Raw genomic sequence first — 288358 nt, forward strand, 5'->3', positions numbered from 1 at the left:
GCCCAAGAATCATTGCTGCCATTGATTTCTGTTTTATAACAAATGTAGGCCTATCATTTTCTAACCCCCGTACCCTCCTCTTTTCTACTATGAATTTCTCTCCAAATCCACAGAGCGAAACTTGCAGTTTGGTCACCCTGGACGTGACACCAGTAAGACCTCAAAATGAATCTTCTATCTGTCAGTATAATCACAAGACTTGTTCTTCTTCATAGGAATAGCACCCGTCTGTGACAAGTTGGCCAATTTTTGTCCTTTCGAAGACACTCTAGGTCTGCTCAAAAAATGTTTCAGTTCTTTTTTCCTGTGACCTTGTCCAAGTACTCTACCTTCTTATCATTCAAAATATAAGTGGTCTATTTAAGAGAATCATTGCTTGAAGTCTGCACAGAGAAAATGAGAAAGTAATTTGGTTACCTAGATAAAGCTAATAAATTGAAACCCACTTACTAGTTTTATCTATTGCACAATAGATACATGCTTCTCTGTCTGACTATCGCCTTTCCTTTCAATCACTCACTAATCTTCATTCTCCCTCTTCTTTGGCTCAAGCTTGAGGCCATGGACGAGTCTTCTCTGTTGAATCTGTAAAGCAAGACTCAAAGCCATGAAAACAAAATTAAACAGACTGCTGCACACAAACAAGAGGCTCTCATGTCACGACCACACAGAATCTGAGAGGAACAGAGCTTTGGATTTATGAAAGATGCCTACCACCAATCCACCATAATATTACTGCTTCCAGCGAGTTTCCCGCCAATGTTAATGTAAGTCTTTCTATGTCTATTATTCTGTTCGCTTGCCTGATTGACAACCCGCACTGATAAGCCTGTAGGATCATGGAGCCTGGAAGCTGAACTCAAGTCATACTAGTACAGTGATATAGCTACGATGTGGTGGTGCAGCCACATGTTAATTTCATGGACAAAAGAGATAAAAAACTCAGAGATGATCAGAAGAGATGCATTAACAAGTATACCTTTTGATTTACCGTAAGTGAGGGTTATGTGCAGCTTGTGTACGGGGCACAGCTCCGCAGGTTTTTTACTACAGGTTGTTTTTGAATAAAAAAGCCTACGCTTGTCATCCACAGTGGCAAATACCAGGTTGCGGTTGGCATTTAAGCTCAGATGTGGTGTTGAAGTGTTTTGCAGGCCATTTAAATCTTGCAGCGTGGATTTTGAAATGGCTTTTACCTGCAAAATAACTCTTTTGATTTTTCTTCCTGGTACTTTTGTACCCACTGTTTTAATGAAAAAAATAACTAATGCTGAAAGTTCAAAAGCACAGTTGTATCCAGGAGGTCAGAACATTGAACTGTTACATACCAGGCAATGACTAGGTGATCTATAAATATACTCAGACTGGACAGAGAATATAAAGGAGCCATTGGTAAAGCCTACCAAATGCTAAACACTGTATGTTACAGTGACTCTTGTTTTTTGTGATATGCAGTTTATGTGATGTGTAATTGCTGTGTTGTGCTAAACCTTTTTTGTAAACATCCCCTTAGAGTTTAAGATATTTTTATTGAATAATTTGAACGCAAAACAGTATAAATTAGTAAATATTTGTATATTTCAAGCAAAGTTATTCATTTCTGTGAACAAACAAAGAATTACAAATATGTGTGTTTGGATTTGGAAAAAGCAGCAATACCTTAGGGTAAACTGAGTGTTTATGAAGAAATAAGGACTCAGTTTAATCTTTGATTAAAATACAGTGTTGTATGGATTGTCATAAATGAAGAACTGGGTCATAGTTGAATATAGAGTAAATGTAATAATATATCTTATAAGGGTAAAAGAAAAGAAGTTCTGTTTTTTTATATGTTCAGAGACACAGAACTGTGCAAATGTTTTAGACAAATGAGATATTTAGATCTTTATCCATCACGCAATACCATCTGGGAGGTGTCTAATCTGTCCCAAAGTATAATAGTTATTATGATATTTAAAATGTATCAGTTTATAATTATATAAAAAAACTACCTTCAGAGAAAAGAAAAAAAAGAAGAACAAAAATGGAGAACATTTTTAACTGCATCCCCTCTTAACCTAAAATTTTAGCACAGAACTGTATATGTTGGAAAATATATGTATTTGTTTGAAAATAATCTTTAAAAAAATACAATGGTTATATTTCATTTCATATTTCACATTGGACTGATGGTCTGAAGTAAACTGGATACATTTAACAGTACATTGTCAGAACAGCATACACTGATGTAATGTATGACCCAGACCCAAATGAATGTTAGATGAAAAACTGATCTGAGTGCATTAACTACAGTAATCATACCTTTTTAAGTCTCATGGCGACTGTTAAACTGTGAGTCACAATAGTATGCAAATTTTTCTAAATGGAGGCAAAAGCCCATTGTGGCAAGACTTAATTAATAAATAGACTTAATTAAATCTTGAACACTCTCTCACACTGTATGTTAGAGTCTGTATTCATAGAGAAAATTGTTTTTGTCAAGATGTGTACCCACTTAACAATCACAAAATCTGAATTCTGCACCTCTGTGCTCAAAGTTGAAAATGGGGACATGAAAATAGGTTTTAAAACACCATACACTAACATAATTTACAGTATAGCCTGTTAAATTATAGCAACCCATATTCAGAGAGAATGTATAATCATAGTATATCATTGATTATCACCTGTTACACATCACAGAGACAGAATGCAGCCGAGCACTAAGCTACTATTACCATCTGTGTCCCCTCATTGGCGGTCTAGGAAATGGCTGAACATATACTGAACTGAATAAAAGGTGATATTGCTCAAGCAGATGAATGTCTTTTTCAGTCCGAAAGAAAGATCTGCTGACTGAGTCATTACTGAACTGCTGAACTAGAAAAATCAGTCTGCTCACACCTTTAAGTATCATTTATTTCTGATACATCCAGTGATTCATCTACAACGTCTACTGTTCTAGATGTACCACTGACAAAACTGTTCTAATAAACCATATTGACAATAGTGCTACTATGGAAATTGAGAATGGACCCCAAATCCAGGCACAAGGCAGCACCGTAAAGAACCAGTACCGGGCACCGGATAGAAATGCAGCTTTTAGTATGGTTCTTGTAAAATGACCAAACAACAATTGCCCCTTTCCCTGTCAAAGAGTTTGTCATGCTATAAACCTGCAACTCTGTCTTACGAAGGCTTCAAAATATTTTTTTAAGCCTGGACAACTGATCACATGTCCTGTACCCTTCACAAACTTTGGCAGAGAGCCAGATATTTGTAATAGCAAAGTATCATCTGGGTTTCTATGACCTTCTCCTCACTTCTATTTTCATCTGAACAATCTAGCAGTTTTTACTTTGCTGTCATTGTGAAGTTTTAAAGTGAACTCTGAAAGAGAAATATTGTGTTCTGAGTCATGGAGGTTTTCTGCTTTTTAATAGGGACACATCTTTGAAGGCTTTTAAGCTGCCTGTACCCGTGGGGTTGAGCCAAATACCTGTCTGCAATTTATGGAAATTGAGGCAAATGTATGCATAAGTAGCTTTGAAAAAAACCTTTAATATCTTCCAGCTTATCAGCTACTGCTCTATATAGCTAAAGCTACACCCAGTGGAAAAAATACAGTGTGTCTCCATAGAAGTAAATCACTTCTTTGTTCCATCCGAAATCTACAAAGAACCTGTGTGTAAAAGAAACAAATGTATAAATGTGCAGAATCAGATCTTTGTAACACTATGCATCAAACATTTGTGAGGATATGCAGAAAAGAGAAACATTTTGAAAAACAAATTTTAAAACAAAAGATGTCACATTGTCTTTTTGGTATAAAACAGGTTTGGTAAATAACATCACACAAAGCACTTTTGTTAGACATTTGAGAACTAAGCCTACGAAATCCACTGTGTCAAAAAACATGATGTGTGACCTAAAGTTGCTTACAAAAGGAAATCTTTCTTTGTTGAATATGACAGAAATTTCGATAGAGGGCTCAGGACTGGATGATGATGGATGGATCATTTTTGGGGCGAAGTGAAAGTTGCTCATCTCCTGTACAGAACATCCTACCCTAACCTGAGGGGTCAAACAAGGAACATTCTATTCTTCCCTTGTTTATTCCACTTGCATGTTCTTTCAGTCAGGAAATCATATTATTAAAAAAAAAAAAAGAAAGAAAAAAGAAAAACCTATTACAAAGCCTTTGCACCTCGACACGGTGGTCAAAAGAACACTATTCCTTTCTTTCACGGGCAGGTGCCACCTTTGATGTACCACCACCCCTAGTTACCCAGCTCCAAGTGGTTAATTGCAGTAAAATTTTAAAAGCACATTTTGCACATCTTTTTTTTTTTGCGTAATAAAAACGAAAAACAGAATTACTAACACAGGAGGCTTGTCTACACCAGTGGTTGAAGTGCTCAACTTCTAATAATGTTTCATTTTGTTTCCCTATCTATGCATAAGGTATCAGAAACAGCATGTAATTGCAAGTGAATGTGAAGTAGAATAAATTGCACAGTATTGCACTGGAGACACTCCAAAAAACATATAGACTATAGACATATAGGCATATAGACATGGGTGCTGGTAATGACAACAAAACTGGTTGGGTGGTTTGGTCCAAGGAAATAACTAATGTAGGCCTACTTCTCAAGACATTGAACAAACACATCAAATGGCAACTACTACGCACAGAAATTATCTCTCTCTCTCACATACACAAACATACAAACACATACATGCACATTCTACTGGTTCTGGTTCATCTAAAAAGGACCATATGTGAAAACATATATAGAATCAAATATAGCCAGAATCACAGCACAGTCATTGTATTTGACTTATATGAATGTAAATTTTGTTAGACAATGTTATGGTTATAAATCTGAAATTTAACAGTGCCTAATAGTAGCCTCTTGTTAATGGCTTGGAAGTTAACATAGTCACAATGGGCAGTCACTATTTCATACTTGTTCTGTTGTCAGACAACATAAAAAGACAAGCATATAAATGGGAACAGCTTTATTGGGAATTCAGATGTATTAAATTACTGTAGGCATACACGTGAGCACAGAGAGAAGCAAATAGATAACTGACTGACACTAGGCAGAATGCAAATGGCCTATGATGCAGTCCAGCCACATATTAGGTTTTGGCCTAGTGTTGTTTGCGGAACAGTTAAGTAACAAACTCTAAATGTCAAGTTTGAAAGACATAGACTCTAACCAGGCAGGACAATCCAAAAATCTGCCCCTCAACTTTACCAAAGTGCGACACTAAGTAAATGCTGTACTCCATTAACACCATGATATTGCGCTGGTGTAACAATTACAACAACAGGAATGTTGCAGCCTTATGCTAAAATACATTAAAAAAACAAACAAAAAATAAAAAACATAATTATTTAGACCCTTTGTTAAGACACTTTTTTCAATTTCGCTTAGGTGCCTGCCATTTCTCTTGATCATCTTTGAGATGTTTCTTCACCTTTGATTGGAGTCTACCTGCGGTAAATTCAATGGATTGGACATGATGTGGAAGGGCACACACAAGGTCTCACAGCTGACAATGCCTACCTGCGTAAAAACAAAGCCATGAATGAACTGTTTTTATAGCCTTCCCCAGATCTGTGCCTCAAGACAAGGTAAGATGGCATATGAGCTAAATTTCAAGTGTCATAGCAAAGGGTCTGATTACTTATGTCAGTGTGATTTTTAAGTTTTCCCTTTTTAATAAATTTGCAATAGTTTCTAAAGTTCAATTTTCACTTCGTCATTATGGGGTTTTGAGTGTTGATTGATGAGGGATTTTTTTTTTACGTCAGCACAGGCTGCAACATGTCAAAATGTAAAAAAAAGGGGTCTGAACATTTTCCGAATGTACTGTATCCTGTCTTGATAGTTAGTTAAATCAGATTTTCTTTCAACAAAAGCAAAAAAATCACATCACATTTAACATTCATTTTATATGCAAATGTCCAATTTCCACTGGATCAAAGCAAATATTATTGAAATTGAAGTTGTTTTGAATCCAATGATTAAAATTACTGTTCAAGATATCAAAATCCAGTACCACCTTGTTTTTTTTACTTCATCTAATAATGTAATGATAATAATTTTTAAGATAATAGGATTTTTCCCTCCAGATGTAGGCCAATTATAACATCTTATCTAACTCCTTGGTAACATTTTTTGCAATACTGAGCGACAGTGAGACATTTCTGGTTTGGATAAATATCTCTAATTAACCACGAAATAACTTTAAATTTTTTTTCAATAATATCAAAATGTTATAATTATTATCTTTATTTTTTTTCAATTATTTTATGTTTGTTGCTGTGGCGATTCCCTGTGACGACACCGTTTGGAACAGACGTCATAGGTTACTCCATCAACCAATCACATCGCTCTAAAAGTAAAAAAACTGTCCTCCACTACGCTTCTCCTCTGCGCAGACTCACACACCTAGGAAGAGCCAGGACTCCTGTCCACAGAGGATTTTAACTCTCCTGAAAAAGGTGAAAAAATACCACTCTTTTGAATCACTTGTACTCTTCTCAATGGTCGTGAGTGTAGATAACTTCTCTATGGTTCACTCTCTGTTTGTAGAATACCACCACTGCTTTGCGACTGTTTTTCTGCGTTGTACTTTTGATGTTATGCTAACCGGCGACAGTTAGCTAATCTAGCTAACGTTACCAAGTAGTAGTTAGCTCGGCACCTTCCTCTGAAGCTAACGTCAGCTTTGGTGCCAATAAGCACCTCCGGCTCCCGTCGTATCTTTTTTTTTTTAATCACCCTCAGACATCCACACTTAAAAAACGTGTTGCATTCATGAACTACCCACGTGAAAATAATAACTAGGAATCAGATATGATATCTGTCAGATTTGGATGACAGGTGAATATTGTCTTCATTGAAAGATTGTCTTTGCTAAACCTAGTCAATGAGCACTTTAATAAGAATACCATAGTAATATGGGATATTTGCTCTCTAAATAGCCTCAATTCTTAGTGGCATGGATTCCATAAGATGTTGGAAACATACTATTGTGATTCTTGTCCATGTTGCTTCAGGGTTCAATATGTTGTTCATTCTGAGATGCTTTTTTGTTCTAAAAAGTGGTGGTTATCTGCCTTACCGTAGCCTTTCTATCAACTCCAACTAGTCTGGATATTTCCCTCTGACTCCTCTCAAAGTACAAGGCAGAATGGAAAAAAAATCTATATATTATACATTATACATCAACAGCACATCAACTAATTGAACTACACAAATCTTAATTCTATGGTGTGTCTTGGTGGAAAAAGATAACCAATTAATGAACCTGTTTCTGAATGAAAACCTTAAACATACAGCTGCGGCTCAAAAGTCTTGCTCTGTGACATATGCATGCCTACACTTTTGTTGGGCAGATTTTGTTGTGGAATTAGCAAAATGTTTGTAATGCTTTCCCTGAAAAATCAGAGACTGGACAATATTAAACCTTGCCCATTGCTGTTGGATACTGAGCTGCCTGGTAGATTGTTGTTTGTCCTACAGTGGCATGCTTGAGAAAAAATTGAGCCAGTGTGCTTGATTTTGATAACTGCAAACTGTAGCTTCCCTCCTATTATTCTGAGCATGAATATAAATATGATACTATCTGATTTTATTTGTGTGTTTCCATTTCCTCAGCTCTTAGGAGCTCATAACCACCAGTAAAGCTGTATAAGCACCGGGTTGACGGGACCGAAGGAAGTGGCGCGTCGTACAGGGAGCTGCCCGCTGACATCGTCATGAGTTACAAACCCATTGCTCCTGCGCCATCTGGCTCCAACCACACTCCTCCAGGTACTCTGAGACCACGCAGACATAATGTTCAAGCAATTATTGGCCAGTTGCCATTTTTCCATGTGAAGGATTTAAAACATTTTACACTATTGGAAAATAATTTTAAATTGGTCAATATTAGACTGCAGGTAACCAAAGCCTCAATATATCATCATGTTGTGATAATAGTTAAACTAGCTGATAGCTAAACCAAAGAGCTGCTGTGCTAAGTAGGCACGGTAAATTGTGGTAAAGAAGTCCGAGGTGTTTTCAGTGTAACAAGTAATGGCTCTGGCTAATGAGTATCAGAGAAATTTCCTGTGAATTATTGCTAATACCTTGCTGAGATTAAATAAAATGTTTCAGAGGGAAAGTTTCTTCTCATTCTGTGTTTCAAGTTCCAGTTATAGTGGGATATGTCTTTTCCTCTCTTCTGTCCAGGCTCCTCTGTACCCTCTCCATCTCTCCCCTCATCGTCCAACTTTAGGCCAGCCTTCAGTGACTTTGGCCCACCCTCCATGGGCTTTGTTCAGGTATGTCAGTAATCCATAGTGTTATGATGTCTCATGGTGTCTAAGAAAAACCAAGTCTCTTAGTAAGGTGTTTGGCCACCATATGCTGCCAGAACAGCTTATTCCAAAAGATGTTCCGTCATTTGGTGTTTTGATGATGGTGGCGGAGAGCGCTGTCCATCATGTCAGTCATCATTCTATAACACAGTAATAGTGAGATTAAATTCTTGCAACATGTAGATAGACAAGATGGAACAGAGAATCTGCTTCGCTTAAATTACCTGAAAAATTATTTCAAAAATTAAAGTACAGCCAAAGTACAGTACGAAGTAAGTTGCAGCCAAGCATGCATTTCCAAGTATTTCTCCACATTTCTGCTGTACTCATGTAAAGGTTGATAGTGCCAGAGGGCTGCAGGCATGTGACGTGCATGGGAGTGCTGAAAATGTTGGTGGAATAATAAAGGCGGAATAGACTTTGGTACGACTCTGAAAACATGGCAATGAATTAATGAACCATTTGAATGGTGTTGTTAGAGTCTTACACAGTATAATTTTAACTTAGTGTGTTGAAGATAAAGATACCCAGGCCCTGTGCTTTCCTTTACAGTGTTACAGTTTACATTATACTATATTCTATGGGCAAGAGTCTAGAATAATTGTCCTTCATCTGTCTCTTCACCTGTGCATTGAAAAGTCCTAATGGATTTTTTTTCCTTCCCCCCAAAATTACATGTTTAAAAAAAAAAAAAAAAAAAAAAATACACCAGCAGCCTGTCAAAGTGTCTCAAGGGTCCACCTACAGTGAGCTTCTGTCTGTCATTGAGGAAATGAGCCGTGAGATCAGGCCTACGTACGCTGGGAGCAAGAGCGCTATGGAGAGACTAAAGAGAGGTATGTTTTACTTGTCAAAAACTTGTGTTGTCAGCACAAGTAATCATTTGTTTGGTGTGTGGGTATGTGTTGTGAATATGTTATCCAAATGCGGGGGTGTTATATTTCTACTGTATATTTTGTGCTTTTATTATGTAAATTAAGAAGCTCAGGAAGAGTGATGACCTTGGCCATCAATTACTGGGAAATTATTTTGTACCTATTGGGTTTTAATAAAATCAGAAGAAAAGATAAAAATTCTGTTAGTAATGAAGATATATAGAATTAATGGACTGGTGTGATTGAACTGCAATCAAATCCATTTTTGCCTTTAACTCGACCTGCAGGTTTCTTGATTAAGGAGAGCCCTATTACTTCAGCAGAAGTACACATGGGCAGAAGACTTCGAAATTGCTACTAATTAACGATTTGCAGTTCATCTTATTAATGTCTAATAGTTGATTTAACCCCTCGCACCTTCTGTTTGTCTTGTTCAGGTATAATCCACGCCCGTGCACTGGTCAGGGAGTGTCTTGCAGAGACGGAAAGAAGCGCTCGCACATAACCTTTTGGACAGATCCCGTCACCCCCTCACTCTTTCCCTATAGGAGCCTGCCCTTATCGTCGTCTGTTTTACAACCTTTTTTTTTTTTTTTTTTAATCCCCCCCACCTTTTGCCTGTTCCCTGCTGGCTTTTTATAGATGCATTATGTCCCTCTTGTCTCCACTTTTCCCTGCATTCCACCACACCCGTTTTGTTAATGACAAACTTTCTGTGATGTGTGGGGTGTATGCAACATGCAGTTTTGTATCTATTTTGAAATAAGAGTGTGGGGAATTTCAACACATTTTTAAGTAGAGTTGCAGGTAAAAACCTTGAATGGGAATGTTTTAATCATTTGTTCAGTAACGTCAGTTGACCTTGAAAATTGGCTTTTTTTAAATAATGAAATCAATGTTCAAACTGCAATTGTCCTCAAGTTTCTATTCTGAACATCACTCTACAACCACTTAATATTTTCTGAGCATCTTGAACATACCCTGTTCCCATTCACCCTGGCTTGGTTTTCATCATTATTTTGTAGTGTTTAACACACATTAGATGTTTCTCAATTTCCCAAGAACTCTGTACATCTCAAGTCAGTTTGTTAGTACAGAAATTTTGTAAACCAGATTTTTGCAGTTCGGTATGTATATCTTAATTAAATAAAAGGAAAAATAACTTTTCTCATGTGTTTCATGTTCACTGTTGACCTTAAAAAAACCACCTATTGTAAATTTTATGGTGAATTGAACTTATTGAGTAGACTCTGCATCAGAGAAACGTATGATCCCTGCAGGGAAATTGCTTTGATACAACTGCTCAGCATTCAGGAGAGATCTCTGAAAAGTGCAACAGGACACTGATTAGCCTTTTGTGTTTCAAATGATCTGTCAGCAGGTATCAGATATGTTTAAAAATGCAAAGTTGGGGATAGACAAATTTATTTTCTGTTACATAATCACAAGCTCAAAAGCATCTTAGTTCAGACAGGTTAGGCTAATGACCCACTGCTTGACATGAAGAGTTAGCTCTTTCTAAGCAAGTGAAATAGATAATGAGGGTTTTGCTGAGTACTTCTTGACAAAAATAACATAATGGTATTTCTTACATATACGAAATAAGTACACAGGAGAAAGCAAAGACGACACAAGTTTGTGTGTTATATAATGATTGTCACAGACAGCTTGGTTTCCCAGGAGATAGTGATCTCCTGCTTCTTCCAGTGCGTCTACTGTGACCAAGACAGAATACATGGTCTGACAGTGCAAGGCAGAGGTGTGCATGTTGAGTACATGATGTTCCTTGTGCAAAAGAATAGATTTTGTGAAGGCGTTTCTGTCTGGAATTCATTTCAAATTTTCCTTCCTGGGCTATGGTTAGGATTATTATCCAACAGCTCTGCCTATTTCATGTTTCACAAGAGAAAGCAATACAACATGAACTGCGTAAGCTACTTGTTTCTAATAATGTGGGAAACTGGAGTATGCTATATAATGACTTAACACACCATTAAATCATAAAATAAGATAAATATTTTCAACAATTGCTTTGAAAGCCGTTGCTTAGGGTATCATTGTGTATGTAGCCCTTTACAGTGAGCAGCTTATTCACCAAATTTTAACATTTCTGAAACCTTAACAGGCTCTGAACAAAAATTGGAGTTCATTCATATTGAAGACTACAATGGTCTGAATTACCGGTGCTGCTGGCCAGTGCAGACCTCATGTTACTATGGGATTTTGAACTTTAATTAAAGTCAGCCTGATAATGTCAGCAGGTCCTCATCAAGAACTGAAATTCACAATTAAAGAGAGGGAGTTTAGAGGAATAAGGCAGGAATGCAAATTGCACCTTGGTGAATTGTGGGTGCATTTGTGTGTCAAGTCCTGACTGCATGAGAATGTTTCTGCGTGTACCATGGAGGGCAGGGTGGCAGAGTGTTTGGCTTGGGTGCATCATGGATAAAACTAAAACACCAGCAGTGTACTGTTTCTCTTCCATTTTGAAATTCACAGGCATCCTCTTGTTTCCGACCCAATGAGAAATTCAACCCTGTGAGGAGGAAAATTATACGTTATATCATAGCAAGCAAGCTTCTTATTTTAATTTAATATTTTGCGTCCATAAAGGGGATAGACTGACTGTAGTGGCGGTGGCTGGTGGTGCGTTGTAGTTGAATAGGCCTTTATAACGACCCTTTTCCTCCTTTTCCTTGGAGCGGATCCTCTCCTCCATGGCCCTCAGCTCTTTGGCTACAGATGGGCCCAGAGATGGGTCCAGCTTCAACACCTTAGCAAAGTCTGCTCGTGCCTCTGTCTCGTTCCACACTGCAGCGTGGGCTTTGGCCCGCTTGTAGAAGGCCTTCACATTATCTGGAAGGAGAAGGAATAAATGAATGAAACTTATAAATATGTACAACCCCATTTCCAAAAAAGTTGGGACACTGTAAAACATTAATAAAAAAAATATGTGATGATGTGCAAATCATGTAAACCCATATTTAATTATAAATGGAACAAAGACAATATATCAAATGTTAAAAATGCTACTGGAAAAGTTGTGTAATACTGAAAAAAACACCTTGTTGAATATCTCAAAACTAATTAGGTTAATTGGCAGAAGGTCAGTAAGATGATTGGGTATAAAAAGAGGCTCCCAGAGAGGCAGAGTCTCTGCGCTATGAAGATGGGGAGAGGTTCACCTCCTTCTCTGTGAAAGACTGCGTGGGCAAATTGTGCAACAGTTTAAAAATAATGTTCTTTAATGTAAAATTGCAAAGAATTTGGAAATTTCAGCATCTACGATTCATAATATCATTAAAAGATTCAGAGAATCCGCAGAAATCTCTGTAGGCAAAGGGACAAGGCCAAAAACCAGTACTGGATGGACAGGCAGCACTGCATTAAAAACAGACACGATTCTATAGTGGAAATCACTGCATGGGCTCGGGAACACTTCTGAAAACCATTGTCTGTGAACACAGCTTCATCCACAAATGCAGGTTGAAACTCTACTTGTTTTACAAATGCAAATACAGTATGTAACAACCGCTACGTGTTAAAAAAAAGTATGAAAAAGTAAAGGAAAAAGCAACGTGAAGTGTAGCCAAATATAGGAAGGTAGAGCCAACCATTTCAGTGAAACACTACTGGAAGAATGAACACCATTCCTACTAAAGATATTTCCTCATTAGGAGTTATGATGATCATGATGGTGGTGGGACGCACAGTCAAGTGAAGCAGTATTTCATCTTCCTTGACAGGTATATTTTTTGTCATCTGAACTTCACAACACCTCTTTTTTTTTTTCAGATTTACTTCTCCCTGTTTTAAACCACGAATGATTACAATCTGTAGTAGCAACAGAAATCTTTAATTTCAGCTGCTTCTTGTGAAGCACCAACAACATAGCCCTACCTTCATATTTGAAGATCAAAGATGAGCAGTGTTCGATGACTTCGTAGTAATGGCCCTGGAGTAACTTGCACTGGCAGTAGTTGAGGAGCAGTGGTGTGACCATATGGTCCAACTTTACCCATGCTTCATCTCCAGGATGCTCCTGAAAGATGAGACAAATGCCACACAGAACAGTTGGAGCAACTTGAATGCACTGAATGGCAAATTCACAATTTATACTGAAGCAGGCAGAATAAAAGCCACAAATCTCTAATTTCAGGACAAGATTTACACAAGAATTTTAAAAATTCAGAATGTTGTTAGACGTGTATTCGTGTTTACTGTACTGAACAACAAAGGATTAGCTGTCCCCTAACCTTCATCTGTAGATTTTTGAGGCAGGCAATGCCATTGTAGTACTTCTCTGCAGCCTCCTTAATTTGGCCTTGTTTGAAGAGTGCGTTGCCCTCCTCATGGATCTGAGGCACAAACTCAAGTTTTTCTTTGTCCGTCATAGCCCACACATCCAGCTGGAACGCCCCTGGAGGCAGAACCTGAGCAGACAGAGACCGGAGATCAGTGGCAACTGCGCTTTCATTGTAGGACAGTAAAATAAGAATATCACATAGCAATTTTTTATGGTACATATACAGTATATTACTTTGAAGTGTTTTTTAAAGTACACCTTTACAATCTCATGCAATTCATAAACTTTGCTGAATCTGTGTCACACAGTTGTTCACCCAGAACTATAGCCTTTTTTCAGACCATAATGGTAATGTCATATTTGACTGCATTATATTAATGGGTGTTTCCAATATTTTGTCACCCTTGTGTATGTAAATATCAGAAATAACTTTTGTGTAATGCAAATGAGACTGGTATCAAACCTCAATACTTTGCTGGGACTAAATGTGTCTGTAGATCATAGTCTCCAAATCTGTCATGTACCAAATGTTGGCATCACATTTTTGGCCATATTTGCAATCTTGTTGGCTTGTTAAGTATCTATAAGACTTACAGAAATACTTCCTAAACTATATCCAAATTATTTTTATCATTCCATTCAAACAAAGTTCTTAATTCTTAGTTTGACAACATTTGACTTTTTTTTTTTTTTTTGCCTGCTCACCTCCAGCAGCTCGATGGTGAAGACAAGGGGCTGTGGACTGGCCTGAAGCTGATCCAAGTCCTTGTGCCCCAGAGAGTGATGGGAGTGGATCTGGGCAATGCCGCAGCAGTGCCTCTGGCCCTCCAAGGGGTCCTTCCCAGCACTAATGTTTCTTAGTGACTGGGACACGAGCGGGTACAGTGCTGTGTGCTAAGGAGTGAGGAGAGAGACAGGAAAAAGTCAGCACTGGGGAGGAACAACATATCTATCCTGTCACATCCAGCCTCACGAACCTTGTTGTCACACATGAATTCTGCAATTTCTCCTTGTTTCATGGTGATGACCACTCTCTCCCACACAGCTAGTTTAAACTTCTTGCCCAGGATGAGCTCCATGGGTTTGCTCTGGCCCCCCATGGTTCTGGAGTCGTCCAGTACTGTGCCATCACACAGGCTGGTGCGGTAGTGGAAGATCACCTGGTAAAGCAGATATTGGACGGAGGAGAACAAAATTAAACACTGCTCAACTGAACTGTCCAGTTAAAACACGCACTGTGGCACCGCCCCTTCAAGGACGCAAGCTCGATGCAGCTGATTGTTTGTTTACTTGAAACAAAAGAGCAATCACCACTTCTCAGACAGGCCTGGAGAGCTTGTACGCTGCATCATATTTTGACCAACCGCAACGACAGAAATTTGATTGACACAGTATGCTGACGAATCAGAAACCATAAACACATGCCATCCTGTCCCGCCCATGTCTATTGGTCAGATGAAAAAATAGTGAAAAGAAATCTAACCCGGCTAGAAAATGAGTCATAACCAAATCTAACCTTAAATCACCGTGAAGGCAGCGAAGCTCAGACGCTCGCCAGTGGTGTCTGTATACAAGCACAATGCTTTTACAGCAACATTAATGTAACTGACAGCTTATGTTAGCTAAGATTGAACTGGTGATAGCATTAGCTAACGCGCCTCGTCGTATATCTTGAACTAATCCAGAGAGCAAGACTAAACCCTGCGGACCCTTGGCGCTTGATTTTTTTTACCTTGGTTCCATTGGGGAAGGTCGACAGCTCTCCTCTACCAGGACTGACCAATTTCTTTCTGATTCCTTCTTCGAGGAGCTTACGTGCCTCTTCCTCCATCCTTCAACCGAGTCTCGGTTCACGACATATGACGATGTTTGCCGAAGCTCGTCGCTTCGTGAGACGTCACTTCAGGCTTCAGAGCGCCCTCTACAGGCAGAGGGTGTAACTGCAAATACAGTGGAGGCTGCGCTGCGACTCATTTTTCAATAAATGAAACCAAAAAAAAAAAAAGAACCATCTTTACTAATAATTCATGACAATTTACACAATACAAAAAGTCTTTGGTCGTGGAACACTACATCACCAGTAGCAGAGTGTTACTCAAGTAATGTGCTTTTAAGTAGGCTACAATTTAGGAGTATATGTACTATACAAAGCTACACGTTTATTTGACTGATTAGAAAACCATCAGATGGTAATAAACAATTTCAGACAATAGCCTTGGTGAATACTTGATTCTGATTGGCTGAAAGGTGTGCATAGAACTGATAAGTGGCTTGGTGTAATTTTAATCTCTTTTGTAAATTTGTACACTGGTAATCACTAACCAAACTCTGAGTGTTTGTGTACTAGGCTCTCAATTGTTTCATGATTTTCCCGTGGCTCATTTTACCTCATGCTTTTTGTTCAAGAATGAATTTAGACCCAAGACGATCAAAAAGAAGTTAACACCCCTGTGTCAAATGTTGTGAGAGTACATCTGTTAAAAAGTGACTTTATAAGCAGGACAATCTACTCTAAGATCTGCAGTAGAAATTCTAGTACAATCCATGAAGGCATATTCATATACCTCTGTATTGATCTTTTCTGATGTTCAATTATCACACACACATTATTCCTCACTTGAACTGCTCACTGGGCTGAGCTGCAAGTTTGACTCCATGTCAGTCTATAGCTTGTAGCTAGACATACTGACAAAAGTATGAGTTTGCATGGAAAACTAACTCAATTGATAAGAATTAAAATATACAAAAGTTTTATTGTAATTTCACAGTCATTATTCACACATAGAAAACACAGGTAAGACCAAACTCCTTCTTTTTCATGTACACTTACAACATCTCTAGTTCATGTAGTGGAAACATACTCAAGGCACTGAGTGGTTAAATTAGTAGTGGTCATTACAATGACAAGAAAAAACAATGTGAAACATGTGACAATATATTTTTGTTAAGTGACAAAATACAATTCATTTTAAGATAACAAACAAAGAAATGTAGTGTGTCATAAAATGTCATTTTTCAAAATAAGGTAGGTAGAACAATTTGAAGCCTCTTCTTCCACGGACAGCACAGCTGATGTATATCACATGGTACACTGGAGGACACACAGGGAATGAAACTGTTAATGTCAAAACAAAGCATGTGTTCATTGGTACAGCCCAAAGGCATGCAAAAAAAGTTCTAAGACGTAAATGATCAATTTACCTCCAGGGATGAAGAGAAGAAAGCCGGGAACAAAGAAAATAGCACTTGAAACCCCTGTAAGGATAGTCTCATTAGTTAAAAACACACTCGCCCATACTAATCAATGCAACCGCACATTAAAGCAATAGTTCAACATTTTTGAGATACATTTTTTTCACTTTCTTGCCAGGAATTACATGAGAAGATCAATACCACTCTCAAGTCTGTACAGTAAATGTGAAGCAACAACCATGAGGTGGTTTGCTTGTCTTAGCACAAAGACTGGAAATGGGGGGAAACAACTAGGCTGGCCCTGTCCAATGGTAACAAAATCCACCTAGTGTGACTTGGAAAATGTTCTTACAGACACCTGTGTACAGTAATTTATTTCTCAGTTTTTATTTCTTTTTATCAAAACATTCAAGTAAATCATACTGACACAATCATTGTTTCCGCACGATGTTGTAAACTACAATTTAGTTGTCTAAAGAGTTCACCGGCAGTTATTAAGTAATACTACTTGTCTAGCATAGGTGTACTGTTTGCAACACCATGTACAATGACATTCCCTAAGAGTCATTTCATTTTCAACTATTGCCATCTTCTGGTTGATCAAAAATCATGATCCTCATACACAATACATAGGCCCACCAGTCCTACATGTTTTGTTTCTCCAGCTCTAATTCTCCAGTTGTAATAGTAGAGCTAAAAGACAAGTGGGACAGATTGGCCTTGAGTACTGGGTTGGGAAACAGTGTGCTATGTCATCAAAAGAACTTTGGCCTTTAAAAACTGCTGCTTCTTTACCACCAAACCAGTGTCATGGTGGCACAGGGACAATATAAAGAGATGATTACACAGGGAGCCGCCAAGCTGCAGTATGTTTGTGTGCAAAACCTACTTACTGTGTCATTTCTGTGCGCAGAAATTAAAAGTTAGTTTTACCTTTTTTTTTTTTTCTTTCTTACCTGCATTTGGATTCAGCTGTATGACAACACCTGTGAAAATAAGAGCTTAAAAGAAACAAAACAAAAGTACATAAGTATATACAGTACACCAAGAATGGGAGAGTGCTCTCAGACTTTTGGACCCTACGGTGTATATATCTATAAAATATTTCAACACTTTTTCATTCGTTTTGTTAACGCCGGCAAAAATTTGTTATACACAGAGGATAAACAAGGGGACAAAGTTCAGTGTGTGAATTGCCAGGCAGGTCACTGACTGACACAACACTAAACAAACTACCTGGTATGAAATTGGAAAACTATCAGAGGCATTATGTTTAGGTTACTATAATGTTGGGAACCCTCTATACGGTGCCCTTCATTCTGTGCTTAATAAAATTTCATTTTAGATTGTAGTCATTTCACTGTAATTTTATGTGTTTCATCCAATTACTGAACCATCTACATTTTGAGCATCTCATACAAATGAGTTTAAAGGGTGAGGGCCATTACAGTCAGACATTATCACTGTCAACAGTCAAGAAAACTAATCTCAGAAAACATGATGAAAACAGGATCAGAAGAAACTGATGAATCTAATCTGTTATCTTCAAAGACGCAGTGTAATCACATCAGAATATCCCGGCTGTCTATTTTATATTTGATTAGTGAGAAAAACTTGTGCTTAAGACTCACCAACTCCAGTGATGAGGAGAAGGAATGAAGCAAGAACGACTCTTCTGTTTTTCTTCACCAGTGGATGGGACACCCACCTAAATAACAATTAAAAAAAAAAAAAAAAAAAAAAAAGTAACTATTTGTTGTTGATCCTGTGTGTACGTGTGTTTCCGTTGTTTGAACTCACCCGCAGCAGTGTGCAGAAAGCTGCGTGACAGAGCTCAAGGTGCTGAAGGACCACTGGGAGCTGCAGTAAGACAGAGTCGCGGGGTCACTGTGGAGGAAGCAGAAACAGACTTCATCACGCACTCAAACCACATGCAGGGAAAGGAAGAAAAATAAATGTGAAATCACATCAGTAGTCCTACTCGTAGGACCCACCTGATTTTGAAGAAGTTATTGAAGGAGGAATTGCCGTTATTGCCCAAACCATCTTCATTTTCCAGATTCTAAAGAAACAGCAGATGATAAAAGAGTTGCAGTTTCAAGTAGCCAACTTGTAGCTTGACGTTTGTTCACCAAAAGGTGCATGTGTACCTGATATTTCAGGTTACTGTGTTCAGGAGAGCCGGCAGCAGCGGGGGAGGGATGGGTCTGAGGTTTTGTGAAAGATAGAGGACCAAATGTCATCTCTCCTGCTTCTCTGTCCTTGTCTCTGCCCCTCCATCCCTCTTTCTCTCCGTCTGACACAGCTCCATCCTCATCTCCCTCCAACACAAAGGCATCATCGATACTAAACTGCGTTGCCATGGCGATCGCCTCTTACACCCTGAGGTTTTGTAGCTCGATGTTCACTGTGGGTAAAGAAGAAAAATCAATGCTGCTCACAACGCATGCATTCAGAGCTGTGAAAGAGAAACATCTCATGTTTTCATGCAGTGTTAATAACCACTGTCTACATGCACAATTTTGCTGCGCTAGGCCAGCTACAGTTTTACCGCCTGCCAAGACAAAATGAGTGAAATTACTGATCGAGTAGAAAGTCGGCTTTTTGGACGTTTAATTTCTGTTGCTGTTTTCTCTTTAAACGGGTTAGAGCGCGTTTAAGTTTGGAGCTCATTATCAACCATGTAATACAGTTAACTACTCGAAAAAAGCCACAAAAAAAAAAACCCGAGGTATTCCACGAAGTCGGAAAATACCTACTAAACTGCCTCGACTCGGCGGACACATAGGTGAGCAGGTCGGACTGAAGTTAGCTAAAACAAACCAGCGGCTAACTGGCTCTGTTGTTGGTCTCTGCCATTGTTTGTGCTCTTTCCGCTCGTCGGTCAGATGACCAGCAGGAAAACTTACTGTCTTAAGTCTTTTCTCCAGCGAGGCGAAACTCGAATCCAGGTTGTTTAGAGACGGGTCACATATTTGTACACTCTGTGACAAATCAGTAGAAAGCCTTCCTGCAAAAGTTTGTTTTGTTCTTGAATGCAAAAAAAAAAAACAAAAAAAAAAAACCAAAACAAAACAAAACAAAACAAAACAAAAAAAACTCCTCTGTAAAAGTTTTGGTCTTCTTCCTTTCTCTTTAACACCCGGCTCTCGATTGCACACGACTGATTACGCCCAAAGGGAGTCAGTCCGCTCAGTCGAGGGTCGAGTTGTCGATCGAGCTGCTAATTTACAGAAGATAACAAACTTCCACAGTTTTACATGTAGGCGAGGAATAGAAGAGCGAGGTACCCAGGCAGGGTCCCAGGCTTGGGAAGGCCCCCAGTAAGCCTGAAATTAAATCGTTTTCTGTGCAATTTTAACATTTTAATTTTAAGGTAACTATTATAATTCACCTGTTTACAATTGTTCAATATTGATAAGCAGATTGAACCCAACTAGCCAACACTACAATAGTTACATTACTGATGATAATCAAGTACTGCAGGCTACTGAAGCACTTCCAACACGTTTCAAATTGGAAATATTGTACTGTCTACATTTATTTAAAACATTTATATTTGCTCATTTGGCAGACACTTTTATCCAAAGCGATTTACAAGTGAGGGACATCTCTAAAGTTTCAGTGCAGTAAGACACTTTGAATTAAGTGGGCCCACTAAGTGTAATGTCTATTCAATAAGTGCAATGATATCAAGAAAAGAAGTGCACCAAAAGTGTATAACTCCTATAGCCAGTTTTCTGATTTTTACATGAAAGAAACCATAATACATTTACAAAATACAATACTTTGTTAAAAAGGCAAGATTAGTGATCTACTGTGTGTATTTAAAGTAATTTATTACATTACCAATTTAATATCTCCATACCTTGCACCACTTGTTTATGTCTTTCAGAAAGTATGTTGAGTATATGCACTTTTTCTTTTCTGCTTCTCATGTACTGAGGATGTAAGACAAATGTTAGCTCGTAAAGTGGTGAATAAGAGATGTCTCAAGCAACCATTTGTCGCAGATTACACTGACAAAAGAGCTGCATTAGACATCAAGAGTTAGCAATATAAATCATGACTGCAGTGTAGTCTTATTCAGGTGTTAATTATAGATTACAGTAATCCTTACTCATTGTACAGGCCAGAAAATGTGCCCCTTTTCTACCCTCTGCCTCAGGCACAGTTAAGACCTAAACAATGTTAGGAAAAAATGTTCTATAATATTCTCTCCCCAAAACATACTGTAAAAAGTATCAAAGATTTTTTTTTTGAGTAATAGTTGTTTAAATGTGATATGACGGTTCATTACTAATCAGGTTAATTAACATTAATGTGTTATCATTCAGTTATTTGTACACATGTGAGAGTTGATATATGAAGAGGTGACAGGGGCCAACAGTGTATGCAGGTAGGCTAATTGTGGTAATATACACTGTAAAATTGTTCATATACCTTAAAACTAAACTTAGATAAAAGTACAGGGATGTTTCAGAAAATGTACTTGTATGTACTTTGGTTACTCATAATAAAGAATGGTCTATATCATATAAAATATTCTAATGTGTTTTGGGATTTGTTCACCTACTTCATATAGGCTACTGTCAGGAAATGTAATCTAAAGCAATCATATGTCACCTGCAAGTAACTAGTAATGCACTTGTGAGGTAAATGTATAGCCAAATGAAAACCCAACCGAATCACTTGATTTGTTATACCAATGAGCATTAATAATGGTGACATTTATGTATTTTAAATTAGTTTTTCATGGGATACTGAATGGCCCAGAGTCACCCCATAGTGCACAAAACCATCAAATGTTGCAAATGATTCCCTGCAGCATCGAGTCCAAGAGGAGGCAGGTCAATTGACAAGCAGCAAACATGACCTCAGCGTGAAACCACTGTGACGACAATGTGATCCAATTTAGTTCAGAGAAGAGGATAAGAGAGGTGCCAAAGGGCCTCACTCGGGAGAACTGAAGAGAGGTGATAATACACAACATCAGGCCAGAGATGAAGACCCTAAATGACATTTTAACCAGGCAAAAGAGGAGGAGCGCATTGAGCTGGCACTGTTTTCTACAGAAAAAGATCAGGTCTGTCGGGCAGAGTGGCACCGGAGCCGTAACAAAAAAGCCCAAAAGCGAGCTGCATTCATTGCCAGCTAGGAAAGAGGCGTAGCAGAAAGCTGACCTGCCCAGAGGAGGAGATAGACCAACACCTGAGGCAAATGTACAGCAACCCAGGAAGAGAGCAGGAGTTGGGAGACTGCAGAACCCTGAAAGACCCTCCTGAGCCAAGCATGTATTTCAGCTCGTCAGATTTGCAGCTGAAGGAAATTCGAGAGGTTGCCAGGAGAGCGCAGGCAAGCTCTGCTCCAGGACCGAGCAGCACTTTAAAGTGAACAAGAACTCCCTTAAACTTCTGCTGCACCTTCGGAAGGTCCTGTGTGTCATCTGGAGGAGGGGCAGGATTCTAGAACAGTGGAAAGTTGCAGAAGGGGTTTGGATTCTGAAGGAGGAAACCCCCAAACACATAGAACACCATCTACCCGTTAAATGTTGAAGCCAAAATCTTCTTCGGTGCTGTTTCCAACTGGCTGTGCACCTTCCTTACAAAGAACAGCTTCATCATCGGTCTAGAAAGGTGGCATCTCGGGAATATCAGGATGCCTGGAGCACACTGGCAAGGTAAACCAGCTCATCAGAGAGGCCAGAGAGATCAAAGGCAGCCTGCCAGTGTTGTGGATCAACCTGGAAAATGCATATGGCTCAATACCACACTGGCAAAACATCATATCACAGAATCAGAGACGTCGTTGCTGACTACTACAGCAACTTCGAGATGAGAGCCTTTTCAGGAGCAGTGACATCAGACTGGCACAAAATCGAGATCTCGATGATCCTGTTCTCCTTGGCCATGAATATGCTTGTTAAATCAGCAGAGTCAGAGTACAGAGGGCCAAAATGAAATCAGCTCAACGCCAGCCAACCATCAGGGCATGTATGGATGACATCACAGTGACCACAGAGTCAGTCCCAGGCTGAGATCCAGACACAAAAAGCTAATGGAGTGGGCCCAGATGTGCTTCAAGCTAGCCAAGTCAAGATCAATGGTGCTGAGAAGAGGAAAGGTGGATAACAAGTTACAGTTCCACGTTGCAGGGGAAACTATCCCAACCATCACTGAGAAGCCTGTTAAGGGCTTCAGCAAGATGTTTGACAGCAGTCTAAAGGATGTTGCTTCTATCCAGGCAACCTGGACTGAGGTGGATGGCTGGCTGAAGTCAGCAGATGGGTCTGGCCTGCCAGGGAAGTTTAAAGCATGGCTGTACCAGCATGGCATTCTTTGCAGAATCTTGTGCTCACTCCTCATCTATCAAGTGCCGATCTCGACAGTTGAGACCTTGGATTGGAAGGTCAGCAGTCATCGCAGGTGATGGCTTGGGAGAACACAATCAAGATGAAGGTGACTTGGGCTGAGGTGTGGAAAGCAGAGCCACAGTGGATCAAGTCTCTGAAGTTAGTAAACCATATTGTGACCATCACCTTGAGATCAGACATCATTCTCTTGTCCACCAAACAAGTGGTTCTGTTAGAACTGACAGTACCTTGGGAAGACTGCTTAGAAGAGGCCTTTAAGAGGACGCTTTCCAAGTATAAGGACTGGCCAGTGGGTGTCAACAAGCCAGATGGACAGCAACTTGTCACCCATTCGAGGGCAGGGGTTTTGTGGCCCGATCCCTTCCCAGAACCTTCAGTTCGTTGGGCATTGAAGGAATGAGGAAGAGAAAAGCCATCTGCAAAGCCACTGAAGCAGGAGAGAGAGCCTCAAGATGGATGTGGCTCAAAAGAGGAAAATTAGCTAGCTTGCCTTCTGGACACAAGTTGGGGCATGATCAGTCTCAGCTGGGTCACCTGGAGGAAGGTGTATGATGTTGAAAGACCCGAAACACCCCAGGAACATCACTGACGATGTGTCCAGAAGCATCAGGACATGTACTTGCAGAGCACTGAAATTATATGAAGAGTTGTTGACAATACAAAAACATTTATTTTTTTATTAACAAATTTCAAACTAGTAGATAAGTAGATAAGATAATATATGTAGTGTAGGAGAATATTAGATTTTTTCTATATTAAAATAGCTTGAATTTGAAGAAAAGATGGAGTAAATGTTTCCTACTGAAACGTAAAGTAAGTTTTACAAAATGAGAACAGTGAAGTGCACTGAAGCTAAAAATTATACTAACTGGTATACTGGGTAAAGTACCTCCAGTTTGGGACCATCATAAGCCCAATACACACCAAAATATAAATAAAGAACTTAGAAAGTACTAATTCATTTAATGTTTCCATTAGAACTATTCACTTTTATCACATTGAAACTTAATTAAAACAGAAAAAAGTGTTACCACAGTGTGGCAACACTGTTTCGATTAGCAAAAACTCAAAAACGCAAAAACATTTAATTATACAAACTTAAAATGAGCTAAAAAAAAAAAAAAAAAAGAAAGTTACAGACAACCTAAGTAATAGTAGTATATCTTTGCAATGCATTAATACATGAACTGACAGCAAGGTAACTACAGAAATATAAATCTTCCCACTTAGGATTTGTTGCCAACATGTGAAATCATGTGGTTTCCAGAAAGTCAGAAGACCTGCATTATGCAAACACAAACAATCTCTAAACCAACAACCACAGATTAGTCATTGTTGGTTGCAGTTTTACAGGAGCAGACACTCAGAGGAAGTAGATCAAGTGAACAATAGTTGGATGTGGCAGAAACATTCCTGGTAAAACCTGGTGCGGTTACTGAAATAGGACACGTTTGGAAATTGAAAAAATGTGAGTTATTTAATGTTTTTCTGACTATTTGTTGTTTGATCACTGAGCTGAAGAAAAATTGTTCATGTTATATTATGCAATACTGTTATAAACAGCTCTAATTTACCTCCTGAAGTTAGATGGGATTCATTTATGACAAAAATGTACTCAATGCAAGTGGAAGTTATAGATAAGTGATCACAGTTTGAAAAGTTTTAATGGTGGGGAATGTTTCACAGGTTGCGCCACGTATTGATCGTTTTTCCGGCTTGGTGCCATATTCATTATGAAATCCTAACTTGCAAAACAACTCCATTAACTTGCTTATCTCATTTTATTCTCTCTGCTCTGTGCTATGCTGCAGATGAGACTGCAGGCCGTACTTTACCTCTTGCTGCAGCTCAGTTTTGAGGTAAACTTACCTGAGAAATGTCAAATCTGCTCTTTATAGTGTCATTATCTTCTGTAGCTATTGATTAGTTGACAAGAGGGCTTAAACCTCAACCTTCTTGATACTTGGATTCATCAGCGTTGACATTTGACATTTTGTTTCTATTCAGCTTTCATCATGCTCACATCTCCGGGTGATATCTGGAACCTCTCTGGAGCTGCCATGTCTTTCACCCCAATTTGACTCAGCTGAAGCCACCATCACCTGGATATTCAATGGTCTTATTATATTTCTATCACCACTGCTCCCACTGTGTTGCAAAAGTATAAACTTATATATTGTTACTGTTTTTTTTTCTTAATACAGGCAAGGATATAAGTGAGCAGCCACCTCCCTCGGTCAGATACAAAAATAATGGCTTGTCTCTCTCTATATCCCCTGTTACTCCTGCCAATGAGGGCCAGTATGCATGTTTGGTGAAGGAGAACAATATCGAGACGATAAGGATGCACAACATCACAGTTGTTGGTGAGATACACACCTCTCTTTCTCTTACATAAATGCACTGTGTATTTTGTTTACACACAAATACAGTGGAGGATTTTGATTTCAGGGTAGATTTAAAATGGACATATGAAGCAATCAACAAAAAGCTTGAAAACGAAAGAGTTTGACTTGTTTGTGTTTCTCTCTACAGCATCGCTTGACATTACCATTAAGGTAAACCAAGGCTCAGAAGTGAATCTCCTTTGCTTTTTGCCACCCAGCAGCCAAGTCATGGCCAATGCACACTGGTTCAAAGAGACGGATGGTGTCAGGACAGTGCTGAATCCTGAAGACGATACAGTTGATAATAAGAGACTAAACCTGCTTTATCCACTTGACCAAGATCAGACCATCCTGATCAAAGACACTGTTGTGGAGGATGCTGGAATTTACTATTGTGAATCTGCAGACGGGAAGAGGCTCAGCACCATAAACATTATTATTGAAGGTTTGGCAACTTTTTCTCTATGCTGCTATGTTACTGCACAATTCATGCAATTTGGAACTGTTAATTCTTATGGTCAATGTCAAACCAATCAAGTCTGACATGACTTTTCACTTCATAGAAAAAATCCTTAATGTAGAGTAAAATCTAATGTCCAAACCACGTTGAGGTATTGTTTTAACCCTAGAACACTAATGTTAAAATTGGTAACACCATCACTAACGTCGGGTGAAAATCACCTGAATGCATGCCTCTTGAAAAAACCATAGATGGGAGGAGGGAAACAAACATACCATTAATGACATCAATGAGCAGCCTGAAGCTACCCAAGGACCCATGCAACTCAGACAGCAGCAACACAATGAAAATCACATGACAAGAATTGTGTGGGTGAAAATCACCCGACGTTAGTGTTCTAGGGTTAAAAAGTTGGTACGATATTTATGTACATTTTTAACCATCTGCTTAACTTTCTTTCAGTTCTTCCTACCAAACCTCCTTTCTCGTGCGATAAGTTCCCCAGAGCTTGGGAGCCGTGCCAGGACGAGAACAGTCGCACAGGGGAACCCATGTTGCAGGAGTCCATGACAGAGTTTTCCATGAAGCTTTATTCTTACCTCAGAGAGTCCTATCCCTCTAGCAACTTGCTCATTTCTCCCATGAGCATTAGTGGGGCGCTCTCCCATTTGTTGCTAGGTATGAAAAGGGAAGCAGGTCCCTTAGCCTGATATGTCTGATTACTCTATGACATAGAGCATTAATGTTTAAAAAAATGTTAAAAACACATAACTGAACCAATGCATATGTTCCTTCATTACAATGAATACACTGTCCTGTTGCCAGAAATATTCACCAGTGCAACAAAACCGTGTCTCTTCTTGTTCTGTAACCTTCAGGTGCAAGGGATAAAACTCGTAAAGCCATTGAATGGGCAGTCTGTGTGCCTCACGACTTCCACTGTGTTCACTTCCAGATGAAGAAGCTGAGAGAGAAGCTGGCTGGCTCCTTGGAGATGGCCTCTCAGATCTACTATAACCCACGTACTGTACTACTATCGCAGTGTGAAGTACACGAAATGACCACTCTGTGAAGAGAAATGCAATCAGGGAAAAGATGTAGAGATTCTAAGTGCACACAAAAGCTAAATGGATCTTTATCTCTGTAGCTCATCGCATTTTTTTTGTTCTTTTCCTTAGAAATGAATCTGACTGAGTCCTTTACTCACCAGTCCATTCAGTTCTATGAAGCGGAGCCCACCAGGCTGCTGGAAACCAGTGAGGAAAACACACAGATGATCAACAACTGGGTGGCAAATAAAACCAAAAATAAAATCACCCATTTGGTTGACTCCATTTCACCCAATACACAGCTGATCCTGCTCAACGCTGTCTCCTTCAATGGTCAGTAAAGTGAGTGTGCACAAATGTGTGTATGTGCATGTGAAGTAGTGGAAACTAATAAACTGTGTGTATGTATGTGTGTGTCAGGTCAATGGATGGTCAAGTTTAATCCGAAACCAAAGAAGGGTCTTTTCACAAAACTGGATGGTGATCTGGTAAAAGTGCCTCTCCTCTATCACCATAATTACATGGTGGCTATGACGCATGTGGCTCAGCTAAAGGCGCAGGTAATAAACATACCAACACCCACCTTACTGTAACCCATCCATTCACATACAACATACAGCAGCTTGAAGCACATCAGGCAAAGGTACTCCACTAGATGAAAGGCAATTAAGATACTTTCAAACCATTAGAGCCTGACTGCCACAATTTGCATTTGTAGCTATTTGTACATTTTTATTCCTTCTCAGAGGCATAACTCCATCCAATCTGACTACACAGACACAATACACATATTTCTTATGTAGAGTGATTTACAGTTTCTGAAGGATATCATTATTTCTGAATCCCATCTTGATTAAAATCATCTATGATTAAAAATCATAGCAAAAAAGATGCTCTTCCAAACTGCAGAATTTGCCTGAGAATCATCATGTTTTTAAGTTTTCTTTTGTGTCAAACTAATACAGTGATAGTTGTCTCTACATCCATAGGTACGTTGCAAACAGAACCGGCTAATAGCTAATTCTCCATACTTTTAATGGTACCAATTTGCCAAATATGAACAAATGTAAGCTATAAAAATGACGCTCTAGTTGTGGCCCACAGATAACTTTACGCCATGGCAACATTGTGTTTCCTGTTTGCAGCATTACGGAGACTGTAGTTCCAAAACTTACAGCATAATAATTATCCAAATCAAGATTTATCATCAATCAATATGAACATTTTTCATGTTGCATCATCATGTCTTTTTTTTTTTTACTTTGTCAAAAGGTGGCAAGGTTTGCTCTCTCAGGTGACAGCAGTCTTTACATCCTGCTGCCTCGCTCCAACACAGTGGCTGACCTGCAGCAGGTGGAGGAGAGGATGACAGACACAGCTGTGCGTCAAATGATAGAGCAAATGAAAACAACATCTCCTGCCTTTATCGAGGTTACTCTGCCCCAAATCAAGCTGGATGACCAGCCAGACATGAACATACTTTTTAAGAAATTAGGTTTGTTCATCTTTCATGTACTTTTTTGTCTGTCAGACTCAAATTAATACCACATACTCAATATCACCTATGCTTTCAGCTCATGTACCACTTTATCAAGCAGCCAGAAGACTTTTATGAAATATGTGTGCCCATTTGCTCTTTTATTTCCCTCTATGTAATCCACTTACTTTGCTTTCCTACCTGCTGTATTTCCCACCATCATCTTTCCGGACTTTTCCCTCTCCTTCTCCAAACAGGACTGTCATCCCTCTTTGAGGATCCCAACCTGTGTGGCCTCAACTTTGAGAACTCGCTGGTCCTGGACGATGTCAGACACAGGGCCTTCCTGGCACTGACCGAACAAGGTGTAGAGGCTGGCGCTGTCACCGCTATGTCGTTCTCTCGTTCCTTCCCTTCCTTCACCGCCTTGCGGCCTTTCATCATGCTGCTGTGGAGTGACCTGGCCAACGTGCCACTCTTCATTGGCAGAGTGACTGAACCGTGAGCAAGAGAAAGAGAGAGGGAAATGCAACCAAAGCATATGAGCAGGAAAGAAACAAAGAGATGGTAAAGAAAAGCTGCCTGTTATAACTGAAACACAAGTCATGTTTTTTTTTTCTATAAATACAGCTGATTTGTCAAAACTTGATATAAAACAATATAAATTCAGTGTATGCACTGCTAATAGTAGTCACAAAAGAGAGTCATAAAAAAAAACATATACACAGCCTTACAAAAACATTTATACATGCCTTGATATGGATTATTTTCAAAGATGATGATGAATAAAAACATTCGCACATATGCTGCCTGCCTCATGTTTTTGAAGATGTGAGCACAATGTGGATGTAATTCAAAGGAAGACAGACGAGCAGTGAAACAGCTTCAATTTATTTTTGTGAAGTAGTTACACAAACCCACCACAGGATGGCAGCCATACTGTGTGATTGACATTGACAGTGAATACACAGGGACTGCAGTAGTGAATTCCCATCTCGCTCCCTTCTCAGCCCTCCTGCATCATCACCACTGATATCAATTTAAGGAAGACAAGTGTCAAAATCTGTGACAGTAAAGGTTTTGTTTTGTTTTTTAATTTTTTGTTTTTAAAGTAATAGCTCACTTGGTAAAGCACAGCAACTGAGCAAAAAAATACCCTGAATCATCATATTCACAAACAAATACAGACTGATGGTAAGAGACTGAATTGATGGCATAGACTGTAAACACATCAGCATTCAGAATGATCAGCTAAAGTTGCACTCTATTATACAAGCTGATGGTGATTGCTAAACATGCAGCCGTATTGCAGATAAAATGATTACATAAGCTAAGCAGGGTCAATAGACAAGAGTGAGAAAATTTAGTGATTGTAAACAAAACTAACAGATCCAGTCAGAAATGTGAACTCTTAGGTTGCTTCCACCCAGCCGATCCCCAAACAAAGTGTTCCCAGAAATACATCTTTGATGCTTGGATAACATGATCATGTTGTTTTGGTTTGATTATCTCACTGCTGACGTGCTGGGAGTTTTGATGTGCATAGAGAAAGTACAATATAAACCCACCATTCTCGTCCAACCCCTCTTGTTAAAGTCATTTAAGATCTAACTGAAAAAATGCATTTAAGCTTACTGTTATAATACATAGTTTAGTCCCAAGCTTGTATAATGCCCAAGCCCTTTTTTATTCTAAACCTAATTCACCACTGAAGGATCCATTTTTTGCAGTCAACGATGAGACATTCACAAGGTTGTCGAAGGACACCAAGAATATGAGCAGCCGGATCGATTCAACAGTTAGAAAACTCCCGGAGGCCACTGACTGACTGTGGGTATGCTTTTGTGAACCAGTGTATGGCCAGAGCAGGAGTGATAGATGAACCAGGGGAATACATTTGATATCCTGGCAGACATTTAGACAACTCAGCAACGAGCTAGCCCGTACACACCATCAATATGCAGATCTGTGCATCAAGGCACATAACACACATGCAGGTAATAAGTGTGCAATCTAGCATAGATTCTCAGTTTCTTGGATCCTGGTCTGTGATTATCCACCGTCCCCAACTGCCAAATGTGTTTCCATACACAGTGTAATCTAATTTTATCTCCTGAGGTTAAATCATAGGGGGGCTACATTCTCTTTCCCTGCATTGCTACTCACTGCACACAGTTTATCTCATCAGGCAATCACATGTTTCACAAACATGGACACAGAAGTCCCACGAGTCAGTCTTGTGTACAAAGAATTAAATACATGCCACCATAGACCTGATATCTAATAGGTCAGAAATAATCAGATGAATGGTTGCAGAAATAACTCCCTCTGATGGGTGATGTAGATTGCAGCCAGTCTTTTTTTTTCCCACACAAGGAGAGCTCTGAGGGTGTGTACAGGAGGTTTAGGAGGACAGATAAGATAACAGGACCAATCAAATGTCTGAACTTTCAAATTAATACATTACTGGTATGATATTGCCCTGCAAGAGGAAAATGTTACATCATCTGCGACTCTGCTGGAGCAGAATTGGAGTCACTGAGGTAAACTCACTCAGATCCTGTTGAAATCTGGTTCATAATGCTGGAGTGAAGCAAAGCTACAAACAGTACCTCCTAAAGCAACATCCGTTTAGCCTGCCACAGATACAATTTCAACCTTTCATCAGAAAAGATCAGTGAAAGGTTACATATTAAGACATATTCCATTCTTCAAGTTGCTCTATGACTGTCTGACAATGGGAGAGGGAGATGGTAAAGGTCTGGCACACACGATTGACAGCTTGTTAGTGTCCTCAAGCCTGGAACACTCACACCACTGAGGCCTGTGGTGGCAGTGGAGGATTTCTCTCTTGTATGTGTCTTTCTTGTCCTTTGTTACTATTTCTTCACACCTCTGTGCTTCTGAAGTTGGACGGAGACATTTTGAATGGGGCATGATGTGAATACAGATAGACACACACTGCACAGACAGTGGATGTAGGCACTCATATTCTCATAGCCCTCACACACACACACACACATATGCCGACACGTTAATGTCTGATATCATGGTGTATGGAGAGCCACTGTCACCGAAAGTCAATGACAAGACACTGGAACAAGAACACTGAAACAGTAAAGGTACAAATCCACCGAATGGATCATTTTGTGCTTTATAATACGGTGTGTTGTTTTGCATCAGATCAACAAACACTAAAATAGAGACTTGTCAGAACATCCCCGCTCCTGTAAATAAATATCACATTATGAGTCACTAGGGTGCACATAGCATCAGCCCCTTTCAATGAATGGATTTTGAGTACATTAGTCTCAAATCTCTTCATCAGATGTAGATTTCAACGACAGAATATGAGCAACTTCCACAATACATTAAGGTCTAAAGCACAATTTTGTGAGTATTGTTTTGTCACGTCAACACTTTAATGAGGACATTGTCACAATTTGGTTCACTTTTTTAAAAAATGTATTCAGATTACACCTTATTACCATCACTAATATTAGTATGTATATCATATACTAATACTTGGTGCTGTAATTATTGGCATTATATGACAGATTTCATCTTCAACATTATTATTATTGCATGTTTTATCCTTTGCTCTTATTACTGCATGACTTGGTCTCTGTTTCCAACCATCGCTCAGTAAGACAAGTGTGTGTGTGTGTGTGTGTGTGTGTCTGTGTGTCTGTATGTACATGTGTATGTATGCATGGATGTCTTGTGTGACCTAGTCCGGTTTGTCACTGCTCGGGGCTCCTTGCTGTGTGAGCGTATGCCAGTACTCCACTTTCTTCCCTTTATTTTTGAGACATTCGAACCAGTGTCTGAGTCTCTGACCGCTTGCATTGATGCCCAGCTCCACTCCACCTGAAACCAGAGGGAGAAAATGCAGAAGAAGGGTCAGGAGGTGAGGGCACATGACAGAAAGAAAGACCAGTGGTGGAAGAAGCAGTCAGATCCTTTACTTAAGTTCCAGTAGCTATAAGGCGACATAAAAATACTTCAAGTAAAATTTCTTAAGAAAAATGTCCCTGTGACCAATTTTTTATTACATATTATATTAAGAATTTTTTCAGACTGATGCATCAATTGACATCTACCATTTTACTGTTAGTACTGGTCACTGCGGAGGTAATTTGACATACTTTATTCACAGTTCAGTAGTTTGTCCAAGTGGTTGGGTCCCTTTATAAGGGTCATGAGATAAGTCTGGAGGGTTGTGAGATGATTAATGGATTAGAAAAGAAGAAAAAGTAAAGTTGTTCTACCCAAATGTATTGCTTTTTTTCAGCTAGTCGCTTTTTTACAACAACTCATAGATGACCAAAATGTGACAAGGAGTCCCAAATGAACACCGCAAATACAGACCCTGAATAAACGTACTTAGAAATGTTCCATAACTGGTGGCATCAGAAAATAACAACAGATGAGGGGACAGGCAAACATTTTGTATTCTTGTTAAAATCTAATATTCAATAATGTGATATTGAGCTTCAGCAATAATGTACATCAACATTCACGCCAATAAAGATCATTATTATTTGATAGGCAAGCAGACGTGGGAGCGAAGAAAGAAATATAAAGACACTGAAGACACATTTCTCCAGGCAGAGAGAAAGAGAAATAGACAGGTAGCTGGGGAATTACAAAGGAAAGAGATTTAGACAGCAAAAGATTTATTGAAAGAGCGTTCGCCACTGAATATAATGGAGGGGGGGGGGTAAATATGCACAGAAGCAGGAAATGAGTCAGGTGAAAGTGAGTGGAGGTGATGGAGGCGTTGGTGGAGAGGCAGGCTGGAAGACAAAGAGATGCAGGCAGTTGTTTGCACTGAGGTTATTACAAAGCCATTCCCTTGGCTGTGATTGCACAGTTAATGGAGCGTGAAGTTTTAAACACGGTATTTTGGCAATGCTGGCTTCTAACAGCGCCTTGGAAAATGACAGCCACAAGCAAACAAGGCTCGAATGTTGATCTGCAACTCATCTGAGCTCGGGAGTGAACGCCGCCTGAGACGCTGCCTGAGAGAAGCAGCCTTCCAGTGTTTCATAGCCTGTATCCTCCTTCTCTTCCCTCTCACACACAGACACAGCAGGTCTAGACCTGTTGACAGTGTTTCAATAGGATAATCACGCACAACACTTTGTCACCTCCGCCCCCACAACACTCCCACCAACTCCAAGCAGAGATCGATGGAATGTACCCTGAGGTTTGCTAGTGACAAACGAATGGTCAGCCATGCTGACATGCAATGGGGCACAGAAGAAGGATGAGGAGCTGGAGCCGGAGGAGATGACACAGACGAGGGTGAGGCTGACACACTGGCAAGTAGATGTGCACCAACACTCGCACAGGTTTTAGCCTGTTCTCTGTCTGCCTATTTTTACACAAAATCCTCCTCTGCACATCTGTCTCATTCAATCCTACCAGGAGATACACAAGTTGTGGTGAACCGAGAACCACAGCAGAGCATTAGACCTGAAGGAATCAGTTTTTTCAGATCATGGAACAGCATCCTTTCTTCACACTTTTCTCCTTCCTTTGCTATGTCTGACAATTTTTGTAGCTTTCCAAAACCAACAGTTCAACAAGCATGCCCGCTTCATGCAGCAACTGGCTAGGTGTGTGTAGATGACAGAACATGCAGGATTTCAACCTTTTTCTCAAACTATCTTTTAACCTTTTCACACACGACTGCTTCCATCACATTTCTGCATACAACTCTGTGAATGCCTCTGAAGAGAGAATGCCTCAGTGTGTGCACCATCATCCACAAGTGTGAAAATTGCCCCCCACGCCTCACTTTCAAGCGTGGTCATTTGGACCAAGTACAAACATCTCTGTCTTAGAAATGTGCAGACGACGCTTCAGGCAAGCCACTTTTTAAATCAAACAAAAACCCGTTAAAAACAGTACATTAAAAATGAAACTTTGAACATAACCTGCTCAAATGAGGTCTCACTTTGGTGATCAGCATTGACAGACCTGAAAGTCTTGTAAATTACTTGCAGTTTTCTAACAAAGGCTTGCGACTTTCTCGAGGACCTGAGACTTGGATTGAAACTTGTTTTGACAGGACTTTTGACTCAAGTGATTTGACATGGACTTGTGTCATCTGGCTTGAGACCTGTCTTTGACTTGCCCCTTTGACTTTTTTTTTTTTTTTTTTTTGGACACCAAATCCAATACTTCAACTAAAGATGTGTTCTGAGTACAGATCCAATACAAGTTCCATGCAACAAGGCAAACAGATTTGTACCTTTCTGCTTAAGATTGCTCTACAACTAAAAACTGTGGAACCAGCCCAATGTGACTAAATTCTCTGATTTTTAGAACGATATTGATGAAGAAGCTGTAGTGAATGTGGATCAATCACAACATGGCCGATACCTGATATGCTTGCGAAGGTCAGTACAGGTGCTGATACTGATATGGCATATCCACTCCTTACTTGAGACTTGATTTTGATTTGTCTTGCACCAAGACTTAAACCGGGACTACCTACAGTATTGTGTGTCTTTCTTTAGCAGTATGTTTTCTGTAAGGTTTTACCATTTTCCTGACTTGTAAATGTAAAACATGACATGTCACACTCAGACTCAGAGGTATACATTTGGTTCAGAGTGAAGATGAAATTCCCCGTCTCTCCCAGTGTATCGATTGCTCTCTCAAGTTATCCACTTGATTTATTGCCTGTGTTTTCTTGTGTACTTTTGCCCTCTCATTTTTTCTCTCATTGTTCAGTTTTTCCCTCCATGTATCTCTGAAATCTCACCTTTTACCATTTGACATCCTCTATATCTTCTACTAAGCCTATTAGCCCACTTCTTATTGCTTTCACTCTTATACTAGTGCAGTGGCATCGTACTCGCTCTGCCCTTTTATCAACTTGTTTTCTCCATTCTTCTTTGTCTCCCAGTTTTAATTAACATAACTGGGGAGGGTGCTGTAGCCAGACCTGTAGAGATAATGGTCAGGGGAATGGCTGTTATCTGTGGCTGTATGTTAGACATGGCCTTTTCTCCCAGCAGGGCTAATAACTCACTGGGCTTATCTAAACACCGGGCATCTCCCACTAACCCACCCATCCACTGCCTCATACACACATGAGCAGAGCACACACACACACACATTAGACAGAGTAAAACGCTTTGATCTGAAGGTCTCCAAGCTCACAGGGTGGTAATCCATTCTCGCTGTGCATCCCCACTAGTTACCCATCACTCCCTAAGCTTCTATTGCCATGATATACACAGCAGGCCATGCCTAAGCTGTTTAACAGCCCGATGAAGCAGCAGTGATCTGATGTGCCAAGACCATGAAGGATGGGGATCCAGACCAAATGTCTTCCTTTTTGATTTCTAAAGCCTTTCCATTTCCTTTTCCACTCTCACAAACTCTCCTTTGCTCGCTCAATCGTTCTCCTCAAGCCTTATAATTACCCTTCATCTCTCTGCATTTTTTTTTTTTTACTCTTCTCTCCGCCTACACTTGGCCTGGTTTTTATGTTTTCTGCAATTGCATCGCTTTTATTCAAACACTTCTGTACAGTCATCTACTTTGCTGGTGCTGCTGCTTTCCTCATCCACCGCTTCCCCCACCACATCACAGTTTCTACCAGCCTACCTATGAAGTCGTTGCTCATTCCCAAGTCGTAGTCCCACACAGAGATCTCCAGGGTTTTCTTTGCCAGATGGTCCAGAGATACTTCATATGAAAACTCCTGTGCAGGTGGCACACACAAGAGCACATTTATATCAATGATTCATAAACACAAGAGTTGAAAGGAGGTAGATTAGTGCATTTTTAGTAGAAACATGCAGATTGATTCTGAGAACACATTCAGGGAGATGTTTGATATATTTGAAAAGATATGGTTAATTGCCCTGCTCTACACAACAGGAAGTCATTTGGAGCTGAGTAGACAAATTAAAGAAGCTTCCAGGTGTATTGTGGCTATCTGTGGAGCAAGAGACACGTTTACCTCATTGAATTCAGGGTTGAGAGTCTTTTTCTTCACTGAAGTCTTGTACTTGGACTTTTTCCCCATGTCTGGTTGCAAGATTCTGAGAAAGAGAAAAAAGGAGAGCAAAAGCTAAAAAGGACACGAAATAATCGGGATCTTGTACATTCCTCATGTTGTGTCCAACCTCAGGACAATAGCTAAACTTAAAGGAATAGTTTGGTAAATAGGCCAATTTTCTTTTTCTTTGTAAGAGCTAAGTGAGAAGATTGCTACAACTCTCATGCTGTTCTAGCATTAAAAATATAACTACAGCCAGCAGCCATTAGCATAGCTTGGCATAAATACCAGGAAAAGGGGAAATAGCTTCCATTATACTTAAATGAGAAATATTGTGTTACTCAGAGAGCTTTAGGGATGTTTCTCAAAATGTCAAACTACTTCTCTGATTTCAGTCTAGTTGTAGATCATAGATGTACTTCTGTAAAGAAATGGAGGAATTTCTACTCAGGGGCAACTGTAAAAACAAGGTTTCTAAAATAGAAATCCTCAAATACATTTTACCTCTCAAACTGGGTCAGAACATTCATTATTTCTGAGATCAAAGTAATTAATCCATGAATTTATTATCTTCTGCCCTGCTGTGACAATAACCCTTGCTGAATGGCAGAAACAAAGGGAGACAGAAAGTTTGCAAAAATCTTTTGTTTGAGATAACTGTGACCCAGAAGTCTTTTGAACATGGGCGGGGACAGTGAGACAGTGAAAGAGAAAGAGAAAGAGAAAGAGAGGGAGAGACAGTAGACCACAGCAAGATCATAATCGCGCCGATGTCAGAGGAGTATACACGCCGACGAAGAGGCAACAGAAGGATCGCTAGAGGGCAAAGGGAGTCATCATCAGCATAAATTCCAAGTCAAGATGTTCAGGCGGTGCGATATCTCACTCCTCTAGCCTCCTCCCCCAACACTATAGTGACGAATCCTGGCCTGACAGCTGATGCATGAGATGGGCTTGGGGCTGTCACTGCAGAGCCAGAATCAGAGCGAGTGAAGGATGGAGGGACGGAGGTGGAAAAAGGAACAGGAAGAGCAGGAAGGATTGATAGCAGGCAAGGTGGTGGCACAAAGACTCGAGTTTGCCATCAGTGCTAAAAATGTCATTTTTCATGATCTGAAATGATCTGCCAAAGTTGTAGTGACCAGAGACATTTACAACTTCAGTCCCTCTTTTTGTTGACAACAAAAAAAAAGCAAAACCTCACACAGTTCAACCCTATAACAATTTTAACCAGCTTTGAGCAGAGGAACCCTCAAGCTCTGAATGTTAACAGCCTTATTTGGTATGCTAGTAGTAGTTAGGGGGGCAGGTCGAAAAGGTCGAAAAGGTTGAAAAGGTCAGAAACCACTGTCCAGTAAACATACAAAGCTGTAGTCACATTCTGCAGATTATCTGATTGTCAGTTAAAGCTACATTAATTGATTTTTTCATATCCACTTTAGCCCTGCAACAAACTGTACACACCACAATGGCATATTATCACAGTTGTTAGGGTTGAACATGTTAGCAAATAGTCCCCTGTTCACACGTTCAACAGACACGGAGCAAAATTATCATTGAGTCAGAGTTACGTTTTGGACAAAAGTAAGTCCAATATTCACTCTCTTGTTTGCTCTCCATCAGCCCCTAAGGAAAATATCTAGTTTTTGGCTGCATGCTGCCTTTTGGTGCTAGGCAGGTAGAATGTTTTCAGCTGTTTTCAGCGCTTTCACTGAAAACAGCTGCTTGCTGCAGCTGAAAATTACTTTCGTGAAAGAAGTGAGACTGAACCAAACAGTAAAATTGCCGGCTGTAAAACCAAAAGAATGAGGTGAAAAATACTACAATACAGGTACAATCTCACCACTTTGACGTTGTTTAGCCTGACAACTGCTGAACTAAATGAATTAGAGAAAATAGTCAAGACAGCATCTGAACCTCTAAACTAAGATAGGATTCACAGCTAGAGTCTTTCTTCTTTGATAAAGGACATCTCTATTAAATCTGTACACCTCAAAAGAAATACCCACAAGTAATAAACTTACACTGTTCTTCCAGTTTAAGTCATTCACTCATGAAATGTAACTAAACAATGTCTTGTCACCAGTCACAGGCTCAATTTGATGTTTACTGCATTTTTAAAGGTCATTTTCTCCATAAGCTAATCAGCATTTATCCTCCAAAATACCTGCTGCTTATACAATGGTCTGCCTGTCTTCACAAGAAAAGAAAAGGTAAACTGGAAGAAAAGGAGGAATCAATTGAGAGAGGCAGCCAAACAAAGCCTCTATTTGACCAGCAGTGTGTGAGAGGGTGAGGTGAAAGCCCGGGAGACATCTCAGCTTGAGCTGTGCCAAATCACATTTTACATACGGCTCCAAGACAGCACAGACAGGGGAATTCCAATTTCCACAATAACAAAACACCATTTGACAGCAAAATTCATAACAATGATACCACAAATAAAAATATATTCCGTAAAGCAGCAACCAAACTATGCTCAAATTACCATAGACAATTGAATGTGAATAATAATTCATAACATGGGAGGCTGGTCCGTGGAGATATGAGAGGATTATCCCCTCAGTTTTTTTTTTTTTGTTAGCTGTTCCCTTAAAAAGTAGGTTGTGCACTGCAGAAAAATAAACTAACCATACATTTCTGTGCTGTATTCCTTTGCTATTTTAGCTGCTTCCGCTGCTATCATTTTTAAATGATAGGTTCAATCTATCTTCATGTAATATAATACTCACCTACATATATATACATTGAAAGAGTTATTGGTCATTCCTCATGTGCATACTAGGCATAAAGCTCTCCTAGCTCGACAGATCCACAGTCCTCATTTGGTGTAAAATGGAGTTCAGCCGAGGCCAATATGAGGCTTTAGCAGGCTGAGCTGTTGTGTAGGTATATTCTGATATTAAGGTCTTTTACTAAGAGATTCACTCATTGTGTTAGAATCCTTTCACTGCAGTGGAGCTTCCTTGCTGAATTTTATACTAACAAGACGTGAATTTAGGAAGATATATGCTTTGGCTTTATGAACACATAGCTCTACATTTTGAGAAATATGCTTACTTGCTTTCTTGCTGAGAGGTGGATGAGAAATCAATGTGTGTAGGCAGATTTTATAACCTTTGGACAGATCCAGGCTAGCTGTTTCCCCATGTTTTCAGTCTTTATGCTGCGCTAAGCTTCACATTTACTGTACAAACATGAGAGTGGTATCAATTTTCTCATCCAACTCTTGGCAAAGTGAATAAGCATATTTCCCAAAATGTCAAACTACGCCATACTATATGTATATGTGCAAATGAAATGAAATAACATGTAATGTACTTTAATAGGGCAGGTTTATAAGCACAACCTGAAACAGCAACAACAGCAGCCACACACAAAATACTAGATCATATCCATCAATCAGCACATGACATTTTTTCACCTTTTGTTTGTCTTTGTCTGAAGTGCCACTTGATGTCATAGGAGCCACATCGCACAGTCATATGACAATTTGACAACCCCCTAACTGGTTTAGTCATGAAACGATGCATGATTTGATACTTAACAGTATCCTGACACTAAGTTTAGGTTGGGAGAAACAAACACAAGAGCAAGAGCATCCCTGTAAATTAGAAAAAAAAAAACAACAAAAACGCTGAGAAGTGACAGGGAAAGATGAGCTAGAGGAAACTGGTGATAAAAACAGTCACCACACCAAAGACGTTATGACACAGATATAAAAAAAAAGTGATACAGAAGATAAGTGACGACTGGAAAAGAGGAGCTAAATATACTGCTGCAGAGAGGAGTTATGACTTTCACTTCACACAAGTGTTCATAGGAAGACAGAGAGAGAACTAATACTGTAAAGCATGGCAGTGTGCTTTGTCAGCAGGAAATATCTGACATGTTTTGCACTTTTTCTCTGCCTTCACGTGTCTTTTTCCTGACTGAATATAAATATAGTATAGATACAGTCTACACATTTTATGTAATGTGTGAAGAGCAGGGGGGAGAAATGTGGGCCCTCCTGAAGGATGTAAACTAATTTAGTCTTTAAAATGCTAATTTGTCCTTTTAAATGGAAGACAAATTAGTTCTGAGATCCTTCTGACCTTGTGTCACTTGAATGGCTTTGAAAGGCTGATTGAGAGTCACAGAGAGAAAAAGAGCAATTGGAAAAGCCTTCTGGACAAATGCACAGACACACACACACACACACACACACACACACACACACACACACCTAAACACAGCATGAACAAAGAGTGACTGGCATCAGGCTCAGCTTTAGTTACAGATTCCTCCAGAGGATTGCTGGTGTTACAACTGCAGGACATCAACAAACTGACAGTGGAGTAAGTCATATCGGTTCCTAAGCAAATTTACTCCTATGTCGACTTAGTTGTCCAGTATACTCTAAAGCGTGCCTGCAATACATTCAGCCCCATTCTTTTGTCAAAGTTAAGTTCACTAAAACTTCTGAACACAAGTTATTCATTATGTTAGACCTAAGCAAACACAAAAGGATGAATGAAGAGAGCGACACATCCTCTGCAGACCATCCACTAAACTGAGGTAAATGCTAGTACAGAAACACTGAGGGGAACAAAAGGAAACTCTGACATACCAGCAAATGAAAAATCCAACTAACTAAAGTGCCAGAAATGAGAATTGGATGAGAGCAGTGGCCTTAACAAATCATGTAAACTGAAGAAGTGTGGATAAAAGAGAAACAGCCAGTGCAAGAATGCAGAACAAACACAACAAATTCAAACAAAATGCAAGAAACTTGGTAAAGAGAAAAGAGTGACGGAAAAAGGGGAAATATATAGATACTCTGCGAGCACATGTTGCATCTTCCAGAGAACTCAAAAACACTGTGCTTCATAATGGGACGGCACAAGGCATCACGTCTAAAACAAATCAATACCTTGGAGAGAAAGAAGAAGAAAAGAAAAATGTGTCTGAGAGACAGAAAGAATTTTCATTGTTTTTCACAAGACGTGAGCCTCCTCATTGCTTTTCGTTTGTCTCATCTCTCTCTGCAGCAATTCAAAATCCCAATACTGTGGGTGTCTATTGATACATTTTGCCCACTTGTACAGCCTACTGACAACCACCTCAGATCAAAATGTTTTTAAATCCTAGCTTTCCACTTGATTCAGTCCTTCAGACTTCTTAGGACTGAAAAAGGCTGTGTGGGTCATCCAGTCCTTTATGTAAGTCTGGACTTAGAGTTCTGTGAAAATACAGCACATTTAACTCTCTCTACATATCTACACATAAAAAGGTGTTATGGGTGACTGTAGGGTGCAGAGGATCGCAAAGGAGCCGGCACGCACACAATGCCAATGCAGCCCTTCATGTCAAACAAGAGGCGGGTTTACAACAGAAAAGAAAAGAAATACATACAAGGATAAATATTAGTGTAATATTAGTGTTTTCTACATCTTTTACCATCATCCCCGGACCTTAAACTAAACAGCGTCCTAGTCAAAAACTAAAGGGGTCAAAACAATGTCAGCTATTATTAAACCTTAAATGATTCTCTTCCAATAACAATATTTTGCATCACTGTCTAATCCACTGCAGAAGATTAAAAAAAACACTTTAAAGCCTTTAAAACTTCCTTTAGAAGCAATTTCAACAGCCTGGAGCTCCTTCCACCTCGAAACCTCCCACTGTTGGAGGTGGCGTTGGTTACAGGATTGGTTGTCCTGTGTGGGAGCTCTCAGTCCCTGCGCTATTGGTATTTAAGTGCAGCAGGCAGATTGGAGATTGAGCTGTGTGGGTTTTATCTGTCGTCAGCCATGCCTTACAGGCAGGCTGGCTCAGGTGTGCAGTGGTGGACACTTTGTCTCTTTGCAGTTCTGTGTTTTAGACTTTGAAGAGACCTGCACTGGCCGAGAAAAGTTTGAAAATCAGTCTCACTGAGTGGTATGACCTCCCAGGTTGCAGTAATTTTTTAGATTTGCACTGGCATCTCATGCAGCTGGACTATCAGACACCTCCCTTGTGTCGTAGAGATTGTCACAGACTCATCCTTCTTCAGATCAAAAAAGCTGTTCAGAGTTGTGGATATATTGTCGACCTGCTTTGTTGCCTCTCTTGAAGGTCAGTCAGGCTTATGCTGACTTTCCAATCATATCACTGAAGCAATAAGGTCTGGAATGTGACTCGTGTGTTTCTTAGCTACTGAAGGTTTGTGGGTGTTGTGTCAGAAGAGGGCATCTGGCTACTCCCCCTCAAGCCTGTCAGTTGCTTAAAGGCCAAAGCATGTGTGAAGCAGAACAAAGTTTACACACTCTAACTCTGGGATCCATGAGCCTTCTCACAACCTTCTAACCTCACCTGTGTCCACAGTGTATTCACAATGGACATGTGACAAAGTCAGTATGACAAACTAAAAAATGTTTGAATTTTGAGCGTGCTGTTAATGTACAGTATTGTCTCACACTGCAATACGCAAACTAAATGAGGGAGCTTCTCAAAGTTGGAAGAAATTAAGACTGTTTCACCCCTACCCACTAATTGTGGGTAGGGGTGAAACAGCTGTAGAAGAAAACATTATCATATATTATCATATTTTCCTGAGATATATACAAGGTTCTCCATATAATTATTGATCACTCTCTAACTTTCCATTCTTTTCAAAAGTACTAGAAAGAGTTGCGTCTCAGCAGCTTTCAGCCCACATACTGTAGTTCATTCTGTGTATGCAATTAGTATGTAGTATGGAAATGGGACACAGCAGCTGTTGCTGCTAATTCTTGACTCGCCGACTGTGGCATCTGTTGCATTTCCCCTGCTGGTGTAAGGGCGCTAACTCAAGAAATGGTCCTACAGGATGTATCAGAGGGTAGGTACAACCCGCATGGTCATGTAGGCTGGAGGATTTGTGGGGGAGTGGAAGCGGTGGAATCTAAATTGAAGCCACTGTGGGAGAAGTTTAATGTGTGGCTCTCCAGAATTAGATGCCATAATATGTTGGCAACATGTTCAATACAAATTTCAACTGGATATCCCTTCACATGGCAGCTAATGGTTAATGTTAAGTTTTCTTGATTATCGTTAGAAAGATTGTAATCATGATTACATAAGAAAAACACTGACTGCTTTCGTGAGACAACACATCACAATGGTGAACCCAACATGCTCACCTCCACACCCTAAATTTGTGCTATACTTTAAGAACATCACACCACTACAGGCTTTAGCACAAAACACTGGCAAGGAACATAAACTACTATGGCAGAATAGTTGCATATGAGCATAATTTGTAGAATACCAGGTTTGTTCATGAATATCTGATGCGACTTACATTTTAACAAAGGGGTCAGAATAGCCGTTGGAGTCCATGGCGGCCAGATGGGCACAGCGTATGATACCAACCAGCAGGCAGCCCTTCTCTGTGTTATAGCACAGTGACACCAGGATGCGGCCACGCTGAGGACACAGCAAACAACAGTGTCAGACACAGCACCTGTTTCTACCCTGATGTTTCCCTCTTCAGTGAGTTCATGCACTGGAGAATCCTGCAGCAGCGTCAATCAAGTTTCTCAAGACACTTTTCAATCCGAGAGACAAAAATGAAATAAAGAACAGGTGAAAATGGAATTAAAATAATGACTGCAAATAAACTAGCTGTTATTTGCACTACCTAGGATGTGTTTTCTCATGGGCAACAGGAGTAATCAGATTGAATCTTGTAATTAAAGGCCTTATCTGCGTCTAGCAAAATGACACTGCTCCGTTCTCCTTTTAATCTCCAGGTTGAACCAGAAACTGAGTCTAATCAGAGACCAAAAGCTATTAGCCTCTGTCTCTAAAATCATGAAGAGAAATGAGATAACGTCCACCAGAGGAGAAAAACATTGGACTAGCAGCACTGGTGTGATTCACAAACTGTTGCTACACTGTGTCCATGAGTAGTTTCCCTTCCCACCGGTCTATTAAAGTTCATGCCACAGACACATATACAGATTAAAACCCTTAATTAAAAGTTTTTTTCTCTTGTTTGATGATGGAAATAGAGGATAGATTAGAATTGCTGAAAAGATAAGAAAATGTATTAGACGAAGAGAAGTAATAAGAAATTACAGCAAGACATGTTTTGGTTGAAAATGGTAATAATAAGATTGGTGGTGATAAAGCTGATGATAGTATTACCTCCTCCTCTGCCACAAGCGCTCCCTGCTCCACTGTTTGATTGTTAGTTTCTTTATTCTGAAACGAGAATTAGAGAGCGGCAGAGCGAGCGAGAGAGAGAGAGAGAGAGAGAGAGAGAGAGAGAGAGATTGTGGTTATAGCCCATAGAGCCTCCAGGTGAATATCTATTACTCAATATAATGCAGCATTTGAAAGTGATGTCTGATATCCCCCAGGCAAACATGCACAACGGAGATAGGACACGTCTTGATATATATGTCCACAGAAACCCATTTGGTATGTGAACAGTCCATGCACAGTCACACACACAAACACTCTCACACACATAATGTATGTACCTGCGCTATTCTCTCCAGCCCCATATTGTAGCGTTTGCTCTCGCCCTCTCTCAGTTTCTTCAGAGCCACTCTCACCTCTCCGATGAATTCATTTCGACCGAGCCTGTCCATGTCACATACACAAAGCCTTCATACAAAAAATACACACACACACACACACACACACACACACACACACACACACAAGCACAGGGAAACCGGAGAGAGCTAGTTGAGTCAGTGAGAAAGTTACAGATGAACCTTGCCACTGCTTTGCTGTGCTGATTACTGTAAAGCAAGTAAACACTGTGCCAAATACATCCGAAGCGTGTCTGAAAAATCAATCAGCAGTCTCATGAATTATGAGCAGTTGTACGAATGCTGAGGTTTTGCAGAAGATTTCAATCACTTCCTTCTCAGCTGTTACTCCATCAGACACTAATTTGTTGTAACTGAAACATATATGAGGAAAGAGTGTGTTTGAATCAGGTAATCGGTTTTCTTTCTGCATTTCCCTGACGTGAAAACACAAACTGTTGTCGAGTCATTTGCATAGATTGTGCATTGTATATATTTAAAGTGTCTTTTGCACCTTCAGTGTTTTAGGATTGAGTTTGAAGATGTTGTGTGCTGCTCAAAATTATGATTGAATCATACAAACTAATCTGCCAGACTGTTTATGTGCTGTGCGCTGTGTGTGCTGCTGCTGTTAGTGCGGAGGCAGAACTGAATGAATTTTTTACTGATGTTTGTGTCAGTCAAAATCTGTCCATCCGATGGGATGTGGAAGTGTGCGTGCACGTGTAGTCTCAAAATGCTAGTGCAAAATGTGAGGGCAACCCATCTCACAGTTGTTGAAGTGTTTCATTCTGGAGTAAAGTGGTGGATCAACCAGCCCAATGACATTCCCATCCCTACAGCCATACCCCATTGGACTGCATGTTTATTTTTCAAAGCTGTCTATAACAGCACAGCCCAGTAAGTGTGGTTTTGATAAGTTGCAGTGAAAAGATGTTTAGCCATTGATTAAAACTAGTTTTTCTTTTCTTTTTCTTTTCTCTTTCTTTCTTTTTTTAAATATCTAATTACCTTTATTCTAACAGCATTTCAGTAACTACTGTTTTAACATGTAACAAGTTCTACAGTGTCTCCTGAGATTATGTCCAGGCAAAAATGATTAAACAGTTAAATCCTTTATATACATAAAGGAATGATGGCTTGACGACTTCCACCATCAACCACAACAACTGTCTCTTTTCTACTTTCTATCTTTTGTTGCACAGTAAATTTTATAAGAGACAACTGAATAAATATCTTCTTCTATAGCGGTACAGTTCTGTAAAATGATTTCTTCCACCGAGCGCACTCATTCAAAGTGATGGTGATGTTTGATGGAGGGTGAATATTCAATCAGCCACGGTAGAGGCTTCATAGCACATCACCTGCTACAATATTCCTTTTGTGCTCAAATATTCCCAGATGGATGGTTGCTGCTCTTGATTTCTTCCTCGCTCATCACTGTCTATTCTCAACCTCTCACTCTCTCTTCACAGACAGAAACACACGCAAACACACACACCTTCCACCTCTTCCTGTTCTCCTCCTGTCCCTCTGACATTTGGACGTTTGACACGCTGGTTCCAGCCTTTTAGTCATAACTGATGAGTATCTCTAGCAGAAGCTTCAGAATAACTCTGACTCATGACCCACAGCTGTCGGATGATTTATGTGCCTTTGCTCTGTCATACATGTTGAGTGCCCGCGATGAGACGGAGGTTGTGGTGAAATGTGACACCAGTTTTCTCGCCCAAACTTTTGGCTTCTTCTGTGCAAATGCTCCCTCTGTTTCCTCGCACCTTCTCCCACAATTTTCCGGCTTTAGAATTCCTCTAAAAACCAGACAGATGCTCATGGAATCTGTTCAAACTGTGGTGCCAAATTTAATGTGGAGTCACTGACAAAATCTGCCTCCTGAGTAACGTTTGATTAGCAGGGTGTTTTAGCGCGTCTGCGTGGTGTCTGTACTTGTGAAAGTACTATCTCTTTAATGGTCTCACACAAGGAGGAAGAGTGTCAACAAAAACTTTGACTCTGACTTTGATGACACCAAGGATGACCTTTGCTGTGGTATTTTAAGATCATTAGCATGAAATGTAGACTTCACTTGGATTTCAGACTTTATACATACTTAGTGAATCCCCATTAGTCTGCCATTGATTTGTTATGCCATATTGCTTTTAATTCCATGTTAAAAGGATTTGTGTGATTAAAGGCTTAACTCTATATTTGGGCATTACTTCATGTCCCCAAATATTAATTTAACTGTTAAAGTCAATAAGAATGATACAGTATGTGATACGCCAGATAAAATGAAAGCTTAATATCGTTCTCTATGTTGAGTATACTATGTTTGGGGGGTGGGGTCTCAGCAATGCATTTTTTATGTCAGTAAAGATGCAGACCTAGCTTTAATATCAGAGCATATTTTCAGAAAACCAAAGGAGCTTTCTGTTGAATGTTAATGGACTAATTTCTTTTGAAAAACAGAGCCATGCTAGCAGCTCTGCGAGGATGTACTTAAACACAGAGGTGTCTACCTTTAAACCAAATGCTGGCATCAGCATCCTAACATGCTGATGTATAGCAGGTATTATGTTTATTTTACCATGTTTTACCACGCAGAGTAAGGCTGAGCTGATGTCATGATTTGTCAGGTATTTGGACATATTGGGGGATCATTATGATTCATCCTCTGGGTATCGTAAATGTTTTCGCAATCTACTTTTGAGATATTTCAGTCTGGGTCAAAGTGATGGACTGACCAACTGACATGCTGCTAGTATGGCTAAGAATAAAGCTAAAAATATCATTCCCTGCACCACAACATCTAACCCTTAATCAAAGTACTTTTTTCAGTCCCCAACTGTACATCTCACCTGAGGTGTCCAGCAGCCGATCTCAGCCTCGCCTTCCATCCAATACCAAATCAAGTCCTAGATTTGTCCCTATCTCCCCACAGCCGAGGACAGTGCAAGTCTATTACAAAGCCCGACAGAGGGATGGAGAGATAGAGGGAAGAAATTGAGAGAAGAGAGCCTAGACCTGGTACTGACATCATGCTGGTAGTTCTTTAATACACGCACACAGACACACACACAGACAGGATCTCTTGATACCCACCTCTCATCACAACACCTCCACATGCTCCATCTCTCCTCAGTTCACTGGCAGCCTGATAATCATTTTAGTGATAAAAGCCAAAAGGAGGAGTCTTAAATATGAGATTCTCCCCAAGGTATGCATTTATGTACAATTTACCTCATTTTTTGGCGCATTAGAGTGCACATAAAAGGGTCGTGTCATTAAAATGAGGAGAAGGACTGGGGCTCCACATTATCACTGTCACTGCTTTCTAAATCATTTGAAATTTGCCCAAAGGCAGAGGCAGACTGCAGCAACTGATAGGGAAATTTAGACCTAATCTCTAAATCATGTCAGCTTCACTGCAATAAAACAATCTTCAGAGAAACTCAGTTTGTCTCTTATCCAGACTTCAAAGGACACTGATGAATCTACTTGTTCCCACTGCAGTTTTTTGTGTTTCAGATTGTGACGGCTCAAAATATCTTTTATAGGAGATAAGTAAAAAGCTTTTTTCAAATGCTCTAAGACAATTTTAAGATTTAATAACAGACTATATAACTTGTCATAATGGAGATTTTTGCATTGTATTCCAATTTGGTTGACTTTTAACTCAAGACCTGAGGACCTCAGGCAGCCTTGCTGCACCAATTAAAGGATTAGCCTCTATGAGGCCAACCGTGACGTCTGGATTGAGCACATCAGTTATTAGTTTACTCAGCTGGTTCACTCTTAATAACAGATTGGACCCCTAGTGGGCCTTAGAGATAAAGTCTGCACAATGAGGAATAGAAATATTGAATACAGTATAAAAAATTAATGCTGTTACAACCTTTTTTTCTTGAAGCCATTTCATAACATAACCTCCTTTTCTGTTTAGGTGCATTTTTGCCTCGGCATAATGGCTTTACGTAATCACTCTAACTCCAAATGAGTGAATGAATGGCAAAATATAAATATATAAATAAATTTACAAATCCAGTCTTCTCCCTCCACTGGGTGTGCTACATAAATCTACATTTGTCCTCCAGTACAAAGAACGATGCAGTGGAAAGGACTTAACACCAAAGAAATTTTTAATGACTCAGAAGTTCTTGGCTGCTCTCCAACTTTTAGCACCAGCTCTGATGTGGGCTGATGTGCCAAATAGTAAGATTCTTCTTAAATATATCTGAATGAGAACACTGCTTTGAAATATTCCTTCTTTGTACATGGAAACTCCTTTAAAGTGAAATTGGTTTGGTCTGACTGCAGTATGGCCTAGTTTAACTGTAAACCTTGAACTGTCCAGCCCTTCAGGCAGGTCTACAAAGAGGCTGAGTCTGGGCAGAGTCCTCCTCCACTGCTCATCAGTGTACAGAACACGAGGATCAAACAGTACAGCACCCCCTCCTCTGCACCCTGCTGTTACCGGCGGAGCGGGATCCAGCAGGCGCACAACCCAATGAGTAAACATCTCTCGAGAGATCCTCCTGTGTTTCTCCTCTCTCTGACTGCTCACCGATTTCTGTGGAGTAATGAGAACAAAGTCTGTCTGCTGGCTGAGGTATCATGCTGGCGCCCAAACACATCCTGAGAGAGTTTGAGCAGATTTTCTTCCTTTCTCTATCTCTGTCGCTTGCTCCCCCCTAACACTTCCTCACTGTCAGACATCTTTTCATTCACTCCCTCTTGTTGGCTGACTCACATATTTCTCACTGTCCTCATTCTTTTGTTTTTTGGCTCCCTTTTGAGTAAACTCCTCCTCATCACTTGCCTTTTTTTCTCAGCTAAGTGAACTTCCTCATTTACCACCTTATCCATCTCACTACCCACTCTCTCCACAACCCCCCCACCCCCCGCCCCCTCTTTCAACTGACCCTTGGATTCTCTCCATCTCTCTATTTTGTCATCATCCTCATTCTTGCCTCCCCCCTAGTTTTCTCTTCCACACCCCCTTATCTGTCACTTGACATCATTCACGCTTTTCCTCCTGCTCTCTTTGTTGATCTTGGCTGTCACCTCTCTCTCTCACACACTTCATCTTTTGCTTGACCTCCTCCTCTTCTTCCTCGTTTTGCCCAGAGCCCCCCTGCTGGTTTGTGTCTGTGAGCTATGTCCTTGAACAGAGGTCAGGTGGTTTCCTCTAGTTTGAGCGGTCTCTCCTCAAGCTGCTGTGTGTGTGTGTGTGTGTGTTTGTGTGTGTGTGTGTGTGTGTGTGTGTGTGTGTGTGTGTTTGGGGAGGGAGAGTAAATGTTGTTTCTGAATGTGTGCGTTTGTAAAAGCTCAAGGACGTGTGTTGTTTGCATATATATGCATGTATGTGTATGTGTGTGTGTGCGTGTTTGTGTGTGTGTGTGTGTGTGTGTATTTTCACAAAGTACGGGGGGGGGGGGGGTCATGCATGTTCTTTCCTGCCAGTGATTGCCCTTGACATACACACAAGAGGATAAAAACACACCTTACTGCCTACACTTGTGTGTACACCGCAGACGGGAATCATGTGAGTGTGTGAGTGTGTGTGTGTGTGTGTGTGTGCGCGCGTGTGCTCTTGTTTCCTCAGGATAAACAATGCCATCCAACCCTATTATGAATCCTCTGAGCAAACTGACACTGATTGTACGCAGCGCACACGTTCACAAACAAAACACAAGCGAAACTCCGTCTCTGAATCGACTTACACATGCACATGACACAAGTGCGTCAGACTTTTTGGGCCAAGATGGCGACGCTTGACCTCAATCACTCCATATGGAGAGCACTGTGGGGAGGAGGGGGTGGAGACTCACCGCACAGTCAACACCTGAGCAGTTACCGCAGCAACAGCAAGTGGAACAGTTGGCTGGGATCGCCTGGCTGCAATAATGAATTACCTGGAAAAGCCAACTGGGAAGCACAGACGGCTGCTGGCAGTCCACTGGAGGATTGGAATCTTCATCCTCCGCATAATAAACTGGTCACTTGGCTGTCTGGGGAATAGTGCTAATTGCTGGCCAGAGTGTAATTCAGAACTGAGCACCTACCTGAGCGTTTTGGTGGTCATGTCAGCTGCTGTGATGCCGTGGTAAACCAGCGTTTCATTCCACACCGGGTTCAACGTATTCTTCAGGGTTTTTGTGCGTAGCTTGTTTGCCTGAGAGAGATGAAAAGAAATTAATGGAGAGTGAAGGATCAAAAGGAGAAAAGAAGTGAGGAATGTTTAAAGGTTGAGGGAACAAACGCGTCAGATCAAAATGAAAGACTGAAAGATCATGGAAAAGGAAGTAAAACGGGGGGGACACTAAAACATCAAAAAAGAAGGAGAGAGAGAAAAAGAGTGGAGGACATCATTTATCTCTGTCCCTCAGGAAATCGCAGACATCTGCTGCCTACTTTGTAGAGGAGAGTGAGAGGACGCGAGGCTTCCCTCACCTCACCTGTCCGTCTGTCTCCTCCCCAACATGATAAGGCAGTGCATTAGCGCTGGCCAGACCTCCAAAACAAGCACTGTGCCTCAAACACAACACAACACAGCAGCCAATTAAAGTGCACAACACAATCAGCATGAAAAATTAAAGCTTTCCAGGGGAAGAAATGCCCATGAGCCCCTAACAGCTTCACCATCCATAAATAAAGTTTGCAGCCACTTGCTGCCTCATTTCCCACAGTTGCCTTCAGGATGTGTTCATCTTGTTATAGTTTTTATTTCAGATTTCTGCTGTATTTATTTAAGTGTTGATAAACCCTTCAAGAAATGGGTCTCGTATACCAATAAAATGCATTTTTTACTGACTCCCAAGATAAATACCTGTACACAAATCCTGCAAAGCCAAACCCCTGGTTCAAGTATCACACAAAGACACAGTCTTGTCATAAAATATGGGTTGCTAAGACCTTGTGGAACCAAAAGCAGAACTAACTGGCCGTTCTTAGCTGCAGGAGTGTCTACTTTACTTGACAGTTTCCAATTTATGACACTTTATTTTTACCTCTGCTTCACTATGTTTCAGAAAGGCTCCCTATGTGGCCTAAGCTTGATGTATTGTTTTCCTGCGTGCCATAACGCTCCATTGTTTTCTGAAGCTCTATTAAAACCCATCAGCAGAGAGCTTCACCACTGCACCCACTGAGGTGATCCTTCCTGATGATTAACATGGGCACTGTAGTTAATTTTGAGTCAACCACACATACAGTAAACTGTCCTGGAGCCATAAATATTCACTAGAGCAGCAACATTTTGTTAATCCACATCTGAAAATAGTCCCCAACCAATGCATTCTCACTCCCAACTCATCACATGTGGACACTTGTCGTGGAGGCAGCATATTTTTTGACTGAATGAACTGCTACATTTGCAGCAGCAGTGGAGTCACCAGGAGGAGACTGGAGAGGATGGCACAAAGCACACAGAGGGGATTTACATCCAAACCCCTTTTCTAGCCATTTGGTTAAAGTTATGGTCAGATACAGTAAAAGTTCACTCTGGCTACAGAACCATAAAGAGGTCTCACCCTATATATGTAAGCAGAAAACCGACTGTGGTCTCAATAATTCCTCTCCTCCTAAATTATTCCCCTTGCTGGGGAAAGACTAGGACCCCTGGGGGTCCCTGGACCCCACTTTGATAACCACTGGTCTATTGGACATCCCTGCACATTGAAAAATGACACTCAGTGTATTAAATTGATGCCAAGGGGTCCTGTCCATATGTGACGTTTTGGGAGTAACAACTGGTTGCCTGAATAAATGCGCTGTTAACTCCCAACCCTAACCCCTCTAAAAAACGACGGTGCCCAGCTGTTTTAGGGACCTCTGACCTGTTTTTTTTGTTTGTTTGTTTGTTTTTTAACAAGACTACTGTAGTAGTACTGTATTTACATCCCCAGGAGGAACAAACAGGCTGAGGAAGAAGCAGTAACTGAGTAAGCACAATATGCAAAGTCAGTACAAATATTATGACATTAAAGTGGTGAAAATCATTCAATAATACATTATGTAATAATGTAACACTATCAGGATCCATTCATCCTTCTATACCATGTGTGTAATCTGAACATCCAGCTGGTAGAGGAAGTGAGTAGCCTATTCTCCAACATATTCCTGTCCATGTCTGAAGCTTCACAGATAAAAAAAAAAATAAGCTTCACCCCCCCCCCTCTCTTTTCCTTTCTGCAACAGTCAGCCTCTTGCTACACCGCCTCAGGGCCAGATGCTGAACCCTCCCTTCCATCTTCTCTCTCTGGTCTGCTTTCGTCCCCACATCCCATTGTTCTGCCTGTGCCGGCCTCCCCTCTACCTCCTTTCCCTCCCATCACTGTCCCCTTTTTTATTCTCTATTTTCTACTGGAAACTTTTGCCTTATCTATGCGAGTCAGCCCTCCGGAGCCCGCTCCACGAAGGGAACAAGTGTTTTTGATTCATGTCATTTGTTTGATTCATTAATGTGCAGGAGGAGCCTTGCGCAGGCACAGGCAGAGTCACGACGCGCTGTGATGTTGCACAGCTGTATGTGTGCCAGCTCAACTCAACAGAACAAATATTTCACAAATAATCATCACTCCTTATTGACTGAATTGGGTTGGTTTTCTGAGCACATCTCTTACCATATACTCCATCTACAAACATTTAAAACACCAGCTCCCTCTTCCTGCCCTCTGTCTCCACTTTCTCTCTACACCAGGGCTTTTGCATCTGTTTCTGAATGTTTTATCTCTACCCCTCCATCTGTCCATCACACTCTCCCTCCTTTCTCTCCATTTGTCTGCGTGAATCTTTTTCTTATTTCATGCTCCCTCTCTCTCAGTTCCTACTTCCCAGAGCTGAGAGTGAGCACAGTCTGGCTGTGGGTGAATTTTCCCTGCACCTCGATTAGGAACGGGCAGATGAAAATACCAGTAATCACCACGGAGGTACCAAGAACTACTGTGTTTGTGCATATTTGTGTGTGAGAAAGAGAGAGGCAGTGATCGAGTAGGAGGGAGGGATGAAGGGAGCGTCTCTGTGTGACTGTGACTAAAGCCTTAGCATGTGTCTGCATATATGCAAGGTCATGCGCCGCATGTGTTGCAGCATGTGTTTGACACTGCAAGACAGCCTGCTTGACTGTCTTCTGGTTAAAGAGCATGTGCTGGAGGACGTCAGAGTGTGAAAGGAGGACAATGCGTGGGGACGGAGCAGACGTGTGCGTCTGCTCTCAGTGTTTTGACAACTCAGTTCTCCACAGAAACTGAAACCTTTTGTGTTTCTGGATTATTCGTTGCAACGCTCGCACGCTGAGTCTGAATGTGGACATGAGTAGGTGTGCGTCCGTCAGCCTCACTTGTCTGTGTGCGTGCTCCCACTTTTCAAGTGACGCCCCCCCCCCCCGTTTTAAAAAACGGAGGTTCATGGGTGCTTACCTACTCACTGACGCTTTCGCTGCGTCCCCACCACCACCTCCACCACCCCCCCCCCCATCAACACTCGCCTGTTGACGTGAGCCGTGTAACAATCCTCCCTGTTTCCATGACAACCACCTGCTGCTGTCCTCCCCTCATCTGTCTCTCCCTCCCTCCCTTTCTCCACACCCAACCTCCCACCCCCTCCCACCCCCATCCCCACCCCACCCCCCACACCACCACTCCATTCCTCCCTCTCAGTTGTCTCCCTTCTTTCCACACACTGTTGGTATTTCAAGGTCAAAGAGGGTCACAGCCAGACAGTGAGATAGAGACAGAGATAGGGGTGGGAAGTGGGGAAAGGACAGCGATAACAATGGGAGAGAAGACAGACAGAGGAAGGCTGGAGGACAAAAATCCCCCAGACGTTGTTATTGTTAGCACCTTAGACCTCAGACAGTTGCCTCATTCAACCTTTCTTGGCTCATCGTCCTCCCCGCGCTTATCATAACCTCATTTTGTGTCAACCTTGAGCCAAAATGGCCGACAACAGGTTGCATTCTTCCGGAGCTGGGGGGGGGGGGGGGGGGGGGGGTTCTGTTGTGGTGAGACTTATCTTCCCTGCTGCTTGAGCTGAAAACAAGACAAGAGCGGTGCAGCAGACCAGAACGTGTTTGTGCTCGATAAAGCAGAGCATTGGACGAGCCACATTAAGTAGTAACCAACCGAAATGCTCCCTGCTCAATGGCTTGAAACGACACACTAAATTAGTCCGCTGCCATGTTACATTTTCTGCAAGAGCGTTTTGACCTTTTCATGGTGTCTGATCAGCAAGAATCGACAAGGGAAAGACTATTGTTTACAAAAAGTAAATCATTTTTTTTCGTTTTATAGTTAAATAATGTACGATATGCTTCTTGTTTTTTGGTATTTTCAATAAATGATCTTCTTTTACCAGCTGTTTCTGTGTGATGTGGGACTTCATGAGGGAGTGTCAGTGTCTGGGACTGCCCAGTGTGGTAGCATGTTACTTTAATTGCCACTGAGGTAAGGTTGGAGCAGTGACCTTGCTAGCCCCTGGGAGGAGATGAAGCTTGACGTATGGATCAGCCAGCCCATTGGAGTCCATGGCTTTCAGTCCCTGTGGACACAAGCGCACACACAGATACACACAGATACACACACACAAACACGCACACACACACACACATACATATAGTGTCAAAAGTGATGTCATCATGCCCTCAAACGCTTCACACAACTGACAGGGTCTGGAAAAGACAGTGAATATGACAGAGCTCCTCTACTGTAGTTACATCTCAACAGTGCTTCTGGGTGTTTCTTTCCATGCCACTATTTTCTATCCTCCTTGACTCCTTTGTGTTGTCCTCAAGGGAGCCACTCAGCAAGATTTACATAATTAACATCACGTAACAGTACACAATATGTAATACAAGGTTTGTGTCCTTGTACGATGGCCATACCAAATGTACCTGCCACAGCAATGGAGCAACATCATCCAACATTTCGTGGTGCCATGAGATGATTTAGCCTTGACTTGACAATCTGCGGAGGGTGCGTGGCGAACATGTTACTTTAAAAAGGTTGAGAGAAAGCAGTCTGACGTCTTGTGCAAACATAAAAGCATTACAGGACAATTGTTTTCATTGGGACGTCAAGGAGGATTATGCAACCACACACACACACACACACATACACACACACACACAGAGGTCTGTTTATATGAAGAAGATATTGAAATTGTGTACCTTTGCCTTGTGAATAGTACAATGAAGGCAGTTGTTCTCCTGATCAAAGAGCAGGCTGAACTCCAACGTTCCTAGGTAGGCTGAAAACAATACAAACCACGGCAATTACTGCCAATAAAGGGGCAGACACACTCAGTTACACACACACACTCAAAAGCTCTGAGTCATATTCGTAGCAGATGGCCTCTTAAAAACATGACGCTGCCTAATATGAATTGATCTGTCTTGTTTGATTACTGTTTGGTAGAGAGCAGAAACTCGCAGGCTGGGTCCCACTATTGCAACATTGTCTAATAAATCATCAGCAGCGCTGTGTCAAATAAAGTGGGGGTGACAAACACTTTTGGAAAAATGCTTGACTCCACAATTATTCTGCAAGCATATGTTGTGAATCTGATGAAAAATGCAGAAACTCACTTGTTTTTCTGCTGTATTGCCTTAGTTTTCACATGAATGAACATACATAGACAAATAAAATACACAATATTGAACAACTTCTCCACCACAAAACTTTGTTCACCCCACACAGAACTCACTGTCATCATCATCAGAGTCAAACACCTCCTCCCTGTCTCCATCGTTGTCCCCCCTCCTCTCCCCATCCTTGAATCCCCCGCCCGTCTCCCCGTTGAAAGTCTCCTCTTTCAGGATCTTCTTCTCCCTCGGAGGCGGTGGTGTGCAGGGATAGTCGTGGAAACGGGGGAAGAAGTCCGAGATCTGTGGGATGGGGAGGATGGGGCCCGGGCACACATTGATGGCAAAGTGCTCCTGCATAGAGATCTTGACCGGCGAGGGAGGGGGCAGAGTAGTGGAGTGGGGGGTCGCCGAAGGGGAGGAGGCAGATGAGGAAGGTGTGGAGGTGGAGGAAGGGGGAATGGCCAGGTGAGAGGTGGAGGGGGGCGGTGGGGGTTTGGAGACGCTCATGTGGACTGTGGAACAGGACTGGCAGGGTGAGGATGAGAGGGTGAGGCGGAGAGGGAAAGAAACGAAGGAGGTGAGAAAGACAGAAGAACAGCCTGACCATTGCAAAGGCTCAAAATTAGAAGAGAAAAACTAAACAATACAGCCATATCCTTCCACCTCCTCTGAGCTTCCAACTTTCCACTTTCTGTGAGCAACAGCAGCAGCTGGGGGGTCAACACTGGCAATGTGTTGAAATTCACAACACATCCTGGAGAAAGTCGAAAATATGTTTCTGTTTTCATCCGTTGATGCAATCCTGACTTCTCAAGAGCCAAAATAGAATTTTCCAGAATCTTTGGCACTTCAGGTGTGACTCACACAATGTGTCAGCTGCACACCACGTCTGTGCTCTGAATGAATATTCAAATGTTTTGCTGTAAAGTATGGACAAGTGATGTCACTTGTGTATCTGCACTTAATTCTAATCCTTCCCTTATCTCTTTCCTTCACTTCTCTCTCTCTCATCTGCAAGTCCCCAGAGCAATATTTACATAATGCTATTTGAAGCCTTTGTCAGTCCTTAGCATATTTGTCACTAAATGAAGCGTAATAACTGTTACTAAACTCCAGCCTAGTTAAGCCAAATGCTATGATTTCCTGATTTCCTCACAGTGATTAAGAGATTCTGAAGACACGTTTTCTCTAATGCACTCCCACAGTGCTGCTGTCTCTTGATTATTTCAAGCATCGATTTGATTCTAATGATCACAGAGACAAATTTCAAACTGGGACGTGACAACGGCCCCTTTGTTTACTGGTGATGGCCCACATTAAACTTCCAAAAGCAGTCACTTAATATTAATGATGCTCAATTTGTGAGAACTAGATCAAAATAAAGAACTAGATAATAAAACGTCAATATAGTCTATACTATAATATATTACTATACTACTGTACTATACTATATAAAACAAACAGGGGTAGATTAAAAAAAACAAAACATGAACAAGTACTTTCACAATGTGAAATTCAACATTGCAGAGACTACTGCAGAGGCAAGTCATCTGAGGACACAAGTCACTTGCCATCCCCCTATATATTGCATATGTCCATCATGTTGCTGCTGATTAGTGTCATTTTGTGACCTCCGCTCCTTTATGTCTGTGCAGTTTGTCTGTGTTTAGCAAATGTTCTCATGATTTTCAAGACGGTTTTTACCCAAAGTGAAATCATTTCTCTCTTTTAGTTTTTGACTGCTGCAGCTGTTATGCGGATGCAAATTATTAGCCTATTTGGAGCTCTGGTATTTATCTTGCGTTGCTTTGAAAAGCACATCAAAGTGTTGACTGCAGGGATAAAACTAACAATCATTAATTTAATCAATGGTTAATCTATTTATTATTTTTTCAGTGTTTTGATTAATTGTTAATCTTATAAAATGTCAGAAAATTGTGGAAAATGTGCGGCACAAGTTCCCAAGAAGCCAAGCTGATGTCTTCAAATTGTTCATTTTGACCTACAGTCTAAAAGCCACATTTACAGCGAAATGAAGTCGAGAAAAGCAGCAAATCTTCAAATTTGGGAAACTGGAAAGAGAGAATGATTAGCATTTTGTCAAAATTGCTGCAAACAAGCTTTCTGTCAACTGACTAATTGATATCTAGGTAATGTCTGGGTTTCTTTTAAAGCAGTTAAGCCGGTATGATCTGCCTTTGCAACACAGTCATTTTGGGTAAAGTTGTGTTTAACTTGTGTGTGTGTTTGAATGATCATGTATGTTGTCCTGTACGCTGCCATGTGCCGCGTGCGTGTTGCAAATAGAGAGGATATCTGTCTTTCAATTGAAAATGTCTCAGTTATATGTAAAAGCCATGCAAAAATTAGCAACTGATCAAAACTGGTACTAATGTGATTCTTTGGTGTAGGTAATTAGAAAAATACTATTAAAATACCAATAACATTGAGCTTTTCTTGTTTACTTTCATACTGCTATAACTGACCTCTAGCGCATCATAAAATATTGACTCTCTTTTTTACATTCACTCATACACATGCTTATACACTGAGGTAATCTCTCATTTGCTGCCTATTTAGCCAGTATACCCTCCATATCCAGTCAGACCTGGACTTAACTCAGTTGGAAACTTGCATTTCCTACCGCACATCCCTGCTTCCTCATGATGTGAAGTTACAGTACTTAAACAGACTCTCTCTCTCTGTCACACACACGTGCGGTAAGATCCTACCCAGAGATGAAGACACAAACTGCCTTTTCCCGTCTTCAATATTCACTCATTCAGTGATTGATACAGATCTTATGTAACAACACCCTAATTCACTGGTTGTATACCCAGATACAAATGATCACTTGCAGCATGTTGCTTACAAACTCATTCTCTCTCACCCATCCTACATATAGAGTCGTGCACACGCAAGTTCACACACACACACACACACACATAGCCATCCACAAATACATACCCAGGGACAGTCTTCATCTGTGCCAGCACTCCATCTTGCCTGCTCTCACGTCCTCTTCCTCTCACACACTGAGGAGCATGTACACCAGCTCTGAGTCAATATATCCCTCTGTACTCTCTCTCTCCGTCTCTCTTTCTCTCTCTGTCTCTGTTCATCGTTTGCTCTCCTCCTCTCCTCTCCCCCGTCCCTCCCTCTCTCCCTTCCCCTTCAGTTGTGACGTAGCCAGTTAAAATCCCCGTCAGTCGTTCGCACACTGTGCATATACTACTGTCACACACTTTCTCAGCAGTGGGGAGATTTAAGGAAACCCGGAAAAAAGAGGTGTGTGTGTGTGTGTGTGTGTGTGTGTGTGTGTGTGTGTGTGCGTGTGTGTGTGTGTGTGTGTGTGTGTGTGTGTGCGTGTGTGTGCTTTGGTGGTGGATGGGGTGTGTCTGGCGGGTGGAGAGAGAGAAAGAGAGAGGGAAAGTAACAGACAGACAGACAGACAAGCAGATCAAGACAGAGAGGCAGATGAGACAGACTGAATTCATACAGACACACGGATAAAAGCCACACCAGCAAACACAAACACACAGAGAGGCAGACATCATATACTACAGACTGTATGTAGATGGAGAGGAAAATGTGTGTGGAAACAGTGAGCGCACACAAAAGAATGAAATATTGCCCTGGGAGGAAAAAAAAAAACTGCACCAGCTGAAGGACAGAGAAAGGAAATTAAATTCAACATGTTGACTGAGCTGAACAAAATACACTGCCAGCCATACAATCATACTGCCAGATTACTTTGTGTTGGCTATGGCCAATATCAGCCAAGCGCGCGTGTGCGTTTATGAGTGTGTGTGCTTCTGTTTTGTCTGTATACGTCCAACTGTGGCAGTCCTCATAGTAACGGCAGACATCTGCCACAGTAATAAAATGAATCAAAGACAACAGTGCATCAGTAACAGAGGAACTGTGCAGGGTGACGCTGCAGTAAATTACTGATGGAGACAAAAATGAATGTTTGAATGAGAAGAATGTGGCTCTAAAAGTTTTAAAGCAAAATAAATAGTGTTTAAGGAGACACAAGGCCCTCCTTAAAAACACAAAAATACATTCAACATTGTTTTGTCACCTTAACACTGAAAAAGAAATGATTAAAATGTATTTCCATATGCCCCACAGTTTCTCTGTCATTTTTACTCAGCATACTATTCCATACATTTCTTAGTCTGTGAAATATATTAGTCTTCAATACATACCAAATCCAGTTAGTTAGAGAGAAAAACTGCAAGAGAAATACCTTAATGTTACGGTCACTGATATTTGTCTTGAAAATTTTCTATCAACAAAGACTAATTGTCTAATTTTTGTAAGTTTTGTATATATAGAATCTATGGTGATTCATTTGGTCCCATGATGGATCAATGAATTGACACCACTGATGAAGGCAAGATAGCCAAAATAATACACAGAAAAAACAAGGTGTATTGGATAAGAGAGGAGAGTTGGAAATTGTGACAATTTTGTAATATTATTATTATTATTATTATTAGTAGTAGTAGTAGTAGTAGTAGTAGTAGTATACACACAGCTGTGTGTTCTTTATTAAGTTGAAACAAAAAGCTCAAACCATTAGAAATAGATATAAAAGGTGAAAAACTCTCTTGAGAAAGCAAGCTGTAAACACATTCCCTTTGTCAAATATAGGAGGAGAGCTCCTTTGATCACAGCACACGGCAGAGAATATAAAAGTCAATCCACATAGCATTTCAGTGACACATTACTGGTTGGAAAACCGTCAGAGCATTAATTGATAACTATGTTATTTTCCATGGTTGAAAAGTAGCAGATGAACAACAACAAGCGTGGTCAATTAAATTAATGGTCAACTGGAGGGAGTAGGGTGTAAATGCATGTGGATTCATGTGCTTGTCTATTTGTAAACGCTTTGATTAACTCTGTGCATCTCATTACTATCAGCTTTACTTCATCAGTGTTGGGTTAACAGACCATTACATTGTATATTCATTAATTTGCAAAAAGAACATGAGGGCTAAATGAGTTGAAATGGCATAAATGAATACTCAGGCTACTGATGCCAAACTATTTATCTATAAATAGGTGGTCTAGACAGGGGCCACATATTTTCAGTAGCTTGAAGTGAAGTGCTCCTGAGATACACCTCTGTTACGTTAATGGATGTCTGCGTTCTTGTCACGGACACAAGAGGATGACAGAGTCCTCTCATGGTCTTCATGGTATTGCTTTCTCGAGAGATGCTCTTGAATCTAGTGAAAATGAAAAAGCATGCGTGGAACTGTGCATAGGTGAACCTCATACTCCACCCACAGCAGCAGCTCTCAGACAGGTGCACAGCACTCACAGCTGACCTGCTGACCACCAAACTCTCATACGCTCTCAGTGTAGTTGGTACAGCCAAGACACACACTGTACTCTACCAGAAGGGTTCTTACAGCAGTCTCAACATGTTTAGGTCATGGGTGGTTACAGATTTCTGATGTACTTCTTTAGGGTTGGTTAACCCAAAATTCTCAATTACCCTTATTTTGCCAGGGTTGTAGTTACCATTGTAGCTACCGAGATCAGGTCCTTACCGGCACCTTGGGGAGTTTACATTCTCCAGTTTAAAATCTCACACATGGTTTGTCACATATGGTCTTAAGTCTGAAGGATTTTTACGCTCAGCCCAAAAAATGAATGAATAAATAAAGGTTTCAGTATGTCTCCACTAGAATTATTATTGCCAGTGTGGAGAGGACTTTGAAACAGAATTTAGATCAGTATGTTGGGAAATAAGTTAAGACCTTATTTAACCTGGAAAAAAATAGTTCTTAGAATAACTATGTAATTTGGTAAGTAATTTAATTCTAGAGTTGGTTGGTTTGTTGGTTGGTTGGTTGGTTGGTTGGTCATTTGTTTGTTTTAAGCAGGATTACACAAAACTGCTGAAGTGATTTGCACCACACTTGTTGAAGGGATGGGCCATGGCCAGAGAAAAACCTGTTACATATTTGTGCAGATCTGGTTAAATGAAATATGGTGTTGAGGTCTAAGTTTAAACAATTTGGTACAGATCAGAGAAAATTATCCAGATTTGACCGAAGAAAAAAAATGGAAGCCATTGTAGTTTTTGGTTTCTGTCTGTCTGGTTGGTTTTTATCCAGGTTTTGACACATCCATCTCTGAAATGTCTTCTGCCACCCTAATAGGTGAGTGGAATCTTGTTTTTACCGAAACTATTCAACACAGTTCCACAGTTAATTAATCCACATCTCAGTGGTTTTCATTCAAACCACTTTCAATCAAAGAAATTGTCCTTGATGATTTTTGTTTGTTTGGGTGTTTTTTTTGTGTGTTTTTTTTTCTCCTGTGTGTGCTTGCGTTTGTGTAATTTAATTACTGACAATATATAGGACTGAAGGTAGGACCTACAGAACAAAGAAAAGGAGATTGCGTCCAAAGATGATAAGTGAATAAGTACAAATGAGACTGACAGAGTAGATTTTAGAGATGGTTAAGTCCTATGTTTACATTTTCATAAAAAGCTAATCATTATCACAATGTTTAACTCATCCTTACATTTCCAACCTACCCTAAGGCAATACTTTTAAAATGAAATAGAAAAATTGACAGGTATAGGCCTGTTTAAACAAGGTAATAAGTAGCCAATATTTGACAGGCACAGGCTTAATTGACACTGTTCTCCGATCACATGGACACCAAACCATATGGATTTGTCAGGTTTTACCATGTCCAGGCCAGTTCAGAGGAAGACATGCAATCAATTGTGGTTGAAGAATGAAGTCTGGATGGTGGCGCTGTGGTATCGATCTTGGGGATAAACATTAGGTAGCCTGTCAGATGGATATTTAACACAGTGCCATTGCCCATGAGCTGACAAAAGTAAAGAATAATCAGCAGCATCTGAAAATAGAAAAAGATATGAGACTCAAATCAGAGGAAAGGAGGATGATGAAGTATATACAGAGATAGATACTCAAAACATTATTTAGTGAAAGTGCATTGTTTAAAACAAAAAAAAAGTAAGTATATTAGACAAATAAAATGCATGAGCAACCCAAAAGTCCATCTTGACCATCTGTCATTTGTCCCTCAGCCTCCATGTCAGCATGATTAAAGCTTCTACGCCAGGTATGTGTATAATATAAATAATAAATATCTAGAATGGGAGAGAGGATGATTGGTGCAAAGGAAGGAGAGGGTATGAGCAATTTGTGGAGGAGCATTCATCCAGTCCTTCTGCATAGCAAGATAATCTCCTCCCATTACTACAGCACAAAGCAGTGCAGGTTTTCCATTAAGTATACAACCATAACCTCCCTTGCCTCTCAGCCAGCCATTAGCTCTGAGATTACTTAGTAAACCTCTATTTACATACCGTAGCGCTAACACAAGCTGAATTTCGACACTGACACCACACAGGACGGGAAATTGCATAAATTTTCTGATAAAGATCAAAGGAACTGCTCACCATCTCCTACACTTGCCCTGAAAATGACTTCCTGAGGCACTTCTCAGCTTTTTGTAACATTTGCTTTTTTTTGTTTGTTTGTTTGTTTGTTTGTTTGAAATTTATTTACAAAAATGCAATGCTGAGTGTATATGCTGTAACACAGCCTATATGTTAAAGCTGAACTGAAACAACCTATACGTATATATTCTGTACTTACATACACACAGCTAATCATGTGGCAGCAGTGTAATGCATAAAATCATGTAGGTACAGGTCAGGAGCTTAAAGTTCATATCAAACAGAATATCAATATTATACATACAGTATGTGTGTATATAATCCTCTGTGTTTGTTAAGACGTGTAAAAATTGTTCTTAACAAAAAGAAGAAATGTAAGTTTTATTTATTTTTTCGGAGTGACATTGCCCCTAGGAGACATGAACTTTTGGTTCCAGCTGACACTCTGTTGTGCCTCGGTTTATTTGATTAATATCTGTGTGGCTGAAAACAGTCTGTAACATCACTTCAGTTCTAACAGCCAAATACAGTGGCGCCAACTTATTTACTTTTAAGACCCCTTCAGTGACCCCTTTAGTAACCATTTTTCAAAAAGTGTGTTGAGTAATAAATCTAGTGACTTTTTGGGCAGACCTTGACTCCTCTCTCATGAAGAGAGTTGCCAGCATTTTTCAGTGAATGTGCTTCCATGCGGCTGTAGCTCTCCAGACTGCCCGTGTACAGCAACTGGAGAGCAGCAGCAAGTTCAGTCAACCAATCATCAGCCAGATGGAAACATGAGTCAGGTGTAAATGTGTACACCTACACCAGTCACTATAGGTGCTGCTTTTATGCACATTTTGACTTTGCACACATTACAAAACCTCCCAAATGTCCAGGGACAGACAACTTAAAACGCCTATGGTACATAAGCAACACTGTGTTTTTGTCACTCCTGTATCAAGGTTGATAGGCTTTAAAGTGTGACAGGCTCCAGTGACGAATGCACAACAGATGTTGACAGCATGTCTCCTAGCAACAAACATCAATCATTCACTGCCATGGGAAATGCACCTGCCCAGAGGCTTGGAGCGTAAAAAATGGAAAAATGTGCACAATACCTTCAGCGTCATTACACTTTAATTTGTATTTCCTGCCACAAAAAGTGACAAGAATTCAAATTTCAGTTCGGCTTTAAAGAGAGACCCAGCAACCTGTGCCCATGGGTTGTTGCAGGATAATAACACATTGGATTTTCCTTCATTTCTCAGTCTTCTCTTAAGCCAGCGGCTTTAAAGCCTTCATCATTAGGCAACCTGACTGAGAGCGAGAGGAATGAAACTAAAAGCAAGAACAACAACAAAGTTTCCTATGGTTCATTCACACCTTATTTTACTTTACTTTTATGATAAAACTATTCACATATTAATCTGTTATCTGACCTCAGTCAGTAAAGTAAGACTGTTACAGCAAAAGTTTTATTGCTCATGAGTTAAATTCCTCATTTTAAGAGGAAGAATAAACTTCTTTCAAAAGTTTCATAGTCAGGTTACTTACAAGTTTGGTACTGTTTCAGCAACCACAGGATGTTTACTGATGACAGCAAGGTGTGAATAATGCTAATTGTCCCTAAGTGTCTGACAAACTGAGAGACATTTGAACTCAGCAGAGACACAGTCATCACATCTCAAAAGTTAAGTCAATCACATGAAATGCATTTAATTTCATAGGCAGTCTGATGTTGGCGAGTGCATATTTTGACAGGTGGCTAGTTGAGCTGATGTTCCCCCAGGGTGGCAGTTGGTGTCACAGGTGCTGCTCGCACTCCACATCACTCTGCTTCAGGGGGGAATCATTGGTAGTGTTGGCAGAGAGTGCTGTTCTGTCAAGGTGCATTATTCTTTTCACCACGTGTCACGTTCCCAACTTTATCCCCGTATGGCTCCTGGCTTTGCACAAGAAGCAGCTCCCTCTGTCTTTCCCCCTTCCTGTCTCAGCCCTACCTCCTATCGCCGCTATCATCTGCCGCCACCGTCACCTTCCACTTTCACCTTTCGCTCATTTTATCAGTCTTTCTTCCTGGCACACTCTCTCTCTGAGGACTGTTCTGACACAGACAGATCCCATTAACCCTACCTGTGATTTGTCCTTAACTCTGACAAGCAGGGCCGCACACAAAAAGAACTGATGTGGGGGGTTTTCAATCTAAATTCATAGACATTGTCACAGAACAGGTTTTCATTTTTCTAATGTTTCGTGACAGGCTTCAGCCAGCAATGCAAAAGAAAGAATGACCCCTGTCACATAAAATGACAGACTGTCAGAATGACATTCCCTCAGGTGAAATGTGTTATTTCATTCTTTGTTTATTCTATACTTCTCTTGCTCTTTTGTTTGGTTTATGTGAACTCTTTGGAGAAAACACAACGGGTCCCTCTGGCATGTAGGTGATGCTGTTTTGGACTCAATTCCATGTTTTGCAACTTACCGCGTGGTTTCGAGGTAGAGACATGCAGCTGAATTTGAGGTGTATATGGTCAGGTTGCTCTGGAGATTCGAGGTTACCTTATTTCTTGTTTTATCTCTGAGATCTCTGAGATTGAATTACTCTCCTGCTGATGCCAATCTCCGACCAGCCTGCTGTTCCAACGCCAAAGCAAAACTCAGCACTACCACAACCACATTATTTGCCACTGACCCAATTTAGATCCTACATACATCCTGTGATATTTCTCTCTCTCCTCTCTTTCTTGTTCACCCTTTCCGTATTTTTCTATTGCTCCTTTTGATGAATGGCTTAGCTTTTTAGGACAAATGACAGCTCAGTGATTAATTGTGTGTGCTCTTTCACTCTTCCGCCCTCTCACTTCTTCATTATTTTGATTTCTGTTCCTCGCCCTGTAACTAGAAAAAAAAAATGTCTATCTTTACCTGGGTTTGCCCCATCAGCATATTCACATAAATAAAAGAGGGGGAGATGTTGAGGTGGAGCGCAGATGGAGGGAGGGAAGCGCAGCCCAAAGGCAAGGCATGTGCGAAAAGGAAGGGTGAATGGATGGAGAGGGAAGGGGAGAGACGAGCCAACTACTCCAGATCAGGAATATAAAAATAAATAAACAGCCTGAAGCTGAGATGGAAATTGACAGGACTGCTGAACAAAAAGGTGGACTGTCTGAAAAGCTTCCACAGCAAGAAATGAAATCCATGAACAAACCTTCAAAGAAGCCCCCCCCCCCCCCCCCCCCCCCCCCCCCCCCCCCCCAAAAGGAGTGTAAACGCTGCACATGGAGAAGGAGAATGAACAGCAAAGCAGGAGATGGAGTAAAACTTGGGAGATATTGAGATAGCAGTGATTGTAGCGAGGTGTGCAGCCAATGCCCCGTGGCAGGACGTCATGCTGTGCTTAATGAGGCAACAGTGCAGGCAATTAGTTCCTCATATGACATTAACAGTCACCAATAAGTGAACATGTCATTAAGCAAAGACGCCTCCCATAGCCTCTCTCTTAACGTCTCTTGCTGACATATAAACAGCACACGCATGTGTGTTTAAACATGGAGTACAATTTTTTTTTTTTTTAATTAAAATATCAAATCAGCTTTACATATTATTAAACTGTTTTCTCAAATATGTTGTAGTGACAAATGCAATAGTTCAATTGATTATATTCAGAGGCATAACTTTTTTGCACCGCACCAGAATCACCAGAATGGGGTTGGGGTGTAACCTATGGGTGTAACATGACACGCCAGATGGTTTGTTACACAGAACCATATGGGAAGGCTTTGTTGGAAACTGTTTGGAAAAAGGCCAGGTGCTTTCAAAAAATACTTTGCAGGTTATTGGATAAACCATCTGTCTATTATGTCTATGACATAGTAGGAGAGCACTGAAGATGGAACACAACACAACAAACCACAGTCTGAGTGGCTTTGGAGGCTAGTTAGCATGTCGGTAGAAGATTCTTGCTGTCTCTGTAAGGAAAATCGGCGCTTAGAAGGCACACTTACAGCTTTTCCATAGCTGCCAGAAGTTTGTCCCTCATTGGGGCTTAGCCACAGGCGAATAGCTTGGAGCCTGGCAAGATGGACTCTTGTGAGAAATCCAGCTGCTTCCCAAGGTTAATTGGGGTAGATGGTGGGCTTACAGAGTGTAGGACACCAGAGAACAGTGTTCACATTCTGACTACCATCTGTGGGAAAGATCTTGGTTTCAGTTAGACGTCAACGAGCATGTTGCCTCTGAGGTTTAATAATGCTGCAGTCCCTATGAGCACACATTGTTTAGCAACAAATATATATACTTTTGTGTAAAAAAAAAAAAAAAAAAAAAAGATATATATTGTTAATGAACATTTCACTGATATGCTGATTTATCAACATATTTGACTTGCCAGATGCATTCATTAACATTTTCTCATCATGTTAATGGAATCCAGTCAGCATTTGCTCCAAAACATTTGTAATTGCAAACATAATTGGTAAATGGCTGCATTTATAACTATTGTATGACTTACAGTTTGTCTCTCACTCATCCATTCACACACACTGATAGATTTGAGCTACCATGCATGGTTCTGTTCTAATCACCAAGATCAGTTCGGGATTCAGTTTCTTGCCCAAGGACACCATGAATAGGGATCAAACCACCAACTCTGTCATTAGTATCAACAACCTACTCTACATCCTGGACCACAACCACCGCTGAGCCTAAAAAAAAACATGTTCATTTGTTCAATATCTGTATATCAGGGAAATATTGTGGTCTTCCTTTAATATTGAAAAAGTCAGAAGTGACTTGAGGCGTTCAGTACATGTTTAATGTAATGAATGTAAAACCAAACCACAGAGTTTTTGTCGCCTGAAGCTTGTCTAGTATCTAGTATTTGCACTGCCACTTTTCCCTCAAAATGTTACTGGCAAAACTAATGAGTAGAATATAAATGTCATTTCAGGATTGAAAAAAATTGAAAATGTCCTTATAGCACTGCATCTGCAGAGGAAGTGGCCTTATAAGCAGCATTTCAAGATTTCGCTTCATGCTGATCAAAACTGCACCACTGCGCCCAGCCAATCCAAGCCAACTACAAAAGTTGATTTCTACTTAAGTCAACAATTCAGAGGTCTACACTCCTTTGGGAGCTGACTGGTGCATGAAATGCACAACATTATTGCTCTCACTTGTCTTTTTTTTTGAGGAGGTAAGGGGTGAAATCAGTTTCCACTCCAAAAAAAATGCAAAGTGCTAGATAAGGGCTTTGGTTAGATGCACTAAGCATATTTGAACGTGGCAAGGGTCTGATCGCACAGGGGAATAGGTTCCTCCACAGTCTCCCAGTGCAGCACTGCCTCACTGGGCAAGAAAAGAGAGAGGGAGGAAAGTGAAAGGAAGGAGATAAAGTATAAAAAATTAGATTATGCCTTACGTGCAGTTTTTGTTTTCTCAGGAGCACAACAAAGTTTTTTGCTCTACTTAGTGGACTGCCTGATGAAAATATAGTTGCTTATGTACACCTGCTGGTCACGCTTCTATAAAATTACAGCATTTTTTAACTGAAATGACAAGGCAGAAAATATTTTGCTACTTTAAAGCGAGGTGTGACATTTAAGTGAGTGATGGGTCATGAAGTAGGTTTGTCCAGTGACGTGAGACAAAGTTCAGGTACTGACCAGAGCAAAGAAAATGCCAAGGAGAGGAACAATGGAGATTTTGTACGGACAGTTGCACACCTCTTTAATGGTCAAAGTGACTGCAGTTTTGTTAATATATTTTTGTAAAGGTCACTGATATCCACACCAAGGCTTATGTACAATTGATATCATAGACTGCAACTAAGGAAATGACAGTTCTGACCTTGTTCACAGGTTGAATTTACTGTGTCCTTTCAGCGAGAATAGTGAGCATGTTTGGGACAAGTCAGCAGTCAATAAACAGTGTACCGTTCAATAGGAAATGGCCCCAGGGACCTGAAATCCCTCTAAATCCTTAGCCTGACTTAACTAACAAACAGCAGTCAGTCAGTGAACACTGTCAGTTAGGAAACGCTCTGTGATGGAAGCATGGACAGTACAAAGAGGAAAGGATTGTCACTCAAGCTATGTATATGTGGAGTGCGGGCACACACAAAGACACACACAAAGACACACACACAAAGACACACGCACATAGTTACACACTTACCTGACACTGTGGAGATAGCTTTACAAAGCGTCCTTAGCCTAAACCTCAAAAAGTGAATCCACTGTCATTATACTGGCATCAATAAACACCCCATGTGTCTGTATGAAGACGTGTCACTTCAGGCTTAAATGGACATCTACATCTTATTCAGCTGTGAGTTAATTAACCTTTTGATCCCCTTGAATTATTCCCTCGTGTGTTCTCTTCTGTTGCTCATATAGCACTTTTTCATACTTATTGCCATATATACAGTATGTTCATTATCTGCCAGCTCCAAGACTGCAGTTAATACACAGTGAACAACCAAAGATACCATGGTTTAATGGCTGCATTGGCTGAGCTGTGCTTCTCCAAACCATTTTAGCCTGCGTTTTTTTCTTCATTTTTTCAATTATGGTGTATAAATATATACAAAAATAATATTCTGTTCAACATACCATCATTGTTTTCGGTCTTCTAATACTGACTTTTTGTTTCCTTGTTTCTGACAGCAGACTTGAAGCTCTGCAGTGTGAAACTCTTTTTAATTATTATTCTTGAATGACTTTTTTGTGAATGAAACTTTCACACTAATGAAGCAGAACAGGCAGCCTTAAATGGCAGGTGGTAATGGTAATGATCAAATCTCACAAACAAGCACCTCCTCATTAGCAGGTGGTGTTCACCTGTCTAAAAAAGAGCAATTCACAACATGTTTGTGCAGCTAAGTGAGTCTGGTGAATAAACAGGACTCAAGAATACTGAAATATACCTGCATGATGCCCTTTATTTTCTTTCTTATTCTGACTTCATTTATAATTGGTGATCTTCCGGCTGCTTTAGTTTCTGTTCCATTTGTTACCTGTGTCCTGATGTGGTGGAACAGAGAGCATAGGCACTGACTTCATGTGGTAAATGGTCACAGCCAACTCATCAGGATTTATAAGGGGGGGGGGGGGCTCAAAACCTAAGGTATAACCTCATGTGTGTTATTCATTTTCATCATTTATATTTAGTGGGGTCCAAAAGTCTGAGACTAAATGGGAAAGTGCTCTCAGACTTTTGGGCTCGATAGTTTGTTCCCTTGTTTTTGTGTTCGTTGTCTGGTCAGAGGTGTTTCATCTCTTTGTCAGTCAGTGATTTCAGTGTGCTGGTGCCAGTAGTGCAGTTTCTGACTTGGATCTATAAGAGTCACATTACTTTACATTTAACAGTGAACCCTCATTTATTGTTAAATGTGTTTAAATTCAAGTTGTAGTTTGTGTCTTATGGACATTGACATTTGGTCGCTCACACTGTAGAAACTGACACAATCCCTCTTCTGTGACACCTGCCTGTGTGTTCCGTGTGTTTCTGTTATTTTCTGCCTTTTCAGTATGAATTGAGTTGTGCTTCATGTATTTTGATTTTGTCTGTCTCTCGTGTTGTTCCTCCTTCGCCCCTTGCCCTCTGTCACTGGCCCATCAAGCCACTATAAGAACCCTGCACCGACAGCTAGTCCCCCCCAGATTGTTTTGCTGTCTATGGTTTGTCGATGCGCTAGGCTTCGAGCAGTTCTCTCTAGCATGAGAGAATCTATGTGCCTGGCCTGCTTGTTTGCCTGCCTGCCAGCCTCATCTTACACCTGGCCACCTTGTCTTCAGGATCACCTACCTCGCCAAGCCAAGCCTGCCAGCCAGCTCACTTCCTCGGGATCCCCTGTGCCAAGCCTACTCCTGGCTCACTCCCCCTCAGCTCCAGCCTCAGCTTTCCTCCATTTCATCATCATTGTCTGCCTGTGTTAAAATAAAAGACAACATCTGCATTTGGATTCAGCCATTATCTGTGACAAAGATTTTGAAACATTGACTAGACTTTTAAATAAACTTATGTGGGTTTTGACAGTGCTTGTCTGTAATCGATCCACAGGTTTTTCAATAATAACATTGCATCTTGAGTCTAAAGTCATTCAAACCGAAATAGATTGAAATGAAATATAAATTCATCCAGCTGCCTCCACAGCATATCTGCAGCAAGACAATATCATTGCCCTTTTTGTTCTTGAGGACAGAGGCAGCCAGTTACACCTCTAATCCAGACATGTTTAGCTGGATAATCACCTTTCATTATATAATCCTCAGGTTAGGTGAGGCTTCATACAGATACACCTCATTCGCATCTGTCATCCAAGACAAACAAGAAGAGAGATCTGATTAAACAGAATAAACGCGACATAAAACCATCTATTTCTTCCCTTTCTTTTGGTGGCTGAGGAAGGTAAGCTTGTGTATGTGCGTTTTGCTGTACTACTGATTTATGGTCAAGTGTCAACTCGTTTTCTCTGAAATGTTCAATAATTCAAAACAACTGGAATCAGCTATGGTTCATTTGTGGTGAGAGGGTCTTGCAGAGCATGTTTGAGGCAGCCCACTCACACTTTAATGAGACTGACAGGCATCTTCTCTCTGTTTTATAATACTTGATATATCTGGATCTCAAGTGTATTTTGCTGTAGAAGCGAACAGATGGCCAGCCCACTGTTTGTATTTGTTTTGGTTCAATATTTGCATCTCTGTTGCTTGCTACAATGCCATCACATCAACAGACTTATTCAAACCAACTCCACTGTGTGATTATCAGACTGCCCTCTAGAAATACATGGAGGAAGAGGTTGTAATTAGACAAGAATTATACAAAGCAATAAACAGATTTTCCCAAATGAGCAGACTGGAAAAGATGTCAGTGAATGAGAAAAATATCTCATTCTCACCCTCTGTTCCTCCCTATCTGCACCGATACTGAAGGCGACAGTCTAATTTCAGAGCCGTGACATGAAATCAGTGCTGGGGGGTGGTGAAGGAAGTGGTGGAGAGGTGTTAAAATAGGTGAAGATAAGATGGAGTGCCAGACCAGATTGCATTACTATCGGTTGTTTATGGATCAGACACAGGCTGGTTGGGCCCTCTGGGACTGATTGTCTTCTGACTGGACAGCAGGCGAACAGAAAGATAATACGAAAACAAAAGGAAAATAGAGGAAGAATAGAAAGACGGTTGAGGCTTCGCCTGAACTCGTGACTAATCTGACCTGAGCTATGTGCATTTTTCTATCTGTGACTTTGTGTGTTGAGTTTTTTTACATCTACCAAGGAGGTGATTTTTGTTCCTGTTTGTTTGTCTCACCTGTAAATTAGAAGGCCATCTTAAAAACCACCCAAAAATAATTATATTTAGTGCAATTGTTGACATGTGAAAAGGACCCACTGATCTTTTTTTTTGTTTTTTACAATTTGTGTGAATGTGGCAAATATGACATGCTTAAAGGGAAACTTAATTTATTAATTAACTATTACTACATTTCTAATAACTTTAACATTTTCCTGTGACTAAAGTTTTGTCAGAATACAGGCAGAATTCCCATATGTGATGCTACAGCAACATCACAGATTTAAACTAGGGATGAACAATATGCAAAAGAAATCAAATTGCATTTATTTTGGCAGATATTGCAATTGAATGGTAATTTTTGCATTTTATTTTCACTGAAAAAAGGATAAAAATGATGATGATGTGATTTTTGTTGGGCCTTGTACCAAACTAAAGGATGTTCCTTTTCATGTGGAGAATATGAGTTGTAAGCTGGGGCATCTCTGTAGCATTGTGGTGCTGTTGTGATGCCTTACCTTCATCGAAAAACATTGCAGCTCTTGTGATGTGGATGTTGCACTTGGCAATATTACAATTTCAATAATGTAAACAGCTATAACTCTTGTGACCATGAGTGCGACTCACTTGTTATATTGCAAAATTCATCCTTGTGTACAAACCCTTTATATTTAGGATTGAGGTATTCTCCAGAAATCACGATCACTATCATCCAACCAGCATGGTGTGTGTCACTGCGTGTATTTTGATTCACATCCAGATACAGAAAAACATTTTTCTTTCCTTTTCCTTCCATTTCAGAAAATCCTTAAAATAACAGATCAAAAGAATGGTGCAGCCTTGGTGGAGTAATCTCCTCTCTGAGTGCTTTCTATTTTCTGCCTGTTTTGTGCCTGTGCCTGTGTGTGTGTGTGTGTGTGTGTGTGTGTGTGTGTGTACTGTATGTGGGTCTTGTTTGTATGACATACAATGAATCCCAGCACCCTTCACTCCAGTGGCTCTTGTGAATTATATTTAGAATCCCTTTTTAGTGTTTAACCCCTAATGCGGCAGCCTGCTCTCCATCATCAGCTGTGTTTGTTTTAGCCCAGTCCACCTGGCCCTCCATTTCATTACTTCAATTAGCGTGATTAGGATCTAAAATTGCTTGTGTCGGCTCGATGATTGACAGCAATTGGCCACTTAGGGAGGAGACACACAAAGCGCTGCTCAGTGGCTTGTGCGGTGAAACGTGCATGTGTACAGTCTGTGCGTGTGAGTGTGTTTGTTTACCCTGATGGGAGTTGTGCTCACTGAAGATGAGAGCGATTCTTGAGGCAAACAATGTGAGACCACCGCTATAGAAAGTCCACATATCTTGCTTTACCCACATGTGCAACGTGAATGATTTTGGGGAGTGAAAGAGACACGTGTGTGAGAGAGTTTGCGTGTGTTTGTGTGTGCATACTTGCAAATACACGACTTTGTAAACATAATGAACATCATCATAGCCTGCATGTATAGATAAACTATTGCTGCACTATGCACAGTACAGTACAGTGTAGCAGAGACAGATACTATAAAAACTGTCCAATTTGAAACAAAGTCCACGACTGTAATCTGTGGACATGAACATTTCTTCCCTCTCCGCCCTTACATCTTAACATGCTCTAAGCGTGTTGCAATCAGCATGCATCACATGCTCACTGATTGTGTGAAAGCGTGACAGACAGGCAATCACTACTCAGTCATGGCACGTTTCGTTCAGCCCAGTGGGAGTTGGGAATGCGGCCGGTTTGGCGGAGGCACATTAAACGGTCAGACGTAATTTAGAGGTACGGCTGGTCTTCATGTCTCGTCTCATTACGGCCTTCGTGGTCTGCACGGCCCCAAGTAGCGACCGCTGGAACAGCTCTTCAGTATCTGTCTTCGTACCATCTTTGTGGCATGCAAGATGGTAGAGTGAGGCATTATGTTTATGGCACATCAGTGCCAAGCAGGGCCGTTCATCATAACGCGCTGATAGCCAGAACCGCAGAGGTCCATGACAGAAGATTAATCTGCCTCCGAAACAGACAGCCATAAGTCTCTCCTCCTCCTCCTCCTCCTCCTCCTCCTCCTCCTGCGGCTCCTACTCTGCAAGTCCAACACATGTGATTGTCATTCACCCCCTTTTACCTCATCTTTCTCTCCTCCATCTCCCTCTATCTCACACTCCTGTCTTTCTATTTTTCGCACTTCCTCTCTCCACCTTATGTTCCATTCATCTCAGCTGTCTTGAGCTTTCCACCCACTCATTTTCTTTGTGTACCATTTAGATTTTATTGTTTGGGTGGGTGTCCTCTAGTCCAAATTAATCTGTCTCTCAAATGAATAGCAGTAATTCCTCCTCCCTCAAGATGTACTAGTCATTCATTAAACTGAATCCTGTGTCCATGTTTTTTTTTGTTTTACAAATTGTTAAAACTGTAAAAATAAACCCAGAGATGATGATCACCTAAATCTGCAGTTCCCCTCAGCTCATGGAGCATTTTAACATCTTTAAGCTCATTGTTCTGGTTTTTGTGTCCCATAACTTCACTGTTTTGGAAGGCAGCTGTTTTCAGTAACAAAACAATAAAATCCCACTGTGCACTACCTACCAGCACCAAATGACACAGGCAAAGTTAGCAAGTAGGTGGTGAACGTAGTGCTGCATTTGTCAGCTACAGCCAGACAGAGCTAAAATGACTGGATTCAAAATGAAAGTGAGTGCTGCTCAGTTTCTGTCTGGCTGTTTCATAGGCAATTGTTTGCTAATAGGTCTGTTATAACAACTTTAAAAGATGATAATATGTTAATGCTGTGTGTGTGTGCTTATTCCAAGTGGCCAAAAATAACAACTTTAACAATGTTGAACATCTGATTTTTTTTTGTTCATTTGTTCATACATATTTAGCATTTAGATTTTTTTTGCCTCACTGTCCAGCGCTCACATTCCTCTCCACATGTATTTCTCTTCCAAACAGGATGTCTATGAAAAGTGCAAAGGGAGGCACAGACAGTAGACCATCATCTGCTGCCAGGTCAGTAACAGCAAGCTAAAAATGGTGCAGAAAATTTGTAGTAAATTCATAAACTTGTAACAGAAACCTCAGTCAAGAGTTGGCGCAGATATGTAAACACACACTACATAAGTCTAAATCACAATTTTGGGCTGAAACATAATCAATAGATCCATCTCAAAATGTATTTTCTTATACAATAGCAAGTGGGCAATTTATGATGAGAAAGACAGACTCACTACAGATGGTGTACCAGCTTGGGAAAGAGTTTTACCATTTTACACAGATATATAGTCCCTAAACTTTTAGATATTCATACAATATTCTGCCATTGCTACTGCTGTCTGTCAGCAGTCTGAGTCCATGCAAACCTCCTCAACAGATTGCTCTATCTAAATTACAATCTTTTTTTGCTGATTTTCAATGTTGGTTATAAGTAAAAAGAGAAGTATTCATTTTAATTACAGGACATTTAATGCACTTTAAACTGAATAATTCTTCTTTCTCTCCTAGTTTGTCTCCACGAGGGGGGAGGGGTGCAGCAGCTAGCAGATCGCCTGCTTCTGGGAGATTCAAAAACAAGGCCCTTCAGCTCAGCCTCTCCAAGAAATTCTGGTTATTATCATTCTGTTTCTAATCAACATTGATTAGAACAAGGGGAGTGGGTTGTGTAGATCTGTGCACCCAATTAGTGTCATCGATTGGTACCTCGGCAGCAAAACAAGCCTTCAGAATTTAAAAATTGTCCTCATAGAATTCACTTCCTTTCCTCTTTTTTCTGGTGACTGATGTAACCACTGATGTCAGCTGATTGGTCTGCTGACGTTTTTCAATCATTTCACTCAAGCTGAGCAATTTTTTCAAGGGAAGCTAGATGGAGTAACACCTTTCTAAGAATATCACCCAAAAAGCACTTAAGTGTTTTTGTTAAAGTAAGTTAGGAGGGGAAATTATAGTCCTGGCTTTGATGATGACAGCTCTCAACACTTCACACAAATGCACACTTCACAGCTCAAAGTCACAGTCCCCCAAAGGGAAGGGCTCTGCTGAAGAGGACGCTCGTCGGCGCAGTAAAAGAAGCCTCAGCAACAGTTCAGCAGTGGCTGCTGCCTACATCTCCTACCTCAATAAACTCTTTGGACAGGTCAGTTCATACACGTTTGATATCACAGCCATTTGTTGGTTAAACCAAAAGAGGACCGAGTTTCAGTTTTCATCTTTTGGTTTTATTAAAACCTAGTTACCCCAAAGTGCTGGAAAATGGTCTGGCTACACCCACTATCATCTTGCTAAAGGGAAAAACTCCCTGGCTCGTTTGCATTTTTACAAATCAATCATAATTGTCATGGGCAGCACTGAGTCCAGGATGCAGCTACGGTACCACTGCAAAATAGTATTTGGTGGAACATTTCTACATCTGCGAGCAAGTACTGTCATTAAGATCGCTAATTCCCTGCAAAGAAAACTGCACAAAAGAACAGCATAGATGCATGTCGACTGTGAGTGGCTGTAATAATTATGAGAGCGGCAAAGGACAGCGAGGTGACATTATTATACCCTTTTTACACCAAAATTAGCAGGTATAAGCATTTTTTTTTTTAAATGCAGGTGAACCTGCTAATAAAAGCCGATTGACCCTTTTTCCACTGCCAGTCGAGTTTGCCTTTCTGTTCAGACTCATGACACACACAACTGCAAGGAGTGATGTCCCCACATGCAGTTACAGAGCACACACACAGATGCAGGAGAGAGACTGAGCTGCTAGCTGCCGTGCAAACTGGTAAACAGATCTGTCATGTCTCATCTCCATATTGGTGCTCCAGTAAAAGTGTCGGAGCCTCCATGTGAGACACTCTGATCGGTGATTGTGTGTTTTTAAAACTTATTTCAGGGCTGTTTCATCCCCAAGTGCAATATAGCTGCTGTGTTTCTGGGTTAACAGCACCGTGCTGGGCCAGTGCCAGGTCTGTCTACAGTGTTTGTACTCTGAAAGATGTTACAGAAGGAAAAGGGGCGAAAATCAGTGTGTTCATCTGGGTTTAGCCAATAAATACCCGTGTCTACTGCAGAGTCATTCGACCCAGGTGTGAATGCCGATTGTTCCCTTTTCCATTGCAGACAAAAGCCTGATGTTAGTGGGTCTTAGCAGGTTTTTTGACCAGTGGAAAAGGGTGTTTCTTTTAACCATGACCACAAAAACCTTAACCATGTGATTTTACTGTAACCACGATAACAAAGCTTCCCTAATCTTAATTAAATAGCTATTTTAACTAAATTATTGGCAGTTTTTTTTTGCCAAACCTTAACCATAGCATTGTCAAACAGTAAAACAGATAAATAATGCTGTTCTGCCAACAGGGGGATCAGACTATGACTATCGATAACTAAATAAATAACATATTTTGTCATTTGGACTAATTTGTCAGACAAGTCAAGAGGTCCCTGATGATGATTTTCAAGTGAAACTGAATGTTTTCAAATACATTCGTTCTCTTATTTATCAGTGGGTCTCCTAGTTCTTGGTAACATGTGCACTCTGAAAGGACTTTAAGCAGTGACGGTTGAAGGGACAGCAACAAGCCGGTTCTTCAACTGTCGCTGCTTACAGCCCCTATTGTCCTTTGTTGAAACTAGTGGCCATATATAGAATAAGACATCAATATCAAATCTGACGAGGAACTTTGTGAAAAAGAGTAGATCTTGGATTCAAACTAACAACACATCTAGGACTGGAAACAGACAAATGCAGTGTCAGTAATGTGACCCTTACTGTACTTACAATGACCACAGAAAAACTTTCCACCCTCACAAGGTAAATGTGAAAACAAACTCTGCACATACATAATTGCATTTCAAATAAACAAGTCCTTGTACAGTAGATCTTGTTCTTTGCCGTGGGTATTGTATGGCATCCTCCTGAGGGGAAGGGTGGAGCTGGTGTGTTTTGTCATCGTTGATTGTCACAGCTTTCCTGTGTACAGCTGTGCTGTAGAGGTCATCTAACGGCTTTTGTTGGCGGCCTACCATCTTCCCTGCTGTCTTAACAATCATGGTCAGCTTTTTTTTATTTACTACAGTCAAGAGTCCATACCAAACAAGGATGCTCTCCCAATTAAAAAAACTGTCTCAGACTGGCTTTCTTAGATATAAAATCAACATTGTCTGTGTGTCATCTATGCCTGTTCTCAGATTTTCCAGACTTAAAACAGTTGACAGTTTCTATGGTTTGGTCACACAGAATCAGTGATGAGGGTGGATATGCTTGTTTTGAAAATAATTTCCTTTGTTTTTCCAACATCAATCAACAGTGAGCTGAGTCTACACCACTGTTCTTGTTTGGACACCTAAGGAAAATAATCAAAGCAACAACATCAACTTATTTAAATATCTGAAAATTGCTGTTGTGCAGTGTCATTTTTTAATGTCTTTCTGTAATAAGAGAATAATACTGGACATAAAACATAGCCCTGAAGGTCCCTAGTGTTTAAAAAGAACTAAATCAGAGAGTGCGTCTTTAACACAGATTCCTTATGTGCAGTTGAATTTGCATCATGTTAAAAGTTGAGCTTAAATCAACAAATAAAAGTCCCTCTGTGGTTTTACTGATTGCACTGATGCAACATCCAATTTTTTTTTTTTATTTTATAAATTTTTCTGGTAATTTATGTCATTTTATTATTTCTGTCTTGTTTTTTAATCTGCTTGTTGGTATTTCAGTTTTTCTCACAGGTGTGTAAGCTACATGTCATTGTTTTTCTGCCATCATTGTTGATTCAATACAATAACAAAAATTTGTTCTGACAAAGACGTCAAGCTGAAATGTTAGCAGGTTTGGCAGCCCATTAGCAGTAAGTGAAATTATCAAGAAATGAAAAAGACATGAAGTGACTTTCATTACTAGGAAAAAAAATAACACACAGATGGCACTTGTAGAGACACAAAGCATTCCAAATTAAATATAAAAAACATGATGGAATAAATTATAATAACTACTGACAAAATATAGAAAATAACATTATTGTGAAATAATCTAACATTTTCATTTCACTCCAGCTGTTTCAAAATATCTTTTTACAAAGGATTTTCATGTTACAATGCCATCTCTTCCCCAAAAACAATTTTATTTTATTTTGCTACTTTTCATAACGTCTTTGTTTGTCAATGAAAATATACAGGGCAGAGCCAGTTATACAGTATGATTGGCTGTGAGCTCCTTTAGACCAAAGCAATGTTGAATGTTGAAAATATCTGATCTATACATATGTATGTGAATATATATTTAGTCTATTTATTCACTACATTTGGATCTCCATGAGCATGTTAGAGGGTGGCAAACAAAGATCGATAAAGTGGAGGTTTGTAGACTCACAGTAACAGCTGAAAGAAATAACTTTACATCGACTTTAAAGTTACGCAGAATCGAGTTGGAAAACGAATCAATTTGTTCAGCAGATTCTAAGTGGTAACTATTGATTGGAAATATAAACACTGATTGTAGCTGTGGTAACTGGTTTTGCAGTGAACCATGAGTATCCAAAGATGATTTGGGAACCAGTAATTGCTGATGTAGAACACGTCAAAAGACAGTGGAAAGTCAATATCATTACCCCCCTCCTTTCATTCAAACTTGGAACCATCTGATCATGACTGTGGGCTGTTACCTCATCTAAATCTAAAAAGGCATCCTTTTAAAGAAGTCACTCCAATAATTCCACTTCACAAAAGATTTACTGCCTGGACACTGGGCTGGCTTCCACTAATGCAATACTTGGCTGAAGTTAAGCATTGGCTCTGCTCATGCCTGATACCATGATCCCAGATTCCTGTAGGGCATCGGAATATTTGGGGAAATGACAACTGGAAATGAGCCAATAAATGATCCATCTCAGTGGCACCTCCCTTATTTCTGTTCTTATCATTAGCTGATTTATATACCAAGAACCACTGCAGTATAGGTTTAACTAAGGTTTTTGGCAACTCCATGCTCAGGATGTTAATGAGCCTGACTTAAAAACTGTGTTTTTTCAAGGACATAACTCTGAATAACAAATAAATAATTTCAAGGACTTATTCTATGTTCTTTTAAAATTAAAAATCGAAAACTTTATTTGTAGAGGTTCATATTCTCATAGTTTAATCCATAATACCTAAAATATAATTGATGTTATAATATAAAATGTTTAGACATTTCTAGTCAGCTGAAAGCCTAAACAGCTGGTGAATGAGCCAGTGTTTGTGATGCATGAATGAAAGAATTTAAGAATAACTTTTTCATTATGGCACATTAGCCCAGGAAAATATATCTTATTAATTAAAAAAAAAAAAAAAAAAAAAAAGTAAAATGTATGTATGTCCTTGGCTACAATGTAAATTTATAATCTAGTTTTTAGGTTTTCAAGGAATGTTTGTCTAGTATACATTGTATCTGTATACATATACTGTATGTATGTGCAATATTTATATATAGTATAGTAAAAATTGCATTTAAATTTTTTTTTGGGGGGGGATTCACTTCCATCACTGACAATGTTCCAAAATCCATTAAAAAAAATAATAATAATATTTTGATGTTTGATGGTGATAATGAAATGTCATTAGTTATAACAGCCTTTTAATTGTAATAATTATAATAATAATAATAAAAAATAATAATAAAAATAATAATAAAAGGCTACTGCTGAGACCCTATTACAAAGCAAAGCGAAAAGCTTCCCATAAATGCCTTCATCACAGGGATTTCCTGTAAAAGATAACAGAGAAATCTGCGCCAAGGGCTGTTGTGTGCCTATGAACCTTTTAATGATGTTTCATAACTAGATTTCTTAATACCTAATGGGGCCATTTCATTGTTTTAAAGCAATTTATGGGAAATGAAAACCATTTCACAATGACCTTGGGCTACTATGGACTCCTCTTCCCCATCCTTCATTGAGTTACTACCTCACCTGTCATAACTGATCTGCCTTGTTTTACTGTGACGGTCCTTGGTTTGAATTTACTAGTAGCCAGGTAGAGAGGTCTGCATCGTTTCCACAGGACAGGGGACACGCTGTTTTGGTTTCTTCCCCATCACGTAGGCAGGGAGACCATCAATCCTGCAGCATTCCTAATCCCTGCCTCATCACACAAGTATTAATAACCCCCTTAGCAAGGTTCACTGTCAGCACTCATTAGATCCGACTGGAACTGGGAGAGACAAATAGCTAAAGAAGGACAACTGATGCATTTACATGTCAGACAGAGCCTCAGTGGAAGACTGTGGATGCGTAGCAAAATGGACTGTACCCATCAGGCTGTACTTATTATGTGCATACTGTACTTTAACTGTATGGTGACTCTAAGTGCCCTTTCAATCTGAGGACCTTGTGTTTGTGTGAAGTAACCACATACCTCTCATATGTGTTCATGCGTCATGCTTACAAAGCAGTAGGCTGCTCAATGAGCCATGTGAAGGCAGGCAGAATGAAATTAACTGTTAATGGGCTCGTTCTGATAGATGAATAGAGAGTCTGCATGGCATGCCGTCTAATCCTTTCTGGGTGGGAAAAAATCCAATTAATGTGTTGACCTTGCTATCTAAATATGCCCTTGTAGGATGGAGGATCCGGTGCAGGGTAAACAGCGGTGCTGCGCTCGGAGTTGTTTTTCATGCTGTGGCATCAAAAATAATATTACGTGATTTAAAAGGTTTATATAAATCATGCCTGTTTTAGTATTTGAGGAACAGCACAGGTACAGTATACTAAGAAAACTTTTGATGCAATTACGTCCTGGCATTGCATTTGTGTTTAGACTCTGTTGGCAGTATTATACAGTGAATAATCATTTGAAAGCCTGCCATGCGGAGCAGCTTCCAAATACACCATGGTGCCTCTTCTTTTCCTGCAGCTATTGTGCACTTGAACAGGATGACCTTGTATGATTTATGTATTAGCCACCCTGAGTGCCAAGATGTATTAGGATGTATTAGGAGGAAAATATTGCACTTCTCTTTGCATTTCAGTTTCACTGTTGCTCTGATTTGCCTTTTCATCTCTCACTTTTTCAGCAGTAAAAAGAACTGGGTTGAAAATTCATAGTTCATAATTCATAATTCAACTAGCAACAAAGTAAGGGAAATAGGCCTTTGATTAAAAGCATAGGTCCTACATTAAAATGTAAAAGTGCAAAAGAAAGGCGAGCATTAGATAGACTTTAAGATCAAAGGAAAACACTTTTTCTTTCAGAATCTGAAGTGGATGCAATCAAACTATTTTCACAGCTAAGGTTGTCTATCCCCTTTACATGCTATTCTCTAACTGTGCTGCATGTTTTTGGTCCTTTGTTGGAAGTTCTTAAAGTAAAACCACAAAATAGTAATAGCTATAGCAATCAGACAAATGTGATGAGGTTAAAAGTGCAGAGTTCCTCTAAAATACAGTGGAAGAAATTCAAAGTCTAACATACAAGAAATACGAAATGAAAGTGTCAGTACTGCAAAGTACCACAGATAGATCAAATCTGTTTCTTCCACCTACTACTGGTTCTTATTCTCTGCTTTAATTCTTTCCTTACTGCATGACAGTGAGAAAAAACAAGCTCACAGCAAAGTAGAGCACATTTGTGCTTTTATACAAGCTTTTATAAGCTCGTATGTCAGTCTTGTTCTCTGAACTTATAGATATCCTCGGGCTTGTGGCATCTTTGTTCTAAGCGATATTTCCATATGCGATGCTCAGTTGCTCTATACCAAGATGACAGAGTTTGCATGTTTCTTGCTTTCCCTGTGGATGTGATGATGTTTCTGTAGAAGAATTGTACATTGTTACTAAGCCCTAGAGTCAAGATGTTATAAGCCCAACTTAAATGAATCAAAAAACAAGTATCTTTATAAAGATACATTGTCAAATTGCTTTTAAAAGACAAGTCATTTCATTTCAGGGTGATATTTCAATATCATATGCTTTACATATGCAAATTTAAGTCATCACATGTTTACAGTTATGCTAATTAGAACATAGTTTCAAGGACTGAGGCATGTGATATCTGTTATGTTTGTTTCATGTTAAAATGTGAGCATATACAAGGCCAACATACAATATATAAACTGTATGTATATTATATACATGTGAACCTCCTAGACCTCTAAGCTAATCCTTTAAAAACTTTGCATTTCTTGCCTGAGGATATGTATTTGTACAGTAGTGCAACAGATGGCCAAATTATATTGGGTTTTTATCAAAATTACTTGTCTGCAAGCAATTGAATATATTAATATATCACTATTTTCAGCCCTTAGCACACCTACATTTAAGTGCCATCCATTATGAATACATGACAATGTGAAGATTTGGTTCCTAGCTTCTAGCTCTGCCTCAACCTCCCTGAAAATACATGAAAAGATGAGGGAAAGAGGGAAAGAGAGAGAAAGGGAGGGAAAGAGAGTGAGAGATCACCCTGAGCAAATGTCAAAATAAGGTAGAGAATACTGAACGTTCCACACACAAGGCTATATGCAAATTATATGTCTTGGGTCTGTGCAGGCAAGTGGGTCTGTGCAGGCAAGTGTATATGTGCATGTGTCTTAGTTTACACTGATCTATTCTTTGCGACAGTGCAGGGTTTGTGAAACTCACCGTCACATAGTTGTGTGTGAGTGTGTATGTCTATGCACATACAGACTGAGTTTATGCAGCATCTCCCTCAGGATGCTGCAGATGCAATGTGTGTGTGTGTGTGTGTGTGTGTGTGTGTGTGTGTGTTTGTGTGTGTGCGCGCGTATGTAGGGGTATGTGGAATTGTGTCATTTTGCAAATTAGAAAGACATGTCGCTGGGTGAAATCCCATTAGCGTTTACTGTCAGCATGCAGCAGTGTTGACATGATATGCATGTTATTCTAATTTGCTAGTCAAGAACAGATTATCACTGGGGTATTCTCAGGAGAATTCGCTGTTTTAAAGCCACTCTGATTTTACATCCTGTCCTCCAATGCCGTCTCATTATTTTCACTGTCTTTCTTTTCTGTGCTCTGCAGGAGAGAGAGCTGATGCCAGAGGAGTTAGATGGTAAGATGCTGTGAGTGTAATTATGATGCAAACACATGATATTCCACAGCTTCATCAATCGCATTGATATTTCCTCTCCTAGCTTGAACGTTTCTCTGAATGTTGTTTGCCATTGACTCAGAGCTACAAAATCAATTAAAACAACATAACTTGCTGTTCTGAAGAGCTGGCTTTAGTTCTGTCTGCTGGAGTCGACAACTAACTGATAAGTTTACTTTGCTAAAAGCATTACTATCAGTGTCTGCACACACTTTATATGTGTTTCACTCTTCTACTTCGTGGTTTGCTGCAACTTCTGTGATTTGTGTGTCTGTCAGAGCTGCAGGTGGCCTTTAAGGAATTTGACTACGATGCGGATGGCTTCATCCATTACAAAGACATCGCAGACTGCATGAGGACCATGGGCTACATGCCTACAGAGATGGAGCTCATCGAGATCATCCAGCAAATCAAAATGAAATGTGTGTATTTATCTGTCTGGTAGTATGTGTGTGCATGGTTTTCAATTCTCCCTCAGTGGTTAAAGCATGTGTGCATGACTGATCTCGGTCTTTCTGAGGTGAGCAGGAGTAAATTTGTGAGTGATGTGTCTGTCTCTGTGCACGAACATGTGTGCTGGTATTTGTGCATGTTCTCTCCTATGTGTCCGTGAGGAACCGACGTTGATCTTTGAAGTTGGGGACATTTGAAACATTGTAGCAGACTGATTAATGGCCCTCATGCTGCAGGTGCAGGGAATATCCTAATTCATAATCTCGATGATAGTGGCTATGACTCAGGAGGTAAAGAAGCTCATCCTCTGATCACTGGGTTTGTTCCTCAGCTCCTTTGACCACAGCTTGAAATGTCCTTCGACACTGAACCCCAAATTACTGACCAGAAGTTCAGTTATTCTTGCCACTTCTTTCGGATGTTTGTCTGGTCGCTGCTATTCTTCGCCCATAATCCTGTCTTCTCTTTACAAAGTGTGTCACAACCAATCACTCGTTTTCCTTAATTCATCTAGAGTATTCGTTTGGACAGCACTGTTTTTTATGATGTGCTATGTAAGTACTTTCATTTTAAAGTTCAGTATTGTTGGTTTCATAATGGTGTCGTTGGAGTACCATTAGTTATCCATCTGCACAGGTGGAGAACATGTTTCCACACTGTCAATCAAATCTTTGCATAAAGCAGTGACTTACACGTTCTATCATAAGCTGGATTTCTATACAAATCTAATGTAGTTTTTTAACTGAATTTCAGGAAAATCAGCAGAATAATATGCAAATTAATGCACAATTCCATCCACCTCTGTTATGGGAACAGAAGGAGTTGGGTCATCAAGATGAGCAGCTGATGGTGCTAATTTTCCAGTCAGGTGCTATTAAACTATTGCAGAGGAAGGGAGCACAACAAGATGAAGTATGAAGATGAAGCTCTGCAACACAAGAGCTACAGATTTTGAACAACATCCATTCCTCCGAACGTCTTCTTCTTATTTAACTTACAAACATGAACAGTCTTGTCCTGTACCTTAGCCTGTTGAACATGCCACCAAACAAACATTTTCAAGACAACACTACTCTGCTAACATAAATATACAGGCAAGTAAGCTAATTAACTGTTCAGTGGCTGCACAGTAAACGCCATATAAACATACCTGCAAATGTTACTTTGGTTTGTTTAGATCCTCTGCGACGTCACCAATAGGTTTCTGAAAAGCAGTTTTGAAGCTCGGGAATAGGCGGTTGTCGCCATCTTTGCGTTGCCTGATTCAGCCTAGCTCACCCAACGGTCATTCAAAGTGACACCCCGTCAGTAAAATTTACATGGGTGAGTTATATAAACATATACCCCTGAAAAGTTGCCACAACAAACTAGCTACAGGGACCAAAACCATTTTTAACTTGGGAGACTATGGGGATAATTGACTTACTTTTCTCAAGTAGCTTTTAAAGGAACTGCAGTTTTTGGCACTTCCTGTGTTGGAGGTTGCCTTCCTCTTCAACACCGTGACTTACATGATTTAAAATATTTATTATGTATTCATTGCCTCAGACACTTTTATATGTGTATATGTCTGCTCTTAAAAATACACTCAATCAGTTTATACATAAAAGTGCAAGCTAGCACTATGCCCCCAGGACAATAACACTGATAATGAGAAAAATACTGAACTTTGGGTCCACAGTGTAATTGCCAGAAAACAATTACATCACACTGGGTACAGTAAGTCAGTGTTTCTCAGCTGTGATCCACAGGGACCAGAGTGCAGCTGGTTTCTGTCCTACCAGCTAGTTAATTAGATTCATTCGGTGTCCCATGTGTAAATACTCTCCTGATTAGATAGTTAGAATGACAACAGCAACAATCTTGAAAATGAGGATTGAGAGAACCATTGCTGTATTAACCACATGTAGACCTCCCACAAATGTCCACATCAAAATGTGATACTATGTTGTTCACAAACTTCCTGTCAAGATGCTAAGAATTCCAAAAACTACATTTTCATCATGCTGATTTAGGGAGAAGTCTGTATAAAATTACATATATTTCATTGTGACTTTACCACTTGAAGTAATGTTACAGCCATAAAAATGGTCCCTCAGGTTTAAATGATAAACTTTATATGCTATAACAGCATGAACAGCTGGAATAGGCAGAAACACAATATGTGATGTTCAAACAATGAAGAACTAGAATCACCGCCTCACGGTTGTATGCCTTCACCACTCAGACTAGTTTTATGTTTTGTGAGGTCACCGTGACCTTGACCTTTGACCTTTAGCCACCAAAATCTAGGCGTCAAGGCGTTACTGAGATATCATGTCCATAAGAATGGGATGGATGGACAAGCCAAAAACAATATGCCTCCAGCTCTGGCTGTCATGTCACAGAGGCGTAAAAACACTCCACCACTTTGGTGATATCATGGGCTTTAGATATTTCTATCTTATTCTCTCAAGTATAATCCCTGTAGAGCCATTAATACCATGAAATTCTGCCTTTCCTCTATAAATCGCATTGCATTATCAATTAAATAATAATAATCTCCTAAGACTTTTGGAAGAATTTCTCTACTCCGTGATTATAGACTGACCCACTTCAGGCACAGAAATTATTCAAGGCGGTGTCAGGAATCCCCCAAGACTACTGCTCCACAAGAGTAAAGCCAGTCTGCCAAAAAATATACCTTACCTTGAGGCAAGTATGAAAATCCTTAAAATGAATTGCCAGAAGTAGTCTTTTATTTCACAATCCTTCCACTGCGGTTGTAACTGGTAGATGACAGCCTTAGCCATTAGTTTCATGATTCAGCACCATTAAAAGTGCTTTCCACACAAGCCGAGTTCACCATAGTTTGAGTCTCATTTTTGACGGTCCTGAGACCCAGAGCACTGATTACATTTTTGAACCACAAAATGACAGCACGGCTTTATTGAGTCGTGTTTCACATCCACCAAGGCCCAGATAATGAAAACAGACCCAGCCTATTGGTCTACACTATCAAATAAGCCTGTCTTTTGTCAAACTAACAACATGAGCCTTCCCAATTGTATCAGTCTGTTTTGATAATTACCATGGAGATCAAACAAAACAAAACTGGTTCTAACTGGGGTGAAGGTAGCATGAGCGTGTTGCTCCCTGCACTAAGGACATTCACAAACTTTTCACTGACAAGCATGGCATTCAGGCATTGCTACTAGCTTTACAACTGAAACTATTTTTACGCCACTATATTTTAGAGGGAATTATTATACCTTTACTCCATATTTGAAAAAAACCCTTGAAAATCACTCTGGATCTAAAGGAGGAGGTTAAAATTTTAGACATAAATTGCTTTCTCTTTTAGCTGAGGTTAAAGCTACAAGTGTTTTTAAGGACAGAAATTTAAGAGAGATTTGTTATTGGCTCAAATGAAGGCTCTCCCATAGAGTGTAAAACCATGGGTAAATCCCACTGCACATCACAGGCTACTGTCTTCTGACTCCTTTCAGGAAGCATCTAATTATTGAGTGCACAAAGACAGATCTCTCTCCAAAAGCATCGTGCCAGGGTGAGCTGGCAACAGCATAAGTTTTGATCATAGAAACAGTCAGATTTCTTTGTACTAATGGCTGGAGGAAAGTCAGTGTTTGAGATAAGGGACACTAGCGCTGAAAAGCGGACTGCTTTGATTCATAAGAGGCTGTTGTGGATGGAGCTCCTGTGCCCTGTACAGTGTGTATAACTGTGGGAAGTGAACCTAACTCCAAACACTCTTTTTCAGGGCCCAAGCCCATAGGTGCTGGCCTATCACAAGCAAATTGAACTGTCAACCTGTAACAACTCCATGCACTTTATGTGGTGTGATGGAGGCTCTGGGCATTGGGACTGATCCATTCTAGCCCATCTGTAGATGGATGTTTACAAGACACATCAGAGTACCGATTTGTGTAATGTCATTCTGTCCAGGGGAAATCCTGATAGGATATGAGGGTTTCACAAGTGTGAAGAGATCAATGGAGGGACAGCCACATTCCTTTTTTTTATGACGTATCAGTTCATGTGAGACAGCTGAACCACCTCTGAAGTTTTCTCATTTGGAGGACACCCAGGGGTACCACCACATAACTGGCTGACATCATATCCAGCAGGTGCATCACAGATTTGACTGTCGCCACTGTGCAAGATACAATGCATAACAGGAGTGAAACAAACACCTCTATCCTCGCAGGGGACAGTTTCGCGTTCATGCTGGCTGAATACAAATGCACTCCCAGATAGATGATCGACTGGGAGGGTAGTGGTGGGCTTTTTTGCACCAGCTTTTGGATTAATTGATGCAAACCAGTAACTGGGGCTGATGCATTCCAGTACATGCTTTAGGGTGAGCATGTGGAACAGCCTCTTCGTGATAGATTTGTTGAAGAGGGACAGATCGAGAATGCGTGTCATGCCTCCTGTTTTCTTTGAGACCAAGAAGTAATAACAATTATAACCCTCAATCTCCTCGCCTGGTGGAACTCTAGAGATCACACCACCTCTCTAGATGTTCATTGGCTGTCTCCCCTGTGGTGTGAGCTGAGTTTTTGCTCAACACAGCACTTGGGAGAGCAGAACCTAAATCATGTCGTAGGGAGAAACTGAAATGGGTCAGACCATGTGCGGGCTGGGCACTGGCTCTTAGTGCAGGTGTGGCGAGAAACAAGCAGTCTGGATCCTGCAGGTGTTGGTTGAGGACAGTGCAGCGGGTGAAGCAGTGGAGCAGGCTGAGATGCAGCGAGAGCAGTGACTGAAGGACATCTTGGCCTAGGATAGGAGTTCATGGGGTTCTGCCAGGAGGCCTGGGAATGCTGAGACTGCAATGCAGCATGGCTCCATGATGTGTGATCCTGATCCTGGACTGCACCACTGCTGTGGCTGACCAGAGAGCCAGAATCGCTGCTGTGGCCTTGCCAATTTCATCAGCTCAGAGGGGAGAGCACTGGACTGAGATGCAAAGGGGGAAAGAGACAAATAGAACAGCCACTGCTGTCTGAGCAGCACACTGGTGGGCACGGTTGGTGGGGCAGGTGATGACCTGGTCCAAGGGAGACAGCAGCGTTGGTTGCCTTTTGCTGAAAAAATCTTGCTTTTGGCAGCAAGATGGAAGTCAGGCTAGGTTAAAGAGATGAGATGTTTGCAGACGTGCCTCTTCAGGTAGGGACAAAGAGCTGGGAAACGCAGCCACACAGGGAGACATCTACTCTACTGCTATCTGTGGTAGGTGTCACCCAACATGTCATTAGGGGCATTAGGGGTGCAGGATACTCCAGTGGTAGCGGGAAAATCTTTTGTTGAGCTGCTCTCCTAATGATATCCAGGAGAAAGGGGGCTACATCCTGCTCCGCCAGATGAGTCTTGTTTGCAGACTCCATGTCCAGTGAGAACCAGGAGGAGAGCCGGCAATGGAAGGACCTGAGTCAGGGTGCCCTTGCCCTGCGCAGCCCTGAACCACCAGGCTGGAATGAGGGGATAGACACGGTGTCCAGTGCCCTCTTGACGGTGAAGCTAGCATGCTTCATCCTTCTGTCATCATCATGAACTCTTCTTCCTACTTAAACGCCACAAAGGGTACTCGCTGCTGTTCCTCCACCGTAAGCAAATGTGCACAGTAACATGCACGTGGGGAGTGAGGCCTTGTTGCAGGCTGAGGCATGATTCACAGCAAACATGGAGGTCGAAGTCCATGATGTAACCAGAATGGCAGCAGGGGCAGAGACAGACACCACTGCACCAGGGCGCAAAAGAAGATCCTCACCTCTGAGAAAAGCCCTATAGCAACAGCGTTAAGTCTATACAAAATAAAACCCACAGAGTAACATTATAATTTATTTGGCATCGCTTTTTCCCTGAACACAGCTGCCTGCTATGGCCGAAAACAACACTATGACAGCAGTGACAGTGAACCAAAAAAAATAATGCCAGCTAAACAATGAGCTGAAACTCACAACAAAGCCCTGTAAGGCCAGGGGAGCTGCAGGTTCATCACTATGAGTGACAATTGTCACTCTGTCATTGTTAATATAAAATATTGTATAGGATCTGAATACTTCTTCCACCACTGCCTCTAGGTAGATAATTACACACACTGTAGTCGTCACAATGTCCTCTGACATCTTAATGCTTAATGCATGAATCCATATGTGAAGCAGAGACACTCAAGGAGGCACAGAAGTTATTACTTGGAAGTCAACCTGTGCATATGCCACTTGTGTGTATTTCTACAGGGGGTGGTCACGTAGATTTTGATGATTTCTGCGAACTAATGGGGCCAAGAATGCTGGCTGAGACGGCTCATATGGTTGGGCTAAAGGAACTCCGCTGTGCCTTCAGACAGGTAAGAGGTTCCCAGTTAGAAACTCTGAAGAAGTCTAACTTCAAGCAAGTGAATGTGGCCTGCTGCTATGACCGTACTTAGAGGTGTGCTCAGGACCTTTCCTTAGAGAATGCCAAGAGTATATGGCTGAGGGAAGAGGGCTAGCTGAATGTGAATGAAGAAAGTGGTCTGAGGGGGGGAAAAAAAAAATTCATATTTTGATAAGGTTTTTATATAGACACTATATTCTATTCTTCTTTGTCTCGCCTCTTCATTTGTGCTCATTAGCCATGCCCACTTTGTTTGGAATTTTGTGGTGTCTCACAGGTCTGGAGGAAATATCTATTGAGTTGCTGCCTTTGACGTCAGTACAGAGGCAGGTACACAAGCAGGAAGGCAGTGATTTGATTGTCCCCGTAAGCCAAGCCCCAGTGTGCTCTAGTCTCTAACCAGGCAAAACAAATGTGGTGATGTTGTTATTTATAAGCACAGATTCACACACACCTGGGTTCAGCCATTTAATACATTACAGTATGATAGGTTTTCAATGGGAACTGCAAAACAGACAACACTGAGGAAGTGTTCTTAATGGTTAGAACTGAAAACATAATGGATTGTAAAATAATGTATAAGTTTAGCCTCATGCAGTTAGTTTTTTGCTCGTCTGAAAAGTGTGTGTGTGGGAGGGGGGGGGGGCATTTGGGTTGTAAGAGAAGTTATTTGTGTCATTGAAGTGATGGCAAATCAATATTTAATTTAAAAAACAGTTGGACTTCGAAATACCACACAGTGTACCATCGTGCACTTCGAAATTTATTATGAGCTCTAAAGCTAATTCTGTCAGTTAAACAGCCCAACATTGACTAATTCTGAACTGTACTTGTATTGCAGTGAGTTATGTATATCCATCTCTTCCTGAACCAGCCGGGATCCTTGATAAATCAATCAAAGCCTGTAGGCAAGATATTAAAAGAATCATTCACTTGCATATATATTGTGAGAATTTTTTCGTCACTCATGCGTCATGATCAGGTCCTAAGTAATGCTGACAAAGGCTAGAAATTCACATATTGTGATGTTTGAATCTTAGGAATAAATAATTCTACTATGTCTAAACAGAGATCTCTGCAACTTCTGTGCATAGTCTACTTTCTGAACAAATGAAAATACAGTTTTGACTCATCCCAAATCAGCCTTATAGTCACTTCAAAAGTGACCTCACTTGAACACTAACACCTCATGATTCAGCATCTGAAGACTAAAATTATTTTCAGGCTTCTAGGGACCTTGTGCAGTCATGTTACTATATACATATGAAATTTTTTGTCTGGTTCAATCTAATTCTCTTAATACCTTTCCCGCCCTCTATTTCTGTCTTTCCCCTCCATCCTCATGCATTGAATGTGTCCACTCCATATTAGCCCACAAACATGCACTGTCTTTGTGTCACCTATAATTTTCTTCACCTTTGACCTATTTATTACTCACTACATGTTTGTGTCCACATCTTCTTGTTCTCCATTAACCCTACACGTTGTAGTTTGACTGTGATGGCGATGGAAAGATCACGTTTGATGAGCTGAAGGAGGGCATGAAGACCCTCCTGGGGGAGAAGCTGAAGAAAGGCGAGCTGGAGGAAATCCTTGGCGATATTGACCTCAACAAAGATGGCAACATTGACTTTGATGGTAAGCGCTTAGGGACTTGGGGGGAGAAATGTGTTGGAGGAGAGACTGAGAAAACACTGAGACAGCGGGCGAGGTGGTGTGCATTCGTGATTTCCAACTAATACAAGTTGCCGGAAGGTACGAGGAAAGTCCAATAATTCCCAAGTAAATTCAACTAACTCATTTAAAAATATAAATTGCAATTTTATTTAAATAATGTGTTAAAGAGAAAAATAAACAACCAAACGGAAGCTTTAGATCTAAAGTAAATTTAAAACATCAAGCAAGCAGCTGACATATCTAGAGGTATTTATAAGCAGTTGAAAGATAGCTAGCTAAAAATAACGAATGCGACATGTTTTCGTAGCAAACAACATAAATTTACTTAACTTTAGTTTACTGAGATGTCAACAGGACATGTCATAGGTCAAGCTGACAGTGAAGTTTCAGAGCGTCCTCCGCTGGCTATTACATCTGTTGCCAAGGGAAAAGTCAACTTGTCCGGTCGCCAGTGGCTAGTGCTTGAACAGAAGCTACATCATCTGTTTCAACAGCCAGTGTTTGAATTTTGAATAAAAAGTGAGCCCTACTGTTTTTAAATATATTAACAAGTCGTCCGTTGATGCATTCACGTCATAAATCATGACATTTCTCTTTCCTACGACATTAGGCGCTTTTAACAATAAAAAGTATTGATATCGCTATTGATATTGGAGATCCTGGCCAAGGCATTGAATTTAAACTTAATTCTGTTGTTTCCCCCACCTCTGTGTTTCGCTAACCCAAGTGTAGTTGTTCCAATATAAAATCGACCAAAACACTGGTAATTTAAAAATATGTAAAAATATCAAGTCAATTATAATAAATAGAATCGAGGTCCATACAATAACATCCAGTTCATTATCCATTCCCATTTGGAACATGTAGGGTGTGGGGTTGATGAAGGGATGCTTAAGCTCATCTGATAGAGCTGGAATAACAGGAGCAAACCAGAGAAGGACAAAGCAGAGGGGTCAGTGAATGGGTTTATGATGAACGGGACAGAAGGAGAAAATTGGTTAAAAATGTGGCAAGGAAAGGGTTAGATGGGAAAGGAGGATTGGTTAAGTCAAGGTGGGTTGGTTGGAAGGGCCAGTCTAATCTAATCAGTAGTGCATTAAGCCAATCAATACGCATGCCTGGACACCTGTCACGTTACACACAAAGAACATACACCGTTGGACAGCTCAAGGACTTTGCAGAAATTACATTACCATGTGTTACCTCACAAGCAAATAAACAATACAATGGGACACACACACACACACACACACACACATATGTTGACGTGCACATGTGCAAGCGCCATCAGCACCACATGGATGATAGTGTGATTATAGGCTGCTTAGAGGTGTGATCCTGTTTGTCTTGTCTCAGCAGTCCATTCAATTACAATTATTGGGAACATATGAATAGGCATGTCAGTCTTAGAAGGGATCAATAAGCAGGGGCTTCTCATTCTCATCAATTAGCCCCCAGGGCAGCATTTGGCTGTATCTGTCCAGTTTAGCCATGTGTAGAATAGCCTACAAGGCACCTGGCCAACAGGCATCCACAGCAGCTACTGTGGCAGGTCAGACGACTGGGACAGGATTGCTGCTCCGCTCGGTTTACTTCTTTTTATAGAAAATGGTTAGAGGAGTACCTCAAGGGGATAATGTTAATGGGTTAATCTGGAATTAAGCTTTAGTACTCAGTGAATCAATAGAATCACACCAACAATCAGAAGTCTTTCAGAGTAAAGTGCTTCAGGAAGACTATGGGAAATGGAAGACATGATTGATTGGATGGATTTAGTGAAACCTGCCTCAAGCTATCTGCAACTGGGTTCCATTGACAGCACACATCAATAGCTGTCTTGATTGACAAGTGAAACCATGATAATAGATACAGCGAACTAGAACAAGAGGTAATCAAAGTGATTACTGGTTACAAGAAGAGATAAACACAGCCTGGAAACTGGCAGTTAGCATATTGGAGTTGTTAACCTCTTAAATCTAGGAGCAGGTTTAATCCCTGCCCTGAAAACTCAACAAAATAAAACTGGCACATTTAAAATTTCAACTTAAATACTCCTGCATCCTTTTCTTTGATTAATGACCCCATCACCACTTCAGTTTTTCATTAACTTGGTGTCAATGGAAACATTTTTGCTATTACATCACGCCGTGAGCTGTGCTGATTTCCACTACAATTCCATGTGGGCTGATAATGATGTGGCTGAATCCCATGCTGTCCTTTATGATATTAGAGTGTCATTAGTCCTTATCAGTGGATCTGCTGCTGTCTCCGTCTCCCTCCACAGAGTTTGTTATGATGCTTTCTGCACGATGACCTCTGATGGAAGATGATGGAGCAAACAACACTGGATTCATGAGCTGTGTACCAATTTGTGACGACTGTCCCCTTCCTGCTATTGTAATTCTTTTCCTGTGGCATTGTATATTTGAAATGTCTGAATGTAAAAAACACATGTAATAGAGTCAATAAAGAGATGTGTCTATATTTTCATAATAAAAGTTGAGGTTGAGTAAGTGCCGAGGGTAAAGGGTGAGTTATGAAACACTGGATGTAACATGAATGCTGCGCTGTTGCCTCCTTGTGGCTCAGACGTGTACAGACTTCTCAAGCCTCTAAAACGATCTACATTTGTATTCTATGCAATTTAGATTTTAACTTTGGAGTCATGTGGGACTGTATTATATCTAAACTTATTGCATGTAAATGGGTTAAAGGTCATGGAAACATATTTTCTAAATCAGCATCTTTAGTAATAGGATCCTTAATGAACAAGTTGTTTTCTGCCCTAGTTACAACACTCATGATTACTTTGAATTTGAAACTTCTTAATTCCTTTTTGTTGTTGTTGTTGTTGTTGTTGTTGTTGAATCAGAGTCTGGCTGGGTGAGCTTTAAGGTGAGCTGTATTGAGGTGAAAGTACGCTTATATACACTCACTGAGCAGTAGGATCTAATATCCTTATACTGAGTATGGCATCCCTTTGCCCTCAAAACAGCCTCAATTCTTCATGGCATGGATTCCACAAGATATTGGAAATGCTGCTTTAAGATACTGGTCCATGTCATGATTGCATTACATAATTAATTTTCTGCAGATTTGTCAGCTGCACATTCATGCTCCGATTCTACCACATCCCAAATGCGTTCTGCTGGATTCAGACCTGGTAACTGGAGAGGCCACTGAAGTACACTGAACTCAATGTTGTGTACATGAAATCAGTTTGAGACCACTTTCGCTTTGTGACATTGTGCAGTATCATGCTGATAGTAGCTATTAGAAGATTTTAAATTGCAGCCATAAAGGGATGCACACGGTCAGCAATAATACTCAGGCTGCAGCATTCAAACAGTGACTGGGTTAAGGGATTAAAAGTGTGCCAAGAAAACATTCCCCACACCGCTTAACTTGTTTATGATTGCATGAATAAGCAGGTGTGCAGATGCTCTAATGTTCTATTGGAGAGTGTATACTATATTGCTAAAAAATGTCTTCTATTTAATTTGAGAAACAATGAACAGTGAGGCAGAAGTTGAAAAAGAGGTGCATTTTTTATTGAAAACGGATAACTTAAAACATCTGAGCAAAAAGCAAAATCTGTCCAAAAAGCCTTTTTACAAACGATTTACATACAACAGCCATGACTTGAATTTTTTGAGATTTTTGTATACACATCTTGAACACATGGAGCCTCAAACTAACTGAGAAGGGAAGAAATACAATTAAAACATACTTCATACTATGGCAAAAAGGAATGGTAACCAAGCCAGTGCATTGTGTTCTTCAAATCACAATGCAAAATGGTGTAAGGCAAATGCAGTCCCCTGACTGAAGCACTGCAGGTACTCTCTCCTCCAAGCAGACAGAGCAGCTTTGAATGAAGAATAATGCTAACCCATTTGCGGTATACATGCTGTTTTGTGTTGATTTGTCATTATATTGCAAGACTCCCTCAAAATTTCTCATACAAACACATGGTCAGAATGTACAAATATATTTTATCTTATAAATTAATTCAGTTTAAGTTAATTAAATGGGAAGCTGAATCATTTGGTTTTGAGGAGAGACAAATAATACAACAACAGAACCACCAACTCTAAACACTTTAATTTCAAATCCTCACACTCCAGCAGGATCTCCAAAGGTCCATGATAAACAAAGCTTTTGGAAGATAGGGTCTACTAACTGTGAGAGGAAGAAAAGCGTTTAAAAAGCATAGAACCAAGATGAGACTTCATGGCCATGACTGTTCCTCCAAACTCATGTTAGGAGGAGGCACGCAACGGCCGATCACTGCATGACAATGTGGAAGAAGCTGCAAGTGAAAAAGATGGAAGAAACACAGATTGTCTCATTCTTTAAGCAAAAAATGTCCTCAGCCAGCATTTAGAGGCAGCGATGGAAGTTGTGCACAGTAAGCATGTAGGAGAAGTGAATAAGAAGAAAACTTGATGCTCGGAAGAGATCGATTATCACTTTCATCATATGCTGGTACACATGCACCAGCCTTTAGCGGCACGTGGTTGTGCAAGTTTTAAGTTCTGAGTGGTTCCCCTAAACCATATTAAATTACATCTTGCTATCACTTTTTGAACTTTCAGCATTTAGGATTTTGTCGCCTAATCTCATCTCCATATGTACATAAATCTTACAGCCAAGAGACAAAACAAAAAAGTCTTCCTTTACAGGGACGCAATACAAACTGTAATAGACTCTCTTCACCTCAGCTACGCAAGTTCTGTCTTTAATACAGGGACACTCAAAGGTGGTTCTTAGGTGTACTTCTCTCTGTTGTGGTCTTCAACAGCATCACAAAATATTAATGAAGTGGAATAGTAACTGCTCTGTTCACTTCAACAACATCCTTCAAGGAAGTTCTTGAGAAAATGAACTACATTAAGAACAAGAGCAGATGAGAATAGTAGATGTCATATATGTCTTATTTTCTAAATAATTTTTGACATTCACAAACAAATAGTGTGCTTCCTTGGACGTATCCCTGAGGTGGTTTGGCCATATCTCTAGTTTCAGTGATCCACAGTTCAAGGATGTTTTAGCTTTGCTCTGCTCTTGTGTAAGATTAAAACTAACAGGAGTAAAATGAGAGGTCTTATAGCTGGAGAAACCAAGGTTTCAAGGATCAGATGGGTGTAGGAACAAAAGCTGGTTAAATGTTGATACAAGGTTGGTTGAATGTTGTTTAATAGTCCAATGGATGTTTCTGGTGGTGAGAAGAGGAAGCTCTAGTTGCTGGGGATGCTTTGCAGATATGTGAGGATGTGCTGGATCTTCACCAGGCGTTCTTTGAGGCTGGTCATAGAGAGGACAGAGAGCTGGTAGCGAGGGTCAATAGGCAGGACAGCCAGCAGCCACCAGCAGCAAGCTGGACCATTGGGAGTTGCCTGGAAGAGAGGAGGAAAAACAGAACTATTGCTTACTCACTATTGCTTATTTTTCAAGACCCCATAATATCACTTCTGTGATAATCTTTCAGCCAAACTAAAAATTTATGTGTAGTGAGTATCACACAGCAGAGGCCATGTATCAATACTCTGGACTTTCAACGTATTGAGTGAATTAAAACAACGCCAATTATGACAATCAATACGTTTGTAGCTACTCATTTTAAATGTACTAGTATTATATACTCAGCCCTACAACTGTGTAATGAGTTAAAACATAAATGGCTTTTTACATTAATCTGCCAGAGGAATGCATGTCTGTGAGTAACACGGCAGAAGAAAATCCCTGTTTCTAGGAGATAAAGAACCAGAGCCAGTTACAAAATGTGCTTAACACTTACAAGAATTTGAAGTGAATGATGTTTACTGTGTCTGTGCTACATTTTACTTTAAGACCAATGCACTAGCTGTTACCCAAAGTAATGTTGTATTTCTCCCTAGTACAAAAATGTTCACAAGTTACATAACAGCACCAAAACTCAGGATTCAATGCTTTGCTTTCTTAGTGCGTGTGCTTGTGGTAGTATTGGGGATTCTCTTCATGACGCTTCTCTGACGCAACATGGTCAGTGGGATTAAGTACGAAGCACCCATAAAGCTCTTTAGCCTATATTGTCAATGGACTCCGCCCCATGGCTGTCATAAGAGCAGAGCTGTAATCCCTTTCAGCGCTGCAGACTACAGGCTCCAAGCTTGAGCCAGAGCTGAGCTCAGATAACAACTGTGTTCCGGTATTAAGACCTCCGTGCCACGTGAATCCGTGGTAATGTGGGTTTCCCCAAAAGAAAAGCGTGTCATGAGATGATCCAATTTCAGCTGAAGAATTTTGAGTGTCTAGCTATGTCAAATAAAGTAATGAAAGCTTTACTAACCCTGCAGTATTTTGAAGAAAATTACTTCTTCCACAGAGCTCAGCTGATACTGGTTCTGATAATAATAACAATCAAATAATATAGAGTGGTGTCCCTTTGCTTATCTCCATATCGTGACAACCACATGTACTGACAGCAGACTATGCACCACCGTCTGCTTAGCTGCCAACTCACTGCTGCAGAGTATCTTTATCTTTTCGTATTAGTTATTATAATACAGCCAGGTATCAGGGCAAATTCATTATCAGAGACATAAAAAATGTATTTTATTTGCTTAACCAAGCTCAAATATCAGTGCATATATTTGCCCTTATTAACTGACTCTGACTCGAGCAGCTACACACCTGCTACAGACTAATGCTATTATGCTTTTAATGCTTTAACGTCGTGTGAAATGAAGCCTAAACTCCTTAAAGAATCTATAATCATTTCCATAGTCCTCAGGAAAGCTAACTTGGGCAGGGATTGGTTAAATTCTACAAGATGGCAGCAGAGGGACAATGTGCTGGATGTTTACCTGGATGTCAGCTTCTTGTTCTGGCATGGGTCCAAAGTGCTGCAGGATCTGGTTGTGGAAGCGGATCTTGAGGTTCTGGAACCAGACCCGGGCCTGCTCATACACTGCATCATGCAGCTCTTGTAATCTCTCTAGCTCATCACTGTCCTCCACCTAACAGGCAAGAGTCAGTCAATTAATACACCAGTCACAGACACCCCATCAAAACCTGAGGTTTTTAAAATATAGTATTTGAGTGGAGAATGATTATAAAAGCACAACATACTGTAGGTAATGATAGTGAAGATAGATGATTCATTCAAATGATAGTCATTGTGGTTCTTACCCTAGTATCCTCCAAGTGTTCGATGTCAGCAGTGCTGTAACCATCTTTCATTCCTCTGGACAAGACCCGGAAGCGTTTTCCTCCGATCGTGTCCACTACTGATCGTCCGTCAGGGAGGAAATGGACACTCCTGATGATCAGCATACAGCCATGATCTGCAAACCTGCATTGATGGACATGATGGTTCATTTTGACTTTCTGCAGAGCTATTAACATCCTCTGATATTGTAAATCATGCAAATCTATGCCATGATTGTGCTTGTGTGCTTACCCTTTCTGAGGATCATTAATACACATCCCGAACTGCCGAGTGCCTGTCTCCATGCAGCGGCGAATCATGAGGCGGTAACGTGGCTCAAAGACATGCAGGGGGCAAGGCACGGTGGGGTAAGCCATGGTGCACACAAAGATAGGCACATTCTTTGTCAGACTGCACAGGGGACAAGAAGTAGATAAGCACTTTAGACCCTTTGAACCGCTTTGAATCTTTTGCATACAGAAAATCTGATGATGAACACTGGGAAAAGAAACTGGCGAAAATAATGCGAATGAAGGGAAAGCCTGCTTACTCAGAAAGTTCTCTGGTCTCTTCTAGATGAGTTTTAGTCCTCTCTGCATACTCCTGACTCAAATACTGTTTGATCAGCGTGTCCAAGACAGTTGTCACCATGTACTTCCTACATGCTAGATACTGGAGAGGGCAGGATGCAAGTTAATGATTAATACCGGAGGCAGGGAATACATATTTTTGTCTAGCACTTGAAAAGCTACAAAAGACAATTAAAATCCATAAGCAACAGCTGCCAAGACTGGTCTCTCACCTCTTTCAAACTCTCTTTACAGAGGGGACACTGGGATGTATGGTCCAAACAGCGTTCCAGGCAGTTTTTACAGAAGGTGTGGCCACAGGGTGTGGTCACAGGCTCATAAAACAACCTGTATTGATCGCAGAGATGCAACAATCAACTGGTTGTTTTGAAGCTTTGGTCATTTACAAGCGTACACTGTAAGCTGTATGTAACATTTACGGGAAATGTGTGTGTGGCCTAGTGTCCTTACCTCATGCAGAGAGAGCACTCTAAGTCATTAGGGTCCAGCAGATCCTTAGGAACACTTCTGCAGGTTTTAGCTTTGGCAGCCGGCTGTTTGGAGCCTTTCGCAACACCTAAAGTCAAAGGAGAAAACGCTTTTTAGAATTAATTTTATTGACAAAAGCATTACCTCTGACAGATATGGTGCTTATCGGGTTATTTACTATGGTGTAGGGAGATAAAATGTGTTTATTAATAATTTAGAGTAATAGAGTAAAGTATACACAGTTTAAGTGTCCATTTAAGTTTATGGTTATGCACCATTAGTAGCATTATATCTTTTGAGCTTTGATATAAGACATTACTATGATAACAGAAGCAAAAGGAATTTGATTTGGAAATTAAAATATAATACATAGGGAAGACCAGAAAGCAGTACAATGAAGGGCTTGGCAACTGACCTTGTTTTTTATGTTTGCTACTTCCACTGTCCACGACACAGGGCTCTGTGTCTGACACTGACAACTTCCTCTTCAGCAGGCTCCCCTTCTCCTGGTCCCCCAGCTGAGGAGCAGAGCAAACTCTCTTCAGACCCTCCTCACCACAACTAGAGCCATGCATCCGAAGAGAATGAGCTCGGCTCAGACCAGGACGCTCCAGACTTTCCCAGCGTTTCTGGATGATGACATAAGACAAAGAGTAAGAAGATGACGAAGGTGCCTTAATGATGTGGCAACAACTGCACTGAATCAATCCATAAATATATTAATACAGTATTATTACTCAATAGGGTAATACCTCCTGGTTGTCTTGATGGTGGTGTGCAGAGGCCGCTCGGATCTGGTGTGGATGTTGTCTTTGGACTGGGCTCTGGGGTTGAACTTGGGCATCAGCCAGGAGGGTTTTGCTGCGCAAATGAGGCGACGTGTTCTGCGTTGTTTCCCTCAGGCCAACCTTTACATTCTCATCAGCCGGTGAGAGCAGGTCACAGAGGATCTGTAAAAAGCACCTCAGATTGTCAGCAAAGCAGAACTGCTGAACAGGAAAACACAGAAAGTTTCATTGAAGTCAGTGTCACCAAAGACAATTAATGCAATTCTGACACCCTGGTAGTCTCGTGGATAAGGCATTTATCACATAACCAAAACAGCTTTTCTCCTGAAAGAACACCTAGTAGCGTTTAGCAGCCATGGCTACCATTGTTAGTATTACTGTTGATGATGAAATGCTATCACCCTGTACATGAACCTCACGTCTTCACATTTGAGAGGCACAAATTATGTTTGAAAAATGTTTGGGTGATGTAGGTGTAGTGTAAAAAAGAAGTGCTCCAAAAATGTGTTAAATCAATATGTTTTGGAAATTTCCAAAGTTCGAAACATACAGTGTGTGATGAAGGAACGAGGGACTTTCTGTTATACAACAGGATTATTGACAAAAGATTAAACTTCACAATACTGTAAATCCAACTATATAACCATGATCAAGAGAAGAGAAAGCTAACTTTGCACAACTTAGTGTAAGAACAGATATCAGGATGACCTTGATGTAACCTCAGTGTATATGAACCAGTGGCAGAGAACATCTAATACATCCACATCCAACATCCTTTCTTTCCAGTCCAGTAAAACTATGAGGGCCTGAACCTCAGCCTCTGAACTACAGATCATTTTAAACACGAGTAGCTTGTGTTGTACTGAAACATCTAACAGACTCATTCATTCATTCTCACGCAACTCTTACTGGCTAGATACCGTGCAAAGATTTTAGTGTCTTTGTTTCAGCATATTTACTCTTGTTTCAGTTCAAGTGTAATTATATAGGAGATTTTAAAAGGTTTCATTTTATGTCGAAGATTCTTGTATGCTTTTTAAATCTCTGAGTGAGGGAAATAAGAATGGAGGCTGTCATTTTTATTAATTAGCTGTTTTCATTGCTGTTTCATTTTCATTACATGGGTACTGGAAAGTGTGATTACAGGCTGCACAAACATGATTTGACATTCTACTGATGCACACTGTCTGGCTCCCACACTTTTTTTTAGACTCATGTCTAGTCTAGGCATCTAGTCAGTCAAGATGCCAACACAACCGGCACAATCAATTTCACACACTTTTTACCAAAAGAAAACCAGAGCTGACTAATGTGATTACATATGCTTCCTTATACAATGATGATTCAGAAATGATTACACAAAACTTGAGCAGCCTTAGCAAGTGAATCTTACAGAGTTTCATCCCGAAATGGCAACAAATTGTCATGCTATTCTGACATTTGTATGTAGCACTGGATACATGAATCAATTTTTTGTTTCTTATGTAACTATGAAGCTGTGGTCTGTCTATCAAGTGGTACTAATGTCATTACAGACCGAGTCACAGGACCAGATCCGCTAACAACTTATGCAATTCCATGACAGATGATCCAGATAGAAGGAATAGGCAATGTTCATGTCTGAGAAAATAGAAGTACACATTTTAAATTATTTACTTAAAAAAAAAAGACCTATTCATTTACTTTACTGTGTACTTTCTTATATGTAACCACTATGTATGGCTGTAGCCTAGTAAGTAACTCCGTTAATCAGGTTTGTCTATAAATTGAAGGTGACAAATGCTCATCAGATTTTATCAGAACCTGAAATGAGGATTTCAAATGATGACAAAAATTAAAAAAAAAATCTTCACCTCCAAGAAGCCGGCAAATGTTTAATGCTTCTACTTTCCAAACATGCTACCGACATAGAACTCATTTTTCATGTTTCCCTCAATCAACTGTTTTATGGACTGACGAGATGTTCTTTCCGCGATTTAAATAAACTGACTTCGATCATTATGGATGAGCAGTGAGTACCGTGGCCATTTTAAGTAATATTGGACGGAACATTTCAGAAACCTTTTCTATATGTAGAGGACAATGCACAATGTAAAGCCTATTAAACCAGAGGTCTATAAAACAACATCTCCACCTTGCTGCCAGTTAAACTGTTTATTTAGTCATTGAGCTGAAGTGGGATTTTAAGATCCATGCCATGAAAAGAGACAGGTTCCATTAAGTCAGTGTAGGATAACAGCTGCAGATGTTAGTTATAAAAACAGAACAAATGACTTTGTGCAACAAAGATCATCATGGGAGAGCTTTACATTCCTGGCTATTCAATCAAAGAGCTGGAGCACCCACACATCTCAATTCCTTGACGTCATGTTAAAGCAGTAAGAGTTCCACTTAAATCTTTGGCTTACAGTGTATTGAGTCTAGCTCCTCCAGCCTGCGTGCATAAAACACCGTGTGACCTAAGCTCAGCTGACAGCCAATCTTCAGAACGCCAACATATTTTGTCTCTTTCTTATCTCACACTGGCAACAGACTAATCCCAACTCCTTTATTCTCTCACCTTTTCCACTTGTCTTTTAGCACAGGGGAAGTCCTCGTCCACAGCCAGGCAGTGGAGGAAGACTTGGAGAGACTCATCCACCTGGCCCATCTCGTGCAGCACCATGGCTTTCCTAAACAAAGCCTGAAAGGGCAGAAAGGAGCATCAGAAAATGAGCAATTTCACGTCTGTACCAGCATTTATGTTTGCATTGGGTATTCACTGTCATGCTTAGTCTATTTAAGTACAGTGTACACAAAAAGAACAATCCACTTTAAAACAGTCAGACAGAACACATATTACAGTTGCAGTTTTTTCAAAATGCAATGTTTCTATTCTTGTCAACAAATCAATATGGATTGATTATGCAAGTGCTTTTACATGATATACTTTCCACCACAACCAGATATCTGATTCTGTTGTAACTGATGTAATAGTCACTAATGGCTTTGACCTTAATCACTGCATTCTCAGTTGTGGTCTAGAAAACATTCAGATGCTCTTCATGATACTCTTTCATTACTCATCTATTTAAGAGATACCCTTTTCTTCAACACTAAAATAGCAGGAGGTTGTTAAAAATATGCCTTGTAAACAAACAAACACATCACCACAAAAAAAAATTGGATTATGAATCTGTGAATTCTGTGGCCAAATCATGCACCCAAAATCAAGTTTTTAACCATTTTTATTCTATAACAAAACAAATGAATGAATAAACATGATGATGAACTGAAATGACCCACAATTTACAGGTCAGTGACTTGTAACTATAAACCATTGAGACAACCAACAAGGTGCTCCCTGTCTGTGGCTTTGAGGGCAGCAGTCTTAAAATACACCTTTTCTAAGTAATGGCCTGTTGACCAATATATCAGCACAGACTGACTGACAGATTAAACACATGCCAGACTCTAATTAGTAAAGGCAGGTGTGTGAGCATATGTACACAACCTGGCAATGCCACCATCCATGTGGAACAAACAAAAAGCCTGCCATTAGATCTGGTGTAATCACAGCTGACATTAATTTTCCTTTCATCAAACATTTTGACTAATAACAACCAAATGCCTGCACAGGAGACATTTTCAATACAAACTTGAATTTATGTAACATTTTTACATTTCAAAAGCAATCTAATAAATCACTGCAGTATCAGTGACCTACTTCAGCAGAACAGCTGGACCCGGGACAAAACTCGGTGTCCTCCAAAGCTAGACGGTACTGCTTGAGAGCCGAGTATGCCTCCGCTCGAGACAGTCGTGCCACCGCTGTCATCTCTGAATCTGCAAAAGACGGGAGGAGATAGAGAGGGGAAGCACAGCATTCTAGGTCAAATGCGGATCATTCACTGTGGCTTATTTTCATGTCATAAAAACATCAAATTGTCAATAATTTAAGGGGGAAAACCTACAACATTTTCTGTTTGCATAGGGAGGTAGCATTTGCCTCAACAGTACAATTAAAAAATCTGTCATTTCCAAGTCATACATTACATAACCACATGACAAACAGATGATTCATTAACGCACTTCTGTACAATGCAAATGAAAATAAGTTGCATAAGCCTGGAAGAGGGTTTCCCATTTCTATTCCCCATAGTGGCTGAATCTAAAAAGGGACACAAGAATTTCAGATCTTAGCCAAAAACTACCAACAACAAATTGAAGTACTGAAAAAGAATCTCTGCTTCTTGGTGGTGGCAGCAGCATTTTATGGTACGACTGCCCTCTAGAAAGGCAGCAGACAATATTTGGAAACCTAAGGCCTAAACTTTAAACACTTTCAGGAATAGCTAACTTATAAATAAAATGAAAGTATGAACATGAACATGGCAATTTATTCTTTAAAATGCAGGTTGCACTACAACCAGATATGTGGCATTCCTCTCATTACCCAACCGTGTCAATCTGCTGTGCGTAAGGCCTTTTGAAACAGACTGTCCTACAGACATTACTGACTAATGGATTCTGTTTATAGACTATGGTGCATTTAATCAAATGTTCAGTCAGCCAAACTTTCTTCATGGACTGAGTTGCACATGGCATGTCATCAATCCCAGTGATGCATTACCTTTCACAGAGACACATGGGATGTAGATCATTTTTCTGATGTTTGGCAGATGCTAATGTGAACAGGACCACAGGTAGTTTGTCTAGTCATCATATCAGTGAATAGTGCCTAATTATCTGGAAGTTTCTGCCCTGCCTCTTAGGTTGTCTGCAGTACTGAGGGCCAGTGCTGTCAAAAGCAGGTGGTATGACTGCATCACTCCCACTCCCTACAGTTTTATCAGTCTGCGTCCCCAACCCAATGTGAAGTGACAGTTTTTCTTGTAGGAAGGTGGTAGACCAGTTATGCTCATATGTCCTCAGGTTATGCAGTCCATTGCTTTTGTCCACATGAGACCCACAATGCAGAAACACAGGATTATGTGTTATGTTTTTACAGCCTGTCTGCAATCAATCTGTCCTTAGGTAGATAAAACAACAAAATGTCACACAATATAAACACGTAGATAAGTAATTCCACTTAAACCCCACACTTTGGCCAGACAGTACTTTAGGGCTGCAGCTAACAATCATTATAATTATCATATCATAATCAATGAATCATTTAATCTATGAAATGTCAGAAAAAAGAGTAATTATAATTATTTCCCAGAGTCCAAGGTAACGAACTGCTTGTTTTGCCCAACCAGCAGTCCAAAGTCCAAAGACAGTAATTTTATTCTCATTAAATGATAAGATGATATTAAAACTAGTAAATCCTGACATTTGAAAGTAATACATTTTAGACATTTTCACTTAAAAAATTACTTTAACAATTAATCTGTTATCAAAATTCTTGTTACCCAGGAGTTTCACAAACTATCCTGCCGGCCATGTTTGAGTAACAGGGGTCAACAGGGGCACAACAAGGTTACATATATTATTACATCACTTGACCCAAATACCATGGATGTCTCCATGAGCTCTCATAACTAAGGTGAAGGTCCAGAACAATTTTTCCAGCCACATTGTCAGACTACAAGGACATTACATAGTGATTTCTAGATGTCCGAACTGCTGCACAATTGGATTCATAATCAAGACTATATGAAATCAATAATTTAATAAGGCTTTTTTTTTTTTATGCACTACAAGTGCATAAAATAACTGTAAAAAAAGAAGACACAATGGCTCCCTCCTGCATGATTTAAAGTAATTTGGGAGTTAGTGGTTATGAGGGAAAAAACTATATCATTTCTCTTGCAGGGCAGTGCCTTACCCACAATGCAACATACCATTACAGTTCTTATTTATGGTTACTAGTGTCATGAAGGCCGGCCATGATAGTCACAATACTTTTAATCCCTTTATAAAAATACTCAGTTTATGATATTATACAAAGAAAAGCAGCAAATATTCTCTTTGAGGGGCTGAAGTATACAAATACATAGGATTTTTTCAAGATTTGTCAAGACAGTCAACTAATCACTTCACAGAATCACAAGCTGAAACCACCAAACCTTTGGAATTTTAGCTCAATTCAATGATATATCAATGATCAAAATGTTGTCAAGTTATAACTTCTGTCAAACAACTGATCAATTCACTGACTCATTGCATCAGGTCTTGCTATCTCATTCACTTCACCTATGCAAACTTTTTAAGGTAATGGATTTGAACCAGCCTTTCAGGCACAAACCTCCCGTATCCCAAGTTTGTTATCTACACATCATATGCCACAAAACTTCCATGTTTTCTCCATTACATAATGTCAGGGCCTGTTACAAAAGCTAACTCATGGCCTTACAGAGTGTCTATCTATGCAGACCCCCTGCCTGTCCCTGCCTCCTAAACTGACCCACAAATGGTGTATTCATCCCCTTTTAAAACATTTATGAAACACTGGCTCGTAGCAGCCATAACAATTACAAAATACAAATGCCCTCCCCCTTTTTTAAGTTACAAAACTGCCCCAATATGTGTCACGACCTGCCTTATGCAACTTGCACCGAGCGCGCATGCTCAGCTGGTGAAATTTCGTAAGCACGACCTGCCCCGATTACACGACATTCAATGGGAGGAGACTGGCACCGCAGCCAGCACATGCAATGCTGGACATAGCTTTTCAAAAATGTTGGTCAGTGGAACTCGGGATTCACTGGCAACAAATACTTCACAGTATCACATTCAAGCATATCCCCATAATTTCTTCACAGGGTGGGTTATACAGCGCCTCAACATACACGGGACGGTGCTATCGGCCCGACTGAGAGTGCGCAGCGGCAGACACACTGCCAGGAAACACCTCTCTCCTCCTGTCAACATGGATGTGTAAGGTTATGCTAACAACACTTACCACTGTTGATAACGTCGGTGGCTAGCGACACGGCCTCTTGGTAGCGTTTTTTCCTGCACAGCTCGTCCGCTTCGCATAGTGTTTTCGATTTTTTTAGTTCGTCGGGGAACCATTTATCTAAAAGTCCGCATAAAATTACATTGGCTTTCTCCTCGCCCCCCACAGCTTCGCTGCACAGTTTACATTTGGAGAGCAGCCGTCGTTGTAAACACCTCTTACAGTACGTGTGTCCACAGGCTACGGTCACAGGTTCACCGAGAAACCTGTGACAGCTGGGACAGTCAAACACATCGTCCCCACGACTGTCCCCACGCCGGCCCGAAAGTGCGTCTGGCCCGGCCGCTTTCCTCTTAAAGTTGCGCAGGATACAGTCCACGAAAGTGCTCAGCTGTTCGGGTCGCACAGGGCCGTACCGCATAGCCACTGAAAACCAGTCGATGGCTTCTTTGAGGCAGTTTTCCGAGGCCAGCGCGTTGGCTTTCTGTAGAATAAGTTGATGGTGGTCCTCCTCTTCCGAGACGTCGTCCGAGTCAGCTCCGCCGATGAAGAAGGCGCTCCTCTCCTCCGCGTCCTCCACTTGCGGTTGGAGCGACATTATGGCGTCTAAAAAAACAAGAAATAAGTGTTATGTAGACTTGGGTTTTCATCTGTTAACCCGTTTATACATTTCTGTAGCTGCCGCGGTCCATCACAGAGCAGTGAACGGACTTTCCCATAGACACCCGTTTGTTACATAAAAAGCACAGTCACGTGAACAGCAGACTCGGGCCGTGATTGGTCAAAACGTCCCGGTTACAAAACCTGCGTTGTGAAGTTTCATAACTACGGAAAGGACATCGTGAAGTTGACGAACTGTACCGGATCACAGCGATCTCCTTTGAACCCGGCTCCTCTGCTCTTACATTCCCTCAGACTGGATCATAAAACAATTAAAAAAAAAAAAAAAAGTATACATATTACATAACTCAGTACGTTTTTGAAAGCTGTCTGAAGTCTTTCCCTGAAAACCGCTTTATAACTGGTTGTATAGCACCTTCTAAGTCCCAATTTTATGTAATTTATTTGATCTTACCTAGCTGTGTCTATCCTCTAAAATATTTTATTAATACTTTATAGCAATTCTTTCTAAGTCGCCATGACATATTCTTTTCCTGCAAGTAGCAAATTATGCATATAAAATCTGTGCAATAGGCCTACTCCAAGGATGGATTACCACCCTGGCATAGTGGGCAGCTGCCCAGGGGCCCCAAAAAGCCCTGCGTTTACTCTACTCTACTTATGTGTACATAATCTGATCTCTTGGAAATTTGTTAGAGTTTCCACCATCGAACCATGCTGAGTCCTCCACACTCCATCTTGCGGGCTCAGTCTGTGATACAAAATCTAGTTATAAGACCTCAACTGTTTTCATAGAGGAATTGTAAGGCCGCAACCAACAATTATTTTCATTATCAATACATCTGACAATTATTTTCTTTAATAATTGATTGATTGTTCAGTATATAAAATGTCAGAAGATAAGGAAAACTGCACATCATTATTCCCAGTGGCCCAACTGGAGGTCGGTAAGGGGCCCAACAACAAATTTTAGTCCCATGGCCTCTGCAGATGTTAATGCAAACATGCAATTCTCTCCATGGATTGACTTATTGACTTATAAATGAGTGTGTATTTATTGTTGCGATGCATATCAGGTTAACAACATTTAACATAAATTATTTTGCTTCTGAGATCAGGCCAGAGCCCTGTGTTTTCAATTACGCTCAGCTGCAGAGCACACAAAATACCTGTTTATAACTCAGACCCTCCTCTTGCACATGTGTGAATATATCCCTGCATTTTAAAGCTCAAAGATGACTGTTCAGGCCTATCATTTTGCCATGTATTTCAGTCCACCCCATCCACCTTTTCAAACCCAGTGTTGCTTAACACAAGGTATGCTTTCCGCAGATCTGCTTTCACGCCATGTTGCTCTGTCTGTCACCTCCAATCATCACCTGTCATCTCCCGAAGCCAGGCCCACCGCTGGTCTCCAACCACTGTGGTGCTTTTTACAACCCAGAAGCTTAAGATAGTAACATGTCAGATATAAAGTGAAAATTACTAAAGCATATGACCCTACAAGAAGATGATGGTGTCTCAGTGCTGCTGCAGACCTTTGAAGTAATCCACCAGCAGGTCGAGGATACAAGTAAATTTAAATTTTTTCTTCTCTTTTGAAAAAAAAAAATTTTTAAACAGCCTTTCAATCACACACACACACACACACACACACACACACACACACACACACACACATACACACACACACACACACACACACACACACACACATAACACAGATTTAACTTTTTTTTTTTTTTTTAAACATGAACTGCACTAAATAGCATTGTGACTTGCAAGATGACAGTAATGCGTTTGACTTCCATGAAACAGGATCCTTTTGTCACTGATTTGTTGTGACAAAAACAACTCTGGTCTTAAGGAAACACATGATGTGCTGCGTGTCACATTTTTTTGAGAATTCTGTGATAATTACAAACCGGAAAAGAAAGCATGAAATTTGATGCAAGAAAATCAAAACAGTGCTGTTACAACATTATAGTGTCAAACATTGCCCAGCAGAAAAACAAACCAAATAACAAAAACAACAAAGGAGTGTTGTGCAGCATCAAAAGCTCTACACGATGTTTATTAAATATGTCCAATGGGTTTTAGCCTTCAAGATTATCTGCACACAGGTTTAGGGAGTTCTAGAGTAGTTTTTGGTGAGTCCTAACCTTAAGCCAGGCATACTGTCAATAATGTCAAGTTGTGAAAAAAATGATCATTGTTTCTACCATTGCTGCAGCTCATTCATCTATTCATTAATATATGCATTAATTCTGCATTTTTTGGAGAAACTTTGGAAACATGTTTGCATAATGTAGTTGAGGTTGAATGAGGCCAAACAGGGTGTGAACATGACTTTTGTGTATTGTGATGCGACACTTCCCCCTAGTGGTCAAAGTGGGCCATTACTCTAATAAGACACGGGCAAAAGGGTGATATTGAAAATTGTTCATAAAAGAAGAGGCACATGACATAAAAATTAAATAACAGAAAGGACAACTGGAAAAAAAATAAACGAAATACATAATATAATAGTAATATATTGTTTGCACAGTGAAAGTATAAGTTTCTGTGTCTTATGTACAAAAACAAGCAAGAAAAAAGAAAGAAAGGAAAAAATAATCTTTTTAATAGGCTTTACCTGTTTCTTGACAGAAGAAGAGTTACAAGTGCTGGTCATATAATTAGAATATCATGAAAAAGTTGATTTATTTTAGTAATTCCATTCAAAAAGTGAAACTTGTATAATGTATACATTCATTCCACACAGACCGATATATTTCAAGTGTTTATTTCTTTTAATTTTGATGATTATAACTGACAACTAGGCTAATGAAAACCACAAATTCAGTATCTCAGAAAATTTGAATATTGTGAAAAGGTTCAATATTGAAGACACCGGGTGCCACACTCTCATCAGCTTTTAACACCAATTAACTCAAAACACCTGCAAAGGCCTTTAAATGGTCTCTCAGTCTAGTTCTGTAGGCTACACAATCATGGGGTAGACTGCTGACTTGACAGTTGTCCAAAAGACGACCATTGACACCTTGCACAAGGAGGGCAAGACACAAAAGGTCATTGCTAAAGAGGCTGGCTGTTCACAGGGCTCTGTGTCCAAGCACATTAATAGAGAGGCGAAGGGAAGGAAAAGATGTGGTAGAAAAAAGTGTACAAGCAATCGGGATAACCGCACCCTGGAGAGGATTGTGAAACAAAACCCATTCAAAAATGTGGGGGAGATTCACAAAGAGCGGACTGCAGCTGGAGTCAGCGCTTCAAGAACCACCACGCACAGACGTATGCAAGACATGGGTTTCAGCTGTCGCATTCCTTGGGTCAAGCCACTCTTGAACAAGAGACAGCATCAGAAGCGTCTCGCCTGGGCTAAAGACAAAAAGGACTGGACTGCTGCTGAGTGGTCCAAAGTTATGTTCTCTGATGAAAGTAAATTTTGCATTTCCTTTGGAAATCAAGGTCCCAGAGTCTGGAGGACGAGAGGAGAGGCACAGAATCCATGTTGCTTGAGGTCCAGTGTAAAGTTTCCACAGTCAGTGATGGTTTGGGGTGCCATGTCATCTGCTGGTGTTGGTCCACTGTGTTGTGTCTGAGGTCCAAGGTCAACGCAGCCGTCTACCAAGAAGTTTTAGAGCACTCCATGCTTCCTGCTGCTGACCAACTTTATGGAGATGCAGATTTCATTTTCCAACAGGACTTGGCACCTGCACACAGTGCCAAAGCTACCAGTACCTGGTTTAAGGACCATGGTATCCCTGTTCTTAACTGGCCAGCAAACTCGCCTGACCTTAACCCCATAGAAAATCTATGGGGTATTGTGAAGAGGAAGATGCGATACGCCAGACCCAACAATGCAGAAGAGCTAAAGGCCACTATCAGAGCAACCTGGGCTCTCATAACACCTGAGCAGTGCCACAGACTGATCGACTCCATGCCACGCCGCATTGCTGCAGTAATTCAGGCAAAAGGAGCCCCAACCAAGTATCGAGTGCTGTACATGCTCATACTTTTCATGTTCATACTTTTCAGTTGGCCAACATTTCTAAAAATCATTTTTTTGTATTGGTCTTAAGTAATATTCTAATTTTCTGAGATAATCATATTTATGATCATCAAAATTAAAAGAAATAAACATTTGAAATATATCAGTCTGTGTGTTATGAATGAATATAATATACAAGTTTCACTTTTTGAATGGAAGTAATGAAATAAATCAACTTTTTCATGATATTCTAATTATATGACCAGCACCTGTATTTCCTTACACGTGTGACCCACTAGCTCTCTAACTCACTGTATTTCAATTTTGAGTTTCAGAAGATGTTCGTACAATTTAATTGTAGAAAAAAATAACTTACTTCTGTGATTTTGTGGCATATGTAAAACACTGATTTCAAAAACATGCACAAATTATCCAATGAATATTTTGCACAGAGGATATGTTCTTGTTGCCTTGGTGTATTATGTGACTTTTATGTGATTAATGGAGCATAAACCCAGTAAACAAAGGGGCAGAGGACTGCACAGAGTACTGTAGAGTGGGGGACCAAACTAATCTCAATCCATACAACCACCAGAGGGCAGAGTTGTACTGTGTAAAACAGAAAAAAAAATGTGTCTTAATATAAGTTCAGTGACCCCTTGTGTTTGGTCTGAGACACTTCAATAAGGTATCAACTGGATGTGTCCAGTGCGTTTAGCTCTCGTGAGCCACACAGGTTAAATAATAGTTGAAGGATGACAGATGGACACCTTGAGCCAGAGACATTTGCAGGTTTCAGTGGGGCTCAACTCATGATGTAAGGACTTTACAACGATGGCCATTTGGTAAAAAAAACCAAACAAAAACAAAAAAACACAGTACACCCAAAAATGTCTTTGTGTCCTCCCTTTTCACCCCTGCAGACCTTCTTCAGTTAATGATCCTGCTTGTGTCTCTGTTGAAAATGGAGAGTGAGCATCTCTTTCCCTTTGTTTCTATCATGCCACATGGGATGTAGATTTGAGCCTGGGACACAAATGATTAGGTTATTAAAACAACTAAAAAGTTTTTGTTTGCACTCACATATCTAAGTATACACCAGCCTGATTTTCCGAAGGGTGGACAGCCAGACAGATCAGCTTTTTCCCACTTAAAACCCTTACTTGCAGTCTCTGGAATCTCCGGAACATCGAGATATGTTGAGAAACGACATGAGGTCAACTGTAGAAACTCTGTGTGACTGAATGCTCTGTCATTGTTCATGTTGACTCTTAAAATACGACATTATCGCGATGACATACCGTTTCTGTTGCCACAACAAAACCACAAGTGATCCATCAGAACATGCCAGTCTGCATGGAGATATGTGACCCACAGTTCCTGTCCACGCCAGTGGGAGTTCTTGAGACCAAGCCCGGCCACTCACTGATCACACTGGTGGGGGTTCATCTTAAAAAAACAGGACTAGTAGCAGTAATATTCTCTGGTTCAGGAGAAAGATAGATTGTGAAGAGCCTGGTATTGATCCAGAAATATCCGTCACATTGTTCTGTTGCAAACGGAGTACAGCATCTTTGATAAATGCTTGACAAACTGGACGAAGAAATGCACACACAAATCCACAAACATTCACACATGTCCGCAATTCATTTATCAATGTGGGAAACCTTCTGCGCTTGATTCTCAAACAACAGTGCAGGAATGCAGCGCTGTTGCTGACTCTTTGGTCAGTCTTATCTGGCCCATTATAATCTCCCAGAGGTGTTTGCATTCCAAGGACAAATACATACACACAAAAACATACCAGCATTTAAGAGCAAGGCAGGCACGCAGGGGAAGAGAAACAGAAAGAAAGACAGAACATGACTGTAGAGGTTCATGTTATTTAAACAAAAAGCAATGACAAGTCTGTTTAAGGTCCACGACAAATTCAAAGACAAGCACATGCATATGTATGCGGTTACGTGTGTGAGTGTGTGCAAGTCTTTTGGAGGCTCTGGTTAATCTCTAGCTCCTGAGTTGCACTCAAGAGGAGAGTCCACGAGGTGTTCACGATCCACTGGAAGAAAAGTGAGTGAATGTGCCAGCGCAAAATGTAAATGCATTGTCATGGCCGTGGGCTAATCATGTTAACACTTGTTTCTGCCATCACACTGTACATGTGTGAAAAGTTCCTGTCTTTGAGCTTTATAAATACACAGTCCAAGTTAATGGATCATAATAAGTCCTCTGTTTGGATAAAAGAAAGGCATGAACAAAACAAGTACAGCATGTGACACCTTCGCACATCATGTGCATGGCAGAGATCCTCCTACAGACGGTCACCTCTCGCTTTGCCAAGTGATTCAAACATACAGGGGTACATCAGCCCCCGCTCTGACCCTCGGTTGGTACCCCCCCCTCCCCACCCCCGCCCTTATTTGCCGCATGACTGCCCCACTCCTCGTCGAGTCTGCCGGTTCCAGACCATGCCAGCTGTGGTACAACGGACCCCATTGTCTTCTGCTATATGAAACAGTTATGTAAGAAACAAGACAAGGAGTGAGATCACCCTCTACCAAGCCAGTTGATACCCGCCTGCACGCAGCTGACGCCTCTCTGGCCCAGTGATGGGTGTACTGGTGTGGAATGAAGGCAGCAGTGAGGGGGGTGTGGTGGTGAAGAGCGGTGAGGGGGGTAATCCAGAGTGAGTCTGAGCTCTGGATCTGAGAAGGTGTAAGCACTCGGAACAAACTGTAGTGTAAACAAATGACTGAAGAGATTATGAGGGATTTAAAGAGCAAAACCAAAACAAAGCCACAACTTTTTGGTCTGAAAAGTTGTCTGTAGTGTGGTCTCCTTTTATAACCATTGTTACACAACTCTCAAGACACACAATTATTATTTTAATACATTTAATAGTGCACTTTGATTAACCTGTACAGAAATAATATTAATAAAAAAGATAAAACATTTGTTCATTTCCATAACACAAAGCTTAACATTTACAATAAAATAAAATAAAATGGTATGATACAAAACAAACATATATCTGAGGTATAAATATATTTGTTTTAAATTAACTGTCATTGTCATGCGTTATTATTTGGCGGAGACACAGTTAAATGTAAAGACATTTATGATATGAACAATGGCTTAGTGAATTAATCATACAACTCCACATGACAAAAGCGAGCCCTCAGATTGAAGCGTGAATGTTATGAATGAAGAAGGTCAACTTTGTTTACGAGGACTGTGGATCTCTTACTTCTTTTTAAACACTGACAAGACAGTACAGATGAAGAAGCATACACAAAGATATTTTTTTCCTTCCTTTGAAATCACACAAACATTCAATCTGCCCTCTTCTTTACAGTAAAACCTGTAAAATCTCCACCTTTATAAAAGGACCATTTTTTTTTTTATTAATTTATTTTTTTTATGTTGAACATGTCTAGCCTACAACAATTTCAAAAACTGTGAATTGTGCCGTGTTAACACCTTTAACAGTGAGGAAAAAGCTCAACATGGGAAAGCTACTTCTTTCAGCTTTTACTAAATTTGGTCCATTAAATCTATTGGTCTTACATTTTAGTTTGTCCGTGTGATTTTTCAAAAATATGCAACGTTTCACTGCTCTAACACTGAGCCTCAGTCACAAACTGTTCCTCACACAATTGCCTTTTTGCACCATGCTGCACGTACTAGCATAGTCACTAATTTTGCCCGTGTATCTTCAGGAACAAAACAACTCCCATGTCAAACTCGTGACACAGTGTGGCTAACTGAATTAAAGTCTTCTTTAGGGAATGACATGTATTTGTATGTTAGTAAATGAGCCCCTTTGATCATTTCTTTCTTTTTGGTGAGCCAGCCACCGTACTCATCTGTCTCTGCCTTCCTCTACTGCAACACAAAAACCCTCTGTGCTACCAGCCACCTGTTATCTCACAGTATCCCGTCTATTGTCTCCACTCAGTCTGCATATTAACAGCACGTTCGCATCTTTCTACAACCATGGATTCATCAATCAGCTGACCGTAATATTGTCTGCTATTCTTCCTGTGCTTTGCTGTAACAGAAAAAGGGACAGAGGTAACACAAGACAGACACCAATCATTACTGTGAACACAATACTGTATGTACACATTATGCTGCCACTGGAAAACCAGTGCAAAGAATATGTGTATTTTAACCGTTTGTTGCTTTGCAAACACCCATCCGCACACACACATTTTCACATCCACACATACACACACTCAATCCCACATGCTTCTCAGAAGCAATAGCACCCTTTGGTTAAACCTCACATCCTGTATCAGCGACATCATGTCCTTTGGCCCAGATAAATGTTTGTGTGACACAAGTCCTCTTGGCAGGACACTCCAATAAAATGGTTTCTAACAATAATATCAGTTTGTTGTGACATGATTAGAGCCAAAAAAAAGAAAAAAATGTCCTTCAATCCAGGATCCAGGGTTTGTCCTTTAAATATGTGTATAAAGAGGTTTGGACCCCATCTTTCTCTCTATTAGAATGGGTGGAATGAGTCATTTCATGTCCCCAGCAGGATCCAAATTGTGGTCCAACGGGCCAGGGTTCAAAGAAGCTGTTGAGACTGTTTGCTGCCCAAATTGCACACTGCTTTCTCATTTGTCCATGGGTGCAGTGAATGAGTCACGTATCCGCGCCACCTCAGCAGCACACAAGTGTCCATACAGTTTATTGTACCACTCTGGGAAACGACCCCTGAATAAGAAGAAAGAGACACAGTGTTAGCTCATTGTGTCATCAGCTAAACGACACTGAATGACCACAAAACTAGGGCTTAATAAAATCCCCAATTCGTATTTGTTTCAGGTAATGATCCACTAACCTGCAGTCGATCCTGGAAATATGTGTGATTCTTGATTTGTTGGCTCCGCAGGGCTCGATGAAGTAGCGTGAGGTGAGGACATTGGCCCGAACACCTACAACAGGTACCCCTTCATGGTCTACAGACGTACACACGAGTGCGCATGCTCCCTTTGGCAGGTCTGTTACCCATGTTCTGTTAGAAAGAGCAGAGCAGAAAGAGTTTGTTTTAAAAACAAAATGCTGAATCAGAGCACAACTAGAAAAAGATAGAGACAAAGTGAGAAGGGGGACAGTCGGGGAGGAAGATGAGAAAATGGTCTACCTGAGCACCAGATGGTCTCTGGTGGGATGTGGAGCCATGGTGTTCCTGACGTACTGGTAGACCTCTGTCCTCTCGTCCAGGGTCTCCACCACTCGGCTCTCAAGCAGGTCCTCGTCCCAGTGGCCCTGCTCCCGCAGCACCCGTGTCAGAACCTCCTCAGGACTTGCAGGCACCTCCACGGTTACCTTCCACAGCCTCAGTGGAAAAACATCATGCACCTGGGGGAAGACATAGAAAGAAAAATATTTACTTATAGTCGGTTTGCAGGGAGTCCAAAACAGAGTCATCATACATTTACTTCAACTCTTATGCAAGTGTTTGGAAGCTTCCTGTAGGATATCTAATCTTATTAGTGATATTCACAGAAATTAGATGTGGTAATTAAGCCATAAGTTTAATGCATAACAGTCAGGCTGTATTTCGAAACCTCCCATTACCCTTTAGCCAAGTCAGCTGCTTCCTTCGACAGTCAGATGATAAAGAACGCACACACTCTTTGCCTTGTGACTCCCAAACTGGAGAAAAGATAACCTTCCAGGCCAGACACAGGAAATGTAGGCCTGGGACAGTGGTGAGCTTGTGTATGTTTGTGTGTGCATGTGTATGTCAAGCTGATGTCATTCTGGGATGGAGTCCAGTAATGGGATGGGAATGAGAGGCCAAGGGCCAGGCCTGTTTCACACGGATGTGTTTCTATACAGGAAACCCTAACTGCTGGTTTTCCACTAGATATTTAGAGGAGCAGGAGAGAGGAAGAGGCGAACATGAGGAGGGAAAGAGGAGACAGGAAACAGATAGTTGAAAAGAGAGTGCATGCTTCTTGAATAGTGGCTTGTTTACACACTAATGACTGATTGATGACTGATCTGTTGTTAATTAATCTTTCATGAGTCCCATTACTTTCACTCTGTGGCAGATTTATCACTGTATTCAGCTTCTGCTGCTAACAAACATACTGAAAGCAGCCAGACGGACTGAAGAGACAAGGTAGAGAGAGCAAACAAAAGATGGGCTCACCTTTCTGTAGGCCAGCTCGGCGTGCTCGGGCGTGGAGCAGCTGTCATAACCTCTGAACTTGTCCTTGGCCTCTTTGAGGAGGGCGTCTAGGCTGTCCTGTAGGTACGCCCTGTAGCCTCCTTGCCCTGCCTCTTCACCTGCAAGATCCTCCAAACGTCGAGGCAGCAGCGCCTGCTCCACATAGGAGTTCCTGCAGCGATTCATCTCCTCTGGTATCTGTGGGAAAAGAAGAGGGTCAGAAAAGTTATTCACACTGTAAATGAGAAAGTATGTCATTACTTTTACATTGTGTTGACGGAGATCATGAGCAGCTAAGGCATATGACGGTTAATGTTTTTATTTGAGAGAGAAATATTGATATACAGCTATGTCTACCACAATGTTGTTCCATACCACACTCAGACATTTTAGGAGTGAAAGCGTAAGTAATAACTTAATAAATTAAAGCCTCCCTTCACTCAAAACTGTGTTTTGCATGTTTTTACTTCATTTGGGTGTTTGAGGTTCACTGTGCAGAGTGAGTTTGACACTAGAGGACACATGCTTTATGATCATGTACTTCAGGATTTTTCAGTAGATTCACTAGTTGACTGAGATTTATTCAAATCAGGGTATTTCCAATGGAAAACTGTATTAACTGTAACTTGTAAGGATGAAAACAATTTCAAATGGAAACAATCACATCCTATCTTCATCTCCTTGTTTGCCGAGCTCATCCTCAATCTTTCTCTCTCTGTCTTCCCTGTACCTGGCAGGGTACAAGGTTTAATTGAATCCTAATAATATTACTGTCTAAGAAAGGGATTCTCATTAGACAAGAAAAGGCTGTTTTAATTAGAAGTTGATTACAGTCAGTTATTTCATAGGTCATCTTCCATTCACCAACCTCCACGAGCAAGTAGAAATCTAATTAAAAGAAAATAATTCGGGAGGTAATTGAGTTTACTTGTTTTGTGACATGACCATGACAGGAAGCCAGGAAGCTTTCCCACAATCTAATAAAACTTGCACTAATCACACACAGTGTGCAGCCTTTTAGTGATTACTATGGCATGTAAGAGAAAAGTTTTAGGCTGAATGGCATTGAAATTGGATTAGTTATAGAGTAGTTTGCTGATTATTTCCTGTTTATCCCATCAAGTGCTCTCCTTGTGAACACACATAATTGCACTTGTTCAGATGGATTCATGGGTGCCACCTCAACCAGTGCTGTGCTATGTTTTTACCTTTCTGCACAAATGCTCGATTTAAAAGGACAGAAACATGAAGTAAAGTCCTGTTCTGTACAAAAGGGGCATTTAAAATGGAGGGCCAGTTGGCATATTTACTTTATGTAATCATAACATTGCTTGAGCAAATGACAGCATGAATTGGATTAATGAGTTATGTAACTGGAACTATGTTTGTTTAATGGACAAACACAGGGAGACAAGGTGTTTGGCAGAAACATGGTACAGTGAGCCAGAGGTGACATTCATTTTGTCAGCAAACACGCCATCATCATCTGAAATGGCAGTTTGCCATAAGATCCTCAATCAGTAGCCATTCTGATCTCTTTTTGAGCTAACTTCAAACTTCAACGTGAGGAGTGTGCTACACATTCAGTCCCAGTGCCGTTTTAACTACTGACCCGGAAGAGTTTCCTGCACTCCTGGATCATGTGTGCCAGGCCATGAGTGGCAGCCAGGTTCTCATTCAGATCTCTCTGGTCCGGCTTTCCCAGGGTTTGCTTCCGGTTCATCACCCTTTGCCCAAGGAGGAGGGAAAGAAAATTAGTAAGTGTATCCATCATCCAGACAGTGGGTGAAAGACAAAGCAGAGGAGGCATGGGGGGTTGAAGATGGAAAGAAAGAAAAGTAGAAAGGGGTTTTATACACCTGATGAATCCCCCCCCCTAGCAGTGCTAAATGTGGAACAAAATATGTTTCTTAATTAGCTAAAGATGTTTATGTAGCCCTTCTATTTCCTCTGTCTCTCTCCCTTCCTCTTCTCACAAGCTTTGCTCTCTTCCTTTAGCTTCTCTGTCTTCTATCTACAGTATCCTGCTCTTTTGTTTCTTTAGAATGGCCCTTTCCTGTTTTCAGAGTGAACAGCATATTACATGTTATGTAAGATGCTAATACAATTACTGTGTCAGTGATGGCAACTCTCAGACACACACCTTGGCGAGGAGCTCTCCTTGCGGCGCAAGGTGTTGAGGTGGAAGAGGGACGGGGCCAGACAAACAGCCAGATTGGTGGGAGTCATCTGGTTCTCAGCCACGCTGGCTGTCACGTCGCTCAGCAGACACAGCAGCGTCCGCAGTGCCTCTCGGTTCTCGTCGGGCAGCAGCAGCACGGCGGCACGAGTTGCCTGCAGACGGAGCTCTTTCGGCATGTCTAGAGAGGGAGAGGGTGATGTTACAGTTCCTTTTTAATATCATACGCTGAAAAAGACTAATAACCAGTGTCACGCTACATCACATCATCTGTTTTTTGTGTGTGTGCTGGTTAACTCAGGAAGGACTTTGTGTATGGCTTTCCTTTGCCTGCCAGGAGTGAGCTATGATGGGATCTGTGTTGAGCTAAGAGTGTTATATAAGCCTATATGTGTGTGTGTGTGTGTACACTATATGCTTCATGCTTCATACTTCCTGCACAGGACTGGTTTTTGTTTTACCTTATATAAACAGTTCCTAATGCAGCTATTACAATCACACTGTACCAGAACTTGAGAGGATGTCCATGCTAGCAGTGAGTCACAGACGGATGAGCCAAGACTACAGCAGAGTGGATTTACAGTTTATATATCACGTCATTCCACAGGTATTTCCTGCACTCATCTTGTTTGTTTTCTTTTTAGAGTTTCACAATTTCTTGCTCCATGACAGGCACGAATCTGCAGGTCTAAAACAATACACTCGTGTATTCCTGCACACAGTCCTCCTGTATGTGGATGTCTGTACAAGGTTTTGTTCATACTTTCAGTACATGTGTGTGTATTCTTACACTGATAGATCTGGAGGAAGGTCTCGGACAGTTTACTAGTGAGCAGGGGTTCTGGCAAATCTCTGAAGTACTGCTTCAGCATGTCTGCCACATCATAAGCCGACTGGCCCTCGTAGCTGACTCCCCCTCCGTCCGCGCCGCTCGCCTCGTTCATCTGCCGCAGAGCTTGGATTCGAGATTTAACTCCTGATTTTCTGAAAAGACCCACCTGGACACAGAGACATGGACACAAAGAGAAAGAGTTACATCAGGCATACACGCACAGACACCTGATAAGTCAGCTTTGAACTATAATTCACTTATACATTATTACATCTTATCATCAAAGCGTATCAAAAACGATTCATGTGCCTGTGTTCTAAAACTGCAGGCTGTTACATATTTTTGACTTATCCCCAAATCCAGAGCTTACAGTCAATATGGTTACATCACAATAGATCATGTTGACTGTATTTACGAGAAGCTCCCCTGACACTCAGTAGGCATTCTTGTACTGAATACTGTGAAGGACCTCATCAGTGGCCATTTAAGGCCTTGTGAAATGGCAATGTAGGGGAGGAAAAGAGAAAAAGGCTGTTGGCTGGTCCAGCCTGAATATTTTCCATGAGCTTTCACCACTTCCAAACAGAGGTGCCTTGTTCTGCTTTGCAAAGAGCACCATCTCTCTCTTTTCTGTTTGGCCCTCCATTAATATGCTATTTTCTCCTCATTCCCTCTTTCTTGCCTTTATGAATGTACACACACATATATACTCTGAGATAAATCTTTCATACTGTCTGGCGATTAAACACAGGTGACTTAACAGCCGCACACTTAGACGCCCCAGGCCTCCACACTTCAGCTTATGTGACAGTGAGAGGGGAAAAGGGGGAAAGACAGAAACTGTATACACACACTGAAAAAGTGGGTATCAGGCTTTTTCCGATTCTTTGCTTCATCTTATGTAACAACCAGTTAAAAAGATCATATCATGGATACATATTTGACTTGCAGATGTCCTAAAATGCAGATATTATGTAACTTGAGCACCTTAAAGAAAAAGGTTTTTCTCTTCACTGTACAAACTGAAAACCCCGCTTTAATCTAAATGACAGGCTTGCAGGAAATGTGACATTATGTACACATGCAATCAAAGTATAAGTACTTTATATTACCTGGTCAAGGCACTGATTGCGCAAGTAGCGCATGGCTTGCTGGATTCCCTGAGGAAGGGGCTGGCCTGTCCGCTGGACGATAACTTGTAGTGGCACACCAAACACATTCCTGTCTTTGTAGTCGCGCACCTTGATCCGCTTCATAAACTTTGGCACAGCCCTACAACATAAACACACAACACAAGGAACTCATCAATACCTGCTACACAGGATAATGACATGGATTTTGATATTGACATGAGTCTTGATATGTATTAAAAGGATTTCTCTGAATAACTGATTTAAACTTTTGACCCATAAGATCAATTCATCACAACGTCAGATACAGCGAGGTGACAAATTAAAGAAAAAAACAACATTAAGTGTCTTAGTTAGGTATTGGGCCACCAAGTGCCGCAAGAGCAGCTTCAATGCTCCCTGGCATTGATTCTATAAGTGACTGGAAGTTATTCTCTCATTTGGTGTTTTGATGATGGTGGTGCAGGAGCAGGCTATAGCATATAATTCACACCATTTTCACTCTTATCAAACCATTTAATGACCCATTGTGCTCTATGGATGTGGGTAATGTCATCCTGTTCCTACACTCATTTTTCAGGGTTTTCCTTAAATTTGATACCCGTCTGTATGTTTCAAATAGCTGTTAGTTACGATATGTAAACTTCTGTGACACAAATTCAATTACTGGAGCTGTGACTGTCTGTGTGTTTGTGTTTTATGTGTGTGCAAGAACCAAGTGGCTGCAGAAGCCTGTCTCCAGGTTTATGAGAGGGGTGGATAAACAGGGTGAGGGGAGAATAGAGGGGGGAGTGGGATGTATGCTGGGTTGTCAAAAGGGGAGGATCCCACTGCTTTATACATCCCCACAAAGTGTCTGTCTCACTATTTGTTACTGTGTGTGTGAGTGTGCATGCACGCGCACTTGGGTGCAAGTGAACAGCAAGTCCACAACCACAACTCCGACCGTTTCACAAGAATGCGCCCACAGATTCATGGCAGTGTATCTGTGTTTAGAAGAAAGACGCTATGCGCAACTCGGGACAAGCTCGTCTTTGTAAGAACCATTCACATGACTCCACAGTTTGGGAAAAATGGTAAAGGAGCATATTATGATCCCTGCCCAGAATTCTGATTATGTGTGGGCCTTCATCAGCCAACAAGTGGCCTCTGTCTCCCAGTGAGCCCCAGCCTGTTCTAAGACTGTCATAATGTTATCTATTCCTGTCCAAGAAAGGCCTCAAGTAGAGGTGATTAGATTTTTCACTTTTAGTTCATTTTTCTCTTTTGATGTTGTAAAGTAGTATAAAAAAGTCAGATGTTAAAACAGGTAACTGTATTACACTGATATTCTGACTAAAGAATGTCCTCTAATATACTTGCTGGTCAACAGAGTTAAGTCTTTTATAACACTTGTATTTTGCGCTGCCTTTAATTCTGGCCTTCTCTATTAAACCACATATTTAAAGGACTATATATACAATATCTGACACAAATATGGAGGACTACAGACAAAAACAAAACATATAGGTAGCGACTCCAAAATCTACAGTAATCAGTAGGACATTGGGTACTATTAAATAATCATGAGCAGTATATTAATGGAGCTGAAACCAATACTCTAGAAGTGGTTGAGAGAAGGTAGTGGTGGAGTGATAATTGTTGAGAGCAGATCTTTCCAGCCCCCAGCTCTTGTAACACCATGCGTGTGAACTGCCATGATTGCCCCGTTGAGAAAAAGACAATGTACGCCCCTTCCCAGCAATTACAGGCCTGGGAAAAGAATGTGAAACCCAACCTCTGTGGACAGCCGTCACCACACTATACAACAACCTGCAGATGGAAGGGATTGGGAGACTGGTGGGATGGAGGGGTAGTTGTTGGCTTAGTGAATGGATAAATTCAAGGGCATTGCTTACAGGGAACAACTAGCCAGACACAGAAGGCTTTTTACATGAAAAACAAGCTTAGAAATCAGTGTGTGTCTGTTGAACAATCACCACCCAAAATCAACTTCCTCAGTACTTATAGTCTGTATTTCCCTTATATTACTTAAGCCTTCCATTTTCCACCCGTCCACTCACCAGCTGAAGCCATGTTTGTTTGTTGGGGTGTGCTTCTCCAGCAGAGCAGTGAGCTGCAGCAGGGAGAGCTTCTGGAGCAGATTCATCTGTAACACAGACTGGCAGCTAATCTGGAGCTGGGCGGAGGCCAGGCTGGGCCGATGGGAGTTCTGGAAGCTCGGCCAGCGGAGTTTCTGTGGCCTGGAGTGCAGAGAAGCAGAAGGAGACAGCACAAATTGAGATGTGAGAAGAAGAATTCTGATTGAAAAAGAGCAGCTTAACTCTTGGGATATGCGTCATGCTTTTGTGTACACATAAACTTAGAAAATAACACATAGCAACACACAGTATTTGTAGTTGTATGTGCCAAATAATCAGTTTTGGGATTACATGGATTTATGTACACATCAATCAAGAGATTGTCGAAAGGACTAAAACAGCCCCCCCCCCCCCCCCCCCCCCCCCAATGTAATTCTGCCTGTGGATTCCTTAAGGAACAGAAACAGTCCCCATGGAGACTAAGCAGCATTCCAGAGTATTCAGCACCATTACGTAAGGAGAGACGTCTCAGCGTGTCCCCCTGTTTATCCTTTGCTGTCGCTCTCTATGGAAAACTCATTTTCTCTGTACCTGTTTGTCTTTCTATTGTTTTGTTGTCCTTGAGCTTTTCGTGCGCTAAGGTAATGCTTGGCAGGACTTTGATAGACAAAGACTGAGAGCATGAGTCTGTTTGGCAGCAGCTGTGTGGATGACTTTCTCTTAATGGATCAGTTCACCTCAATAACAAAGTTATATAGAGAAGATACATAAATCAAATGTTGGAACCAATTTCTACAAAAGAAATAGTTCCCTTGGAAATATCTGAGAGTATGAGCCAGAGTAACAAGATATTGCTGCTGTTTTTTCTATTTAATTGTGTTATGCTGTGAGCACCATAAACAAAATGTCCCCCACCGCTAGTGTATGAGGCTGGAAACAGAAATGGAAGAGAGTGATATCTACAAACCTGCACAAATAAACAAGAACTATCCGCTTTGCTGTATATTATGAGAATGAAGTGAGAACATATATTTATGTTATTTTGGGTAAACTGACCCTTCAATGGTTTTACTGCATTAGTAAGAAGAGAGTTTAGAATTTCTTCACTGACCTGCTGGTTCGGGTTAGAGATGCTCCAACACCAGAATCTCTTCTCTCTCTCATCCCGTCCTCTCCCTCGCCCAGCGGGTTTCCTGTGCTATCTTGGTCACTCGCATTCTCCCCCTCTTCCAGTCGGTTCTGCAGAGGAGAAGACGGGCACGGGGAAGCTGAGTCCAGTGCTGAGTCCGAGTCTCCTTCTTCCTCTTCATCTTCCTCCTCCTCCTCCTCTTCACCCACCACAGCTTCCGACCAGGCGTTAAAACGCTGCAGGCCGCTGACATGGTGTAGCACTTCCTCTAGTTTGCGTTCATCCCCCTCTTCCTCCTCGCCCTCCTCCTCTCTCTCAGTGTAGGGGACGTTGTCATAAAAACTGAGCCGGCTATCGACGGAGCCTGAAGAGCCACGACGTTGGCGTCTACTTTGCCGTCCCCTGAGGATCACTGAGTTTCCGTTATCGTTGCCATTGTTATTTCGTGAGCTCCCGTCTTTCAGGGCTTTAGGGAAAGTTCCAGGCTTGTGACCCTCTGGTAAGTAGAAGAAGATCATGCCCTCTTCTTCCTCCTCCTCTTCTTCCTCCACTTGTCTGCTATTGTCTCGAACACTGCAGTTGTTCCTGCGGTTCTGCTCGTCAACTGTCATCCCATTACTGGCTTGGCAGGGGATGGGTGGGGTAGATTTGGTTGGGGGTGTTGGCTGACGATCTGAGGCTTGTTGCGGGATGCTGAAAGGGTCAAAACCCTCCAAATACATTCCTCCTCTCTTACTCGAGCCCGCTGCTGTGCTGTGGCTGCGAGCGCGAGTCACTGGGCTCGGTGTGCTCACTGCACTGCCACTGCTGGCTTCTGACTGGCTGCTCCCAGTACTTCCAGTGCTGCCGTTGCTGGTCTGAGTGGAGTAGGATACAGTGCGATTCCGGTGAAGAGTCATAGTCTGAGTGGGATTGCGGTGGTGATTGAGGTTCTGGTTGAGGTTGATGCTGGAGATGTCCACACAGTTGAGCCTCCTCAACTTGTCATCATCTAGACCCTCTTTGATGACAGGACCACTGATTTCTATCTTCCCTCCACTGGTGCTCCCCTTCTTCTTCCTCTTGGAGGAGGTGCCACTGCGCAACCGTAGACTCTCCATCCGCTTTAGGAAACTCTTCGCTCGTGAGCGTGTGCTTTTGCCACTTCCCCCTCCTCTGTCCAGACTTCCTCCTAGTCCTCCTATCCCCGTTTTCACATCAAATGTGAACTGTCCAAGGGTCTCCAGGGGAGATGGGGGCAACCCATCAGACAAAGAGTCTTCATTAGCGCAACCTGACCCACCAGTACCCGAGGATGAACACATGCTAGCTACAGAGCTGGCACGTGTGGCACCAGCAGGTATAGCCTCATTGACCAAGGCAGCTCCATGGCCCTTCTCTTCTCCTTGTCCTCCACTCCCGCTGCTGTGGATGGAGCCCACTTCAGGCTGCTCACTGAGGTCAGTCAGCACACTCTCTGAACTGTTGCCTTCACGTAGGGCGAGTTTGCCTTTTTGGGATACTTGGTCCTTGGGGAATGATGGAGCCTGGGAGGCATCTGTGGACAATGTGGAGAAAACCTCCAGCTCCTCCATACGGGACCAGCGCTTGCTGTCTCTTTGGAAGGTCCAGCGGCCACTGATGGCACAAGGCTCGTCCTCGTCAGAGTCCTCACTCTGGATAGGGGAGAAGGAGGGGACAAGGGAGATGGAGAGAAAGAAATAGCAAGAATAGAAGGAAAAAAGAGAGGAAGGGAGGGAGGGAGAGGAGAACATTATGCACTGCTTCGTTTTCCATTTCTTTTCCAACATTCCTCACCTTGATCCAGGAAACTTTCTGGAGTTGTGGAATTTATTTTATAATTGTTCTTCTGTAAACTATATAAAATATATATCGGAAGATGATGGCTGTTAAATACCTTCATAACACATGAACCTATATATATATATATATATATATATATATATATATATATAAAATATAAATAATTTATATAGATATACAACATGCCAATGATAAATGGTAATAAAGCCAAAGTTTTGCATAATGTTATCTTAACCTGGGGCCTCGTGGCTAAGCAGAGGACTTGATCAGGCAAAGAAATCAGCTAGTAAACACATCACTTCCTAACTGCAGGGACAATAAATACAAAAAGACAAAGAGAAAAATGGCCACTACTGAGTCACATATAGCACAAATGCACCTTCCCAAAATGTACACACCTCCCCCAGTTTGGTTAATCTACCTTAGGCCCTGGAGGGAGTTCAGGAAATTCCATTATGACCCCTATAGCTCTCAATGCAACCCACCAGACTGGGGTCAACCCCCTGCACAGTCTTTATCCCCTCTGTCTGTACGTATGCACACACACATTGAGTGAGACAGTATCACTGATACACTGCTACACTCAATCCTTATTCCTCATCCATGACAGAGATATTCGACCTGTGTCAAACACACACACACACACTCACTCTCACACACACACACACACACACACACACACACACACACACATACACACTGAGCTGGGAGACCCCAGAGGAGACTTCTTCACAGTTACCAATCACAGTTTGAGGACCAAAAACCATAAAACCAAACCACAGGCCACAATTTAATGACCTGCTTCTCCTCACCTTTCTAAAGCCCTACCTATAATCTGAGCTCAGAAAAACATGAAGACTTTCTTGTATCTGTCAAAATAAAAAAGCTTAGACAGCAATTCAGTTGAAAGAGATCGTTAAACAATAATCAGAACCCTCTTTATAAAGATGCCAGGAAATCATCACTTTGAATAAAAAAATTCCAGTAGAAAAATGATCAAATCCTCAAGATCCATGTTCCACTAGTTGTGTGCCAATGTTCCACTTTCATTGCTCACATGGGCTCCACATACAGGCATCATTATTTGTATGTTTTGCAGTGGAAAATGATGTAATTTCAATTAAAAATGAACAAAGAGTGCAAGCTATACAGGGCTTTTATTAAAGCCAATGATTTAAAGTGGATAATGGAGATTTTTGTGACACTTTTGGATACGACTGTGGCTTGTTTCTCCAGTTATGCTGGTTGGAATGTGAGATAACCATGCTGTGCTAATTGTTGTGCATTGACAGCAGTGACATTTTGTCAACATTCTGGAGATATCTTATCCTCAAACCATCAAACCACCATAGCATTCACTGCAATGGTGGCCACTTTGAACGTCACAAGGAGTCTGCAGAATGAAAACTATTTAATCATTACAATAAGACAGACAAACCAGAAAAAAAAGAGAGACAGGGAGATGGAGATTTAAGAGAGAGGGAATGTTAAGACATGAGGAGATCAATGCATTCCTAAGCTGTCTAAGGGGTGGGGGTGGGGGGGCTTTCGTCCCACAAAGATGGCAAATAGCCTCTTTGACTCCCCTACTCTTCTCTGTTGACTCCTGAAATGAAAGGTGACACAGAAAGGGTCATCCTAATGAATACCACCACGCACAGAACAAGGATGTTACTATGTAGCGCTTGAGGCCATTGGGGAATTAAGTTTGATTTGTGTAAAAAGGAGCAATTCTTGTCACAAACTGACAGTGGATGTCACTCGAAGCTTCCTAGCTCTCTCAAAACAAGCATGGTCTAAAACTGGAATATTCACACAATTATCCTACTTTCTTAGAAGGGACATTCCAGTAGCCTGTTTCCATGAAAGAGAAATCTATGAGAAGTTATTCTCATAGATTCTTCTATTGAAGAAGTTAAGTTTCTCTTAAAAACGTACAATGCACACACTCACAGACCCTTATGACCATGATCATAGATATGAGATGTATGGTGGTTCATTCTGCAGGAGTGCCACAAAAGCACCGTACTAACCCCTTTCATGGTGAGCCAGAAGTATGAGCAAGTATTTGAGAAAGAAGGGGAGCACGCCTTGAGTAGGGGGAGGTCGTGGTGAATGCAACCCCTTCATTTAGACATTAAAGCTATCCTCCTTGCCCCTAGGGTTTGCACAGCCCACTTGATATAAAAATAAACCCAACAGGTGCCTTCTCATTAAACTAGATGAGAGAAAACACAGCTTTGCCCTGTGGCCAAGAGTGAACTGATGGCTAAGGCGAGGAAATGCAATTGTGGTTGAGGAGACATGCAGGAAGGAGTGGAGTTCGTGTGTATGCATGCGCACTTACTCGTTTTCTTTGCGGTGATATCTCCAGTCTCATTAGAGCGCACTTGTTGAGGGTGTTCAGTCTCCTGCAAACGTGAAACACATACAAAACCGGTTACATTTAAAATGGGCTTTAAAATTATCCACCCCCCTGATTTTTCCAAAGACGCAAACCCCTCATCATCCAAGAGGATGTATAATGGAAGAAAGGATGAAACAAGATGAAAAACAGATGAGGGGAAGAGAAAGACAGGGGGAGTCTGAGTGCACCAACGCTGGCTAATGAGCTGCTGAAGGATAATCCCCACATGAGCGTGAAGAGAATGAGAGGGAGACAGAAAAGGAGAGAGCGAGGAGAATGAAATCTGCTGGAGTGGCAACGAAAACTTGGGGAGGGGGCAGAAAGCTTATCCCCCCAGCCACCTGGAGAAGGGGATCGAGGGTGGTGGCAGGGTCCACCCTCTGGAGAGCTCTTAGAGCAGATCATGTAACAATGGAGAGATGAAGGGATGGGAACTGAGGGACAGTTGGGGTTGTGGGGAGGGGCTGAAAGGCTGCCAAGTGAGGAGACACTGAGATGATAGCTTCCAGATGTATGGAAGGACACCTGCTGTGGTTTATTACTCAGAGCTGGAATTTGATGATGGAGCTGTCTCCATTAAAGAACCATTAACCTCCTCCTCATATCCTAATTAATATGACAGGAGCACCAACTGGAATGCAAACCCAATCTTCTCTAGTGCTACTTTGTTTTTCCTGCCATTCAGTTCTTTTTCACATATACAAACCAACGCAAGACAGGTCCAAAACTGTCCTACCTCTGCAACACAGGAAGAAACACTGAATGTAAAGAGCATTGCGTGACTGTGGCATCTAGCAGTGAAAGGTAGAGATAATGTGCTTGCCAGGGGGATATAAGAGGCCGTAATGACTGGGGTAAACACTATCAGCCACAGAGAAAGAGCAAAATGAAGGGAGAAGATATGGCTATAGAAAATGTAAACGGTACAGCACATGGCTCCAGGGTGCTTATCATGTCATTCTTTCATCTCATCTGCAACTTTTCAAAGCATGCGTCCTTTTGAAGTCATGCCCTCATGGTTTCATTTGGGGGGAAACAAGAGATAGTAAAGAAAAGAGGAGGAGAAAAAAAGAGAAGAATGGTGCAAGAGAAAGAGAAAAGAAGTACAGAAGGTTCAGCGTGCCTCGTAATCTCACCTGCAAAGAGCCTCGATCGAGTCCCGATCGAGAAAGTCATGGTCTCTAGTGACTGAGGAGATGTCGATGGGAAACAGGGCATCTAAAAAGAGAGGGACAGTCAGATTAATGTGGGCATCTACCTGCCACTGATTGGATCAGTGTGTTCAGATAAAACTAAAGATACAACCCGTAGCTCCAAAAAACACCCACCCACTCAAACACCCACCAGGACCTTCCATCCCACCTTCTCCCCCACCACATACAGCCTTGATGAAAAGCTAAAAGAGGAAGTAGCATCTTAGCCGACCAAACAAACACAGCTGCAGATTTCAGACTCGGCAGGCAGGGGGGATGTGGAGCACAGAGGGAGAGAACAGGGGATTGATTGAAGAATGACAATAGGTACTCTACTGCTGCTCAGAGGTCTCACTTCCTTTTCTACTTCTCCCTCTTTCTCTCTAGTCTACCTCATTAATAGGATCACTTATTGACTAAGTCACAGTGTGCCTTGCCATATTAAGATTTTTAAGCAGCATATTCTGGTGTATGAATGGATGCAAAGATACTAAGATGTTTTCTGGAATGCTTGGACCCAACCCAAAGCGGGAATCTTGCATTTAAACCCTTGGGGGCGATGACGATAAGAAAATACTACTCAGGAGAGGCCAGCACCTCTAGCCTACTGTACTGAAACAGGCCTATCAGTCCGCTTATCTTTAGTGGGGCAATAGTCTTAACAGCACAGACAATAGAGATTGTCCCACGGATACAGGGGAAGGAAAAATGTGTCATGCATTGGCACAAATTCCTTTTCGAGTGCAGACAGCTGCATGAGACCAACCAGTGAGGCTGTAAACTCTGTGATTGATTGTGGTTTGCACTTTTGTGCTGCTGTTCATGCATGTATGAAAACAGTCTCATCACCTGTGCACAAACACAATGAGTTTTCCCAGTCAAATAGGAACTTAACCATGGATTAGTGGCAACAAGTAATGACCTGTTGACAATGGTAGCTTAGTTCTGCTGTCATCATCCTGTAGTTACATAAGGGCAACTGGTATCCCCATGGTATGCTGTAGTATAGTTGGAGTAGCTATATGGAGCATAAAGAATGTCTAATGTATTTCGGTGAGTGTGTATTTAAAACTCAAAGGTTGGGGAGAGCATTCTTTCTCAACCATTTGCCTTTGTAAGAGTAACTTTAGAAGGTATAGAAAACCTGATTTGTGTTTGTTTTAACAAGCTAGAATAGACCTTTGGTCCCAAAAGAGTAACTACATACGTTAATAGAGGTTATATTATAGTTAATATTTAGAATTGAGTAGTGTGTGGCTATACTTGCATAAGTGGAGCAAAGAAAAAAAATATACCCCATGCTTCTCAGGAATGTTGTGTGTGGTGTGTATGCATGCACAGGCGCAAGTGTGCATGTTGATGGTTTGTGTGCTTGACAATGGACGCAGTGGTTTTCTATATGAGCTAAACACCATCAGCTGTTACATACCAAAGGGGTGTGTATTTTTCCAATCTGCAGAAGTGTGGTAAAATAACAGCCTTTCGAAGAAACTCACAAGTCAGGGAAATCAGTCTGATTATGCCATGATTCCCATTGTAACTGTGGCTTTCTCATACTTTGGCTTTGTGTTTGCAAAGACCTTCTGTCCCAAAAGAGTAACTATATAGGTTAGATTATAGTTAATATTTGTAATATAGTAGCATGTGCCTAGATTTGCCTGGCATTACTTGCATAAGTAGAGCATAAGAAAAAAATATCCATAACTAAATCTTTTTTGTCCTTCCTGTCCTTACAACGGTCAGTTGAGGAAGGAGAGTAGGCTGAGGTGTCTCATGAGGGTCCTTACCTTCATAAAGCTGGGCGTACTGTGGGAACCCTGCTGCCCGGAGCCAGGTACAGGCCTCTTTGGCTTCAATCTCTGCAGATGAGAAAAAGCGGAACAAAACAAAAGCTTGTCAGGTGTTGTGGGAGACGCTTCAACCAATCTCTACAGAAAATATATTAAATGAGTACCTCAAACACAAAATAACAGGAAGAAATCACAACTACACATACAGTAACCAAACCACAGCAAAATGAATGACATACTCTGATACAAAGGCTTTTTATCACCACTAAAGTGTGAAACAGACATCATTTGAAAATGCCTGTCAACATATCAAAGCAAGACAAAACTCTGGAACTGAGCACTCCAGCATGCAAGCAGCTTATCAAATGCAACCCCCTTGACCCTATTAGCTATCTCACACTCGGTCACTCTCCTCTCACATGCTTCTAAAGCTACAGCTCAAAGCATCATTCGTGCAAATTGTGTTAACCCCCTCACACACCAAGTGTGTGCCACTTAAGCTCCTTATCCAGGTAAGGCGGTGGTTTTCGCTGTTCACACAGAGATCTCCAACAGAAATGTCAGTGCTGAGCTTTTCCCATATGATGTGATTGTTCCCATAAGTATACCAGTATGTGACTTGTTCTCTGAAGCATTTTACTTTTAAAAAAATAATTTTGTTTGCTTTCTATGTTTTTTTTGACAATATACAATATCCTGTGGCTGCAATGCTGCCCACCAGCCTCTGTTATGTCATGATGCATGTACAAAAGGGTGCTTTGCATATTGGGTATAGTTGTAAGTGTCCACAAATACCTTTGCTATAGTTACAATGCTTCTCCAACACTGCGTAACCATCTCTTCCATAACTCTTTTTAAACCCAAGGTGCGACATTTGGGCTTGTTATGCTAAGTACTATGGCCGAGGTCCGCTGTGTGTCAAGGGAGCCATGGGGATGTCTCCCAATTATCTGCGAAAAGCCCTTTAGATGACATATGCCAAATGGTTACCCACACTGTTGCGTCTTCAATTGCTCCACCGCCCCCACCACCAGCAGTTTGAAGAGAGAAGACAGACAGAAACATGTCAACAGACCTTAAGAAGCTGACTTTACAATGTCCTCTTTAGCAGAATGACAGTAAGTACAAATGTTGCACAACCCCGAGAAACACTTGTAAACAAAATCAGTGGAACAAAGGCAGGAAAAGACACTGGTAAAGCATAGATGAAAGTGACAGTATATAGTCTGACTGTGAAATACTTGCTAATCGCGTTACAAGTGTGAAAACGGTGTATGAAGTTCAGACAGGATAGTAAAATGTTTCCATTTCTAAGGCAACAATCCTTGCAGTCAGACATTATGTTCCTTACACTTTTGTATCGGTGCTATGTTTGGCTGAGTGTGAGGGAGTTAATAATAGCCACTGGCAAAGTGATGCAGAGTAGTTTAATATATCTTCAGAGGACCAGTTAGGAAGTTCCACCTCATTTCGAAGCTAAATTACACATTTTTTTTTTAGCTCAAGCTCATGAACACAAGCATAAAATAAGACAGAACAGAACTTCACTAAACTTAAAGACAAAACATTTTACAGTATTATGGTCCCCACAGAGATAATGAGTAATAAACAAGCAAGACATTAAAAACTTGAAATCAAACTGATATGAAGAAAAGAAAGTGAACTGTAAAATACTGTCAGACAGAGAGAGAGGTCAGAAAAAGACTAGTGCTGCAAAGCGTCTGGGCTCCACAACATATGAGCATTTACATACCAACAACAAGCCTAGACGGCAGACAAACCCACTAACAACAAGGTGTGACACGACCAAGACAGGGTCTCCCCCTCTGCCACTGCAGGGGCCAGGAACTGCTGAAGCAACCACTGTGACACTAGCGTGTACCCAAGTGTCAAATAACACATTAACAACTATGTTTTAACACTATTTAGTTGACAATTGAGCCTTACTTTTCCGTGTGGATGCGAACTCTCAGACTTTGAATTCGTGTGTTAGAGCCTAGTATTTTTGGAGCACAGTGAACCCAGAGCAACATAGAAACCAAGGGGTTATTATTCTTGAATGCAGGCACTCTTGTGTTTGCTTGTGCATCTATGTGTGTGTGAGTGTGTGCACAAGCAATTCTGTGTGTGTTTGTAAAGGCCAACCTCATGTTTAAAGACAAACCACTCAAAAGACAGTAAAGCTATTGAAATGCAAATTAGATATACAAACACATGGTTAGCTTTCCACCCCCAAACCCCTCAAAAAGGGCTAGGGGATCCAATAAGTGCCACTGAAGTGAAGCTACCCAGTGACACACCCCATTGGGCTAGAATGTGTGTCAAATCTACTTTACAGTGACATAATGTGGACAGGGTACCAAGGAAGTGAAATAATGGCAGCAGCATTCACCACGCAGGTGGATCAAACTGAAAAATATTTGTCACTGCACCACTTTGTGTCTCCATTCATGCACAGAGGGAAGCTAGAAAATGTTTCTATCTTTTGTTTGGCTGCAGGAAGTGGACAGAGGCTTGCGGCATCTGGCACAAGCAACCTAACAACAGAGCCACAATACATTTGCATCTGGAATTTAAGAAAAAAAAAGTTAGATCAACAAAGCCATTAAAGGGGTTAACAAGAATATCTCAGGCACTCTGGTCATAAAAATGTCATCCTATAACACTCCGTCCAACCCTTTGCATTTTTGTTTGCCTCCATAACTTGAGATTTGTGGGTGTATTTTATTTTTTGTCTTCCCCACTGTCCACCCTAATTCCTTAGCCCTCGCCAGGGAACTACCTCACTTCCTCTTCCTGCTTCCCTCACAGGAAGAGAACCGAGCGGCGCTGCAGTGGCCGCCAACCACCCGGCTGTAAGGCCCTGCCTTCGTTTGTTCCTGGCCAGATAATAGGCGGGGAGGCAGCCAAGACAAACACAGGCCCTGGTGATTGTGTGTACTTACCAAAAGTCCAAACAGCCACACTGGACCAGTGTCGTACAGCAAATGCTTACCACTTAAATATGACTTATTTTTCTACTCGGGTTACCCTCACATTGAAAAGTTCACCACCTTTATAATGATGCTGAGATTTGGTATACAGGTGTCAAGTTGGCTTAAGTACAGCAGATTAGAAATGTGAAAGGAGTCAGACCAGCACCAAGGCCAACTACAGCACTGAAAATACCACATGTCCCAGGAACCTAATTATTCTACAGTTGACCACACGTTTCTTTATGTGCAGTGCAATTTCTGGAACAGCACATTCTGGACACATTCCTCTTCATGTTTAGTTTTCAAGAAGAATTAAAGTAAGTGCAGATAAATGTAGTTGGTCTAAAATACACACAAGGCTATGACTGACTATGAGCTACAGCAGCAACAGAGGCCGACAGTAGCATGTATTGTATGTGCATGTATGTTTCTTCACTGCAAAAGCTAACCCTCTGCCAGTACATTAATCAAACCTTTTTCCTGTTAGGCCATTGTATTACCATCACTGGTTGTCTGGTTGGCTAGGAGACATTCAGACAGACAAACAAAGAGCAAACAAAGAGCTGGTTAAATTAATAAATGAACCTGAGTTCAGATCAGCCCAAGACTTGTGGTAGATATGTGGCTAAAGCTGAACTGGCCTCGTCAGGACAACAGTTAGATGGAATTAATGTTATATCTTTTATATATTTTTCAATTTTATGTGGACAGAAATGCAGAAATCAGTTGGAATCAAAAGAGTTCGCCACACATTAGTTTTGGCTGATATGGATGACCAAAAGTAACACAGTGAGACCCACTCCATCTCAGTGGAGATGGGAGCGATTATCAGTAGATAACATGACTAATAAGAGCCAAGCCGATACTGATAGAGATTTCATATGGATCACGAGTGGCTTTTCTCCCGGAATTTGGCCAAAGCTGAACGGGTGAGCGGCCTGTCGGGGTTAAGCTTAACCCACTGCCTGGCAGTTTTGACTTCTAAAATTATCCATCATGATCCTGTCTTTGCTTTCCTTTCCCCAGCTCTCACCCTCATCTCCTCTGATCTTTCTGCTTATTTCAACTCTGCTCGCCCCTTCTCTTCTCTCCTTTCCTGTGGCAGGAAATTCTCACAATTGCCGGCCAAAGTTTCCCTCCATCGCAGGAGGCAGCGGGGTCTGGCTTGGCCGAGTCTGAATGCTCAGCTCCAGTGGGAGTTTGTCAGCAGCTAGCAAACAAAGGATGCTGCTCCCCACCTCAAAGGCCCTGCTACATACACGGCAAACTAGAGGTCAAGAGTCTGAATACAGTTATCACAGGAGCTAGGTCTTTGAAGTAGGCAGATTGAGAAGAATGCTTGACTAACAACTGTTGTGAATTGAGGTGGCTTATCTGGAATTACCCGATCATTGCTGGGTCTCAGAGTGCCGACTATAAAACAACCCAAAAGGCAGGCAGAGGGTTCTTATCAACTCCAGGTCTGAGTGGCTCATTCTGAAGGACCTGCAAAGTGGGTCTAGACAGGTGATGTGATAAACCAGGTCAGACTCTGTGGCTCAGTTGTAATCTACAACAAGCAAAGGCAGGAGCCTGGATGCTGCCAGTGTTTGTCCTTCACCTCAGCGGTGACATGGACAGACTGCTGGTGTGTTCATGAACTTGTAGAACACGTTACTGATTGATTCATGATCTAATACTTTGTGAAACTATTTCATGAATGATCACAATGTTCTTAACAGCTTGTGTCTGTATGAAAGCTTCGAGAGCAACTGGAGATAACAGCTTTTTTTTTTTTTTTTATGTGACCAATGTAAAATCCCTCTAGTACTCTACTGGAATGCAAAGAGAGACGATAACAGATGTTTTTCCTGATGGGTATCATGTTTTGTGATTTCACGGCAGAGACAGCTGGCTGTTCGCTGAGAAGGCCTGGCTGTTAGCTAACTGAGATGGTGCCAGGAATATCACCATCTGGCTGGCCTCAAGCTATGCCCCGTTGACATACACACACACACACACACACACACACGTACACACAATAGAGTAATGAGGTTGAGGTTACTACCAAGGCCCAGTTATCTACCACCAGCCACATGCAAACACACAGCTGGCTGAGATGGATCACTGCAGCACTAACCCCAAAGGCCTCTGTGCACCCTTATGACATATTTATCCTCACATAGACGGCCCTATGGACTATGGATCAGGTGACCAGGCATATTCAAAACCTCTGCTATCCTTCTCAAAGCCAGATGATGCGCCCCCCCTCCCCACTAAATAGCTACCCATTCATAAACAGATCCCAGGACAGCCTGGTACCTTCAACACAGGGGAGAGTTAAGAGCAAAAATGTACACACGTGTCTCCTCAGTGGACATGAAGAACCAGTGTGCCATCTGGATGTAAATCTTTCAGGTAAGGCCTCAGCGCACTTCCTACTTCACAAAGAGTCTGGATGAAGCATGTTTTTGTTCAGTTGCTCCTCTCCCAGCTCTACCACCTACTACCATAAACCAACCACACTGGTACCTGATAGCAAGAAACCACTTCAGCAGACTGTTAGGTCGTATGGTGTCAGTGTCAAATCTCCACATTAGCAGTTACTGTAAATACTGTAGATTCACCTTCCATTATGATGGCTGGGTGTGAGTGTCTTTGAGCACGTTCTTAATGGTTTTATGGCTCCACTGAACCTCACTGCTCATATCTGTTCCAGCTGATAAGGAACCATGTGTTGGGACAAACAGTTAAAACTGTTAAGACAAAGGGCCAAAGCCCACAAATCAAGTTAAACCTGCCAGAACAGGACAGAAAACAAACTTATACAGCCACAACACATCCCCTAAAATGCCCCTGTTGGCAAAAGGCTGGCAGTCAGGCAAAAGGCACAGAGAGTTAAACAAACTGTGAAGGCAGTGAAATGGCACAAGTGTCGCAGACTGGTAGGATAACTTCTGATCTGAAATCTTAAAAAGACACCACATACCACTTAGGCAGGAGATTTCAGTTCACCACCTTCTTTCCACACTCTGATCAAAGTTCAGTGGTTCCTTATTCAAACCCGGTCTGTTAGAAGACTGCCGGGGCTGCGTGCGTAAAAGATTGGTCTTAAAGTTGGGAAAAGCATCCTTCATAGAGTCGTGGCAAACTCGTGGAAAGTCAATTAATATTTAGACAGGACATTCAGTGAGTTGGGAGCAGGAGTGAGGACATTAGGAGACGCTGAGATAAGCGTAAAGCATGGAGATTTCTTATCTGACAGCCCGCAGCGTTGCGCCTTAAAGACGCCTTAAAGAGAGTTTTACTTGAAGGTAAATTTCAAGCAAACCTTCAGACTCCAAGAATACTGAAAGTTACTGAAAGTAAGCACCGTGCGGACTACTAATTATGCCTAGTAGTAAGCTTAGTTTTCCTGGATAAACAGGAAACCGCTTGAATGTATGGCACACAATATGACTGTAAACAGAAAAGCACCAGCAGTAATTCATTCTCAGACGCTGATGGTGGTGATTCTGAAAAGGACTCACGCGTTAATATCATTTTTCCAGTGTCTCGGTCGCGACCAGCTTCAGCATAAAACCCAGCTGCGCCCCGGCAGGCTGCGGCTGTCCGGTCAGGTCTACTCCACTGTTAGGACGAAGCCCTCATGATAAATCCAGAGGAAAGAAAGGAACTATAGAGTCGGCTGCAAATGTCCTCTGGGCGATGCGCAAGGTAGTAAATCCATGGTTATAAACTGATTTGTTAAAAAAAAAAAAACAAAAAAAAAAAAAAACTGAACTCCACGATCTTCTACCGCTCCCGACACCGTGGGTCCCTGAATGGAGCGGCTCCTCATCAGGAATGTGAATGGAGAGTAGAGTGATTCAAGCTTTAGGAATGGGCAGCTCTGCCGTGGCTCCACCCCCCCCCCCCCGCCCCCCCTCTACCCCCACACCCCCACTCCACCAGCTCCGCTGCTCCCCACCTGATAAGGAGCTGGGGACACGGGAATCCACTCAGGACAAACCCTGCACCTCATGATGTGTAGGGGAGAAGCTTGTAAGATTATAATAAAAATAATAATACTGATTGAAAATAAATAAATAAATAAATAAATGCGCTGACCAAAGCTGCTGTTTTAATGTGTGCCCTGCACTCTGATGATTCCTGTCATTGCTCTATTATTTCAGTGATTTTACTTGTCCTTAAAATATGTTTTTAAACTATTACCCATGGAAAATCGACAGTGCTTCATGGGCTCGCCAGGATTCCCCTTTCTTCATTTCAGCTCCTGCCTCGTCTGAGCCTCAACCACCTCCCCTAACAGGCAGCAATTGACTCGGAGCTCGGTGCCCGGTTTGCATATCATTGGAAAATAGTGGAGACAACTGAGAGACGCTCTATTGTGACGCGGGATTAGTCTGAAAAGCGCAAGTTGGCCAGTGAAAAGAGGCGTGTTACGGGCATTGTAATGCCTCTGCCCTTGATGCACGTACACCACGCTCAGGTTGACTCTGCAACAACAACACATTTCAAGTCCCAAGGGCAGGGCAGACTTTAGGAAGTCAGTGTACTGAGACTAAGTTAGCGTTGCACTTTGATAACAATTTTAAGCATCTACAAATGTAATCCATTTAGGCAACAATCACTGTAAAAAAAAAAAAAAAAAAAGTTTGAATTCCTTGATACCCTCAGGATACTCAAGGCTTGTTTATATAAAACTTAGATTTTATGTTTTCTAAATGTTAGACAAGAAGCAGTGTTTTTGAACATATGTTTACAATCTACAGCATTTCTCATGCATGTGCCCCATGTGTCTATTTCAAAACAGCCCCTCTAGTTTTCAAAATTTCCCCTCTTCTCCTTTATCATAAGGGACTTTTCATCCACAGTTTTCCAAGAACTCCTTAACGGCGTCAGCATTTGGCATCCGCCAACTCTGTGTTACTGCCATGGCAACTCACAGGCGCTGAGGTGGCTCAAAGAAAAAGGGAAAGCCAGAGGAGTCACCATGTGGCGGAGAAACACATGTAATCCAAAGCTTGGACTGCTGGAGTGGGGAAAGGATGATGCAGAAGATCCGGGCGAATGTGCAGTCTGTTGTTGGCTGCCATACCGGTCCCAGCTGACAGAGGAGTCACTAGTGATTCACCCAAAAGAAATCCTGCCAACAAAGTCTTTACAGCACAGACATTAATGAGAGGGGCAAGGAATCATTTGAAATTTCTGCCTGTGCTAAATACTTTTGCCAATTATAGGAGCAGTGTTAATAAACATGTTTTAAAACTGATGACAGGCCAACAACAGAAAATTGCACATTACTTCTGTTTGGGGTTTCAGAGAGTACAGCTGCAAAACACAGAGGTTAAACACAGTGGATTTTCATCTATATATGCGTAATTGGTGAGTCAGTAATTTTTATGTAGCACTACAAAACACAAATCTCAAATGGATTTCTGTTACTGGAGGTACGCATGTCACAACTTGTTCATCATCTGACCCAAACATGAGTAACTTCACTATGTGACCTAACACACTGTCCTTGTCTTTGTCTTTTTGGCAAACAAAGGGAAGAAATATACATTTGTTCACCCACAGCCCATATACCACATAAAACATGAAACATTTCCTTATTTGGCGTAGAAACAATGCTTCACTGTAATTTCTTTATTTTCTCCCTTCTTTCAGTCTTGTCACTTTTTGATGCTTGATGCTGGGAACACATTTCAGCTCGTACTCGAAAGGTTTTAAGGCTTTACTACCATTAAGTGCAGCTAAAGCATACCCTGAGCACTGTGTCATCAGATCAGCACTAACATCAGTGCATTGATATCAAATTATACGTAAACAGAAAACGTGAGCTTATGAGCTCATAAAATTGAGGAAAACCTCTTGTGATTTTCTATTTCTAAGTCAGTAACCTGGAGGAAGGGAGAAAGATAAAGAGGGACTGTTAATGTGTGTGTGAGAAAGAGAGTGTGAGCGATATTAGAGGATAGAGAGAGCAAAGAGAGGAAGGAGAGATGAAGAGAGATTACCAAACAAGGCCAAATCCCCGAGCCACCAAACCCGACCACCCAGAGGCTGCACCCAAAACCCCCAACCCAAAGCTACCCTCGACTGAGATGGGTCAATAACCCTGCACGGAGGTTGTGGGGGGGGTCACGCTCTCAAGTTGTTTTGTGTTGATAAACACGCAATAATACCAGTGGTTGTTGATGAATGTGTGTGGTAAAGCGCGAGAGATCAGACAAGCAGACTGCCGCTGCTGCCAGTTGCTCAGGGGCAAATGAGTGTGCCTCGTTAGAGTGTCTACAATTTTCATTCATCAAAGCTCGTCAGAGTCAGCCGCTTGTTTGCCTTATGATATAGATACAGATCAAATACACACCAGCGTAATAAGGGATTTGGACAAAAGAGAGGAAATGAGGAGACACATAAGTGTTACAATAGACTGATACAGGGGATTAGAGCTGGTATTAAATATAACTTCTCCTTGGAAAAAAAAAAAAGCCTTACATTTAAGGCAGGGAAGTTTTATTGGATTAGCTCATGATTCAGAGTAAATTTTACTCATGTCTCTAACTGTCGGTAACTGCCCAGGTGTAAAAATAAAACAAGCCACAGACATTTCATTTTAGTAGATCTGCCCTTGTATGCCCCATCAACTTGCTGCTGCTGGGTTGTTGGGTGAAGCTACTGTTGTAGGTTGTAAACTTTACAGTGTCACCTCTGACCCTGACACACACAGGGAGGGGCTGCAGGAGGAAAAATAGAGAATGTGAGAAAAAAAAATACAAGAAACTCTTCACAAAGTCAGAGATGGAGTGAAATAAAGAGAAGACAGTGAAATCATATGAAAGATGGAAAAACAGAAAAGTGAAAAAATGATGCAGAACTAAGATCAAAGATTTTCCCTTGCTGTGGAGAGGTGTCCTCTGGGCTCGCCTTGGGGTTTACGCTTCAATCTTCTACCGTTCCTAACCCTAAACAGCGGGGCCAGGTGAGGGTCAGCGGACGTGTCAGTCCAACACATACACACAAACACCCAAGGCCGTGTCAACAAAGACTCACAAAAGAGATAACCAAATTATGGGTCTGCAAGAGTCATAGTGGCCATCCTGAAAAAAGATGAACATGTTAGGTTTATAGACTTTTCTGATAAAAAGTCTATAAAGATGCTTTCACCACTGACAGGTAATAAAAAAACAGGTAGGAGAGGAGCATTTATGTATTTATTACATCGCTACATTATCAGTTCACTATGTGTTTGTGTGCGTGAGTGTGTGATTGTCTTTTATTCAGAGCAAAAGTAGAGGTATGGCGACTTTTATTTTGGATATACACAACCGCCACTGTCCTTGAAACATGAATCTAAATGCCTCCAATGATAAGCGTGTGTCCTCTGCCTTCCACTGATGCAGTCTGAGATAATGAGTTTTACTGCTGTGTGCGTGTGTGTGTGTATGTGTGTGTGTGTGTGAGAGAGAGAGGGAGATTGAGACAGAGAGAGAGAGAGAGAGAGAGAGAGAGAGACAGAGAGAGTGACAGAGGGTGGGGGATAATCTTTTCATAACAGGAATCTCCAGAAATAGCTCATCCATGGTCTTGGGGATCAGCCCAATAAGACACTGATTAGAGAATGAAGGGGGGAGAGAGAGAGAGAGAGAGAGAGAGGGAGAGAGCATGTGCCTCCACACACACAATGGTGGGGAGGAAATGCAGGGAGACAGAGGCTTGAACCAGCACACACACAAACACGCACACAAACAAAGGAAGTGTGAAGCAGACAGAGGGCCAAATGCCTCGCCGACACCCTCTCCGGGCTTTGATGGACTGACCATGCTCACAATAGAGGCAGGAGGCTGACACACACACTTAAACAAACAATGAATTCGTGTTGCACTACTATATATTTTTCATCCAGATGATGTGGTTCTTTATGTTGGATCCATTATTGGTCCTTTATCATTGAAGTTTTACTTGTCCACCACAGCAGTAATGGTCTATTTAGACTGTGGAGCAAGTACAAAAAAAAACCCCAAAACAAAACACTAAAGCAGGAAAAATAAACCATTGAATGAGGGTTGCTGAAGATATGCATTGTGCAGGGCTAATGGGCTTTTAAGTGATTGTGTGGGGTTTTGTCTGCATGTCCTCTTACATGCATACACACGCACACGTTATTTCAGGGAGCATTAAAGTCTGCACAGCATCTCACAAATTAATTAAATGTAACTAAACTAAATAAAAAGGGGAAAAAAGCACTAACTTTCACATTCAATGAAGCTAAGCTAGGCGCTAGGTTTAAAATAGCCTGGATAATGGCCTCTTTCCTCTTCAAAACAAAACTGATGAGAAAGAATCTTTTACAATATCATTTACAGATCATTTACAATAGAGAGAACAGATGAACTGGCAAATCAAATGTAAACCTGTCACGTTAACCACGAAACCTGTGGATCACTAAGATCCAGGTCAGCGTGTTAATACATCTGATACACAAGTCGATCTATCAGCTCTAATACAACACTGGTGGAATCTGTGCTCCATTCATCTCCATTTTATGAAGAAACTCAGACAGGGAATGATTTTCATATTGTATTCAAACGGGAAAATACTGTGTGTGTTAAGATATGAAGCATTGTTGGACAGTGCTATATAAAACACTGTTCTGAATGTTTTGGAAGTAAAACAACATTAAGTGTATTGTTATCTCTACAATACATGTGTCAGAAACAATAATACACATCCCAAGTATTTTGCAAATTATTGTTTGACTTTTGCAAACTGTAACAACAGAGGGATCTCATTACATCAGGGCCCAGAGTTTGATGAAAAGGTTACATTTTTTTACTCATCTGACTGTAAATCTTGTGCTTTGAGCACCACCGACATCTTAAAGGAGTTAAATCACTGTTTCCCCCCTGTAAAGCACTACCATATGTGACTTCTGCTCAGCCTTGGCTTTTACACAATGGCAGACATAATTATTGGCCAACACTAATGTGTAAATGCTAAAGCAAACAGTGTGTAAGTTAGCTCATACACACACATATGTATACTTGTACACTCAGAAACACACATGATGTGTAACACACGTGTGTATGCACAGAGTCAGATTCTCAATGGCTGTAGTCTTCTTGCAGGCCAGATATTAAACAAGCATGTTGCACACAAAGTAAACAAAGAGCTACAAAACTCAAACTACTTGAGTGCCATTTAAAAACCAGTGATCAAATGTCAACACAAGAACACGAGAGCTTGCTATATCACCATCAGTACATGTACTAATGCAATGTCTACTGGTATACATAGTTTGTTTGATTAATATATAGTTTCTTTTCTAACAATTGAAAGTCAGTCAAATAGTCCCTGAATGTTTATTTTCTTTACAAGGGAAGCTCTGGATCTACAGGAAATCCACTTATCAACAACCCCTGTAATGTCGTGATCAAGATAAAGAAGTCCCAAAAAGAACACACACACACACACACACATACACAGCTCCAGATTATTGCTCATATTTTTCTTATTAGACATGCATGGGGAAAGCAGATTAGGCACGGTTTTTAGGCTGTGAGAGGAATGGAAGAGCAGAACCAGGAGGCAATTGTTAGAGGTTTTAGAAAAAGAGAGAGGGGTATTAAGGAAAGAAAAAGCTGACATTAAAAGCTGCATTTAGAGGATAAAAGAAGAGAAAAGGAGTAAAAAGGTTGTCCAACAAAGTTGTTTAGATCAGATTGCAAAAAAAAAAAATCACAGAGCAAAGGAGACAGATTACAAACATCAGAAGCTGTTATGTACAATTCACTGTTAATCATGTTACAGGTATCTTATAAAATAAGTGGAGACCTTTATTCCAACTTAAGGATGTTTTAAAAACTGCTGTGGTTTTTTCTGCAAACGCTGGTTGATTATTAAAATCTCACTGCTAAGACTTAAAAACAACATTTACGGTAAAGTGCAGTTGTTATTGGCCTAAAGTGAATAAAGCAAGTGGACTTGATTTATTTCTACAGGCTCTAACCTTAGAGAAATAGCATTTCAACACATAAAGAGTCTCTGCGCGCGCATGTGTCTGTGTGTGTGTGTGTGTGTGTGTGTGTGTGAGACCACATTTTTCTAAGAATTACAAGAGGTGGAGGTCTGCTTAGAGAAACCAACATGAATACTTGGAAAGTGGCTAATGATGCCAACCATATGGCTGTGAAATGAGCACACAGCAACATTTTGAGCTGTGTTGTAAAGGCCTGGAAATTTCCAGAATTCCTCTTCCAAACCAAGTGAGGGATAATAATTACTGTTTGGTATTATTTTGTGCTACGCTCCATGATCTTCTACACTGAACACACTGGTGCATTGACTGCAACAAAATAATCATCCTATATGACAAGTACGACGCCCTCCCAGATTTGATGGCTATCATCTGTGCATGGCAGCAGGCTTTCGCTTGGATTTTGCTAATTAAAGTGGTGACAGCTTTAAAATAATTATTCTTGGACAAAAATGTCATGACATGGATCCATAAGAATGTTAAGTCTGTGGATATTGTCTGACATCATGATGAACTGTTCTGGATGCCTGCGGAGTTGGCATACAGTCGGAGGAGTTGGCATGGGTGTCAACTGTATGCCAGCTACCTTTCAGCAGCGATGAATGATGGGGCCCTGAGTGCAAGATTTAAACTGCAATGAGACATCGAGCCCCGGAGGGTTGAGTGTGCATTAATGAGGAACAAGGTGGATGTGGATGGATGTTCGATGTACCAGGGAGACAGAAGATATACAACATCAGGGTGAAAAAATGGCTGCATGTGTGTGTGTGTGAGTGTGGATATGTGCCTGTTTTTTTGTTTGTGTTAGTGGTGTGTTATTATTTTAAAAATATGCCTGTGTGTCCTACATGTGCAAGTCCATACAGAGGTGTCCAATAACACCTTTGACAATAGAAAGTACACAGTTCTCTGTCCCTGTTTCCTGTTTTTGACTTTTGTCATTGAGTCCTAGACATGTCCACTGAAGACCAAATTCCAAAGTAACATATGTCCATTCTCCCTCTGTGCAGAATCAGCCAGTGAGTAATGCAGGAAGTTGATGCTTTAGTCTTCCCTGTCCTGACCCATGACCTCCTTTGAACCCTGACCTCTTGCGAGCCACGTCACAAACCATGCAGACATCTGGGCTGTCATGACAAACACAAACCAGGTTCAGCTGGGAGATTATCACTGATCCAGAGGCTCCTTTAGTAAAAAGTGCACTGAGCAGGTTTGAATTTCAGAGTGATTTCTACCAGCTCCCAACTTCTTACAGCTCCTGAGTCTTGTGTCATCTTTCAGAAGATAAGATGAGAGAGAGCGCCACTGGAGATGAAAGAGCAATGGGATAAAGGTCAAACACACCATGACAACATGACAAGTGCCTGAAATCAATTTCTCATCTCTTCATCTATGTAGAAAATATTACCTTATGAAACTGATACAACATGCTCTGGTATGTTTTATTGTAACTTTGTGGACATGGAAAGGATTGCTGAACCAAGCAGGATATATTTGGTAACTGTTGCCTATTGTGTGTTGACTGTTGCATTTATTTAACACTGAGAATAAGAGACATCTTACTATATTTTATGTTTCACGAAATAAGTGAAATTCTTCTGGCACTGAAATTTGCATTTTGACAAAAATACCCAGTGCTGAGCTACTTTCCATAATTGCTGCTCTTCTCTTCTTCACTTGAGATCAAAGGGGTTTTTTCACATGTCATTTTGCTCTGTGTGCTGGTAATTTTCTGCCCTTGAGCTCTAGCCTGATAAATCACAGCAGGTAGGCAGACATCAGCCAGTGAAAATTAACTCATTCTTCATGTGACAACCTTGACCTATTAAACTGCAGATGGATATGAGACTCATAAGACAAATGCCTCGCACATGCAGGAATTAAGGGGACATTCAGACAGAAGTAGTTTTTGTGTGCTCCTGCGCAACCTGCGTATGTGCAGAGGTTTATTTGGATGTTTGACATATTTTAAGGTAGCCTTCTGTAAGCACTGACCAACAAAGAAGGTGTTTGATATTATTATAAAGGGCCTTAGTTCAGCTGGAAAATCTAAATATTTGTCTTTATGCATAGCTGACCCAAATTCAGTGTGCAGGAATCTAAGGAACCTGTTGTATTAAGCGAAATACAAATAAACAGAAGGAAGTTAGTGTATGTGTTTAGCTATATTAGGAGAAGGCAGCATCCCTGTAGGTATGCAGTGGACAGACACTCATTGTGAATGGACTGGTACCCTGGTTTTCTTCAAGAAAATGTGCCAAGTAAGACTCAGGGTCAAGTGCTTTAATGGCCACATAAAAATGACTAACTAGACATATGAAATATTTAAACAGCTATGGGAGTCAATTCTGTTTTTGAAACAGTACAGTCAATTTTCTTCTTTGTATTTCCTTCATAAGCATCGATGATAATAGCAGATATCCTTAAATGATTAATGTTTAAGTCTCTGGTACATTTTCTCTGGTCACTTAAACACTTTATGTGATTAGCCCTAATGGCCTGAGCCCTCATTTAGCCACTCTTCCTCTTTCTGTCCTACATATAGACAGAGTTGGTTTATTTACTTTAGGAGCTAATGGACAGCACTGATGTGTTTGGAGTGGGGATGGGGGTCCTACTGGGGGTCCAGTAGGACCCCCATCCTACTGCTCCTCATCGGCCCCTTGGGGATGATAGCTCAACTCCTGAGCATGCAGGGGGACTAATACCATCCAGCTGGAGGTTGGCTGCAGTGACAGAGCCTCCATATGCCCAACAGATTGAGCTCTGGCTCTCATTGCTGACCCCTCTCTGTTTACCCTCATCTTTCAGAGAATGAAGGAGTGGACAGGAAACTTAAAGCATGAGTACAGGAGAGACAGGGGCAGGGAGGCGTGAAAACATTCTGACTGACACTTTCATTAAAGGTTTAATGGCCCAACTCCATATGGCAGATGCATGAGAATAAAATATTATGTTAGTAGTAGGTGTGATGAAAAGCAATGGGCCAGAGCATGAATGTTGAAGTGCACTGCAGCTGTGATAGTTTGAGGCAGCCAGCTTCGGCGGGAACCAGATAAAAACTTGATCCCTAATTGAAAAGGGAAATAATTTCAGCAGTCATTTTTTCTACACAATTTTTAGTGCCTGAAGAAAACAAGACTAAGCGTCCACAGCTATGCTAATAGTTCTGTAAGGATGTAATTAGGCACGGTAGTTTGTTGAGCTAAATGCTGTAAACAGCAGCTGTTGTTTAGCAGGTGTAATGATGTTAACCATCTTACTTAAGCATGTTAGAATGCTAAAATCTGCTAATAGGCACTAAACACAAAACACATCTCAGGCTATAAATGACATTTAACTCAAAACAAATGTCAACTTTATGGTGGCATTAGAGTCAGGGGATCACCCAAAGTCATTAGGAAACATCAGCTGGGATCCATTAATTCCTCCACAAAATTTGGTACCAATCAATACAGTAGATGTTGAGATATTTCACAGGATAAGTTAAACATCTAACTAAATGGTTAGTTAAATTATCACGAAAATCATTAGGACTCATCTTTGGGGACCATATACAGTATATCTGTATTAAATGCCATGGGAATCCATACAAAAAAACGAAACATATATTTGTACAACTCACAGTAGCGCGAAAAGAAAATTCAGGCGATCATGAATGCTTATTCAAAATTTCATTACAATCCATCTTATAGTTGTTGCGACATTTCAGTCTGGACCAAAGTGTCCAACCAACCTATTTACTGTTGAAACAACATTGCCATTCTGAGAGCCCTGCCACTAGAAAAAAGGTTTAAACACTGTCATTCCTTTATTCAAATAGCAACTTTTTTTGCATTTCACTCAAATGAAAATCACATGATGGTAATGTAAGTCACAGAAAACTGCAATTTCTACAAACAATGATCCCCGTTTTCTCAGAGGACAACAGAGTGCTTATAATCCTTGTGTTGTGATGGTATGGCAGCAGCAGGATCAAACTACGTCATTGTCTGAAGAGAAAAATGTTTCAGGCCTTAAGAACCATAAAAAAACAAGACAAAACACCCCTTTGCTTCCTCGCCTTTAGTGCTAATGGCTTTAAGGCAATGAGGCAAGCAAAGGAAAAACAAATATAGGGAAGAGGCAGCTGGGTTACTGTGTTCTGGCTTTATTCAACCGCAGGTTTTAAACTCGATCTTCAAAACTGTCATGCTCATGAGGCTTTAGACAGCCAGGCTTTTCTAGCTCACGTTTCAGTGTGTGCGTACTGGTGAGAGCCACTCAAGTGGTTCACATGACAGCTATGTTGACCCTGCAGAAAGACAGGCAAAGAGAATAAAAGACCCAACATGTTTACCATTCATTAAGTTTCAAATGAAGGCTATTTGAGAAAGGGGCAGACACAAACACAAGAAAAAAAAACAAAAAACTGGAGGTCCAACATCACCTCAGGCAAAATCTAAACAAATCCTCATTTTCAGAATACCTACTTCAGAACATGGACTTGCTGTTCGAGATAGCACAGGGAAACTTCATGACCTTTTGGGGTATTTAGCCCCAGAAATGCTGGACACTCATTACGCTCACTGACCCTGACCTCAAGCACACACACACAAAAGACATTAAGTTGCTAAAGTGTGACTTAGCCAACATGCTAAAGCTAAGCGCTCCAGTGCTTGCATTATTACCAGCTGTAAGGAGTTAAATATGAGGTTGGCCTGAACACAGAGGGTGACAACACTTAGCCAGTGGCCTTGTGTTCACCCATTCAGGGTGGCAAAGGGGTTACGATCCCTGAGGGACTATAAGGTGAAAGGTCACTGGCAACACCTCTCGATCAGAGGGATAAAGGGACATTAAATGGCTGCTAACTTTAAAGACAGATTATGTCGAAGTGCTGTGGAGGTCTCTGCTGAGTAAGTAGGGAACATAACACAAAATGAAGCTTGGCCATGTCAGTGTTGGACCAATCACTCACCTCAGAACCCTTTAAAATAGAAAATAAAAAGCTCAAGTGTCTAAAAAGTTAAAAGATGCCATTTGGTGGTTGTTCAGAAAACAACTTGTGATGGATCACATGGTCATGTTGCCCTAACACAAACTTGAGATTCTGAGAAAAGGCTCTGAAAAGTGCAGCGAGGGCCCAAAGGAATCCATAACTCCTCATCAGAACAGTTGATGCCTTTTTCTTGTCGCTGTTTAGCTTCAAACCTCGAACCAAATTCTTACTGACAGATGCTCAGACTGTTCTTGGAATGACTAAGCCTCACATTTAGTTAAATATCATCTCTAATTGCCAGAAATTGTTTTGTGGTGTCATGGCCACAACATTTACAACATGCTTTATCAGATCTAAAAAATGCTTGCAGGACAGTGCGGGTTAAGAGGTTCTGTTTGAAAATGGTCCTCTTATCCCTTCCGCTTTTGTCTGTGATATGGTCTCAGCTGTCAGCGATCTTCAAGTCCTTCCTAACACAATGACAAATGCAGAATGGAAAGTATGGGGAGATGGAAAAAGGAAAATATCTTAGCCCGAGGACCCGTAGCTGCTGTCAACCTGTCTCATAAATAAAAAATACCAGCCACTGTCCGACGCAGAGAAAATACAGAGTCAAGAACCAGGTCACACATGAGATGGAGGTGGCATGTGTGCTGAGCTTCCTCAGATGCCATTCTGGATCTTTAATTCATTACCTTCCCATTTAATTAATTAATCCCATTTAATTTTTATTTTTTCGGCACATCCACTCACTCTTCAAAAATCTCTTTAAGATATTTTACTTTTTTAACTTCATTTTTAGAAAACATGATACTTTGATTAGTCTAATACCCTACCCGGGCTCAGATGTCTTTATTTTGCAACAGCTTTTGTGACTCGTGCTGTCCTGTGACCAGCATGGAAAAGAAAGACTTCGATTCTGAGTTAAGATGAAGATAAAATCTTCATTAATATCTGGAGTCAGCTGTGCAGAAGGATGATCACCCCCAGTAAAGTTTGCTGTCTGACACTTTATTTTTCTGTGCTTGGGGGAAACTTAAGTGTGAACATGCCCCCACTAAATGATACAGTCTTGTTTAAATTAGCTAGCAAGTCAGCGGGATGCTGCAAGGACAGTTGGTGATGGTAATCACAGGATGTCTTGTGCTGGGAGTGAAGAGACACGAGAGAAAATGGGTCATTGGCATGTTTGTGTTTCTGTGACGTCAACAAGTATTTCATTTAATTTCATTTAATGTGATGGCCGTTTGCATCACACTGCTCTGTTGGTTAAATTAGCCTTTGATAATTCTCCTTTGATGCCTGGGATTCACATATTTTGATAATTGAGTTTATTGTGCCCTGGCCAATAGACACACACACACTGAGGGACATCTGCTTGTGTTTATGCGTCATGGCACTTTTTTAAACAGACATGTATCAAAGTTAACATTTGTATTCCTTGCTGTTTGTATCAAAACTTACTCTCAAGCATGTGACATGCATTACAATCTTTATGTCTATTTTCTTATAGTGAAAAAGTTACATTTCAGTTTGAGATCAGAGTCATTCCCATTAACTCTTTACAATAAACAAATAAAAGTAGATGAATTTGTCATGAGTGACTACTCAAAAACTGTAATGCCCCAATTTGAAGGGTCAAAAATACCGACAACAACAATAAGATTAAAATCTCCTGTGGTTTGAATGAGTAAATTAAAGATGGCTAAACCACTGAGACCTTCTAGAGCCACAAAAAACAGCAGACACACAGGAAATGAAGGCCCAGTGGAGAGTAAACAAACAACATACCATGAGATCAGGGACCCCGAGAGGCAGTTAAGTCACAAGGGATGAGACCATTTTAATGGGGCAACAAAACTTGCTCTAAGTACCCATCTGGAATAGATTCTTCCGGAATGTGGCTGTTTTACAACTAATGACCAGTGACGAGTCGTCACACTATCATCTTCCTCTCGTCTCACATCGCAAGATACTGCATCGCTAGCAGTCACAGGTACTAAAATCTCAGCTTTTAAGAAACTGACCGCCTTGCACGCCAAGTATTAAACACATTCTTTCACGTTTTGTCATTCTAAATATGTAGAAACATCTTCAACATCTCCTTATGGACATTTAATTCAGTTCACTGTTACTGAGATGCCATATTTTGACCTCTACCCCCCATCTTCCCTCATACCTCACAGGTGAAGACAGATGGATGTGCATGGAGGAGGTGCCCATGCACACACAGATGGTCACACATTGTCAAGGTTTTACTTTGTGTTAATTAATCATCCTAAAATTTCCAGTACATATTCATCATATACTGGCATTTGCTCGCAGCATTTTCACTTAACATCCTATAGTGCACATAGGTGCACACATCCTTTTATCAGGAGACCAAATCTTTTCCTCCGTGCTCAGAGTCCTTCACAGCCTTTTGAAATTGCCATGTGCTTTTCTCAGGACTGGCCTCCCTCCATTTATCCCATATTTGTGGAGCAACTGTACTGAATTCAGTCTCAAGCAATCATCAAACCACATTCACCAAACTGCAGTCACACACCGTCAAGCCATAACCCATGTACACTGGCAATGTGCTGCTGATGAAAAATCCCTGTCCTTTATGGACACAATTCTGCTTGTATATTATTTTATTGTGCAAAAGCTCTTATTATTTGTAGATGTTTCTAAATCATGTACAGTCGATTGAGACGTATTTCTCTTCAAATCTCTCCACTCCATTCCCTCATGTGTTTTCTCCCTCCCTAGTGCTTTTATTGACTATACATAGCTCTCCTCTAACACAGCACCACCAATCAATCCGGCAGTTTCGATTAAAGCTTGGAAGGCACAGCGCACGCAGTGGCTAAAGCTAATAATGAAAGCTCTGTGTCTGCCAACAAAGCGGCACTGCTCACAACAGCACTCACACCATTTCTGCTGACGGAGGGAGGAAAGGTGTAGGAGTGGACTGGCCTGAAAGTCTGCGGTGTGAAATCAGACATTCTCGAGTGCCGAGGCAGGAGCGAATTCCACAGTGTGTGCAAATATTTGTGCACACCACTTTGGGAATCCCAAGCTTTGCCAAATCAGGAGGTCTGTGAGAGTCGGCTCTGCGAGGATCTGTGCCCTGTTGCCGTACGATGTCAGTGGACACTTGAAATAGCCAGCTCTTTTTTCCAGCTCAGTTATACCTGGATGTTTGAGTCAGTGAAGGAGTCTAGTGTTTGCCCGGGTTCTGTGCTGTATAATCACATCAACTTCCAGCAGCAGGCGAATGGGACAAGTAGAAGTCAAGAGTGTGCATCAAGTGGGCTACTCATCGTCTTGCTGAGAAGTGCTAGACGTCCCACTTGAGTGACGATTAGGGCACAGAGAATCAGAAATAAAAGAATACGCTGATCAGCATTCAGCTCATGAATCATTAGAGTGAGGCTGTAGCTACGTGCTCATAACACTGATGACTCAGATTTGTCTCAGGCCCTATGCCGTCTGTTACTCTCTCATTTTCTCTTCTAATGGGTTAAAGAAAGTAAAAACTAATTGAAAATAATTCAAAAAGAGATGATCATTATTCCTTTGTAGCTCATGCTAAAAGATGGTCTAGATGGCTTTTATGTTGTAAGCTCCAGGGCTGCTCCCTGATTAAAAGATCTCTTCATGTTTCAGACTTCTACTAAAGACAGAACAAATCAGAGATTGCTGGATCAATAAAACAGAGAGGGGTCTTATAACGAGAGCCTCAAAAGAAGCATTGAGTGAGTTCAAGTGTTAAAAAGAGAAAGTGAGAAAAGACTGGAGGAGAGGTAGCGCGGTAGAACAAGCAAAGTAAACAAGTTTGGCGTGAGCTTTCTGGAGTCACTGGGTTTAGCAAAACATTCCAGAGTCTTCGAAACAAGCGGCCTTGTGAATGCACAAGGGCAGAAACAAGGGGGCTTTAAATCACTGAACAGGCACAGCGGTGAAGGACACTAATTCAATCATAAATATCTTGAGAGAGAGTTCACCCTCACACATCGACATGTCAAGTTAAGTGACTACCAGTCACCTATATAACAGCAGGATAATCTGGACAAACCTAAAAAAAAACACAGAGGAAGACACAGTTCACTGACATGAACGAAGTGGAGCAGAAATGATATACAGTCACTTTGTTTACAGTGGTTTCTACATTAAACTATAAAGACACATAAATAATAATGTGGTCATTTATGGCACTGAAGAAATTTGAAGTCCTTGGAAACCATATAATGGATTCCACATTTTCTAGTCATTTATCAAAAGGTCATATAGCATCATTTATTATGTTGATACAGGTTGTTGTTAAAGTGGAAATCACATCTAATTACATTTCTGGTGAAGATGAAACAGACCAAAGCTATTTGTGCATGAGTCCCACATCCATCATACACTGGCCAAACAGAAATCTCAGATTTTGTGAATGAATAGCTGGTTAACTCCTTAGATGTTGCTGTTGATGAAATGAAACAAAACATAGTGTGGCCATGAAGAACAATGAAGTACAGACAGGTTTATTGTTTTTTTATGTATTAAAGATTCAAAAAAACCTTCTTTTGACAAAAACATAACAACCAAGATGCAGCAAATGCTGCAAAATACTGCCCATAATATTTTACTAACCTTACTAAAGACGAGGACGCCATTGTAGGCAAGAAGAAGTGCTATGGATGAAATCAAAACAGCTACTGAGCTTGAAAACCATGTGATACTGCTGAGATCTCTGCAAAAAGGTAGTAAGCGACTTTGAGTTGGGATTATTTTTCCCATGTTCAAGGTCAAGAATGAACCTCCATTCTAACTTAAATTATATAATTCATAACTTCTACATCTTCCTTCCTGAGGAAACTATGCCAAGACAAACTTTGTTTTGACTGACATGTTTTTGAAGTCAAGTGCTGGGTTAAGAAAAATAATGCAAAACAAACACAGATACATACACAGAGAAAATACAGTATGTCCCTGGCACATATCCCATATTCATGTCTAGTCGAGCTTGACTGTAATCTTATAGTGCACACGAACGCGTGCTAATGCAGTAAAAGTCTGTGCATGCTTTTAGGTATGCCTCGAATTACTCACACACTTACACACCCACACACACAAACAGTGTGCTTTTATGACTCTTTTCAGTAGTTCAAGTATTGCACGCTTCTCTCATGAGACGCACATGGGCTTCAATAAAATCTCAGGCACAAACAGAGAAGACAGGAAACTGTTCTTGGCCTACTTTTTGCATATCCTCATGACTAGGATGCAGGCACAAAGGCAGACAGTAGAGCAGTTCATCTGCCTTGATAAAATAATAAGGAGGTGCTATTTATATATAGAGATTGAGCAGCTTGACCTCAATGTGAAGGTATACAGAAACGTGATGTGTCAACAAGGGAATTGGTGCGTAGAAGGAACATCACAAGCTGTTTGACAGAATGAGCTTATTGTGCGCAAACTGAGGAACTGGAATGGCCACGTGATAAAACATCATAAACAGCTCTGTTGTGAGAAATGAAAGACCTAGAGAAAAGATTTAACACTTACTTAAGTGCTGTGGTCTCAAATAATTTTGACATCAAGATGTAGATGGATGTGTGTTTTTAAGGGACAGAAATGTTCTGTGAGAACTTATGAGATCTAACCAGGCTTGAAGCACATGCTGCTAGGAAAACGACAGGCACTTCAATTGTTGCTTAGACCACAAATGCATGTGTACAACAAATAACTAAGGATAATGAGTTAAAGATCAACAGCAAAGTAAGGCATTCAAGGGTGCTTAAAGTGGGGGTGACACAAAATGAGCAGAGTTCTGTGTTGTATTTGATCCCAGCAGTTAAACTGCTCTTTGCATTGAAAATACCCAGAAATAACTCGACCAAAGTTACCCACATTTCATATTTGAGCATATCTGCAGTTAATTCTCATATTTTCAAGCTTAAACACAGACTATACTTTGAAGGTGCTGTCTCTTCTTTGAGTGAAAGTATCTTGTTTGAAGCTAATTTGTTACATGGTTGCCTGCTGCATTTCCATTCAAAGAGACCTCTGCTGATGTCACAGTGGTACACCCTTTCTGACTTCCTCTTTGGGCGTCCTTGAGGCGTGAAATGGCCCTGCTGGGTCCCTGTGGAGTCCTGTAGGGCCACAATAGACCCAGGACATCTGTGTGGTTTAACAGTAGGTAGGGCCCGAGTACACCGGAACATGTCTATGGACCTCCCACTGGCCCACCCTTCAGCCCAAAACAAAAGCCTGGTTGCCACTTAACAATAACACATTCATGCACAAGTAGGGGCACAAGGACACAAATACACACTCAAACACAGGCACTCATGGATTACAAATATATTTTCAAGTGTGTTTGGGCAAAAGAGCATTATGACCTTCATGTTTCTTCCAGCTGCAGTACGGTTTTGATACTGATGTCTTCAACCTCGAGGAAGCCAGTGCATGCACTCCTGTTTTAAAACACCTTATTGGGAGTACACAAGGCTCTATGGATGGGGGTCATTTGGTCCAAGGTCCTTTGGTTGTGTTGGTTTTCTGCTGACAAGTTACCAATTTCATCTGGTACAAGGCAGGTTGTTGTCTGCCTGTGCTTGTGTAGTCATTATGTGGTCTGACAAGGGCCCACCTGTGCCTGCCAAGATTGGTGGAGCGGCATAGCTGAGAGAGTGGTAATGCAGATTTGGTGGAGCGGTGCAATTTTGGTATTCACTTTGGCATTAAATTGTGGCTCCGCTAAGACTTAAGTGCATTAATGTAGTCAGTGTGGGCTCCTTGGGGCTTTAGTTCATGAATGCACACACACAGGCCTCTACGAAGTCACACAAACCTCTGTAATGAAAGTTGACTTTGACTTACATACAGATTGCAGTTCACCTGTAAATGCACACCACAATAAATTTTTGCTAAACATTTTCCAACAAATACCTGGCTAGAATTGAACTAGGAGATGTAGTAAAACTGTAGCTTTGTGGTAAGCATGCTAAACTACTAGATCACTAGTATGAAAACAAACATCTGTTACAAATACATTTTATGGTAAATATCAATAAACATGTAGGCTGGTCTGTATAGATGCGTTCCTTATACACAAAAAGATATACTTCACATCTTTCCCACCGATTTGTTCTCAGGGTCAGTTTACATTTAGAGCTGTGTATTTCACTCAGCTTGAGCTTGCAGTCTTCATGCAGTTAGCATCTGCTTTACTCTGACAGCAGCACATTACTGAAGTAGGAGTTCAAGCTAGGTGCATTTTGAAAGAAAAGAAAACACTGCATTTCACAAACACAAAAAATATAGCTGCAACTCAAACTCTCCACCTACCACACGACGTCACTTTCCTCTTAGGAGAAGCCAGCTGAACCTTCAGCCCAGAACTGTTTGCTTGGGTTTGGGCTTGTGCCCACATTCATAATAGTACAGCACACAGTCTTGTTTTCCAGACTAAAACAGGTGCAAGGGCAAACTCGGTAACTCAATTCATGTGAACATTGGTGTATTAGTACATACACGCAGTGACACGCAGTTTTATGCATGTCCACTCTTATTAACTGCAAATCCTTAAGCCAATGAACATTTGCAAAACAACTAATTCTGTTTTTTGTTATTCTAAACAGAGCATTTAGCCTGAGAGATGTTTACTCAAACTTTTTAAAAACGGCTTTTGTCATTGAATGAGACTGTAGAAAATAAAATAACATTTTTATCTCCATAAAGCAAAAGCTTACACTATATTATACAATATCCAGACTTTTGCTGAAAATTCTAAGCCAAGATGAAATTAACCAACTGAATAGTTCCTATTATCTTCCTTCACATGACTGTGGAAAATGGATCGACAAAGCTCTGGTCATTATACAACAGCTTTAGCCCGGTAGCATTATGAGAGGGATAATAAACTAATTAAGCTTCTCAGGTAACCAGCCAAAAGTGGTGTAAAAGGAGAGCAGAACTAACCTTCAGCTTGATGCAATCCACAATTACATCATATCGCAAATCTCACCAAAGTGGCCCTTCATTATAAATGACACTCGTCACAAAATGAAAATGTTCTGTAAACATGACATTTAGAGAGACTGTTACGCAATATCCAGGTCACATACAACATTTAAGTGCATGGGTAGGGTGGTGAGCACATACATACAGTAAGTGACAGCCTAAGTGGCATGGAGGAGAAAAATAATTCATGTGCTCAAATCTGTTGACATAACTCATTTAACAGTTACTTGTACACTCGCTGCTGAGTGCTGTGCTCACTCTGACTGATCAAAGCTGCCTCTGGACGCCTCTGTATTCATTAAAATCCTGTCTATCTTATAACATAACAACTTTCAGGACTGAGAGACTGTTGTGAAATGGTCAAAATGACTTCATATTAGGGCTGGATGATACACACAAAAAAAACATATTGCGATTATGATATGAGTCATGATCTTGAATAGAATGGTCATTTTTGCATTTCAATTTCACAGAAAAAAATATATGTTGTGATTTTTGTTGGGTCTTGTACTGAAAAGGCACGTTCCCTCACATCTGGAGAGTATGATTTTGTGTGCTAGGGCTGTATGGATATTGTACTTGGCCATAATGCGATTTCAATAATATATCAATTAATTTTTCAGCCCTACTTCATATTTTGTCATACACTGTATTACCTTTGTTTTGTGTCCAAGATAAAAGCTTATAATTGAATCATTGTGCAATTTTCTATAGTTTTGGAATATGCAGAATAAAAATGAATTCACCAGTTACCTAACAGCCATATTATCCTCTGTCCAAACGAAATCCACAGTTGATCTCAAATTAGTATACCAATAAACTTTAGGACTTGATTTGAGTAATTCATTAATAAACTAAAGGAAATATTTTGCTGGCAGGTACGATGACAGATTCTGTTGTGATCCCCTTGTTCTTGTACTATCTGCCCTGATTCCAGATGCCCTTTGATCCCTTTGAACCTCATGTCACTCATTCCAGGCTCTCTTCTGTTCTTCTGAGTCTTTGCTGAGTTAAAATATCAATAATAAACATTTACCTTCTACAAATCAATAGGCTACTTTCTACTTCTTCCAAGGTTGTGATGCATTGAATCTAATAGCATTTGGTAAATCACAGAATGAGTCAAGTTGAGAGGTTTTGCTGTCAATAGAAAAACCTTTTCTATGGTAAACTGAAATCCTCACTTTTAATCATGAGCTGATGAAAAGCCTGGTCATCCACACTTTGTATGCTGCCTCAATGGTACAGTATCTCTTACTGTCTTCTTGGAATTTCATACCTTTGGCCTAAAGGAAGGGATCAGAAAAATGGATATCTGCTCGAAGCTAACCCTTAACTTCCATTCATACACCTTCACTGCCTAAAGACGCTCTGTCTCGTGAAAGGGGGGTTGATCTAAGGGGGCTTCCGAAGACAATAGCCTGACGAGGCAACGATCTTTTTGATGACGTCTCTAATAGGCAGTGAGCACAAAGACTGTGAGTGACAGCTGTTTGTTGTCAGTGGATAAGCTCAGTGCTCTGTGGCACATGTTTTCCCCTTCAGCTGTAAACATGCTTAAATATGTGATGTGATCAGAGGCATGACAGGGGTGGGAAATGTCAACAGGACTATTAGGTTTCAGGATGTATGCTGCTGCACAGAACTGACATGAAGTCCTTGAGAGTATGACGTGTATGGTATAAGCTAATGCACCCATGCACCACAAAAGGATCACATACCCAAATCTTTATGTGCTATAGTTAATAAATATCAAGTTACAGGATCCTAATAGGTTTTTCCAAGGCAGCTCAAAACCATGAGTCATATTAAATTGGCGTAGTCTTGAATATAAAAGCTATAATTGTATATGAAATACAGCTTTAGAGGTTATGGAGTGAGGACACTTTGATTCATAATTTAGGGCAATTTCTCTACACTGAAAGCTTTTTATGATTGAGTTTCATTAGAGGTTAATGGCAAGTCAAGCCTGTGTGATTCCAAACACGCTGACTGAGATCACCTACTCTCTCGGTACAGCACAATGTGTTCCTGCACTTTATGGCCAGAAACACACACGCATGAATTCAATGTTATAATGTTGACTGTAAACGCACATGCATTTCCTCCTAAAGGCACAGCATTTTGACAACTTCTTGAAGAAAGATAGCAAGAGAGAGAGAAAAAAAGACAAATCAGTGACATACCAGGAGAGCTGTAATTAGATCCTGTCATAATTCTTTGACCCACTTTTCAAATCTTCCCTCTTTCATGTGGAACAGTGAGCAATGTGGCAACAGCCTGAAACATCCTGGACAGTGTTTGTAGGTGGATATCTATCACCTGGTGCTCTTTACTTCAATAGAGCGGTTAGGCCACAGGGCATTGACCTCTGGATTCAGTGGGAAAACTGTGTTACCTTCTTTGAAAAGAGGCACACCGGTACCTGTACTGACTTGGAAGGTGTCGAGATTTCAAACAGGACGCAGCCAGACGTCATGTCAATCTTAACCCTAAAAGATGATCGCACCTCTCTTTGAAGTGGCTTGAGCCTGTGGATGATATCAGCCATCTGCGGCCAACATTCCTCAAGAGCAGCTCTGTTCATCCGGTTTCTTTGCTGCTGCTCTTATAAGATAGATGGTTATCTGTATTATTTAGAGACAGGCTTGCTCGAGTATCTAGCCAGGGAGTTGGAAGTCTATTCTAATGGACTCAGTCCAGCGTGTGCACAACCAGCTCATTAGTTATACATAAGGCCAAACCAGAACCCAGGCAACTGTGGCAGAAGCAGGTAAGGGGGAAAATGCCAACTCTGCTATTTCCAAGTCTAAATAGACAGCAAGATGCATCCATGTATCCACACATCCACAAAAAAAAAAAAAACAGCTGAAGTCACATACAGCAGGAAACCTAAATGTGACACAATCCCTACAATGATCCTCTTGGAAATGAGCTAAGAAACATCTGCGCTATTCAGTGCCTGTACCTCTCAGCTGCAGTGTCCACATACATCCATTAAAAGCTGTCTATTGATCTGATGCGTCAGAGACACATCAGACACTTAACAGAAGCGTTGCAGCATATTCTGTCTTCTCTCTGAGACAATGACACTGCAGTTTTCTCTTTCTTTCTCACTCAGTCACATAGTGTACAAAACACAGGCCAACAAACATGTACACACTGCACAAACAGCTACAGATATATACACCTGCTGTGTCAGTCACTGCCTTCGTCACTCACCTGCCAGTCGACTCTCTCGAGCGGTCTTGCTGAGCATATCTAGGGCTTTGGAGGTCGAGGTCCTGATGTGGTCACTGAAGGACCTCTGCAGCAGCAGCAGCCTCATGGAGCGAGACATCCCAGTTAGCATCCACTGCAACCTATCAACATCAGACTACCTTGTCCCAACACCTGTTCCTGTTCCTCATCAGGTAAATTATTGTGCTTTTAAACCTTATCTATCCTGCCTCTTTCTACTGCTCTTATTATTTTTTTATTTTTTTGCTTGGATGATATCTATGCTCAACAATTCAATCACAATCTGACTAGTTTCTACCTCTATCTGGCTCAGTTTGGTCCTCGGCACTGGTCTGCTTCCACCTCCCTCTCTTTCTCACTCTGCTCCTGCTCCTGGTGAGACTGTACACTCCTGTCTGCTGCAGCAAGCATCAGTGCGGTAACTGCTGGGACACATCCAGCCAATGCTGCAATGCTCTCATATTCTATTCTGCCAGTGTATGTGCGTAAGTGTATGTGTGTAAGTGTGAGTAAGTGCTTTCTGACACAAGCTCCAGCGCTCTCTGTGAATATCTGAGTGGTTCAAAGTTACAACTCACATCTCTCCCTCCCGGATTTTTTAATTTTTTTATCACATCTTTTTTTTGCCTCTCTTCTCTGTCACCTTCCTTCTCTCATCCTCTGTTTTTATACCTGCCCCACTCTGTCTAGACACAGAGCGTATCAACGCCAGTTATATAACCCACTGCCCAGGCAGAGTGCTTCTTATGAAGTTCCACCTGTCCTTGTGCACTGGCAGCCAAAGACCGAAACCAAAAGACAGGAAGTGAGATGATGAAGGAGTGCAGGACAACATTTGAGTCATTCAGATAAAGCGGCAAGAAAATTAAATTGTTCCCAGAAATGATTGATAATGAAAAAAGATTAGTGGGATTTCCCAAAAGGGCACTGAGATGTCAAAGGTGAAAAAATATGGGATTTAACACTGTGTTGTAACTCCTCATGAACCCAGAGCCAATAATCTCTTTCCTCAGCCATGGAAAATGACTCAACCCATCACACGACTTTGCTGTAAATTCATTATGGTAGCAAAAGAATAAGCAGTACCCACATACAAACACACACATGTGGACACAAACCCAAGTGAATGCCATTAGTCATTGAGAAATAGGCATGTACTGTAAAGCTTATGTAACAAACCGTAAGCTGTTGAGATGGACAAAAACAACACAATGGAATCCATTACTTAGAATGCTGCTGAGTTGATCGGATAATGCCGATTTCACTTCTATTAAGCAAGCACAACTCTCTGGGGTCTGTGAAGAAGCTTAGCTGTTTGCTACTTACTGGGCGAAAAACTTCACAGTAGCTGTGGTACCACTCTAACACTGGCATCTTTAGCTGATGGTTACTTTTACACTGAGTTTTTAGAAACAGGAGTGAAAGATTATTGTTACTCTTTCAAATATCAACTGTATTTGTGCAGACAATAAAAAATAATGTGAAAGACATGGGACTACATGGACCTGTGTTTTATATCCCACACCTTTACTGTTTAAATCTCTCTTGTTCAAGCCATCTTCAGTGAGAAAAAGCTCTGGCAGGCTAAACCCACTGTACACCACCTTCTCAGCTCCAATCAGCACACAGACAAAGTTAGCAACTAGTGTTTAGCAGTGGAAGAGCCAGATATTTCCCTCAGGAGTTGGTGGAGACAGAGCTAGAATGGGGTCGAAGGCTGGGAGACTCCAACTCCAAAGTGACAGTTAATGTCAGTGTGTGTTGGCTGAATAAATAGGCAACTGTTTGCTGACACATTAGTCATGTTGCGTTTATAAAGTGATAATATGTTAATATTGTGTTTAAAGGTTGTGTTGCTGTCCTCCAGCTGATTCATAAAATCAATTAATACTGCATTTAAATTATACTGCCGTGATACTGCATTTAAGTTATTTTGAAATACATTTCTCGCGATTTAATTAAAGAAAAAATTCCACATACTTGTGTATAGGTTAAGTTACTCATTACCTGAGTGTGTGACTGTATTTGTAGCGTGTAGTTGTGAGCAGTATGTGTTGTTCAGGTTGCCCTCCATTACATTCCACACTAAGCTCACACGTGAGAAAATCAGCCAATCGTGCTGATTGCTCCAGCAAGTGAAGGTAATGTACCCAGCACTGGCTTATTGCAGTCTGCTGATAGCATTGTGCTCATCACGGCCAATTGACTTTATGGTCTTCCAAGGTTTGCTGAGACTGATAAGGCTGGATTCCCGCGTCTTTGCTTTTCCACAACCCTTTAGTCTGTGCTTCTGTGATTGTCGATGACCTCTTTAACAATGTTGTAAATGAGGATTAGGATAGGATACAGAAAAACAAGCATCCTATAAAAGTATCACATTTTTACTATCCTCCCTTACACACCTGCTCGACTCACGTGACATATGAATCAAATTATTGTTTTCATGCATGCATGTGAGCGCACTCAAGAGACACGAAAATGCAAACCATCTGGGTCAGTACTATCACAAGAACATATCAGTGTACTTTCCCTCTCTCCATCTCTGGTATACCTGTGATAAGGGGGCAATACACAGACTGTAACCTGGATATGAAGGAAAATGTCCTGAAGGAGGGGGGGGTGAGAGGGGGTGGACGAAGAAAACAATGGAGGTCTCATACCTCAGGAAGGAAAGTCTTGCCAAATGCCCCCTCTGTCAAACAAGAGTGCAGCATGCCAGTAGTGTGTACCTACCTCTAATTCCACAGAACAGAGGCAGGAGACAATTACCTGCCAACATACTGACCCAGAAATGGAGACAGGGGAGGTGAAAAATGAGGGCGGGGGTGTTTCTGGGAGGACTTCAAACAGTGTATATAAACAGTATGCTAGAGTCTATCATCAAAATGTCCATGAAAAACAATGCACTATAGTCTATTCTTTACAGCACGGCCAAAAATGTGTCGGTATGTTGAAGCATGTATGTGTGGGTGTGCCCAAGTGTGACTGTAATTGTGTGCGAGGCCCTTTGATGTGACCATCTGCATGAGGTCTCAGTCTGCCATCAAACATACACTCTGTCACCCTTACTGTCTGCCCCACTTTCTTATAACTCTTCTCTGACTATCTGATACCTTCGCACCTTGTGTGTGTTTCTGCTCCAGTTAATCCAAGGGATACAAATTATGCTTAGAGCATCAGACGACTAGACAACTTAAATTATGAAAACACAAAATATCCCATTTATAGTATATCCAAACAGTGGATATCTCAGTCTCCTCCATGCTTAAAATGATCTCTCCCCCTGATATCCAGACAGGGGGAATAAACCAGCCAGGGAGAGACAGAGCCTGCTGAGCCAGGACTGATTCATTAGCCTGGCAACAGCGTGGGCATCTCACAACACCAGCACTAGGAGATTTACAGTCCCCTGGTCATGGACGGAAGTTCTTGATGGGTCATTTCAGATGAAGCATAGGTTTGGGGACATAATCATGAGAGAGGGAGGGACCTGGACTGAAAAACCTCACTTGTTCAGCTAGTTACCTCCCTCTTCTTTGGAAAATATGATCTATTCAGACAAAAGGTATTTGTGGAAAAAGACAGCAAAATAATATGTGATGGGATTGATCGCTTTGGTGAAAGCCTCCATGTAACATGTGTACTCAACACATTAGAATTTTCCTTGTACTGTATTATGTTTCACTACAGAGTCCTCAAGCCCCCAACCCTGGGAATTGTGTCCATATAGGAAACTTCCACCACTCACGATTTACTTCAGTGCCACTGCCAAAAATAACATATTCTTTACATAGCAAGGGACAAAATCAGGCTGTGGTGGTCTGCCACATAATAAAGCTAAAATAAGAATAATGATATAACCCTCTCAAGGCTTCTGTCTTTGGTATAGGGGAGACTTCTGTTGTCGTAAGTCTGAGAGTTCACAAGCTGACTTCCTGTTGTAAATTCCCCTTCATACACTAGTTTCCTGTTCAGAGTACCATAACTAGGGATATGGATGCCCAAAGAAAGAGCTCTCAAAACTTGCAGAGGTATGAGGGGCTTTCTGAACAATGAGAGACACAAATGTAGGGAAAGGGTTTTTTTTTGCAAAAAGAAAACAAATTGTCAACTATCTCCACAAATTATATCCAATGTGAAAGTAGAATTATTTGCTTGGGGAACAGTTAAGATTGCATTCGAAATGCATTCAACATTGAAGTGGACGTGTGAAATATAAATGGAATGAGCTCCAGTATGTCGTAGCACAGTACCAGCCTCCTCACAGGAAGAGAGGGAGAGAGAGTGTCAAATGGGACAGGAGAGGAAGGGCTGGCGTAGACTGACAGGGGAGGCCAGGAATGTGACCTTGCACAAACACAACGACTCGTGTACTGTGTATGAAAAAAAAGAAAGTGGAATAAGGCAGACTCAATCAAAGAGCAGGAACATGTAACAGAAAAACAAACATCAGTTATGAGCTATTAGTGACTTGGCTCCAGACTGAGGGAATTTCATTACATCTGTCGAAGTATCTTCTCAGATGACAGCAGTTTCCTCAAAGCATCCAGCTTCAGGATGTAAACAAGAGGAAAGTAGCACAGGTCACAAAAGAGAAAGCATCTCGTTCAGAACGAATGCTCGCTGATTTCACTGTGACATTCTCCAAATTAAGTCGGAATTGGTGTGGAAATTTGCCCATTTTGAGGACTGGAGATGCGTCAGTGTGTCAGAGCCAAAAAGCTCAGTCACAAGACCTGTACATGAACAGACACCATCTGTGCTGAATTTTTAATTAAAGGAATAGTTCAACACTTTGGAAAACATGCTTAATTTCATTATACCGCTCTAATTACTGTACGCTACATATAAAGCTAGAATCAGCAGAGGATTAGCTTTGGCTTAGCATAAAGACTGGCAGCAGGGGGAATAAGTGAGTCTGGCTCTGTTCAAATTAAAAAGAAAATCTGTCTAATGTCTAATCTGTTTGGCGAGATCACAACATCTCGCCAAACAAATAAGACACAACATGATAATTAGTTAAATTAAGAGGTGATGGTAGGTGATATGTATTTTATAAGTTTGGACAGAGCAAGGACGGCCAATATATGTATAAAGACAAATTCCTCTCAACAGAGAGAGGTCAGCGAGATTAGGCTTGTTTTTAAGAGCTACACAATGCTCAGACAAAGGACCAACAGAGGGGAGTTTTTGAGTGTGTAACAATCTGATGATTAATACTGGGAATCCCACATATCATCGCTCAGGTCTGGTGTAATCTTGTGAATAAAAATGGAAGAAAAAAACACATCTGCATTTAAAATTAAATACCAGTAAAATGATTTTGTCACTGGACTTCCAAGAAGGGACCAGTAATGACTAGAAAGGAAACAGTGGATAAAGCAAAAGGGCAACAAAAAGGGGAGCCAGCCAGACAGAAATGATGAGACAAGTTATTCACAGGAACTACCAACTGCCTCATGTCAGAGCCCCTTCCATACAGGACCCCAGGCAGGGTGCTAAACCACTTCCTCTTTCCTCAGTTTTCTTTTCGTCCACCTACAACTGAGGTGCTTTAGACTATGAGGCTGTGAGTCCAGGTGAAAGGTCAGCCTTTAGCCCTGCTGTTGGTTGGATGCCCAACATTGTGTTCTGTTTATATATTCCCATTGGTTTATATTTAGATCAGGAAGGCACAGCATGGTGCCTTTAACCTTAGCTACAATCAAGAAGAAAAAAAAAAAAGATAGGCCATTCTTAGAACCAGGAATATCTAAAGTGTGGTGTTGACAAGCTCTAACACTGATGACAGGGAGAGAGAGAGAGAGATAATTTCTTGTAGCTTGTGTAAAACCAGTGCCATGTGCTGTCAAGTTCAGTTTAACAATCTGTAGTCACTTTTAAAAATAGGTAAACGAGGACAGGCAGTCGCTGAGCTGATATATTATATTTCAAGAATATTTTCAGCCAACAAAAGGTGATTGGACATCTTTGTAGTTGTTTTGGCCTTTAGTTACTTGTAAATGTTTAAAGGTAAACCAAATCAGATTCAATGAAGGATTTGAAGGGATTTGGATGAAATAAGTGGATTTGAAAGTAGATTGCTTTATTTAACAGCAGGTTGTTTCATGAAAATCTGTTCCCTATATTTGACTGGTATGTGCAAGTCAGAAACTGATAATAAAAGTAACTCAACCCCACGGATGAACCAATGCCTCATCAAAATAATACTCAGACAGCTCTGCCAAAGTCATACAGATACAACGAAATAAATATGTAATGTTCGAAGGTATGCAAAGTCAACCCAGTGTTTTATCCACCACAGAGCAGAACCCTTGTCTTCCTTTGCACTCCTGCCTCTTAATCTGCCCTACACTGTTTATTCACTCACACAAGGTAAACCTGTCAACTTCCTGGATTAGAGGATGTGAGGTCACTCAGCTAAACAAGCTGCCCCTGAAGATAAGTACTGACTGAGTCTTGTCTATTTCATAAAACACAAACTGCCTCCAGATAACTCTGGTTAAATGCAACAGTAGCTCAAAAATAAATGTATTGTGTATACATCAGGTGAGCAAAAGACAGGTGGATAGTTCAAACTTTCAGCCTTCTCCAGTTTATTCTGATGATACGGTCATGCGGAACTACCACTGCAGTGACATTACATTAATATACTTTAATGCATAACATGCAAGTTATCCTCCACTACAGTCTTTTGGTAAGTTTACTTGATATATGAACAGCCATTTTTCACCCAAATACACTTGAGGAGAGACACCTAGCTAGGAAAATATGTTTGACTTCTGACTGTCATTGTGTGACAGGCCAGACCCCACTCATCATTTAAAATAAATATTTGTTGAGTTTGTCAAAACAACTACATTAAGAACTCCAGTCAGGTCTATGATGGCCGTTCATTTCAGAAGTTTACACTGCAGAAGGATTTCCCCCCTGGATGTATATTAACTGTTATATATGTTGCTGTTGTTACAGATGTTTAAGTTGTCTGTATGGACCACTTAGCACTTCTTGAGTTGTATTTCAGTTACATAACATTCCATCTCTCATCACATCACATGCGTCATCTCCCAGAACATAACCAACCAATGATAAGGATGATCATGAAAAGTTGATGCATGATGTCCTTATCATCTTTAGATGGTATGTAGTGTGGTGTCAGTTATGTCATTTCATGCCATTGCAGTGCATCAGCGCTCTGCAGGCCATGTGAAGCTGAGGCTGTAACCAGCATCACAGGAGCCCCATAAAAGAATCCCTCCAAACAACAGGTTGTCAGTTGTAACTCTGCAGCATGCAGACACATCCTCTTTGTGCACAGGAAAGCCGTGACACTGACCGCTCACTCAGTTACACTCAGCGCCGCAGGGAGGTCCATCAACTGTGCCATTACAGAGCATGGGCTATGCAACCTTCGTGTTGATCTCTGGTGTGCTTCTGTTGTCACAGAGATAGTAAAATTAACCATGAATGAGCTGTCTTTCATTGGTGTGCAGCAGGAGCCTTTAGGGCATGGTGTGTGATGTAACATCATCACAAATGTGTCATTCCCAGGGGCTTAAATGGTGGAGATACAGAGGGGGCTTTGAAGTGTCACAATGAACACTGGGCTTTGTGCTCCATCAAGTCCCCCAAAACTCCCATCCTGCCCCCACTCCCCTCTCCAGAGTCCTGGGTTCCATCACACAGACCCAGAGATGGAGGTTACATAACTTGCTTACAGCAAGTCAGACTGATTTAAATGAAGAAAGATGACCAAGCGTGCTTGACCTCTTTGAAGTTGGCACTGTGCATTTTTGCAAGTTTTAGGCTGCTTGTAAAAAAATATTTGGAGTGGGCCTTTTGCCAAAAGGTAGCACTGACATATGCACACACACACACACACACACACACAGGAGCAAACATACTGACAGCTTCTGCACATTTCCCATGAAAGGTTTTCAGCAAGTGGTGGTAATTAGAGGGAGAGACAGAGCGAGAGTGAGTGAGGACTCCCAGCAGGCTCTGAGACAGTGGGGGGCAATATGAAAGCCGCGTCCCCACATCGAACCATCTCTCTGGTATTGTTTACCAGCAGACTGACGACACAGGGGGGTGTTTAATGAACACTGCTCCCCTGCCAGCTGTCTGAAAGTAGGTCTGTCCATCCATAGTTTCCTGATGACCCTGTGCATTAGTGGCAGACTGCTGGCAGAGAGGTCAGAGACAGAATGGAAGCAGCAGTCACCACTGATTGAGTTTGTTCTTTGGATCGATTCAGAATAAAGTGTGCCAAGTAGATGACATAAAGCACTGCAAAGTAATGACATAACATGTAAATACAGAGAAGGCTATGCATCAGGAGGAAAGGCCTATTGCTGAACAAATACTGATAAAGTCCAGTCACAAAAATGCATGTGTGTGGTTGTGTATTTGGACAGATTTGCATATTTTAGGAATTTATTTCCTAAAATATGCAAAAGTTTATTTTAGTTGTATTAAGTACTGACATTTTTTCTTTCGACTGCCTACAAATGTGATGAAGGTGAGTAAGAAATGAGGGGAAAAGCAAGTAAATATGCATCAAAAGTTTTTTTCTGCATGAGACTCGACATCCAGTCTGGCTCTTATCTTGGAAAGGCAACAGACTTGATGGCTTGGCAGATGAGTCTAGGATCTTATCTAGACTGGCATCCAGCGTCTCATAGACCCAGAGCCTGTCCTCCTCCACTCAACTGCTCCTTCCCTCCTTCCCTTCTTGCCTCATGTTGTGAACACCGGACAAGGCTATCAATCACACATTGTATCGCAAAACCTCTTCACATGATTCCAGACAAGACCCACACCAGATCAACTGCTGACAAACGCTTACTGCTTTCACTTCAAGGATCAGGATTCTCATCTAGCCAGCCATGATCTGTAAGTGAACTGAGCACATGAGAATAAAAAAAACAGGGAAGACTTACCAGCTTTTTCTTTGTCAGGAATGGCAGAGGTGCTCTAGAAAAGAGAGAAAGAAAAAAAGATTATGGTTGAGATAGCGTTGTTGTGATGCATTTAAATGAAGCCATGCAACTATTCAAACTCATAAAAGTGTATCATCAATCTTGCCCTCTTTCTTTTTTTTTTAAAAAGTTATTTTTTTGGCCTTTTAGTGCCTTTATTGGATAGGTCAGTGAGAGAGTGACAGGAAGGTGAGGGAGAGAGAGGGGATGACGTGCAGCAAGAGGTCATAGGTCGGATTTGAACCCAGGACCGCTGCCTTAATGGTATATGCTCTACCACGTGAGCCACCAAGGCGCCCCTGAGCTTGCCCTCTTTCAACATTACTAAATACAATTTAACAATGTGGCAGTGTGATGAAATGTAATGAAGAAACCATTACAAAGTGAACATCAAATAACACTCAGTGTTATTATATTGTGATAGCTGCATGTTTAAAAAAGAGAATAAAGAATAAAGCAGCATCTTGTCTGTGTGTGTGTTGAGTGCAAGTTGGCCCATGAGTGTGACAATAATAATCCTTGCATGTCATTGCACACAAAGATGTTTTTGTGGTGATGACCAACAATATCATCATAGTCTGTTCAGCCCCTTCAAGGACATTGGTTTTAATCAAAGAAAACCACAGTGTACAGCTGCAGCAAGGGGCACACCATTAAGATAATCATAGACACACACACACACACGCACACGCCAGGAATGTAGTTGCTAAAACACCATATGCATAGTTTTCTGGTGTGCACACGTCTTAATAAATGGTCACAACAGATAACAATCCCACCAGAGACTTCTGAACAAATATCACATCACTCTCCTCTGATTCAGTGTTGATTCAGCCCTGACATAAGTAGTCTGGAGAGACATTACTGATAAAGTTAAAACACATTTTGTAGCCATAGTAGATTCTCATCATTCTGACCATTTAATATTTCCTTCTTTGGGTTTGGTATAGGTTTTAGAAAATACTACTGCATAAACACAGGCTTTCTGGTAAAAATAGAGTAGTCGTGTGTGTGTGTTTGTGTGTGTGTGTGTGTGTGTGTGTGTGTGGGCAGCAGTCAGTAGGAATGCAGAGGTCTTTCTTGCCTCTGACTTTTGACCTCAGGTTCCTCGGGTGACCTCCGTACCCTGACCTGTTTTAATCCACACTCCCCTGGAACAGATCAGACAGAGCAAGGAGAACAAGGTACTTTCACAATACAGTTTATCCACAAGCTGCAGATAAGCATATTTCTGTTGTTATGCTTCTGTTACTTGGCATGACGACTAATACAATTTTTCACCTAACCATAAAGTCTTCTCTGCACACCTTTTACAAGACATGATTTTAACATTGAGGCAATAATCCTCACAGGTGTTATAAATATGCTGCTGTGGAATTTCTTTATTTCCCTGAATTAATCCACTGTGACTACACATTAAACTTTACAAATCTGATTAAGTTCTGCAGCTCTTGGGGATTTCTCCTTTGATTCATTTTCTGTGGGAGATAAGCAGGAAAGAAATTAAGATAAGAGCATGACTTTCATTCTTATTCATTTTGACTCGTACACAGTCACACTGTGGAGCATGCTCTAATACGAGAAAGAAACAGAATGAATCATTAAAAGCAAAAATGTGTTAGGTCTGTCAAGGGAGCTCTTATATTTTATGATGAGTCACCACAGGTGCGACACAGTCTGGTCTGGAGAGAGAATACAATGCCTGCTCTCATAGGTGAGTTTGTTTTTGCTAACGCGTTGGCTGATTAACAGCGGATAAAGTGTTGTCTTGGTCTCAATCTGTCTTACTCAGATTTTTTAGAGGCCGGTGGGTGAGCTGTCTATACATACATACTTTATCTAAAATCCACACAAGTCCATCACTAGAGGCACATCTGCCAAGGTCTCCTTTTTCATGTGTGTGTGGGCTATATAAGTGTGTGACCATGTATTTGTGGTTATACTCGTGGTTGTGCATAATGTGTGGGCAGAATCAACATTTAATCACGTCATGGGTCATGCTTCAAAAACATAGTGGGTAAAATTCCCTCTGTGGACAAATAGCTTTACAATTTATTGCTAATTAATGACCTCAAAAAGACACCAGGGAGAAGCCACAGCCGAAGACTCCCACTCACTCCACTGTCACTAAATCACCAGCACATACAGAACAACAACACTGAGGTGAAATCAGAGATAGATTTATATTCAGCGCTGTTTCAGCTGTTGGACTCAGGTAATATTAGCTCTGCTTTTTCAGTCACAGCAGTGTCCTTGCTGTGATGCCCCTGTGTGCAAAACACTGTGGATGGAGTGAGACTCAGCCAAGACAAGAGTAAGCCTGTTTAGTTTCTTTTCCAAGCACTTAAATTGAAAGACATCTAGTCTTTTGTTTTTATTTCAACTGATTTAATTAAAATGAGTGTGTTTTATAGTTTAACTGAAGAGGTTGGCAGTAGTCTGCAGTTTTATTATTGTCAACAAATAATAAAGGACTAACAATAACAATTAATTGGACCCATTAACAAGTACTGACTATATGTTCCTGAGCTTGTCCAAAAATACCACTTGCGTTCCTGCATTACAATGCACACTGCACCCTGCTGCCATAAATACACAACAGCTTAGTGTATTAATTCACAGGTGAAAATATCTTTGAACAAATGCACTATTTACTCCTGTTAAGTGACATTTGTTGATAACTACAGTTCAAGGCTGCTTTAGGAAATGACTCAGCCTTTTTTAACAGGACTAGTTCAAGACCTAGTATGTCTGGATGTGTCGAATTTACATTCTGCCTAATGTCGGCTGCTCTCAGCTCTATCTGTTTTCTTCACTCCTTCTCCCTTTGCTCACATATACAGTATCTTAACACAGCCCAATTTCCAATAAAGCTGTTCTCATTTACATGGTTTTCTGTTTCTGTTGTCAGGCAAAAGAGCAAGTTTGAAAAAGTGTTTGAAATGCGGCCCATTAAGGCTACAGGTTAACCAGCACTCACTTCTGAGCCGTTTCTAGGCTGCTGCTCTGCTGCTTAAAACTGTGACATCATCTGACAAAAGGTTTGTCCATAAAGTTGCTAGATTAGAAAAAATAAAACAAAGTTGCAAAAGTGGGGAAACTGCACTCAGTCATGTGGCATTCAGCTGACCAATGCTGTAACTTCATCACTCAGTCAGTAAGCGACATTTGTATTTATAGGGCTGGCCCCAGACTTAAGGTCCATACAAAAATGAAACTATCTAAATTTGAAAGATTTACATCTTCAGTTGGAACCAATGGGTTTGGGGCTGAGAGTCAGTGACAAATTAGGGAATTTGAAAAAATATTAAGACTTTTCATATGATTTTTTGGCAATAGGAAAAATATCGAGTAAACACCAGCCTTATCATTTAATCCTGCTGTGATATATTCAAAAATAACATCCCACAGTGTGTTACATTTAGACAACTCTACATCAATTCATGTTTGAATTTGTGCTAAAAGATTTTTTACTTTATATTGAAACACTAGGGTGTTAAAAAACAATCTTGAAATAACTTTCTGCATTTAATCGCAGAGAGAATGGCCTTGAATAATGGAATCAATATGGGAGGTCTGCTCAGCACTAACAAGACATTTCAGTTCACCAGTGTGCGCCCTTCCTATTGTGTAAACACCGCACCACGGGTTCCTGTCAATGACCCATGAAGTCACTTACACAGAGTGTAAATCTCACCTTCACACAATGTTGTGTTTTCCCTCATAATAGCAATTACAGTTGAATAAATGTGAGTGTGAGGCCACAGAGCCTAACAAGAATGTGAATGAACTGGTACCAGTAAGTACCAGTGTTTTCATAGCACCACGGTCACATATTTTCCCGATGTTTGCCTGTGTTCCCCCTGGCATGCCACAGTGCAGGTTGTCCCAGTGTGGGGTTGTACAGGCCGTGTCAGGTGTCCACTGGAGAGCTGTAGCCTGCAGAGCACACAAGCGTCAGCTGCCTCATTTACTGCCACTAATTTACTGGAAGTGGGCTGTGTGGGGGCACAGGGGGTATGGTATGTGTTTGCTTTACACATGTGTGTATGTGTGTAGTGGCCTACAAGCATGTGTGCCTGCACGATTAACCACTGTAGGGTCATTATTGTTACTTTAGCCAGACGCTTAGTAAAGTAAGTTTTCCCACAAGCCGTTTCAGTTTTAGTGATGAATTTACTATTACCAACAGAAAGAGTTGTTGTTTGAGAAATCTGGGAAGAGAAAGTCGACTGAAGAGAAAGTTATATATAAAGGCTGCGTATTCATTGGAAAAAAAAGTTTTCCCAATACAATACCAGTTTTGGTACCCGTAGCAATGGGCATGGAATATTTTTGATACTTCACTTGAGAAATATCAGCACCTTTTTTTCACAAAATTATTTTTATCAATTGCAATGTCATATTCCTCTCTCTCTTAATTTCCTTTACGTAGCTTTTAAATTCATGAAACCATTTCTGTCTGACAGTATCAAACATACAGTGTTGTGTTCCAGCTCTCCACTGAAGCTTTATGATGTTTGCTTAGTAAAATATTCAAACCCAAGACTCTATGTTTTTACAGCTTTACCGTTCCCTCAGATGGAAATATTCTTCATGTCTTGGGCATCTTTTTAGCAACATTTCCCCCAAATTTATATCTAAACACATTTGTTATGTTTGGAAATTTTGGGATCAAAGTTTTGCTGCACAGAATGAGTTTGTTCTGACCGAAACATTAGTGGTCTGCTGTTCGCTAAGGAGTTAGGAACTATTTTATCAAAGAATAAGCAAAATAAGATTATGAAGATTCAATACCAGCTTTTAGTAATTGACAATTTTTGATGTGTTGCTAAAGAAGCATTGTGGCCAGTATAAAAAAAAGTTCACTACCCATCTTTTATAATAATAATAACAAATAATATGTTGTTTTTTAGTAACGAATGCTGCTTGTGTGTGGCTGTATGCACATGCTTTTCTGTGTGAGTGAATTAGAGATGTTAAGCAAGCCATTGGCCTGTAGCACTTGCACAACAAACCTGAGCAGTCCGCCTTGACTCGCTCAACCCCACTGCCACTCTCTCAACCCCAGCCCCCTCCTGCACTGCAGCTGCAGTGTGTGTGTGTCTGTGTGTGTGTGTGTGTGTGTGTGTGAGTGTGTGACCACCCATGGTCTGTGTTGGCCAAGGATTAGGGGGCTCAAGCTAACCCAAACCTTTTTCTCCACCACTTAACACAAATGGCTAAATTGGTGCAGATGGCTTATGGTCATGTAAGCTGGCGGCTCCAGCACTAGATGTATAAGGTAGCTATGTGTGATAGAGGGACGACAAAGTGTGTGTGTATGTGTGTGTGCATGTGTGTGTGTGTGTGTGTGAGTGCATGCACGCGTATGCTTGTCCAGGGCCTTTGGAGATGTTATCTGGAGCTCATTTCTGTTTTTTGACTGGCATGAATGTGCTCTTTCTGCCCTGCACTTGTAAAGGAATTTCTTCTCCATGCTCTGTCGACCCCTGAGTGCACGTATGCAGGGAAACGTGGGAAACAATTTCTTTTTAGCCTTCTCCTTGAGTCTAACCCCCACTACCCCTCATATTTTCTCCCCCGCATCCCCTTTCCACATTTTAATAGTTTCCATATGTCACACTTGGAGTGTGTCAACAGGAAGTGATGCGATGACTTGGTGTAATGATGCATTGGAACATTTCCTGAAGAGGAGTATATTAGTGTCCAGACGTTGGATTTAACAGCAATTTGAAAAGAAAACAGCTCATAAAGAAATTTGGTCACACTCTAAAAAACTTCTCAGTATAACATGCACTAACATCTTGTATAGCACTAGAAGCCCAGGTGAAAGGGTGCACTTTCAGTCTTTAGTCATGTTAGGAGGTTAATGATTTTACCATACACACTGTGCACTCACACACTCATACATACACAATGACCATTAGCTGAGGCTTCGTTCTGTCATTCAGCCTTGAGTCGTGAGATATGTTCTGTATGGGGTGATGTTGACTGAGAGAGTGAGAAAAGTGGTTATGCACACACACATACAGAGATGCACACATTTGCCTTTGTTTACAAGAGTAAGCCAAAGCAACAGGCTTCTGGTTTCAGGCAGTGTCTTGTGGGATTTAGTGCTGGGCCCCTGGAGCATAAACTGTGAACTGTTGAATGGCCCTTGGAATCCATCACCGGACGAGACAGTAACTCTTAACTTGTCTGACCATAAGACTCTTCCTCCTAAAAGGCAGACTGAGCAGTCACCAAATTCCACTTTTTAGATCATTGTCACAGGTGGCCAATCCTGACAAAACTACTGAAACTAGTTTGTCTTGAGAGCAATAAGCAATAACCAATGTCTGAGGACTTAGTTTGGTTCTAATGCACCAAATACAATTTGGTTGGCACTTTGTGTTTAGATTTATAAATCATGGCAAATGCTTCATTTTTAATGAGTAAAACAAAAGACCATCTACAATTACAAAGGGAATCCTCCTCATACGTCTTATAGGTTGGTATAATAAGAATAAGAACATTGACATATTCATTCTGCAGTGGATTTAATTTTATGATGATGACAGGTTTATTCATATGATGAACCAACCCACAATAGTACAGTTAAAAGGGAATTTTTCTGCTTATCAGTTATACCATTTCTCCCAGTTTAACAATTTTGGTTGCTGGTTTCACATGTATACTTCTTTGCCTGCGCAGAAAATCACCAGTTACAATAAGCCCAAACAGACTGGTTCACTTAGCAAAAAAGGAAATAAACAACCGCATAGTGTGGTTGAAATGATGAATGGATTTTTGTATATAACTTTAAAATGAGTAAAGAAGATGAAAGGAACAAGATGTACTGAAATTCTACATCTGCTACTTGAAGTGTCCTGGTTTCAAGACTGATTTATAAAGAGTAAAAACAGACACTCTTAATGTTTTTAAACAGAACAAAAAATTACTCCAAAAGCAAACATTCACACTAGTGGACAGTAAACACACCAAGAGAAAAAGTCAACACACTGACCCACTCATCAATACATTAAAGATATTCTGACAAAAACAGGCTAGGCTTTTCTTCATTGTGTTAGCAAGCAGCTAAATATAACACATTTGGAAACAAATGACAAAAACACATGGGATTGTTTTGTTCACATTATTCCGCTGCTCACTAATTAGACTGATTAATAGACAAAATGTGTCACCTGTTCCCGCTCACCAGGTTGAATTTGTGGCTTATGGAGCAAAGTTAATAGGGATAGGCCTTATGATCCCAACTGCATCAACAATGCTCGCCTGTGGATTAGTCACCAACATTTTTGGGGGAAAGCAGAGAGTGGGTTAACAACGCAGAGGGATTAGACTGTCCTCTGTAGAAGACTGTGGCGGCCCCACAGTGGTCCTGTGGCAGACACACAGCTTATTGACTTACCAGAAGGACCAGTGGGCAAGACCTTGCTGGGTCATAGTTTTGTAACATTTGCTGAGGAATGCATAGGCTTGACTATCTTCTTTGACTAAACCAGGTCAGCAGAGCATTGAATGCTGGGTAACTTTACAGCAAACATACTTCTTGCACAGGTACATTTTTTAAATGCCACAGTAAATAAATAAAGAAAAACAAACATCTTTAATGAGTAGGCCACATTCCTTAGACATTAAATTGATTAATTGGAACAGACACTCAGGTGTATATTGGCTGAGGTAATGTAACTTCAAGTCAAACATAGATGGAAACACACATTTAAAAACAAAAATGTGAACACCTACTCAAGCTGAATGCCCCAATTAAAACCTTTAGCCACAAGCCTGCATAAATGTTGCCTAAATTGCACCTGGTTTTACAACGCATTCCTATGTACATGTTCCAGCATCTGTGAATTTGTGTGTGTGTGTCTGTGTGTGCGTGTGTGTGTGTTTGTGCGTCTCAGAGTGCATCCAGTTTGTTTGTTCGTTCTGTGATTTATGGCTCTTCATTATCAGTGGGCTGCAGGGGTGTTTCCAGATGCCTGTATTTTCCAGTCATCCTTAAGATTTATTGTCAACAAGTACCATCATCCTGCAACTATTCCCTGCACTTTTTACTGTCTCCTTTACATAATAGATGTGCGTTTTGCTTCATTGACTTCATTGCTTGTGATACTACCAACTAGTACTTGTTCGCAGCAAACACAGTGGAGTGATGGTTTCATGCTGGATGATTCATTTAATCCAAAAGGGAAAAAAAAAGTACCAAAAAACATATGGAGCCAATAAATCTCACTGGTGATTATGTTGATTTAGGTGGCATGACACAGAATGTTGTCATGAAAACAAACACAGAGAGAGACGCCATTGAGCACAGGGTGTAAGATTTATGCGACACTTGCCTTCCACAAAGATGCTTAAACAGAAAAACTCATTCTTTGAAACAATTATCATATCATATAATTATCGTATAATCATATTATCGTATAATTAATCATCATATATCATAGCCCAAATCCATTTTGACAAAACGTTAAGTACGCACAATGAGTCACACAGATACATGTAGACAGTTTCAAAAAATATCATTACAGTGTGTTTTGGATGTGTGCTTTGTTTTGGGTTTTGTCTTCTGCTGCCAACACCATAAAAAGAGAAGTATATTGATTTTGTGTATCCTTCTTTCTCCTGTTCTTGGAGTGCTTTATGCAAAGGCTATAGCCGTGAATCGACAGGAAAAACAAGATTTCCTTGTGGGGGTGGTGGAGGAGTTCATTTTCCACATCCTGTTCCAAACACAAGCCTTTTCTTTTTTTCTTACCCTCTTTTTTTAAATCACAGCAGGTCTGTGTTTGTCTCCTTGTTACAGCTGTGCTCAACAGAGGAGTGACCTTCGGGACAATGACACCACACAAAGCGGCTAGCGTGGCCATGACCAGAGCCACTACTGGCAGCCCCTTGTCAGACTGAATGGCGGTTGGTTTCATAGCTGGCTGACTCATTATGGCCTGCTACAGTCTTTAAGCCAAATATGTGGGTGGAATGTAGGCAAACATAATTATGTCTGCTACACATGGTGTTGACTATTGACCAAGGATGAGCATGAGAGAGAGTGGGCACAAACGTAGAAACAAATAAAAGGCAGTGAAAGTAGCAAAATATTGAGTCTTTTATCCGAGTGGGTCATTGAGAAGGTGTGGTTCGGATAAAGGATGTTGGGGGACTGTGAGGCTGCCAAACCGGAACACAGAGGAAGGACAGAGCAGAGATCTGCTAGTGACCTTAGCACGCAAACCACAGCACTTCTATTGTCCACCACAGACAGATAAAGAGCTATGTACATACATAACCAAGTGACAGGGAATAAAGTCTTTCCGTCTTTCTAAAATAAAAATACCTCTTACTCAATCATCTCCCAAAAAATCCCTTGAATCCAGACATGGAATTTCTGAATTCAGTGTCAAACAGCGGCAAAACTACCAAAGGAGATGACAGAGGTTGTGCTTGGAGCGCTGTTGCCGTGGAGACAGAATACAGATCCAAACAAAGGGTTAAAGGTTGCCCTGTTATGGAATGTTTACCAAAGACTGAGAGGACGAGGGCTGGTACAGGGCAGCACCCTCCCTGTCACCATATGCATGACATGTAAAAACGCCCCTGTGCTAAATTTAACAGAAAGCCATGCTCTGTGCCTCATTCACTGGCTAAAGTCTTTAGGGGATTCTGCGTATATGTCTTTCTGGTGGGAACACTAAGAGCTGAAGGTGACTGATATGTTGTTTCCGACTGTAACATTCAGAGGAAGGTGGTCAGGGGTCAGCAGCCTCCACCCGCCTCTGTGGCTTGGCACATCCTCCGCAGCCATGGAGCTCTAAAAATGGAGTCAAATAACAAATGGCTATCGCACCATGCATTCCTTAAGTTTGTCACTACAGTTTACACTTATAAAGTCCAACTGAAGACTGCTAATACTGCAGTGACAAGCCATTGTGAAAATTCTTTAAAAATTTATAACAAAATCACTATGCAAGATTGAAAATAAAGACACCAAAGAAGGAAATCTTTCCGTGAGAGAACATAAGAATATAAAAATTTACTGATTAATTAGTTGACCAACAGAAAATTGATCACAAAATATTTTGATCATAATTCAGTTGCCTCAATAATTTTTTTTTGCAAAAATGACAAACATTAATTGTTTTCAGATTCTCAAGTATGAATATTTTCTACAAAAGATTTGAAGATGTCACCTGTTCTCCATTTATTTATTTATTTTTTATTTTATAGACCAAATGATTAATCAGTTAATTAAAAAATGATCAGCAGATTAATGGATAATCAACATGATTATAAATTGTAGCACTAAATGTAATATACAGCCAAATCAGCAGTCAATAAACCAAATAAAACCCACCTGTTTCAACACAACAATGTCAGCCAAACAACATTGTGAGACACCTGCTACACTAAGCAAGTAATAGAAACCTGCCAACAAAAACACTGTGGGCAAAGAATAGCAGTTCCACCAGAAGAAAAAAAACACCTGCTGTGGCACAACATCCGCTATGTTAGCCCCACATTCGATGCAAGAATAACAGCCACCTGCTGAAGGCTAACAATAGTCACCAAAGCCAACAATCTATTCACTTGAAACCCAATGTCTTATCGACAGCAGTGAGCGAATGATACTGTACATGCCAAATGAATGTCCTCTCATCACCAACGCACACAGCCACATACCAACATTTATGATGGTTACATAAAAGACAGTGCGGGTATGTGCTTGGAACAATCACACCAAAGTGTGACACTAAATGCCAGAAGGTGTCAGGTGAACAGTAATAACAGTTACCTCTTGCATAACCCAGCATGGAAGGAATGCAAATGCACAACGATAAACACTTCACAGTTCACACAGGCTCTGCAAACATAACTGATATCAAAATATGTACACACACACACACACGCACACACACACACACACACACACCCGAGCCTGTCTATTGCAAACATCCACAACACATGAGACGAAACAGTCATCTCTTTCCCCCTGACTTTCTACACTGATATGCTTCAGAGGTTTATAGCTGTTTTAATGCCCAGATACTAATCTAACGGTCATCCAGATTTCACAGAGCCCTAGTTACGTATGTAACTTTCCAATTTAACAACAACTATAGTGTATTCAGTATTCAGTATTCAGGCCTCCTCACTTTTTGTACGCTCAACTGTGATGTAGTTTAATTCAAAATTGATAAATTGATTTTTGCCCATCAATCTACACTCAATAATCCATAATAACAAAGTGAAAACATGTTTTTTGAAATCTTTGCTAATTCTCTGAAATCTCTCATTTACAAAAGTATTCAGACCCTTAAAAACACTTTGTAAATGCCCATTTGACAGCCTTTACAAAGTAAAATTACAATTTTAAGTCTTCTTGGGTGATTTTGAACAAGCTTTACAGTCCTGAATTTGGGTAGTTTATCCCATCTCTGCAGAGGACTTCTAAAGCTCTGGTGGAGTGACAGTGGGGTTCGTCTTTTCTAACCTGGTTACTCAGTTTGGCCAGACAGCCAACTCAAGGATAAGTCCTGGTGATTACACACTTCCTCCATTTCACAGATATTTGAGGCTACATTTTAAACCCTTGCTCTGATCTATGCCTTGTCTTAATCTTTTTGCTGAGGTTTACAGAGATCCTTGGACTTCATGGCTTAATTTTTGATTTTTGTCCTGACATGCAGTGTGAATTGTGGAGCCTTTTACATATAGACTGATGTGTGCCTTTTTAAACTGTATCTAATTAATCAACTTTGCCACAGGTGGACTCCATTCAAGTTCTAGACACATCTCAAGTATAATTAAAGCAAAGAGGATCCACTTGACTACAAATTGGAGCACCACAAAGGGTCTGAATACTTTTGTCAATGAGAAATTTAAGTTTTTGGTTTTTAATAAATTAGCAAAAAGGAAAAGCTCTGAATACTGCCTCAAAACACTGTATACGGGCAGGCTGATGTTTCATTCGCATGACCCTGAAGCATCTTTCCTTTCCCTAGCCAACATTACAAGCAGTGACAGTGACTTCAATCCGCGCCAAGTCCCAACATGTACTGTTGGCCAAGCTGGTGGTCTGAAGCCTTTCAAAGTGCTAGCTTGGCTTGGCAAGGCTTCAGCAGATGAATACCAGTAACCGCTGCACCCTTTCAATCTTTCCATATCTTTGGAAATTATAACAGATTCTTTCATATTTTTTTTTTTTTACAGATCTTTCACTGATTTCTTGGTAGTCTAGAGAACTGGATTTTTAATGGAAAAATTAAGACTAAAGAACTTGGCCAGGAGCAATTGTTAGTGTAATAAAGTGACTACGCATAATTTACTTCCTCAGATTTCCTCAGATTTGAACCTGTCACTGACCTTCCACAGGGAGATATTTATCTTTGTACTATACACATACAATATCAAGGTCATGTTGTAATAGGTCCACATATGACTCCGTTTATCTTGACTGCATGGACAGATTAACTACAAGAGTGTGTACTGTAGCAATATCTGTGTTGATGTATCTTTAAAATAGCTGCACTCATCACTGACTTGCCAAAAAGATAGTTGTTGTGCGCTATCCCTTGCAAATACCTTCTTAGTAGGAATAATGTCATGGCAACTGGGAACTGTGGGAACTGTTGAGTTTCTCTCTATGATATTCTGAGGTCTTGACCTTATCCTGTAAATTGCCTTGAGATAATATAATATAATCCAAAAGCCCCTCAATAAATTCTTGTAATGTTCAGCCTTTGTCAACACTGTGTCAGAGAGGTATAGATTAAACAAGGCTGAAGTTTGTGCTGGTGTATTTCTTGCACTGTCAACCCATGTACAATCTATAATAATAATCAGAGACATAAGCAGTAATGGGTACAGCGTAATGGCCAACAGTCGGAGTTATTCCACATGATAATGTGAGATTACATTCACATCTGAGGAAACCAAAGGTTACACATTTTTCCTTCAGGGAAATTTTTATAGTAGTAGTATTTTTATAGTTTATAGAGTAGTATTTTTATATCATTTTTATATTTATATAATTTACTAACAAATTATAGTAAATATTCTGTGCTTGAATAATCTATTATATTATGCATGTTGTATTTTTAATATTAACTTATTGTCATCTAAAACACAACTGTGATGTTTAGTTGAATTATAGATTTAACCTCAACCCTGGTTCTTCTTCTTCACATCTGCCTTGTGTTTACATCATTTAAAGGATTTGCATTGTCTACCTAAAAAGATTAAGTGGGCGTCACAAAACTTTAAGTCTGAAAGGACTCAGTAGACCCCTACAACTATTAACCACTGAGAATCTCCTTCATGAAGTCATCATCTGTTTGGCCTCAATCAATCACCCCTTGGGGGCCTCCACTGTAAAAAGCCTCCTATTAGGCTCAGTGAAAGCAGTGTTTACCCAAGCTTAGTGAGTTACCTTGGGTTACTGCAGGAATGGAGATTGTGGAAACAGTTGGCCGCAGACATCATACATCACATGTCATAGAGTATGTTGATCTGTTACTCTTAAACTAACCAAGAAATATTCCTCTATTGTGTGACGGCAGAAAAATTGTGACGTGCAACAAGACAAAGCAATGTCAAGAAGGAATTGAGAGAGATAATCCAGGAATGTGAGATGTCCTTTATGTCAAGGCATTCTAATGTTTCCACAAGTTGCAGTGTTTTGTTCCAGCTAGATAAGCGGACTGTTTTGCAACAGAAGCATCCTGTCTGAAATTATGTGTTATCCTATTATGCATCACTTCATCTTGAGATAAAGTGTCTCAACATCAGGTCTTTCTTTATATTTCCATGCAAACAATGACTTGTAAAAGCTTGCTTGAGTGCTCAGTCCGCTGGCTGCTGGCCTTGTTCACTTTGCCCTTGTTCTGAAGGCAATAGCAAAGCGAGGCTGACAAAGTCATTAAGTGAGCAAGCAAGGGGTTTGAAGACGTGCGTCTCACTCAAAGCGTGTCCCCCCTCCCTCTCCCTTGCCCTGGCTTTTCACCTCCCAGACCCCCCTTCTGACCCCTTTGTTGGGGCAAAGGGGTCTAGATGTTTGGAACCAGCTAATTATAGAGGTTTAACGTCTGCTTGGCTAAGCCCTAAGTGCTGGGGGACATTCCTACAATTGGGAAATTCACTATGAGTATGTGTGTCTGTGTGCACCCTCTGTGTTTGCTGTTTTTATTTAAACTTTTGTTTCAGTAACTACATCCCAAGAGAAAAAAAAGTATTATATAGGCCACATAAAAAGCTGCTGAACAGTAGCTCTATGCACGTCTGAAAACCATGAAGACTATTTTGACTGTTCTATCATGGACACACAAGAAAAACCAGAAACCACTATAAACAGCCACAGCTATGTACAATCAATGTTTCAAGGTCTTAAAATCATCCAAACTGATTTGAAGTTTATAATTCCTGTAATTCCTAGGATATGTAGGATAGTTTGAAAAAGCTGTAAATATTGTATAAATAACGTCCACTCTGTTCATATGTAGACACACAAACTCAACCATTTCAGATTACAAAAGGTTAAAAACTGAAACATGAAGGAGAGGAAGCCAAAAAGGAAGCAAAGACTGATGGTGAGGAAAGGTAGTGGTAGATTGTATGTGTGTGTGTGTGTGTGTGTGTGTGTGTGTGTGTGTGTGTGTGTGTGTGTGTGTGTGTGTGTGTGTGTGTCTGTATGTGTGTGTTGGGGGTGTCTTCACCAATCTCTAAACAACTCTCTATGCTGCTACATATTTTGATGTGAAAAGCAAGTTACTGACTGTTTCAAACTTAGATTAGATTCTACTAACACAATCTTTCCATGTGTTAATGTCTCATCTCATTGCTTATTATGGTGCTGCGGTATTCTGAAATCATACAGAGCTCCTGACTTACCCCACTCTTAGGTTTTGCTCCAAGGGCAAAAGCAGGTCCTGTGGAAGCAGCAGGAACATGTGGATGTGGAGGGTTTTGTGATGCTGCTGGTACAGATCCTAAATCCAACTCCTTCACATGTAAAAGACAAACATGGCAATATAAGATTAACATTCTTCTACTAAAAATAATGTTTTCCCTAATGTTTCAGTATTTCTTTAAAGATGATCAAGAACATAATACTGTAGATGCAAAACACAGGTTATCAGTGATGGTGCCCAGAAACAATTGAATGATGCTCCCTAGTGGCCACTAGGGGTAATACAAGTTTACTGAGGTGAAGGTAAAAAATGAATGAATGAAAGAATGAATATTTGAAGTTTCTATCTGAATCCATGAGATACAGTACATAAAAATACAATTCCTAATTCCTGGTTTGCAGTAGAAACTACATGCAGGTCTGTACCAGGTGTTGTCTTCGATGGAGGGCTGGGTTGCTGTCCATTGAGGAAGTGGCAATGAGGGCATTCTCAATTTCCTGGTCTAACTGGTCCAGCTTCATTAGCAGCAACACCATAGAGTCCAGTCGAGCATGCTCACGCTGAATAAAGAAACAAGTAGGAGAAAAAACACATCAACACTGTACTGAGCTCATAACATTATATTGTTATAGATAAATGGAGATAGCAAGATTAAAATAACCTTAATATGCTGCAATCAACTTTCTATTGATCTGCATATTTGAAGATCTTCTCTTGATGTTGATGTATTCTCCAGTTCAGGCCACATTTGAAACATCAAGGATAGAAGCTTTGCTTGTCTGTTTTTCTTACATATGCTTTTTGTAGAAGGTGACTACCTTTTTTCCCTTGATCATTTAATCAGTAATAAATAAGAGAGCACTAGCTACAGCTTGTTTCCTTCTTGCAGCAAGTCACATGAATGTCATCATCACAATCACATCTCAACCCATCCAATAGTTCTTGGCATTATTTCATCTACATCAAGATGAATGATTATATGAAATCAATTAATACTTTCTTGTGTCTCCAATCAATTAATGTCAAACTGACTCAATTCTGCCGACTAAACTTTAGCTTTTGGTTCTTCATCCCAAAAGAATCAAGGAATTCTGCTGTAAACTGTGTTCATGCTTCTCTCTCTACTCCTAACTTTCCTTCCTTCCTAACCAGCCTCTTCCTCTCATTTCCAGTCTCCTCTAATAAGTCTCCTTTTTTTCACACACCCTGTGCATACCTTTTGTAACATCTCTGGTCCATTTTTTTTATCACATGACTTCAAGATGTTAAATATTTTCCTATTTAGTTCTCTAATATGCACTGTTAAACTATCCAACTAAACACTGCGACAACAAGTCTCATACTGACCCCAGGTGGTGTGTCTCCAGTAAAACAAGCTAAATGAGAAACCCTTCAGCCCACCTTCACACCCCACATACCACTGTGTCCTCTGTTATCCCTCAATGCTGTTTTGTTTCAAACAATATAAGCCCTTGTTACAAGTTCAAAACCTTTTAAAATCTCTCTTTGCAGTTCTAAAGACAGTAAATGTTTTCGTTTCCTTCTGCATGTCTTTTATCCTGGCTCCGGGTGTGGCTCTCTGTCTGAGCTTCTCTCCCGAGAGGACCCCCAAGAAATGACATCACACGGCTGGCTCATTAGACCCCAACAAACCTTGTTACAATATGGTCTAACAGACCCTGTTAAGCATTTTATGAGGCTGAGCTCATGGGACACAACCACTGTGACTGTACGTTTGTGCAAAGATATGGGAGAATGTTAACATGTGAATGTGAACCTTGTTTTCATGTGTTGCATCTGTTCCTAAATGTGAAAGAATGAAGAGGAATCTCATTGGGTTATGTAGGATGAATTAAATACTTCATACACATCATATGCATGTCCTGCGATGTGGCTAATGTGGCTAGATCTTGTTTGAGTTAAGTTTACAATGGGTGTGCGGAGATGACAACATTCATATGAGCTGAGTTGTGACTAATGCTAATGTGTGTGCTGTTGACAGGCTTATGGGTCCTAGATAAAATCTGCATCATGATAAACAGTCTACAGCCTCAGCCCTGCGACTGGCTCCCAGCTGCATCGCTAATAACGTCTTATGACATGCACTTACATTTATTTTCCAGTTAGAGCCCAATTAGCCTGTCAAAAGCAGTTCCTATTGGGTTTGCTGAGAGAGCACATAGACATCGAGGGTAACGTGTGTCATGGAAATGTGTCTCGCAGTGATGCCTTCATTGGCATTCCTAGCTAGCAGCAGCACACATCGTTACGTTCTGTCTCTTTGGCAAAGTTTCACAATGAAACATTGTATCGTGGTAAAACAATGACATCTTTACGAGGCCTCGCTGAATGAACAAAAGCATCTGGCTCGAGATGGCAATAACAACCACAAAACGACAGAGTAAAAAACAAGTGCAGTGCAATGTCAGGCGCCTCAGAGAGGCAAAGTTTTTTAGGGGGCATTCTGGTGGTTTGGGTGTTCTCAGAAGGTTTCTTTTTTCTCTTTCCCATCTTTTGAGGTTTCTGTTACATTCCTCTCGACTTCCTGTTTTTTGAGATGGGAGACAGTTCCCACACTGTTTGAACTCTTAGACCCCTCCTTCCCCTTTCCTTGCTCTCTTCTTAAAACCCCCTCTCACACTCGGTGGCCTGCATCCCATTTCTCAGACCTGTCCATTAAACTGAGGGTCTCTTTCTCTGCTCTGCTAAACATAGCATTTGGACAATTATGCCTCAAAACACTGCACATGTGCTCTGTTTAATGTGGGTATATCATTCATAAAAGATGACCAAAAGTGAATAAATAACGACAGAAAAAGAAAAAGAGAGATCACTGAGATGGCGATATTTCCAAGTTGTCTACTGTTAAATAAATGGCTGTTGAGCCAGTTTGGCCCTGAGGTCAGGATAAGGCCTTGTTGCTAAAACAAATAAACACAGTAACAAAGACCAATATCAGGATAATCTCAAGCCATTATGCAAACCAGATGGGTTCATTTTCAAACTGAATCTGCAACAATAACATGGTCCACTGGGAACATTGTGATTAGTTAGTACAATATCTTTTCAGGGATAATTCCAGTGTGCTGTTGCCATTGTCAATGAAGAGATAATAACATCAGTTATGTAATTTTATTAATGATATTCAAGATCCTTTTCTCCCTTTTCTTTACATTAAATATTGTATGTTACCTCCCCTGGGATATAATAATATTAATTTTTACTGCCTAATTTCTTTTCTGTCCTCATAAAGGACATTTTATTAATAAACTGGCTCATCCAGAATGTAAATAAATCCTGTGGTGAAAACCCTGAGGTGCAGTCAAAGAGAAGATAAGCCATTACCATATGCTAGGTGGATTGCCTCTGCGCCTTCTACTTTCATGGCTGGACTCCTCTTTTTGAGTTCCAGGAGCCAGGTTTTTTGGACATTTATTCCAAAGGTTTAAAGTCATCCTTAAAACTGAAATTGGATCCAGTGGTAATAAAAGTGCAGCACTGGTTTTCCATGTCCCTACACTGGACTGCGCTCTCTCGTTTTTTGGCAGCTCATGTGGGTGACATCAACATGACTAACATGGTCATGACTAAGAGGACCTCCACGTCTCTATGCAAACACATAGTTCATGTTGAAATAAGGTAATGATAATACATGAAAATCTTTAGGATTGCACAACTTATACACTTTTCAGGGACACCTAGGCAACCCAAGGGTCAGTGTATAACATATCATGCAACTACTGTGAATGGTTGCATACATTACTCACCCATACTTGATTTTTAGGGCGTTGTGTATGAGCAGCAATATGATATCACACATGATCTGTGTAGATACATACAGATCTGCCACAGTGAAAATATAATAGAGCCAGTTCAAAACACTTTCTACAAGTGAACATGACCAAACACCACCACAAGTCATTACCATGCAGCATGCTGTCACATTATAAAAACCATAGGCATCAAAACGTCTTGTTTTAGTGTAGCACACATTTCATGGTATCATATCATAGAGTGCATACCTGAAAGACAACTGTTCATTTTAATCTGATATACCATGGAAAAACATCAGTGTTGATAAACAGAAGTAAACCTTTTTTTTTTAGGTAGTTTTATGTAGGAATACTATATATTTCAAATGTTCCTTCTGTGACCTAGTTTAACTTAGTTTAACTTTACTTTAACTCTCCAATTTAGTATTTATAAATATATTCATAAAAACTATAAACATTGAATGAATAGTTAATAACACACTGTAATGTTGTTGTAAACATATATTTAGAATGTAATTGTCAACATCTATAACCTCTCCTGTGTAAAATATGTCTTCATGGGAGTTGTTTTAATTGTCAACAAATACTGTACAATAATAACCACTTAAAGTTGCCCTTATATCTCTTAAGAACTATACAACTAAAGTGTAATACAACTTTTATTAAATGTTTATATAACACAATGCAAATTAGAGGGCGTTTCCCCAAGGTCTATAACTAGGACACCAAACCTATACAAAGATACAAGTGTGAAAACAATTCAGCCATAGGATTTTCATATTAAACTCTGTAAGAGTCGCTGTCTACAAGAGGGTGGTCGTCCTCAACTAGAACATATCACAAGAATTTGACTTTCAACAATATGGTACTTGTCAAAACAACATGCCTGCTTAATGCGTGCCGCTGCGTAAATAAAGGATTTCTTGTTGTCATTCCAAAAGGGCTAACGCTGCAATTACTAATGGTGAATAAATTCTATGTCAGTTCCTGGCCTTTGCTTTTTACTGCTGAGCTCAAATTCATGAACTGCTTATTAGGTTTTTTGAAATTTACTGTACCCTACAAGCTCACTGACTATAGCAGTGTCTAAATAGTACAACATAGAGTATTTGCTGGAGAAAGCTGTTGCAGCCCCCCCGCGCTTCATAGTCTTCATGCCCTTATAGGACCTTGTTTTGCAATGAGTGGTTGAGAAAGAGTAAAACATTTCACAGATCCCCCACTCACAGATCTGTAAGCATGTGAGAGTGAAGTCATTGTTTTCCTAAACGCTTGCCAGAGTGTGGGACAAAAATTATTTGGAGGCCGTTTATGCCCAGTAAGTCTTAGTTCATTTTAAGAGACAACTTAATTTGAGGTGCTGACGTTACAGAAACACAATTGCCACACAGAAACAAATACACAACTTATCACAACAAATATTAGTTACATCCCACTGCATCCCTTCCACACCAATATCTAGATATTTAGCCTTACCTTTCTCATGCGCACTTTGACCACGTTGTCCTCTTTCACATCTCCATGCTCATTCAACCCATTTAAAACTGGACTGGCAAAGTGTGTGTCGCTGTACGTAACTGTGTGTGCGGCTTCATCTGTTTCCTCCATTATAGAGAGTGTGGATCCTGGCCTGTGGTGTTCCCTCTCACCATCTGCCACCTCAGACGCAGGTGACTCACTGAAGTAATGACCAGAGGCTTGGTTGCCATGGATTCCCTCTGGTGAGAGCTCATAGTTGACCTCTGCACAGGCTGATGGCAGGTTTTGGGCGTGCTGCTCAGCAACTGCATGTTTATCCTCTGTATGAGAGTGCTGAACATCTGGATTTTGGGTGATATTCAAGGCAATGTTCTTTTGAGGATCCAGTACTGGGGTGTCATCTGGCTCAACGTAGCCAACTTCTAGGATAGTGTCCAGTTTTAAACAACTAGTTTCCAACTGCTGAGCTGTGGTTTGATCCTCACAAACAACGAACTCTTTAGACACTAAGCTTTCATTCATGTCTTCTGTTGGTTGACTTACGGAGGTCGTCATTTCCACATACATGTCTTTATGCTGAGTGTTGTTTGTCTGTGTGGGGTCTTTTTCTGAATATCCACTATCCAATTGTTCAGATGACACATTGCTGATAACTGTCATAGAGCAACACTGACCTCTGAAACAAATATCAGATGATGCGATTGGCCCATACCTGGCTTCTGCTGTTTTCTCGCTGCTTCCTGCTTGTGTACTTTCCTCTCCATGAGGCCCGTTCATCCCTGTCACTTCAACATTAGGCTGTTCCAGCAAAGTCTGGTGGGATATTTCACAACCATGAGGCTGATCCAATACCCCACTGCAGTCATGATGATCTTGCTCTCCTCCTTGAATGTCTCTGGAGTGATGTTTAAGTCCTGTATTTTCATTTAGAGTTTCTAGGTCATTTAATCTATCCGACAAGTCAGCGGAATCTGCGCTCCAGCTTTCACTTACTCCTTGGTCCCTTTCTCCCTCAACCATTAAAGTCACAACTGGTTCCACAGTTTTGTCAGCCGGTGACATCACATCACCACCCTCCATCATGTCAACTGAACTGTGCAGCACACCAACAGGTAAGTTTACATTTGCACCAGCATGCTCAGAGGTGGAAATCTTATCTTCCTCAACATCTGGGAGGTCAGTTTGAGGTTCCAGTTCTGCAGCAGGAGACCGGTTTAGTGTGGCCTCAGAGATTTCAGGAGGTCTGCTGTAACCCTCTGTATGGCTCTCCTTTGTTTCCTGATGATTTGGAAGTTTGCCAGGCTGCTCACCAACAGATTCAGACAGTGGAAGCCCATTGTTAGCAGAGATAGAGATGCATTGTTGCTCTTCACGAGAGATATGTGGCCTTTTAAAGACATTATCGTCATTGCAGATGTCATGGCTCTGGCTACTTTCTGTGACAACGTCACCTTCACCATTGATAGTTTTCTCACTGTTACCGCTGCTATCAGTCAGACAAGAAATATTTGCACTAGACATCCCACTGTTTGTGTTACACTGAAACTCTCCAGAATTCCCCATGTTTGCAGTTTGGAGATGCACTGATTCAGAAACCCTTTGGGGAATGTCAACATCCACCAACTCATGAGGGCCATGAACTGATCCCTCCTGCAAATCCAGTGGAAATTTTTGATTGCTGTCTTTTAGCTTCAAATGTTCTGATCCAGTATCGTCATTCCCAACAGACGCTGTAACTTCAAGTGTCTGAGCCAGGTCCTCTGTGGGCAGTTGATGGCAGCCCTCTGGCATAGACGCACACCTTGTCCGTCGACCTTGTTTGGAAGCCCCTGCTCCCATCCAAGGCCCGTCGCTGTCAACCCCATGACAACAGACCAGATCCAGATCATCATAGCTGTACTGTAATCCTGAAGGGTGAGTTACGTGCTCCTCCCAGCTTCTTTTCCGTATGGCTACTGGCATGGTGGACAGCCAGTACTATCCCATAGAGCTGCTTTTGACTCCAGGCAAAAAATAGAAAAACCAGATCTGCTGCAATCAAGAAGAGAAATGGGGATAAGAAACAGCCAATGTTGCTAAGTTATTAGTTTACTGTAAGTGAATGTGCAGATGACAATATGATAAATAATATTTCACTTTTTAAGTAAACAGCTAGGAGAAGTGGGTGGAAGTTCAAGAGGGGCGTAATTATATTGCATTCACAGCTCCTTGGAAAGTATAAACTCAGCTTGGTCTGTATGAGATGACAGGAACTCCTGTTATGCTAATCTAACATAGGAAACTGATATTTTCATGCAGAGCTGTCCCAAAGTTCATATTAGAACATGCAAGCAACACTGAATGATCTTGATGTGGCTGTGTAAAGAAGGCAGCCTGGATTCTACAACATCAAGATAGCCATCAAGACAAATGTAGATGTGTTGTTTACTTTTTTACATTTCTGTGAACTGTAACCAAACCATTTTGTCAAATTTACACCGCAAACCTCCAATATACATTAATTTCAACTGTGCAAAACTTTTCTGAAAGAATTCAGGGTGTTGGTTAACTTTTAACTGTAATTCTGCACCTACCCATGCGCCCACAAATGAGAATGATGTAACTACAGGAAACTAAAACTGAAATGTTACTCAGTGTCCCTGAACAGCTGGTTCTCTGCAATCCAAAATTATCATAACACGTTGTTTGGAATTGAACCAAGCTCTATACCGTGCTGTTTTTTTCCTGTTGTTCTAGGTCAGAATGCACAGCAGGATGCACTTAATTTAACTGATTATCTGCTATATTCAAAAAACATCATGATGGAAGCATAGGTACAAAGATATACAGTTGATAGGAAATCCTTTTTATGCCTATCGTATTCTACAGTGAGTGGAAATTACAAACCTGTTTTTATATCATATATCAATTTAATTACAATATCAATATTTCTTTTCATAGGTCACTCAGTTGCAAAGAAACTGAAAGTATTTTGGTCATGATGTCACCGGGTTGCTTCTTCAGTTTGTGAAAGAGTGAAAGCAATTTTAAAATTTGAATCAGTTGTTTTTTTTTCCACTGCCTTTTCACCTTTTGTTTCCTCAGAGGTAGAGCTGGGTGATACCAACTGCCATCTGCACCTTCTGCCACAAACCTGCACCTGGTTATTAGTTAAGTAAGGGAGGTCACAAAAAATGTCCCAGAGCAGTTGCTTCTTCAACTTGCCCTAAAACCAACAGCAAAACTGACACCTCAATACGTTTCATATATTTCATGCTGGAGTAACAACAGTTACTTCTTGTAAATTCTCCAGTGTTGACACAGATGTATATTTAGTAAACACCAGGTGATAATCCAACAAATAGGTTGCAGATCAAGGTTTTTCTGTGAGTACAGTTATCCAGAGATGTTTCGCAAAGCTGCCTTTTCATTCATCCACCAAAAGCAATCCGTCCACGTTTGGGTAACATGAATCCATCTCTTTCCAAGTGACTTGACACGCTTTATTTTGTAAGCAGTCCTTAGTTTAGGTCTCTGCAAGCCATTCTCTGGACTCTAGTCAGTATCTTCCCTGTAAAACGGTCGGACAGGCAGTGAATCCGCCAAAGGCAGGCAGAAAGCCGGGGAGCAGTGAAAAGTCCATAGACAACTTCCATCTTGATCACATTAGGGTTTTTGCTGACGCTGAATGCCAAAGAGTCGGGGTGGTGTAAGAGGGGCTGGGTTTTCTTTCCCCCACTCCACCCCTCTCTCCTCCGTTCTATCCCTTTTCTCATCAGGTCCCCTCCCCGCTGGTTTTGACAGGGAGTCTGAGTCACATCCTAGGAGCCCCATCCCCCGTCTCACAACTCACCCAACACACTATACGCATTTATTCACCCCACCCTCCTCCAATGTACTTTCTCTATTCACCATTTTAGAAACTTCCTCTCGACTTCTTCTCTTACAACTTGTCTCTTCCCTCTTCTCAGTGGACTTTGTCCTCGTTCTTCCTCAGCTTGCTATTTCACTAAGCTGGGCAAGGCTCCCACCAGTTGGTTTTGATTAGTAACAGACAGGCTGCTTCGTAAGACCTCTGGCTGTGGGCCAAGAGAGATTGCGCTTATGTTTAGGCAGTTATATCTGAGGCATGCTTTTTTTAAAAATAATTTGTCATCTTGTAACTCTACAAGCATTCTTAACCAAACACATTGGCACTGATGAAAAAATAAAAGGCTAGATATCTTTGCAGCTATGCTTTAAGAATGCATTTTTACAATATGACCACTGAGAAAATGTTGCATAACAACAGGAATAACTTTAAAGGTGCTCTAAATCTGATATCTTTGTTTTAAAGGAGACCAAAGCATTTAAGTAACCAAATGCCAGCAATTCATTTCCTAATATAGTAATTTGTCAGAGGCACCTAGTAGAAAGAAAAGGCAAAGGCAGAGACATTTACACTTGATGTCACCAAGACCATTTCAGACAAACGTTAATTAGCAAATTTTGACTTTCTCAAACTTCGATTGAGACTGGGGCTGTAAAACAAGCAGAGTATTTCCACTGATTTCCATTTCCACAGCCTGTCAGTCAGAGACTTGAAGGCCTCCCAAGACTCAGACAAAATAAGCTTCATAAATTAATAACACTCTTGCACTAACATCTCTTCTTATATTCTCTTTTGTGTCACCCAAGTACTCTATATAGTTATAGTGCTTCCCCACACAAACTCAAGCTGTGACCAGATATGTCAAGTTGATTTTTTGTCAACAAGGTCAGCTGCACAAAAAGAGCAACAGGGACAATCCAAGCACAAGAGAAAACTGGAATGAAGCCCCCTCCAACTACCACTGCAACCCTGGCCTCTAACCTCTGGGTCATCCAGATGTGAGGTGAGGCTCTGGATACATCTTTTCTTGGGGGCCTTGCTGGGAAACTGTGCACTGCTGTCAGTGTTGGCTCTCCAGGGACACAGATGGTCATACTCAAAGGGGAAGGATCCAAGTTCAACAACACTCCTCTGTAGCATGTCACATGATGCGCTCTGTGGTTATACCAAGTGCAGTGTAACGAAATATCTTTTAGTCACAGTAGCTTCCATGTGGATATGGCTGATGATTGAAGTGCAGAGGCCAGCACAGAGCATGACTCAGGCTATCCACTCATTACCTCCTGTGGACATCCAACACATGCCTATAATTTAAAAGACCAGGCCTCCCCCTTGCCAATCAGACCGTCCTGCATGGCCACAGGCTAACTGTTCTACGTCACAATCTGATCCATCAGTGACGTTGTGCAAACACATATTCAATGTGCATATGTGGGACTAGATGCCCATCAGCAACGTCTCTGTGTGCACGGTTTTGTGTGAGCTGTGAGAGTGCTGAAGCATTAAAACAAAATGCTTGAAAAAGAGTAAAGAGTAAACAGTGGCTCTGTTGGGCACAGCAGTACTTTGAGCTAAATGCAAGAAATGCTGACAATGACAACACGAACTGAGGACTGATGACTGATTTTTAGCAGGATAAATGGTTATCTTGTTCTCCATCCAAGCTAAGTTAATGTGCTAATGTGCTACTGCACTGTCTTTAATGCTAATTAGCATTAAAGACAGTGCAGTAGTATTGTGTGTGCAAAGTGCAGAAGTACAACCCTACAATTGATAATGGGATATGAATTGTGCATTTATTTGGTCATATAAAAAATGATAGTAGTACTAGAGGAAAAGTAAGGTTATCAACAAAGTTATTAAATTAATGGCCATCCATCCAATAGATGAGACATTTCACTTAAATTCACAAATGTCAACCTCATAGTGGTGCTAGAGGAAACATCAGGGGACCACTGAAGTCATCAGGATACATTATCTGGGAATCCTGAATGTCCGTGTAAAATTTCATGGCAATCCATCTAAAGTTGCTGAGATGCTGTATTTCAGGATTGGCCATAGTGGTGGTCCTATCTACCAGCAGACCTAGAGTCATGCTGCTAGCATGGCTAAAAATAATTCACTGTTAGAATAACTTTCCCTTATAATACAAAGCTTCACATGTCTGAGTATGACTTCGCAAAACTCTCTGAGATAATATGAACTGAAGCACTCTCCTTTTTTGTGGTGATTTGTGTGGATGGGTGTGCAGTACAGGCTATTCTGGAATCCGTGCTTATGTATATAGTTATTTCTTAGTATGTGAATATTTATTTGCCCTTAAGAATCATCATTACAGGCCAGACTCTGTCGAGGTCCCACATCACAGAGGATGAGCATGAGCATTCTCATAGGCATGCAGCATCATTGGTCACATGTCTACAGCGGTCACATACATGGTTAAGAAAGACCTATTCATGATTCACCCTATAATCCCCCACTGTTCAAGCTTCTTAAGTGGAGCAGTGAGGGCCCAAAGGAAACAGCCTCACATTCCTCACTGATATAGTTTATTATTGGAAAAATAAGCCAGCCTAAATCATGGGCACTGAGTGTTTGCCCATGTAGGAAAATGTAGGTGACGCTTGTAGAGAGAAAAAAAAACAAAAAAAAAAAAACAGTCCCTCCCATAACTGAGTCATTTTGAGTCCCTGCATATACAAAGAATGCTTTGAGAAGATTTTGTTGCAACCTTTTTAAGGTTTCTTTAAATAACTATTTCCTACTGTACTTGCCTAGTAGTTATGCGAAGTTATAAAAATGAATCTTGGATTCATTTACACTAAAAAGAAAACTAAACAAAACGCCAGAATCTCATCTGACGTTCTAAAAATAATGTCAACAAACCACACCAAGATCCTTGCAATCCTTTCCTGTCGTTCGCTATGCCCTGTGGTTAGCTCCCTTTTTCAAAAGGCCAGAGTCATGCTGGTTTAAATAACAGTGTTCGAGGCCTGGGTGGGAACTTGAGTGGCAATATTCTTGAATTAAACATATCAGTGTAGATGATGCAACTCAAATGCATGTAAAAAGACAGCTGAGGGCTGCATTGCTGTCTTAATTAAAAAGTTCTCCTAAATCAACTTTTCCAGATTATAACTCGCTTTGCTTGCGTGGGTCTAAGCGCAAGAAGTCGTCGTGGGAGAAACCGAGGGGGTCCTTGGCCACTTATTATGGGTTATAATGTGACTGTTACCGTGGGAACAGGAAGTACAAGTTATTGAGGATACAGACCATAACAGGCTAAAATAATCTTCTTGAGAGAGGGTCCGTGTGAGTATGTGTGTGCATGATACAAGGGAGGACATTATATTTGTGCATGTATATATGATTGTGTGTATATATGTGTGTGTGTGTGTGTGTGTGTGTGTGTGTATGTGTGTGTGTGTGTCTGTTGCAGAATACTGTAGCATGTTGTTTGGTACATCAAATGATGATAGAGACTTGTGTCATCTGGACCTTATATCTTTATGACGACAGTGGAAAATACTGCTCACACATTGAGAAAGTCCCATCAGTGTTCACTGTGTACCATCTGTTTTCTGTCTCACATGGTTTAAAGGCCTGAATGACCAGCAGCATCACATCGCCACTTTAAAAGTCACTGTTCTAACAAGAAAACAAACATCGTTCACAGTAACTGCATTTGTGTGGGTAGTATTTAATCAAACCAATCAGGGATGATACACTATACTTCAACTCAGCCAATATTATAATGTTAAAACAAAACCACCAGAACCATTCATGGGGATGAGCCTCAATATCTGTTCAGGCTCCCATTATTCTGCCCTTATCTTGTATATTCAAAGCATACCATATCATGCACAACAATATCCTATTAATATTCAGGTGCCTAATAAGCCAATTTTTTTCTTGTAAACACAATATGCCATTTGGATGATAATAATATTTGGCCCTTCTTCTGCTATTAAGAAACCTGAAGCACCTATTACATACAGGCTTTTTAGAAAATGGGATACTAATGTACATGTAAACAACCTATTCTAAACAAGACCTTGATGATGCCACGAAATGGAGACCTCAATTTCACAGAATATTCCCCTCCCAAAGAGCAGTGAATCTTACATGGTGACGTCATCTTGGATAAGCAGGAATAAATAGAAACTCCAAATAAGAAAGCCATCACAAATTTTAAAGAATTCTCGCCTCTTTGCCCACCCTTTGCTCTTTTTCCACACAACTTGGATCTGGATCTTCATCTCACAGGAGACTCAACCTCACCTCTTGTTTTTCTCCCTCTATATGAATGGCATCAGGCAATGGTATGTGACAAGTAGATTTGAACTCTATTCTCCTATCAGGTTTTTGTAGTCAAGAGAAAAGTCATGTGGACCAGGTCCAACAGTTTTGGTGGCAGCTGGAAGTTGTATGACTTTGTTTTCCTGGATCCATATTCATCATATATATTTACAATCTATCCACCTAATACAGTCATTCTGCTTCTTCATGTTGAAATTTTACCATTGTCATTTTTACGATTGTCTACTGTCTACTCTCATACATATACTGCATGCCTGTCCATCCTGGAACATCTTCATTGGTTCATGTTTTTTCTCTGTTTTTGTTAAAAAGGAAGTTTTTCTTCATCCAATTACAGGATTTACTGTAAGAATTGGGGGTGTTATAGTTGTACAAACTGTAAAAATCGTATGTGTAATAAACACGCACATAAATAAATAAATAAAACTGATTTGACTTCACTTCACTTCAATTACACCTCACTAGGGACAAAAAAAAGATCAAGGATACACTGAAAAACAAATGCAGTCTATGTTTTGCTTCTGCAATCTACCTGCATCTTAAACAGACAGTTCCATATGGATCAGGGCATGGTTAGATGGCAACAACAGCTGGATTTCATTTGTGTACTCTGACTTAAACACATGGCCCATAACCCTATAACCACCCGCACCTGAGCACGTTCTCACACATCTGTAGCCTTAAAAGGTGCACAGCAATGCAATCCTTTTTTTTTTTAGGGATTATGCCTTTGTTGTTAACCCTATAATGCCAAATGCATCAAATTTGATACAAGCATTTCTGAGACCTATTGCATCACCTTATGGTAAAAACTTCACTCAAAACCCTCTTGTATCCAATCTGATACTTGTCTTCCAACCCCTGGTGGAAACCTTTATCACTACAACAATTCAAACACAGTACATGGGACAATCCAAGTTGGCCACCTTCAGATAGTTCCCAACTCACTGGATCAAGGTAAGGAAAATTGCGATTTTTACGATTTTCCAGTGACATTTTCTTTGGAATTTTTAGTAATATTCCAACATGAACACTTAATATGTTGAAGCAAGTTATAATTACATAATTTTTTGCATTTTTGTATGTCATAAAATCATGTATAAAATTTGGATAATAAATAAAGGTTCCAGATTCAAGAAATCAGAATTTTCTGTCCATTATTTCTGGGGTCAGGCGTTACAGGGTTAAATATTAAAATTCTAATTCAGATTTGTGTTCCTTATTTAGCCAACAAAAAACTACACAGCTTTTCTTGAATAATGCCATATGAATGAGAAGTATTTGATTTCAGTAATTTATCACAAAATCTTACAGCTATTTTTGCAAAAAAAAAAAGTAGGTGCTACATAGAGACTTCGAGAAATTTGCTTTTTGGAATTCATCACATCCTCCAAAGCTTTACTTTTTTCTAACAGCTTGAATCTTAAAAGCATCTGAGGACATAAGCACATAATATTTATCCTCTTGCCTTGTTTATGAGGAATGATTCTTGAGCTTGGACCAGACCCTGTGAGCGCCAAGATAGTGACGTACTACAACCCCCCACCCCCAACCAGGATTCTGCTGAACATATGCTGTGCTGGCATTGACTCTTCCACTGGAGATCCAGGAAAATGTGTTGTCCTTGGACACCGTTGCCACAGCAGCATCAGCAGGACATACTTGAGACCAAGAGTCAGGAGATTCAGGGCCAGGAGCTGTTTCATCATTTGATGAGAGGGACCTCTCAACAACTTATGTTTCCACTCCATGTTGGTTTGCATTTGGGTTCCAAATGTAACCTCCCAACATCTGTGCTTGTTCTCTCACATCTGTACATAATCAGCTGCTCATCATATGTTCTGGTCCTGCAAGATATGCATTTCCTTCCTCTACGTTTTGCTTTTAACCTATAGTGACACAATAACAGCTCTAATGAGGTGCATGTGTGCCTGTCTGGGATACAATGTGTTAAAAAATATATTATATATAAGTTCTAAAGCTGCAGAAATGATGCATTAGTCAGTGATGCACCTTCAGACACACAGCTGTATAACTGTGCCTTCATAGAGCAAAAAGTAGATGAGATTGTAATGCAATGCATAGTGCAATAAGAGTTGGTGGAGAATACAAAGCAAGTCACCTCTTCCACAGGAAACTGTCTGACATTCCAGCCCACTCAGGAAGTGTACAGGTCAGGAAACCTTCACTACAAGGAGCTAAAACTTCTTGAAAAACAGAAGGCAGGGGTGATATCTCCTTGAAAAGATGCTACCTCATGCACCCGAATCTAGTTATGAGCCACGAATTACAAATAATAAAATAAAAAAATAACTCAGGCTCAAGGCTGTCAGTTCAAAAACCTCTATTCCTAGTATAGAAATAATGCACAAGGGGCCAGTTCTTCAGAAATACAAATGTTGCAATACAGGAACAGGATTAACCTTCAAATTCAAATAACTACTCTTTGCCTCTACTTGGACTTTTAAATATGTGTGTATGAGATGCTCCTACCACATGTGGTTAAGTTGCACGGTGACTGAGGAGACGGTCATTCAGCTGGAGGGGCTGCCACAGTCTCTTTGTCAGCACACATCCCCACTCATGTGTCTGGGCAAGTTGTAGTCTGCAGTCCTCCAGCAGCAGGGCTACATAGGACTGCATGTAATATATAAGCAAGTCAACATTTGATGGAGGAAACGAGATGTAATAACTTGACACAGACTGATGGGGGTGACAAAATCTCATATTAATTATATAGGGAGTTGTTGTCCCCTACATTGAGAGGAGCGCCCGTCTGGTCTATTTAGTTTACATTTTCAACATGTGGCTGGGTTATTTATTTATTTTAACACATTGGAAAGAAAGAAGATATGTAGCGATGTAGGGTAAATGTTGCCTTAGCTGTCCACGTTGGAGGCACTTAAACTCCTTATGCTCCTGTGCCACCTCAATGTGGCAGATTGGGCTCAGCCGGTGTATGAATCTTAAACCCATCATTACTCACCTTGGTGGGTTAAATGTGTCAGCCGCAAGGTGGCACACTTAGCAAACTGGCAATTCCCGCTGAAGGGTTAATTTAAGTCAGTTAAGCCTTCGCTGTCTTTTTAGTTTAGTTTTCTGTCATCAAGAGACAAGCCTCCCAACAACTATTATTTGTACTGTTCAAAAATACCTCACGGTTTACAGTGACTGCTTTACTCCAGCAAACGGCGCCAAATTCTACACGCGTGTCCCAACTGTGAACCGACCAATGAGCTGCTTTCACGAAACAATGTCACTTTCTAAATGCTGTATATGCTTCAGTTTTGATGGGAAACAACAATTACGTATAAAAATACTACTACTACTACCACTACTACTTTTACGTTGTCATGTTGTCCTTTAGTTTATAGCCTATAGTCCCATGCACATGCTGTAGAGTGAGGATGCTTTCAAAAATAATGCCGTGGGTTAAGGTTGTTCCACGTTTGTAATCATCATGTAATCATGCTATGTTTCTTTAGCTAAGTCAGATTCTAGGCTGGAAATAGACTTTTCCGAGTGCCCGTGAAGGCAGCATAAGAAATTTGACGCCTTCCGCGTTTACCTGCAGTTTACGTGAAGTTCACTAATGGGCGTTTGCCAATGAAACGAGCGGGGCATAAATAAAAGTGAATATTTGTGTCCTGGCACCGGTTATCGGGAAACACAAAGAAGATAAGAGGGAAGAGAAAGCGAAAGGGACATGAGCTGAAAAAAGTTTGACGGAAGAAAAGGCGTTTAAAGTTTTGTTTCGGTTTAGCTGAAGTCGTCCTGTTCCTCCGTGTTCACGATGGGATGTTGTAACAGCACAGAGGTAAGTTAGAAACAAGACACGATGGAAGTTATGGCTACTTTAAAACTTCAAAACAGACGAGCTTTACCCATCGTGTGCAACGGTGAACGTCACTTCTCCAGCAGGAGCAGCCGCCTGCTTTATAGCAACAACGCAATAGCTTGTTTTTGTCAGCTGGTGTTGGAGCAGCAAGGTCGCTACTGCCGCGCAGTCCCAACATAAACAGAACTAAGGGTGACCGCTTCTGTCTGTTATTTATGCCTTGGCAGAGCAAACGTGACTGGAAACCGCTGGAGGAGCGCAGCTGCACGGACATCCCATGGCTCATCATATTCATCCTGTTTTGTATAGGAATGGTAAGTGTTTAGTTGAATAATATATGAGTCTAATATACCAACCCTGCATTAAGTAATACCTCCATGACAGCGGCAATGGTCGGTTTCTCGTTAAAAACTGTTTTAAAGAAGTGTTGATTCAACTTCATGGTCATTTTAGAGCATACTGTGTTGAGTTGAATTGTAAAGCGTCACAGTGTGCTCGTTTATATCAATGGGGGATGAACAGTATTGCATTACACTCGCAGAAGTAGAATGAAAAGTGGAATAATCAAGCAGAATCAACACCTCTGTTTATTATTTGCAAGGGAGTGTGTGTATTTATGCATGTCCCTCTATCACATGCATAGAGGCTATACTGACCAATCCATGAGTACCTAGCAATAAAGTTGGGGATCAGGGAATTTGCACTTTTATGCAAGCATCTAACCATTGTATCACCACTGCAGTAAATTCAGGTTTGGTTGAAAGTGATACAGCAACATCCTGATTCAATTTCATAATCATTTTAGAGGTTGTAGTTCGTGGTGTTGGTGAATTGCACTGCATTATATTCAGCATTACACAATACAATGCAATAACACAACAAGGCACAACCCTCGGAATCATTAGAAATTTGAATCAATACATTTCAGTTTCAGCAGCTGAACATCGTAAACCTTCACAAAGGTAGGATTTATTGCAGGACTGATGGATGGGACTGTAGGTGTAAAGTAACATGTTTTGATTCTAGATTCTGTACACAAAACTATTAAAACTATGAAAGATGAGCTATCTGCTTACTAATGTACTTAATCTTTATATTTCATGCAGGTGGTTAACACTAACTATTCTGATCTGTGTCATCTGCAGGCATGTATTTGTGGGTACCCCATTGCCACAGGAGCTGCCTCCAGACTTATCTCAGGATATGACAGTTATGGCAACACTTGCGGTCGGACTAACAACAAGATCGAGGGAGTACCCCTCAGTGGCCGGGACATGACAGAAAACAAGTTAGTTTGATTATTTACAAATGACTTAAAATGTGACATTTAAAAAAAATAAAATAAATAAATATATATATATATATATATATATAGAATAAGAAAATGTATCAAATCCCTGCTGCCCCTTAAATACTTTAATCTGCCCTGTTTTCCTGCTTAGATTGATAACAGTGTCAATTATTCAGTTATTGATTCTATACATTAAAGTTGATCGGTTGAGACTTCTTTTGCCCCCTGTAGTAGAGTGTTGGTGGCACAGGAGAGGCCATTCAATGTTACATGTTGCCATGCAAGGGTTGCATCAGGTAATCCTAATCTAATTTTCCACAAACAAGCAGTTGCTGCATTTGTAAACACTTAAGTTTACTTCCTGTTCTGTCTTACATGGTTAACAAGGTTGAGCTGTCCAGACCATGACCTCTTTACATTTGTTTACCTTATACATTCCAAATAGCACTCTAATCATTCACTTTTACACAAAAGTTGTTGAAGTTGTCAGCAGTTGTGTTTTAACCTTTCTGGCAAAATCCTCAGTGTTTTCCCCGTCCACGAGACAGTGCTCAGTCTGTTCGGGCAACAGAATTTGCATAAATTGAAGAGAATAAGATGTTATCAGTCAGGAGGTTAATGCAGAATAATATCACCAACACAGCTACACTGACCCCTCAGTGCACTGTGTTCTGCTGCTTAAATTCTTCATATATCTAAATTACTTGCATACCTCTATCTTTATCATTTCTCTCTGTCTTTAATGTGATATACTTATCATCTGGAGAGAAATGTCACAAATTCTCCCTGTCCTAATTTATGTGAGGGGTCTTTGATTATATTCCCGCTTTTGGGCAGTGGATTTCCATCAGCATGCAGCCTGCAAGCCCGGTTTTACTGAAACAATGGGTCATGCTTTATTGATGGGCTGATTGCCCATGGAGGCTTTGAATAAAAGGCGTTTCGGCTACAAAGAAGGATCTGTGTGACAGGCTAGCAAATGTCAACATCTTTCATTTTCTGGCAGGACAGACCAGTCCCAACTGACATTGTAATAACAAAATATACTGACATTTGTGGCAGCACTTTCATACTGAACATTTAATAAACCTGGAATTAAATTTCTCTTCCTCTCAGGTATGTCTTCTTTCTAGACCCTTGCAACCTTGACCTCATTAACAGGAGGCTAAAGTCCATTGCCCTATGTGTCTCCAAATGTCCGGCTACAGAACTGCAGACACACAATGACATAAAGAAGTTTGCTCTGAGTAATGGTGAGAAAGTTGGATGAGTGAACATTTTTTTGAGAGAAAAGCTGTTCCAGTGCATGAATCGAGAGATATTTTCATGTATTTATAATAAATGTTGGACATAAATGGCATACAAATTGAATACCATTATAAAAGCTTTCAGACAGATTTTTAAAATATTGTAATGAAACTGAACATGTAATCTAATTTTTGGTTTTCCTGTTGTTAGGCTCTCATCTCTGTTCCTATGATATTTCTCCGACAAAATACACAAGCCATTCAGAGAGATTCACTAAATGTCCCAAGCTTCCTGTTGTACAAAGGTAACCAAGGATTTCCTTATAACTCATAAACAAGACAGTTACTTCACCAGTTTTTCTGTTTGTATGCCACCATAGTTATTTAATGGAAAAGGGAACATCCAGTAAGAGCTCGTCAAAGGTTAATGAAGCTGATGTGGGTACAATATGTTTAAACCAGGGTGGCAACTGACAGAGATGTTTACGTCTCTGGTGTTTATAGGGGAAACTGCTATCCTTGTGGCATTGCTGTATTTCCATTTTTTAAAATAGTTTTGTTTTAGTTTTTTTTTTTTTATAATTTTACTATCAAGTCTACAAGTCCATTTATACATGTCCCGGGACCAAAAAAGGACCAAATAGATAAAACAAAATATATATAACAAAAATATACAGTATATAGATGCTGCTGTCCATATGCTGCTTTCCATAGACTTCTGCCTCAACAACTGATTATTAAAAATAAATAATTAAAAATGTTCTCATCTTTTTCATGTTTGCAGTAAGGCTATCCCGGTGTTACACCGCTGTATTCCTGTGGATATCAGCTGCTGGGCTAAATTTGCCCAGGCATTCATCACATTTGTCAGTGACAACACTGTGCTGCGCCGAGTCATTGTTGGGGTTATGGCCAGCAAGGAGATCATCATGGGCCTGTGTGTTCTGGCTTTAGGTATAACTCATGGTTACATCTGCCTTATCATGTGCATGTGGATATGTCTGATGAATAATGAATTGCTTTTATCCAGTGAGAAACTACGGCTGTGTTTTTGTTTTTTTTTTCTGCTGCTGTAATTGCTCAGGAGGATTCAGTAGGAAGGCAACTGTTGGAGGAGAAGCTATTTTTGTCAAAATAATAACAGGAAATGTCTGAGTGGTTACCCATTGTATACACTAAAGTTCAGCCCACAGGCATTAATTAATGTTCTGCTCTTGCTCCTCTCATTGGTACAGCAAAATTGACTAAACTGATCCTATGTCAGTTTTAGACACCTCTCAGCTATTTTATCTTTGTTATCTGTTATAACAGGAAAGTCTTTCCCTTCATGGGATGTTTGGGCTTTTGTCAATCCCAGCTTGATGTTGTACTGTTTAAATGAAGCACAACCATTCATACTATTTAAATAAATTGCATATATTAGCTAGTTTTTTTACATGTGACAGATAAAGCTTTGTTTTATCAAACCTTACAATGAACAGCTATGGTTATATACCATACTATAGGTACTATTCTGCAGTGTGATACATTTTGTCCCATTTTAGCAGTGTTTAATATACTCATATGATGGGCTGTGTTTTTTTTTTTTTTTTTCCTCTGATGCAGTTCTGTCCCTGATCATGATGGTTGTCATTCGTTACATCTCCAAAGTGCTGGTGTGGATTGTAACAGTTCTGGTAATCATCGGCTCCATAGGTAATTTTCAAAAGCAGCAGTCTGTATGGCTTTAAGCACTTGTAACCACCCAATTCTTTTTGACATTTTTTGAATATGTACAGGTTTCATTCAGGCACACGTAATACTTCATGCTTATACAAGACAACAGTTTCTGCTCTGATCTTATGCAGGCGGGACAGGCGTCCTCTGGTGGCTGTACGCTGACCGCAGGAGTGCCGTTGAAAGTAACACCACATTAGTATTTGAGAAAGAAGTGGCCTCAGACAATGTCAAGGCCCTGCTTGTGTATGCAATCGGTGCAACAATTTTCACGGTATGTCTGAGTGCACAAGTTCTGTATGTGTGCATTTAGTACAACTCTTTCCTGATATGGCAGTAACGATCTGTTTGTTTAAATGTAATCATCTAACTCCACAGTTCCCTAGAATGATTGTAATAGATTACTAGAAACATCTTGGTATAATCCTTTAGGTAGTTCTCCTGCTGGTGATGTTCTTCATGAGGAAGCGTGTGGCCCTCACCATCTCCCTGTTCCATGTGGCCGGTAAAGTGTTCATCCACCTTCCCCTGCTGGTCCTGCAGCCATTCTGGACCTTCATTTGCCTCATGCTCTTTTGGGTCTACTGGATCGCTGTCCTTCTCTTCCTCGGGACTGCAGGTTAGGACAGAGGCTGGTCTATGTGGATGTTTTTGTGGATGTTTGTCAGATTCAAAACTGCAATCCCTGTTCAGAATAATTTTGTTGGTGCGTCCTTGCTTCAAATCAGTTTGTAATGTCAGTGCAGTACACAGACTAGTTTTTTAGCATCAGACATGTTAGTGATACCATTTCCCAAACAAGTAGAATATTAAGTTTGGGATTTGTGACATTTTATCTTGGTTTGGTGGCATGACTAAACTCCCACATCTGGAATCTTGTGCCAGTCTTGTGATGTGGGAGGATGGAGTCAAAGAACCACTTCTCTCTTCAGCTCCCACTTCTCTTTTTTCTACAGTTGATTTTTACTTCTGCCAAAGTGGTATTTAAAACAGCAGGCCCGCACAAGTGAAGTCAAAACATCACAGTCTCTTCCTCCATGTGAACTATTCTCTCAGTTATGTTGTGGTTAAGTATGGGAATCAGTAAACATTAGTGATTACAACTGCAGCTGGAGTGAAACTGTAAATTACAGACTTACTGTGAACTTTGTTTTATAAATATACAATATAGTAAAACTTTTGCAATTTATTTCTGTTTATATGATTAGTTGAATCAAATCTTTGTTGAACTCAGTCACTTCAGAAGTGTAGAGAAGAAGATGGCATAGCTGTGAAGATGTCCCATATTGTTTCTATGAAGAAGAGTCACAGAGTATAATTAGTGAATTTATGAAATATGGTGCATTTTGATGTACAACTCAGACCATTTGTGCCCAGATAATTTTGTTTTTTGTTTTGTTTGTTTTATTTTTTGAGGCATTTTATGCACCTTAATAGAGTTGTTGTGTTGGTTGAGAAATGGCAGAAAATGAGGGTCAGTGGTCACAGCAATACAAAGTGATAGAGGAGGGTTTTGAGTTCATGAAGAACAGTGGCGACAAAGTAGTGAGCTGAGTTGTTTGATGCAGACTTATATGAATTACAAGTAAGTCAGTCAAGTACAATTTATTGCACTTGTTTCCAAGTAAAATGCTTAAAAACATGAAGAAAATACATTGGGACTTATTATAGAACTCAAACACACACACTCACACACTCGTGTTCTCCTCACAGGGACACCTATAAAGAACAACTCCACAGGTGTAGTTGAATATCAAATGCAAGGACCTCTTCAGTACATGGTGTGGTATCACGCTGTGGGTCTCATCTGGATCAGTGAGTTCATTCTTGCCTTCCAGCAGATGACCATTGCTGGAGCTGTGGTCACCTACTATTTCACAAGGTACAAAAAAAGTAACTGAAAATTATTTGTGTTTTAGCACCTGGCAGATTTAATGTCATGTTAGTCTGATAATTCACTTTTTAGTCTATATAATTTCAATTATGTCGTCTCCCTGTATCTGATTAACGGAAGGAATAAGTCCCAGATGCCAGCAACTCCCATCCTGTCTTCTATGGCACGTACCATCCGCTACCACCTGGGTACTCTGGCCAAAGGCTCCTTTATCATCACACTTGTTAAGATCCCTCGTCTCATCCTAACATACATCCACAGCCAGCTCAAAGGAAAGGTGAGCTGTGATCATTATTATAAGTTTAAAAACTCCATTGCGCTTACATTAAGCCAGTAAGTGACCATTTATGGCATTTTTCATATATATAATAAATGTATACTGTTGTTGACATAACCTGTAAATTTCACATTTCCTCACAGGAAAATGCCTGTGCTCGTTGCATGCTGAAAGCTTGTGTGTGCTGTTTGTGGTGCCTGGAGAAGTGTCTAGCATACTTGAATCAAGTAAGTAACCTCAGGTTGGTAAAAGAAGAAAATCTAGCAAACACTAGATACAAGATCCCAAATATCGAAGGTAAACATGACCATATCGTATAATTTCAGAATGCTTACACTGCAACAGCCATCAACAGCACCAATTTCTGCACCTCGGCCCGTGATGCTTTCCTTATCCTGGTGGAGAATGCCCTCCGAGTGGCCGCCATAAACACTGTGGGCGACTTTATCCTCTTCTTGGGAAAGGTACCACACAGAGACATATTCTGACACATAGAGACATAAAGTTTTTCATGTGAAAAACAGACCTCAGATATTTTCTAACCAGCCTTGAATCTGCACTCTCAGGTGCTTATAGTGTCCTGTACAGCTTTTGCTGGCGTCCTGGCTCTGAACTACCAGAAGGACTACACCGTGTGGGTGCTGCCTCTCCTCATCGTCTGTCTGTTTGCCTTCCTGGTGGCCCACTGCTTCCTTTCTGTGTTTGAGAATGTGGTCGACGTCCTCTTCCTATGCTTTGCTGTGGACACAAAGTATAATGATGGCAGCCCTGGACGGCAGTACTACATGGACAAAGCCTTAATGGTGAGAGGAAAGCGTCTATAGGGAGATTATTGTTATTACTTGTTTTTATGTCATTTCTTATGTACTTTTGGAGTGTTAAATTTGCTGATCAATTGCTGATCAATTGCACCAATCACCAGAAAAAATTCCTTGTATGTGAAAACATACTTGGCAATAAAACTGATTCTGATTCTGATTCTGATTCTGATTCTGATTAAATGTTTTATTTATTTATTCTGACTCTGTGTTTTTCATCACATTATATATGAATTTTCGGCATCTCATGGAAAAACATGTGGACAGGGGGAAATCAATTTCCTAATGGCCATTTTGATTTCTTGGACATTTGTAAACTTGAAGGAGCATTTTTGCATTTCAGGATTTTTTTCTTAACAATGTACAAGAACAGAAAGTAAAATAACTGTTCTGTAACTCTGTTTTCCCTCCCAGGAATTTGTTGAGAACAGTAAGAAAATGGGTCAGTACAAGCCAGATGATGGAGATGGACGGGAGATGAGGTCCATGGTGAGTTGAACTGCCTTTGTAGTGTTACCAGTAGACTGGATGTAAGCTGTTCAGTATCAAATAAAGAGCAAAAATACAGCATCTGGTTTGGTTATCGGTTGCCACATTCATTGGTTGTGATTGACAATCAGTTGATGACAAAGTGAGTAAATGCTTCTCTTTTTTCTTGCAGGCACGTGGGGGGACTTTAGCTTGACCAAGTGTCAGAAAAACTGCCAAAACCACTAAAAATACTCTTAAGCTTAACTCAGAGTTTACCAGCATTTTACTCCAGGGACATCAGTAAGATAACAATCCCTTTTTATAAAGAAACTTTACATAGCTTCAATGAAACAGGCATTGAGTTTTATTGTTTATTTTTAAGAGAGGAGATTGCAAATTAAAGTTTGAAACTAAGAGTTGTATAGCAAAAGCTAATCTGGGTTTGTGTTTTAGCTTTATCAATAAGATGGATGCAATAGTTTTACCTTTTTTTATATACCTGAGTTTTTCGTTTTATTACATTAAAAAAAAATTTAATTGTTAAACATGGTTTAACGTGTTCTTTTAATAGTGTTAGCTGTAGTTTGATTTTTGCTCAGTGTACATTTTGAAATGGATAACTATGTTTTGTCAAAGGCCGTTGAATTTGTTTATTACTTATAAAATTTTATACCTGAATAAAACCCAGTGCATAATTTTCCATTGATAGTACAGTGGCTGAAATAGTAAGTGAAAATATTGTGGAACATGTAATTAATACACAAATTGGGCTCTAATGAAATATTTTGGGTTTAACATATTCTACAAAAGAGTGAAATATAAAAGGTATAATATTAAAGAAATAATAAAAAGCTTTAAGCTGCATCAGAATGGTCCATATGCTGAAATAAAGTAAGTATTTTTAACCTATGTGAAAATATACAATTGACAGTCCCAAACTGTAGTCCAAGACATTTCAGAGTGTGTTCAGCCAAATTAATCATTGTTCTTTTATTATAGGCTGTGAGTTCAACCCTAACACAAAGTGTAACATATTCATCTTTGAGATTTCCCTCACCTTACTCTCCTACTCCTAATACACAAACACACAGAGGACACAAATTAATTGAGAAAAACTGGACAATGAGGCAGTGGTATTAACAGGGCAACTTCGCTCCAAACATTCAGCTGTAGGGTCTTACTTTAACCACTGGAGGGTAGCAAATCCCATAAAAAGATTGACGTGTCTACTGTGTAGCCACTATAGCTGCCGTGCCCTATAAAAAATAATAAAAACAAAATTGCATTAAAACATAATACCAGGACTGTAAGGTTCAAGATTCTCTGAATCCTATCGGAGAATAAATCATGTTGACATTTTGATTTGTCACAATTCGAACATCTTTCCATATTTCATGACTTGATTTTGATTTGATTTAGAAAAGACAAAACCCTAAATGACAGTACTGCCTGTTTATATATACTACAGGTCAGAAATGTAAGCATTTTCCAGTTTTTATTGAAATTTCGGCAGTTCAAGTCTAGTGAATAACCTTAAATTGTACAAAGGTAAGCAATAAAATCATGTACATTTCTTCTTCCCTTTTCAAGGATTAAGGAAAAATTTAGTTTTAAAACTTGTAACTGGTAGTGTACTAGATATAGATGAAATGTATCTGTATTCTTACAACTGAATCAAATATCTGTAGGTATTGAGTGTACTCTGCAGTGGTGACAATAGCCCTATTTTTGTAGGTATCACTATAATTTAATTTTCACCACATATTTTAAATCTCCATGTACAGAGGCAAGGAATTTTTTTTTTTAGTTGTAGTACAGTATGTAAATGCGGTCTGAAATAAATACAGTATATAAAATGTAGGATTTTTTCCTTCAAAATGTGAAATTTACAGGTAAATTACTGAAGTTATCTTGTAGATTAGAAATGTTTATGATCAGCATGGAGTCACACTGGCCTGCCATAAATCTGTTTTCCCATGAGTGACTCCTCAGTCTACTAATGTACAGATTACTGCCTCAACCCCTCCTGTTTCTTTCCAATCCACTATTGAGCAGGAAAGAATCAAGCCACTAAGCAGTTAGAGGGTATTGATGGGAAAGCTCTCTGCACACTGCTGTCTGCCTCCATAAAACTCAGAAATAATGAGCAAAGCAGGTAGACTTGGACATTTGTGAATTAATGGTTAGAGTTTAATGAGTCAAATCAGTCACATTTCCCTTCTTATGAAAGGCACATCCTCTAAAACATTTTTTATACACATGGGTGACAAATTAAAGGAAGAACCTGGCTTGAGGCTTATTAACACACTTAGCGTTGGGTTTTACTTTCATTTCACTACGTCAGTACATTATTTACCGAAACGAAAGGAGGTTCTAGGGGTCCTTTATTAGACTCTAGTGGTTATTGAGGAGGTTTAGCGGTCGATGGGAAAGTTCTAGAGGTCCTTTAGGTTGTTCTCGGGGTTGTTTAAAAGGTTCAAGTGGTCAGTGAAGAAGTTCTATGGTTTTAGAAGGTTGTAGTTGTCATTCAGAAGGTTCTAGTGGTCCTTTAGGAGGTTGTAGTCGTCAGTGGGGAGGTTCTAGAAGTGCTCTAACAGTTTCTAGGGGTCTTTTGGAAGTTCTAATGATCACTGATAAGATTATACATGTAGATTTGGATTTTAGTGGTCAATATAGGCCTCTCTGAGGTTTTGGAGGTGGCAGTGGTCCTTTAGGAGGTCCTTTAGTAGGCCTTTGGGGATTTTAGGGGTCATCTGGGTGGTTAAAGCTTTAGGAGACCAACTATAGGAGATTTTGTGGTGATATGTTAGACAGCCTTCCCCACCACCACCAGCAAGATACAATGAAGGAATGACATTTGAAAGAACACTTTCCATCCCTCCAGCAGAGTTCAATACACTTAATGAATTTACGACAAGGATGACTGAAGATATTCTGGAGGGTTGTGGGGGAACATCACATTAATAACACATCTGGTATCTTTTCCTTTCATTTGTCCCCCATCTGTGTATTTTGAAGTAACACTATAGAGATTAGATTTCTCTGAATTATACATTATATAATTATGTTATATATAAATATATAATTAATTATATCATATATTTTGGACTCGGGGTGTATCAAAAGTATATTGCTTTATTTACACACAAACACAATGTACAATTCAAAATTTATTGTAGCTTCTCTGAATACATTTTCGATGAATGTAATGTGTGCTTTTAGAGCCCCTTTTTTGACATTTTAAACGACATATTCTTAAGTGTATGTGCATTTTATTTATATATTTTGGAAAATGCATACTGTATATCATCCTGTTCTCAGTGCAGGAAGTGTATGAAATAATCATTTGCTTCTGACAGAAGCTCTAAAGCTCTGATTCAACTGGTAAATAGTTTACAACCATTAAACCTGTCCTGTCTCACTGTTATAGGTACTGTATAGGGATGTCTATTGCTTGTGCTGACTCAGGCACAGTAACATGAGTCTCCTGTGTGTGTGTGCCAGAGTGTTTATTGACCAACAGCGACTTAACCATTTAGGTGAGCCATACTGCCTCCTCAGCAGCTTGCCCTGGAGGCTCAGCTCAGACCTTTCTTAGTGGTGCTTACACTTAGTGCACAACCAAGACTTGAACAATGAAAACCGGCCACCAACACTGCTGTAGATATGCAAACACTAAAAAGAGCAATGACATGGATCATAATCATCATCATCAGAGGAAGAAACACTATCAATATATTATGTCTAACACATATATAGTGGGTGATTACACCTCACACAGCAACAATACCTCATGCACCAGAGTGTGGAAGTGATAAAAGAACCTGCGTCACACAGCATTGCTTATCCAAGAAACCTTATTTCCGAACATCAAAAGTGCTTCCTGCAGTTTGAGGCATTTCCCATCAGTGCTCAGTCATTCTGTCTCCCCCCACACTGGCAGATCACTTTTTACTGTTGGGTTGTGTCCAACAACAGGCTCCACTGTGTGTGGAAATTAGCCAATGAGATTGTATCGCTCCACATTTCTTTCATGGTCAGCACATGCAGACAGAGGATTTGATATTTACCCAGGGACTTCCCTATCTGGGGCTGCTGACAGGTCCTTTTGCCAATACACACACTCACACACACTAACACACACACACACACACACACACACACACTTAGACACACATTTACTCATTGTTTGAGTTCCTGCAGCCTGCTTACACTGGACTGGATGTCAAAAAATAAATAAATAAAACAAAAAAAACTGTAGTTATCACCTTGCAAAAGGGAAACAAACTTTTTCCAGGTCAGTGAATGTGCCTTTTTCCTGTACTAATTTATTTAGTGTATGAGCTTTGCTCGACACGTATTTACGTGAGCTTGCATGTGCTGTGTGTATGCATGCATGTTTGGTGTATTGTGTGGGTCTGACTGTGACTCATAAGACATTCACCTGTTCTTCTCCTACATAATGCAGTAATGTTCTTGCACACTGAACTCATTGCCTACAAACAGGCAGAGTTTGTCACTGCTGACCACTGTCAGCTTTCTCTCCTGTTGAGTTTAAGTCATGCATGAATACTTTCAACTTCCACTTATGGCAGATGTAGCGTCAACTAATTATACACCCCAACAACAGCTGTACACCTTAAAATGGCAGACGAGTATGAACCTCAACTTTTATCGCACAAAACCCCCCTGCAACTTGTCTGTCTTTTCCTAAATATAGGCACATGACAGAGAACTGAAACATTAGCTATGGGACAGATGTTTTCTAAACTTATACTGTCCACCAAGTAACAGACAAGACGAGCAAACATTGGTCAATATAGCTTTTATTTCAGCAAATCATACATACACTGTAAAAAATGCATCTGTATCATAACTTTTAAACACTATCAGAGCTGTGACGACAGTGTGTGATTGGCTGAGAGTGGCTACAGTGTCTGAGGTCATTAAAATGATTTGCATGTCATCACACTCAAGAAACAGCACACTTTGAGACTGAAATGTTTTCCAGTTCGTAAAGTGAATTGAAATTCCAAGTTAAAAGGAATGAGGGGAGCAAAACATTTAAATAATAATCATAATAATCATAATCATAATAATTATGATAATAATAAAAGGACTATTGGACAGTTAAATGGCACTTTTCGGGTTTTAACATGGAATTTCAACAGATGTTTGATTCAAAATGAAGCCAGACAGCAGATTAATAATTGAAAATTAATATAATACAGCAGGTCCCAGGTCTGCATAACCAGTCACAGGACTTATCAAGAATACACAAATCTGGGATGGGTTTCAGTTTTCAACCTGGACAGATATACACTATAAGTAGTTAGAGCAGATCAGGTACAAATCAAGCTTTTGAAACAAAGTAAAAGCGAAACACTGTAAGATGATCATATAAAGCTGTCTAAACCAAAGCTTCCTCTAGCCAGTGTACTAATATATAAAACATTTTCAAATCCAGCAGAATCTAAGTGTTTACTTAACTGCTAAGTATCTCTGTGCTTCTCTACATTCTAACTAACCTATGTAGATCGGAAATATGGCCTATGTAACACCATCGTAAGAGAGACCTAAAACATAAGCCATACCAAAATCCAACTAGTATCCGAGCTTGACAGCAAAGCCACTCTTATGCAGTGTCACGAGAAGCTTAAGTCAGCCTCCAACTACTACTGCCATCTGTCCTCACCAGTACAAGGCACACCTTCCCCTTTATCCCGTCAGACATTATCAACAGGTCTGCATGGCTCTGTGGTTTTATTACTGTGCAAGAGATTTGTCCTGTTACTGTGTGCTCAAATCGCCCCCGAGTCCAAGACTTACTGTATATCTGAAAATGTAAAAACACCACGTCTTCTTCTTTGAGCTCACTGACACATTATAAAGGTCAGTAAACATTTTTATCACACAGATTTGTGGCCTAAGTAGTTTATGACTATATAAGCGTTGTTTCATCCGTACACGCTTGGGGGAATTTTTCAACCTCAAGCTCCTTTCTGTTTTTGAGCTCCGCAAAGGTTTAGCCTCTGGATATACAGGCTGAAACAACATCAAACAGTATTAGACATGCTACGACAAATCTGTTTCATCTTCTGTATTCATCCAATGATGGATTAGAAAAATAGATAATAATAATATTTTTTCCCCAACACAACCGACCAAGCAGTAATTTGTCTTTCCTTGTTGCTGGGCCTTTGAGATGATTTGACTTGATCTGTGTCTCAGTGAAAACAGCTAGCATGTCGGTTCTGATTGTTATCCAACTCACACTGTGGTTTTTTTTTTTTTTTTTTTTTTGCCTTAATTCTCCTAATGAAGCATGTCTAACTCTTATCTTGTTTTTCCACACAGTTACAGTCACAGTTACAAATCAAGATCAAAAGAAACCTAAAGAGTGCAATATTCTCTACAGCATCCCACCTATACACAGGAGCATTTGATAGGGAGGATAAGGAGGGTAGGGGGGTGTGGGAGGAAGAGGATGAAGGAATGAAGAAGGGGAAATCTCTTTAACGTTGTGCCTCAGGCATCAACACACTCAGGCATCAGAGTGCTGCACAAGGACAGGACACACTAGAAGACATAGACTGTCCAATGAAGGGAGAGGTCTTTGCACAAGTGACCAAATCCAAAGCACCGGAGTGGTTGTCGAAGGTAGTCCTTATCATATTCATATTCTCTGGTTGGCTGACACACAAATGAACAAGTGCCATTAACAAATCATATTTTATACTTAGACAGGAAGAGAAATCATAAATGTTTGCCAGGAATATTGTTTTTGTTTTGTTTTGTTTTTTTTAAATTATGAACAAACAATACACAGAGAGGAGTCCATAGGCTGTTAGTACGATTAAGTATCTGCCTGGGGAGTCACCTAGAAACGTGCAGTTTGACCAAAAAAAAACCCAGTTTTCTCTTTTTTCTTTTTTTTCCTTTTCTTTTTTTTTTTAAATTACGACAGATATTCGTCATTGTCGTCATCATCATCCTCATCTTCATCGTCCTCATCGTCCATCCCAGCCTGGTCATTGAGGACAAATGAATCTTCATCATCATCAGTGAAGAGCGAGTCTCCGCTGCCGAGGTCTCCAGAAGACTCCAGAATCACGCCTAGAAACAGAAATGAAACCAAAATGTATGATAAAGGAAATAATTTGACATTTTTGGAAATGCAGTTACTCACATCAATACCACTCTCATGCCTGTACAGTAAATATAGCCATCAGCTTGTTAGCATAGCTTAGCACAAAGACTGGTGAAACAGCTAAATTTAACAGTTTTGTGACACAAAAACATTGTGGTCAGTAACAGATTTCATGCAATACAAAAAAAAAAAAAAAAAAAAAGAAGTGTGTTCTTCCCTTCATGATGCTTAACTGCAAATCATGCTGCATCTCTTAATTCTCTTACATAAACACATAAACTTGACTCCGTTCTCCTCAGTGTTTTGCCTACCACAGTCTGCAGGGCCATGGATGCGTGAACCAGCCACCTCGTTGCCATAGCGATCCACACACCAGCACTGTCCGCTGCTGCTGTGACACTGGTGGGACCTGTAGTATCCTTCCTCATCGCAGGACGGCAAATACTGACCTACACATACAGGCCAAAGCACAAAGACAACACACAGTGAGTCAGGGTAACTCTAGTTTACGTTGTGTGCACGTTAACTCTACGCGTGTGGGTGATGAGTGTGTGTCTCACCAAGGAGCTTCTTCCCTGCTTGCTTTTTGTTGATACTGGACAGCTCTGCTTTACAAGGGGAATCTGAAAAGAAGAGACAAGGGACTCCGGTAACAAACTGCAGAAGTCTGCTGTTCTGGGACTGCATCTGTTTGTGTGAACTTTGTCTCCTTTGTGTACTTTCTGCTTTTGTCATGATGTTTGTTATCCTGCTGTCTTTGCTTTTGCAAGTGCAGCGCCAGTGACTCATCAGTAAACGCTGTTTCTTTAGGACCTAAAAAACTAATTTCACATCCTTGGTCTCGCACAATAGTGTTTCAGTGCTGTGCATTCTATTGTATTGTGTCGCATTTTATTGTATATACAGATTGCAGGAATGTATTCTGTACATGTTAAGGAAGAATATGACATGCTGATTGGCTGGAAGGTGTCTTATTATTTCTGTCTCAGGAGAAGTGAGTTTATAAATTAGAGAAAAGTTCTGGTTTGCTGCAACTTTTCTCGATTTTGGCCATGGTTTCCATTGGTATTGATACCACTGGGCTCAAAGTAATTGCTGAAATCTGGGAAAATGGTGACATTGCTACATTGAAGTCTGAGAGGGCAAAAAACAGAGGCACTCAGACAATCAGACAGGTTGTAAACAAACCAGCAATTAAGCCAAGTGATCTAAGCCACTTTATTAGGAGGTAAAAGTGAAAGTGTAGCCATAATGTTAATCATATAATTCCTCATTGCACAGGAAATACAGATATAGAGGAATGTATGAGCACAACTATGATAAGTTTAGGAGTAAAATCAGAAAGTCAGTCTATAAATTGTGATGGATGTCTACAGTGGACTGTTAAATAGTGGCTAATCATTTTCCTGTTTGCATTTGTTTTCTTTTCCAAATAAGGTTTGGCTAACATGATGATTTGTTCAAAATCTGTATAATCATCTGCTGATGTTTCATATTTCTCTTTGCTCGTATTTCCCTTTCACTGTCTTTTACCACAAGATACCCAGACGGCAGAAGCTGGGTGGCAGCTGTGTTTGCATCTATTGTGCAGGTCAAGGTGTGGATGCATTGGTAAGTGTTTTTGAGTTGCATGTGAGTACATGCAAATTCCGCACCTGTGTACCTCTGGAAGCATGTGCACCACTCAGAGCTGGTTATAACTGTGTCTGCATGTGTATCGCAGGACTTGAAGAACGCATCAGAGCATGGCTCGTTCCTGTCCAGGTAAAGGCTCTTGATCTCTGATTGGTCCAGCTGGAGGTCAAAGTTTGTGTCCAAGCGGGAGAACATCCAGCCCAGAGGGTCCTTACAAATAGGCGATGCCCCAACCTCAAACCCTGCCGACAGAAGAGAGGGTAAATGTAGGTGTAAAGAATAAGAGCAAGTGTGTTGATAATGAAGAAATGCACATCTTGGGTTTTTTTTTTTTGAGTATACTAATTCCGTGTGACTCACTGTTCTTCTCTGGCTTCTGGATCTTGACTCTCTTGTGGTTGCCGTTCTCATGCAGCACTCTGAACCAGTCTCTCAGACGACTCACCACCTCCTTCAGATCCGACTCACTGCACACTGAGGAATAATAACACCAATGATTAATGATGATAAAGTGATGCTTTATTGTCCCTCTACTCCCTTATGGAGATGAGAAGTCAGAGTCAGCTACAGCACAGCACAGCTGCCCTGAAACTTGTCAGGGCGCCGCTGAAGACTTTTTAATTAAGAAGAATGTACTGTTTATTTTGCAAAGTATCCTAGCGTGCAGTGTTCAGTCATGTGTGCCGAAATGTGTACCTTTCTTTTCTGCAAAACTCTGCTCAGGCTGAGAGGGGCACGGGCACATGCCAGAACACTTGACAGCGATCTTCTTTCCTGTGATGCATGCCTGGTAGTCTAGCTTACACTGAGCGAGAGCGACACAGACAGAGACAGAAGGGATGAGACAGAAGTGAAAGTAAAATGAGGATGTGTGTCTCAACAGGAGGAAATGAAAAATCGGACTTGTGGGCTCAGATGTTTCTATTGTGGGCGACAGGTTCTGTGATCGTGTGCGAATGTGTGCGGGTACCTTAGTGGAGTAGGTGTGGCCATCGGTTCCGCAAACAGGAGAGGGGTGAACCACAGGGCAGGGTTTGCACTTTGACCCTGGACTCTGGTACAAATTGGCATCTTTAAAACTAGAAATGAGATTCAAAAAAACGTATTTTACACAAACACACACACACACTAAACATCTCACTGTATGCGTATGTAATGTTTACAACTGGTGCTGTGTCCCTTTTTTTATTCTTCCATGCCTCATTCAAAGCCAGTGTTTTGAGAGCATTTTGTGGCTGTGATTTATTGTCTTGTTCTTACATCAATTTCAGAAATGAGACAAGGATTTAGGATTTATACGTGATTATTTTCTGATTTGCTTGCAGTGTGTAGCCATAATTGTGTTGTTGCTAAGAATGGGAAATGAGGTCAGTATGGCGTTACTGTCCTCTGTCCAGTCTGCAGTGTCCCAGACAGACACACACACACACACACACACACATACAAAGCCCATTCATATCACTTGGCAGGACTTTGTGTCCGTTGTAAGGCAGTGCCAATACTGGGGTAATTGGACTAAACAGTAATGTCACACAACAGTCACAAGAGAGCTGGGCAACCAGTAGTCCAGCTGGAAAAAACAGAAAGACAGCCACCCCTCTGGTATTGTTGCTTATCATGCTGCATGGAGAAGTGAGGAGAAAAAAAAAAACACATGGGAGGAGAAAGAGGCGGAAAGTGACGGTGAGTGATTGTGTTCTTACCTAACTCTCCTCTGGCTGACACAAGAGGCAGTCTTATAATCCTCAGCCACGCACACCTTGTGGCGGCTGCATTTGATCTTCAGACAAGGGTCCCTGGCTGGATCAAGACCTGAAAACACCAAATATCCATATTGTATGAGAGCTGAGAGTGTATGTATGTGCAGTGTTCACGTGTGCGTGACCAAAACATAGCCTCGCTATTTAAAGAGCTTCCTAGAAAGACTAAGCCCATGAGCACAGACGGAGAGAAAATGTCCCCTGGTTACATTTCCCCTTTGTTCTTTGATTTAGATCAATGATTCCTAGTTTAAGCATCTACTTTCTTTCATTTCTACAGATCCAAGAGATGTGGACATGTGTTAGAGATCTGCGTGTGTGTGTGTGTTACTTCTGGCCACAATCTCTTACACTGTACTGGCAAAGTCTCTCTCACGCTGAACTTAAAGCCATAATACCATTAAGCATCCTTACAGCTAAAAACAGATGGAACTGGTTATAGAGGCTTCTTCTGACCTTTCATCAGCCTGCGCTAAGTGTCAGTCCCCCTGTGTGCTCTTGCTGAGATCCTCAAACTGATCTGGCATCAGATCCCACAGCTGAGAGCCACTGCAGGCTTTCAAGGTAAGAGCAGATTTTAGATCTGTATCTTAGGCAGAGGGTGTGATCTTTGTTGTCAAAGACAAGCTAGCTGTTTCCGACCACATGTCAGCATTCAGAGTGGCACCTATGAGCAGGATCTAAGACCCTCTGCTGATCTCAGAACAGTTTGTGAATGACCTCTGCTCTAAAGAACCTTACTGTAATCCCTGAGCAGCTTTGGCAGATTATCCTGCCTCCATCCTCCAACGCACTATCTAATGCTATTGTTTCCCTGACATGTCTGTGGTTATGTGTGTGTGTGTGTGTGTGTGTGTGTGTTGAGAGTGTTTGAGGATAAAGTGATAAGTGAGAGTGAATGTGCTCATGCCCTGCTCTGCCTGGATGTGTGTATGAGCTTATCACAGTCTGTAAAACAACGGGAAATAAAGGCGATGGAAGTATGGAAAATCATCCTGTAGATGTTTGCTAGATAAATCAACTGGTTGCTGGAGTGAAAAGAATCAGTGATACATAGAAAATAACGGACGCTGACGGAAAATTTTGTAAAGTTGTCTGAACGTGAAATGCTAAAATAAACATGCCCACAGCATCCTCGTGCTCCTGTGCAGTTTCATCAGAGCAGCCTGGCTGAGGATACGACATGAGCTCCTCACCGCCCCTAAGTCTTGATGCTTAATTGGTCACCACATGTTTCAAGCAGCAACATGTTTTTCAAGCATCCAAATTCCAGGGAATAGACAACATTTAAGTGAGACACATGATTGTTTGAGGAAGGTAAATCTAATGTTAAAAAATACTGAACCAACTACACTGACATCTGATGAGCTAGGCCATGCACCAGGAATCAAGTGATTAGATTTTTAGAGAGGGTCGTGTGATCATGTGGCATCTGTCAAGTGATTAACGTTTTTGCTTGTGACTCCAACAATTTTTGTTTCAACCGCTGCTTCTGTTTCATCCGCTCCTAACTGAATTTAGTGCGTAACATATTTGCTTTTTTTCCCTTTTTTCTGATATGTCACACTGTGTTCCTATAACTGGTTGCCTAATTCTTGCTGGCATGACTTATTTGACATAAATTACTCATAACTTACCATGATTGTTTATCACTGTGTATAGTTTGACGCAGATACATATCTACATGTAGATTAAACATTTTAACGAAACATTTTCTATTATCAAAATACCACATTTAAAGATTTGTTCAGCTTTGGAAGTGGTATAACTTCTATTTGTCCTTTCTTGTGTGTGTGTGTGTGTGTGTGTGTGTGTGTGTGTGTGTGTGTGTGTGTGTGTGTGTGTTTAAATCACAGCAGAACCAGTTCTCTCACTCACACCTACCTTGATCGAAGGGCTTGGATGGAGTCCATGTTCCAGGCTCCTAAAAATAGGGTTAACCAATATATGAAATCACAGAAAACACTGTCCCAGTGACATCTAGAGTAAATAATACAAGACAGATACAAGACTATTAAGCAGTATAAGTCATATACAAACCTCTACTTCCTTTAAGGAGAAAGCATTACGGAGACAGAGAACAAAAAAAATCATTTTCATTAAGTTTTTCTTTTTGAGTGGAAACTTTGCATAATGATCTAAACAGACGGGAAACACACACCAACACACCGTGAATTGCAAACACATGGTGCAGGCATATATTTAGTCCTGATAATGCTGATGTGTTGACAGCAGCACTCTGCTCTCATGCAAAAAAGTGTGAGTGCATGTGCTGCTTATCCCTTATACCACCAAATGGAATTGTGTGTATACACCACACACACACACACACACAGAGAGAGGGAGGCTATCTTAACTTTTGGTTAATGCTTTTCAGGTTTAGGTTCAGGTTCCAAAAATGCAATTTGAAATGGATTTCAATTACTGACTATGACAAGCTTTCAAAAAAGAAATGAATGTGTTTAGCTATATTTACAGTTAAATGAAGGGATAAAGCTTTCAGTGTGAGTAAAGTAGGCTTTAATGTCAGGCTTATATCTGACAAAAACCTTTTAGATCTGAATGATGATCAGCCAGTGAGATCTGCATTGTGCAGCTGAGCAGAAAAACCTAAATATGACTTTCTGGAACCTCATTTACTGTTAGATGCATTTGACAGACTCTATTCTTCATTAACACTGAAAGAACTCGTGTGCAGTTGACAAGTTTTGTCAACCCAAGTTATCAAAAGCTCAAAAAAGTCGCTTTACAGTGAAAATAAGTTCTTCAGTTCAGTGAATCACAATGTGAGCTTCACACAGAAACACATTTAATCAGAAACTACATTGCGGCTTAATACAGGATATTCCTGGAACATGTGTATTATTTGCTGTGAAAAATGGCCCTTGTACAAAGGCTCTTTCCTGTATTCCCTCATTAGTTTGAAAGTGAACTGTAAATTGTCAAGTGATTCAGTCCATTGTATATGAATGTGTTCTCACGGTCTAAGTAAGGAATGCATATATTAGAGGTGAGTGATTTTGTATCTTTTAATAGAAAGACAAGATGGAGACACACCCATCTTTTTGTCTGTATCTTTCTCCTCTGTCTGAATTCAGAGAGCTCACGTCTGCTCTCCTCTCAGTTCTGTCTCTCGGCCTCCATTCAAACCCAGCGACCTCTGGTTAGAGAGACGCTGCACTGTCCTCTCCTCTCATTCTGTCACAGTGATAACTTGTTCTTGTTACGTCACCTTTTTTTATCGTTCACTTTCACTCACACGCTCATGACCACACACACTTCTTTTTGCCACTTAAGAAGTATTGCGTTGGCTTGTAGTCATTCTCAAGACTTAACCTAACCATAACCACAACACAAGGACTGTAACCTTGTGTGTATCTTTTTTTTGTCCTCAGCTGGGAAGCAAATCACCATAGCATGACAACTGACTTTTCTCCCCACGATCTGATTATCAGCTTTAAAAGTAAATGACAATACAAATTTACCCCAAATCAATAAATGTCCATATGATAAAATCAGTCACATTCTTCGCAACCAAAATAGTTAACAGTGCAATCACAACGCCTAAAAAATAAATTAAATAGTAAAAACGATTATTATTATGTAAAAGCTTTAAACTGCATGTGTATAGCTTTGGCACCAAATCATTTATTGTAAATCAGAAAACAAAAATATTCTCTCTCTCTCTGTCTTTCTTTGTCTCTCTGTATTTTGGTGTGTGTATTCTGTGTGTGTGTGTGTGTGTGTGTGTGTGTGTTGACTCATTCAGTTCTATACGCCAGAACAAATAGGAAAAAGGAGGGAAGTAGGGGGAGAAAAAAAAATCTTCTCAGCCTAAATCCCAGAGTGTTTGCACAGAGATGAGTGTTTTATCCACCCAATAGAAAGCTCTGTGTTGTAGATTTGCACATTTTGATGTTGTGCAAATCTCCACCAAGAGGATATATCAAATTCAAATTAAGGTAAACTGTCACCGACAGTGAGGACTCTGTCCGGAAGGATTTGAATTCTTCTGCCTTTGGTATTCTTTAGTGCACGGTTCAATAATTTCTATAATTTATGCTACAGTATATGCCCCTGTGGTGGAGATAGAAGAGATATGAATTGTGAATCAGTCACGACACAGGGAGGCCCATAGGAACAACAATTATAAAGGAGTTGTCACTTGTGTTGCAGTAAGAAAATAAATAACTGCAAAGCTACTGTATATGTGCTTCTAAAAATGTCTTTTTGCAAGTAAAGTGAACACTGAAAAGTAACAGTTCTTTTAGTTGTTGCTTTAGGTAGTAGATACAACTGTAATGTATATCCTGTGATACAGAGGTAGCTGCAGGACGACCAGTAAAAGTGATGGTGACAGTACAACAATACAACAAGTTCAGCTTTTCAGCACTGACAGGGCAGGAAATGTGTGTGGGCATATGGGCAGGTTAAAGGGCAAGTGTTTGAGAGGGGTTCTTAGTGAGTAAGCAGGGGCGTATGGATTTATAAAGATGCAATACTGCAGTGATACTGCTGACAACTTCAGATTGTCTTTGGTATAAATGTTGCATTGCTTCATTGCAGTTTTGCAAAGTTTACAATTTTGTTGTCAATTTTTCCTCAGGAAGCTGAAGAACGTTTACACCTTAAACTTGTCTGCACAAGTTTGTGAGACGGAGATTCGGTGTTTCCTGTGTTGTCACCAGCTGAGGAAACAGACACAATGATCTACATTTCATGACATTGACACGTTTTTTTCTTTTTCCTTTTTTTTTTTTTTTTTTTTGCAAATACTGTAGCTTGACTTAAACATTTCATATTAACTGTAAGCCAATGTAATAAACTCTCATATCAGCATATCAGTGCAATTAAATCCTTATGGTTTATACTCAATGCAACAATGCGTTGTACGAATTATTACAGCTCTAACAATACACATGCTGGCTCATTTGTAAGGTTGCATATTACCTTTTCACAGTAAAACCCACAACTCAACTAGCCCAAGCTGATTGTCTTAATGTGGAGCTTTAGATATGTATGTGTCTTTGTGTGTGTGTGTGTGTGTGTGTGTGTGTGAGTCAGTGTTCATGACCTTTACTGTCAGAAGTCTTGCCCCTTTGTGCTCTACAAGGGGAAAAGGTTTTAATTTATTTCTCCCTCGTGTCCTTGGTTGCTGCCCTCTATGACCTCATGCACATTCAGTACCAATTTGATATTACGGATATTAAATCCTACGACATCTAAATACGAAAAAATTGAAATTGAACAAAGATAAAGCCAAATAGTGAGGTACTTTTGTTTGTGTTCAGGATGGTTCCCTCCTAGCAGTGCAGACTGTGGAGACTGAATAATGAGAACATTGCATTAATGGGGCCAGGCCCTCTAGACCAGTCAAGACAACAAAAGTGCTTGCGGTCTGATTCCTTAATGGAATCAACAGATACACGCAAACACAGACACAGACACACAGACGCACACCAAAACACACACATATGTATGTCCATGCATGCACATGCAGACTCACACGCACAGACACACACACACACACACACCGTTCTACAAACAAACAAACTTATCACCATAACACTGACTGTAGTGCCAGAATCTGTCAGCACTACAAAACATCAAATAACTGGATGTGCACTTCACTGCACATGCAACCAGCCTCCCACTTTCCCAAAAAACCACTGAAAACCTAAAATTCAACAATAGGTCTAATGGCCTCCTGAGTATATGCTAAAAATAGTACCTTTTCAATTTATCTCTCCATCTCTTTCCACCTCTGTTTCTCTCCCTCCCTCACAGTTACAGCAGACTTTTCCCCTCATGTGCACAGGTATACAAAAACACAACAATGTGTGTGTCCACGTCTGTTGGCTAACATCCTAATTTGCTACTGTGCATTAGTGCTGAACAATTATCAAAACTGCAACTGCAATAGCCACATTGCAGGAGCTTAAATATTTTGATGATGGTAAAATGTGCCTCAATATACCATTATAAATCCAGCATTGTGGTGCTACAGAGATGCCACAGCCTACAGATCATACTCTCCAGACATATGTTTGGTATCATTTTTATATTTTTTCAGTGACAATAAAATACAACAATTCTCACAAAAATTTAGACTCATATTGTAATCGCAATATCTGTCAAAATAATCGCAATATAATTGTTTTGTGCATATGATTCAATCCTACTGTGCACATTGATTTTGTGTGGTTATAGCTGCATGTCCGTGGAAACAAGTCCCCATGAATATCATGTTTCTGACAACCACTTTTCTCACCTTTGCCTTAGATTTTCACAGATTTATGCTCCCTAATTGTGTCCTAATGACTTCCTTCCTTTTCCCGGCTCTTTGCTGCCTCCGCACTAACAGGAAAAATACGTGCATGTTTTCACTGCACTGGCTCTGCCTGTCTTGCTCAAGCTTGTCGCATGATTGCATGCATGCACAAACACACACAATTCCACACTGAGGTGCTTTGAAGTGGAAAAGGCCTCAAGCTCTCTACCTTCCCTACATCATTCACCCTCCACAACACAAACAACACAGGGCAGACATGCATGGTAAAAACAGACAGAGAGAGAGGAGAGGATGAAAAGGCGTAATCTGCTCTAATGAGGATGGTCTAAACAAGCAGTTAATTTACTGATATACCATAACATTAAGCGTCGCGCACACCATCACACATCATTCATTGTATTTTCCTGTCATTGTCAAACATATCTTCCCCCTTGGCTTATTGCTTCACTCTGTGCCAGTACGTAAGCTAGCCAAGGTCCAGCAAGCAGAGCAGAATGTCTAAAAAACTGAGATGGCACCGGCGCAGGAAGGACAGCCCCAGGCTGCTCCAGCCATCCTAACAGGACTTACAGTACATCAGTGGCCAAGATCCTTTCTAGTGCACTTAGCTGGAGACCCACTTATGGCTCCTGCTAGAAGATGAAAATGACAGTAAAGGCCTAAAATACAAACTTTAAATCACAGTAAAGCTTGGTTATAAAACAATATAACAACATAATATTTAATATAAGTTAAGAAAACAGTCGGTATATTTGGGTGAGAAAAATGTATAATCACGACTGTTGTCCTTATTGATTGCAGGATTAATTTAACGCTAAGAGCTTTGAGTGCAATTAAAGACTTTTATTCCAAAAAAGGATTCCCAGGCTTCAGTATTTAAACTACTGCCACAATAAATTTCACATTATTGATTGTTTTGGGTTCTGGGTTGCACTAACTCTAAACTAGGCTACAAGTCTGTATGTAAAGTCCTCACAAATAGCTTAAGCTAGTAGAAACTTGTTTGTTTCAAACTAGTAATATGCTAAATCATATTGGACCATTAAAACTTTCTTAGCCACTGAAGACTTAAGTAATGTGTAAATTGGTTGCTGGGAAACATATTTAGCACAATCCAATCAAAAACAAAGAACTATGTAAACAAGAAGTTACTGAAGAGCATAACACAATGTAAAAACATAACAAAACAAAACAAAACAAAACAAAACAAAAAACAGTTACAATGCAAAAAATATTTTTAACTTAAGTGTCAATCCTTTGTAAATGTAGGTATGGCATTGCTTTATTTATGTAGGCCTATAATGCCGTAGTAAATATAGTAAATGTGTGTGTAAACATCTGATTATGCTAACCTAACTGATGGTATTTGGCCATTTACATCCTCGGCATGATGTTTACTTTTGAAGTATTTTGTAGCAATATGTTTTTTTGTTGTTGTTTGTTTGTTTTGTTTTGTTTTGTTTTGTTTTTTAATGTAAGCTAAAAGCTTCCAAGTTTTTGTCATTATTAAAGAGCATTTTCATCAACTGTCAGGTCAGACATGTCAACCACATTCCATTAGTCTACGTCTTTTACTCTTCGCTCACACTAAGATAGTATAGCCTACAGTGTATTAGCAACATAACGTTAGCTTTGACCATGGGCTCAGTTAGCTACAAAAGTTAGGCTAAACCTGGCAGTAATGACTCATCTCTAAGAGCTTGTTTTTGTGGTGATCCGTAAATTACCACTTAGTAAACTCTTACGTTAAAAGTATGCCAAGTTTAAACCTCTTGAAAAGCATTTATATAGGCTTATAGACTATGTACAGTATCTAAAAAGTAAATTTACATGATTTGTTCACAGGCTGTACAGCATGTGTCCTTACAAGCAGTCGCAGCTTTCCTGGCCCCCTCAACTGTAACCTGTGTACAGTATATACAGTGCGTGACAGTACTGTGACAGTATGATGCACGCTTGATGGGCCTTGTTATTTAGTTTAATACCTTCATATACAGTATTGATTAATTCCCATGTGAAAAAAAAGCAAAAACACACAGTTGCATGTTGACAAACTGGGACACAGCACTCAGCACTAAAACAGGAAATGAAAGGCAAGCACATACGTACGGAGCACATAATGCTTTTGTGCTCCACCTCAATCTCTAATGTCTGTACCTCAAGGTTAAAACACAGATATGAATGCACACAGAGCCTTCAGCTCACTGTCAATCACCCTGCTCTCTTTCATCTTTGCTTCCAGTCTCATTACTGTACCTCCCTCTCAGGTATCTATCTATCTATCTATCTATCTATCTATCTATCTATCTATCTATCTATGTCTCACTGTATATATTTCAGAGTTCAGGTCACCTTAAGTAGCACAGCAGAAGGCCAATCACATTCCCTCAACAGCATTCAGTCCTGACACCCTATTTGCATAATCCAAATCCAATAGTTGGACCTGAGGTATATCACATGGGTCCACCTGAGCTGATGGATTCACACGCTTAAGTGTGACAGGTAGGGAAAGTGAGAGACAGAGAAAGTCTGTTACAAGTTACTTATAAAACATGAAAACATGTATAAAAAAGACAGCACTTACCCTAAAACCTGAAAATTAAAAAGAATGTTGCTCATGTTTTTCTCTCTCTGTCTGACATCAAATGCATCAAAGACTCTACTTCAGAGGAAAATCTGCTGCATGTGTGCAGCGTGGAGGTAAAACCACTCATTAAAGTGTGAGTGAAAAGTGTATTTCTCTTGTGCATTATGACAGCCCTGTTGTTTTTGCAGCACCCTCAAATTACTGATTTCCACTGTCTTCTATCTGTAATAAAATGTATTTTATTATTCCCTTATTAACATCTTAAAGTATCTGCAAAGCCCAACGACATATAACTTACATGCAAAGCAAACATTCTCTCACTGAGAGGTTGATGTTTAATGGATAAAAGGAATGTATACGACACCGAAAAGCATGACTACATTAATTCTGGCAGCTCAGCTACATGATCAGGAGCTGCATGGCATGCGTCATGACAATCAGCCACAGCATTACTGCACTAAGTGGCCTTATGTAAACATGTCAGGGTAATGGTGGCGGACAGCACCTTGTTGAAGTCCGCTAGTGAAGACACTCACCAGCAGCATAATCAAGCAGATCAGCTCAAACACAATCACCGCTACTTTGGTTGAGAGAGGAGACCACAGGTAGACACATAGACAGCAGACACAGATAGCCACTGAGACATCTAATAACATTACCACAGGAAGTGTATCTGTGAGTTTACAGTGGACTTGCTCCACTTTTTGGTCTTTGCATCATTGTGTTCATATGCTCTTATATTCTCAGTTGGGACTAATACAAACAGACATGAATATAATGGTTAAAAAAAAACACATGAGACTCGGGCCTTGAATCTCCATTGGTTTGCTCCTCACTACCCTGTGGCAGGTGCTCATTCCTGAGCACACAGCACATCCAGGCCTCACTGCTGCGGACTCCCTCCCTGTACCTGCACATCATTAGGCCCCTTTCGGGGACTCAGTGGTGCCTCCCGGACAGCTAGGCGATGTGTGTTTTTCAGAGGCCTTAGCTATCTCTGTTAAGCGGGGACTGCTATTGCAAAAACACATTCACAGGCGAGGATCACTCCGGTACCGTCAGTGTATTTACTGCCTCGGCGGAGCGGGTAACCAACATGTGACAAACACCAAAACGGGCCCCGTGACGCGTATTGGACAAAACGAGAAAACGAGGAGCGCATGATCACAAACCAGCGAAGGTGGCTATATGGAGGAAAGAATGGGGGGTGGGGGGGGGGGTGTAAATGAGATAATGAGGAGGGGGGAGGCGTTAATAATATAATCCATAAATATTCACTCACATCTCTGAACTGATCCCATCTCTCGGCGAGCCACTTATCATCAAAAAAATTGCCGTTGTCGGAGCGAGCGGAGACGTGTCCAAAGGCAACGGCGCACACACACAGCAAGGCGACGCTCAGCATCTGCGGACACACAACAACAGCACGGAGAGAGGACATCGGATCAGGCTGTAGGACGCCGCAATCGCGTTGAAAACAACGGCAGTTCAGTGCACATCACACGTCAGCCGTGGACAGTGCTCATCGACACCGGCTGTAATGATGCGAAGGTGCTGCTCTCCTACCTTGTCGCATCAGCTGCTCTCCAGACTGTATGTGCTCGCTGCCGTTTTCTGTCACTAGTAATAACAGCCCTCTCTCTCTCTCTCTCTCTCTCTCTCTCTCTCTCTCTCACTCTGTGCGCAGCAGAAAACGGGAGCGCGCATGGTACCGTGCGCGGACCCTGCGCTGTGTCCCCCCCCCACCCCCCGCCTGCTTCTCCTCAGTGCGGTGGGAATGGTCCTGATGGCTCGCTCTGGGCTGCTATCAGGCCACCGCTCAAGTATTTCCCACTGATTACCTCTCAGGAAAAAGAATGGGCAATCCTCTGATAAACGTGAGAGGGAAAATACAGCAGATCCATAATACAGCAAACATATAGAAGGTTGTATCAGTGTTTCACAGATGGCATGTAAAAAACAAAACAAAAACAAAAAAAAACAACAAGAGCAAAACAGTAAAAGAAAACAACCTAAAGGTCACCATTAACTGTGACATACTGTATATTGTTGAGAGAATGTAAATTCCCACAGTAAAACAACAGTGCACAGAGCACGACCTGCTGCGTGTTTGTGTTTCCTTTATTTATGCCATGCTTCTGCTCTGTTTCAGCCATCACACCGGAGCCGCTCAGGCTTGTTCGTACAGTAGTGACTCATCAAAGAGTTTTGCTCACATTCCTGGCAGAGGTTAGCTCAGGACTGTAAATTAATGCTACAAGATAACATGGTTTCCATCAGAAATGCACCTAAATGACCCACTCTGGATGATTTGTGGAGGTGGGTGGAACTGTTGGTCCTTTCTGGGACATGCAAGCCCCCCCCCAAAAAAAACCTTCCTCTTCAGAATTGTGGCATGTGTTTCAAGATGGAAAATGTTTATTAGATTGTGCTTGGCTTCTGCAGATATGACATTTAGATAGTCGCCAGGGAAATTCTATTGTATGTATAAGATTTGCAAGTTCTTTATGGGTGTCAAATTAAAGGAATAGACAGAACAGCTTCAATGCTCCTAAGGCACTGATTCTCAGCTCAACTGGAGGAAAGAAACATCAGTCATCCGAAAGATTTTCCCCTCACATTGTGTTTTTAATAACTAACATGTCCCATAGATGGTCAACTACATTGAAAGTTGACGATGACAAAGGTCATAGCACATGATGCACATCATTTTTCAACTCACCAAACCCTTCAGTGCCCTGTATCAAAGCATCTTTATGTTTCTCCACTCATTTATTCAGCAGTTGAACAAGGTGAAGAAATGGTCAGAGAGGAGGACACTGGGAAAATAAAAGAGAAAAAGCCATGCATTCATGGAGAGAGCGAGCAAGTTGGGGCATATTCAAATTATTATACCAGGCTCTTCACAGAGAAGCCTGGTGGTCAGGCAGGTCAGGATGTTATTATGCACAGTTGCTGTAGAAACCAACCTTGACCTCAACTTCACATCTTCATCTTCATAAAAGGCTGTAGAAAAGACGAGTATGTTTGTGTGTATGTGTGCGTGTTTGTGTGTGTGTGTGTGTGTGTGTGTGTGTGTGAGAGTGGGCATGTGGAAAAGATGACAGGGTGCAGATTTTGAAAGTCAAATTAGAAGTATGAAGCATCGACTGGATCACAGAGACACACAAAACAGTACCACGAGGGGTACACAGCTGAGATGCTGAACGGTCAACTGCATAGAAGCACACACAGGTAAAGACTAGTGAAAAATGATGTGAGTTCTGTGTTCACTTCAGTCGGAAGTGTGCAGCATGTAAACAGGAAACTGGTAGTAGAGGAGCCTCTGTGGTTGGCTAGAGCAGAAGGGGTGTGGGTCTACTTTAAGCCCTGCTTTGTTCTCTCAGATCAACACGAGGAGGTCTGATCTTGGTTATGATAAGACAATTGTGAAGATGGTGGCGTGCAGGACTGTGGATGACGTGGTCATCACGGCTTACTGTTTTTTGACATTGCTGCAAATGGAAGCGGTAAAAGAGGTGTTTTGAGTGTGTGCGTGTGTAAGTGTGTGTGTATGTGTGTGTCTTCCAGCCCAGGGGGTTCATACATTATTCAGTCTCAGACATTAAAGATGTAGATGTGGTCAGAGACATATGCAGGAGAGACACAGAGTGCTGAACACACACACACAAATCCACACAAGCATGCCCACACACACGCAGACTTCTGTTGTTGCTTAATGTAACTCTGCATAGATTTTCCCCTCCGCTCTAGTTTAATTTTTTTTTCTCCTCTAAGTAAATTCATGAACATCACACATTGTTGACTCAATTGTTACACAAGCTGAGAGAAAAGGACGGAGAAAGGAGAGACGGAGAAAGGAAGGAATTGAAGAAAAATAGGACAAAACCAACATAATGTGCGTGTGTGTGTGTGTGTGTATGTGTGTGTGTATTTGGACGGTAGAGGCATGACACATGTCTCAAGGAGCGGAGATTTCACAGCCCAGTGACTCTGTCACTGTGCACCTGCTCACTGAGACGGTGGGAGGGAGGAAATGAGGGAAAGAGGGAGATGAAGTGAAAGAGTTTGGTGCAGAAGGAAGTAGAAAATCTATCAAGAGAGAATTAGGGTGAATGTACTGAAGGAATTTATTCAGCATAATTAAAAAAAGAAACTATACTGAGAGGCCTTCCATGGAATACCATAGCATTTTAAGAACACCGCTGTGTACTATAGTCAAAAGTATGTGGATGTCCAAACATGACATCCTCATGTGATAGTTGAACATCTCATTCCAAAACCATGGTGCTGCTATAACAGCCTCTACTTCTCTTGGAGGGTTTTCCACAAGATTTCACAACCTGAGTTCAGGAACTCGCTACAGCTACATTACAGATTCAGCTACAAGAACTTCCAGTTCATCCCAAACGTGCTGGATGGGGCTGAGGTCAGGGTTTGTTCAGGCCAGTGAAGAGTGAAACTATTTCTTCATGGATCTCATTTTATCCACAAGGGCATTTTCACCATAAAGCATAGTCCTATCATGAGCCTTTTTCAAAGCAGGCATTCTGAATTGACATAGCGTATGCTGGGCTACGTTCTGTTCAAGTGTCCCAGTAAGTCGTGACAGCGAGTCAACATGCACATTACCAGGAGCCCGAAACTGAATCAGCAAAGTGAGTTTGGCTATCATCAAATTTATCATATACACCTGTACTTTTTGTACTGTGACATGTCAACATGTACATGCACAAGCCACATACAACTGGCCCTGCAGATCCTTGCTCTGTTTCTCTCTCTCTCTCTCTCCCTCTCTTTTTCTCACTCATTCATTGCACCTCCAATTAATATACTTTAAGGGGTTGAGTGCCACTCAAATAGTATTGCAAATGATGAAATTACAATGTTGGGAATAATGGAGCACTCTTTTTTTCCCACTCTTGCCTCGCTGTCTCTCTCCATCAGGACGTGGGAAGAAAGGCAATAACAAAATGTTCAACTAGAGAGTAACTCAGGTGTGTCTGAAGCTTTAACTGGATCTCCATTCCTCAGATAGATGGAACATTTAGATGCTTGTTTTGCAACAACTCTGTGCAAAATGGAAGTAGCGGTGTTGTGTGTGTGTGACGATGTTTCAGGTTTGTATGTGAATGAATTTCTTTTGTCCAGAACTTTATGTGTGTAGGTGTGTACGCGTGGATATGTGGGTGTTCGCGAGTGAATTTATTTTGAACATGGCTGTGCTTGTGTGTTTGAATGTGAGAGATGGAGAAGTGAGAGAGGGAGTGGGGAGGGTGGGGTGTGTGTGTGGGGGGGTGGGGGGAGGGGGGTGTTATCTTGCAAAGCAGACGTTTTGAGCATAGCTGAGACTATAAGGTCAGTGTGAGTCCTGTGTTTTAGCCCCAGGATGAAACGCTAATAGCACAATAATGACAGAGAGGGAAACTGCAAACAGAAGATAAGGCAGACAGAAACAAAATGGCCATAGCTGAGAGGGTGATTACAGAGCCAGTGAGCGAGCATAAGAGAGGAAAAGGAGCTAAAGAGAGAGAGACAGACAGACAGACAGACAGAGAGAGAGAGAGAGAGACAAACAGACAGACAGACAGAGAGAGAGAGAGAGAGAGAGACAGACAGACAGACAGACAGAGAGATAGAGAGAGAGAGAGAGACAGACAGACAGACAGACAGAGAGAGAGGCAGAGAGAGAGAGAGAGAGAGAGAGGGGAGAGAGATGTTGGGAGAAAGAAGAGGATAAGCTATATAGATAATTGATGGATGGATGTTTTGACTTGTGGCTTGTGGACTCCTGTAAGTTACATTCAAAGGATGTTTCAGATGACCCCCCCCCAAGAAAAATTATACATCTGTCATGGTTATGTTTATTATGATGTTATGATGTTTTCCAAAGAAAAAGAAATACAGTTGCCTTACTGAATTGGTCTATGATGACCGAATGCAATCAACACATCCATTTCCCCATGACCAGAAATGTACTGACAGTCCAAGGACTTAACAGGGGGTCTTTGATCTTTGAGCCAGGGTCACATGAAACATGTTATAGTGGCATATACAGGGCCTCTTTGTATATAGTTCAAGTAATAAACATACAAATCAGAAAAGAGTGGTGAACTATAGAATTTCACTTTTTACCATGTGGTGACTGAATCAGCTAATGGGGACAGATACTGCAGAGTTTTTGGTTACAGTGTTTGTTTTCCCCCTTGTGGTGAATATTGCACATTACACTTCTGTTGTACCAAATGCAACAGGACTTCAAAGTGCAGATACACACTGAGTGTATATTTATTAGGTGTGCCTGTAATATCTAATTCTATCCAATACAATACCCCAGCCATAAATTCTACCTTTATTAAAACAGTGATGTTCAGTTTTGATTGAACAGTTTGAGGGACATTGATTTAACTGTATGTAACTTTATAATAATGTAACTATATTTTAATCCTCCTAACATAGAATTTGTGGCTGATCTATTTTCTTGGATCATATTAAATTTTATGGGTAAACCTAATAAATAATGATTAGGGCTCCAAATTAAGTCCATGTCCACAAAATTAAGACACTATCTTTTCTGATGTTTAGTCTTACACAGGTAAGTCATGGTCTGCCCTGAAAGGACTATTTCTGTGGACAGTTTTGACTCTTTATGTTTGGACTTTTGGATGATTTCTTTTTATTTTGAAATTACTTAACCTACTTTGTGTGTCACTTTCTTTCACTTCCTGTCTTTGTCTCGTTTTCCCTCCACTGTGATTGTCAGCCCCGCCCTAACGTGTGACACCTGTGTCTTGTTACCTGCTCTCCTTGTGTGTATTCAGTCTCTTTAGTCTGCCAGTTATCTCTGTCAGTTTGTCTGTTTTGCCTCTGTGGAGTTTCCTCATGTGTCTGTTCAGTTATCTCTGTTATCTCTGCAGTTCTCTCTGTGCTACCTGTGTTTAGATTTTCAGTTTTGTTCCTGTTCCTAAGTTCCTACCTGCTTTGCCTCTGAAGTCTGGATTGTCTGCTTTTTTGGACAGTTTCTCAATTAAAGTAATACTTACTGCACCTTCCAGCTTTAGCTTCCTGCAATAATGCTACCGTTATGAAGCTTACAATGTTCAGTTCTGCTCTAAGTTTTCAGCAGTGGTGCGGTTGCAGAGTGCATTATGTTTCTAGCTGTTTCTACATTTTGTTAATATACTGTACATACACAAGGGCATGTTACCACTGAGTTGATTCAAAACATCACATTAACACACTATTAACAAAAAGGAACACTACAAGAATCACAAAGTATGAATTTTTATATATAAGTCCTTATGGTGTCCAGAAAACAGAATAAGGTCTATGACCCTATTATCTACTTTTCTTCCAAACAAGCCACAAAACCTTGTTTGACAGCTTCCCATTTATTAATTCACAGAATCTCTTTGCATAATCACAGGGGCCTTGTTCCAAATAGCTACAACAATGGCACACAAGCTTGGCTTTCTGAATCTAATGAATGTTCTGCCTTTAACTATCCAAATATGTTTAGCAGAATAGCCAGTCTGGTTTCAGCGTGGCTCAAGCCACTGAGACTCTAATTCATGTGCTCACATCAGGGACAGAAAGACGAACAAAGACTGAATAGCACTGAGAACAGCTGAACTCGTGGTCTGAACATTTCTACTCATGATAGTTTAAAATGGGCAATGTCTCAGATCTTTCCAAATTTCTGATGGCTCAGCTGCTTGCAATAGTTAGCTTATTAGCTTCTAAAAGCTTACTCTTCCATGATGTAAGCTCTCACAACGGCAAAGTGAACATATCACCCTTATTTTCAAAAGCTGTACTAAAAGTAATCGATAACTTTTTTATTTCCCACAGTCAAGAGGCATTTTCTGTGTTCTTATTGTGCTGTGTATTTTTAGTAGTTTCAGTCATCTTTTAACATCTTGGAACAATATTAGAAAAACATACATGTCATTGTATACATACCAAAGATATAAGATTTTAAAAGACTACAACTGTTCCCTGGGAATTCCTGGACTATAAAACATACAGTATGAGTCACTAAAATGAACTCTGTGAAGAATCTTGATATGAGTGAAGACACCTAATTGTCAAAATGCAACTCCAACCTGATCCTGCTTGTTTACATGCCACATCTAAGGGATCAGACACATCTTTAAGGGGGATTTAGTCGAGCTCTTTTTAAAGATTGTAGTCATTTTCACTCTGGATAACTGCCACCACCCTCATTACTGGGCTCCTGAAATAAGTCATCCAGTTGCTCCATCTAGATGGCTGGAAACTCCACTTATTAAACCTGCCCAAATTCTCCCATGTCAGGGTGGTCAGCTGTGCATGCTACCCCAGTATGTACACGGCTGTGAGAGAATCTGGTCCCAGGAACATCCAGGCTTTGCTCCAGCAGCTTCACATAAGTCAGCTTATTCATACCCTCCCACTACCAGATGCTTGGCTGTTCTTTCCCTGTGCTGACCAGGCCATCACTGGCTCCTGGGTTCCCAATGGAGAAATAACCTTCCAACTATAGGCAGAGCAGAAAATTCACCCCTCACACTCTGCCAGAGAAAACTTCGATCTTCCATAAGTTATTACAAGAACCTGTTCTAACTGAATGTTTTCTCCTCTCTACAGCTCTCTTTAAATAATCTCTATAAAAATCCCCTCCCCTTTTATGTATTTCTTTCTTCTTCCTACAAAGCACTCACTCTGTGTACATGTACATGTACACTGAGTTGTCATTTTGTAAGGCACATCTAGCTAAAACTAATGCAGTCTCATGCAACAGTCCTGCAATAAATCCTCTCTTTATGAAGGTTATTAATGTTCAGTTTTTGTTTGGACCTGTTTCAGAGAGGTGTTGATTCAACTGTATGGTTATTGTGGAAGCTGTAGTTTGCGGTGTTGTTGAATTACGTGGCATCATACTGAGTGGTTTTTCTAGTATTATGTCTGACCCGTTAGTCATTGAGGATAGAGTAAATAATAGACACACCTCTAAGTATAAAGCAGCACAAACTGCAGACCATAAAGTTGAATCAACACATCACTAAACAAAAACTGAACATTATAACCTTCATGAAGGTAGAAGTTATTGCAGGAGTGTTGTAGTAGACTGCATAAGTTTTAGCTGGGTGTACTCAATACATTTTCAACTGGGTGTAAATAAGCCAGGGACATGCTTGAGATAGTGGACATATGAATGATGATCTGAATTTTTAAAAATGTTATTTTTCTTCCTATTCTTGTCATCCCATATGCAGCTCATACTCATAAATATGTATGTACACATTTCACTTCACACTATCAGTGGCATTATTTGGTTTCAGCAGTGCAGTGCAATTTAATGTACTCCTCCTCAAGGGAAAGAAAGTACAAACACCAGAACACAAAAGCTATTTGAATATAGTCAGTGATATGATCTATGTGTATTTGTCAATATGTAATTTATTTATATATTTTAATAAGCATTTTTCCACTTTTTGAAGATTGTAATATTTATCCCTTGAGGCCCTGGCTGAACATTATGACCCTCTCAGCCAACAGATTTTACCCATATACAGAACTTTGCTCCATTCACCTTTTTACAGTCAGATGCTTCAGTAAATCATGATCAGTAAATAAGGTATTCTTATTCTTTAAAATATGTGCTGTATACATTTTAATTAAACCAGTCTTACTGTGGTTAATTAACTGTGTTTTGGCAAGAAGGGATCTCAACGAGAAAATAGCAGCCTAAGAGCATCTTAAACATCTAGTAATTTAGATTATAACTTGCTGCATCGTTTTAGATGTGTCTCTACTGTTACATAAGTTCACATCATTCCTCCTTATCATGCAACAGAGGCAGCTTCTGTCAGTCACTGTAGGCCACTAGAATGTGTTTGAGGACAGGCTGATAGAACATAAACATCAATATATAGAAAAACCTTCTTTTTTGCTGATGGCGTTGGTTCAGCATCATGACTTAGCAACAGCCACCAGAAGAAGAGATCCTACAACGGTGCTGGAGATGGATAGGACGTATATCCCATAAAACTGCCTCAAACATCAAACATCCCTTTTCAAGGGAAAGAAAGAGAGGCCAACCACGAAGCATATGGTGCTGAGACGTGGATGCAGATTACACAAAGATGGGTCACACTTGGGGACACTTTGAGAGGTTGGCTCAGGATGCTTGGAGAACCCTTGTTGATGGCCTATATCCCAGGAGGGATGCATAGAAGCTCACCATACATGATCCAGGTTGTAAAAGATAACTTTATTTTTAAGACACATATGACTTAAAGATAGAGGATGTTGTATACTGTGGAGATTTATGTATTCATGTGTATAGAGGGCTATATTTTGACACAATGTGACCACCATATAACCAGAATACCAGCATTTTTTGCAAATTCTTCTTTTTTTTTTTTTTTTTTTTTTTTTTTTACAACTGTCCAATGGAGCTCTCTTATTAGCCTAATGAATCTTCTGTCAGTGTTCAAATCAAGTCAAGTCAGTTTTTTTGATGTACCCCAATATCACAAATTTCCCTCAAAGGACTTTGCAATCTACACAGCATATGACAGCCTCTGTCCTTAGACTCCTAAGCACCGTTCATACATCAGCAGGGCTGCAGAAAAGATGTGAATGAAGCATTCGGTGTAAATTTCATCATACCCCCATGGGATTATACTATCTGTCTGTGAGCTGCTGTGGGTCACCATCCCAATAATATATATATATATATCCTAAAAAATAATCTTTTGTCTATACGGCATGGTGTATTTTAGACAGTCCAGAGCTGGCTTGTTGTCATTGTATTGCATTCATTTGTCCACTAGGGGGCAGAACAGAACATTTTTACTCCAGTTCACAAAATAAAAAAAAAAATTTAAAAAAAATTCAAAGATAATGAGGGCCTCTATTTTCCAAGTATTGCCCATCTATTTTACTTTGGAGCCATGTCTCTTCAAGTGTTTTATAGTCCATGTTTAATTCAATTTCATTCTTAATAGACAAGCTCAAAGTATTAGTATTTATTAATCTTGTTAGTATATGATGCATTAGCAGTCCCCAAACTAAAGCATACATCAAATCTTTGCCTGGTGTGTTAGTTTTATTGCATAGCCCTGCAATAACTTCCCTCTGCTTCCTCATCATCTCCAATTTTTTTCTGCCATCTCCCTCTTTATTTGCAGCCCCCCCCCCCAAGCTCTCTCAGCAGCTTTTGACCTATCTCAAAATGTGCAAATCTTAGCTATCCCCCCCTCCCCTTTTCTTTTCTCACACACAGTACAGACACAGACACACACCATGACCACCACAACTCTCCATGGGAGAGTTCTGTCATGCTCTGTAGATTGGGTGTCCCAGGGTGATTAACTATTGATATGGAGCTCAGGTAACACACTTGATATCTGGGGGGTGGGGAAGGGGGTGGGGGGGGTGGGAGAAAGAGAATAGCTTAGTTAGAGCGGGGGGGGGGGGGGGGGGGGGGGGGGGGGGGGGGGGGGGGGGGGGGGAACAGAGAGAAATAGCATATGGGGGCAAAGTGTGGAAGAGACACATAAGTGAGAGTGAAGGCAGGAGCCAGAGAAATGGCGAGTAAGCAGCTGCATACACTCCTCTACATGCAGAGCTTTTTTGATTGGAGGGCTGTGTGGATGCTGAGGCCCACTAACCAGTAGTTGTGTGGCATACTGTATTGTGATGACTCAGGGCATAGCTGAGGAAATGGGATGGCGAGGGCAGTGAATGTATCGAAAGACAGCGTTTATATGTGTGTGTGTGTGCGTGTGTGTGTGTGTGGAGCAGATGCATAAACAAATGGATCACTGTTAGAGAAGAAACATCCATTTGTCTTTAACCTCACTCACATTATGGCTCTGCTCTCCAACCCTCACCCGGCCCATAATTACTTTGCATCCCCTTCAGTTTAAGTGTGTGTGCATGTGTGTGTTTGCCGTGTAAACAGACCCACTCCTCTGTGTGACAGTTAAGTCCCAGCGTCAGCATAATCACAATGAACTCACTCTTTCAATCCTTTATCTCCACCTCTTTTCTGTCTGATAACCATCAGTCTTCTCTTAGTTGTTTGCTGGTGGGGAGTTAACCCAGCCCTCTTTCCCAACCTTCCCTGGAGGTGTTTAACAATAGTGCAACAGTTTTTTTCCGCTCCATACATAGTATATACCTAACTGTGTTGTATTTCTGTAAATAAATGAGTTGGTGGATGAATGACGACTAAGCAATTTATAACAGGGTTTTTCTGTTGATCCAGAAAATACAACACATACACACATGCATGCACAAAGAAATGATGCAGGTGGTTTAATAATTTGGCTCAGCAAGACAGTTTGCTGTGGATAGCTAATTATCTTGCTGATTATAAAGATATATTACAAAGCCTTTTGGAGAATGTGGTTCAGTAGACCAGAATGCTGAATTCCAGCACCATCAGGAACTTTATCTTCCAGCCCTGAGTCATCAATCATTTAGAAGCACACACACAAAAAAGGTGAGTGGGAGCAATTAGATAGATAGATAGATAGATAGATAGATAGATAGATAGATAGATACATAGATAAATAGACAATGTAATCATACCTTATTTGCCTTAAGGAAATGGAACCATCTGGAAGCACGGACCCATTTTTTACAGTTCCTACTGAACGCACATGTACTCCTCTCGTTCATTAGAAAGGTAAAGTGTTGCCACCGGTTTCACCAATTACTTGGCCCAAAATCCATTGAAATCCAAAACAATGAATGAATGAATGTTCATAGTTACAGACTTGCAGTATATTTATAGACAGTAAAAAGCCATTCTGTTAATGGATTAACAACATTCATAACTGCATTATTACGAAATACAGAAGAAAAATAAAATAATAAAAATAAAAAATAATAGCCACAGTATTATTCACAACCTGGCAACTCAAAAGTTGTTATTATTAGTATCTTATAATGAATCTCTAAAGCATTAGTACGTGATTAATTACACCACTGATTAAACCCTTTGTTGGAAGTTTGTAGAGATGAAGCAGTTAGACCAATAGAGTGATCAATTAATTAATTTACCAAAGATGATGAAATCCTTGCTTTTCAATCATTGTAAACTGAATATCTTTGAGTTTTGGATTGTTGCTCAGACAAAAGAATCAATATAAAGATGTCACCTTGGGTTCTGGCGGGTGGACACTTTGGAAATGGGACATTTATAAACAAAATGATTAATCAGTTCATTGAAAAAAGAAAAAGAAAAAAAGAGCAAACTGAAAATAACTGTTAGCTGCAGCAGAACAATAAACCATTGTTGAAGGTTATTAGAAAGTGTTACCACAATATGGATTATCAATATGCAGCCTAATACAGCCACCAATTTAACAATAACTGAGATTTGAAGACCTCAAATTAGAAAGCATTTAAGTTTTTCCTCTCATTCAGAGGAACCAGCTTCCTATAATTTAACCTCTGTAAGATCGGTTATCACTTTCATCCACCTCATGTATCAGACGGAGAAACGTGGTCAGTCGTTAGCCTTCATAAGGTCAAACAAAACCCATGACCCACACGCTCACTCATCCCAGCTGCTGACAGTATCAACACGGATGCAGTCACTTGTTGCAGAGGTAAAGTTGAATTGTATGGGCCGATACTCCCCCACCCTCATTGAGTTTTATTCAACCAACCCTCTGTAGGTTTTTTCCTTCTGCCACTCCCTTCCTGTCCATCTTGGACCGCCTCTCGCCGCCACCGTGAAAGACACTGCGACTTTAATGTTCCATCTGCCCGTGCTCGATACCCGGGGACCCGTTTTATTTTTCAGGCGGATTTTCTAAATCCTCCTCACTTTTTGTGTTTTAACCCCCCCCCCTCCTCCCCGACACTTTAAAAACTATCGGAGAAAATTAGGACTACCACCCCTCTCAACTTCTGCTGGGCAACGTCTGTCACAAGGTAAGGCCAACACCAGTGAGCGTCACAACAGGTGTAGCGTAAACACAACCTAGTGTGGGCGACTACACCAAAAAAAAAACAAAAAAAAACCAAAAACTTTTTAAAATTCCTTTATTTCTCACGGCTATAGTTTCGTACAAGCCACCTGATACTGTTGGATAACTCTTCCGTGCTACTTGGCTGTTTTCACTGAAAGCTCAGGTGAGACAGTCGAAACCTCCGGAGACGCAGGTTGCTGTGTTGCGTTCACGTCCTTTGCGAATTAGGAAAATCACCATGGGCGATAAACTGTCATGCTGTATTTATGAGTTCAGTAGTGGATTCATCCTTGTATTAAGTTAACTTCTGTAACATGGCAGGCTTCAAAGTATGTTGTGCCACCGTTTGACCGTGATATGCCTCCAATGCATTATCCCAATAGCGTTTATAAGGAGTAGGCTAGTTTTAATCTCTGGATTGTCAGCATGACACTTGTGCTACATATTTTGGGCGTGTGTTAAGCTTCAGAAAAACATACTGTTACAAAACATAGACGCCTTGCCAAGACATGCTAGCATGACACTTTATGAGTTATTATCAGTCGGGCTTGGACGCTTTATGATTCCATAACACTGGTGGGCAGTTACAATATGACCTGAAAGTTAAGGTGAACTACATCCCAAATCCCGTTTGACCTGAATACAGCGCTTCTCTGGGCTTTACCTACATCAGAATCATGTTGCACCCACGCAAAACGATCACCTGATGTTAAAAAAAAAAATAAAAAAAATCTTTTGAATCTGCAGGTGAAAGGTGACAAGGGCGAGTCTGTCCTCGAATGTGCAAGTAACTGCTATTTATAATACATATCGGTCTGATATGGATATTGATTGAGATTACTTTCAGAAATTCTTTGTGCTATTGCGTAACCACTCAAAAACGTCCCTGTGTTAACAGGTGTGCCTTTGCCCAAAGCTTAAAAGTATCAATCCACCCAGACTGAGAAAAGCTGCCATACCATTTTTGTGTACATATGTATTAAAGAATTATTGCTATTGGTTGAATATATAAGGATATTTTTCAGGATATATTTATGTTTTTCTTTTATATCCCACCACATACCCTTTTCATTCATCAGTGCTTTTTTATATTTGCAGAACATTATGTTAATGAGATACTATTGACTAGTAGAAACCGTGCTGCTTTGTTTCAGTCTCCTGTTTCATTTGTTTATTGCCTTTAACAACTATTTACTCTTGGAACGACAGAGTCTGTCAGACCTGTTCTTGTGTGTTGGTGGTTCTGGTGTAGCAGAGGTAGTGTGAGAGGAAATAGTAGGGCTAGTAGGCTTGGCTAACATAAGAGGTGGCATTTTAAATAAACAAGTCAAATGTGAGGAAGGAGAGCTGAAAGGTGGAATTAATGAGGTTGAAGAGTACAGTGAATTTCTGTCTGGTCTTCAAAATTAAATTAAAAACAACGGTGGACTCAGTCAGTTAATATGGGCCGGCTGGAGGCCTTGTAGGCCATTTTGCAATGACATGTATGTGTCTGTGTAGCATTGGGTAACAATGGGTTTGTGTGGAAAATGATAGGAATTAACATTGGAACAGAGACTTGTGTCAGGGAATGAATGAGTCGTGTTTTCTCACCGTGTTCTTCATCTATAGCTAGTATGTATACCTTTCTGTCAAATGCTGATGAGGCTTGAAGAGATAAGGGCACACAGAGACTGTGTTTCCATTATAAACAGCTTCTCATGTGGCTTGGCATGGGAAAGTCAAGTGTTTTTTTCCACTTTCATTTTGTTTTCACCAAAATTCAAGATCTAAAGGCTCTTGACCTTAACTTAACTTTTCTATGAAGCACATAGAAGGACAAAGTATTATTCTGCAGATATCACATCATTGTCTTTAAGCTTCTGTAGACTTTAAGCTAATGTGCCTTTTCACACAGAGCTGCTCGATGATGGCAAAAATCATAATCACAATTATTTTGATCAATATTGGGAACACGATTATTTAACACAGTTACTAAATATATAGCAGTACAACTGATCAACACTGGCAGCATGCCTGTTGGTAATAAAGCTGATATCGAGCACTACCAAAAAAGAAAAAGCAGCCAAACAGGGCATGGTCTCTCTCGACTATATACCAGTGAACTGCTCAAGATGACGCACGCTTGCATATGGTGCTAACATACGCTGCAACACAACCCGGAGGTGGATGGGGGGTGAGGGTGTGGGGGATAAAATTTATTACGAAGCAGAATGCGGTACAATAATCATTTTATCTCATTTATCTTTTTTTTCGTAATCTTTGGCAGTTGAAATCATAATCAACAATAAAATTAGATTAATCACCCAGCCCTAATTCAAAACGAATATTCTTGTTGCAGACACCAGGCCACATTTTGTGTTAGCATTTTGGATGTCATTATCAGAGTTTGAATTTTGTTATGATTGAAGTTTCATAGTGCAGTAAAGGATCTCATTAAACTTTACTGCTATTAGTAGATTACAAATCTGTCTCTGACCTGTAGTTTCCAGCCAACTGAACTTTATGATCTGAAAGCTAATGTGAACTATGTGGCCAGGCCACTTTGGTTTGTGTTGTTCTTTAATTTTTATTTAAACCAAAGTCTTACTCACCTTGTCTAGCCAGCATTGCCTTTCAAGAGACTCAAGTTGGGCTCTTTTGCAGCAAATAAACTTAAGATCAGTTTATCTTGGTCCATTTGAAACAAAATAACCAGCTTGGACTGACTTGTGTTTTACTTAATATCAGTTCTTGGAAGTCACATCTCCCCTCTCAACAGGGTGCACTGAGCTAATGAACCCCTGCTGTGTAAGCAGTGAGGCTGCTCCACCTGCTGTGCTAAATCAAGAAATTGTTAGTTTAGATTATGGTATTAGAGAGCATTAATGACTGTATAATTACTGTCTTGTTTCAGACTGAATGGGTAAAAACTCTTTCTGCGGGAGCTGTAATTGGTTAGATTTTTCATAAAACACAACGAAAAGCTGCACTGCAAGCCAGTTAATTTGAGATTATAACAGCGTTATGATTAGAGAATTATTTTATACATTTTGTCTGTTAAAAGTGGTGGTAGGTAACACATACATTTCCCATTATGTTCCTTTCATTCTCGGTTTCATGCTATTTTACTGTTAACCTAAAGAAAATACCATTTCCATAGTGTTTTGCTCAGTAAACCCATATGTGAGGTATTTTTTTTTTACAAAATCTTTTGAGTCTGTGCCACAATTTGAAAAGTGACAAAAATTAGATGCAGTTGTTGGAATTTGATCTGTAGCTATATAAAGCAGGACAGGTTATAATCAGTAATAACACATGACCTATAGCATAATTTAACACATATTTACATAATCGTATAAAATACAATCAAATTGATGTTCAAAGCAATAAACTGCATCCCACTGTCATACATCACATCAGAAAGAATTCTGCACACAACTTTTACTTTTACTTAAACTTTAAAGTTGGCTGGTGATCAATAATCATTACTTTGGCCAAGTAATGATGTACAAATAAATTACTAAATGTCAATAAGCAATGTTGTTTATCATACATTTATGATGATACTGATATATTCATGAATTGTACATGATTTAGAGAAAGTAAAATTGTGAGGTGAAAACATAGTAGATGCAGATTATGAGGTAAAACTTCAAATTAAACATCCCCTGTTGACTTATGCTTATATACCATGTTTAGTAGTCGGTGGTAACAGACTCATTGGTTGTGTAAATCCCCAGTATAGTAATATGATCAATGAAGTTGAGGCATCAATTTTACATTTTACTGAGCTATAAGTTCACACAGTCATCTCATTGAATGGTAATATAGCTCTTAGCTGTCACCTGCTGACCATTAGATGTCATGCCTTTTAAAAGAGTTTTCTTTACAAACACCAAAATAGTTTTGCTCATGTTTTAACCATTTGTTCAGTTTTGTTTTTCATCCCCTCTTTGCCAACATCTTAATCCACCCATCATTACGTATCCTTTAATTCTCTTAATACAGATAATTTGCTCAGCCCTCCCTGTGCGCACAGTAACCGGACTCCATTGTCAGTAACTTAAGTCATGACGCATCACAGTCCTCACTAGACAGTGGCTGGTTTCTATAGTTACCATCAACAGTCTGGGCTGAGAAGTGTTTGTAACGATATCCTCAGGACAATGCTAAACAAAATGGTGGCCATGCTGATTCCTCTTTCTGTCAGGCCACTATTTGTGGAGAGAGCTCCCACACTGAGGACAAGCAGGTGGTTGATATGCTACATAATCTTGTGGAGATGCTATCAGGAGATGCTCAGCAGGAACAATATGGTCCATGCCATTTGATATAGATTGAGATGTGATGGCACTAGACTGGAGATGGACTCAGCTGATGATAAAACATGATGTGAGAGATAATTTGTGGGGTTGACAGTAGGACATAATCACTTATAGTGTTCAGGGTGACGGATGATGGGAGCACATACTGGATGAGAGGCAGGGTGCGCCATGAACGGGTCACCAGTGTGACACATAGAGACGTAGAATAACAGTCACATCTTACGTCCACACATAGGCAAACACGCCACCTTAAACTCCACACAGGAAACACTCAGAGGACCAGATTAAGTTTAAACTCAAGACCTGTCCCATTCTATGTATTTGCTTTTCTAGCTCCGGCAGTCAATTTTAAGGCTGATTACGTACTATACTAACACAGTTGTAACAGTTGTTATGCAAGATGCTTCCCTACAAGTCCATGTACAGCGGTCCCTTTTGGCTTTGTCTGAGGTTGTGGACTGGTAATCTACATGGGGTTGCAATGTGATGTTTAAATAGCCAGTGGAAGAATGTATGCTTTCTCCAGTGCTCCAAAAGGAGAGCTTTATAAGGGGATGATAGGCCATGCATATTATGTATGTAGGTCAAGAATTTATTCATCTGCTGCAGCATTATTCAATATATTGTTAGCATCATGTTCAAAATGTGGACAACTCATTTTACTGCACAAGAACATAAGCAGCCCTTGTTTCGGCCGTGGATTTGTTTTGTGCATTGATTACTTAGCTCCTGTGTGTCCCAGTCCAAGACCGCAATCACGCTTTTTCTTGTGGACCATAATTTTATAAATTTTCCTCCAAAGGTCAGTGCATTCCTTAAGGTGTAACACCCTGTGGAAGGAGAGTATGAGTTAATAATTCTAGATTAAAAAAAAAACCTGGATAATTGATGGCTCTCTGCAGAAGGTTCTGAGTGTTGATGATTAATCCAAGTAAGAGGGAGAAAGAGTGTAGGCATATAGGGCACAGGCTATGACATGGTGCCTTGATAATGGCTCTTTGTGTTTGTGTTTGTGAATAGAGCGGCTGGAGGTTTAGAATGACGTTGGTGCTACCCACACCGTGTCAGTGACGGCTGTGCACAGTGAGGAGGGATGAAGAGGTGGAATTGAAATGGGGAGAGAGAAAGGCAAATGTTTATTAGGGCAGGTAAAATACTGAGAACATGCAACCACACAGAAATTGAGAAGTTGTATTCTCAAAATACTACTTCTCAATGTAGAGCACAATTGAATTCATTTCCAGGCTTGACGTTTGATGTGAAGATTTTCAGCTATGTGAAACTGCCTTACATCACAGGTGACGGACAAGAGGTGGGCCCGAATGAGGTTCATAGTGTAGATAAAAGTTTAAGACAACAAACTGTAAACATCTGATGAACTGTTCTTTCTTTATGTTCTCTAAGTCTTCAGCAGTCACTTTTCTGATGTGTTCTTTTATGTTAGGCCCCATTTGTCCTTTTGTGACTGTCCTCTGCTGTTATTTTCTGCTTTTATTTTGATGCCCTGCAGTGCTAACACATTGCTCCTTTCTCTGTCATTTCAGCCATGCTGCTACCCTCGTCACTACTCCTCTTCCTTGGCCTCCTCACCTGGAGTCCCAGTGCATCATGCTCTAAAGTAATTGTGGTCCCGCCCATCATGTTTGAATCACACCTCTACATCTTCAAGACTCTGGCCACGGCTCTGCACAAGGAGGGCCACGAGAGCCATTTTCTAGTTTCAGAGGGTCGTGAGGTGCCCCCCTCTCCTCACTACCACCTACAGCGCTATCCAGGGATCTTTAACAGCAGCACGGCTGACAGTTTCCTCCAGTCCAAAGTCAGCAACATCTTCTCAGGCCGTCTGACATTTCTGGAACTGTTTGACATTCTTGACCACTACTCTCAGAACTGTGATGCTGTTGTTGGCAATGCTGAGGTAATGACCCGCCTCAAGAAGGCCAAGTTTGACCTGCTGCTGGTGGACCCTAATGAGATGTGTGGTTTCGTGATAGCTCACATCCTGGGCGTGAAATATGCCGTGTTCAGCACAGGCCTGTGGTACCCTGCTGAGGTTGGTGCCCCAGCCCCGTTATCCTATGTACCTGAATTCAACTCACTGCTGACAGACCGTATGTCTCTGCTCCAGAGGATCACAAACACTGCTGTTTACCTGGTGCAGCGCTTTGGAGTCCATTATATTGCATTACCCAAGTATGACCGGATTATGAAGAAACATGGAGTGAAGCCTCAAGTGGCCATGGCTGATTTGGTGCAAGGCAGCCGGCTGTGGATGCTGTGCACTGACATGGCTCTGGAATTCCCCAGGCCCACCCTGCCACATGTGGTGTACATAGGAGGCATCCTCACCAAGCCCCCCAACCCTCTGCCACAGGTCAGTACTGAGAGAGACACAGACAGCTGATAAGCACATGATGAGGCAGGTAAAGGCGTATATATGTAATTTTATATCACATTTTCATTGTGGATTCTGATAGTACATTTTCTGTAAAATGAAGTGATAATTTGCGTATGGATAAATGAATAACCCACCAGCAATGTCTGCTTTGGGGTTAATCCAGCCCTGATACATCCAGGTGCTTCACCACATTGATTCAGAAATCCTATGAAATCCCAATGAAGTAATAAATCAGTCCTCTTCATTGATATGAAACATAGTTACTGCAGTAGTCAAGGTCCTTGTGTCTGATCAGTTACACACTTAGAGATAGTCTTAGTAATTTCTAAGATCCAACTGCTTAAATAGAAATGTTACAAAAGTGTTCCCATGTAGTGGTGGAACATAAAATGAGGTCTCTGTACCACTGGTGACAGAAGAACTGCAGCAGAAGGACTAATTCACAGTGACAGAGTTTGACTATCATATTATGTAAATGTATGGTTTCAAGGGAAGAATGGACAGCCATATTGTTATGTTTCACACTGACTTGGGAGAAGTTTGTCCTTTTGCATTACATATAAGTATACACACGTTTTTCTTACATTTTCTTTTATTAGACCATTAGCAACAGTCCACTTGCACGTATGTGTTCTGTGTGTACATCCTAAATGACTTAGTCTAAAGACAATTGGAAGAGCCTGTTCCTTCCTTTGTTTTTTTTTTTTTACTTGCATAAATCTATCAATTTTCTGTCAACTGTCTCTAATTTCTCACGTGAAGTAATGATTGTGAAAGCTGTTGAGAAAGAATTTACTTTTGGAAAAATAGGTGGTAGCTCTGATCTTTTATATAACATTCAAGAGAAAACGGTCGATAGATGAAATCATAAAGACTTGCGTGATGCTGGACATTGTCAGTTCACGTACAGTAACTGCACACCTCAGTTCATTTATTGACAGTCAGTCTTGCTGGTTTCTCCTCTCTTCGTATTGTCCCCCCCCCCCGTCGTAACGGACTGACTGTTTCAGTATTTTTTGTATCTACCCTTGCTTGTCCCCATTGTCTCTCCTATCACTTGGTATCTCTTATTATCACGTCTACAAAGCGAGCATTTATAGAGGATGCTGGGGTGAGGAAGGGTTTGAGTTGAATGGGCATGGAAGGTTTTTTGAGCAGAGAGGGAGGGGAGCCATGGAGAGTAAAGGCGAGCGGTGACGGGGGCTAGTCCAGCATTCGAATGCAGAGAGCGCGGGCTGTTGGTATCTACTGCAGAGGATTTTGGAATGCCACTCCAGCCAATAGGGAGCATTGTGCCGTGTTGTGTGGAGGGAGTTATAATGGAAGTGGAGGGAGAACGAGGCCATTGTTCTGGGCAGAGCGCTGGGGACACTGAGACTCTTTTATGGGGTCACTGAGGCTGCGTTGTAGGGACAGTAGGGTTGCACTGCTGGGACACAGAGCCCACTGTGCCCTTTAGGTTGCTTGGTGCCAGGGCCGGCCTTAGCAGTTGCAGCTGGACCATTTGCCCCCCCCATGTATCCTCTGCTTCTGTCACTCCAACATGGCTGCTCCCTGACCAGTCCCCACCCACCATCAGTCCATACATCCTCACTTTACTATACAGAGAACTACTATCATCCCAAATGAATGTATACACACACTCAAACACACAAAAAACTTATTCTGAGCTGTAAAACCCCTCTGTTTGTGATGACTTCCTTTTAGCAACTTCTTGCTTCTGCCAAATGAGAAATATTTTTGATCAGCTAATGGCAGGCTGTCTAACCACCCACTTGTCCCACTCTGCAGCCAGTTCCAAGAAGCAGGTGTATTAGTTAATGTTGAAAACTCCTTTGAGTCAAACCTAGAATAGGTCTCCTGCTTCCAAAAACAGGGCCCTGACGGAGGGGGGCATGTCTCTGGTTTTCACTGCTTCAGTGCAGCCTCTGTTGTTAAAAACAATGAGAACCACCGTCTTCCTTTCTTTTCTTTTGTTAAAATGTAGTCCTGATATTTTAAATGTTCAGTCTATCAATAAAAGGTCTCATACCACAGATAATATTCAGGATTTTTCACCTTCGTCATGTAACAGTGCTGATAGAGTCTCTCTTTTCCAATTTGATAGTTGCAGTATTCCTCACTAACACTTTATCCATGTTACCCAACTATGTAAGGAAATTATGTCATAGGTAATGAGATCATCTGCATTTACCTCTAAGGGATGTTAGCATATTTACCAGTTTCATACTTGTAAATGCTGTTCACATCAACATCCAAGTAGTAATTATGACCGGGAGCTCTGATATATCTGACTTTGCTCTAAATGACGGATGTCTCAGCTCAAATCCATCAATCAAGATAGTAACTCTCTAATTTTAGTGTCAGTATGGTGAACAGCCAAATGGGGGACTAAGGGAGAAAACTGGTGTCAGTGAGCTCTTTTAAACAACTAGGACATTGTTTCTAAAGAAACACAGCGGTGTTAAGTTTTCTCAGAACATCACAAAAGACATTTCACCTTAATTGTATTGAGATATACTCAGATATCTCAGATGTCTCAAAAGATATCCTCAGATATCTCAAAAACTCAGCACATTAAACTGAACTGTCCAGATTCTGTACCAACAAGGATAGGATGGATGGATGACTTTAGTGTGGCCTGACTTTTATGGTGTTTTGTAAATTATTGTTAATCAGCAGCTTCAAAACAGAGTTTTCCCAACAGAGCCAATAAAATATATCTTGTTGTCCTCCCTGTTGCAGACCTATGGTAGACATTTTATACAAAACTTAAAGAAAACTTTGTAGAGAGTTGCTGATCTCTTGGGGAAATACACTACTTGCTGACCTTATGTACAGCCATACATTATAAAACAAATTGCAGTAGACATATAGTGACCCCATAAGACTGAGACCATTTTCCTATTCACTTGAATAAAATAATGATGAGACATAAACATTGATACCACATTAACTCAAGGATAAACTGTATTTTTTTTTTTTTTGTATTTTTTCTCAATAGTTTATCTCACTGAAAGAATGATTTAACAGGAAATTCTACCACCCTGCAGGCCCAATGTGGGGAAATAAGGTCATCTAGGAATGTAGGAAGAAAATGATACTGGACCATTAAAATTGGTGACTTTGTGGACTATCAATATTACTCATTAATATCATAATATGAAATGTTGATATATAATGCAACACTGGGCACCAGAGTGCAAAATGTAAGCTCAGCACATCCTTGCTTGAAGGCATTAACTTGCATATATTTAACAGCTTCATGCATTAGACATTAGACTTGTCTTGCTTGATAAACTTCCACTGTGGCCAATTTTTTATGTTAAAAATTTCCTGGGTTTGAATTTGAGTAGTCTACACAGAAATATTTTTTATAAGTCATACCAACTAGAAATTGCACTAATTAAGGGTTTTAGAGTCTGGGAGTTTCTCAGCTTATCCGCCTGTTGCTTTCACATTGCCACAACAAACTTTTTGATGTACTGTATGCTCACTGGTCAAGTTGACATAATTGTGCCACATTTATCTGTAAACCTGTAAATCATTCAGAACATGAGTTTGAAACAGTCATGAATCATAAATCACAAATGTCTAATAAAGTGATAAAGACATGTTTATATAAACAGTCTGTTTTTTGTATCAGGTTTATGTCAGGTTTTTATATTTAATGCATTAGCTTAGCTGTTTGCAATTAGCAATCATATACAATGTGGGTCATTTAAATTCTTGCAATACTGCAAAATGTTTTGTTTTTTTTTTTGTTTTAGCTCTGTTTCTTTTTGTTATATTTCCACAGGATTTTGAAGCATGGGTGAATGACACAGCGGAGCATGGCTTTGTGGTGGTGTCGTTCGGAGCTGGGGTCAAGTACCTTTCCCATGACATTGCTCACAAACTGGCAGGAGCCCTCGCCAGGCTGCCCCAGCGTGTCGTCTGGAGGTAAAGTATCTATTTTCTGACTGTCACTCTCACTGTACACATCTGTCAGTGTGACAGATGTGACCTTTCTAATGTATTGAGCTTCAAGTTACAGACTGCCCTCAATTCAGCACTCAGGGGGCTCCTAATGTCACACAATTTAGTGTCTATATATAATATATAATGTTTAATGTGGCCCCCCATTATCAGCCATACAACTTATGTTAAGTGGCTCATCATAAAATACACGTGTTGTTCCTCTGTGACAGGCTTCCTCTTAGACTCAAAGTCCGTATTCTCACTTCACATTTGTATTATGCATTCACATGAGTATTATGTGAGGTCATCTGGCTAATCAAACAGCAGAGTATGTATGTGAGAGGGAAACTAAATGGAGACAGACCAATAAATCAACCAGGCTTATATACTGGCTGATATTAGCTTATTGCAGATATAGCTGTATCAGTGTATATATAGGCTGGCAAGTAATGAGTTATTGCTGCACAGACTAGGTTTGATACTGTGTCTGTGTGGATAGGCTGTAAAACTAAAGCTGCTGCAGTATCTGTGCATATGTGCATCTGTCAGGGTGAATGTGTATGAGTTCAGGTTGACTTAACAACAAAAGGCCCTTCACACTTATCTAAAATGTTTGTGCCTCCCCAGTGAGAGAGATAGGTGTGATTGAAGTCTAATCCTTAGTAATCATTTACACAGAGTCCCACAGCAATTACCCACTGTCTGTGACCTGAGCAGAAAAAATGCTAAAAATAACAGGAGGGAATGTGGGACTGATAGAGTAGAAAACATGCACTGGCAAGTTTCTCAGTGCTCTTAGATTTGATTCATAAACCTGTTAATCTTTAACTCTCACCTCAGCATATTTTAGCCTGTGATTCATTGACCAAATTCACACACTTTTATTCTCTCATAAATGTTTAAACAGTAGTTAATTAGACATCCAAACTGACTGATGTTGCACAATCCTTATTAGGCAACAGAATTTATATATACTGTCTAGGTCAATCTATTCTAGTATCCAAGTAGTGCATAACTAATGTAGACTCCAGGAACAAAGCCATGGTTCTAGTACACATATGCACATTGTCCCCAAACCTGACCTTTCTCTGGGCATATAGATGGTAATGGTAATGGTTAACATGTCCCTGTGTGCAGAGGTTGGTGGCTGGTGCGTATCTTGCATAAACACAGCCCACAGTTCACAGTGATGTCATGACCATGACAAAATGGTCAAGTAACCTTTCATTAGGTGTGTCTGTGCCTCAATAATTACAGTTTTAAAATTATGTTTTTTATTTAGTTTTGCTTTAGTTAGTTTTCGCTTGCAGTTTTAGATTTAGATTTTCTGTTCTTTTTCTTTTTTCTTTTTTTTTTTTTTTTGGATTGTTAAATTTTGTTTCAGTTGTAGTTTTTAGCATTTTCATAAGAACATTTGTAAGTTCAAAATATGTTTTTATCAACCAAATGAAAATGGAATGCTGAACTTTCAGTGTTGTGGGCAAGGGTTTAATTTTACCCTATGTGAGCCACACAAACATGTCATATACAGGCATCTAAGATAAGATAGGAAATTTGCAAAGTCTAGCTAAACTCTTCTCAAGAGTCAATAAGTTCAAAGTTACCCTCTAATAGAAAAACACATTCCTCTGACCCTAGAGAGAGACCTGAGTGATGATGTCAATTCAAGAGGTGCAATGATAAGAAAGTTTGAGAGAGAATTTGTAGAGGATGATATGAAGTTGGCATGAATAATAAAGCAGGTTTATCCAATTAGGGAATGCATCTATAGACTAACTGAATATCAATCCACCATTTTAAAGGAAGAAAATTTGAGCTCAATTGCAATACTTTTATTTAAAAAACTTTTATTTGATGCACAACCAAAAAAAAAAAAATACACTCAAACTGTTCCAACAATGTTTAGTAACGCCTCATACCAACATTTTGACCATCCATCCTTCATCCACATGAAAAAGTTTATATGTGATGGTTTTTCCTAGTTTTGCAGAAGTCACCTTTGGTTGCCTGTACGTTCCTCATTTGGGTGTGTGTCTGCAATTTTGTTGCATAGGAGATATTATGAAACTTGCTGTGGCTTGTGTTTTGGAATGTGGTGCAACTTACCAGCATGCATGGAGCAGGGCTCAACAGCAGAGAAGTGACTATGTTACAGAATTTGAGGTGTTGGACAACTCAGTGAAATGTAGTGGCTGGTGCGCTGGGCGAAGTCACAGGTGGGGGATCAGATTGTGGTCGCAGTGTCTCTTTGGAAACAGGTAGGTGGTTGTGAAAAAGCTCGCCATGGTTGTGGCAATCTGCGTGTTGTAATGAGGAGAGCTAGATTTCTCTTGGCACACAACATGTGTTTGTAATAAATGGTATAGAATTATCTTTTTAGTGCATTAAATTTCAAAGGCAAATGGAACACATTCCTCTGTTCTCAAGCATTGACCTTTCATAATGAGCTATCAGAGAATGATGCTTCACATGCAGGTATCTGACCAGGTCCGCAGGTGAGACAATGACTTGTAGTCATAAGCATTCGACTTCTGTAGGCCTCAATTTGTATGTGACATACAATAGTAATCTGGCTTCCAGTGACCCTTCCAAACTGAGAGGATGGAAAAGGAAGAGGGCTGATGAGAGGGACAGGGACCAAGCCAATGAATTGTGTCATTGATAATTGGCTGCATGAATGTAGGCTTTGATTGGCAGAACAGTGAATTGGTGCTTTGTTGAAGAGAGAAAGAGAGATGAAAGAGTTTGGGTTAGCGAGGGAAGGAGACAGAGATGGACAAATGGGGGTCATAATGTAGCATGCATATGTATTGTGTACTGCATTTGTTGGAATATGCTTCCGCACACACAACCACAGACACCAGCGAACATACTCACACTACAGTACACATTCACCACCAGTAAAAGACACTGTGTTGAGAACTACATCTGTGAGTGACCAAGCGATGTCTTTCGGCTTTCTGCTTTTTGTTTAGGGAAAAAAAGAAACTTTGAATTCTCCTTAGTTCACTTACACCTTCATGCAAATGTTAGACTTAACTGGTTCATTTAACCTTCTACAAAGTAAATTGTATGTGTACATTATCTTATGTACACACTATACATGCATCCTGCCCTCACTATGTTTGTACGAAGTTGCACAGCTGTAGCGAGCTAAACACAATTCTAGTAAAGGTCCAAGACAGGAGATTTTACTGAAAGCAACTGGGAAACTGAAAACAGATAAATACCATACCAGTGACAGTGAATACAGATCAGAGAACGATGAGATGCCACAGACAGAAGATTTAGATTTAGACAGTGTGTGCATGATATATCCAAAAAGTTACTATAATGAAAAAAGCGAAGAGGTGTTGCCCCTTGCTTCCAGTCTGTGTGCTAAGCTCAGCTAACTTGCTGTTAGCTGTAGCCTCATATTTACTGTACATACATAAGAGTAGTATCAATTTTCTCATTGAACTTGGCAAGAATGACAGGGGATTCCTCTAACAAGTGAACAATCACAAAACAGCTGTAGTAAAGAGTACATACAGAAAATGCTTTTCAATATTTGCTTGACAAGTATCAGATTGGAAAAAAGGTTGGATTTAATCATGTCATTGCTTGTACCAACAGAATTTTCAGCAATTTAATGTTATAGTTAGGCTGGACTTAATAAAGTGTAATAAAGAATCAATTTCAAATCTGAGTGGTATGATTGTTCTCCTACAATCAGTGGTATTGACACATTTGAAATAGGCTAAATATGAAATCCTCTGTGACTAGCCATTAAATACAGCTAAAATGAAATATGACTGTTTCGTTCACAAAGTTAAGTTCACATACTGTGATGACAGCATGATCTGCTAAAAGGGGATATGAACTGTGTCACCATTTTATTTTTTCTTCTTTAGATTCTCTGGAGTTCCACCCAGTAACCTTGGCAACAACACAAAGCTTGTTGACTGGATGCCTCAGAATGACTTATTAGGTAAGCACATGGAGAAGACACAACACAATGTGAATTTCACCTTCTAGTTATCTTATCAACTGTCACATTAGCTTAGTCACTTTATTGTATGTTGTATTGGACCATATAACTGAAATGCATTTCACAACACCTGCAAAACCTTTTAAATGAATCCAGGTGCCTTACTTAAATCTGATTTCTTCACACCTCTGGTTCAAGGCATGTTTTGACAAATCACTGATCCTTGGTGTTTTTATGCAAGATGTTCCTCAGGGTGTGGCAGAGTGGGTTTTGTGTGAGGGTTCCTCCCATACCTACTGGATAACCACAGTAGTGTGTAGAATGTGGATATGTAAGCCACTTTATGCCTGTCAGGAATGATGAATGTGCAACAATAACCAGATATTGGCAGCTAACATTGTATTCTGTTGCAGTGTAATAGCACCTTGGTTAGCCAAGACTGCAAATATTGAAACATTATGGTTGTCTGGCTTTCTGGTGGGACGGACTCCATTTTAAAGGGGCAGTTCACCACAAAACAAAAAAATAAATCTTTCCTCTTAACTCACCTTACCACAGCGCATTTGAATGAAATGGACCAAAGTACCAAAATTGTTATTAAGTTTAAAAAAAACAAAACAACACCATCCCCTACAAAATGGCATGACATATTTACCACAATACCCATAGAACTTGTGAGCTACTTTTGAAGTAGCCCTCCAACTCACTGTCTCTGCAAAGAGGAAAAAAGAGATGTTTATGAACACAGAAGCACTGACTGAGGCATTTCGTTGATTATACTGTTGAAAGGATACACACATCTTCATTCTTCCTCTTACTGTAAACAGGAGCAACACTGAGATACTGCTGCGTGAGCATGCAGTGGGCTCTACTGTATACACTAAATAATCTAAATAATAAAATAAAATAACACAGCAAAGTAAGTGCCCTGTCAAAAATGACTCACACTGAACTTAACACACAAAATAACATCCCTCATGCTTTCCGTCATCTAGGCCATGCCAACACAAGGGCCTTCCTGAGCCATGGCGGCCTCAACAGCATCTACGAGGCCATGTATCATGGGGTGCCGGTGGTTGGTGTGCCCCTATTTGGAGACCACTATGACACCATGACTCGTGTTTCAGCCAAAGGTATGGGTATCATGCTACACTGGAAGTACATGACCGAGGATGACCTCTACACAGCCCTGACCAGCGTCATCAAAGACAGCAGGTTAGATTTCTGAGTCCATGTGATCATGATCGTTTTTTCATATTCAGTTCTTTTCTGCCCATTGGGACTTGTTTCATTGTGTCCTTATACCCTCTGTCTCCCTGTATAGGTACCGCCAGCAAGCACGTCTTCTCTCCAACATTCACAAAGATCAGCCGGGCCACCCTGTGACCAGAGCTGTCTACTGGGTCAGCTACATCCTCCGTCACCACGGTGCCAACCACCTGCGCTCTGCTGTATACCAGGTTTCCCCCTACCAGTACTTCCTGCTGGATGTGATTGTCACTGTAGGAGCTGCCTTGGCTCTGACCGTGTTTGCCCTGAACCGGTTGGTGCGATTGCTGAGAGGGAAGGTTGGGGACCAGAGCAGAGGAGGTGGTAACACTAGGGATGATGGTAATATGGCTAATGGACATTGCCATAATGAGAGCATGGCCAACGGGAAACACAAACGCAATGGCTCCTTGAAAACTGAGAAGAAGATGAATTAATGTTTTGAATGGCCAAGAGGGACGAGGAAGAAGTTGCCCCAAGGACTCAGCTCTAGGTTTGGAGAGCTTGAAGAGGAAGCTGTTCTTAGATCTGTGCCGAGAGGCAACTGCTACTCAGAGCAAGCAAGAGGCTATAGGAGAATACACAATGCATCGTGTGAAGACAGAGCAAGGCATCGGGTGCTCAAAATCTGTGTGTGTATGTATGTATGTGTGTGTGTGTGTGTGTGTGTGTGTGTGTGTGTGTGTGTGTGTGTGTGTGTGTGTGTGTGTGTGTGTGTGTGTGTGGGGATGTGTGTGGGTGTATGTGTGCACTCAGGCGAATTTAACGAAAACTCTTAACAGCAGCAGCTACAGCAACACAACACCAAATTGGAAAGTCATTGAGGATGAAACACAGGAAAGACACATTGGAGGACATTGTTTCTTACATGTCTGTTTTCTCTCCGGCATGTTCTCTGTCGTCTTCCTGCCTTCCTCACCATTAGGAACGATGATGAAGAGGGGAAATCCTAAGCGCCAACCCCTCATCCTCAGAACAAAGCAAGAAAACAAACAGATAACTCTTGAAATATTTAGGATTTAATGTTTTTAACTCCAAACTCTGCTTCAAAAATGTGTCCAGTAAACTGTAAATAGAGGACAAATCTATTTATTACTGTAAAAATGCATTTTAATTAAGGCTCTTTTGTCTTATTTTAATTTATGTCATTTATCAGTGGTGTGATAGTAGATGTAGATGTACACTCCCTCCGCTAAGCCAACATCTGCGCAACACTGTGTCCTCCATATTGATGGTGCAAACAAAGCAAAAACTGAGAGCAGCAGTTATTGAAAGCATGCATAGATCTGCGCTCTCCATCCACAGTATGATGGTGGTCATGTTTGAGATGAAAATATTTTCACTGTTTCCCTTTTCACATGGTAGTACCAAGCTGTGACTGCACTGCCAGTTTGTTCTGGTGGAGAATGTCTCCACTGACCTTTGGCCTATCAGTGTGAAAAGGGTGATCACGTTATTATCATACATAAGCTATAATAATGAAAAGGACTGCTAATACTGTGGATAGGAAGGGCCCGATCAGAAATGCGCTCAAGCTCATCCAGTCAGGTGATCATCAGGGATGAGTCAGAGCATTATTGATTTATGATTACTTGCTTCATCAGTCCCATGCCTGAATTCTGCATCCCTCAACTATTTATTATTACATCGCTTGATTGCCATTTTTAGTGCTACATTTGACTTTGTACATCATACCTCTGTGATTTATTTGTTGGATAATTTCTAACATGTTGCAAATGCTAGTTTGAAATGAAACTGTTCATCATCCAATGCTTCTTTTCGGTAAGTTAAAGTCTTAGATTTAGCTCTAGAGGCTCATGTACAAACTAGGCAGAGCTTATATAATTATATTAGCATTGAGTGAGCATGATTCACATTCTGTATGTGGCCTTTTATAATGCAAATATTTGTGTATGCTGTATGCTTGAATACCAACCTGTATGAGTGTTTGTTGTTTCCAGTGCTTGTGTGTTTTAGACGACTGTACAGCTTTAGCTGAAGTGTATGGATGAAAAAAAGCAGTAAAAGTATGTTTTAGTCCATTGAGAGTCAAGGAAAAACAATTATTGGCTTTTTACTTATTCTCTGAACTCATGTCATTGGAAAAGGTATATGCCCATGCAAGGGACTCTTTATGTTATTTTCTTTCAATGAGACTGAACCTGCCCTCAGCAGCTTTTTTTTTATCATTTCATATGTTAATTCACTCCACATTATTTTACTCTTCTTTCTTAGCCAGCGGTAAACCCATGTCTGTTCATTCTAATTGCAGATGGAGGGAGGGTGTAATAGGTCGACAGGAAAGGTGAAATCCACCACTTCTACAATGAATAATAATGTATCAGAGTGACACTGATCCATGCTGCGAAATTCTCTTTTCTTGAACCCCTGTCAGGTAGATCAAAGTACAGGTCGAGCTAGAGGGGTATCTTTGGAGTTTGTAGGGATTCGGTATCTTGCTAATGGACATTTCAGAAGGGCAGGCGCTCGTGGGCATGGGACATAAAAATCTCATGAACAGGAGACTTCCAGTTGGTTTGTCAAACCACCAGGCCACACGTACTGTTTCCCTCTATTGTTCCAGCAGCACAGTCCAGACAGCTACTTTTTAAAGTTGAAAAAACTGCAACTGCATTTTGGCATCCTAGCAAACACAACATTTACCAACTTATAATAATGCCTCATGCACGGACAAAAAAACAGGAACATCAGTTTAAAGGAATCAGAGGAAATTCCACCACTTAACCAAAGTTGTCGAGGACTTAACATCCAACCAACATGTTCACAAATCCTGTACGATCACTGAGGAAAGCTTCATGATCTTTTCTTTCTCTGTGAGCTACAGTTAAGCTTGCACAACCCAACCCAGCCCTGCTGAAAACAGAGACTTTTATACTTGAATCATCATCATCACTGTCACCATCATCAGTAACAACTTCAGCTATTGGGTATAGGTGGGTGTGCAGGTCCTTCACAAAGCTATGACCAGGGTTAGGAAAGAAAAAAATAGTTGTGAAGACGTGTATATATATATATATATATATATATATATATATATATAGTATATATAGTATTATTTCAGTATTAATGTTGTTATAGCCCACATAGTTAAATGCCTACCTATGTCCATCCTTCTAATTCTCTCGTATGTCACTGTACTTACACTGCAGTCTGACATGTCTCTGTCCTTTTGACATTTGTATTTCATCAGCTTGAATACTTTTCTTTGTTCTGTCTTCACTTGTGCACTTCCTTGTTCCACCTGTCCATGTCTTTCTCACTCTTAACTTCCTGGTGTGTTCTGCAGTCTTTGTATTCTTGTCTTTTTCTTCCTCCTCCCCCACTAAATATAAGATGTCTCTACTTTTGTTTTGTTTTGTAAAATTTCATTTTACTTTGATTTTAAAATGACATAAAATCCTCAGTTTTCCAGTCATGTGTGTCCATGTTGTAAATAGAACAATGTAAACAAAATACTAATGCTGAATAAAAATTAAATATTTTGTTTGCAGAGATGATTGAAACTTTTTAAAAAAAAAAAAGTGTCCATGCTGTCTAGTGTTGCCTTTTGTTTTGAAATATAAATTTAAAGAAGAATGAAAGTACTACATAACATACATCTAAGCACTCAACATTTCCTTCTGTTGAGAGAGAGTTGTTGCATGTTATCATTACCGCTGCACAACAGTGGTGACTTGATGAGCACAAACAGTCCTGACAGTTTTTGAGACCCGATGAGGCTGATGTTGATTACAGCAGTTGATGCTGCCAGTCTCAGTTTGATAGGGGATGTATAGGTTTTCTGTCGGGAATTGTTACCAAGCAGCAAGAGGTTTTGTAGGTATCAAATGGTGGAATCATCTAACGTAGCCAACTGCACACACACATGCACACAAGCCGGGTGGGTAGATAGCGTTATCCAATGCTGTATACGCGTGCTGAGTGAGGCAGGGGTAACAAAACACCCAGCCTGGTACCCTGCCTCGCTCACTGGCCCTGTTAATTATTCATACCACCTGCAGGGGCCTGCAGACCTCCCTCTCTCTCTCTCTTTCCCTCTCTCTCTCTCTCTCTCACACACACACACACACACACACACACACACACACACACATAGTCAAAAGCATCTGCAGGTATGTTTAATTTACGTTCTTCAAGTTGTTTTCTTCTTGTTGTTGCTGGTGGCCAAATTGGGCACTGCTCTGAGACAGGAGGGGGGATGTGGGGTAAGAAATGGAGGGGAGGCCTCTGCTGATGAGGAATCTGATATCACAGAAAGCACAGTAGTCATCATTCATGACATCCTCCATTCATTCTCAGCCACCGCTCCCTCCTCAGTCCTTGTAAGTGCCTATTATTTACCTTCATCAGGAGCAATTAACCACTTTGTGTTGAACTAAGTGGGCTTACTTAGCTAAGTGATGGATTTGCCAGTAGTTTGACAGCGGGGTGTGCTATAAACGACTTTCAGTGAAAATATGGCGGAAGAGATATAGATGGGTTTGCATATGTGCACTACACTGTGGATGTTGGACCCAACTTGTGTGTGGTTTCACGTGTGTGATTGATGCCTAAGGGTGTGTGCCAATTTTGAAATTGTTGACTTAGCTTGTGTAAGCTTAAATGAATAATGGTCTTGCTTGGTATACCTTATTTATTCATCTCTGTCACAGCACATATATTCCAAGAGCTCAAACCATGGATCAGCTTAAAGGCATATCATTTTCCTTTGTAACTTGTCTTAGAGGATCGGCAGACCCACACTACTAAATCAACCCATAACTAACCTGACCTGGACACCATACATAATGGTAAAAGAGAGAAAAAATTTCAATGGGAAATGAAATTATGTTCAACTAAGAATTGAGATCTTGACAAAGTGGGAAACGAGCTTTATTACCTTCTGAAGGGGGATTGACCTGATGGATTGTTTGATAGTCTTCACACTCTAACTTTCACATTTTCAAATTTAAAGTGTGTTGCTGTGAAACCATGTGAAAAACAGCCTTGTTCCCTTGAACAAAAATAGCCCAAAATCTCAGCACGTATTTTGGGATATGGTCTTATTACAGCAGAGCGAGGTGCTACAGTGTGCGCAGTACGTACTTTGCCCTTAAAGCTAAAAATATTTGCTTTTCTTCACAGAGCTCTGAGCTCATAAGCTTGCGCTGTATGTTGCCTTGTCACCTTCAAGACGAGGACACAGGGAACAAGTATATAGTCCTTGTGCACGTAATGAGAGGACTCGTCATAGGAACGCCTGTGAAAGACTTGGCTAAGGGCTTTCCTTTGGTCCTCTTTTACTCTTTGTCTTTCATTGACTTTCTTTGCCCTTTTTTTACTCCAGTGAGAGGTAGAAAGTAGGATCAGTCATGTGTTTCAAGTTCTGAAAGGTTAGGATCAATACAACCGAGGGCAGCCTCTGCTTGATAGAAAAAAAATCAACAAAAAACTGGTGTGCGTAACTAGTACCATAAGATGTGTGTATGTGTGAATAGTTGAAAAAGAAAGTGAGACAAATAGCATCCTGCAGGTTGCCCTCGCGTCCAGTAGAGGGCAGTAGTATTCCATAATCAACTCCTCTGGTCATCTCATGCTTCACTTCCTTTTGTTTTTTGTCTCTTTTCTTCACCTTTCTGCTTTGACCAACAGCTGATGGATCTGTCGACCGAAGTTTCAACTGTAAAGAAGCTCTGAGTTCTGATGCAAAGATCTTGCATCAGCTACAGTGTGCATGTGTGTGGCTTCCTGTGGTTTCATGCGTGGAGGTGAGCCGCTTCTGTCATTCTGGTCCAGCATCTCTCCAGCTGTAACTCTTATGAAATCCTCCCCTTTCAAAATCTCTGTTCCCAAACTCTGTGCAACAGATGTGGCCTGGCCGTCAGTGGGTCAGGAGGAACTTTGGTAGAATTCATTTCAAACACCGGAGGCTTTCAAGTGTTGTGTGTGTGTGTGTGTGTTTGTGTTTGTGTGTGTAAGATTTCAAAGGAAAGTTAAATGATCCGTGTGGACAAACAGGGTCCCTTCAACAGCCTCAAAGGTAAGATGAAGTCAGGAGGAGATGAATGGAGCTAATAAATTGCAAACAAGCAAACATAATTGACGTGTGCTATATTCGTGCATGTAGGCCTTATGTGTGCGCATGCGTTTACATGTGTATTTATATGCATGTGCGTGTGTGTATGTTTGTGTGTGTCAGTGTGTGTGTGTGTGTGTCTGTCAGGGTGTTTGGGATAGATGGAGTCCTGTCACCGTGTCACCATGGAGATAAGAGAAGCCTGACAGCAAGGGACAGAGAATGACAGCTTTTATATCAATCATAGTGACTTATAACTGTCCATGTGTGTGTGTGTGTGTGTGTTAGTGTGAGTGTGTCTGTATGTTATGGGGTTAGGAGAGGGTATTAAGCTGGAATCAAAAATAAATCAATGTCATGTGGTTTGTATGTCAACAGAACAGCTGTTGTCAGTTTGGCCTCACCTCTTGCTGTAATCTCTAAACTCCAGTGACCACACATACACACGCACACACACACACACACACGATGCACTGACACACAAACAGACAGATGCCAGTGTGTGTCACCCATCTCTAAGTGCCTGGACAGTGCCCAGGAGGAGAGAGTTGGCCAAATGTTGTCCTGGCACAAAAATCTACATCTTTCAGCTTCTCTCTGATCTAATTCTCTCTCTCTCTCATTTACTTTCTGATCCTCTCTGTATCGTCTCTGAGTTCCTATTCCTCCTCTCAACTTCTCCTCTTTTTTCCTCTTCTCCTGCAATCTCTTCCTGCTTCCTTTTCCATCCACTCTCTCTATATTCACTCTCCAAACATCATCCAACCCAGAGTCTCAGTGAGTCTGTAAGCTGATGCAGCGTATCTGTGAGGAATTGGGAATTCAATTGGAGAAAATCAGGCTTTTGAGTTTTCAGCCAGATATTTAATTATGGGAGTGTATTATGGCTGTGTCGCTGCGGGGACACAGCAGAGAGGTAATGTGACTAAGTAAACAATAAATAAGCACCAAATAAACATAAAGTCAATGCCATGCTTGATTAGAAAGGTAAAACCCACTGCTGCCCTTTGCTAAAGCTCCCATTCCTACTTACTTTAGCCAACAAAAGCCACATACTTTCCATTCTGTGGTGTGTGTTGTGTGTGTTAATACCTGGAAACATTTGACTATTATTATCTGAATCATTTGCCCCTCAAAGTATTTCAGACAGTAGCTGAGAGAGAGGCCAGAAGCAAGATAGGAAGATATAGAAGGGGGGGAAGATAGTAAGATAGAAATCTAACCTCCACTGTGATTAGATACTGACCTCATAGGCCTGCTGTCTGCCCTGATAAAGAAACAGGAAGACACACGCACACATCCACACACACCCTCTACCCCATTGCTTATTTTGAACCCAGTAGATCATTTGATCCTTATCAGTTGTTCATTCATTTCATTTCTCTCTTGTCTCTTTCGCTCTGGGTTTTCTCGCCTTTCATATTTCTGTCCATTCTCCCAGTGGCTAAGGAAAGAGATAATCTTGCTATGATCTGTTCTCAGAATCTATTGTTCACACAGTCTCTTTCTTTTTCTTTGTTCCCACTGAAAATGTTTTCTTCAAGTTAAAAAATAAAGTTCAAACAAGGTAACCTCTGCACATGCTGATTTTTCTAGATTTGTGCTTCGTACTTAGTTACTTTGGGGATGTCATTTGCTGATTCACTTATAAAGACACTGATGAAAAAAAAATCAGTGACGGCTGGCATCCTAAGAACAATGTGAACTGGAGAAGCGACAACAATGGACACCTATCTGAATGAAGTGATGACTTTCTGTCAGTGATTAGACAGTGATGCTGATACTAAATTTCATGAGCCACACTCTTGGCTGCTGCCGTGTTCCTGAACGCCTAATCTGATGTGAAATAACTGTGTTACCAGACTTGTCAGATATCAGATATCCGCACTGTCAAACATAACTCATTTTAAAGTCTCGGTTAAAGCGGGGGATAACATGGTTATCTTCTCCTGTACTTCTCCTTCTACTGTATATCTGTTGCATCTACGTATGCATGCATGCACGAGCATGTGCAGACAGACACTTGCACACACCACCATTGAGTCAGTCAGCGAGCTCTCCATCACTGCCAGCGGTGGCCCGGTGCTCTTTGGTTGGTTGCAGGTTGATGGATGAGTCTCCCTTGAGCAGCTCTGTTAAAGCGCCTCTCTATCAGGCTGCAGCCGCATGGGCCCTCACATTTGATTAGATCCCAATGGAAGCCAGTTGCTCCCTGTCATCACTCATACAGCATAGGCCCGAGATGCAACAGAGACAGCCATTGGAAGCACAGAGCTTTACACGCTGAGGAAGCCGTTTCGGTGCAAAGACAGGATATTATGTGACTCATGTACAACTCTGCCTCACATGGGTGGCGCTGCACTTGGCTGGAGAGGAGAGATAGTGCGAGGGAGAGGGCTACTCATAAAGAGCAGAGTGTTATTTTCATTCTTCATGGGTTATATTCAAAACGAAAGCCTCATCCAAGATTCTATCAATCAAATTGTCCACCTATTCATTTAAATTACACCTGAATGAGAATCAGGACCATTACAGCACTTCAAAACTCAAAAGGCTTCTGTCGCTTTGACTGTCTCTCTCTCCCTCCCTCTTTCTCTCTCTCCCTCTCTTTCATCTCTCATCTCCCTCCATTGGTATTTACATGTCAATGACTTCTGTGTAAGTGCCTTTTTCTTTTTTTTTTTTGTCTCCTATTTACATGTCAGTGGCTTTTGGTGCTTGATGGTGCTGCGTTGAAATGAAAGTAATTTGCTCTGTGACAGTCAGGCCATTTTACCAGCTATTACTCTCATCCATTCTGGTCAGTGAATACTGATGACAATGAAACCAGGGGGCTGTGAAGAAATTTTGCAAGCTCTCGAGTTAGTGACGCTGGTATGGCTTTCATGTGGTAGCAGTCCTGCAACATTCACCTCTGAAGGAGTTTTCTGAAAATTATGTGCAACATCTTTGTCTCTTTTACGTTGGTCTTGTTAATCGATGCAGTCATTTTAATCATTCTCATCCTCAATTGTGTTGTTTATTGCTCCAAAGCCGCCAAGTCACTACAGCCTTAAGTCAGGCCTGACATTCTTTATGAACTGAGCAATGACGTGAAAGCCATTACACTTCCAGTAAATTGCTTTGAAAACTTGATATTTGCACAAAAAAAAAAAAAAAAAAAAAAAAAAAGCCATTTCAGCATGAAATTGTGGCGCTTCCCAGTGAAGGCCTGGAGATAAGTCTCAACTGATGATGCAGTTTAAAAATAAAGACTAATTTCCTTTTAATCAGCAGCATAGACTGTGCCGCCCAGAGTGTTAAATCACTGTTGCAGAAGTGATTTGAGGATTGTAGCTCACAAATCATGGAGGATTGCGATGAGATACAGTGATGAGAGGGCGCCGATGTGCCCAGGGTCAGCAGCTCACGTGTCTGGATGGACAGACACACACACACACACACACACACACACACACACACACACACACACACACACACACCACCTCTCTGCTGTGTTGTTTTTAAGAGTTCCGTTGGCCATTAATGATTTAGTCCTACAGGCAGGACAGAAATATGACTGCTTATGACTGAAATATTGATGGAGTTGTATGAATAATTAATAGGGCTGATTTCTGGAATAAAGATGCAGTTGACCTACTGTAGTCAGAGGTGAGGTACGGTGGTCCTACTGTTTTGTTGGATGGATGCTGCGTGCTCACCTCCAAGGTTTCATTGGGATGCATTTTATGTGCGTTTTGTGTGTACGTGTGTGTGAGTGAGTGTGCAGGAACGTGTCTCACCAAGTGGGGACAAATAATCATCTCCTCCTCGAGATATGCATGTATGAATGAGAGCGAGTTGTACTGAGGTCATCTCGCCAGTGATGTCTTTATTTTTAAACAACTACATTGCCCACAGATTGTTAGATAGTCGGCTGACAAAGTAGCAGCTGAGCTATCCTACACAGCAGACTTTTGCCAAAAGAACCTGTGTGCTTTTAAATCTGTTTGTGTTTGTGCTGCTTCCAGATGAATCTAATTTGGCACTGAAGAGCGGGAGTAGTTAGTGTAAATCTTAGCACACCCTTGGATCGGATAAACAAAGTATTGGAGTAGAGACATGGAACAAACACAGTCAAAGAACTGTTTGTTTTGATAAAGGTAAAGGATTGATTTGTTTTGCTTACATTGAAAAAATGTATTAGTTCTCGCTGTATAGTTGAGTTCAAATCCTTTTCTAATATCCTTGTCTCCTTCCCTTGCTCCCTTAAAGATTCATAAGCCTTCAGGTTGTCTTTCATCAGGTTGAATATTCCCAGTTTCCTCTCGTCTCCTCGTTTCCTCACAGTTAGTAAACCATCACATTGGGTTTCGCTGCTTGCTGACTTCTTAGGCTCACGACTGTCCTCTCTCGACTCCTCACCTCGTCCTCATTCCTCTTGCTCAAATTAGTGAGGCATTGGATTGATTTTTCACCCTCTCGTTTTATCTTAACACGACCCTCTGCAGAGCGTTTGACGTTTTTTTTTTTTTCATGGCCCTGTGATAGATAGATATGGAGTTCTGGAGATGAGTTTTACTTGATGCTGGAGGCAAAGGAGACAGTAATACATGTTAATGACTCGCAAAAATGAGGCCCTAGGGGTGCACAAAGAGTTTGGGCAACAGGAAAAATGTCCAGCGCAGGCATGTTTCAAGGAAGGACAAAGAACAAAAGGGGATTACTCTTAAGCGTTTAGGCCTCAGCTAAGTTTGCTGGCTTGGGCTGCTTTGCCCTTCATGTGGGTCAAGAGGACAGGGATGCAGAGGCGGGTGGGGGGTGGGGTGTACAGATAGTATCTCTCTCCTCAAGGGATAGAGGGAAGCGGAGGGGATAGAGAGGTAAGCGCTGTGAGGAAATAGAAAGATGGAGGGATGGAGATAGGAGTGAGTGGAGGAGAAAGGCTATAGAGTGGGGGATGCTGGTGAGAAGCAGAGATTGAAATGGGAGGAGGAGAGACGGGGAGAGAGGTGTTTCTACAGACAGGATGGTGAGGACTTGTTTATCCTGTAGCTCTGATTGAATTTGTTTACATTCACATTTTCTCCCAAAAAAAATGGGGCATATAATGCATGAGGTGGATAAATATTCTTTCTGCTTACAACAGTCTTTTCCCAGAGCTTAGTGTTTCAGTGATTCAGTTGCATTGTGGGCCACAGGGTGAATACCTGACTATAGATGGCAGGTATAGATGAAACAGAGTTAGGGCTATAAAGAGATTAGCTATAATCTATTGCAGAGAGCAGGGGGCTTTGAGTAACATAAAGCACTATGGTAGTCTGCAGAATTTGGATTCTGCGGGGTTGAAAGCAATGTGTGTGCATGCGTGTGTGTGTGTGTGTGTGTGTGTGTGTATCTAAATGATGAGTTTGAGTCCCAAGCCACAAGCTAATGGTTTCCATAGATTTATTGGCAGCACCAGGGGTACTTTGTTTTGGACTCACGAGACAAGTTGCAATATGTCACCCACTCAAGCAGCCTACACACGTCAGACTTACCACCAGATCTGTCTGAATGGCTGTCAGCATGTACATGTGCATGTGTGCAGGAGAGGAATGAAAATGAGAACGACAGGGCAATAGAGAACCAGAAGGTGTTGGCTAATGTGAGCGACAGCGAGCGGCATTAAACACTGGTTCAGTGCAACCACAACTGGTGTTTAGTGGTCAATTCCACCCATGGATATTGGCTATGCCTCACTATGACCACCTGTAAAATCACAGCGCTGAGCATTTGAAGCCTTTAGGCAAAGTAGTTGTCTCTCCAACAATAGTGTTTTCATAACCAGCCAACTGGGAGGAGATCTAAAGAGAGAGGCAGCAGCACTAATCAATAGGAGAGGGCGGACCAGTGTCAAACAGCAAATAAACAAACAAGCCATTATGCTCACACACACACACACACACACGCACACACACACACATGCACACACACACACACACACACACACATACACACACAAAGGGACACTCTTAATAAATGTATGATAAAAAGTTAATGTGCATGATTCTATGCAAGTGGCGGAACAGAAACCAACTCATTCCTATTCACACTGACTCCCTGCACTGCTTTTGTGTGTCATTATGTTTGTGTGCACCATTCACATACAAAAAGGCCAACTACAAGAGTGGGTCAGCTTTGCACATTTATGATAAATGTGGATGTATGTTTTTTTTTTTTCCAATGCAGGCAAAGGTGGTGAAAATAACAGAAGAGCGGGAGCAAAGGAGAGAGTGTGGCTGGTGTAAACACTGATATTACTGTATTGATCAAACTCTCATATCTGGTGGCAGTTAGATGGCCCATGGGCGTGACTCCGTGTGTGAGCATGTTTAAGTGATCTGTGCATCATCTGTTGTGTATGCATGTGTACATTTGTCTATGTGTGTCTTTGCTTTATCTTTTTCTGTCAACAAATTCTGTTTGTCCGTCTCTCTCTCTCTCTCTCTCTCTCTGTGTGTGTGTGTGTGTGTTGAAGTTTGTTCTGCGCAGCGCTGGTGACAGAGCGAGGGAGAAGGAGAAGTGCTATCGATTTTAAGCCCAGCCATGCTAGAGAAAGATCTGTTTGGGTGGAACAGTGATTACCTCCCTTTCTCACCCCTCTCTCTCTCCCTGTCTCTCTCCTACTCCCCTTACCCTTTCGCTTAGCATACATGCGGTATCTATCTATCTATCTGTCCACCGTCACAGGCCCAAACAAAGTGTGTGATGTGCTCGTGCTGTCATCTATTTCTGGATGCCAGCACGTCTGGGAGAAAATATGTTTCAAAGTTTTTGTAGCTTAGGAATGGTGTGTTTATATTCTAAGTATACCACGCTTGTCACACAGGGATCTTGTGTGCTTGTGCACATCTACATGTGTATGTGTGTTTGTGTGTGTTTGTGTCTGTATATGTGTGTGTGCGTGTGTGTGTTTGTGTGTGTGTGTGTGTGTGTGTGTGTGTGTGTGTGCACTTTCTAAAACAATGACAATAGTATTTGAGGTTTTAAAAGATTTAGGAGTGAATCAGTTGCCTGGTTACCAGTCTATTTGTTGGGTTGCAGTTTGCATGCACACAGTTGCAGACACACACATACAACCATATATATATATGTGTATATATATATATATATATATGTATATATGTATATATATATATTTAGGCAGCACAGTGGTGCAGTGGTTGGTGTTAGCGTTGCCTCTGGGTTTGAACCCCGGGTCTAGGGCCTTTCTGTGTGGAGTTTGCATGTTCTCCCTGTATCTGTGTGGGCTCCCTGTGGGTGCTTCAGCTTCCTCCCACAGTCCAAAGACATGCACATTAGGTTAATTGGTGACTCTAAATTGCCCCGAGGTGTGAGTGTCAATAGTTGTTTGTCTCTTTATGTCAGCCCTGCGATAGACTGGCTTCCTGTGTAGGGTGTACCCCGCCCTCACCATAAGCAGTATAGATAATGGATGGATGGATGGATATACATGATATGATATACATACAGTACGTATATGCACATATACTTTCATGCTCATACAGTTTTCATTTCAGACTGCATGGACATGATGTAAAACTTGCCCCATTTTCTTTGCCAAACTTAATCCAGACTGCTAAGTACGACTGGACTCACTGGCGCATTCTGAACCCAGATCAGTGTGCATCTGTTTGCCTGCACATCTGTTTGTGTCTATGCTCCCCAGCCTGTCAGTCCTGCTCTTGGCCTGTTAGGATGGAACAGACGGCTACACAAAGGCAATCTGTGTTTCTCAGTGTGCGTAGTGAGATAAACAGATAAATGATTAGTTGCAATAGAGGAGAGGGAGTCTTAGTGTCATCATTATGAGGGAGAGAGGGATCGGGATTAAAAGAGCAGCATTGTGTCTAACAGATTATTGGGTCTGTGTGTGTGTGTGTGTGTGTGTCTGCATGTGTGGCTGGCTCTTTTTCTCATTACAGGATTAAAGAGCATCTGGTTCAATGTTCCTACTCAACCCTGCCATTCAAAGTCACAGGGGAAATAATACACTGTTGTCTCATGTAGGTGTACTGCATGTGCTTTGCTTGTGCGTGTCCATCTGTGTGTGTGTGTGTGTGTGTGTGTGTGTGTGTGTGTGTGTGTGTGTGTGTGTGTGTGTGTGTCTGTGCCACATACATGATTGTGCATGCATGCCAACTGGGAGAACAGATAGGGAGCTGGACATGGGCAGAAATGAAATTGCTGTGTCTAGAGGCTGTGTCACGGAGAGTGGAGAAGCTTGTATTGTGGGCTCTCTGTGTGAAAAACTCTTGACTGAAATCTATTTCTGGTTGTATAATGAAAGGTGGACTGCGAAGGGCTTAGCTGGATCTGTTGGTGAGTACACAGCCAGGAAAGTGATGGGAGAGTTAGAGAGAGAGAAAACGGTGACTTCTTGGGATTACATAGATAGATAGATAGATAGATAGACAGATAGATAGATACTAAAGTGCCACAGTTATTCTCCTGTATGGACAATTAAGGTGCTAATGGCTTTACAGATTTCCTGTCTAATTGAGCCATTGTTGGATATGGCATCACAGTGCTTCTCATTAACAAGTGTCCAGTGTACGCTCATTTATCTGACCCTCAGGGTACGGCCTTAAGCAAGCTGTAGTTTCCTTTTTTACTATGGCTATACTGTTTGTCGATGTTATGACATTGTTTTTCAGTGTTTCTTTTTCAAAGCTGCACTCGCATCTCAAAAGGAGTGTAGAGACTGAACATGAGGCATATTATAAGAGGCGGTTAAGCTGTATGTAAAGTGAATGCACAGCTGCAATTGGACAGAAACCCATGCAAATTGTCCCTGGCAGTGCAAATTGAGGCAAAAACCAGATGACAATGTTTCAGCTCGAGTGAAAAATGAATGCTAGCAAGAAATGTTTTGTTTGTATTATGCACATGCACAGGGACTCGCCTGCACTCCCATGAACTACAGGTGGTGTGGCGTGTACTGTAGATCCTGTGACAATGAAAAATGTCTGTACCATGTACATTAGTGTTGGATAAAACTCCCTTAGAGCAATGCTTTGCCTTTGATAGATATGTTGATTAGGGCTAGGTAATACTAAAATTAAAGAGGGAACAATGAATGAGTTAATGATGACACAGCTCGTACATAACAGCCTCAAATCTGGAGATTTCCATCATTATTTTATACAGTTGTGACATTGTACCAAGAGGCAGTTCTGAACATTTTGTTCGAATGGTACTAGGACCAGATTTATGATTTAACACCACTTTTAACATTTTGTAATATTTTGAATGGATTAAACACTTTATTTTAACCTTCCCATTAAGCATTTATAGGCAGTATATTATCAAATAATAGAGATTTATAGCTCAGTATCACTTTGTTGTAAGGAGATATAAACAAATTTGGACCCCAAATTATAACCCCATCTATAACTCATTCATTTTTTATTATTATTATTTTTTTTACTTTTTATGAAATTTTTTATGTTATTATATGGGACAATACATTGGCTGACAAAGGACTTCATACCCTAAAAAATTAAATTGTAATACATTCATTGCTGGTGTATAAAAAAGAGAAAAATTGTTAACAAAATAAAACACAGTAATACTTTTTTATAATATTATAGTTTCACAATTATAATAATATATAAATTATAGCTATATAATTCTAATAATTAGTAAGCACTAACACAGTGTATGTAACAAAAGGAGTTTACAGCTACTTGACAAAAATTTATATACTGTTTATGAATCTTAATATGTGCTTTACAAATACAGAATGACAGGATGAATAAACCTACGAGATGCCATAAAGAAAATCTACCAATAATTCAGTTCGTTTTTCACTCAACCGAAACCTTGCTCAGGCAAAAATAAGTGCATACCTTAATTGTATAAATTGTATTTTCATTTGTGACCGACACACCAATAATACATCATTGTGATTGTGTTGTTGATGGTGGTGCTTGGCTAATAAGAGTGTATGTCAGTATTTCTCTGTGTTTGTGTATGTGTGTGTTTATTGCCTGTGCCCCTATTAATCAGAACCTATCACTTGTGCCTAATGGAGATAGATTATCAAGCAGAGAGACGTGATTGTCCCCAGAGAATTCCTGCTTTTTGTGTGTGTGTATATGTGTGTGTGTGTGTGTGTGTGTGTGTGTGCGTGTGATATACTAAATACCCCAATAACAGCATAATTTTCTGCTTGACTACTAGAGCCACCATCACCTGACCCCGATAAGGAGGGTGAAGGTGTGTTTCTGCACACACAGAGGTTAAACACACTAATTTCTTACCTTTTCGGTGTGTTTACGTGTTTGTGTGTGTATAATTAGCAGAGATTATGCTTGCTATGCTTACTTCATATTTATTCCCCAAACAAACAAGACTTTAACAGCATCTGTACAGGCTTCCTCCTACACGCCTGGAGGTAGAAAAGTTTGCCACCAGCTGCAGTAGAAGGCTTTAATCCCTCAGAGACACCTATATTATCCTCGCCGCTCAGGGTAAAATATCAGCTACATACTAATATTCTTCCCCTGCTTCCTTGAAATGTGTCCTTGCGAGGCTCCCCAGGATACCTCTTGGCCTCTTTGTATCTTGGAAACGTTTCAGGTGTATTCAGCCGAGCAAAATTACCACATCAAAAGGCAACAAACCGCAGATCACATTAATTCGACAGGAGCAATATAACGCGTATGGTTTAGTGACAATGATAGACCTAAACAAACTCCAACTGATCCTTGCACATGCATAATCCCATACTGCCATGCTCACACAAGGAAACACACACTTGTGTAAACCCATTTTACTTTCATTAAGTATCACTCAAAATGGATGAGAGCTCTCATTTCACGGAGTGCTGCCATGGACTTGATATGACTGTCTCTTTAACACGGAGACAGAGACACACACACAAACACACACACACACGTGCACAAACACTCATAAATATTCCACAGTCTGACAGTAGTATTAGCAGAGAGAGCGATATTCTCGGGGCTACAGACTGATATTAGATTAAAACCCTTCGATTACACGCTCTTCAGAAGACAGAACAGCTGCATGAGTTGGGATAAAATCTTGCATCAGACAAAAGAAAGAGAGAGATATCGCCAAATGTAATTTTGGAGGATTCTACTGTGTCTGACAAAAAGTAAAAAAATAAATAAAAAAAAAGTCAAGTCAAAACCAGGGCAAGAGACGATTATTCTTGCACTCGTTGTTTGTATATTTTAATCTCATTTTGACTTTGATGGTTGCACAGAGAGGGGGATGAAAATGTAATGAAATGTCCTCCAATGGTATTTGGACCGCCGGTGCCATTTGAAGGTCAGCTGAAACAACAACCAAGTTTTCTCGTCTCTAAGGGAACAAAATACTCAAAATGCCCAAATAACAGCCTTCTTGCTTATTGTTCCATCTTCTCCTTTCTTCTATTGATTGCCAGCTGTCTTCTGGGTAGTCAGACTTGCTGATGACCTTTAAATTCTGTGCGTGTGTGTGTTGTGTGTGTGAGTGTTTTTGTGGCTCTGTGTGTGTTGTGTGTCATTACCTCTATGTCCAGCTGCAGCATGTGCTCTCTTTGTGTTCTGTCATGTTATCATATTTTCTCCTGTTCTCCTCATTGATTACCTGTCATCAAGGCTGAAAAGTGGACTTTTGTTTCACCAAGTTGGCAAATAGTGTGTGCGCTCTTCCTCTCTCTCTCACTCTCTGTCTTTCACTTACAGTCTCTATCTTGTTTGTCTCTCTTTCCAAAAAAGGTTCCTCTGTCATTGCCAATCTTTGCCTGCTTGTGTTTATCTGTCTGGACTTTCACACGTTGCTTTGTGCAATAATCAGTAATTCTGTTTCTCTTTTTGTCTCTCTTCAGCTGCTAAGGTTGTTAGACGTGGTTGTGTGACTTGTTAAATACATCTGAATACCTGTTTCTTTTTTTTTTTCAGTGCTATATAGTGCCTCATGTCCTAGAAAGTGAAATCAAATCAGACCTGTCATAACACATCTGTTATGCCTGACTTCATTTGTTTATGTCTTTTTGTGTCTGTTTTTGCATGCTGATGTGTGCCTATGTGCGCACCCTGCATGTATGTTTGTAATGTCGGTGGTATGCATGGCTGAGCGCAGGCTGGTTCCCTTGCAGGGATGCTAAACAGCAAAAGAAGAGAAGGTTAAGTAGGAAGGTCAAACGGAGCAGAGTGAGGGAGATATCCATCACAGAAACCAATACATTTCCATGGACACCGTGGCTATTTATTTTTATTTCTATGGAAAAGAAGACAGTTTCTGCAGGTAAGCTGGCAGCCTGCCTGGGGCCAACTTGACACATCCTCTGCAGACATTTGGAGGAGAACATAGAGCCCCGAAGTAAACAAACTGACTGGGCAAATCAACTTGAAAAGTTGTTTGCTTTGTTGCAGAGGCAAGTTTATTTATTCTTTCAAATATGGGGTCATTCTGTCAAACTAATATGAATATCATTGGAAAAACAGTTTTCATCCCTTGAAGCCCAAAACATAATGGAGAGAACACCAGCAGATTTTGGTCTCTTTTGATGTTACCTCCACTGTCTCACCAATTAGTCAATGTGACAGACAATAGCCTCCCTCACTAGACGACGACCTGAATGCCAGTTAGTCATGCCACCATTATGGGCATCTGTCTGCCCTAAAGAGGAATATTATTTAGAGAAAATGTGTCAGCTTATACTCCATTTTATATGTCTCACTCATTTGAACTTTTTGAAAATATTTACCCAATTTATGTTTAAATTAAAAGATATGACTTTGACACATTATGACAACAAAGTGCCATGCGACTGTGAATGTGAGTATCCATGTGAACTCCGGCTCAGTCACAATCAACAGAAGTGATCTAAAGGGAGTTAGCTGGTAAAATAACCTGTCAGGAAACAGACCAGTCTGATTACAGCAGGTACGGTTCACTAGTTTGGATGAGGGGTTAGTGAATGTGAGAGTGAGATGAGCTGCTTGCACAAATAAGGCCCATTACAGGGTGAAATCTTAAAATTGCTTCTTTTGTCCAACCAGCAGTCAAAAACCCATCAATATTCAGCATATGATCACAGACGACTAAGAAAACTGCCAAACATTCACATTTGGGAAGCTGGAACTACTGAATTTCTGCCATTTCTTTTCTTAAAAACATGTGTAAAGCTGATTAATAAGCTAATCATTAAATTTTTAATATGCGCTTCTTACTTTTTTCATGTTGCTGTTCCTCAGTTTGGGTTAATTCAAAGGTGGGCTGTAATAATAATCTCTCCCTCATATCTCCTTTCCTACTTTTAATTTTCTCTCTCCTACAGTCGAGCAACTTGTTCTCTCCCCATTTCATGACTTTATCTCTCTCCTCCTCCCTCCCACAGACTCTGTCACTATCCTTCTTCTGGGTTTTTTATATACCCCTCTCTGCTTCTGTTCTCCTCTCTTCCTCACCTCCCATCTCCTCCGCCTCTAACACCTCTTGTCATTCTGGCTAACTCCTGCTATGACAAGCCACGGCTTGATCTATTTCTATCTCGCCTCAGACAAGTGCTACATACACACCAAATGCTCATACATGTGTGTGTGTGTGTGTGTGTGTCTTCTAGGGGACAGAGAGATGGGGACATCTGTGTGCATGAGCAGTTACTGCGTGTGTGCTCAACAGGTGTTTAGTTTAAATTTGACCATCAGTGTTAAAATTCATGTTGCCAGCATGCTCAGGGTGTCTCTGAAAATGGTGAGTTGACACAGAATGGTCCTTGATATGAAGACGACGATGGTGAGGTTGCTACCAGCTAAAGTAATAAATCCACATTAAACACACATTAAACTGTTACAAAGACAACTGGCACCACAATTACCAATTAAAATATAATAAAACTGTACTAACTTATTAACTTTGGCCTAACTGTTAAGGTCATGTCTGCACTTCTATAAAATAGCTTCCTTTAGATAAGTTCTGACTCACCTCGAGACATGTTTACCCAACGTGGGCAGGCGCAGGTCAGCAGCCAGCTCTCCCATACTCAGGAGTCCTGTGCAAAAACTTCCTCAGGTATTACGGTGCCCTGTTGTTAATGATTATGTGAACTATATTGAGCTGGAGTTGGAGTGACCTAAAGCTTTTACAAGTAGCCATCCAAACTGCTGGAAGCTCTTTGTGCCTGTGTGTATTCTCTGGTCCCAATCCAACTTTACTTTTTTTGGTTCAGTATTAGTATTTTCCAGATACAGCAGGCAGCTGTTTTTAGCAAAAAAAAAAAAAAAAAAAAAAAAAAAGAGCAGGAAAAAGAGCAGGAGGAAAGAGAATACAGCATAATAATACATACATTTACAACTTGGGAGGCAGAAGTACCTGCTAAAAGCGGGTAGAGAGACGAGAAATCACAAAACCACAGAGGAGGGAAGAGAAGATGGAGATTTAGTAGCTGAAAAACCAGGTTTGTCCCTCAGTAGTTGGCAGAGAACAAAACAGAGTTAACAGATTAGTGAATACTGAACTTAGAGGTAGCCAAATGAATGGTTATGTTGTTAGGTGTCTGCTTGTTGTGTACTTGTTTGTTAACACATTTGCCATTACATCTTGTTTTTTTTCACACTTTAGGAGCCTTTATGTGTTTTGTGAATTTGTGAACTGTGATATCCTGAGTATCTCTCAAGCTTTTCCTTCTTGGGTTACATCTATTTTGAAATAACTAATCAATCAATCAATAATCACCTGATCTGGCTAATCAGTTCCAAAAATGTTCAGTTCTCTTCTGATTTTTTTCTTTTGGCAAAAGTTTAACACTTGGTGACACAGCTTTGGTTCACACCATTTTGATGCAGATTATTAGAAAACACTGAAAGGTGAGAAGCAGGACGGTAAAAAGCTGGGATTCCAATTACTTAGAAAAACTCAATAATGTGTGGCACAGAGCAAACAAAGCCCATATCCTAGTGTCGCCAACATCTCACTGCGGATTGATCTCCACATTTCTTGGATAGCTGCTGTCTTTCTGGCAGCTTGCTGAGGTCAACAAGTTTGCCGTGTGTTTGTTTGCGTCTGTGGAGGCTATCACACACTTATGTCTTTGCTGTTTTGTCTGTGGGGGTCATCAAACACTTCACCATAATCTCCCCAGAGACCTTGATGTATTTAGTGTCTGTATGTGTGTGTGTGTGTGTGTGTGTGTGTGTGTGTGAGTTAATGCAGGACCCCTGTCTGCGCTAGCCAAAAGATAGCGTGGATTTCTTTTTGACCTCCCTTGTACCCTTCCCTCAGGGGCAAACGATCCAATCAGAGGATAAGCCTATTTCCAGACCCTCCCCCTGGGAGTAAGAAAGATCCAATCGGATAAGGGTTCATCTCAGATCAGAATCAACAGGGGAGGTGGATAAGGGACCACACAGACACACAACTACTGAAAGAAAGAGAGGAAAGAAATAGACAAACACACAAACATAGAAATGTCTACACAAAGAATGTAAAGCATACACTAAACAGATGTTTTTTTTTTTTGTCATATAATGAGTGAAAAATCCACCATACCTTTTCTAAACACACTCAACATGAGCGGGCATACTTTGCGCATGAGATTTCAGACAGGCACAGGGTGAGCTCCAGTTTCTCTGCATCGTTGTGCAGCAGAACCCCTCTGTGATAATTCTAAGCAAGTGCTTCGGCAAGCAGGATAGCATACCCACTAAAATGACAGAAATAAAAAAAGGCACAGTCTGATGATTAAAACAAACAAGAACAAAATGCAGTAGTCTTGGCTGGAACATACAAACCAGAGGCGGGGTAAGTATCCTGGGGATGATGATGTCTCCTGCTGTGTGTACCCTTGGACAACATTTATTCGTCTTTTCTTTATTATTCTATCCCACATTTTCCCTAAGAATCTCTCACTACGTTAGACTTACATGCAGCAGGTTGCACGTACAGTATGTGTGCGTGTGCATGTGTGGGCTGCGGACTTGTGCCTTTGTGCGCCTCAAATTGTCACCGATGTCACTTTCATCTAGGCGTGCTACTCTTCACTCCATCTAATGCTTTGAAGATACAGAGGAGACTTCAATTCCCTTTTGCTCACCAGTGACACCCAGATATGAACACAAACACACATTCACTCAAACATTCAGTGCTGATGCTGAAAAGCTTCATTTGCATCCATCTTTTGGCCCTACAGGAACAGTTGTGATCTATGAAGCATCTCCGTCTGTTTAATTGTTTTGTTGCCCAGAGGTTGCAATGATTATGCATGCTACAACATGCCTAAGTGATTGTCTTTGTGCACATCATTGTTTGTGTGGGTGTGTGGGTGTGTGTGCGAGAGCTGTTGTTGTGCTCCATAAAGTCTAAGTCTGAGGAGAATGTTGCTGTCGGGGCTTTTACTTCTTTGTCCATACTGTAGCTGCTTCCTGTCAAAGAGCTATACATCTCTTAGAATTATATCAGTAGGATGTGGGCGTAGAAGAGAGTTTCTTTTGTTATTACGCAGATGCATGTGGATCTACATGCTCATTTTATAAAAAGCGTTGAGTGTTAATGTGCATTTGCATGGCTGTGTGTGTTTTTCTGCATCGCTAAGGGCAACAAATGTCCTTTATCACTGTCAAAATGCCAAATAAGTTATCAACACCTCCCTGCGAGCTGCTGTGACATCTATGCCCACACATACACACACATACACAAAACAAGTCAGCAGGCGGACAGCATTACTCAGACACACAAAAATCAGCTGAACTAACACTGTGTACATTTTATTAAGGCAAAAGTGAAGAATTTTGGCATTTGAATAAAAAGGATCATTTGTCGTGAATTGTGTATTGGTGTGTGTGTGTGTTTGTGCGTGCGCCTCTCTGTTTGCATGTGTGGACTGTGGACATTAATGCTCTCGGCATTTCTTCACCGTGAGTTAAAAAACTGTTCTCCGGTATAAATGTAGATTTTCACCTCTGTGACACACAAACACTCACTCAGCTGTACAGACTGGTGTCTTACTTAGAAAGCCTGAGGCGGTTGAGTGGGTTGGATTTCAAAAAGTTTCTCTAAGGCAATTTATAACGGCTACATTGGACAGTGATAGTATGAATTAATTAACAGTACCAAATGAAAGGGAATTGTCCTGAGATTAGGCAGATTTGAAACAAAAAGAAAAAACAATGGCATTCTCAAAGTCATGGAAAATCCCTCACAGGCATTCAAAACAATATGTGTACAATATAAGCATACCATTATTAAATTCTAATTACAGTTCTGTGTTAAGAAGCCTCTTTATGTTTTATGCATAAACCAGAGCAGAGCTAAGGATCCCTGTTACACTATGATGCACAACTTCTAATACACAAGACAATACATTAAAAACTTACAAAACCTACAGACATACATTGAAAATCACTTGTAGAAGTGTGTTTGTCAGTGACAATCCAAGCAGTCGTGGGCACCACAGTCATGAAAAGAAAACCTTTGTCTCTGCAGTGCAGCAGTGGGGCAGTGGTTTAATTTGTTACAGTAATAACAATGGAGCCTCCAAAGGACAGGATGACAAGAGGACATTCAGGAAACCTGAGGAGAGGAGAGTTTGTGTTTGTTTGTGTGTATGTGTGTATATGTGTGTGTGTGTGTGTGTGTGTGTGTGTGTGTGTGTGTGTGTGTGTGTGTGTGTGCACGCGTGCATGTTTTTCTCATCTATTAAATAACATTGTCCCATACACTATCACTCTAGTCTTTTTCATCTTGTGCCCTCTCCAGGCTTTGTTTTTTCACTTAAAGATTTAACATGTATTTTTGCAGGTAAATATACACACACACACACACACACACACAGTGGAAACTTCTGGAATGGGGGGTCTTCACTTCTTCTCTCTTACTATGACAAGCAGTGAAGCTATTAGTGTTTGTTCATAAATTCCATGGTCCCAGTTGAATGGTCATTAAAATGAAGTAAATGTAATAATGTAGGTAATGTTATAATGGATTATACATAATGTAACAAGCCAAAGTGATACTGTAATATTGTATGGAAATGAGTTCAGCAATAAGGGAGTTAACCATAGTGTTTTAGCTGCCTAACCATAATCATACATTGACCATAATTTATTTGTTTCTCTTACTTCAACCATGCTGCAGTTAACATGCACAGAAACTGGAGAAAAAAATAGTGGCATTGAGCATTATATAACATTGTCATTGCACATATTCCACAGTTTGGCAGAATCATCCTGATGATAGTGTGGTTGGTAGGTGTGCGTGTTTGTTGGTTTCTTTATCAGAAACCACTGCAGTGTAATTAATCTCTAATTAAAAGAGTCTCCATGCTCATCACTGCTAAACCACAGAATTACCTAAAACAGTATAATAAAGTTCATTTTCAGTTTTATTTTTCTTGCTTTGACACTTTCTCTCTGACACAAAAAACTCATAAATTCCTAAGCCTGGTTTAAAAAAAAAAGAAGAAGAAATATTCAGCAAAGCACAGCAGCATCTGACCTGTGTTCAACCCTGGTAAGGAGGAGGTTCATGAAACCTGGTTGGACAACATACCCTGCAGATAAAGTGCGTGTCAAGCGATAAAAAGACATAAAGGTCAAAAAGTGATGTAAAGAGAGGCATTTCCAACATCTGCACCCTTATACCTACAGTACTATGCAAATAGAATGCAAATATGAAAAAGAAAACATAGTAAAGTGAGGTTGCATTCAGAAATAATGCCCACAATAGGTTCAAAAGTTATAGCACAATATTTAGTGTGACCAGCCCTAATAGCACCAGTTCTCAGTACACTTCAGACAGTTTTTCACGGTACTTGGCAGGTAGGCTGTTCCAAGAATCTTGGAGAACTTGCCACAGTTCCTCTGCGGCTTCAGGCTGTCTGACTGTCTTCTGTCTCTTCATGTTATCCCTCACTGACTCCATGATGTTGAGATCAGGGCTCTGTGGGGGCCAGAACATCTGTTTCAGGACTCCTTGTTCTTCTAGTAGTAGTTCTTCCTCATGACTCTAGCTGTATGATTTGGATCGTTGTCATGCTGCAGAATGAATTTGGGACCAATCAGATGCCTCCCTGATGGTACTGCGTGATGGATGAGAATCTAAACATCAAAAGTGCCCAACACTTTTGCACAATTACTAACTAACTGCAGATGAGGTTAAAATGTCAACAACCCAGATCTTACGTTAGAGGCTCACCTTATACATTGTAAACAAAGGCTTGAGATCCAGCAAGCTATTGTAGTTTCATCTCATTAATCCCTGCTGACTGCACTTACTGTAAATGGCCCCATTATGTCTTGTATGACTTTCCTCCTTCATCTGTGACGCTCCTTAAGAACATTCCAGTTGAATATTCCTCCACTGCTTCTACAAAAACAAGACAAATTCCTACATTTTTTTTTAAGATTCTGAAATTAACTTAGTTACAGATGAATAAATTAAATTCTTTTGACATTTTGCAGAAGACCCTTCTGGCTTTGAGAATTTTTTCTTCAGTAAGCCATGGTATTATTGAAAGCCTTCCATCAAGTTTTTAATATCTTCTTTCATCATAAATGTATGTGTTTGATGTGAGTACATTAATGAATTAGAATGTGCTTCGTTATTCTAGTGATGCAAAATCAATGTAATACTGG

At 40.7% G+C, this 288358-nt stretch overlaps 11 protein-coding genes and 1 pseudogene across 17 annotated transcripts; 6 read left to right on the forward strand and 6 right to left on the reverse strand.

Annotated features, from left to right (window-relative positions):
• The first annotated feature begins 6365 nt into the window (after positions 1-6365).
• Positions 6366-10401, forward strand: cdk2ap2 (cyclin dependent kinase 2 associated protein 2). Of its 2 annotated transcripts, none has more exons than XM_071504075.1 (5): positions 6366-6496; positions 7656-7811; positions 8232-8323; positions 9075-9195; positions 9672-10401. In XM_071504075.1, the coding sequence occupies exons 2-5, from the start codon at positions 7757-7759 to the stop codon at positions 9737-9739; spliced, it is 336 nt and encodes a 111-aa protein (XP_071360176.1). In that variant the 5' UTR covers positions 6366-6496; positions 7656-7756; the 3' UTR covers positions 9740-10401. The 2 variants fall into 2 exon arrangements, with proteins under 2 accessions (XP_071360176.1, XP_071360175.1); XM_071504074.1 differs by having other exon boundaries at positions 9072-9195; positions 9672-9888.
• A 241-nt stretch (positions 10402-10642) lies between these two features.
• aip (aryl hydrocarbon receptor interacting protein) lies at positions 10643-15431 on the reverse strand. Its single transcript, XM_071504070.1, has 7 exons — positions 15273-15431; positions 14518-14700; positions 14246-14434; positions 13491-13667; positions 13135-13276; positions 11861-12090; positions 10643-11770 (listed from the first exon to the last, which is right to left on the reverse strand). The coding sequence occupies exons 1-7, from the start codon at positions 15369-15371 to the stop codon at positions 11765-11767; spliced, it is 1026 nt and encodes a 341-aa protein (XP_071360171.1). The 5' UTR covers positions 15372-15431; the 3' UTR covers positions 10643-11764.
• Positions 15432-16273: 842 nt separating this feature from the next.
• tmem134 (transmembrane protein 134) lies at positions 16274-19887 on the reverse strand. 3 transcript variants are annotated; one of them, XM_071504071.1, is made up of 8 exons: positions 19642-19887; positions 18883-19139; positions 18727-18794; positions 18533-18619; positions 18364-18440; positions 17689-17733; positions 16742-16795; positions 16274-16631 (listed from the first exon to the last, which is right to left on the reverse strand). In XM_071504071.1, the coding sequence occupies exons 2-8, from the start codon at positions 19093-19095 to the stop codon at positions 16549-16551; spliced, it is 627 nt and encodes a 208-aa protein (XP_071360172.1). In that variant the 5' UTR covers positions 19096-19139; positions 19642-19887; the 3' UTR covers positions 16274-16548. The 3 variants fall into 3 exon arrangements, with proteins under 3 accessions (XP_071360172.1, XP_071360173.1, XP_071360174.1); XM_071504072.1 differs by lacking the exon at positions 19642-19887 and adding an exon at positions 19492-19630 and having other exon boundaries at positions 16402-16631; XM_071504073.1 differs by lacking the exon at positions 19642-19887 and adding an exon at positions 19488-19629 and having other exon boundaries at positions 16402-16631.
• Positions 19888-21599: 1712 nt separating this feature from the next.
• LOC139636227 (uncharacterized) lies at positions 21600-23294 on the forward strand (annotated as a pseudogene).
• A 1138-nt stretch (positions 23295-24432) lies between these two features.
• On the forward strand, positions 24433-29282 carry serping1 (serpin peptidase inhibitor, clade G (C1 inhibitor), member 1). Its single transcript, XM_071504443.1, has 11 exons — positions 24433-24573; positions 24917-24964; positions 25113-25221; positions 25310-25471; positions 25641-25937; positions 26415-26630; positions 26831-26974; positions 27131-27334; positions 27422-27561; positions 28274-28496; positions 28736-29282. The coding sequence occupies exons 2-11, from the start codon at positions 24917-24919 to the stop codon at positions 28981-28983; spliced, it is 1791 nt and encodes a 596-aa protein (XP_071360544.1). The 5' UTR covers positions 24433-24573; the 3' UTR covers positions 28984-29282.
• A 71-nt stretch (positions 29283-29353) lies between these two features.
• doc2g (double C2-like domains, gamma) lies at positions 29354-59744 on the reverse strand. The gene is made up of 11 exons (XM_071504444.1): positions 59605-59744; positions 56757-57162; positions 56221-56300; positions 55518-55592; positions 51119-51228; positions 44997-45123; positions 44659-44715; positions 43811-43935; positions 36466-36547; positions 36108-36204; positions 29354-32348 (listed from the first exon to the last, which is right to left on the reverse strand). Exons 2-11 carry the CDS (start codon positions 57142-57144, stop codon positions 32209-32211), a joined length of 1281 nt encoding a protein of 426 aa, XP_071360545.1. The 5' UTR covers positions 57145-57162; positions 59605-59744; the 3' UTR covers positions 29354-32208.
• Positions 59745-72386: 12642 nt separating this feature from the next.
• Positions 72387-99599, forward strand: cabp4 (calcium binding protein 4). Its single transcript, XM_071504157.1, has 9 exons — positions 72387-72496; positions 76371-76427; positions 76920-77021; positions 77418-77550; positions 85421-85451; positions 85769-85912; positions 92186-92295; positions 93815-93962; positions 96286-99599. Exons 2-9 carry the CDS (start codon positions 76372-76374, stop codon positions 96312-96314), a joined length of 753 nt encoding a protein of 250 aa, XP_071360258.1. The 5' UTR covers positions 72387-72496; position 76371; the 3' UTR covers positions 96315-99599.
• lonrf1 (LON peptidase N-terminal domain and ring finger 1) lies at positions 97531-110660 on the reverse strand. The gene is made up of 12 exons (XM_071504156.1): positions 109926-110660; positions 106746-106864; positions 105600-105722; positions 103004-103201; positions 102667-102880; positions 102234-102339; positions 101996-102110; positions 101744-101865; positions 101446-101604; positions 101175-101337; positions 100850-101002; positions 97531-99400 (listed from the first exon to the last, which is right to left on the reverse strand). Exons 1-12 carry the CDS (start codon positions 110518-110520, stop codon positions 99242-99244), a joined length of 2226 nt encoding a protein of 741 aa, XP_071360257.1. The 5' UTR covers positions 110521-110660; the 3' UTR covers positions 97531-99241.
• A 6754-nt stretch (positions 110661-117414) lies between these two features.
• Positions 117415-195687, reverse strand: dlc1 (DLC1 Rho GTPase activating protein). Of its 3 annotated transcripts, none has more exons than XM_071504783.1 (17): positions 193641-195687; positions 188817-188951; positions 188372-188482; positions 173438-173471; positions 135272-135343; positions 133428-133509; positions 132232-132295; positions 128064-129736; positions 126935-127114; positions 124854-125013; positions 123700-123907; positions 122874-123090; positions 122343-122457; positions 120713-120928; positions 119696-119913; positions 119393-119566; positions 117415-119265 (listed from the first exon to the last, which is right to left on the reverse strand). In XM_071504783.1, the coding sequence occupies exons 1-17, from the start codon at positions 195603-195605 to the stop codon at positions 119166-119168; spliced, it is 5724 nt and encodes a 1907-aa protein (XP_071360884.1). In that variant the 5' UTR covers positions 195606-195687; the 3' UTR covers positions 117415-119165. The 3 variants fall into 3 exon arrangements, with proteins under 3 accessions (XP_071360884.1, XP_071360886.1, XP_071360887.1); XM_071504785.1 differs by lacking the exon at positions 193641-195687 and adding an exon at positions 191737-191863; XM_071504786.1 differs by lacking the exons at positions 173438-173471; positions 188372-188482; positions 188817-188951; positions 193641-195687 and adding an exon at positions 141759-142078.
• Positions 195688-205369: 9682 nt separating this feature from the next.
• On the forward strand, positions 205370-214065 carry slc44a1a (solute carrier family 44 member 1a). The gene is made up of 16 exons (XM_071504787.1): positions 205370-205630; positions 205879-205965; positions 206797-206939; positions 208059-208195; positions 208401-208494; positions 208974-209143; positions 209795-209884; positions 210037-210179; positions 210338-210524; positions 211619-211787; positions 211920-212076; positions 212220-212303; positions 212403-212540; positions 212643-212879; positions 213309-213383; positions 213556-214065. The coding sequence occupies exons 1-16, from the start codon at positions 205607-205609 to the stop codon at positions 213577-213579; spliced, it is 1959 nt and encodes a 652-aa protein (XP_071360888.1). The 5' UTR covers positions 205370-205606; the 3' UTR covers positions 213580-214065.
• A 6078-nt stretch (positions 214066-220143) lies between these two features.
• spock3 (SPARC (osteonectin), cwcv and kazal like domains proteoglycan 3) lies at positions 220144-234512 on the reverse strand. The gene is made up of 11 exons (XM_071504788.1): positions 234356-234512; positions 234072-234194; positions 225795-225834; positions 223854-223962; positions 223121-223229; positions 222847-222955; positions 222511-222624; positions 222171-222392; positions 221076-221138; positions 220827-220964; positions 220144-220481 (listed from the first exon to the last, which is right to left on the reverse strand). The coding sequence occupies exons 2-11, from the start codon at positions 234192-234194 to the stop codon at positions 220324-220326; spliced, it is 1185 nt and encodes a 394-aa protein (XP_071360889.1). The 5' UTR covers positions 234356-234512; the 3' UTR covers positions 220144-220323.
• An 11963-nt stretch (positions 234513-246475) lies between these two features.
• Positions 246476-266184, forward strand: ugt8 (UDP glycosyltransferase 8). Of its 2 annotated transcripts, none has more exons than XM_071504487.1 (6): positions 246476-246727; positions 252617-253446; positions 257270-257412; positions 261324-261400; positions 262396-262615; positions 262725-266184. In XM_071504487.1, exons 2-6 carry the CDS (start codon positions 252619-252621, stop codon positions 263104-263106), a joined length of 1650 nt encoding a protein of 549 aa, XP_071360588.1. In that variant the 5' UTR covers positions 246476-246727; positions 252617-252618; the 3' UTR covers positions 263107-266184. The 2 variants fall into 2 exon arrangements, with proteins under 2 accessions (XP_071360588.1, XP_071360589.1); XM_071504488.1 differs by lacking the exon at positions 246476-246727 and adding an exon at positions 246775-246928.
• Positions 266185-288358: the final 22174 nt, after the last annotated feature.

The sequence above is a fragment of the Trachinotus anak genome, unplaced genomic scaffold (assembly GCF_046630095.1).
Source record: "Trachinotus anak isolate AG129_WGS33_773 ecotype Australia unplaced genomic scaffold, CSIRO_AGI_Tana_v1 ptg000019l, whole genome shotgun sequence".
Classification (NCBI taxonomy): domain Eukaryota; kingdom Metazoa; phylum Chordata; class Actinopteri; order Carangiformes; family Carangidae; genus Trachinotus; species Trachinotus anak.

Coding starts and splice junctions, on each gene's coding strand:
- cdk2ap2 (XM_071504074.1), top strand. CDS start 7,757: ATGAGTTACAAACCCATTGCTCCTGCGCCATCTGGCTCCAACCACACT. Junction 8,324..9,071: donor CCTCCATGGGCTTTGTTCAG/GTATGTCAGTAA, acceptor AAAATACACCAG/CAGCCTGTCAAAGTGTCTCA. Junction 9,196..9,671: donor TATGGAGAGACTAAAGAGAG/GTATGTTTTACT, acceptor TGTCTTGTTCAG/GTATAATCCACGCCCGTGCA.
- aip (XM_071504070.1), bottom strand. CDS start 15,371: ATGGAGGAAGAGGCACGTAAGCTCCTCGAAGAAGGAATCAGAAAGAAA. Junction 14,701..15,272: donor CCTTCCCCAATGGAACCAAG/GTAAAAAAAATC, acceptor CTGCTTTACCAG/GTGATCTTCCACTACCGCAC. Junction 13,277..13,490: donor TCAAAAATCTACAGATGAAG/GTTAGGGGACAG, acceptor CTCATCTTTCAG/GAGCATCCTGGAGATGAAGC.
- tmem134 (XM_071504071.1), bottom strand. CDS start 19,095: ATGGCAACGCAGTTTAGTATCGATGATGCCTTTGTGTTGGAGGGAGAT. Junction 17,734..18,363: donor TCTCCTCATCACTGGAGTTG/GTGAGTCTTAAG, acceptor GTTTCTTTTAAG/CTCTTATTTTCACAGGTGTT. Junction 16,796..17,688: donor ACAGCTGAATCCAAATGCAG/GTAAGAAAGAAA, acceptor CTATCCTTACAG/GGGTTTCAAGTGCTATTTTC.
- serping1 (XM_071504443.1), top strand. CDS start 24,917: ATGAGACTGCAGGCCGTACTTTACCTCTTGCTGCAGCTCAGTTTTGAG. Junction 26,631..26,830: donor GCTCTCCCATTTGTTGCTAG/GTATGAAAAGGG, acceptor TGTAACCTTCAG/GTGCAAGGGATAAAACTCGT. Junction 27,562..28,273: donor TGGCTCAGCTAAAGGCGCAG/GTAATAAACATA, acceptor CTTTGTCAAAAG/GTGGCAAGGTTTGCTCTCTC.
- doc2g (XM_071504444.1), bottom strand. CDS start 57,144: ATGAGCGTCTCCAAACCCCCACCGCCCCCCTCCACCTCTCACCTGGCC. Junction 44,716..44,996: donor GGCTGGAGAGAATAGCGCAG/GTACATACATTA, acceptor TTCTCGTTTCAG/AATAAAGAAACTAACAATCA. Junction 36,548..43,810: donor TCTGACCCCTTTGTTAAAAT/GTAAGTCGCATC, acceptor TCTCTTTCTCAG/AATCTTGCAACCAGACATGG.
- cabp4 (XM_071504157.1), top strand. CDS start 76,372: ATGTCTATGAAAAGTGCAAAGGGAGGCACAGACAGTAGACCATCATCT. Junction 77,551..85,420: donor TCAATAAACTCTTTGGACAG/GTCAGTTCATAC, acceptor TGTGCTCTGCAG/GAGAGAGAGCTGATGCCAGA. Junction 93,963..96,285: donor TGGCAACATTGACTTTGATG/GTAAGCGCTTAG, acceptor CTCCCTCCACAG/AGTTTGTTATGATGCTTTCT.
- lonrf1 (XM_071504156.1), bottom strand. CDS start 110,520: ATGTCGCTCCAACCGCAAGTGGAGGACGCGGAGGAGAGGAGCGCCTTC. Junction 102,111..102,233: donor GAGTGCTCTCTCTGCATGAG/GTAAGGACACTA, acceptor CGATCAATACAG/GTTGTTTTATGAGCCTGTGA. Junction 101,866..101,995: donor GTAAAGAGAGTTTGAAAGAG/GTGAGAGACCAG, acceptor TGCCCTCTCCAG/TATCTAGCATGTAGGAAGTA.
- dlc1 (XM_071504783.1), bottom strand. CDS start 195,605: ATGCCAGTAGCCATACGGAAAAGAAGCTGGGAGGAGCACGTAACTCAC. Junction 132,296..133,427: donor TCGATCGAGGCTCTTTGCAG/GTGAGATTACGA, acceptor TCACGTTTGCAG/GAGACTGAACACCCTCAACA. Junction 127,115..128,063: donor TCTCTAACCCGAACCAGCAG/GTCAGTGAAGAA, acceptor TCTGCACTCCAG/GCCACAGAAACTCCGCTGGC.
- slc44a1a (XM_071504787.1), top strand. CDS start 205,607: ATGGGATGTTGTAACAGCACAGAG. Junction 212,541..212,642: donor TTATCCTCTTCTTGGGAAAG/GTACCACACAGA, acceptor CTGCACTCTCAG/GTGCTTATAGTGTCCTGTAC. Junction 213,384..213,555: donor GACGGGAGATGAGGTCCATG/GTGAGTTGAACT, acceptor TTTTTCTTGCAG/GCACGTGGGGGGACTTTAGC.
- spock3 (XM_071504788.1), bottom strand. CDS start 234,194: ATGCTGAGCGTCGCCTTGCTGTGTGTGTGCGCCGTTGCCTTTGGACAC. Junction 225,835..234,071: donor GATGGGATCAGTTCAGAGAT/GTGAGTGAATAT, acceptor CCCTATTTTTAG/GAGCCTGGAACATGGACTCC. Junction 220,482..220,826: donor CCATGGCCCTGCAGACTGTG/GTAGGCAAAACA, acceptor TTCTGTTTCTAG/GCGTGATTCTGGAGTCTTCT.
- ugt8 (XM_071504487.1), top strand. CDS start 252,619: ATGCTGCTACCCTCGTCACTACTCCTCTTCCTTGGCCTCCTCACCTGG. Junction 253,447..257,269: donor CCCCCAACCCTCTGCCACAG/GTCAGTACTGAG, acceptor ATATTTCCACAG/GATTTTGAAGCATGGGTGAA. Junction 261,401..262,395: donor GCCTCAGAATGACTTATTAG/GTAAGCACATGG, acceptor TCCGTCATCTAG/GCCATGCCAACACAAGGGCC.